Consider the following 288,358-nt stretch of genomic DNA (forward strand, 5'->3'; position numbering starts at 1 on the left):
ACCAGCAATACATGAGATTTCTAGTTTCTTCTTTCCTATTCTTCCTAGGATAGAATATTTTATTATTGTTATAGTCTTCATAATAGGTTTAATTTTTTTCCCTACATACTTACTAGTCATAGTGTCTTCTATGAACGTCCTTTTTTTTTTTTTTTTTTTTTTTTGAGACGGAGTCTCACTCTGTCGCCCAGGCTGGAGTGCAGTGGCGCAATCTCGGCGCACTGCAAGCTCCGCCTCCCGGGTTCACGCCATTCTCCTGCCTCAGCCTCTCCGAGTAGCTGGGACTACAGGCGCCCGCCACCACGCCCGGCTAATTTTTTGTATTTTTAGTAGAGACAGGGTTTCACCGTGGTCTCGATCTCCTGACCTCGTGATCCGCCCGCCTTGGCCTCCCAAAGTGCTGGGATTACAAGCGTGAGCCACCGCGCCCGGCCCGTCCTTTGTCTTTGCCAATTTATCCACTGGATCGAAATGTTTTTATGAATCATAATGGTATTCCTTAGTTCTAGGTGCAAAGTTTGGATCCTGAATACTGATCCAAGTTTAAAGAGATTAGCCCACTTTCAAGTCAGAAATCTAAATCTCAGCCCTGAAAATATTATGCCAAGCTAACTAAGGAAGCCGGGGTGGGAATATACTAATTTTCCCTGCTTGAGGCAGGACTAGCTATAGGACTGTCCCTATTATGTTATTGCTTCCTGTTCTCTTTAAAGGTTAAAAATGAAAATAAGATAAAAATGTTTAAGCTTTTAATAATACTGTAAATTGAAAATGGCTAAATAGTAATACCAGTACAGTTTTGAAAGGAATCATGCAGAATGCCAAACAATGAGTCTTACCTAATTAAAGCAGCTAAAATTGGATGGCTGATTTGCATCTGTAGTCTTCTAGGAGAACTTAGTAGTTGGCAAGACCAGGGATTACCATCCTAATGCAGGAATTCTCCCCAGTTGGAGAGTAGAACATGAACACTAGGATTCAAGCCAGAATCTCATGCATCAGGAGCATTCTGTCCACAGGTGGACAGAAACAGCTAAGCCCACTGTGAAATCAGCAAGTAGACTGAGCTGTCCCTTCCTGTGTGAACAATAGCAACTCAGACAAGACCACATGCCCACAGCCTCTTCTGCGCAAAGGATTCCTGCTAGTTTCTAGTGAGTGATAGAGGCAGAAGTAGAAGAGAGCTCTGGCTTTTGATTCAAGGATTAATGCCCCTTTCACTCTTATCGTGTTGCTTCTTGAGCTATTACTTATCCTCAAAGTCCAGCTCAAATGCAGGCTTTTCTGTCCCCAACCCTTCACATTGAAATCAACATTTTCTTTTCTGTGAGAGGTGAATAGCACTATTTATTTATTCCTCCATTATAGTCTTTAAGTCATTCTGACTTGTATTAGAATTGTTCATATTATCTCTTTTACTAGATTATAAACTCACTGAGAACAGAGATTGTTTTATGACAATGTTTGCATTATTGTTTTGCACATTAACAGTTCATGTTTTTTTAATTTAATAGATACAACATCCTGTGAGGAAGACAAATATTCTTTCCACTTTACTTACTACATTAAGTAAAGTTTAGAGAGAAGTTAAGTGGATTCCTGGAAATCACAGGCCTTCTGCATCTTGTCAGCATTCTAATACTGCATTTGAAAGCATTTTGAGGGGTGTCTCTCTGCTCTGTTCCAAAAGCCCATGTAATATCTTTGAAATTTAAGAATATATTTGTTTTAAGGATCTCCAAAAAGGAGACTTAACATATCTAACTTAAATATCAGGTTTTTAAAATTTAGCTTATTTTTAACATATATGTACCTGATCATTGTATTCAGAGAGCTTCTCATAAATCTTAAGGTATAAAAAGTAATACATTTCTTTTCAAAATAGAAATAAATTTTATAATAAATTAACTTTTTGCATAATTCTTGCCTCCTAAAATTCTACTAATCATTGAAATTTTTACTTAAAGTCCTTTCTAAATTATTTTATTATGTTGTTTGCTATGGAGCCTCCAAATGAATATAGTAAACATTTGCCTAATGTCAAAACAAAAACCAGTACCTCTTTCTTTATGCATTCTATATACCTTTTAATGCAGCCTAGAATATTTTGTGTTTTCTGAAACAATGATTAGTGTTACCAGTTATGGGTTGCTTTTTTACTCCCCAAAGTGAATAAATGATACCAAGAAAGTAAGATTATCTGGGTAACATCTTAGTCGTAGCAGTATGTAAGGCATTTTGAGAGTTCTCATACAAAATTCCTCTGATGCCCCAGGGGAAAAAGTTTAACTGACAAAGGGCTGGTCATCACATGTTTACTGCTGCTTTTTTGTAGAAGATGAGAAAAAAATAAACATGAAATACTTAACAATAAAAATAGACTCAGGGCTCAAAGGCTAAAAATCTTGTTCCAGAGTGACTTCTTATATGGGTTTTTGTGTAATTATTGACATTAACTTCTGTGTCCAGAATTTATTCCTTCTGGTGGGTTCTTGGTCTTGCTGACTTCAAGAATGAAGCTGCGGACCCTCAAGGTGAGTGTTACAGTTCTTAAAGATGGTGTGTCCGGAGTTTGTTACTTCAGATGTTCAGCTGTGTCTGGAGTTTCTTCCTTCCGGTGAGTTCATGATCTCGCTGATTTCAGGAGTAAAGCCACAGACCTTCGCAGAGAGTGTTACAGCTCTTAAAGGTGGCGTGCCCACCGTGTTCCTCCTGGTGGGTTCATGGTCTCGCTGACTTCAGGAGTGAAGTCGCAGACCTTTGCAGTGACTGTTACAGCTCATAATGGTAGTGTGGATCCAAAGAGTGAGCAGCATCAAGATTTATTGTGAAGAGCAAAAAAAGAAAGCTTCCACAGCCTGGAAGGGCACCCACGGATGGCCGCTGCTGGCTCGGGTGGCCAGCTTTTATTCCCTTATTTGGCCCCACCCACGTCCTACTGATTGGTCCATTTTACAGAGCGCTAATTAGTCCACTTTTACGGAGTGCTGACTGGTGCGTTTACAAATCTTTAGCTAGACACAGAGCACTGATTGGTGCATTTTTACAGAGTGCTGATTGGTGCGTTTACAAACTTTTAGCTAGACACAGAGCACTGATTGATATGTTTACAGTCCTTTAGCTAGACAGAAAAGTTCTCCAAGTCTCCACTGACCCAGAAGCCCAGCAGCTTCACCTCTCACTTCCATGTTTGAAATTTGACCTCCTGAACTTGAAAGTAGCAGTAACATATTTTGATTTTCTGATTAGAAATACCATGATTTGACCACAGTCATAGAAGACCTAAATAATGTGAAGAGAGTGGTAGAACAAATAAGAATAATATATAGTGAAAATGAGAAAAAATGTAATCCACCTGGATGTAGTATAAATTAGTTCAGTTGATAAACTCTCATGAAAAATAGTTTAAAGGTCACCTGTTGCACTTAAAACCCCACTTACTCGAAACTACTATGTTTTAGGGGATATTTTTCTCAAAGAAAAGTTAATTTTTTTCCTTTTCCTTCTATAACATCATGTCATTCCTCTGACTTCTCATTTTCTTTAGTTTTTTAAGAAAAATTTTAAAACTCTTAATTTATTAAGGTATTAGAACTCTTGGTAGACTCTGAAACCATAATTTCACTTTTACCAATACCTGCTCCAGCTTGTACCCTGCCCCACAAAACAAAGTACTATTAATGTAATTTACATTAATGTCTGTTAATTTGTCTTTAGAATATACTTAACCATTTACAGATAGATTTTATTTAATACAGAAATCTGCAGAAAGTACAATAGCTATAGACTGTAGGTTGCTTTTCTGAATCTGAAGGAGGATTTAGAATATAGAACTTTTTGAACTGGAAAGAATCTTGCTTATTGGAAGAGGAATGTAGAATCTACAGAGGTTAATTTTTTAAAGCCACATGACTAGCAAGTGATGGGGACTGGCTTGAAACTAGATCTTAATCCAAACTCGTTTTATTTTTGCTTTTGCTTTTTGCCATGCTTTTTTGTGTACTTTGCCTCCTTTAATGTAGAAACATAATTATTTGCCCCTTCATACTGTATGTGGTTAAAAATTATTGTGTTGTCCTAACTAAGGAAAAGAAGATATACATCATTTACCATTCTTTGCTGTAAATTTCTTTCCGACTGACAGCTGTTTAAAACTGATAGTTTTAATACAAAATAATATTCTTCATACAGAGATCTTTTTTTGTAATAAGAAGTTGGTAGACTCTCAAACCATAATTTGATTTTTACCACTGCCCAACCTGATAATATTGCTTGTAAATGTGACTATGAATTAAAGATCAAATGTAAATTCAGGAATACTGTGTGACTTAACATTTTAAATTTTAAAATATTACTTGTGATTGACTCACAGCAACTTTTTTGGGCAAAATTATGTTTAATTATTATGTATGAGTCCAACAGTAAGCTCTTTTTGCTCATCCTTGGAATGTTTCCAATCTGTGGCTCCTAGTATCCTATGCTGGGAACAGGGAAGAGATGAATGCAAATCTGTGGCTGTCTTTCCCTTAACACTTATGTTGGACAATAAAAGTGTGTGTCAATCTAAGTTTTTCAGTGTTGAATGTTAATGATGTGTTAGTACTTTGAGCAAATGGGAGGAACATAAACCAACCATTCTATTAAAAACACTGTCTTTATATTAGCATCTGTTTGTGTAGATATTTTCCCATGGTATAAAACAAAAAGTGCAACAAATTAGGTTTGCCACTCCTTAGTGCTTCTTTCTAATGTGCATTGAAAGAATGATTTAAAACAGAGACAGAATTCCAAAGATAACAGGTGGTGTGGGAGCTGGAATTGATGTTGGCCAAATACTCTGTGGCACAGATTAGATTCATCCTCTCTAACCAATTGTCCATCCCATGAAAGCTTTTTGCAATTTATTACAAGGAATATATTTTGTGAGGAGTGTTAAGGGTTGGTCTCAGGGTTGGATACTTGGGGTGACTGAGACAAAGAATTATTTAGTGAAACCTGCATGCATACTAAAAGGTATCTGGTTTTAAAATGCAGTTTCAAGTTAGATTTCTTATTTTTTGGAGAAATAAAGTACTTTTGACATGCAGATGCTATTTGGCTTCTGACCCTTTTTTCTCCCCTAAAAAGGATCATCTAACTGGCCAATATTACACTTGATGGTTTATGGGGGTGCACAAATATATATGGCTTAAGGTGGTGCTTCTTGGAGAAAAAAGGGAGAAACAGTAAATATTTGTTTATTTTCTCCATAAACAGAAATTTGGCTATTGCTTTATATAGAATACAAACCTTTGAGGCAGGATCAGTGTAAAAATTCTGTTCCCAAGAAAATAATTCACAAAAACAATTATCTTTCTGTAATTTGTGAAAATAGGAGTACAACACTTTACATCTAAGGAAACAGGTAGTGGGTGCCCCTTTGCTCTTTGTTATCACAGAGAATATGGTCACTAAAGCCAAAGTTGTCATCACATCATAAAAAGGAGTTGGTAATTTATTCACTACAACTGATAACTAATAGATTATTTGGCAGCCTGAATTGTATGCACTTTGGGATTAATTTTGGAATCATTTCAGATTATAAAGATATTTTTCCCTACCGTTCTCATTAGTTTTCTAAACAATATGCTATATTTTTAAGTTTTAAAATTTAAATTTTTAGCATGTGTTTAGTATTTAGTAAGAAGAATATTACATGAAGAAATTGACGGTAGAAAGAATGTTAGTTGAGGGACCTTGGATTGGCAAGAAGTCACATTGAAAGGCTCACGTAATTATGTTGGATGTGTACTTGCTGCAGCTTCTCAAATGTTGGAGTGTTAAGAGAAAAGGAGCCACATGTTTGCATTTGCCTCTTTCCCTGTTCCTAGCATAGGATACTGGAAGTCATCAACTGGAAACACGCTAAGGATGGACAAAAATAGCTTATTATGTGACTCAGATAAAATGAAACAGTTGTAAAAATAATTTTTCCCAAGAAGTCAAATATATGATTACATCAGTTTAATAGAAGAAAGGTTGATGTTTTGAATTTTGTTATATTATTAATCTGTTTCTGAGTAAAAATCCATAAAACCTAGTGGCTTAAGACAACAAACACTATTATCTCACAATTTCTGTGGGTCAAGGAATCCAGGAAGGGCCTAACGGAGTTTCTTATTTCCAGGGTCATCTCGAGTCTTGACTGGGGAAGGATTTGCTTCCAAGCTTACATTGGTGGATAGGAAGATTTGGCTTCTTGCTCATCCCCTTACTATATGTGCCTCTTTAACATAGCAGCTTGCTTCATCAAAGTGTACAAGCCAACAATGAGATAGAGTCTCCCAGCAAGACAGCAGTCACCATCTTTTGTAACCACTCTTGGAAGTGACATCTGTCAACTTTACTGTATCCTATTGTGTAGAAGCAAGCCATGAGGTTCAGCCTACACTTGAGGGAAGGAATTAAACAAAGGAGTGAAGATCGGGAGGAGAGGGTCATTGGGCACCATTTTAAAGTCCCCCTACTATAACTACTAATCACAAGCAATAGAAATTCAACATAGGCCAGCAAATGGTTATATGTGTGAAGAGATCTACACTGCCATGTTCCAAGGGAAAATGTGCCCTGGTGGAGGATTTGCAAGGTTCACCAGACTTGAAAATTGATGCACATTATGGGAAGGTCTTTCCTAGGAATAGTCTTAACAGTGAGACGCATCTAGTCAAAGAAAATATGATATATTCAACACATAGGCCAATAATAAGTGGTTATATCCATCTAAAGCATTTTATGCTTTGGAATTTTTGCAAGTGTCCAGTGAGTCATGAAAAATATAGAAGATAACAGAGGAATGAATGATTTAAAGGAAGATAGAACAAGCTAGTACATTTCACTACTTTAAAAAAAAAAAAAAAACTGGCAGGGCACTGTGACTCATGCCTGTAATCCCAACACTTTTGGAAGCCGAGGCAGGAGGATTGCTTGGGCCCAGGAGTTTAAGACCATCCTAGGCAATGTGGTAAAACCCTGTCTCTACAAAAAAGTACAAAAATTAGCTGGGAGTGGTGGCATGTGCCTGTAGTCCCAGCTAATTGAGAGGCTAAGGTGGGAGAATCACCTGAGCCCAGGAAATCAAGGCTGCAGTGAACCATGATCACACTACTGCACTCCAGCCTGGGTGATGGGTGTGAGACCTGTTTCAAAAAAAAAAAAAATGAACACATTGTTTTAAAAATTAACATATAATGTCAAGGAACATAGCACTGCAACCCCTGAAAAAGTCTGGACTACTCACACTTGACTCTAGCTTTCCAGCTGTAGGGGAATGGCAGTGCCAGGGCTGTTTGTGTGGGTGTACAAGCTGATTGGGGAGGGATTTGTAGGGTATGAGATATCAGAAATATTATGTAACAAAAATGTTTGAGAAGCAGTAAGACAGTATCGCATGATTGTTAAAAGCTTTGGCTTAGGCCGGGCACTGTGGCTTACACCTGTAATCCCGGCACTTTTGGAGGCTGAGGCCGGCAGATCACCTGAGGTCAGGAGTTTGAGACCAGCCTGGCCAAATGGTGAAAGTCTGTCTCTACTAAAAATACAAAATAAAAAATAGCCGAGTGTGGTGGCACACGCCTGTAGTCCCAGCTACTCGGGAAGCTGAGGCAGAAGATCACCTGAACCCAGGAGGCGGAGGTTGCAGTGAGCCAAGACCAAGCCACTGCACTCCAGTCTGGGCAACAGAGTGAGACTTGGTCTCAAAAAACAAAACAAAACAAAACAAAACAAAACAAAACAAAACAAAAGCTTTGGCTCAGAGTTTGAACACTTAAATTTACTTCTAAGTCCCATTACTTTGTAGTTGTATGATCTTAAGCAAGCTAACTTTTTAAATTTCTTAATCTGTAAAAATGGCTTTACCAATAGAATCTATCTCGGGGTTTGTTTGAGAATTAAAGGAGATAATACATATACCATTTAGTGGTATACAGTAAATATTCACTAAATATTAATCAATACTATTTTACAAATTGATGACTGCACTCAGAAGAGAAAGAGATGAGGCAGGATGATTCAACGTTTGGGCCAAGGATGGTAAGAGAATGATAATACTATTCATTCACAAATACTAAAGGTGGCCTATAGTTTGGGTGGGAAATTATGAGATCAGTTTCAGGCTTGTTAAATTGGAGATGGCAGCATGTGACAATATCTAGCAAATTCTTTATGTGCTCAGATGGGAGGTTAAGTCTGGAGGTGACATTAGGGACATCATGTTCTTATGACCACCTAGCCATGGTTGATTGATCCAAGGTGATCACCTAACCTTTTCCCTTGACTGTACCCCCTGCTGAAATTGATTTATTTGAGACCTAAGCCTAAACTGAGCCAATCAATAGCCTTACTTAGAAATCTGCAATTGAGACCAAGACATTACAACCCAGTCTTCCTGCTCTCTGGAACAAAAGAGATATAAATTCAAAATGGTCTGCACACAGGAAAATGAAACAGTCACACAGAAAAAGAAAACAAAATTGGTAGAAAACTCACATGTTTGAGTCTGTGATCCCAAGTATTCCTTATTTAGGCAGCTTCATTCTTGCCTAAGATCCTTAAATATGTTTGTAAAATTTATGCTAGTTCAAGTTAGGTTTCTATTACTTGCAACTCCCAACTAATACCAAGAAACCACACGCAGGTGATAACTGCAGGCACTTGGCATGAATAAACTACCTGAGGGAACAGGAAAGGAATGAGAGCAAAACTAACTTGGCATTGTGGGTGTCAGAGAAGCCAGGATAGGAATGGAAGGTTAGAGGGACAGTTGTATCAAATGCTAGTCTCTTTCTCTCTCTCCTCTCCTCTCTCTCCTGGAGCTGGGACACCCTTCGTCTCCTTCTTTTGGACATCAGAACTTCGGCCCCTCCAGCCTTTGGTCTCTAAGGCCTAGTGGTCAAGGAAGATGAGGTCAGAGGAAAGCCTGCCGAATTGAGTTTTGAGAGTTCACTAGTAGCTTTAAAAATGTCTACCATTCTCAACAGACAAAGTGTAATGAAATTTCAAAGTTAAAACTTTTTTGAATCTTGGCAAACAATGTTCCATCTTTTATAAGTCTCTTTTACTCAGAACACATGTTTAGTATGCCCATATTTAATTTATACCTGTCTGTTAAACAGGTTGACTGCATTATGTCTGTGGTGGTGGTGATGGTTCAAAATAGTCTGACCTTTTAAAGACAAGGTTACTGATTCCAGCTTAGTCATTCCCTTAGTCTTGAGGTTAGGAACCAGCTTAGAAACAGCTGAGAGTGACATCATTGTGGCCATTTGAACATGCAGAGAAAGAAGGGTACGTCAAGCTGCTTCAGGAAGACTAGAATAGAGACCTTCACAGAAGAGAGAGGCCCCATATCAGAAGGAATTGTGACCCAGAAGGATGGAGCTCATCAGAGACAGTCTCCTTTGAGAATCAAGAAAGATTCAGAACAGGTGAATTGAGTAAATTGTGGCTTTTGGAAACTGAGTAACACAGTAGCAAATTGCATAGCTTTTTAAACACTGCAACCTGACTTAAGAGAGAATCCCCCTGTAAAGGTAAGGCTGAGGGATGGTCAGTATAAACACCTTAAGAAATGTAGGTTACCTCTCATCTACCCCCGGTCTCTTTGCTTTTCTTGTTACTGTGTTGTTCCATGTATTTGTGTTTGATAAGAAAATGAACTGGTATGTGTAAAAAGTGTGTGTATATGTATTTGAAGGATAGACGGGAGGTTGTTGGTTGTCCAGATTTACATTTCTCCAGGCTTAAATCACTGTGCCTTTTACAGTAGCCAAAAGAGGCACACAGTTCTAGAAGCACTGACTGAGCATCCAGAGGAGAAAAATTCAAAGATGTTCACTAATAGTACCAGAAAGACCTCAAGTCCCTCTGAGTCTCAGCTGCGGTCAAAGGAGGAAAATACCATCCTAGATTTTTCTGTAACATATTTGGGACCTATTTGGAGAGAAGATAGAGGCATACAACTTTGAGTGCTTATAGAAAACACTAGTTTCAATTTGTACTGCATTTCACCTACTGACCCGTATTGCCCTCAGTATGAAATGTGTTGTTTTAGTGATCCCTAGCTGCTTTTTTGTTGTCGTTGCTTTTGAACCCCAAGTTAAGTATGATGAAAACCTTCCAAATCTGCCTAGATTACTGCCAAGGAAGAGATGGGTGCATACTGATCCCCTGCCAGACAAATGAAAAACTGGCAACATCCTGGGATGAGCTCTCCTGCTGCCAGTTTAGTTTTTGCTTACATGTGGCCAATGGTTGTCAACACTCATGGTGAGGGGGTATAAGCATGAGCTTGTCACCTCAAAGGCTAGGTTACCAGATTTAGCATTGTTTAAAGAAGTAACTGGAAACACTAAAAGTTTAACATCTGACATGGTTGAATGTGGCTACTCAAACAATAATTTAAAAGAATTAGCAGTTCAAAAAAGTGATTCCTGACAAATTATATGAAGGAAAGCTAACTAAAAGTACCATCTGTTACGATTAAAACTAGGTAAAATGTATACATGTCTACAAACAGAACACAAAATAATACAGAAAAACTAATGAAGGTGATTTCTTGGAGTGGTGGACATCTGGATGATTTTTACTAATTCTTGTTGATGTTATAATGTTATGGGTATAACAAATTTAAAGTAATCAAAGTTGGTGGATTTATAGCAAGTGATGGTTTTTTGCTTGAACTACAATAAAAACATCTTAACCTAAACCATTCTCATAATCATTGAATCAGAGTGGCCCAAGTCCAGATTCTTATAAGCTAAGCAGTTATGTAGGACGACAGAGTTGTGAGGCCCCACATCCCAGGACAAAAACCAAAACAGCTCAGAAATGGTAATAGGATTGCTTAAGTGGGGTTTTTTTCTCCATAAAGTAAGGCTAATAGCTAAACTCCAGAGCTGAGCCATTGAAGAGTTACATGAGTAACTGTAGCCTCGTGGCTAGTTAGAAAGAGAAAAAAATATATGTCAATTTCATCTGGGAAACCATCCATAAAGATAAACAATAGGAATGGTCTAGTGATGACAAATTGTGCATAGCAAATTGACGAGAAAAAAATCAAATTTTTCCTTGGGAGCAGATGAGTCTAACGTATTGGAAATATACATGTTCTGCAAAAGCAATTAGAACTGGAGTCCTTGAAAGGAGGCCAACTCAGCTAGAAAGCAGGAAGTTTCACTTCCCTAGACTTAATGATGTAGATGAAAATATGGATACTCTATGTCTGTCTGTTTACAATGAGCAGTTGTTTTGAGTATTAAACTCTAAGAAGACATGGCAATAACTTCTGTAAATCATAAATCCTCTAGCTTAGATTTAGACAGCTTTAACAGACAGCAAGGTATATTAAAATTTTTGGATCTAGATTAATCTAGTGGTGAAATGCGCAAACTTTGGAGTCATGTAGATTTGGGTTTGAATTCCACTTTTTCCTATCTGCATAATCTCAGGTAACTTGCTTAAACTCTCTGAGTATGTTTCCTCATCTATAAAACGAAGATAAGGATAGTCTCTTAGAGACCATTGGGTTGTACTGAATGTATTCAGTAGATGACCTTATCTACTCAAGGTAATTTAAGAAGAAAGGAGAAATAATTGTAAAGACACAGGGTGGCTTATGAACCCCCAAGGACATGAAATGTAGTAGGCCTCAGAAACAAGTCAATCTAGGAATTGAAACATAGGCATCAGTGAGTACTGAGTGAGTTTGTCTTAGAGCCGAATGGTCTTTTGTCTCTACATCATTTTTTATTCTCTCTAAAGACTTACAAATGGATTAAATACAGCCTATTACAGCATTTATTGGTTTTAATATTTTATATATCCAGCTGCAAATTCCTACAAGTATGAATTTGATTAGCACAGTTTACTTGATATCAGGTGTCGACCTCTGGTCTAGTCAACTGTGACCTGGTGGATCACGGTCTTGTCATATGAAGGTCTACCCCTTCCTGGAAGGTGATGATAAGGTGGGAATAAAGAAAAAGTGATACACATCTCTATAATTGAAACTTGACTTGCTAGGAACAATATGAGGATCAAATGAGATAATGTATGTGAAGCATCTAGAATAGTGTCTACCTGATACATAGCTCTAAAATAGTCTGTGAAATAACGGGGCTGATGGACAAAGGCCATAAAGTCTCATTGGCTTAATCTTTGAAACGATATTTTGCTGCACCTGTCATCACAGAAGGAAGCTCATAGAAACATTAGTCATGTCATACCTATGAAAAATTATTTTCTTGTCCAAAGTGGTCACTCTGAGAAGGAGGCGTTCCAGCAGCTGATGTTGTTGTGATCAGGTTCTCCAACCTGGAGAATGCTTGCATCTCCATCAGAGGCAAGACAGGGCACAAATGAAAGCTCCTTGCTTTAACATTGAAATTTTATTTACTCTCTTTTTAACTTTTCTTTGAGATGGAGTCTCTCACTGTTGCCCAGGCTGGAGTGCAATGGCATGATCTTGGCTCACTGCAACCTCCACCTCCCGGGTTCAAGCAATCCTCCTGCCTCAGACTCCCGAGTAGCTGGGATTGCAAGTGTGTGCCACCATGCCCGGCTAATTTTTGTATTTTCAGTTGAGACTGGGTTTCACCATGTTGGCCAGGCTGATCCTGAACTCCTGACCTCAAATGATCCACTCTCCTCAGCCTTCCAAACTGCTGGGATTGCAGGCGTGAGCCAACACGCCCAGCCTGAAATATTACTCTTAACAAGCACCTCTGCTCTGGCTATGCGAAAGTATCTCTCCCAGGCAGAAAGAAGCAGGAAGTCTCCCAATGGACAAGCTTAGCTAAAACACATGCTACTACCCAAGACAGGCAGTTTCATTCATGCTTGAATTGGACTGTCAGTTTTTAGATTTTAAATATCCTCTTTAAGTAATGAAATTTTATAAAATGGGTATAAATCCAGCTTTTCTGCTGCATCTGCAGCAGTTGTGGTGTTTAGAGGTGGTGCTGTCTGTAAAAGAAAAGTTGTCTTAATAAACCTAAGTTCTATAATTGATATTGGAGGTAACTTTTGGAAAAAATTAAAAAATTCAAACACACTGAGTAGCTTCTCTTTTGTTGATTTGAATGTATTAATGTACCAAATTTTAAAAACGTCTTCTCTTGCTTAACTGTCAAGTTTTAAGAACAAAGATATAAAAGCAAAAAAAATTGCTTCTCTCTGAAATATTTTTAAATGATATACTTGTGGGAGACATTACCTAATATATTTCCTTCTTTTCTCACTTGCAGCTTTCCAGTCTTTACCCTTTGGGTCTAAGTTCTACTTTAGTCTAAAATCAATATTTATTTTAGAAGCAAGGGCACCAATGCAGTTGCCAGGAAATGTCTCATAGAAAACCATGACGCACAAGTTCTGAGGGGAAATGTACCTTCTTGCACATGTTAGTGAATTGGCTATGGCAACTTATGGTTATAGGCCGGAGAATTTGGGGGAGAAACCCAGTCTTCCGCCTGGTTTAGAATAATATCAGGCATCTGTATTCTTCCTTCCAGGATCCAGTCTGCTTTGGTACAGGCTTCCTGAAATTGCCCCAGATGAGCTTGATAAGACTGTACCTAGAGGGCCCTCCCTGCTGGGGAGTAAAGATAACTATGGTTTCGTGGTGGATCCATCAAGTCTCACTGAGGTCTCAGAATTGCATGGGCATTGTGGATATGGACATCAGAAGTGCTCCTGTTGTTAAATGGTTAGGGTTGGGTCGAGAGAGAGTGAAGATAATGGCTTTAGTGCAGATGCTGGAGAAGCCTGCTCTGGGCCTTGCGTAAGAGGCCCACTGTTTTATCAATGCAACCATCTTTCCTGAGCCTCACCCATGTATCCAGCTATCTTTCAGACTTTTCCATCTGGAAAATCCACAGGCATCAGCATGTCCAAAAATTGGACTTATGGTTTTTCCTACCAAAACCACATGTCTTCCATAAGTGGATGAATGGGGCTTCAGCCTTCATCCACTTACCAACTCTGGCCAGAAAGCCCAGAGTTATTCTTAGCAATTCCTCTCCCAGTTGTCTTGTCTCCACATGCAGTTTCTTTCTCTCTCTTTCTTTTTTCTTTCTCTCTCTCTCTCTCTCTGTCCCTTCCCCTTCCCCTTCCCCTTTCCCTTCCCCTTCCTTCTTTCTTCTTTTTTTTTTTTTTTTGTTTTGTTTGTTTGTTTTTCTTTTTTTTTTTTTTTTATTATACTTTAGGGTTTTAGGGTACATGTGCACAATGTGCAGGTTTGTTACATATGTATCCATGTGCCATGTTGATTTCCTGCACCCATTAACTCGTCATTTAGCATTAGGTGTATCTCCTAATGCTGTCCCTCCCCCCTCCCCCCACCCCACAACAGTCCCCGGAGCGTGATGTTCCCCTTCCTGTGTCCATGAGTTCTCATTGTTCAATTCCCACCTATGAGTGAGAACATGCGGTGTTTGGTTTTTTGTCCTTGCGATAGTTTACTGAGAATGATGTTTTCCAGTTTCATCCATGTCCCTACAAAGGACACGAACTCATCATTTTTTATGGCTGCATAGTATTCCATGGTGTATATGTGCCACATTTTCTTAATCCAGTCTATCGTTATTGGACATTTGGGTTGGTTCCAACTCTTTGCTATTGTGAATAGTGCTGCAATAAACATACGTGTGCATGTGTCTTTATAGCAGCATGATTTATAGTCCTTTGGGTATATACCCAGTAACGGGATGGCTGGGTCAAATGGTATTTCTAGTTCTAGATCCCTGAGGAATCACCACACTGACTTCCACAATGGTTGAACTAGTTTACAGTCCCACCAACAGTGTAAAAGTGTTCCTATTTCTCCACATCCTCTCCAGCACCTGTTGTTTCCTGATTTTTTAATGATGGCCATTCTAACTGGTGTGAGATGGTATCTCACTGTGGTTTTGATTTGCATTTCTCTGATGGCCAGTGATGAGGAGCATTTCTTCATGTGTTTTTTGGCTGCATAAATGTCTTCTTTTGAGAAGTGTCTGTTCATGTCCTCTGCCCACTTTTTGATGGGGTTGTTTGTTTTTTTCTTGTAAATTTGTTTGAGTTCATTGTAGATTCTGGATATTAGCCCTTTGTCAGATGAGTAGGTTGCAAAAATTTTCTCCCATTCTGTAGGTTGCCTGTTCACTCTGATGATAGTTTCTTTTGCTGTGCAGAAGCTCTTTAGTTTAATGAGATCCCATTTGTCGATTTTGGCTTTTGTTGCCATTGCTTTTGGTGTTTTAGACATGAAGTCCTTGCCCACGCCTATGTCCTGAATGGTATTGCCTAGGTTTTCTTGTAGGATTTTAATGGTTTTAGGTCTAACATATAAGTCTTTAATCCATCTTGAATTAACTTTTGTATAAGGTGTAAGGAAGGGATCCAGTTTCAGGTTTCTACATATGGCTAGCCAGTTTTCCCAGCACCATTTATTAAATAGGGAATCCTTTCCCCATTTCTTGTTTTTGTCAGGTTTGTCAAAGATCAGATAGTTGTAGATATGCGGCATCATTTCTGAGGGCTCTGTTCTGTTCCATTGATCTATGTCTCTGTTGTGGTACCAGTACCATGCTGTTTTGGTTACTGTAGCCTTGTAGTATAGTTTAAAGTCAGGTAGCATGATGCCTCCAGCTTTGTTCTTTTGGCTTAGGATTGACTTGGCGATGCGGGCTCTTTTTTGGTTCCATATGAACTTTAAAGTAGTTTTTTCCAATTCTGTGAAGAAAGTCATTGGTAGCTTGATGGGGATGGCATTGAATCTATAAATTACCTTGGGCAGTATGGCCATTTTCACGATATTGATTCTTCCAACCCATGAGCATGGAATGTTCTTCCATTTGTTTGTATCCTCTTTTATTTCATTGAGCAGTGGTTTGTAGTTCTCCTTGAAGAGGTCCTTCACATCCCTTGTAAGTTGGATTCCTAGGTATTTTATTCTCTTTGAAGCAATTGTGAATGGGAGTTCACTCATGATTTGGCTCTCTGTTTGTTTGTTATTGGTGTACAAGAATGCTTGTGATTTTTGTACATTAATTTTGTATCCTGAGACTTTGCTGAAGTTGCTAATCAGCTTAAGGAGATTTTGGGCTGAGACAATGGGGTTTTCTAGATATACAATCATGTCATCTGCAAACAGGGACAATTTGACTTCCTCTTTTCCTAATTGAATACCCTTTATTTCCTTCTCCTGCCTGATTGCTCTGGCCAGAACTTCCAGCACTATGTTGAATAGGAGCGGTGAGAGAGGGCATCCCTGTCTTGTGCCAGTTTTCAGAGGGAATGCTTCCAGTTTTTGCCCATTCAGTATGATATTGGCTGTGGGTTTGTCATAGATAGCTCTTATTATTTTGAGATACATCCCATCAATACCTAATTTATTGAGAGTTTTTAGCATGAAGAGTCGTTGAATTTTGTCAAAGGCCTTTTCTGCATCTATTGAGATAATCATGTGGTTTTTGTCTTTGGTTCTGTTTATATGCTGGATTACATTTATTGATTTGCGTATGTTGAACCAGCCTTGCACAGAGTCTCACTCTGTCACCCAGGTTGGAGTGCAATGGCGCGACCTCAGCTCACCGCAACCTCCATCTCCCAGGTTCAAGCGATTCTCCTGCCTCAGCCTCCCGAGTAGCTGGGATTATAGCTGCCCACCACAACACCAGGCTAATTTTTGTGTTTTTAGTATAAACGGGGTTTCACCATGTTGGCCAGGCTGGTCATGAACTCCTGATCTTAAGTGATCCACCAGCCTCGGCCTCCCAAAGTGCAGGGATTAGAGGCATGAGCCACTGCATCCAGCCTGCAGTTTCATTAGGACATGTCAATTCTACCTCTTAGTAAATCTTTGACTTTGTAATTTGCAGTATTCTTGGGCTACCTTTAAAGTCCACCTATTACAGTATTTTTTTTCTGTCTCAATTTAAGTCATGGTTAGTTTTCTAAAAGTGGGTCATTTAAAAAATAGACACATTAGTTTTCCATAGGAAAACACAGCATTTTGAAGTATATATTCAAGTAGTTAAAATAAAATAGCCATATAGTACTTAGTAATGTAAATAATAAAAACAATGTATAGAAAAATAAATATATGAAGTTGTTTAATGAGAAATAATGATAGTGCCCAAAAGCAGCCATTGATTTAAGCTCAGATCTCCTCAAACCTTAATGTGCTTCCAAATCACTGGCAATCTTGTTAAAATGCAGATTCTGATTCACTTGGCCTGGGGTAGGGCCTGAGATTCTGTATTTCTGGCAGGTGTCAGTGATGCTGATACTGCTGCTGATGGTTAGAAGACCGTATTTTCAATCGCAAGGCCCTAGCCTTACAACTCTCACTTATGCTAAATGTATCTCAAGGAATTCTTGCCCCCAGACTATCTTTGTCTTACTGGGGAAAGTTTCAAATCTGTCTCTTTTTCTTTAGTATAGGGAACACTGCTCTGATGCTTTGGGTCTGGTGAAGCAGCACCTCAGAGAGATGACACATTCACATTTTTCATTGTAGGTGATAACCTTTATTTTTATACCAGAGGTAAAAGCTTCAATTTGCATGAATCTCAGTGACATTAAATGACATTTTAAAGACGTGTAAACTCTTGAGAGGTTTAAAAAACCAACACTCTAGAAATTCGTGTGTTTACAGGGAATGAACCTTAAAACACCTCAATAGCAACTGAGAAATCACTTTGCAGCATGCTTAGCCACTCTCAGCATGTGAACTTTTATTGCCAGCAAAAGACCCCCAAAATGTCAGATGATATAAATCATGTTATCCTGAAAATAGTGCATGAATATTTTTCCCAGAATAATTGTGAAATTTTTCATTACTTTATTCTGAAAATACAGAGATACTCTAAAAGTTGTAAAAATTTGTTATTTTCCTAAGAGAAAATCTTTTTAATTGACATATGCTAATTGTATATATTTATGGGGTACGTAGTGATGTGATACATATAATGTAAAGTGATCAGATAAGTGTAATTAGCATACTCATCATTTCAAACATTTACCATTTCTTTGTGTTGGGAACATTCAATATCCTTTTTTAGCTGTTTGAACCTATGTAACACAGTATTGTTAGCCATAGCCATCATACAGTGGTATAGGACACTAGAACTTATTCCTCCTGTCTAGCTGTAGATTTATAAAAATTTTTACACAAATAAGATAATGCAATTTATGTGTTTTCACTTTGCTCTTTTTTAACTTAATGGTCTTTGGTTTTGTCATGTACTAGCATGTATGTGTGTGTGTGTGCATATGTGTGTTAGTTTTTGGCATATGCAGTAATACCTACATAGTGCTTATTCTCATACATTTGTATGTATTCTGAAATTGTATGTAAAATTTTTTGGCCTGAGGTAGAGAGTTCATATCCATTAAATTAAAAAAAAACTAATTTGATACCTGCATTAAATTTCAGTATATTACTAACATTTTTTAAATGCTTCTGGTATACTAGATACAATATTAACTACCTTATAAGCATTATTTCATTACATCCTGAGGCAATATTTAATGTAGGATGATGTATAGCTAAGGTACAGAAGTGAGTCACTGCTTCTAGCTGTCACAGAAACCCATCCTGCCTCCATATTTAGCTCTGTGGTTCCTTACTTGCCCTAGCATATACAGTGACAAAAACAAAACTTTATTTCTTGTGAAACACAATTCTATAAAGAACTTGCTACTTGTTGCTAATGGCAGAGGAAGAAAGAAAGAGAATGCAGTCTAAGAAAATCATCTGGATAAACTGAAGTGAAATGTCATATTTGGCAGTGGTTCAGATGAGCATCGTAACCAACTTCACCATTGTGAAGGCACTTCAATGGCCATTCCAGTTTGAGTGCAAAAACTGCTCAAGTGAAACAGAAAGATACAATGAAAAATTAATAGTCATTTAACTGATGGTATCAAGACAGGTACAGGAAAGGAATCTAAGTGGCAATGGACAGTTGTTTGAGAGGAAGCTAGGCCCTTCTATAAACACTTCCATGGTCATCAGATAGGGGGTTTGCAAGGACAAATCTCTTGTGAAGGTCAAAGGCCAGCTGTACCAGATTGTTTGAATTGCTTCTCTTTGTACTCTCTGGCACTCACCTAGTTCAAGCTGTTTTGGCTTCTCATCTGGACTAGACCAGTAGGCTCTCATTTGGTCTCACTGACACTAATCTCACTGCTCACACGCACCTTAACCCAACTCATGTTATGCTGGTAACAGAATCACCTTTCAAAATGCAGATCTGACTTTGTCATTGCTCTACAAATCCTTCAGTGAAGGTACATCAAGCATAGGGTAAAGTCTAAACACCTTTTTGTGCATTCAAGTTCCCCACAGCCTGGCTTTGCTTCTCTTTTCACTCCCTCTAACCCTAACCCTTAACTCTATGCTCCAGAAATACCTTATTACATCGAGTTCCTCAAATATACCAGGCTATTTCATCTCTTATGGGCACGTGCTGCCCTTTTCATCTGGAGTCACTAGACCACCATGGGCATCATGAGCACAGGGGCAATCTGCCTTGCTTCTTATTCTCAGAGCCTAGCACAGCCCTTAGGAGGTGCTCTACAATATATGTTGAATAAATGTCCCTTTAGTTCTTCTCCCACCTCCTGTGTTACTGCTGAACCTAGCGTATATCTCAGATGATGTGCTTATTACATCTCATCGTGATTATTTATGCCCCTATTTTCTCCCACTAGGTAGTTTGTAATTGAAGACAATTTCTTATTTGTCTCTTTGCTAAATAAGTATTTTGCACAGGGCCAATATAGAGCCCAATAATTTTTTTACATAAATTAAGTATGTGACTTTTTCTTCTATTCATTTATTTGTTTGGGGATAAATCCTCAAGTTGGTATTCCTCAGTCAAAAGGTATAAACATATTTTTGGTTTATAACACATATTCTCGGGTTGCTCTTAGGGTTTTATCTATTAGGGGTGTTATTACTTTAGGATGTCAGCAGCCACACATGAATGCATTTTATTTTACCACATGTCACTCATATTGGTTATATCAACATTCTTTTTTTAAAATTAATCTAGGAGGATTATGTGTGTGGCAAATGGCATGGCAGATTGTTTCAAGATATATCTCTGCAGTTCTTGTAAACTGCTTACTTCTAAAAGAGAAAAAAGTAATGTGTCTGTTTGTTCAGAGTAGCAGGAAGCTCTGAGGTCTGCTGGATTGTAGCCAGAAATTGTCTTCTCCACTTCCACTATATTGGACTTATTTTAACCATTAAAAGTCAGTTCCTATGCATGTGTAGAAGAGGTCCCTATTCCAAAATAATTTGAATGTTTTTTACATAGGAGATCAATCTAGGGGATAAGTTATTCTTCATTTCAATGAGTAATGGAAGCAAAAACTCTTCTCCACTTTTCCTGATCTTATCAAGCAGTTTTCCAAAGATTTCTCATGCTCATTGATGGCTTCTGACTTTGGAACATTTTAGCATGATTAACTGATGTTTATCTAGTATTAAAGTCTTCTGGGTCTCGTTTCTTCATTGTCATCTTCTACTTTGTGAGCCCTTTGGGGCAAAAACATTTCTAGTTGAATTAATCTAACACACATGCTGGGAACATACTTTCTGAGTAACTGACTGAGGTCGGAGTTCTTACGAACAGTCCCTGCAGTGAAGCCTTTCACTGTTTCTTTCTGTAGGAATTTTGTGCTTGTAATAAAGTGCATAGGGGGCGGGGTGGGATGAGAGAAGCGCAGAGAAGGGGTAAAGGAAGCGCATGTGTTAGCTATTCCAGCTCTCATCATACTTTCTGTTTGGATAGCATATCACGTTTGGCTGGGGCTGAAAAACAAAATCCTATATTTAATGAGCCAATAAAATGCCTGGAGCAGCAGGGTCCTGCGGATGCTTGACTTTTCACCAAGCTAAAAGCCGATAATTGAGCCTGTGTGCCAGCTGAGACCCGGAGATTTCTACGGAGATTTCTACGGAAAGAGCCCTGTTTTTTACATTTTTTTCCATCTCATGTGCAGCTTCTGATGAGGACTCAGGTCTCAGATTCTCCAGAGAATTAACTGCTATCACCTAAATTATTTTGATCAACCCTTAACTCTGAGAGTCTCAATTTACTGACATGCCACATTAATAGTCTTGTGTAAATGTCTGCAGGGGAAAGTGATAAACCAGGTCTAATGCCAAGGGGCTGAGGGTGAGCCTTTATAAAGCATTTTTTTTTTAAGCTTGAAATAGAATTGTAACAGTTTCTGCTCAGAAATACACAAGGGAGAAGAAAAGGTTAGCAAGAAAGACCATTTCGTCTTATTCTAAACTAATCTTCCCCTCAAGTGACAAGTTTAACAGTGAGGTTGCTTAAGTGGAGATATATTTTAAAACACATTGAAGGGAGCCCTCTCCTTTATCATATTTTTAAACAATTTTCATAGTCTAATCCTTCTAAGAAAATGTGTAAAAACTAACAAAACATAGGCTAGTTCAATTAAATTTGTGGACTTAGAAGGCTAGCATTGTGGTGGCTTTTGAGCTTTATCTAGAATCTGGATCCCAAGGAGGGAGAGATGATAAAAGAATCAATCATATGCCCACAGCCCTCTGAGGTTTTGATAGATTTTTCAGGGAGTATTAAATGAACTTAAAAAATTATCAGATTCATATGTCAGGTTTACTATGTAGCTGTGATTGCACATACCCCAATTTTAAAAACAATAGGCAATGTATTTGAAGATGGTTCATTACAACTTGGGTAGCTATATGACATTATGGGCTAGAGCAGCTATGTCAATCTTTTGCCATTTCATTTGCAAAGAGGTCTTATGCCACTTTATTCTTCTTTCGTTTTAAAACATCTCTAAAGCATGTAGTATAGTTACGAAGGATTAAAAGTTGTGTTTAAAATAATTTAGTCAGGAAATTATTCCTCGCTAGCCTGCATTTGCAAACTATGTGTACACAAGCTGGCCAGTTTAGCAACTAACTCAGAAGACTTGTTTTCTAGAGCCAGTTTTGTCTTCTGTCCTCTTTGGTCCCTTGTAGTCCCTTTCTTCTGTATCAGTCTCCTCTCATGTGAGTGTTGAAAGTCAAAAAACGTGAAGCAAAAAAGCTACGCAAGTTTCATACGATAATATAATTGATTTTATATATTGACCTTGTATGCTGGAACCTTGTCAAATTCACTACTTACTTCTAATACTTTCTTTGTAGATTCCTTAGGATTTTCTATATGCACAATAATGCTTTCTATGAATAAAGACAGTATTCTTTGCATTAAAAAAAAAAAAAAAAGCTACGCAAGGAGGTGAATGAAAAGAGATGAGTGGCACCTGGAAAATCCTTCTCGGCTACCTCTAACTAACCAGGGTTGAAGGAGTGTCTAGGCTGTTTTATGGATTTTCTCATGTGCTCTTAATTACATGTTATCCTCCATGATTGCAAAACTTTCCCTTTAAATTAGCCTCTTTTTCAAGAAGGTATATATAAAAAACATTTTTTCTTTGAGGAAGCAAAATTGTCATTGGCATCAGTTAAAAATTAAACTGAAATCTATCACCACTGAATAAAACAAATCAGTAATGGTTAATATAATGTAATTAATATAGTCATGTATTATAAAATAATTTATTAAAGTGAGTTTCTCTCAGAGATTTACTTTAAAATTAAGAACAGATATCCTTGGCTTAGCTTTAAGTTTTGAAATCAAACGGCATGCCTCGACCCTTCCACTATTTCAATGGTTCTCAAACTGTGGTGTGCACGAATCAGAATCAGCTGAATTACATTAAAACACAGGTTTTGGGGCCTTCCTCCGCAGTTCCTGATTCAGTAAGTCTGGGATGGGGCAAGAGAATTTGAATTTCCAAAAATTCTCAGGTGTGCCTCACCAAGGAATCCCATCCCCTGGTTATTTAAGCACCAATCTAGATGCTGCTGTGGAGGGACTTTGCAGATGGAATCAAGGTTACTAATCAACTGACCATAAAATAGGGAGATTAGCCCAGATTGCCAGTGTAATCCAATGAGCCCTTGAAAGCAGATGAGGCAAACAGGAGAGGTGAGGCCGAAGGAGAGGTCGGAGCCATTTGGGGCATGAGAAATATTTACTCTGTCTTTGCTAGTTTTGAAGAGGGAGGAAGAAGCTGTGAGCCAGGGAATGTGTTTGGCCCCTAGAAACTGAGAATGACCCCCAATGGCTCAAGGAAACAGGGGCCTTGGTCCTATATGGAACTGGCTTCTGATACCCTGAATGATCCAAAGTGGATTCATCCCCAGAGCTTCCGGAAAGCAGTGCAGCTCTGCTGAAACCTTGACTTCAGCCTTGTAAAAACACTAAGCAGAAAACCAAGCTGGGTTCAGACTTCTGATCTACAGAAACTGTGAGGTAACAAATTTATGTTATGTGAAGTCATTGAATTTGTGGTCATTTGTTACAGCAGCAATAGAAAATCAATGTCTGGTAATGCTGAGGCCGCTGGTCCCAGGGTTACAATTTAAGAATTGCTGGCTTATTTGTTGAGAGTCTTGTATTATTACCAATTTACAGACTTCTGAAAAAGTTCAGCTATTATCTTAGTTTCATTCTCTGAAACAGGGCAAACAAAAGTGAAGAGTGATATTATTTTGAATGAGATAGTGTAAGTAAAATATGTAGAACAGTACTTAGTCCTTGCCGAATGTTCAATAGTAGCTGTAATTTCTAATAGATATCACTTATGAAAATGCTCCATGCCAGGTGCTATGCTGATTATTTACCATGAATTTTCACAATTAATTCTTATAATAACCCTATGAGGTAGATACCGTCATTCTTCTCGTTTCACAGATGTGCAAACTGGGACTCAGGAAACTTGCCCACAATCAGGCAGTCAGTAAAATGGAGGTAAGATGTGAACCTAGGCAGTATGGCTCTGAACCTAAACTCTTAGTTGCTATTAACTTCTTATATGGTTATTTCATATCTGCTTACACATTCTTATCTTACTTGCCACTTGAGCTACATATTCCTATATAGTTTCACAAAACAATACGATGTAAGCCATACAATTTCTTTTTTTTTTTCTTTTTCTTTTTTTAGATGGAGTCTTGCTCTGTCGCCCAGGCTGGAGTGCAATTCCAGGTGGCAGAGGTGAGCAGAATAACCCGAAAAGAATATCCTCCATAAAAGAAATCAAACTGACAGAACTCTACCATATTTTCAATGGGTCTGCAGATCATGGAAGGGTTTTGTGTCAGGGGCATGGGCATTTAGAAGGTGGCAGAGTCTAAAGGTGCAGGCAAATGTTGGAAGACTGTGATGTCATGTCTTCCTACAACCCTTCACATTTTCCATAACATCACTAAATTCACAAAATCATTGACTGGACTTTCATGGAAAATGACATAGTGAAAGTTTTCACGTTGGCTGATGTAGGCTGGACTGTAATGGTATCAACATGCTAAGATTGATGATGATTAGAGGTGACCATAAGAAAATGGAATTGGGAAGTCATAGAAGTTATGTGGTGAATTCACATACACAAAAAGTGGTATATTCTGCACTATTCACAATAACAAAGATAGGGGATCAACCCAAGTGTCCATCAATGGATGAATGGATGAAGGAAATGTGTTATACACACAATGCAACACTACTCAGCCATAAAAAATGAATGAGTTATCATTTGCAGCAACATGGATGGAACTGGAGTGGTGCCATCTCAGCTCACTGCAACCTCTGCCTCCCAGGTTCAAGCGGTTCTGCTGCCCCAGCCTTCCGAGTAGCTGGTACTACAGGTGTGCACCACCACACCCAGCTAATTTCTGTATTTTTAGTAGAGACGGGGTTTCACCATATTGGTCAGGCTGGTATCGAACTCCTGACCTCGTGATCCGCCCACCTCAGCCTCCCAAAGTGTTGGGATTACAGGCATGAGCCACCATGCCCTGCCAGCTATATAATTTCTTTCTTAAACTTTGCTAACATGGTAAAGCATATTTATCACTTATCCAGTCAATGTCTTAAACATACTGTATGTCGGGCATGGTGCTAGGACTGTGCTTACAAACTTGTGAGTGGTCTCTGGTCCTGTTGAACTTATAACTAAAATTAGCAGCTATTAACATACTTGACAGAGAAACACTGTAGAGTCATTTCTAGTAAAACAGAAATAGTACGGCAGTGCTATCATCATTATTTGGCACAATTCTTGTAGTGCTAGCACCACAACATTTTATTTTACCAGATAAAAATACGAGACACTTAGTTAAACTTGAGTTTCAGATGAACAACAATTTTTTAGTAATAGTACTCTAAAGTATTGCATAGGAAAAACTCATACTAAAAACTTATCAGTTTACCTGAGCAAACAATTTTTGGTCCTCTATTTCATCTGGCTACCCTAAATGCCACTACAGAAAGAGTCTATAGTTATCTATTATTTGCAAATAATCACCTGGAAAACTATTAGTGCCAATAAAATTAAGTTAAATGGCTGGCTATGAGATATTAAAGTCAATGGTTTTTACATATACTAACTGGTTATACAGTAGGGAAAAATAAATAATCAACAATAAAAAAGATGAAACTTACCAATAAATGTGCGGGATATTATGAAAAAGACATAAGAGGGCTATGAAAAGATTCTTGCAAGAATGTATAGGAATATGCTGTGGATTCAGGCATCAATGCTTGTTAAATTAAATGGCATATTTAACGCAAACCCATTGAAGATTCTACTGGTATTGAGCTTGGGGAGTGAGATGAGGGAATATTTGCGAAATGACTCTAAAATTTTTTGGATAAGTAAAGTATGATAATAGCCTGAAGTCTGCAAAAGAGGAGTAAAAGGGGTGAAGATATGGGCAGACTGAATTTGGTTCAGGAGAGCCAGGTCTTGATAAACAGAGGTGGGATTTTAAGTCCAGCAACTGTTTGTATAAGCCTTTTGGAATTGGGATGTAAGTTCCAAGTATAAAGGGTTGTGGTGTAGCACAGCGTGGACAGGATAGTGTTGCTGGGCCATGAGCCCCTGCCACTGGCATATTGAGGTGTAGGCAAACAAAGCTACACTGAGGTATGAAACATTTGCTCAGCTACCTCACGTTCACCAAATTGGATAACTCAATTAGGAAGAGGGGGTTGCAGGTGTACTCTTCCTGCCAATTGATGGCCCACCTGAATATCTGCAAAGATGTCACTATGCACTAATTTTTAAAGGGGAGAAGACATGACATCTAGACAAAAATCTCACAAAGCAAAATATTTTTATATTTGACTTTAGAAAAAACACATACTTAGGTTGAAAAAAGTCATTAATATCTAGCAGAAAAAATGCCAATATTTCTAATATACAAAAAATGTTAAATTTTGTACAGAAAATACACAGTAGAAAAATTGATGTTTACAAAAACTATAGGAATGGCCAAAAAATGAAAAGTTGTAAATACAACAAGATTCTATTGATTTTTTTTCCTAAGCAATCAGCCTAATAAGGGAGGAGGTAGATAATCCCCTATCTGCAAAGGATAAAGGACACTTTAATAAATTGTTGGACTTTAAAATGTATGCCAAGAGCTGGAAAGCACCTGAGATTTTTACATTTTTGGCACAGCCAACAGGTTAGGCCATAACAGTTTCATGGATGCCTGGGCCAGAGACAAAAATTTCATTACTCACAACAACAGCAACAGCCAGAATAGCAACATCATCTTAGGCCAATTTCCTAAGCCCAAAGGGACAAGGTGACTCTTTACCTGGAATATGCTATAAGGCAATTATTAGAATAGGGTACAAACGTAAATGCACATAGGCATAAATATATTTTCATTGCAGCATTATTTAGAATATTAAAATTTAGAAATATATGTGTCTTTTTAAATGATGGTATATCCATACAAGAGAATATTAGGAAACCATTAAAATGATCATGTAGGTCTATCTTGACATGAATTTAAATATCTGAAATGTTTATGGGAAGATGTTGTGAACTGAATCACGTCTGTCCAAAATTTGGCCTAGCCCCCAATGTGACATAAACATTTACAAAAACAAGATTCTGTTGCTGTAAAAACTATCAGGCTGGGCACGATGGCTCACGCCTGTAATCCCAGCACTCTGGGAGGCCGAAGCAGTGGATCAGGAGTTTCAGACCATCCTGGCCAACGTGGTGAAACCCTGTCTCTACTAAAAATACAAAAAATTAGCCGGGCGTGGTGGCAGGTGCCTGTAATCCCTGCTACTCGGAGGCTGAGGCAGGAGAATCACTTGAACCTGGGAGGCGGAGGTTGCAGTGAGCCAAGATCACGCCGTTGCACTCTAGCCTGGGCAACAAGAGCGAAAATCCATCCCAACATTTTAAAAAAAACTAAAACTATCAGCCTGATGTGGGAGAAGGTAGAGAATATTGATTTGTGAGGGATAATGGGCACAATTATAAATTGTTGGTGAAAATGTGCATCAGGAACTGGAAAGCACCTGAGATTTTTACTGTATTTGGAGACAAGGCCTTTAAGTAGGTAATTAAGGTTACATGAGGTCAAAAGCTTGGGGCCCTGATCTGATAGGATTTGTATCCTTATAAGAGGAAGAGAGAGACACCAGAATATTGACTTTCTACAGTAAATATATGCGTCTTTTATTGTCAAGCAAAAAAAAAAAAAAAAAAGTTTTCATTTTAGGGAAAAAAGGAAGTGCCTCTTGAAGCTAACCTCAGTGTAACTCCATTTTTCTTTATCTTTCTGGTTTGTCACATTTCAGCTACTCTTACGATTGCAGCAACATGATAGTTCCCACTCAATGATTTTATTGGTAAGTCAAGTGCATCCTGAGATAAATAATCTTAGATGTTATGGTAAGTGGCTCCTGAGGAAAGAATAGAAAGGGTCTTAGGAGACAGGGCTAATAAGGCATGACATGTTAGATTTCAGCCTGCTTAAGTTCACATTCAATAAAAGAGTTTCCCAGTCATCAGGTTGGTGGAATATCTTTTGCTTCAATCTCTCTGCTATCCAATACAATGCCAACTTATTTTAGTGGTTCTTTCCTTTGATCAACAGCTTTGATTTCAGATGTTATTGGTGTGGTAAATTTTTAAAAGGCAGAGATCCAGAGATAATTTCTTTTCTAATTGTAGTTAGTACTTTGGAGTAGGTATAAAAGCAAATGCAGTCTTGCACGTCCTGTTAAGGCAAATTATTTTTTTAGTTAGTACACAGCGAAGGCTTGTGGTTTTTGTTTGTTGTTTGGTTGTTTGTTTGTTTGTTTGAAATGGAGTTTCACTCTTGTTGCCCAGGCTGGAGTGCAATCTCAGCTCATTGCAACCTCTGCCTCCCAGGTTCAAGCTATTCTCCTGCCTCAGCCTGCCAAGTAGCTGGGATTACAGGCATGCCCCACCACGCCTGGCTAATTTTTTGTATTGATTAGAGATGGGGTTTCTGGCTGGTCTCCAAGTCCTCACCTCAGGTAATCCACCCGCCTTGGCCTTCTAAAGTTCTGGGATTGCAGGATCGAGCCACTGTGCCCAGCCCACACGCTTGTTTTTTATGAGCTGTATCACTAAGCATCCTGCCTTATTCAAAGGAAGTATTTCCATTATAATTGGTGTTGGCCTAATAATAGCATCCTACCATTTCCATATAACTTTGATATATTAATTTCTTGTATTTTATCACATTTATAATAGTCCAGTTATGCATTTGTGGCCCTAGTTGGTAAGGAATGAGACATGTAACCTAGATGTCACTTGGGATTTCAGTTTCTTGACGGTTTAGGTGACTTAGGCTCAAATTCTCAATATGCTAGGTTTTCTTGTGGCATGTATAGAATGCACAGTGATTACATCAGGGTATTTGGGATATCTATCACTTATTTGTGTTGTAAACATTTCAAGTTCTCTCTTCTAGAGTCTGAAATATACAGTATGTTGTTGCTAACTATAGTCACCCTGCTCTGCGATGGAATGTCAGAACTTGCACCTTCTATCTCATTGTATGTTGTACTCAATAACCAAACTCTCTTCATCACCCCTCCCACCCATACATCATCCCCAGCCCCTGGTATCTATTACCCTGCTTTCTACATCCATGGGATCAAGTTTGTAAGCTCCCATATGAGGAAGAAAATGAGAAATCTGTCTTTCTGTGCCTGGCTTATTACACTTAAAAACCTCCAGTTCCATCCATTTTGCTGCAAATGACAATTCATTCATTTTTTATGGCCCAGTAGTGTTGCATTGTTTGTATATATAACACATTTCCTTCATTCATTCATCCATTGATGGACACTTGGGTTGATCCCCTATCTTTGTTATTGTGAATAGTGCTGAATATGCCACTTTTTGTGTATGTGAATTCACCACATAACTTCCATGACTTCCCAATTCCATTTTCTTATGGTCACCTCTAATCATCGTCAATCTTGGCATGTTGATACCATTACAATCCAGCCTACACCAGCCAACGTGAAGACTTTCACTATGTCATTTTCCATGAAAGTCCAGTCAATGATTTTGTGAATTTAGTAATGTTATGGGAAACGTGAAGGGTTGTAGGAAGAGATGACATCACAGTCTACCAACATTTGCCTGCACCTTTAGACTCTGCCACCTTCTAAATGCCCATGCCTCTGACACAAAACCCTTCCATGATCTGCAGACCCATTGAAAATACGGTAGAGTTCTGTCAGTTTGACTTCTTTTATGGAGGATATTCTTTATTTATTATTATCATACTTTAAGTTTTAGGGTACATGTGCACAATGTGCAGGTTTGTTACATATGTATACATGTGCCATGTTGGTGTGCTGCACCCATTAACTCGTCATTTAGCATTAGGTATATCTCCTAATGCTGTCCCTCCCCCCTCCCCCCTCCTCCCACCCCACAACAGTCCCCGGAGTGTGATGTTCCCCTTCCTGTGTCCATGTGTTCTCATTGTTCAATTCCCACCTATGAGTGAGAACATGTGGTGTTTGGTTTTTTGTCCTTGGGATAGTTTGCTGAGAATGAGGGTTTCCAGTTTCATCCATGTCCCTACAAAGGACATGAACTCATCATTTTTTATGGCTGCATAGTATTCCATGGTATATATGTGCCACATTTTCTTAATCTAGTCTATCGTTGTTGGACATTTGGGTTGGTTTCAATTATTTGCTATTGTGAATAGTGCCGCAATAAACATACATGTGCATGTGTCTTTATAGCAGCATGATTTATAGTCCTTTGGGTATATACCCAGTAATGGGATGGCTGGGTCAAATGGTATTTCTAGTTCTAGATCCCTGAGGAATCGCCACACTGACTTCCACAATGGTTGAACTAGTTTACAGTCCCACCAACAGTGTAAAAGTGTTCCTATTTCTCCACATCCTCTCCAGCACCTGTTGTTTCCTGACTTTTTAATGATGGCCATCCTAACTGGTGTGAGATGGTATCTCAGTGTGGTTTTGATTTGCATTTCTCTGATGGCCAGTGATGAGGAGCATTTTTTCATGTGTTTTTTGGCTGCATAAATGTCTTCTTTTGAGAAGTGTCTGTTCATGTCCTTCGCCCACTTTTTGATGGGGTTGTTTTTTTCTTGTAAATTTGTTTGAGTTCATTGTAGATTCTGGATATTAGCCCTTTGTCAGATGAGTAGGTTACGAAAATTTTCTCCCATTTTGTAGGTTGCCTGTTGACTCTGATGGTAGTTTCTTTTGCTGTGCAGAAGCTCTTTAGTTTAATTAGATCCCATTTGTCAATTTTGCGTTTTGTTGCCATTGCTTTTGGTGTTTTAGACATGAAGTCCTTGCCCATGCCTATGTCCTGAATGATATTGCCTAGGTTTTCTTCTAGGGTTTTTATGGTTTTAGGTCTAACATGTAAGTCTTTAATCCATCTTGGATTAATTTTTGTATAAGGTGTAAGGAAGGGATCCAGTTTCAGCTTTCTACATATGGCTAGCCAGTTTTCCCAGCACCATTTATTAAATAGGGAATCCTTTCCCCATTGCTTGTTTTTGTCAGGTTTGACAAAGATCAGATGCTTGTAGATATGCGGCATTATTTCGGAGGGCTCTGTTCTGTTCCATTGATCTATATCTCTGTTTTGGTACCAGTACCATGCTGTTTTGGTTACTGTAGCCTTGTAGTATAGTTTGAAGTCAGGTAGTGTGATGCCTCCAGCTTTGTTCTTTTGGCTTAGGATTGACTTGGCGATGTGGGCTCTTTTTTGGTTCCATATGAACTTTAAAGTAGTTTTTTCCAATTCTGTGAAGAAAGTCATTGGTAGCTTGATGGGGATGGCATTGAATCTGTAAATTACCTTGGGCAGTGTGGCCATTTTCACGATATTGATTCTCCCTACCCATGAGCATGAAATGTTCTTTGATTTGTTTGTATCCTCTTTTATTTCATTGAGCAGTGGTTTATAGTTCACCTTGAAGAGGTCCTTCACATCCCTTGTAAGTTGGATTCCTAAGTGTTTTATTCTCTTTGAAGCAATTGTGAAAGGGAGTTCATTCATGATTTGGCTCTCTGTTTGTCTGTTATTGGTGTATAAGAATGCTTGTGATTTTTAAGCATTCTTATGGAGGATATTCTTTTCAGGTTATTCTGCTCATCTCTGCCACCTGGAATTATGGAGAATGTACATTTTTCCATTTTGTTGCACTGATGATAATGAAATGTAACATTACTGAAGCTCATGCCACAAATCAGTGCCAGGGTAATATGCTCATTTAGCAGATGTTTATTAGGCATCCTCCAAATATTCAGTATTAAGTACTAGAGATACAAAATAAGACATAGTCATAGGAGAAACATTTTAAAAAGCCTTTTCCTTTTGGAGGAAATATTATAAAGTTACAGAAATTAAGAAGGAAGGCTTTTGGAGATCATCTGTTTCAACCCTTCATCATTGTACAGTTGAGAAAAGTAAGGGATAAGATCATACAACTGGTGGCAGAGCTGGGATTGATACATGTGCCTTCAGTCTCGGTCTAGTTCATTTTCCTGGACATTATGGAATATGGAAGATGTTGATCATATTAAGGATACAAATAAGGATACAAAAGTGTACTGGAGAAACACCAAGGTGGAAAACGCAAGAGGTTTAGAGAGAAGAAATAAAACAAGCAGGGCCTCCTAATAAGAAAAAGTAAAAGAGGACATGACAAGTAACAAGACAGTGGTGGGTTCATGTGAGTAGGAATGGTTCACCAACAAAATGAGGCGTGATGCAAAGAGAGCAAACACAGGTATATGTGTTAGTAAGTGGGTAAAGAAGAAACATGAAACCAGTGCTTCCCCAAGCTTGATAATGTTCCATCTTGATTGTACCCAAAATTTCTTATGTCAGTTTTATCAATATGGGCCATGAAAGTAGAAGTTGGTAATTGTTGAGAGATTGAGCATCTTTGTGAGATTTCTTTTACTTTTTTTCTTTCTTTTTGAGACAGGGTCTCACTCCTGCCACCCAGACTGTAGTGCAGTGGTGATCATGGCTCACTGCAGCCTCAGCTTCCTGGGCTCAGGTGATCTTCCTCCCTCAGCCTCGCAAGCAGCTGGGACTACAGGTACATGCCACCTTGCCTGGGTAATGTTTTTGTATTTTTAGTAAAGATGAGGTTTCACCATGTTGCCCAGGCCGGTCTCGAACTCCTGGGCTCAAGCGATCTGCCTGCCTTGGCCTCAAACTCCTGGGCTCAAGTGATCTGCCTGCCTTGGCCTCCCAAAGTGCTGGGATTATAGGCATGAGTCACCATGCAAGATTTCTAAGGGTTGAAAAAAATGAATGGAATGATTTAAAAAAAAAAAAAAAAGACTTCACTTTTTCTCAAAAGATTTTTTGGAATCACAGGAGTAGGTGCCGGAGCTTCAACAAGTAAAGTTAAATACGACTGTTAATCCAGGGACTTTAGATACATGTATAGTATGTGATTTATATGGTTCAGAAGTTTCACAACACTGGAACACTTGGAAGTGGTGATACGGAGAAATTGGAAATGCGGTTAGACTTTTGTTTACTCCCTAGTGCATTAAAAATGGGGAACACCAATTATGTGAAGGATATTTCTACCTCTAGTTTTGTGGTAGTTTCATTCTCAATTAGTACACAAGTTGTCCTTACACGTGAATTGGTAACTTGGGTCAGTTATAATCCAAGTTTTTAAAAAAAGATTTATTGCTCGTAGGGAATAAAAGTCCACTTAAAGTAGAATGCATACATTTAGGAATAGAAAACAAAGTAGAGTAAGGTCATGCAGAAACTAGAACTGGAAATTCAAAAAGTTAAGCTGCTTCCTCTGTCCTTTAAGTCTACAATTTTTTTCAACTGCTACATAATATTTCTACATGTTGAGAGGGCACATGTGATATTTTGATACATGCATAGAAAACATGATCAAGTGAGGTTATTTATGATATTGAACACTTTTTTTTTATTATTATACTTTAGGTTTCAGGGTACATGTGCACAATGTGCAGGTTTGTTACATATGTATCCATGTGCCATGTTGTTTTGCTGCACCCATTAACTCGCCATTTAGCATTAGGTATATCTCCTAATGCTGTCCCTCCCCCCTCCCCCCACCCCACAACAGTCCCCGGAGTGTGATGGTCCCCTTCCTGTATCCATGAGTTCTCATCGTTCAATTCCCACCTATGAGTGAGAACATGTGGTGTTTGGTTTTTTGTCCTTGCGATAGTTTACTGATAATGATGTTTTCCAATTTCATCCATGTCCCTACAAAGGACATGAACTCACCATTTTTTATGGCTGCATAGTATTCCATGGTGTATATGTGCCACATTTTCTTAATCCAGTCTATCGTTGTTGGACATTTGGGTTGGTTCCAAGTCTTTGCTATTGTGAATAGTGCCAAAATAAACATACGTGTGCATGTGTCTTTATAGCAGCATGATTTATAGTCCTTCGGGTATATACCCAGTAATGGGATGGCTGGGTCAAATGGTATTTCTAGTTCTAGATCCCTGAGGAATCGCCACACTGACTTCCACAATGGTTGAACTAGTTTACAGTCCCACCAACAGTCTAAAAGTGTTCCTATTTCTGCACATTCTCTCCAGCACCTGTTGTTTCCTGACTTTTTAATGATGGCCATCCTAACTGGTGTGAGATGGTATCTCATTGTGGTTTTGATTTGCATTTCTCTGATGGCCAGTGATGATGAGCATCTTTTCATGTGTTTTTTGGCTGCATAAATGTCTTCTTTTGAGAACTGTCTGTTCATGTCCTTCACCCACTTTTTGATGGGGTTGTTTGTTCTTTTCTTGTAAAATTGTTTGAGATCATTGTAGATTCTGGATATTAGCCCTTTGTCAGATAAGTAGATTGAGAAAATTTTCTTCCATTTTATAGGTTGCCTGTTGACTCTGATGGTAGTTTCTTTTGCTGTGCAGAAACTCTTTAGTTTAATTAGATCCCATTTGTTAATTTTGGCTTTTGTTGCCATTGCTTTTGGTGTTTTAGACATGAAGTCCTTGCCCATGCCTATGTCCTGAATGGTATTGCCTAGGTTTTCTTCTAGGGTTTTTATGGTTTTAGGTCTAACATTTAAATCTTTAATCCATCTTGAATTAATTTTTGTATAAGGTGTAAGGAAGGGATCCAGTTTCAGCTTTCTACATATGGCTAGCCAGTTTTCCTAGCACCATTTATTAAATAGGGGATCCTTTCCCCATTTCTTGTTTTTGTCAGGTTTGTCAAAGATCAGATAGTTGTAGATATGTGACATCATTTCTGAGGGCTCTGTTGTGTTCCATTGATCTATGTCTCTGTTTTGGTACCAGTACCATGCTGTAGCCTTGTAGTATAGTTTGAAGTCAGGTAGGGTGATGCCTCCAGCTTTGTTCTTTTGGCTTAGGATTGACTTGGCGATGCGGGCTCTTTTTTGGTTCCATATGAACTTTAAAGTAGTTTTTACCAATTCTGTGAAGAAAGTCATTGGTAGCTTGATGGGGATGGCATTGAATCTATAAATTACCTTGGGCAGTATGGCCATTTTCACGATATTGATTCTTCCAACCCATGGGCATGGAATGTTCTTCCATTTGTTTGTATCCTCTTTTATTTCATTGAGCAGTGGTTTGTAGTTCTCCTTGAAGAGGTTCTTCACATCCCTTGTAAGTTGGATTCCTAGGTATTTTATTCTCTTTGAAGCAATTGTGAATGGGAGTTCACTCATGATTTGGCTCTCTGTTTGTCTGTGATTGATGAACAAGAATGCTTGTGATTTTTGCACATTGATTTTGTATCCTGAGACGTTGCTGAAGTTGCTTATCAGCTTAAGGAGATTTTGGACTGAGACAATGGGGTTTTCTAGATATACAATCATGTCATCTGCAAACAGGGACAATTTGGCTTCCTCTTTTCCTAACTGAATACCCTTTATTTCCTTCTCCTGCCTGATTGCCCTGGCCAGAACTTCCAACACTATGTTGAATAGGAGTGGTGAGAGAGGGCATCCCTGTCTTGTGCCAGATTTCAAAAGGAATGCTTCCAGTTTTTGCCCATTCAGTATGATATTGGCTGTGGGTTTGTCATAGATAGCTCTTATTATTTTGAGATACGTCCCATCAATACCTAATTTATTGAGAGTTTTTAGCATGAAGGGTTGTTGAGTTTGGTCAAAGGCCTTTTCCGCATCTATTGAGATAATCATGTGGTTTTTGTCTTTGGTTCTCTTTATATGCTGGATTACATTTATTGATTTGCATATGTTGAACCAGCCTTGCATCCCAGGGATGAAGACCACTTGATCATGGTGTAGAAGCTTTTTGATGTGCTGCTGGATTCAGTTTGCCAGTATTTTATTGAGGATTTTTGCATCAATGTTCATCAAGGATATTGGTCTGAAATTCTCTTTTTTGGTTGTTTCTCTGCCAGGCTTTGGTATCAGGATGATGCTGGCCTCATAAAATGTGTTACAGAGGATTCCCTCTTTTTCTGTTGATTGGAATAGTTTCAGAAGGAATGGTAACAGTTCCTCCTTGTACCTCTGGTAGAATTCAGCTGTGAATCCATCAGGTCCTGGACTCTTTTTGGTTGGTAAGCTATTGATTATTGCCACAATTTCAGAACCTGTTATTGGTCTATTCAGAGATTCAACTTCTTCCTGGTTTAGTCTTGGGAGGGTGCATTTGTCAAGGAATTTATCCATTTCTTCTAGATTTTCTAGTTTATTTGCATAGAGATGTTTGTAGTATTCTCTGATGGTAGATTGTATTTCTTTGAGATTGGTGGTGATATCCCCTTTTTCATTTTTTATTGCATCTATTTGATTCCTCTCTCTTCTTTATTATTCTTGCCAGTGGTCTATCAATTTTGTTGATCTTTTCAAAAAAACAGCTCCTGGATTCATTAATTTTTTGAAGGGTTTTTTGTGTCTCTATTTCCTTCAGTTCTGCTCTGATTTTAGTTATTTCTAGCCTTCTGCTAGCTTTTGAATGTGTTTGCTCTTGCTTTTCTAGTTCTTTTAATTGTGATATTAGGGTGTCAATTTTAGATCTTTCCTGCTTTCTCTTGTGGGCATTTAGTGCTATAAATTTCCCTCTACACACTGCTTTGAATGTGTACCAGAGATTCTGGTATGTTGTGTCTTTGTTCTCGTTGGTTTCAAAGAACATCTTTATTTCTGCCTTCGTTTCATTATGTACCCAATAGTCATTCAGGAGCAGGTTGTTCAGTTTCCATGTAGTTGAGCAGTTTTGAGTGAGTTTCTTAATCCTGAGTTCTAGTTTGATTGCACTGTGGTCTGAGAGACAGTTTGTTATAATTTCTGTTCTTTTACATTTGCTGAGGAGAGCTTTACTTCCAACTATGTGGTCACTTTTGGAATAGGTGTGGTGTGGTGCTGAAAAAAATGTATATTCTGTTGATTTGTGGTGGAGAATTCTGTAGATGTCTATTAGGTCCACTTTGTGCAGAGCTGAGTTCAATTCCTGGATATCCTTGTTAACTTTCTGTCTTGTTGATCTGTCTAATGTTGACAGTGGGGTGTTAAAATCTCCCATTATTATTGTGTGGGAGTTTAAGTCCCTTTTTAGGTCACTCAGGACTTGCTTTATGAATCTGGGTGCTCCTGTATTGGGTGCATATATATTTAGGATAGTTAACTCTTCTTTTTGAATTGATTCCTTTACCATTATGTAATGGCCTTCTTTGTCTCTTTTGATCTTTGTTGGTTTAAAGTCTATTTTATCAGAGACTAGGATTGCAACCCCTGCCTTTTTTTGTTTTCCATTTGCTTGATAGATCTTCCTCCATCCCTTTATTTTGAGTCTATGTGTGTCTCTGCACATGAGATGGATTTCCTGAATACAGCACACTGATGGGTCTTGACTCCTTATCCAATTTGCCAGTCAGTGTCTTTTAATTGGAGCATTTAGCCCATTTACATTTAAAGTTAATATTGTTATGTGTGAATTTGATCCTGTCATTATGATGTTAGTTGGTTATTTTGCTCATTAGTTGATGCAGTTTCTTCCTAGCCTCGATGGTGTTTACAATTTGGCATGTTTTTGCAGTGGCTGGTACCAGTTGTTCCTTTCCATGTTTAGTGCTTCCTTCAGGAGCTCTTTTAGGGCAGGCCTAGTGGTGACAAAATCACTCAGCATTTGCTTCTCTGTAAAGTATTTTATTTCTCCTTCACTTCTGAAGCTTAGTTTGGCTGGATATGAAATTCTGGGTTGAAAATTCTTTTCTTTAAGAATGTTGAATATCGGCCCCCACTCTCTTCTGGCTTGTAGAGTTTCTGCCGAGAAATCAACTGTTAGTCTGATGGGTTTCCCTTTGTGGGTAACCCGACCTTTCTCTCTGGCTGCCTTTAACATTTTTTCCCTCATTTCAACTTTTGTGAATCTGATAATTATGTGTCTTGGAGTTGCACTTCTCGAGGAGTGTCTTTGTGGCCTTCTCTGTATTTCCTGAATCTGAATGTTGGCCTGCCTTGCTAGATTGGGGAAGTTCTCCTGGATAATATCTTGCAGAGTGTTTTCCAACATGGTTCCATTCTCCCCGTCACTTTCAGCTACACCAATCAGACGTAGGTTTGGTCTTTTCACATAGTGCCATGTTTTTTGGAGGCTTTGTTTATTTTTATTCTTTTTTCTCTAAACTTCCCTTCTCACTTCATTTCATTCATTTCATCTTCCATCACTGATACCCTTTCTTCCAGTTGATCGCATTGGCTACTGAGGCTTCTGCAATCTTCGCGTAGTTCTGGAAACTTGGCTTTCAGCTCCATCGTCTCCTTTATGCCCTTCTCTGCATTGGTTATTCTAGTTATCCATTCGTCTAATTTTTTTTCCAAAGTTTTTAACTTCTTTGCCATTGTTTTGAATTTCCTCCCATAGCTCAGAGTAGTTTGATCGTCTGAAGCCATCTTCTCTCAACTCGTCAAAGTTGTTCTCTGTCCATCTTTGTTCCATTGCTGGTGAGGAACTGCGTTCCTTTGGAGGAGGAGAGGTGCTTTGCTTTTTAGAGTTTCCAGTTTTTCTCCTCTGTTTTTTCCCCATCTTTGTGGTTTTATCTACTTTTGGTCTTTGATGATGGTGATGTACAGATGGGTTTTTGGTGTGGATGTCCTTTCTGTTTGTTAGTTTTCCTTCTACCAGACAGGACCCTCAGCTGCAGGTCTGTTGGAGTTTACTAGAGGTCCACTCCAGACCCTGTTTGGCTGGGTGTCAGCAGCGGTGGCTGCAGAACAGCGGATTTTCATGAGACCACAAATTTAGCTGTCTGATAGTTCCTCTGGAAGTTTTGTCTCAGAGGAGTACCTGGCCAAGTGAGGTGTCAGTCCGTCCCTACTGGGGGGTGCCTCCCAGTTAGGCTGCTTGGGGGTCAGGGACCCACTTTAGGAGGCTGTCTGTCTGTTCTCAAATCTCCAGCTGCATGCTGGGAGAACCACTACTCTCTTCAAAGCTGTCAGACAGGGACATTTAAGTCTGCAGAGGTTCCTGCTGACTTTTTGTTTGTCTGTGCCCTGCCCCCAGAGGTGGAGCCTACAGAGGCAGGCAGGCCTCCTTGAGCTGTGGTGGGCTCCACCCAGTTCGAGCTTCCTGGCTGCTTTGTTTACCTAAGCAAGCCTGGGCAATGGTGGGCGCCCCTCCCCGAGCCTTGCTGCTGCCTTGCAGTTTGATCTCAGACTGCTATGCTAGCAATCAGGGAGACTCCGTGGGCATAGGACCCTCCGAGCCAGGTGCGGGACACAATCTCCTGGTGTGCCATTTTCTAAGCCCATTGGAAAAGCGCAGTATTAGGGTTGGACTACCTGATTTTCCATGTGCCATCTGTTACCCCTTTCTTTGACTAGGAAAGGGAACTCCCTGACCCCTTGAGCTTCCCGAGTGAGGCAATGCCTTGCCCTGCTTTGGCTCACGCACAGTGTGCTGCACCGACTGTCCTGCACCCACTGTTTGGCACTCCCTAGTGAGATGAACCCGGTACCTCAAATGGAAATGCGGAAATCACCTGTCTTCTGTGTCTCTCACGCTGGGAGCTGTAGACTGGAGCTGTTCCTATTCGGCCATCTTGGCTCCACCCTCCGATATTGAACACTTTTATGTTGGTAACATTTCAAATCTTCTAGATATTTTGAAATATTCAATATATTGTTAACTATAGTCACCCTACTGTGCTGTCAAACTCTAAAGCTTACTTTCCTATCTAACAGTATGTTTGTACCCATTAACCAACTTCTCTTCATCCCTTCCTCCCATCCACACACCCTTCCAGCCTCTGGTAACTATCATCCTACTCTCTGCTTCCATAAGATCAACTTTTGGCTCCCACATATGAGTGAATACATCCAGTATTTGTTATTCTATGCCTGGCTATTTCACACAACATAATGACCACCAGTTCCATTCATGGTGCTGCAAATGACAGGATTTCATTTTTTGTTATGGCCAAATAATATTCCATTGTGTAAATGTGTGTGTGTATGTGTATATATATATGTGTATATATACATGTATGTATATATGTGTATATGTATACACATATATATATATGACATTTTATTTATCCATACATACATTGATGGACACGTAGGTTGATTCCATATTGTTGCTGTTGTGAATAGTGCTGCAAAAAACATGGGAGTGCAGGTATCCCTTTGAGATACTGATTTTTCTTTCCTTTGAATAAATCCCCATTAGTGGGATTTCTGGGTCATATGGTAGGTGGCTTGTGTGGTTTCCAGCAGTGGCAGTAGCAAGCCAGCAGGGCCAGTCCTGTGGTTGGTAGGTTGTGTGGGTGGTGATGGTGGTACCAGGCAGTGCAGCCCTATTCTCAGGCCCCCAGATAGCGTGCCTGTTCAGACCATGGTGGATGGGGCATCTTGAGTGCAGGTGGCAGATGTTCTGGTCCTGTTGTTAGGTCCTCTGATGCTCCACATGTGAGCCAGAAGCCACAGGCAGGGCATGTCAACTCCTGGGACCTTGGGACAGTGTTCTTGGATGCCAGGGCCAGGCAGGCTGGGACTTTTATCCAATCTGCATGTTCATCAGTGTTTATCAGTATCTCCTACTAAACCTGAATGGTTTCATCAGCACATGCCCATTTTGGCTGCATGACCCAATTCCACATGCTGCTGCTTCCAATTCTTCTACCCATCATCATATTTTTTATTTAGTCTGCCTTACAGCTCAAATTCTTGAGGGAGAATCTGGCTCACTGTGCTCAGTTTACATCTTCATTTCCTTTTATAAAGTTGCCACTGTTGGTCAACTCAGTCGTGACTACAGAGGAGGAGTTATAACCAACCCTGCGCTGGTTTTAAGCCCTTTTCTCCAAGGGAATATGGTTTGCTCTTTCTAAGGAAACTGCATGTGATTGGATCTGTGATCTAAGTTATCTTTTTCAAGCTTGTAGTTTTGGATAAAAAACTCATGATGCTTTCTAATTCATTAAGCATTTCTAAGCAGTGTTTTGGTCTGGGATTCAGATTCAGGGTCTCTTTAGTGAGCACTTAAGAAATTTAGAATATGGGATCTCACAAGGGAAGGTGAAAAATTGAAAACACTGGAAATGTGGGGCTTTCTCTCCTTAAGCTGTAAAGAGCCACAGTGCTGCATAATATACTTAATGTTGCTGATTCTTTAATGTGGCCCCAATTTAAAAGAAAATCAGAATAGTTTTTTTTATTATACTTTAAGTTTTAGGGTACACATGCACAACGTGCAGGTTTGTTCCATATATATACATGTGCCATGTTGGTGTGCTGCACCGATTAACTCATCATTTAACATTAGGTATATCTCCTAATGCTATCCCTCCCCCCTCCCCCCACCCCACAACAGGCCCCAGTGTGTGATGTTCCCCTTCCTGTGTCCATGTGTTCTCATTGTTCAATTCCCACCTATGAGTGAGAACATGTGGTGTTTGGTTTTTCGTCCTTGGGATAGTTTGCTGAGAAGAAGGGTTTCCAGTTTCATCCATGTCCCTACAAAGGACATGAACTCATCATTTTTTATGGCTGCATAGTATTCCATGGTATATATGTGCCACATTTTCTTAATCCAGTCTATCGTTGTTGGACATTTGGGTTGGTTCCAAGTCTTTGCTATTGTGAATAGTGCCAAAATAAACATACGTGTGCATGTGTCTTTATAGCAGCATGATTTATAATCCTTTGGGTATATACCCAGTAATGGGATGGCTGGGTCAAATGGTATTTCTAGTTCTAGATCCCTGAGGAATCGCCACACTGACTTCCACAATGGTTGAACTAGTTTACAGTCCCACCAACAGTGTCAAAGTGTTCCTGTTTCTCCACATCCTCTCCAGCACCTGTTGTTTCCTGACTTTTTAATGATGGCCATTCTAACTGGTGTGAGATGGTATGTCATTGTGGTTTTGATTTGCATTTCTCTGATGGCCAGTGATGATGAGCATTTTTCCATGTGTTTTTTGGCTGCATAAATGTCTTCTTTTTTTTTTTTTTTTTTTTTGAGAGTGACAGAGAAACACTCATCTTTAATTAATGAAATCTGAATTTTGTAATCCCCAAATCTAGAAAGAAGCTATTTTAATGTTAGCATACATGCAAGGTTTATGTCATCTTGAAAAATCAAATTTAATTTTGAGTTGTCTTTTGGGACAGAGAAACCCTCATCTTTTTAGTGCTTAAGGTCTCTAAGGCTCTCTCTCTCTTTTTTTTTTTTTATACTTTAGGGTTTTAGGGTACATGTGCACAATGTGCAGGTTTGTTACATATGTATCCATGTGCCATGTTGATTTCCTGCACCCATTAACTCGTCATTTAGCATTAGGTGTATCTCCTAATGCTCTCCCTCCCCCCTCCCCCCACCCCACAACAGTCCCCAGAGTGTGATGTTCCCCTTCCTGTGTCCATGAGTTCTCATTGTTCAATTCCCACCTATGAGTGAGAACATGCGGTGTTTGGTTTTTTGTCCTTGCGATAGTTTACTGAGAATGATGTTTTCCAGTTTCATCTATGTCCCTACAAAGGACATGAACTCATCATTTTTTATGGCTGCATAGTATTCCATGGTGTATATGTGCCACATTTTCTTAATCCAGTCTATCGTTATTGGACATTTGGGTTGGTTCCAACTCTTTGCTATTGTGAATAGTGCCGCAATAAACATACGTGTGCATGTGTCTTTATAGCAGCATGATTTATAGTCCTTTGGGTATATAGCCAGTAATGGGATGGCTGGGTCAAATGGTATTTCTAGTTCTAGATCCCTGAGGAATCGCCACACTGACTTCCACAATGGTTGAACTAGTTTACAGTCCCACCAACAGTGTAAAAGTGTTCCTATTTCTCCACATCCTCTCCAGCACCTGTTGTTTCCTGATTTTTTAATGATGGCCATTCTAACTGGTGTGAGATGGTATCTCATTGTGGTTTTGATTTGCATTTCTCTGATGGCCAGTGATGATGAGCATTTCTTCATGTGTTTTTTGGCTGCATAAATGTCTTCTTTTGAGAAGTGTCTGTTCATGTCCTCTGCCCACTTTTTGATGGGGTTGTTTGTTTTTTTCTTGTAAATTTGTTTGAGTTCATTGTAGATTCTGGATATTAGCCCGTTGTCAGATGAGTAGGTTGCAAAAATTTTCTCCCATTCTGTAGGTTGCCTGTTCACTCTGATGATAGTTTCTTTTGCTGTGCAGAAGCTCTTTAGTTTAATTAGATCCCATTTGTCGATTTTGGCTTTTGTTGCCATTGCTTTTGGTGTTTTAGACACGAAGTCCTTGCCCATGCCTATGTCCTGAATGGTATTGCCTAGGTTTTCTTGTAGGATTTTAATGGTTTTAGGTCTAACATATAAGTCTTTAATCCATCTTGAATTAATTTTTGTATAAGGTGCAAGGAAGGGATCCAGTTGCAGCTTTCTACATATGGCTAGCCAGTTTTCCCAGCACCATTTATTAAATAGGGAATCCTTTCCCCATTTCTTGTTTTTGTCAGGTTTGTCAAAGATCAGATAGTTGTAGATATGCGGCATCATTTCTGAGGGCTCTGTTCTGTTCCATTGATCTATGTCTCTGTTGTGGTACCAGTACCATGCTGTTTTGGTTACTGTAGCCTTGTAGTATAGTTTAAAGTCAGGTAGCATGATGCCTCCAGCTTTGTTCTTTTGGCTTAGGATTGACTTGGCAATGCGGGCTCTTTTTTGGTTCCATATGAACTTTAAAGTAGTTTTTTCCAATTCTGTGAAGAAAGTCATTGGTAGCTTGATGGGGATGGCATTGAATCTATAAATTACCTTGGGCAGTATGGCCATTTTCACGATATTGATTCTTCCAACCCATGAGCATGGAATGTTCTTCCATTTGTTTGTATCCTCTTTTATTTCATTGAGCAGTGGTTTGTAGTTCTCCTTGAAGAGGTTCTTCACATCCCTTGTAAGTTGGATTCTTAGGTATTTTATTCTCTTTGAAGCAATTGTGAATGGGAGTTCACTCATGATTTGGCTCTCTGTTTGTCTGTGATTGGTGTACAAGAATGCTTGTGATTTTTGTACATTGATTTTGTATCCTGAGACTTTGCTGAAGTTGCTAATCAGCTTAAGGAGATTTTGGGCTGAGACAATGGGGTTTTCTAGATATACAATCATGTCATCTGCAAACAGGGACAATTTGACTTCCTCTTTTCCTAATTGAATACCCTTTATTTCCTTCTCCTGCCTGATTGCTCTGGCCAGAACTTCCAGCACTATGTTGAATAGGAGCGGTGAGAGAGGGCATCCCTGTCTTGTGCCAGTTTTCAGAGGGAATGCTTCCAGTTTTTGCCCATTCAGTATGATATTGGCTGTGGGTTTGTCATAGATAGCTCTTATTATTTTGAGATATGTCCCATCAATACCTAATTTATTGAGAGTTTTTAGCATGAAGGGTTGTTGAATTTTGTCAAAGGCCTTTTCTGCATCTATTGAGATAATCATGTGGTTTTTGTCTTTGGTTTTGTTCATATGCTGGATTACATTTATTGATTTTCGTATGTTGAACCAGCCTTGCATCCCAGGGATGAAGCCCACTTGATCATGGTGGATAAGCTTTTTGATGTGCTGCTGGATTCGGTTTGCCATTATTTTATTGAGGATTTTTTCATCAATGTTCATCAAGGATATTGGTCTGAAATTCTCTTTTTTGGTTATGTCTCTGCCAGGTTTTGGTATCAGGACGATGCTGGCTTCATAAAATGTGTTAGGGAGGATTCCCTGTTTTTCTATGGATTGGAATAGTTTCAGAAGGAATGGTACCAGTTCCTCCTTGTACCTCTGGTAGAATTCAGCTGTGAATCCATCAGGTCCTGGAGTCTTTTTGGTTGGTAAGCTATTGATTATTGCCACAATTTCAGAACCTGTTATTGGTCTATTCAGAGATTCAACTTCTTCCTGGTTTAGTCTTGGGAGGGTGTATTTGTCGAGGAATTTATCCATTTCTTCTAGATTTTCTAGTTTGTTTGCATAGAGGTGTTTGTAGTATTCTCTGATGGTAGATTGTATTTCTGTGGGATCGGTGGTGATATCCCCTTTTTCATTTTTTATTGCATCTATTTGATTCTTCTCTCTTTTCTTCTTTATTAGTCTTGCTAGCGGTCCATCAATTTTGTTGATCTTTTCAAAAAACCAGCTCCTGGATTCATTAATTTTTTGAAGGGTTTTTTGTGTCTCTATTTCCTTCAGTTCTGCTCTGATTTTAGTTATTTCTAGCCTTCTGCTAGCTTTTGAATGTGTTTGCTCTTGCTTTTCTAGTTCTTTTCATTGTGATGTTAGGGTGTCAATTTTGGATCTTTCCTGCTTTCTCTTGTGGGCATTTAGTGCTATAAATTTCCTTCTACACACTGCTTTGAATGTGTCCCAGAGATTCTGGTATGTTGTGTCTTTGTTCTCGTTGGTTTCAAAGAACATCTTTATTTCTGCCTTCATTTCATTATGTACCCAATAGTCATTCAGGAGCAGGTTGTTCAGTTTCCATGTAGTTGAGCAGTTTTGAGTGAGTTTCTTAATCCTGAGTTCTAGTTTGATTGCACTGTGGTCTGAGAGACAGTTTGTTATAATTTCTATTCTTTTACATTTGCTGAGGAGAGCTTTACTTCCAACTGTGTGGTCAATTTTGGAATAGGTGTGGTGTGGTGCTGAAAAAAATGTATATTCTGTTGACTTGGGGTGGAGAGTTCTGTAGATGTCTATTAGGTCCACTTTATGTAGAGTTGAGTTCAATTCCTGGATATCCTTGTTAACTTTCTGTCTCGTTGATCTGTCTAATGCTGACAGTGGGGTGTTAAAATCTCCCATTATTATTGTGTGGGAGTTTAAGTCCCTTTGAAGGTCAATGAGGACTTGCTTTATGAATCTGGGTGCTCCTGTGTTGGGTGCATATATATTTAGGATAGTTAGCTCTTCTTGTTGAATTGATCCCTTTACCATTATGTAATGGCCTTCTTTGTCTCTTTTGATCTTTGTTGGTTTAAAGTCTATTTTATCAGAGACTAGGATTGCAACCCCTGCCTTTTTTTTTTTCCAGTTGCTTGATAGATCTTCCTCCATCCCTTTATTTTGAGTCTATGTTTGTCTCTGTACGTGAGATGGGTTTCCTGAATACAGCACACTGATGGGTCCTGACTCCTTATCCAGTTTGCCAGTCTGTGTCTTTTGATTGGAGCATTTAGCCCATTTACATTTAACGTTAATATTGTTATGTGTGAATCTGATCCTGTCATTGTGATGTTGGTTATTTTGCTTGTTAGTTGCTATAGTTTCTTCCTAGCCTCGATGGTCTTTACAATTTGGCAAGTTTTTGCAGTGGCTGGTACCGGTTGTTCCTTTCCCTGTTTAGTGCTTCCTTCAGGAGCTCTTTTAGGGCAGGCCTGGTGGTGACAAAATCACTCAGCGTTTGCTTGTCTGTAAAGTATTTTATTTCTCCTTCACTTATGAAGCTTAGTTTGGCGGGATAGGAAATTCTGGGTTGAAAATTCTTTTCTTTAAGAATGTTGAATATCGGCCCCCACTCTCTTCTGGCTTGTAGAGTTTCTGCTGAGAGATCAGCTGTTAGTCTGATGGGCTTCTTTTTGTGGGTAACCCGACCTTTCTCTCTGGCTGCCCTTAACATTTTTTCCTTCATTTCCACTTTGGTGAATCTGACAATTATGTGTCTTGGAGTTGCCCTTCTCGAGGAGTATCTTTGTTGCGTTCTCTGTATTTCCTGAATCTGAATGCTGGCCTGCCTTGCTAGATTGGGGAAGTTCTCCTGGATAATATCTTGCAGAGTGTTTTCCAACTTGGTTCCATTCTCCCCATCATTTTCAGGTACACCAATCAGACGTAGGTTTGGTCTTTTCACATAGTCCCACATTTCTTGGAGGCTTTGTTCATTTCTTTTTATTCTTTTTTCTCTAAACTTCCCTTCTCTCTTCATTTCATTCATTTCATCTTCCATCAGCGATACCCTTTCTTCCAGTTGATCGCATCTGCTACTGAGGCTTCTGCAATCTTCGCGTAGTTCTCGAAACTTGGCTTTCAGCTCCCTCAGCTCCTTTAAGCCCTTCTCTCCTTTGGTTATTCTAGTTATCCATTCTTCTAATTTTTTTTCAAAGTTTTTAACTTCTTTGCTATTGTTTTGAATTTCCTCTCGTAGCTCAGAGTAGTTTGATCGTCTGAAGCCTTCTTCTCTCCACTCATCAAAGTTATCCTCCATCCAGCTTTGTTCCGTTGCTGATGAGGAACTGCGTTCCTTTGGAGGAGGAGAGGTGCTCTGTTTTTTAGAGTTTCCAGTTTTTTTGCTCTGTTTTTTCCCCATCTTTGTGGTTTTATCTACTTTTTGTCTTTGATGATGGTGATGTCCAGATGGGTTTTTGGTGTGGATGTCCTTTCTGTTTGTTAGTTTTCCTTCTACCAGACAGGACCCTCAGCTGCAGGTCTGTTGGAGTTTACTAGAGGTCCACTCCAGACCCTGTTTGGCTGGGTGTCAGCAGCGGTGACTGCAGAACAGCGGATTTTCGTGAGACCACAAATTCAGCTGTCTGATAGTTCCTCTGAAAGTTTTGTCTCAGAGGAGTACCCGGTTGAATGAGGTGTCAGTCTGTCCCTACTTGGGGGGTGCCTCCCAGTTAGGCTGCTCAGGGGTGAGGGACCCACTTTAGGAGGCAGTCTGTCCGTTCTCAGATCTCCAGCTGCATGCTGGGAGAACCACTACTCTCTTCAAAGCTGTCAGTCAGACAGGGACTTTTAAGTCTGTGGAGGTTCTTGCTGAGTTTTTGTTTGTCTGTGCCCTGCCCCCAGAGGTGGAGCCTACAGAGGCAGGCAGGCCTCCTTGAGCTGTGGTGGGCTCCACCCAGTTTGAGCTTCCTGGCTGCTTTGTTTACCTAAGCAAGCCTGGGCAATGGCAGGCGCCCCTCCCCCAGCCTCGCTGCCGCCTTGCAGCTTGATCTCAGACTGCTGTGCTAGCAATCAGCGAGACTCCGTGGGCATAGGACCCTCCAAGCCAGGTGCAGGACACAGTCTCCTAGTGTGCCGTTTTCCAGGCCCATTGGAAAAGCGTAGTATTAGGATGGGACTGACCCAATGTTCAGGTGCTGTCTGTTTCCCATTTCTTTGACTAGGAAAGGGAACTCCCTGACCCCTTGCGCTTCCCGAGTGAGGCAATGCCTCGCCCTGCTTTGGCTCGCGCACAGTGCGCTTCACCAACTGTCCTGCACCCACTGTTAGGCACTCCCTAGTGAGATGAAACCGGTACCTCAAGCAGAAATGCAGAAATCACCCGTCTTCTGTGTCGCTGGGGCTGGGAGCTGGAGACCGGACCTGTTCCTATTCGGCCATCTTGGCTCTAATCCTCTCTCTTTTTTTAAATTGAGACACAGTCTTGGTCTGTTGCCCAGGCTGGAGTGCTGTGGCACAATCTCAGTTCACTGCAACCTCTGCCTCCTGGGCTCAAGCGATTGTCCTGCCTCAGCCACCTGAGTAGTGGGACTACGGGTGTGTGTCACCACGCCTGGCTAATTTTTGTATTTTTAGTAGAGACAGGGTTTCTCCCTGTTGGCCTAAATGTCTTCTTTTGAGAAGTGTCTGTTCATACCCTTCGCCCACTTTTTGATGGGGTTGTTTGTTTTTTCTTGTAAATTTGTTTGAGTTCATTGTAGATTCTGGATATTAGCCCTTTGTCAGATGAGTAGGTGGCAAAAATTTTCTCCCATTCTGTAGGGTGCCTGTTCACTCTGATGGTAGTTTCTTTTGCTGTGCAGAAGCTCTTTAGTTTAATAGATCCCATTTGTCAATTTTGACTTTTGTTGCCATTGCTTTTGATGTTTTAGACATGAAGTCCTTGCGCATGCCTATGTCCTGAATGGTATTGCTTAGGGTTTCTTCTAGGGTTTTTATGGTTTTAGGTCTCATATTTAAATCTTTAATCCGTCTTGAATTAATTTTTGTATAAGGTGTAAGGAAGGGATCCAGTTTCAGCTTTCTACATATGGTTAGCCAGTTTTCCCAGCACCATTTATTAAATAGGGAATCCTTTCCCTAGTTCTTGTTTTTGTCAGGTTTGTCAAAGATCAGATGGTTGTAGATATGCAGCATTATTTCTTTTTTTTTCTTTCTTTTTTTTATTATTATACTTTAGGTTTTAGGGTACATGTGCACAATGTGCAGGTTTGTTACATATGTATCCATGTGCCATGTTGTTTTGCTGCACCCATTAACTCGTCATTTAGCATTAGGTATATCTCCTAATGCTGTCCCTCCCCCTTCCTCCACCCCACAACAGTCCTCGGAGTGTGATGTTCCCCTTCCTGTGTCCATGAGTTCTCATTGTTCAATTCCCACCTATGAGTGAGAATATGCGGTGTTTGCTTTTTTGTCCTTGCGATAGTTTACTAAGGATGATGTTTTCCAGTTTCATCCATGTCCCTACAAAGGATATGAAATCATCATTTTTTATGGCTGGATATGCAGCATTATTTCTGAGGGTTCTGTTCTGTTCCATTGGTCTATATATCTGTTTTGGTACCAGTAAATCATAGATTTTTAAAGAAGTATGTATTTGACATGACGCACCTCCCAAATAAAAGCTAATTTGAGAAGGAGATGAAATGAAATAAAATAGGTCTGTAGTAGGAGGTTATGGCAACTGGGGAGTGGGGGTAGGTTTTTTCCCCTTGTCTACAGGTTTAGTAAGTGATGAAATCAGAGAATTCCATTTTCTCCTTTGTGGAGATGTTAGAGTCTAATGCAAGGCATCGTTTATGCCTCTTAGTAATGCCTGCAGGATTTGGTGGGTGATGATGAAGCAGTTTATTGATTACATTATGAGAAATGGATTCAGAAGTCACCAAGACTTTTAGTTCCAGGATGGTTCCTGTATATGTAATGACAGGCTGGCTGTTCATCACTGCAGCTAACACTGAGTACCGTGGCATGCCCAATTACAGTCCTGGTGAGAGATCTTCAGGGAGGTAATTGTGGTTTCCTTCATTGCCTTCACGTGGCCTCTTAGTGAGGAGTCTCACAATTCCTTTCAGAGTCTGGAGCAGTAAGTGCACTAATGTAGCTAATGGTAATTTTGACTTCTCTTGTCTCCTGAATTGAATCAATGCTCCCCAGTCTCTTTAATAAAACCATTTCCCACAGATGCTGAGCAGCTGTTGTTGTCCAAAGATGCTCTGAGAAGGACAATCAGGGGCTAGAAACTGTTTTTCTTCGTTAATTGAAAACAAAGCTCCCTCCTAGGAAGGGGAGAGCAAGAAGAAGTAAATGAAAGAGCGAGCCAGAAAGGATGGAGGAATGTAAGGAGGCAGGAGTACTGTCAGCAGCCTGCCTACAGAGGCTGTATTCGAAGACCATCCAGCTCTCTTGTGCATGCTACAATTGAAAATGGTTAACAGAGTACTTTGCATCAAATAGATTTCTTAAAGGGGACATAGGACATAGGCATTATGGCTATTGGAATTTAATCCATTTGCCAAAAAGAACAAAAGTGATCAGAGCTGTGTGGGTGGTTTCTGATGTCTTAACTACTGCTTATTATTTGCTCTGCTAATAATTTTCTGCTTTCACATGTAGAGCCCCCATGTGTAGAGGATGAAGTAGAAGTAGCATGAGTTGTAAAATTTTTTAAAAAACATGTTCTATCAGAAAAAGGTTTTGTTTTACCTTATATTCTCCTAATTGTCTCCCTTAGTCATTGCAAGAGGAGGGCAATGGGCAACAATGCCAACCAGCTGTGCTGGGGAGGTAGATGGTGGGAGACTCAGTGAAAGATGGTATGCTCAGACATCCAGTTTAGTTACAGTGGACCGATAGGTCTGTTATTTTGGGAATTTGATAGTCTAAAAGTAATAGTACATGATGTATTTCTACTAAATATTTCCAACTGTAGCTCATCTTTTACATTTTGAATCTTCACAGCAAAAGAGACATCTTCAATGACTAAGTCCTGAGTGTTTTTATCCCACTCAAAGAGTAGAATAGGCTTTCCTGCTGATTCTGCCATAATATATGGGAACCACGCCTGTAATGGAATCAACACCTCTTTTGAATTAAAATAAACCACAACCCCAGTTCCTAACAGTGGAAATAGAAAACAGCTGGTGAAAACAAGGTGGTATGTGCAAGCCAGCTTTGAGGAATTATTCATATTCATTTTCAAAAGCAAACTTTTCTGGACTTGTTTTTCTTTTACTGCAATACAGCAAAAATTAGTTTAAGAGAAAAGCTGTTATCTTAAAAGTATGAAAAACATTTAAGCTACACCATCCTAGCTGTGACAAGTTTTGGTGATGACTGATGGGCATAATACTGACAACTTCATTTCAAGAACAAATTGTCAACCTAGAGTGTGGAAGACAAAATTATTGGCTCTGGATGAGCAAAATTATTGGTTGTGTCTCTGGAAGGTGAAAGTCTTTGAGTGTAAAAGAAACTGGTCAGATGCATATTTTTAAGACAGGATTGTTGCCCATGTTGGTTAAATAACAGGGTACTGTTGTTTTACTGCTGAACTGTGAAATTTACCATTTTTATCCCCTTTGCCATTTGAATTGACTAAGTGAACTCCTCCCAAATTGTCATCTGCATTGGTACTTAGTAAGGGCATATTTGCCGCATGTGTGTTTGTGTTATGGGTAGGAAGGTAGATACATATGGCCAACCAACCAGATAGTATACGATAAAATGTTGCTAGTGTTAATGGAGAAAGAGCCCTTATGAATTCCTTAATGGGTACTTCAATTCAAAATGAAAGACAGCAAGGTTAGTGGGAGGTGGGATGAAAGCTCAGGAAGTGGGACAGTCATTACTAGAGCGGTGCATTTAATAACATGGCTGGCAACAGCTTTGTGCCAAGTCAATTCAAGTCTGAATCACATTGGTGCTATGTGAGTGTGTGTGTGTGTGTCAGTCTACACACACTACATTTCTACACTGGATCCCATTCAACTGGTAAGAAGTTTCTGACAGCCTTAACAATAAGGAGCAAAAAGATTAGAACATCTTGTGTACATCTATATAATGAGTTTTCAAATTCATATTTGAGAAACTAGCTTGAATGCCACTGCCAACATGAGGTATATCTAGCTCCATTACTGGGAGGATTTGAAGACCGTTCCCAATTACTGAGCTGTTAACACTGTGTGCATTCTTTTGAGACTAAGATGATACTCTTCAGCCTCCTAGGAATTTCTGGGCATCTACAGAAATTCATTGTCCAGTTTTTATTCTGTGGGTGTGATTGCGGTTATGGAAGGCAGACCCAGCTGTGAGTCTAAATTGAGGAAGTATTTGTTAGAAATGTAGAGCTTCAGGATTGCCAGTTTGTTCTTTACCAAACTAAATCTAGTTAGCTGTATTGTAAAATGCTGGCCCACAAATTTGTAGTGACTTCCCCATGCCTACAAGATAAAGCAAATGTCTTAGACTGGAATCCAAGACCTTCTACAATGGGGCCTCACTGATCTTTTTCATTATGTTCCAAGCCCTTTCACATACTCTGCAGGCAAGCTGCTCCAGTCGTTACATATGTCCCGGGCCCTACCCTATTGAAATCTAAGCCTAACCTTAACTCTGACCCTGACCCTTCCTATTTGAGCTCCTTAGGATCTAGACCAAATATATCTTTAGTGAAATCTAATGCGTCTAAAGTGTACTCTTACTTCACTGTACTCACAGCAGACTTATTGTCTCTCTATACTACTAATTTGGCACTGATTATATGCTGTCTTTTATTGTCATTCATGTATGTAAATAATATTTTAGGGGCTAACTGTGTACTATATAGTTATATAATGGTAAGTAAGACATGTCTGCTTTCTTGGACACTAGTTAAAACAGAAGGATCAGAAAAGAACACAGGTTAGATTCTACTAGAGAGCAGTGAGTGTTAGGAGGGTGAGCACAGCAAGGGCAGGTGGGAAAGACTCCTTATTTAGACTTGCAGTCCAGAAGGTCTTCCTTGAAGAAGTTACATTTGGCCTGATACCTGAAGGAAGGGGAAGAGTCAGCCAGGCCCACAGGCAGATCTTAGATCTTGCAAGGAAATCATGGCAGGATAGCTTATTAAGGAAATTGAATTAGTTCCCCCTGTACTACTACATTTCTCCTTATTCGAAGAAGGTGAACTCTACTATGTGAGGTGGGGATGGCAAGTGATGAGGAAGTACATTTCATGAAGAACATCGTAGGCTATCCCAAAGGTTTTGAACATTAGCTTAGAAGGAGCCATTGAAGGAATTTAATAAGGACAAGATCAAATTTACATTTCAAAAACATCACACTGCCTTCAGTGGCAAAGATAAGTTGGATACAAAATGGAATAATTAGCCTCTTCTCGTGTCTTATCTATTTTTAGCATTTGTCTTAGATTTGTCATTTTTAACAAATTAATAACTCTACTTTATATTTCTGGCTACTACCAGGATCTCTTTTTGTAGTGCTTGAGATGCTTGTCAGTGAACAGAATTCTCACCTGAACACATGGTTAACTCTAAAAGGCATCTCTCTTTCAAGGACAATATGCAGGGTGCTTACCATAAACCAGCCCAGTAGGTAACCATGTCTGAGTCCTTTAAGTCTTGGGCAGTGGTGGGAGAAGTATTTGAAACTTCTCTATCTGATGTGCCAGCCAGTTATGCCGGTCTATGAGACACAGGAAACCATCATGATCCATAGAAAACAAGGGTCAGTAAAGGTTAAATGTACATGAAATAATGAACAGGAAGTAGAAGTTGGGTGGTCTTTCTGTAAAGCATAAAAAGAGAAATTCCAATATTTACTACAGTGGGTTTGCCATTTATTAGAGGGTATAAATCTACAATTATTTACTTAATTTCATTGTTTGATGGTGCTCTTTTATTTAGCAAAAAATGCTTTCAGCAGCCATGAGTTTAAATAGTCAAAAGCCTATGTTCAATGAAGAATTAAGTAGTGAATTGTTTCTTGAGAAAGTAGATGGTGATTGGATAACTTGCATAAAATGATATCACTAACCAAATGAAAAGTCTGCTGAAAAATCTATTACAAAATTTAATATTTATAAGAAAACTAGGATTAAGAAAATGTGGCACATATACACCATGGAATACTATGCAGCCATGAAAAATGATGAGTTCATGTCCTTTGTAGGGACATGGATGAAACTGGAAACCATCATTCTCAGCAAACTATCGCAAGGACAAAAAACCAAACACCACATGTTCTCACTCGTAGGTGGGAATTGAACAATGAGAACTCATGGACACAGGAAGGGGAACATCATACTCTGGGGCCTGTTGTGGGTTGGGGGGAGAGGGGAAGGGACAGCATTAGGAGATATACCTAATGCTAAATGATGAGTTAATGGGTGCAGCACACCAACATAGCACATGTATACACATGTAACAAACCTGCACATTGTGCACATGTACCCTAAAACTTAAAGTATAATAATAATAAAATAAAAAGTAAAAAAAGAGGCACCACTTAAAAACCAAAAAAAAAAACTGTATAACAATTTAATTTGTACAGATGCAGAAAGTGCATTTCCTTATTACTCTATGAAACATGACTTTGTATTACAGCAAATAACTACTCTGCTCATCTTCATTTCCAAGTTTTCTAGTGAACTTACCAAGTGAAGTGAAAATTCTAAATATATTGGTTCTATTCATAGAAGAAAAATTCTGAGTCAAATGATGCCAGTTTATGCTGGTATTATCAAATGCTTTGAATAATCGAAACCAATTCCAATAATGTTCCCTTTTTAAAAAATATGTAATTCATGGAACCAAAGTAAACTTTTTTTGGAAGTTCATTTGGTTGGCATTATTGTGATTGCTATTGCAAATTTAGTTTTTAAAGTTCAACTTTGTACAAGGAATTATTTTGTGATAAGAGAAATACAAATTTGATGAAGGACAACAGGCATGGTATAAACCATTATTTTTATAGTGAATTTAAGAAACTTATGGAACTGAAATATATGCACTTGGATTTTTTTGTGGTGCGTACTACTTTATAAATGCACCTGAGCAAGCTGCTATTCTACCAATTAAATACATTTTTAATATATTCAGAGTGGCTAGAACTCTGAACATATAAAAATCAATATGTAAACAGTCTATACGAGTTCATGATGCTGATAATGTTAAATACACAAAACTACTTTTTCATGGCACAATTACTTTTTTCTCTTCTCATCAACAGTTGGATTTTAGACATGGCTGAGCCTTTGGAGGGCTCTCTGCAAATCAGCCTAAGTGGCCTACAGTGGTTTTAAATTTTTGTGGACAATTCCTTGGACTGTTTTGTTTAAAATAAGTTGGGAATTTTTCATGCAAGTTTTTAATAAATGGAAACCCAAAAAAATTATTTAGCAAATTATATTTACTGAGGGTGACAAAGGAAAGCTTAGAAGTAGGAAGACATTCAAATTTATCTCTGCAATGTAAGAGAAGAATGGAAATACCTAATGAGGACTTAAGTGGTATGTAATATCTAATTCTGAAGTTCTAAATTTCGCTTTGCAATATTTCAATTTGTGGGAATAACCTTTTAATGGAGCTCCTGTTTTTAACTGGATGAATCAGTATTCTATGCTAAGACGGAAGGACGTGAAAAGATTTATGATATTTAGCATCTAAATTTGATGTAGCATTCAGAAGGATCGTAAATAGAGGCAACTTTTTGAACAAATTTGTTTTGTAAAATTATGTATTGCAGAAAAGCACTCTAAATAATGGCAGAAAGATAGTATCTGTGAAAATATTTGACCTGAAATACCTATAATTTTAATATGCAACATTCAATTTTGATATGGACTTACCAGATACTGTGAAGAGTGCTTTCTCAGCTGGCCTTGGTGGTTCACGCCTGTAATCGCAGCACTGGGAGGCCAAGGTGGGCGGATTGCAAGGTCAGGGGTTTGAGAACAGCCTGGCCAATATGATGAAACCCCATCTCTACTAAAAATACAAAAGTTATCTGGGCACGGAGGGGCACACCTGTAGTCCCAGCCACTTGGGAGGCTGAGGCAAGAGAATCACCTGAACCAAGGAGGTGGAGGTTGCAGTGAGCCAAGATCGTGCCACTGCACTCCCATCTGGGTGACAGAGCGAGATTCTGTCTCTAAATAAATAAATAATAAATAAGAGTGCTCTCTCAATGAAACATAATGTGGACTTCAGGGAAGAGTCCATTAAAGGTGTAACAACTTCAAATTTTTTAACCATAAAATTCAGCTGTAAAAAAATTCAGATAATTTAATGAAAATTTTAATGTTGGGGGGAAAATAACATTCACATAGTGTAATTTACAGCAAAGAAAGTAAATATCACACATAAATATGTACCAAGAAAAATTACTCTAATATAATTTTAAATTTCAGATAATCCATATAAAGAAAGATTTTTTTTTTTTTTTGCTTTCATGTACTTGAATGTTATTTCTGGAAAGAATTTTATTTATTGTGGTAAAATATAGCAAAAATTGGGCATTTTAACCATTTTAAAGTGTATATTTCAGCAGTGTTAATTACATTCACTATGTTGTATAACCATCTCCACTATCTACTTCCAATATTCTTTTATCACCCAAACAGAAACTCTGTACCCACTAAGCAATAACTCTTTACTTCCCTCTCACCCCAGCCCCTGGAAACCTCTAATCTGTTTTCTGTCTCTATGATCTTGCCTGTTTTTGTTATTTCATATAAGTGGAATTGTATAGGATTTGTCCTTTTGTGCCTGGCTACTTTCATATAATGTTTTTGAGGTTCATCCATGTTGTAGCAGGTATCAGAACTTTCATTCTTTTTTATGACTGAGTGATATTCCATTGTATACATAGATACACTGGATTTTCTTTATGTATCTGTTGATGGGTACTTGAACTATTTCCATCTTTTGGCTGTTGTAAGTAATGCTGCAAACAAACATTGGCATACAAGTATCTGGTTGAGTCCATTTTCATTCCTTTGGGTATGTACCTAAGAGTAAAACTGCTAGCCCACGTAATTCTATAGTTACCTTTTTTGAGGAGCTGTGAAACTGTTTTACACACTGGCTATGCCATTTTACTTTCTCACCAGCAACGCACGGGGGTTTCAGTCTTCAAATCCTTACCAACACTTTTTTCTTTTTCTTTTTTTTTTCTTTTTCTTCTTTATTTCCTTCTCTTTCTCTTTTTCTTTTTTTCTTTCCCTTTGTCTTTTTTTATTTCCCTCTCCCTTTCCCTCCTTTTTCTTCACAATCATGGCTCACTGCAGCCTCAACCTCCCAGGCTCAAGTTATCCTCCCACTTCAGCCTCCTGAGTAGCTAGGACTACAGGCATGCACCACCACACAAATCTAATTTTTCTATTTTTTGTAGAGACAGGATTTTACCATGTTGCCCAGGATGGTCTCAAACTCCTGGGCTCAAGTGATCCACATGCCTCAGACTTCCAAAGTGCCAGATTTACAAGTGTGAGCTACCATGCCTGGCCTATTTTTTTTTTAATTTAAACTTTAAAATTATAGCCATCTTGGTAGATATAAAGTGAGATCTCATTGTGGTTTTGAGGAATTATAAAAGCAGTTTTTGAATGTAACTATTTTATCAGTTTACCAATACAAAACAGAATGAAAACTTTTCAGTCAAATATTTCAAGATATCCTGTATCAACTAAATGTAGGTGGAAGGATAAGGAGGGAAAATAATAAAAGTAGAGAGACTGAATGACAAGTATAGTCCAGGCAATAGATGGGGATGTCCTGAACTGGGGGTTGGAAAGGTGGTTGGCAATATGAGGAAATGAAGAGATCTTAAAAGCAAATATCAAGAGAGACAGCTGGTAAGATGAATAGACTCAAAGATTGATATGGGAGATAGGAAGAAGAAAGACAGAGGCACAGTGGTCACATTTCTGGCTTGAGTAACAAGGGAAATGGTACAGCCATTTACTACAAACCCTAGAAGGAGGGAAGGAGGTGATGGGGTGAAGGTAGATAAAAATAAGCTGGGCATGTTGAATTTGAGATGTCCATGGGGCATTCAGATGAAGATGTTTATCCAGCAAGTAGTTGGAACTATAGCCTGAAGCTCAGGAAAGAAACAGGGATGAACATGGAAAGTTTGGATTTATCTCTTTTCTGGGTTCTTATTTCTATAATGATGACAAACTCCTTGGAGGCATTTTTGTTTATCCATTTTGCATTGCTATAAAGGAATACTTGAGACTGGGTAATTCATAAAAGAGGTTTATTTGGCTCACAGTTGTGTAGGCTATACAAGCATTATATCCTCATCTACTGAGCTGCTGGTGAGTCCTCAGGAAGCTTTTACTCATGGCAGAAAGTGAAGGGGGAGAAGGCATTTCACATGGCAAGAGAAGGGGGAGAGAGGGGGCAGAGGTGCTAGGCTCCTTTAAACAACCAGCCACCACTAAATGAACTAAAAGAACAAGAACTAACTCATTAGCATAGGGGTGTCACCAAGCCATTCATGAGAGACCTGCCCCTTGACCCAAATGCCTCCCACCAGGCCCACCTCCAATACTGGGGATCACATTTCAACATTATATCTGGAGGGGACAAACATCCAAACCATATGGGCATTTTAAATATTTCCTTATTTGTGATTTTCAGGCATGCAGCAATTTTAATTAAGAATCTTCCATATTTGGACCATTGTATTAGATTTAAGAGGAATTAGATAAAAGATGAATAAGGTACAGTTGTTGTCTACAGAATTTATAATTTAGTAAGGGCAGAATTTAAAAACACATAGAGAAATATAGAGATAAGTGAAGTATTATAAGGCATGGAGAAAAGTATAATCTACACATTCTAAGGAGATCTTAGAGAAGGATATCTACACTTAAAAGGTACTCCTTTGCTGATCGAAAATCAGTCTAATCATGGAGGCTGCATAATTTGAGGGACCCAGTGTACCATGAAAATTTGAGGCCTCTTGTTCAAAAAGCAGGAATATATTGTCCAGTAGATTCACATAAACTTCCTTTCTTCCGTGGTCTCTCTTGACTTGGCCTGGTGTGTTTATTTGTTATTTAATGTTTTAAGTAAAAAAAATTAAAAATGTATTCACATGAGTTTTACCATTCATTTATACTGTGCAGTGCTAGTTTAAAATTCAAATATCAGAGCATCTAACTCCTATACAGAAACACTGAAATTACACAATTTGAATTTGGTGGCTCATCCCCTTCAAAGAGTACCTAAGATAAACACCAGATTCAGGGAAACTATAAAGAAGAAGATAGGATCCTTTTCTCTCCACAAGCACTTGGGCATGACAATATTTGAGGAACAAGTATAGACACTGGGCATGAGGATATTCCATGGACAAGTACAGACCTTCATATTTACCTGGGGCCATGACCTGCCATGGAGGTCAGGTACCAATTCCCACCAGCAGCCAAACTGCTGAGCTGTGTCTTGGTTGGGGGGTGGGGTTTGGGAAGGTCAAGCCAGGCATGTCCCCTTCCTGTGGGCACATTCCTCAACCCATGAAAGACAGGAGAAACCCAAGGGTCTTTCAGCTTCCATGTCACTAGAAGATTGGCAATTGGATCAGGGATGGGCAGATGAGAGACTTCCTCTTTTGAGATACAGACTGGTCAGCTGCTCACCAGATGCACCATGGTGTTGCTAGTGCGGCTGCCATCCAGTGTACTTGCCTGACCCCATCCCATCTCTACTCCCTGCAGGGGATGGAGGGCAGCTGTGGTAACAGGGAGGGAGGAGCCTGGGCAGACCAGGCTAGGTTTTAAGCCCCACGTCCATTAGGTATTTGTCATAATGCTCTCCCTCCCTTTGCCCACCACCCCAGCCCCAGCCCCCGACAGGCCCTGGTGTGTGATGTTCCCCTCCCTGTGTCCATGTGTTCTCGTCGTTGATCTCTCACTTATGAGTGAAAACATGCAGTGTTTGGTTTTCTGTTCCTGTGTTAGTTTGCTGAGAATGATGGCTTCCAGCTTCATCCATGTCCCTGCAAAGGGAACTCATTCTTCTTTATGGCTGCATAGTATACCATGGTATATATGTGCCACATTTTCTATATCCAGTATATCATTGATGGGCATTTGAGTTGGTTCCAAGTTTTTGCTATTGTAAATAGTGCTGCAATAAACATGTGTGCATGTGTCTTTATAGTAGGATGACTTATAATCCTTTGTATATACCGAGTAACGGGATTGCTGGGTCAAATGGTATTTCTGGTTGTAGATCCTTGAGGAATCACACCACGCTGTCTTCCACAATGGTTGCACTAATTTACACTCCCACCAACAGTATAAAAGCATTCCTATTTTTCCATGGCCTCACCAGCATCTGTTGTTTCCTTATTTTTTAATCACCATTCTAACTGGCGTGAGATGATATCTCATTGTGGTTTTATTTTGCATTTCTCTAATGACTAGTTATGGTGAGCTTTTTTTCATATGTTTGTTGGCCACATATGCCATCTTTTGAGAAGCGTCTCTTCATATCCTTTGTCCACTTTTTGATGGGGTTGTTTTTTTCTTCTTGTAAATATAAGTTCTTTGTAGATTCTGAATATTAGTCCTTTGTCAGATGAGTAGATTGCAAACATTTTCTCCCATTCTGTAGGTTGCCTGTTCACTCTGATGAGGTTTTCTTTTGCTGTGCAGAAGCTATTTGGTTTGATTAGATCCCATTTGTAGATTTGGACATTTGTTGCAATTGCTTTTGATGTTTTAGTTATGAAGTTTTTGCCCATGCCTATGTCCTGAATGATATTGCCTAGGTTTTCTTCTAGAAACTGGACCTCTTCTAGTGTTTTTAAGGTTTTGGGTTTTACATTTAGGTCTTTAACCCATCTTGAGTTAATTTTTATATAGGGTGTAAGGAAGAGGTCCAGTTTCAGTTTTCTGCATATAGCTAGCCAGTTTTCCCAGCTTCATTTATTAAATAGGGAATCCTTTCCCCATTGCTTGTTTTTGTAAGATTTGTCAAAGATCAGATGGTTGTAGATGTGTGGCCTTATTTCTGAGGCCTCTGTTCTGTTCCATTGGTCTATATATCTGTTTTGGTACCAGTACCATGCTGTTTTGGTTACTGTAGCCTTGTAATATAGTTTGAAGTCAGGTAGCCTGATGCCTCCAGCTTTGTTCTTTTTACTTAGGATTGTCTTGGCTATATGGGCTCTTTTTTGGTTCCATATGAAATTTAAAGTAGTTTTTTTCCAATTCTGTGAAGAAAGTCATTGGTAGTTTGATGGGAATTGCATTGAATCTATAAATTACTTTGGTCAGTATGGCCATTTTCACGATATTGATTCTTCCCATCAATGAGCATGGAATGTTCTTCCATTTGTTTGTGTCCTCTTTTATTTCATTGAGCAGTGGTTTGTAGTTCTCCTTGAAGAGGTCCTTCACATCCCTTGTAAGTTGTATTCCTAGGTATTTTATTTTCTTTGTAGCAATTATGAATGGGAGTTCACTCATGATTTGGCTCTCTCCTTGTCTATTGTTGATGTATAGGAATGCTTGTACTTGTGATTTTTGCACATTGATTTTGTATCCTGAGACTGCTGAGTTTGCTTATCAGCTGAAAGAGTTTTTGGGCTGAGATGATGGCATTTTCTAAATGTACAATCATGTCATCTGCAAGCAGACAATTTGACTTCCTTTCTTCCTATTTGACTAACTTTTATTTCTTTCTCTTGCCTGATTGCCCTGGCCAGAACTTCCAATAGTATGTTGAATATGAGTGGTGAGAGAGGGCATCCTTGTCTTGTGCTGGTTTTCAGAGTGAATGCTTCCAGCTTTTGCCTATTCAGTATGATATTGGCTATGGATTTGTCATAGCTATTATTATTTTGAGATATGTTCCATCGGTACCTAGTTTATTGAAAGTTTTTAACATGAAAGGGTGTTGAATTTTATCGAAGGCCTTTTCTGCATCTGTTGAGATAATCACGTGGTTTTTATCATTGGTTCTGTTTATGTGATGGATTATATTTATTGACTTGTACATGTTGAACCGGCGTTGCATCCCAGGGATGAAACTGACTTGATTGTGGTGGATAAGCTTTTTGATGTGCTGCTGGATTCAGTTTGCTAGTATTTTATTGAGGATTTTTGCATCGATGTTCATCAGGGATATTGGCCTGAAATTTTCCTTTTTTGTTGTGTCTCTGCCTTGTTTTGGTATCAGGATGATGCTGGCCTCATTAAATGAGTTAGGGAGGAGTCCTTATTCTTCTATTCATTGGAATAGTTTCAGAAGGAATGATACCAGCTCCTCTTTATAACTCTGGTAGAATTTGGCTGTGATGCATGTGGTCCTGGGCTTTTTTTTGCTTGGTAGGCTATTAGTTACTGCCTCAATTTCAGAACTTATTATTGGTCTATTCAGAGACTTGTAAGTCTAGACTAATCTTTTTATCTGGTTCTGATTATTCTTTGGTGGGGTAGAATGCCTGACAGGAAGGCGTAGGAGGCTTTATTTGGCATTAGAAAAGAAATATCTAAAATAAGAGCCACTTTTACTATGTGTTGCCATTCAAATACATCATATCATTTAATTCTATTAATCTGCAAGATAGCTATTACAATATTTTTCAGACTGAGGACATTAAGGCTTAGGAAGCTTAAATTGTTCAAGTTCAGACATGGCAGAACCAGAGTTTGAACCCAGGCCTGACTGCAGAGCAACTGCTTTGCCTTTGATATTAGGCTCTTGTCCTCATGCAGCAGATTATATAGTCTCTTGCCTGAGTCTCAAGAAGACTGTAAGTGACATATTTTTTTCCAGGGGGTCTAATCACCAAAAGAGGTAGTTTGCCCAACACCTTTTTTCTGGCCAAGTCAGATGTAGAAACATTTTCTAACAGAGTAGCAAGTATGGGGGTGGGGGATGCAAAGGATGAGGGGACAGAAAGAGGAATAGTAATAGTCCCTTTCCCTGCTCCAAAGTTTTAAACGTTCTAACTTACTAGTAGAGAAAGGAAAATAGTTCTATTCTTCCATCTCTCCTTGCCTTGTTCCCTCATTAATCCTGGAAGGCATAACTGGTATAATGAGTCCATGTGTATGAGATAGAGGAGGATTTTTCTTGCCTAGCCCAGCTTTTCTCTACTGATTTTCAGATATCAGTGTTGTACACACTGGATTGTGAGGGCAAGTTTTTTTTTTTTTTCCAGGCTAAGTCTCTTAAAACTCTGAGGTAGTGGGGGTGGTTCCAAGATGGCTGAATAGGAACAGCTCCAGTCTACAGCTCCCAGGATGAGCAACACAGAAAATGGGTGATTTCAGCATTTGCAACTGAGGTACTGGGTTCATCTTACAGGGGCTTGTCAGACAGTAGGGACAAGACAATGGGTGCAGCCCACTGAGTGAGAGCTGAAGCGGGAGAGGCATCACCTCACCCAGGAAGTGCAAGGGGTCAGGGAATTCCCATTCCTAGCCAAGGGAAGCTGTGATGGACGGCACCTGGAAAATCAGGTCACTCCCACCCTAATACTGCGCTTTTCCAAAGGTCTTAGCAAACAGCACACCAGGCGATTGTATCCTGTGCCTGGCTTGGAGGGTCCTACGCCCACAGAGCCTCGCTCATTGCTAGCACAGCAGTCTGAGATCAAACTGCAAAGTGGCAGCGAGGCTAGGGGAGGGGCGCCCGCCATTGCTGAGGCTTGAGTAGTGAAACAAAGCAACCAGGAAGCTCGAACTGGGTGGAGCCCACTGCAGCTCAACGAGGCCTGCCTGCCTCTGTAGACACCAACTCTGGGGGCAGGGCACAGCGGAACCCTCTGCAGAAACCTCTGCAGACTTAAATGTCCCTGTCTGACCGCTTTGAAGAGAGTAATGGTTCTCTCAGCACAGAGTTTGAGATCTGAGAATGGACAGACTGCCTCCTCAAGTGGGTCGATGACCCCCAAGTAGCCTAACTGAGAGGCACCCTCCAGTAGGGGCAGACTGACACCTCACACGGCCAGGTACCCCACTGAGATGAACCTTCCAGAGGAAGGATCAGGCAGCAACTTACCTGTTCAGCAATATTCGCTGTTCTGCAGCCTCTGCTGCTGATAACCAGGCAAACAGGGTCTGGAGTGGACCTCCAGCAAACTCCAACAGACCTGCAGCTGAGGATCCTGACTGTTAAAAGGAAAACTAACAAACAGAAAGGACATCCACACCAAAACTCCATCTGTACGTCACCATCATCAAAGACCAAAGGTAGATAAAACCACAAAGATGGGGAAAAAACAGAGCAGAAAAACTGAAAATTCTAAAAATCTGAGTGCCTCTTCCCCTTCAAAGGAACGCAGCAGCCCCTCACCAGCAGCAGAACAAAGCTGGATGGAGAATGACTTTGATGAGTTGAGAGAAGAAGGCTTCAGATGATCAAATTTCTCCAAGCTAAAGGAAGAAGTTTGAACCCATCACAAAGAAGCTAAAAACCTTAAAAAAGATTAGATGACTGGCTAACTAGAATAACCAGTGTAGAGAAGTCCTTAAATGACCTGATGGAGCTGAAAACCATGGCACGAGAACTATGTGATGAATGCACAAGCTTCAGTAGCTGATTCAATCAACTGGAAGAAAGGGTATCAGTGATTGAAGATCAAATGAATGAAATGAAGTGAGAAGAGAAGTTGAGAGAAAAAAGAGCAAAAAGAAATGAACAAAGCCTCCAAGAAATATGGGACTATGTGAAAAGACCAAATCTACGTCTGATTGGTGTACCTGAAAGTGATGGGGAGAATGGAACCAAGTTAGAAAACACTCTGCAGGATATTGTCCAGGAGAACTTGCCCCATATAGCGAGGCAGGCCAACATTCAAATTCAGGAAACACAGAGAATGCCACAAAGATACTCCTTGAGAAGAGCAACTCCAAGACATATAATTGTCAGATTCACCAAAGTTGAAATGAAGGAAAAAATGTTAAGGGCAGTCAGACAGAAAGGTTGGGTTATCCACAAAGGGAAGCCCATCAGACTAACAGTGGATCTCTCTGCAGAAACTCTACAAGCCAGGAGACAGTGGGGGCCAATATTCAACATTCTTAAAGAAAAGAATTTTCAACCCAGAATTTCATATCCAGCCAAACTAAGCTTCATAAGTGAAGGGGAAATAAAATCCTTTACAGACAAGCAAATGCTGAGAGATTTTGTCACCACCAGGCCTGCCCTAAAAGAGCTCCTGAAGGAAGCACTAAACATGGAAATGAAAAACCGGTACCAGCCACTGCAAAAGCATGCCAAATTGTAAAGACCATCGATGCTATGAAGAAACTGCATCAACTAATGACCAAAGTAACCAGCTAACATCATAATGACAGGATGAAATTCGCACATAACAATATTAACCTTAAATGTAAATGGGCTAAGTGCTCCAATTAAAAGACACAGACTGGCAAATTGGATAAAGAGTCAAGACCCATCAGTGTGCTGTATTCAGGAGACCCATCTCACTTGCAGAAACACACATAGGTTCAAAATAAAGGGATGGAGGAAGATCTACGAAGCCAATGGAAAACAAAAAAAGGTAGGGGCTGCAATCCTAATCTCTGATAAAACAGACTTTAAACCAACAAAGATCAAAAGAGACAAAGAAGGCCATTACATAATGGTAAAGGGATCAATTCAACAAAAAGAGCTAACTATCCTAAATATATATGCACTCAATACAGGAGCACCCAGATTCATAAAGCAAGTCCTTAGAGACCTACAAAGAGACTTAGACTCCCACACAATAATAATAGGAGACTTTAACACCCCACTGTCAACATTAGACAGATCAACAAGACAGGAAGTTAACAAGGATATCCAGGAATTGAACTCAGCTCTGCATTAAGCAGACCTAATAGACATCTACAGAACTCTCCACCCCAAATCAACAGAATATACATTCTTCTCAGCACCACATCACACTTATTCTAAAATTGACCACATAGTTGGAAGTAAAGCACTCCTTAGCAAATGTAAAAGAACAGAAATTATAACAAACTGTCTTTCAGACCACAGTGCAATCAAACTAGAACTCAGGATTAAGAAACTCACTCAAAATCAATCAACTACATGGAAACTGAACAACCTGCTCCTGAATAACTACTGAGTACATAACAAAATGAAGGCAGAAAGAAAGATGTTCTCTAAAACCAATGAGAACAAAGACACAACATATCAGAATCCCTGGGACACATTTAAAGCAGTGTGTAGAGGGAAATTTATAGCACTAAATGCCCACAGGAGAAAGCAGGAAAGATCTAAAATTGACACCCTAACATCACAATTAAAAGAACTAGAGAAGCAAGAGCAAACACATTCAAAAGCTAGCAGAAGGCAAGAGATAACTAAGATCAGAGCAGAACTGAAGGAGTTAGAGACACAAAAACCCCTTCAAAAAAAATCAATGAATCTAGGAACTGGTTTTTTGAAAAGATCAACAAAATTGATAGACCACTAGTGAAACTAATAAAGAAGAAAAAAGAGAAGAATCAAATGGATGCAATAAAAAATGATAAAGGGGATATCACCACCAATCCCACAGAAATACAAACTACCATCAGAGAATACTATAAACACCTCTATGCAAATAAACTAGAAAATCTAGAAGAAATGAGTAAATTCCTGGACACATACACCCTCCCAAGACTCAACTAGGAAGAAGTTGAATCCCTGAATAGACGAATAACAGGCTCTGAAATTGAGGCAATAATTAATAGCCTACAAACCAAAAAAATTCCAGGACCAGATGGATTCACAGCTGAATTCTACCAGAGGTACAAGAAGGAACTGGTACCATTCCTTCTGAAACTATTCCAATCAATAGAAAAAGAGAAGATCCTCCTTAACTCATTTTATGAGGCCAGCATCATCATGATACCAAAGCCTGGCAGAGACACAACCAAAAAAGAGAATTTTAGACAAATATACCTGATGAACATTGATGCAAAAATCCTCAATAAAATACTGGCAAACCGAATCCAGCAGCACATCAAAAAGCTTATCCACTATGATCAAGTGGGCTTCATCCCTGGGATGCAAGGCTGGTTCAACATACACAAATCAATAAGCGTAATCTAGCATATAAACAGAACCAAAGACAAAAACCACATGATTATCTCAATAGATGCAGAAAAGGCCATTGACAAAATTCAACAGCCCTTCATGCTAAAAACTCTCAATAAATTAGGTATTGATGGGACGTATCTGAAAATAATATCAGCCATTTACAACAAACCCACAGCCAACATCATACTAAATGGGCAAAAACTGGAAGTGTTCCCTTTGAAAACGGGCACAAGACAGGGAATGCCCTCTCTCACATTCCTATTCAACATAGTGTTGGAAACTCTGGCCTGGGCAATCAGGCAGGAGAAGGAAATAAAGGGTATTCAATTAGGAAAAGAGGAAGTCAAATTGTCCCTCTTTGCAGGTGACATGACTGCATATTTAGAAAACCCTATCGTCTCAGGCGCAAATCTCCTTAAGCTGATAAGCAACTTCAGCAAAGTCTCAGGATACAAAATTAATGTGCAAAAATCATGAGCATTCCTATACATCAATAACAGACAAACACAGAGCCAAATCATGAGTGAACTCCCATTCACAATTGCTACAAAGAGAATAAAATACCTAGGAATCCAACTTACAAGGGATGTGAAGGACCTCTTCAAGGAGAACTACAAACCACTGTTCAATGAAGTAAAAGAGGACACAATCAAATGGAAGAACATTCCATGATCATGGGTTGGAAGAATCAATATCATGAAAATGGCCATACTGCCCAAGGTAATTTATAGATTCAATGCCATCCCCATCAAGCTACCAATGACTTTCTTCACAGAATTGGAAAAAACTATAAAGTTCATATGGAACCAAAAAAGAGCTCGCATTGCCAAGACAATCCTAAGCCAAAAGAACAAAGCTGGAGGCATCACACTACCTGACTTCAAAGTATACTACAAGGCTACAGTAACCAAAACAGCATGGTATTGGTACCAAAACAGAGATATAGACCAATGGAACAGAACAGAGCCCTCAGAAATAATACCACACATCTACAACAATCTGATCTTTGACAAACCTGACAAAAACAAGAAATGGGGAAAGGATTCTCTATTTAATAAATGAAGCTGGGAAAACTGGCTAGCCATATGTAGAAAGCTGAAACTCGATCCCTTCCTTACACCTTATACAAAAATTAATTCAAGATGGATTAAAGACTTAAATGTTAGACCTAAAACCATACAAACCCTAGAAGAAAACCTAGGCAATACCATTCAGGACATAGGCATGTGCAAGGACTTCAAGTCTAAAACACCAAAATCAATGGCAACAAAAGCCAAAATTGACAAATGGGATCTAATTAAACTAAAGAGCTTCTGCACAGCCAAAGAAACTACCATCAGAGTGAACAGGCAGCCTACAGAATGGGAGAAAATTTTTGCAATCTACTCATCTGACAAAGGGCTAATATCCAGAATCTACAAAGAACTCAAACACACAAGAAACAAACAACCCCATCAAAAAGTGGGTGAAGGATATGAACAGACACTTCTCAAAAGAAGACATTTATGCAGCCAACAGACACATGAAAAAATGCTCATCATCACTGGCCATCAGAGAAATGCAAATCAAAACCACAATGAGATACCATCTCACACAAGTTAGAATGGCCATCATTCAAAAGTCAGGAAACAACAGGTGCTGGAGAGGATGTGGAGAAATAGGAACACTTTTACACTGTTGGTGGGACTGTAAACTAGTTCAACCACTGTGGAAGACAGTGTGGTGATTCCTCAAGGATCTAGAACTAGAAATACCATTTGACCCAGCCATCCCATTGCTGGGTATATACCCAAAGACTATAAATCATGCCATAAAGACACATGCACACGTATGTTTATTATGGCACTATTCACAATAGCAAAGAGTTGGAACCAACCCAAATGTCCAACAATGATAGACTGGATTAAGAAAATGTGGCACATATACACCATGGAATACTATGCAGCCATAAAAAATGATGAGTTCATGTCCTTTGTAGGGACATGGATGAAGCTGTAAACCATCATTCTCAGTAAACTATCACAAAGAGAAAAAACCAAACACCGCATGTTCTCACTCATAGGTGGGAATTGAACAATGAGAACACTTGGACACAGGAAGGGGAACATGACACACTGGGGCCTGTTGTGGGGTGGGGGGTGGGGGGAGGGGGGAGGGATAGCATTAGGAGATATACCTAATGTAAATGATGAGTTAACGGGTGCAGCATACCAACATGGCACATGCATACATATGTAACAAACCTGCACATTGTACACATGTATCCTAGAACTTTAATAGAATAATAATAATAAAATAAAAAATAGCAGAAGTGTGACATGAACTCAGGTTTGCCTAATTCGAATGCATATTGTAAATCCATATCTCCAGCACTGCAACCAGCACATTCCAACCTACATCAGAATTGTAGGAGCATACATTTCCAGAAGGGCTTATTTTCATCTGAAATTACTCAGAATAAGGCCCCAGCTTGTGTTTTTGGTTTTATATTCTGAAAATTTGTAGCCAAACCGACATTGCCCCCCAAAACTTTGAAATCTTATTCTATGTTTTTTGCCCAAGTCCCTTTATAAATAAAAATGCAGTAAAAACAAAGAGGCATTAGGCTCAAACCAGCATGAAATTTGCCCTCTGTTAGTCAGCCAAATCCTACTGATGGTCCCACAAGGGGCTTTGCTCAAGACAGGGTAGTACTATGAGAAGGTAGTACTATGAGAAGGACCTCTGGGCTGCCCTCGGCTGTCCCAGCCCAGCTTGACCTTGATGCCTGCAAACACCTGCTTTGATTGGAGTTGTCTTGTTACTGAGTGGGGCCAGCTTTCCAGCACTTTCCAATTTACAAACTGGAAATTCCTGTGGTGAAAGATGTAAAAATTGTTTTTAAATATTAAATATAAAGGATTGAAAATGCAAAAAAAAACAAAAACTCTGAGGTAGATGGAACCCTGACACTTTTGAGACCTTCCGAGAATACCGATGACACCCTTGAGAAGAGTAAATAACTGAGAGGAGCATCAACTTTGAGGAAACACATCTCGTCTTTCTTTCTTCCTCCTTCAGTCTCGCCCACAACCAGTTCCCCCACCATACCTGCTTTGACCCCATTTCCAGGATAGGTAGTACTCTCTTGAGTCATTCTTTCTCTTTCCAATTGGCTCACGTTAATAGTGACTCAGAAAAGCTGAACGGCTGTCTTTTCTCTGAAAGATCTCATGGTTAGATTTAGCAAGTGGCTTCTGGTCTTTCTGTCCTTCCAGTGGAGAGTGTCACGTGTCATTCTGTACAGCCCTGGGGATTTCCCCTCTTCTAAAATTCTAGTTATGAATGGTTATAAGTGCGAGTGACTCACCACTCTTTAATATACCAAGGCATAGGCAAGGCTCTGTGACAGCAGTGGCTGGCATGTGCTTGCAGCCAGACACATACCCACCTACACCCACACTCTTTTGCTTTTGTCCTTCAAGGTTGGAAGTGCTGAACAGAGCAGAGTCCCAGGTATTGTAGCATCATGGTATAATGTTTTCCACTGAGGCTTTTCCGAGTCAGAAGTGGACAACGCAATTAGGGGAGTTTTAATGTGTATGTGACATATACTCACCATCCTAAGCTGTGTCATTGGAACTGAGGATGTTTTTGACTTTTCCTTCCCGCTATCTTTCTCACTGACCCAGACCCCTTTCTGTGGAACAGAGAAATGGTAGGCAGTGTATCTTAGCCATTTATTAATGGGGCTCAGACTTTGCAGACAGGTCTAAATAAGGCTAATCTACATGTTGCCACCAGGAGCTCTATTAAAAAAATTGGGCAGCTGGGGGAAAGGCTGGCCTACTGGGTTTTTCACTGTTCTGATTGGTCAGCTCAAGATCCTATTGCCCTGATAGAATAGAACTCATATCTGCCTTGCTTTCTACCAGGCTCTGGAGCCACGTATTAGCTCTATTTTAAGAAAATTATTGATATTCTGTGTCTCAGTTTTCTCAGCTATGAAATGGAGATAAAAATTGTACTTCCCTTAAATTGAGGTTATGAAGATTGAAAGAATAAATACATGTAAAATGCTGAAATCGATATTTAGCCCACGGTAAAATTCTCTTAAATGTTAGTGATTAGTAATATCCAAGCCTCCAATCTGGGAACTTCCTAAGCTGCAAATATGTGAGTAATATCACAGCCTGTATGGCAGATGAAAGCATAACCTTTGGAAAGTTGTGTGCCTTGACCTGAAAATGCTTGGACTGACCATCACTGTCATCGCAAACCATAAGCAACTGAGCACTTATTGAATACGATTTTCTCAACCTGCAGCTGTACTTGAAGTCTGCAGGGGCTGAAACTTACCGTTATTTCCAACCCTCTTTGTAGTTCTACTATAAAGCCTGGCCTGCTGTAGATGCTTAATTGGGTTAGCATTAAGGGGCAGCATTTTGAATCTTTATCATGAAAAGGACACTTTTGCTTGGCTGAACCTACATTGACACATAATTATGCAGAGCCCACAGTTTACACAAGGGTTCACTCGAGTTGTACATTCTATGGATTTAAACAAATATATACCTGTATCCATCGTTATAGTGTCATATCAAGTAGTTTCACTGCCCTAAAAATCTTCTGTGCCCTATTTGTTTCCTCACCTCTAACCCTGACAATCACTGATGTAATCCTTTTCTATTTCTGTAAAATTGGTAGTAATATCCTCTTTCATTTCTGATTTTAGTTACTTGAGCTTTTTTTCTTAGTCATTCTAGCTAAACATTTTGTTGATCTTTTCTAAGAGCTTACTCTTGGTTTAATTTTTTTTGTTTTATTATTTTTGTATCCTGTATTTTATCTTTGTTCTAATCTTTACTTCCTTCCTTCTTCTAGCTGTGGGTTTAGTTTTTTCTTTATTTCCTTAAAGTGTAAAGTACATTGTTAATTTTACATCCTTCTTTTTAATATAAGCACTTACAGCTATGCATTTTTCTCTTGGGTCTGCTTTCTTTACATGCCATAAGTGTGGGGGGGTTGTGTTTTCATTTCTCCCAAAATATTTTCCAGTTTCTCTATAGTTTCTTCTTTAACCCATTGGTTGTTTGAGTATATTGTTTAATTTCAATGTGTGTGAATTTTCCAGTTTTCCTTCTGCTACTCATTTCTAGTTTCATTCCATTATAATTGTAAGGGATACTTTGTATGATATCAACCTTTTAACATTTATTAAGACTTTTTTGTTAATAAATGTTTAACATTTATTAAGACTTTTTGTTAACTTCAATTGCTTAACATTTCTATTCTGAAGAATGTTCTATGTACACCTGAAAAAATTGACTTGTCTAATATAAATATGTCATCCTTGCTCTCTTTAGGTTACTGTTTGCATAGATTAACTTTTCTCATTCTTTTACCCTCAATCTATTTGTATTCTTAGCTCTAAAATGAATCTCATAAAATTGTATCCTGATTTCCTTAATCAGTTTTGCCAATCTATGTCCTTTGATTGGAAAATTTAATCCATTTACATTTAATGTAATTATTCATTGGCGAGGACTTACTTTTGCCATTTTATTTGGTTACTGTATACATTCTAGCTTTTTCTTCCTCTTCTTCTCCATTACTGCCTTTGTTGATTTCTTATCATGACAAGCTTTGATTCCCTTCTCATTTCCTTTTGTGTACATTTTATATATTCTTTATGGTCACCATAGGGACTACATATAATATTCTAAAGTTATAACAATCTTTTTTGAATTTATACCAATTCAGCTTCAATTGCTTACAAAAACTCCTGTTCTTTTCTCTCCTTCACTTTGTTATTGACGTCACCGATTACATCTTTATACATTATATGCCTATAACCACAGATTTATAACTATTTTTATGCATTTGTCTTTTAAATCATGTAGAAAATTAAAAGTAGAATGAGAAACCAAGATTATAAAAATATTGATTTTTATATTTGCCCATGTGTTTACTTTTTCCAGAGTATTTATATATTCATAAAACTTTGACTTACTGTCTAATTTTTTTTACTTCAATGCAAAGGACGCCCTTTAGTATTTCTTGTCGGACAGGTCTAGTGGTTATAAACTCCCTCAGTTTTTTGTTTGCCTGGGAATGTCTTTACTCCTCCCTCATTTTAAAGGCACCGTTTTGCCAAATATAGAATTCTTACCTGAGTTTTATCTTTCAGCACTTTAAATATATCATTAAGAACTAGAAAAGCAAGAGGAAACACATTCAAAAGCTAGCAGAAGGCAAGAAATAACTAAAATCAGAGCAGAACTGAAGGAAGTAGAGACACAAAAAAACCCTTCAAAAAATTAGTGAATACAGGAACTGGTTTTTTGAAAAGATCAACAAAATTGATAGACCACTGGCAAGACTAATAAAGAAGAAAAGTGAGAAGAATCAAATAGATGCAATAAAAAGTGATAAAGGGGATATCACCACCGATCCCACAGAAATACAAACTACCATCAGAGAATACTACAAACACCTGTACACAAACAAACTAGAAAATCTAGAAGAAATGGATAAATTCCTCACCACATGCACCTTCCCAAGACTAAACCAGGAAGAAGTTGAATCTCTGAATAGATCAATAACAGGCTCTGAAATTGTGGCAATAATCAATAGCCTACCAACCAAAAAAAGTCCAGGACCAGATGGATTCACAGCCGAATTCTACCAGAGGTATAAGGAGGAACTGGTACCATTCCTTCTGAAACTATTCCAATCAATAAAAAAGAGGGAATCCTCCTTAACTCATTTTATGAGGCCAGCATCATCCTGATATCAAAGCCGTGCAGAGACACAACCAAAAAAGAGAATTTTAGACCAATATCCTTGATGAATATTGATGCAAAAATCCTCAATAAAATACTGGCAAACCGAACCCAGCAGCACATCAAAAAGCTTATATACCATGATTAAGTGGGCTTCATCCCTGGGATGCAAGACTTGTTCAACATATGCAAATCCATAAATGTAATCCAGCATATAAACAGAACCAAAGACAAGAACCACATGATTATCTCAATAGATGCAGAAAAGGCCTCTGACAAAATTCAACAACGCTTCATGCAAAAACTCTCAATAAATTAGGTATTGATGGGTACAATTTAGGTAATAAGAGCTATCTATGACAAACCCACAGCCAATATCATACTGAATGGGCAAAAACTGGAAGCATTCCCTTTGAAAACTGGCACAAGACAGGGATGCCTCTCTCACCACTCCTATTCAACTTAGTGTTGGAAGTTCTGGCCAGGGCAATTAGGCAGGAGAAGGAAATAAAGGGTATTCAATTAGGAAAAGAGGAAGTCAAACTGTCCCTGTTTGCAGATGACATGTTTCTATATGTAGAAAACCCCATTGTCTCAGCCCCAAATCTCCTTAAGCAGATAAGCAACTTCAGCAAAGTCTCAGCATAAAAAATCAATGTATAAAAATCACAAGCATTCTTATAAACCAATAACAGACAAACAGAGAGCCAAATCATGAGTGAACTCCCATTCACAATTGCTTCAAAGAGAATAAAATACCTAGGAATCCAAATTACAAGGGATGTGAAGAACCTCTTCAAGGAGAACTACAAACCACTGCTCAATGAAATAAAAGAGGATACAAACAAATGGAAGGACATTCCATGCTCATATGTTGAAAGAATCAATATTGTGAAAATGGCCATACTGCCCAAGGTAATTTATAGACTCAATGCCATCCCCATTAAGCTACCAATGACTTTCTTCACAGAATTGGAAAAAACTACTTTAAAGTTCATATGGAACCAAAAAAGAGCCCGCATCACCAAGTCAATCCTAAGCCAAAAGAACAAAGCTGGAGGCATCATGCTACCTGACTTCAAATTATACTACAAGGCTACAGTAACCAAAACTTCATGGTACTGGTACCAAAACAGAGACATAGATCAATGGAACAGAACAGAGCCCTCAGAAATAATGCCACATATCTGAAACTATCTGATCTTTGACAAACCTGACAAAAACAAGAAATGGGGAAAGGATTTCCTATTTAATAAATGGTGCTGGGAAAACTGGCTAGCCATATGTAGAAAGCTGAAACTGGATCCCTTCCTTACACCGTATACAAAAATTAATCCAAGATGGATTAAAGACTTACATGTTAGATCTAAAACCATAAAAACCCTAGAAGAAAACCTAGGTATTACCATTCAGGACACAGGTATGGGCAAGGACTTCATGTCTAAAACACCAAAAGCAATGGCAACAAAAGCTAAAATTGACAAATGGGATCTAATTAAACTAAAGAGCTTCTGCACAGCAAAAGAAACTACCATCAGAGTGAACAGGCAACCTACAAAATGGGAGAAAATTTTTGCAACCTACTCATCTGACAAAGGGCTAATATCCAGAATCTACAATGAACTCAAACAAATTTACAAGAAAAAAACAACCCCATCAAAAAGTGGGCGATGGACATGAACAGACACTTCTCAAAAGAAGACATTTATGCAGCCAAAAGACATATGACAAAATGCTCATCATCACTGGCCATCAGAGAAATGCAAATGAAAACCACAATGAGATACCATCTCACACCAGTTAGAATGGTGATCATTAAAAAGTCAGGAAACAGGTGCTGGAGAGGATGTGGAGAAATAGGAACACTTTGACACTGTTGGTGGGACTGTAAACTAGTTCAACCATTGTGGAAGTCAGTGTGGTGATTCCTCAGGGATCTAGAACTAGAAATACCATTTGACCCAGCCATCCCATTACTGGGTATATACCCAAAGGACTATAAATCATGCTGCTATAAAGACACCTGCACATGTATGTTTATTGCAGCACTATTCACAATAGCAGAGACTTGGAACCAACCCAAATGTCCAACAACGATAGACTAGATTAAGAAAATGTGGCACATATACACCATGGAATACTATGCAGCCATAAAAAATGATGAGTTCATGTCCTTTGTAGGGACATGGATGAAGCTAGAAATCATCATTCTCATTAAACTATTGCAAGGACAAAAAACCAAACACCGCATGTTCTCACTCATAGGTGGGAATTGAACAATGAGAATACTTGGACACAGGAAGGGGAACATCACACACTGGGCCTGTTGTGGGGTGGGGGGAAAGGGGAGGGATGGCATTAGGAGATATACCTAATGCTAAATGATGAGTTAATGGGTGCAGCACACCAACATGGCACAGGTATACATATGTAACAAACCTGCACATTGTGTACATGTACCCTAAAACTTAAAGTATAATAAAAAATATATATATATCATTCCAGTGCCTTCTAGCCTTCAAAGTTTCTGCTGAGAAATTGGCTAATAATCATATTGGGACGCCCTTGTACATAGTAAATATTTTCTTGGGTTTATCCTAATTAGATTTTTCAAGCTTATTGGATGTATATTTCTGTCTTTCATCAAGTTTAGAAAGTTTCTGGCCATTATTTCTTCAAAGAAAGTCTCTGACCACCCACACTGCAGAGACTCCGATACAGCCTATATTGTTCAGCTTGATGATATCCCATAAATTCCTTAAGCTCTGTATACTTTTCTTCAGTCTTTTGTTCTTTGTTTTTAAGACTTGATAAGTTCAAATATCCTGTCTTCAAGTTCACTGTTTCTTTCTTCTGCTGGCTCAAATCTGCTGTTGAACCTGAATAATGACTTTTAAAAAAAAAATTATACTTTAAGTTCTAGGATACATTGCAGAACGTGCAGGTATGTTACATAGGTATACACGTGCCATGGTAGTTTGCTGCACCCATCAACCCATCATCATCTACTTTAGGTATTTCTCCTAATGCTGTCCCTCCCCTAGCCCCCCACCCCCCAACAGGCCCTGGTGTGTGATGTTCCCCTCCACGTATCATGTGTTCTCATTGTTAAACTCCTACTTATGAGTGAGAACATGCTGTGTTTGGTTTTCTGTTCTTATGTTAGTTTGCTGAGAGTGATGGTTTCCAGCTTCATCCATGTCCTGCAAAGGACATGAACTCATCCTTTTTAATGGCTGCATAGTATTCCATGTTGTATATATGCCACATTTTCTTTATCCACTCTATCCTTGATGGGCATTTGGGTTAGTTCCAAGTCTTTGCTATTGTGAATAGGGCTGCAATAAACATGTGTGCATGTGTCTTTATAGTAGAATGATTTATAATCTTTTGGTGTATATACCCAGTAATGGGAATGCCAGGACAAATGTTATATCTGGTTCTAGATCCTTGAGGAATCACCACACTGTCTTCCACAATGGTTGAACTAATTTACTCTCCCACCAAGAGTGTAAAAACATTTCTATTTCTCCACATCCTCTCCAGCATATATTGTTTCCTGACTTTTTAATGATTGCCACTCTAACTGGCATGAGATGGTATCTCATTGTGGTTTTGATTTGCATTTCTCTAATGACCAGTGATGATGAACTTTTTTTCTTCTTTTTTTCTTTTTTATTTATTTATTTTATTTTATTTTATTTTTATTGCTCAAGCTGATAAGCAACTTCAGCAAAGTCTCAGGATACAAAATCAATGTACAAAAATCACAAGCCTTCTTGTACACAAATCACAGACAAACAGAGAGCCAAATAATGAGTGAACTCCCATTCACAATTGCTGCAAAGAGAATAAAATACCTAGGAATCCAACTTACAAGGGACATAAAGGACCTCTTCAAAGAGAACTACAAACCACTGCTCAATGAAATAAAAAAGGATACAAACAAATGGAAGGACATTCCATTCCCATAGGTTGGAAGAATCAATATCGTGAAAATGGCCATACTGCCCAAGGTAATTTATAAATTCAGTGCCATCCCCATCAAGCTACCAATGACTTTCTTCACAGAATTGGAAAAAACTACTTTAAAGTTCATATGGAACCAAAAAAGAGCCCGCATCGCCAAGTCAATCCTAAACCAAAAGAACAAAGCTGGAAGCATCACGCTACCTGACTTCAAAGTACTACAAGTACTACAAGGCTACAGTAACCAAAACAGCATGGTACTGGTACCACAACAGAGACATAGATCAATGGAACAGAACAAAGCCCTCAGAAATAATGCCGCATATCTATGACTATCTGATCTTTGACAAACCTGACAAAAACAAGAAATGGGGAAAGGATTCCCTATTTAATAAATGGTGCTGGGAAAACTGGCTAGCCATATGTAGAAAGCTGAAACTGGATCCCTTCCTTACACCTTATACAAAAATTAATTCAAGATGGATTAAAGACTTACATGTTAGACCTAAAACCATAAAAACTCTAGATGAACTTTTTTTCATATGTTTGTTGGCTGCATAAATGTTGTCTTTTGAGAAGTGTCTGTTCATATCCTTCACCCACTTTTTGATGTGGTTGTTTGTCTTTTTCTTGTAAAATTAAGTTCTTTGTAGATTCTGATATTAGCCCTTTATCAGATGGATAGATTGCAAAAATTTTCTCCCATTCTGTAGGTTGACTGTTCACTCTGATGAGAGTTTCTTTTGCTGTGCAGAAGCTTTTCAGTTTAATTAGATCTCATTTGTCAATTTTGGCTTTTGTTGCCATTGCTTTTGGTGTTTTAGTCATGAAGTCTTTACCCATGCCTATGTCCTGAATGGTATTGCCTAGGTTGTCTTCTAGGGTTTTTATGGTTTTAGGTTTATGTTTAAGTCTTTAATCCATCTTGAGCTAATTTTTATATAAGGTGTAAGGAAGGGGTCCATTTTCAGTCTTCTGCATATGGCTAGCCAGTTTTCTCAACACCATTTATTAAATAGGGAATCCTTTCCCCATTGCTTCTTTTTGTCAGGCTGTCAAAGATCAGATGTTTGTAGATGTGTGGCATTATTTCTGAGGCCTCTGTTCTGTTCCATTGGTCTATATCTCTCTTTTGGTACCAGTACCATGCTGTTTTTGTTACAGTAGCCTTGTAGTATAGTTTGAAGTCAGGTAGTGTGATCCCTCCAGCTTTGTTCTTTTGGCTTAGGATTGTCTTGGCTATACAGGCTCTTTTTTGGTTCCATATGAAATTTAAAGTAATTTTTTTCTAATTCTGTGAAGAAAGTCAGTGGTAGCTTGATGGGAATTGCATTGAATCTATAAATTACTTTGGGCAGTATGGTCATTTTCACAATACTGTTTTTTTCTATTCATGAGCATGGAATGTTTTTCCATTTGTTTGTGTCCTCTCATTTCCTTGAGCAGTGGTTTGCAGCTCTTCTTGAAGAGATCCTTCACATACCTTGTAAGTTGTATTCCTAGGTATTTTATTCTCTTTGTACCAATTGTGAATGGGAGTTCACTCATGATTTGGCTCTCTGTTTGTCTATTATTGGTGTATAGCAATGTTTGTGAATTTTGCACCTTGATTTTGTATCCTGTGATTTTGCTGAAGTTGCTTATCAGCCTAAAGAGATTTTGAGCTGAGACTATGGGGTTTTCTAAATATAAAATCATGTTATCTGCAATCAGAGAAAATTTGACTTCCTCTCTTCTCTTCCTATTTGATTTCCCTTTGTTTCTTTTTCTTATCTGATTGCCCTGGCCAGAACTTCCAATGATATGTTGAATAGGAATGGCGAGACAGGGCATCCTTGTCTTGTGCTGGTTTTCAAAGTGAATGCTTCCAGCTTTTGCCCATTTAGTATGATATTGGTTGTGAGTTTGTCATAAATAGCTCTTATTATTTTGAGATAAGTTCTATTGATACCTAGTTTATTGAGAGTTTTTTAGCATGAAGGGATGTTGAATTTTATCGAAGTCCTTTTGTGCATCTATTGAGATAATCACGTGGTTTTTATCTTGGTTCTGTTTATGTGATGGATTATGTTTATGATTTGTGTATGTTGAACAGCCTTGCATCCCAGGGATGAAGCCGACTTCACCGTGGTGGATAAGCTTTTTGATCTGTTGCTGGATTCGAATTGCCAGCATTTTCTTGAGGATTTTCGCATCGATGTTCATTAGGGATATTGGCCAGAAATTTTCTTTTTTTTGTTGTGTCTCTGCAGGTTTTGGTATCAGGCTGATGCTGGCCTCATTAAATTAGTTAGGGAGAAGTCTCTCTTTTTCTCTTGTTTAAAAGAGTTTCAGAAAGAATGGTACCAGCTCCTCTTTGTACCCCTGGTAGAATTCAGCTGTGAATATGTCTGGTCCTGGGCTTTTTTTGGTTGTTAGGTTATTAATTACTGCCTCAATTTTAAAACTTGTTATTGGCCTATTCAGGGATTTGACTTCTCCCTGGTTTAGATTTGGGAGGGTGTATGTCTCCAGGAATTTATCCATTTCCTCTAGGTTTTCTAGTTTATTTGTGTAGAGGTGTTTATAATATTCTCTGATGGTAGTTTTTATTTCTGTGGGATCAGTGGTGGTGTCCCCTTTATCATTTTTTATTGTGTCTATTTGATTCTTCTGTCTTTTCTTCTTTATTAGTCTGGCGTGCAGTCTATATATATTGTTGATGTTTTCAAAAAAACCAGCTCCTGGATTCACTGATTTTTTTTTTTTTTTGAAGGGTTTTTGGTGTCTCTATCTCCTTCAGTTCTGCTCTGATCTTAGTTATTTCTTGTTTTCTGCTAGCTTTTGAATTTGTTTGCTCTTGCTTCCCTAGTTCTTTTAATTGTGATGTTAGGGTGTTGATTTTAGATCTTTCCTGCTTTCTCCTGTGGGCATTTAGTTCTATAAATTTTCTTCTAAACACTGCTTTACCTATTTTCCAGAGATTCTGGTATTTTGTGTCTTTATTCTGAAAGAACATCTTTATTTCTGCCTTAATTTCATTATTTACCCAGTAGTCATTCAGGAGCAGGTTGTTCAGTATCCATGTAGTTGAGTGAGTTTCTTAATCCTGAGTTCTAATCTGATTTCACTGTGTTCTGAGAGACTGTTTGTTATGATTGCTGGGCTTTTTTGCATTTGCTGAGGAGTGTTTTACTTCCAATTATGTGATCTGTTTTAGAATAAGTGCGATGTGATGCTGAGAGGGGTGCATATATTCTTTTGATTTGGCATGGAGAGTTCTGTAGATGTCTACTAGGTCCACTTGTTCTAGAGCTGAGTTCAAGTCCTGAATATCCTTGTTAATTTTCTGTATTGTTGATCTCATGTTGACAGTGGAGTATTAAAGTCTCCCAGTATTATTGTGTGGGAGTCTAAGTCTCTTTGTGGGTCTCTAAGAACTTGCTTTGTGAATCTGGGTGCTCCTGTATTGGGTGCATACGTATTTAGGATAGTTAGCTCTTCTTGTTGCACTGATCCCTTTACCACTATGTAATGCCCTTGTTTGTGTTTTTTGATATTTGTTGGGTTAAAGTCTGTTTTATCAGAGACCAGAATTGCAACCCCTGCTTTTTGTTTGTTTGTTTGTTTGTTTTTTGCTTTCCATTTGCTTGGTAAATATTCCTCCATCCCTTTGTTTTGAGCCCATATGTGTCTTTGCACTTGTGATTGGCCTCCTGAATGCAGCACAACAATGGGTCTTGACTCTTTATCCAATGTGGCAGTCTGTGCCTTTTAATTTGGGCATTTAGCCCATTTACATTTAAGGTTAATATTGTTATGTGTGAATTTGATCCTGTCATTATGATGCTAGCTGGCTATTTTGCCCATTAATTGATGCAGTTTCTTCATATTGTCGATGATCTTTACAATTTGGCATGTTTTTGCAGTGGCTAGTACTGGTTATTCCTTTCCATGTTTAGTGCTTCCTTCAGGAGCTCTTGTAGGGCAGGCCTGGTGATGACAAAATCTCTCAGCATTTGCTTGTCTGTAAAGGATTTTATTTCTCCTTCACTTATGAAGCTTAGTTTGGCTGGATATGAAATTCTGGGTTGAAAATTCTTTTCTTTAAGAATGCTGAATATTGGCCCCCACTCTCTTCTGGTTTGTAGGGTTTCTGCTGAGAGATCTGCTGTTAGTCTGATGGGCTTCCCTTTGTCGGTAACCCGACCTTTCTCTCTGGCTGCCCTTAATGTTTTTTCCCTCATTTCAATCTTGGTGAATCTGACGATTCTGTGTCTTGGGGTTGCACTTCTCGAGGCTTATCTTTGTGGTGGTCTCTGTATTTCCTAAATTTGAATGTTGGCTTGTCTCGCTAGGTTGGGGGAGTTCTCCTGGATAATATCCTGCAGAGTGTTTTCCAACTTGGTTCCCTTCTCCCTGACACTTTCAGGCACACCAGTCAAACATAGGTTTGGTCTTTTCATATAGTGCCATATTTCTTGGAGGCATTGTTCATTTCTCTCCATTCTTTTTTCTCTAATCTTCTCTTCACATTTTATTTCATTAAGTTGATTTTCAGTCTCTGATATCCTTTCTTCTGCTTGATTGATTCAGCTATTGTTACCTGTGAGCGATTCACGAAGTTCTTGTGCTGTGTTTCAGCTCCATCAGCTTGTTTATATTCTTCTCTATACTGGTTATTCTAGTTAGAAATTTGTCTAACCTTTTTTCAAGGTTCTTGGCTTCCTTGCATTGGGTTAGAACATGCTCCTTTAGCTCAGAGAAGTTTGTTATTACCCACCTTCTGAAGCCTACTTCTGTCAATTCGTTACATTCATTCTCCATCCAGTGTTGTTCCCATGTTGGCAAGGAGTTTTGATCCTTTGGAGGAGAAGAGGCTTTCCAGTTTGGGGAATTTTCAGCCTTTTTGTGCTGTTTTTTTTTTTCTCATCTTTGTGGATTTATCTAACTTTGGTTTTTGATGTTGGTGACCTTTGTTTGAGGGTTCTGTGTGGATGTCATTTTTGTTGATGCTATTCCTTTCTGTTTGTTAGTTTTCCTTCTAACAGGCCCTTCTGCCACAGGTCTGCTGGAGTTCACTGGTGGTCCACTTTTTGTTGATTTTGATGCTATTCCTTTGTTAGTTTTCCTTCTAACAGGCCCCTCTGCTGCAGGTCGGCTGGAGTTTGCTGGTGGTCTACTTCAGACCCTGTTGCCTGGGTATTACCAGTGGAGGCTGCAGAACAGCAAAGATTGCTGCTGGTTCCTTCCTCTGGAAGCTTTGTCCCAGAGGGGCACCCGCCAGATGCCAGCTGGACTTCTCCTGTATGAGGTGTCTGTTGACCATTTCTAAGGAGATGTCTCCCAGTCAGGAGGCATGGGGGTGAGGGACCCACTTGAGGAGGCAGTCTGTCCCTTAGCAGAGCTTGAGCGCTGTGCTGGGAGATCCACTGCTCTCTTCAGAGCCAGCAGGCAGGAATATTTAAGTCTGCTGAAGCTGCGCCCACAGTTGCCCCTTCCTCCATGTGCTCTGTCCCAGGGAGATAGGAACTTTATCTACAAGCCCTTTTATCTATAAGCCCCTGACTGGGGCTGCTGCCTTTCTTTCAGAGATGCCCTGCCCAGAGAGAAGGAATCTAGAGAGTCAGTCTGGCTACAGTGGCTTTGTCAAGCTGCAGTATGCTCTGCCCAGTTCGAACTTCTGGAAGCTTTGTTTACACTGTGAGGGGAAAACCCACCTACTCAAGCCTCAGTAATGGCGGATGTCCCTCTCCCCCACCAAGCTTAAGCATCCCAGGTCGACTTCAGACTACTGTGCTGGCAGCGAGAATTTCAAACCAGTGAATCTTATCTTGCTGGGCTCCATGGGGGTGGGATCCTCTGAGCTAGACCACTTGGCTCCCTGGCTTCAGCTCCCTTTCCACGGGAGTGAATGGTTCTGTCTCACTGGAGGTCCAGGTGCCACTGGGGTATGAAAAAATACATCTGCAGCTAGATCGGTGTCTGCCCAAATGGCTATTCAGTTTTGTGCTTGAAATCCAGGGCCCTGGTGGTGTAGGCACCTGAGGTAATCTCCTGGTCTTCAGGTTACGAAGACCATGGAAAAAGTGTACTATCTGGGTTGTAGTGCACCGTTCCTTGTGATACAGTCCCTCAGGGCTTCCCTTGGCTGGGGGAGGGAGTTCCTCAACCCCTTGCACTTCCTGGGTGAGGCAATGCCCCACCCTGCTTTGGCTCACCCTCCGTGGGCTGCACCCATTGTCTAACCAGTCTCAATGAGATGAGCCAGGTATCCCAGTTGGAAATGCAGATATCCGCTTTCTGCGTTGATCTTGCTGCGAGCTGCACACTGGAATTTTTCCTATTCAGCCATCTTGCCAGCCACCTCTGAATAGTGACTTTTTCAATTCAGTTATTGTTTACAGCTCGAGAATTTTAGTTATAATTTCTTTTTCATATTCTTGCTTTTTTCTGATTTTGTTTAGTTCTTTGTCCATGTTTTGCTTTCGCTCTTTTAGCAAATTTAAGGTTTTTTAAATTGTAGTAAAATATACACAATAATTTACCATTTTTACCAAAAAACCAAGGTTTTTTTTTTTTTTATTGTGGTAAAGTATACACCGCAATTTACCATTTTAACCATGGACCATCACCATCATCCATTTCCAGTATTTTAAAAAAATTTTTCCAAACTAAAACAACATACCTATTAATCAGTATTTCCCCATTTCTTCCTGCTCCCAGCCCCTGGCAACCACCATACTACTTTCTGTCTCTCTGGATTCGACTACTCCAATTATCGACTACTCCAATTACCTTGCATAGGTGAAATTATACCATATCAGTTATTTTGTGTCTGACTTATTTAACACAATGTGTTCAAGTTTCATCCATGTTGTAGCATGTGCATGTATTTCCTTCCTTTTAGAATAATTTTCTTCCTCTTTGAATAATTTGAATAATATTCTAGTGTGTGTGTATATATATTATATATGTGTGTATATATATACACGTATATATACATATATACACACACACATATATATATACACACACACTATTTTTGTTCATTCATCTGTCAATGGACATTTGGGTTGCTTCCATCTATTGTGAACAATACTACAATGAACATGGGTGTATATATCAAGCATGACTCTTAGAGTCACTGCTTTTTAATAATTTTGGATATATATCTAGAAGTAGAATTGCTGGGTCATACGGTAATTCTATGTTTCATTTTTTGAGGAACAGAATTACTGCTTTCCACAGTGGCTGCACCATTTAACATTCCCACCACTGATGCACAAGGGTTCCAGTTTCCCCATATCATCACTAATACCTGTTGTTTTCTTTTCTTTTCTTTCTTTTTTTTTATAATTGCCATTTTAACAGGGATAGAATGACATCTCATTGTGAATTTTTTTTTTTTTTTTTGAGACAGTCTCACTCTGTCACCAGGCTGGAGTGCAATGGCACAATTACAGCCCACTGCCATCTCTGCCTTCCAGGTTGAAGTGATTCTCTTGCCTCAACCTCCCTAGTAGCTGGGATTACAGGCATGCGCTACCATGCCCAGCAAATCTTTGTATTTTTAGTAGAGATGGGGTTTCACCATGCTGGCCAAGCTGGTCTCAAACTCCTGACCTCAGATGATCCACCTGCCTTGGCCTCCCAAAGTGCTGGGATTACAGGCATGAACCACCATGCCTGGCCATCATTGTGGATTTTGTTTGCATTTCCCAAGTGACTAGTCATGTTGAGCATCTTCTCGTGTACTTATTGGGCATTTGTATTTCTTTTTCGGAAGAATGTCTATTCAAGTCCTTTGTTCATTTTTAATTGGTATGATTGTTTCGTTGAATAACACAGTTATTTTAAAGTCTTTACCTAGTAAATCTGTGTTTTTGGGAGGATGGGAAAGGAATTTATTTCTGGAAATTTATTTTCTTGTTTGGAATGGGTTATACATGTCTTCCTGTTTCCTTGTATGCCTTGCGAATTTGTTAAAAACTGTTTAAAAATTGGGCATTTGGAAAAATAGCCATGTCTCCCAGTCTTTATGGACTGTCTCTGAGCAGGGGTAGTCCTTCTTTTATTAGCTGGGTGTTCTCTAGGCCTTGGGACCAGCCAGAATGGAAAACAAATTCTTCTCCAGTCTTTTCTGCATATGGGTCTATTCTGAGCCTTTGTGTGACTTTCTCAATTTTCCCCATATACAAGGTGGTTCTTGAATGCTTTACTTTTCCAAAGTCTCACCTTTAGCTTCTTAGGACCTTATATGGCCTATTGTAGGTCTCTACCCATAACCTTTTGCCCCAGGCATCTGCTGGTCTTAGCCTCTCTGTAGCTTTCATAAGCAGCACCCACTGTTTCTCTTTATTTGAGATGTAAGTTAGGCAAAACAGACTAGACCTTCAGGTAGCCCCCAGACAGGTTAGAACTTTGCAAATGAGGTCTTCTCTGCCCCTCTAGTTTATGGGAAGGAACTGGAAACTGGAATGATTCCTCTTCCAGACCAAGACTGCCTTGCCAGTGAGGTGGTAGGGCAGAGGGTAAATAAAAACCGCATATGATTTTTTATCATTTTGAATACAGCTTTTTCTTGATTTTTGCATTTGCTTGATTGCTATAGACCTGTGATTATTTTTCCAGAGCTTCTGTAGGGTTAATGTAGCCAGCAGTTTCTTCCCTTTTTTCTGTTTCTTTTTTTCTTTTTTTAAGTGTTTCCATGGGGAAGTGAAGACTTGGAGCTTCCTAGTCTGCAGTTTTGTTGACAGTACTCCTAAACTCAGATTTTATGACTTTCTTTTTCTGCTCCTGGATGCCATGCTGGAGGTTTTATGACTTTTGGGGGGTTTATGAGTAGTTTGGGGGATGTTGATGGAAATTGATATTTCTGAATGATCTCTCCACTGAAATTGCTCTTAGGTACTATTACAGATTTCTGGATTTTGAAACTAAAAGTAACTAGAAAGTCCCACTAGAAGGCAAAGTAAAGAAGGTTTGGAGAGCTATATTTAGGGTTGAGAAAAATATCTTTAAAAAAAAAAAAAAAAAAAAAAAGACAGGGTAGGGTCTCTCTCTGTTGCCCCAGCTGGGATATAGTGATTATCCATGGACTCAGTCCTGCTGCTAATCAGCACAGGAGTTTTGAACTACTACAGTTCTGACCTGGGCTAGTTTACTGATCCTTAGGCAACCTGATTGTCTCCTGCTCATGAGAGGTCACCATACTGATGCCAAAATTAGTGCAAATACCTGATCAGCCTAGTGCACTACAGCCCACAACTGGACTCAAGCAATCCTCCTTCCTCAGCCTCCCCAGTAGCTGAGGTTACAGGCCGGAGCCTCAGCACTCAGTGAGAAAAATACTTTTCTCTCAATCTCATTTCCTCATTCTCTCAATGAGGAAATCATTGAGGGTACTACTCACAAGATCAATGTGTGTTGTTTATGAGATCTTAGGGGAGAAGATTTTTCTTTTTCTGATAGGCTTTAGAATACATAAATATACTCTGAAAAGTAGACAGGATATTTATCATCTTCATTTGCCTCATCAGGAAATTGAAACCTAATTAACAGAAGTTTTAGCCAGGTTTTTTCTGCCCCTTTTTTCCCTCCCTGAAAATGGAGGATTCTTATTTGCTGATGTGCCTCATGCATCTAGAATTGTGCCTGGAACATACCTAGTAGGCAGTTAATAAGTTATTTGTAACATGAATAAATGGGAGGAGCTAGTTGTCCATAGTAGGAAAAGTGATATCTTTGTTATCTTTTTAAAACTTTATTTAGTGAACTTTATAATGAAGTCTAACCTATATCAGAAAAGAGTACCAATCATAAGTACAAAGGTCAGTGAGCTTTCATCAAGTGCATACACTCATGTAACCAGCTTCCAGATACAGAAAAAGAATATTATCAGCACTTTGGAATCAGAAATTCCTCCGTCTCAAGCCCTCTGCCGGTCACTACCCACTACCAACCCCCATCTTCTCTGAAGTGTAACTACCCTGATTTTCAAAATACATGGATTTGCTTTGTCTATTTTGAACTCCATATGCACTAAATAATACACTATGTACTCTTGTGTATGGCTTCTTTTGCTAAATATTTATTAGATTCATCCATATTATTGAATGAGGGTATAGTTGAACTTTGTTACCTTTTGAAACTTTATAAAAATATTTTACTTTGAAATTAATCAATGCCAAGTGAAACTCAGATTTATAGAAAATTAAACTCCAATAACTATCATTTTTGGAACACGTAATGACAGAAACTATGCCAAGAACTAACATACACGAGTGATCTCATTTAATTCTCTGAGGTTTCCTGAGGTGTAGGTGTTATAATCCTCATTTTACTGACAAACTCAGAGAAGTTTACTAACTTGCTAATAATTTTGTAGTTGATGAAACCCTGTCTGGACCCAGGTCCCTCAATCAACCATGCTTATGCTTTATTAATCACCACTCTATTTGTCTCTCTCGTGTGAGACCCTTAAGAAATTTTTAATTGGATATGCATTTAGGTAAAGAATAGGGAAAAGTGAGGCTGATATTAACTTAGAGACAGCTGTCTTGTAGCCATGTGCACCACGTGATAGAACAGTTTGCCAGGGCCTCTTTGCTGTCATAAACTGTTTGTTTGCAGGCTCCTTTAGGTCTTGTTCTTTCATCACAACAGGCTAACTCAGGAACTGTGAGCCTAGGAGGAAAGAGGCATGGACCTGGCCTCCTAGCCTCTGTATTATAGATTTGGGTCTCAGGAGAAAGTCAGGAAGGACTGTGTTTATTTGCCTCACGAGGAAATTGAAACTTAATTGACAGGAGTTTTAGCCAGGTCTCTTCTGCCAAATTCAGCCAAATTCTCCTTTGACCTTTATTTTTTTTTAATTTAAAAATGCTTTATTTGCTGATTTAATAGGTTTGACCAACATTTAACTCCTGGTTTAGATCTTTCACTTTCCCAGTTCAGTAGGGGCAAAAAGCATATCCTGTCTTCTAGTCCTGTCCCTTTTAACATACTCTGCCTTAAAATTACTTTATTCTGTTTATATAAATAAACAGAATATAAGAAAATAATATATCTGTTTCAGGCACAGATATTATAAACATTAATTTTATGAAATGAAAATACAAATATTGTCATTTCCTCACTTTCTTCTCTTTGATTTTTTTTTCTGCTGCTAGCTCTTAGATTGTTTGGGCTTTTTATTAGTGTTTGATATGTATTTGGTAAGTTAGAAACTTGTGATGTCTCTCCAACTACTAGAGTTTCCACAGTCACTGGGGGATAGTAACCTCATCTGAGAGCAATTTAAGGCATTATGAGATTACAGACAGGGAATTATTTCCTTGCTTTGTGACTATCTTCTCTCTAATTTGGGAGTCCTAGTTATGCTTCATGATCAAGTGTTCTTTTGCTGTTATGTAAATCTGTTTTGTCAGAGGAAGAATCAGAGATCTTGCTTATGGGAAGAAGGGAGAAAGGGCTGTAGGGCTAAGCTAGCAGAGCTCTAAGATGTGCTCAGGGGAAGAAACCTCCTAATGTGAAGAAAGGGGAGGAAGAGAGATGAAAAAAAATTTTGTATTAATAGAAAAAAACACTTATTGCTACTTCACACTTAAAGCTTTACATTCACATTTAATCTTCACCATAGCCCTATGATGGGTGCATATTATACGGAGTTTTTTTCAGATGAGGCTCAATGTCCACAACTGAAAAAACTTCAAGTCTGAATCCAGAGCCAGGTAACTTCTGCTACAGTTGTCCCTTGTGTATCCGTCAGGTTCCTTGATCCCCCAAAGATACCAAAAATACTGGGATGTTCAAGTCCCTCATATAAAATGGCTTAGTATTTGTATATAACCTACACACACCCTTCCATATACTTTAGATCATCTCTAGACTACTTCTAATACCTAATATAAGAGGAATGTCATGTATGTAGTTGTTATAATGTATCATTTAGGAAATAAGAAAAAAGTCTTTACATGCTCTGCATAGATGCAACCATTCAGTTTTTTTTCCCGAATATTCCCAATGGTTGATTGAATCCACATATGTGGAGCATCAACTGTGTACTGTTTTCTGTGCTTCATTTCATTCCTTAAAACCAAAATAAAGAGCCTCCCAATGAGAGAAGGATGTGAGAGCGCCACAGGCAACTCAGTTTTCAAGCAACAACACTCACATTTCTATTGACATTACTATGTTTTTTGCAAGGAATAAAAGCAAGTGCTCAGTGAATATGCCTATAAGTCCTTAATTTCATGAATTATCAGAATTCATTCTTTTTGGGGGAGTGAGATAGGAGGTCAAGTAACTTTATATAACTACTATTTCACTAAATAGAATTCTCATTTTTGTGTGAATTAAGAATTGATTAGAAGCCTGCCTGGCCAGGATCAACTGGGAGCTGGAGTGACTTCCCAACTCGGGGAAAGGGTGAGTGAGAGACTTCCACATCCCCACTGTAAAACTGTGGAATCTGGGCTGTTGGAGAACCCCTTGACCCTCCCAACCCCTGAAACTAACATAGGGAGCTGCAGGGAGGTCACGGAATGAAACTGCTCCAAGAAGGGATCTTGCAGTGAGCCCCATACCTTTTCGGAGACCTAAGCAGCTATGGCAAGGAACCATTTCCAAATCTAGCCTGTAGCAGACTACACACTCACCTAGGACCCAGTGGTGCCAGGACTGAGGCACTACAGAAACTTGGGCCGTTGCTGATACAACTCGGGAGTGAGCTGGGAGTGCCTTCTCACCTGGCGTAGGAAGTGAGCAAGGTGTGGGCTGCAGCTGCTGCTGCCAGGAAGTGGGCAACCCCAGGATGGAGATTAGGATATAAACAGGGTGCGAGTTGCCTTTGGGACTTGCTTTTATGACCAAGAAGGTGTAAGCTAGGCATGGGCTTTCACTGCTGGAGGGGCCAGCCCCACTAAGACTGGGGTATGAGTGGGGGTTGCATGTTTCCCACCCATCGGCCCAGACTGTGACCACCCAGGCAAGTCCTCAGTGCAGCTGCTACTGCCTCTTTACCAAGCAGAGCACTCCACCTGAGGCCTGGGGATTGTCCACCCATGCCATCATGGCTGGTTGCTGCTATCACCATTAGGGAACCTGAACACAAGCCTGCCCAGCTCATTTTGCCTTCCCCCCAATCCAAGATAGATCACATAGCCTGGGGATGTGGGGATTGCCCAACCGATCCACCACCTCATGTACCTCAGCACTCCTACAGGCCTGAGGTTGGGCCTTAACTCACAGCCTGTACCTCCTCAGCTGGTATATACCTGCAAGCACCAACTGTGGACCTGGAGACAGGCCTGCCCAGCCCATCACAGCTACTGCCAATATCAATGCCCACTGATTAGGACCCAGAGAAATCATCTTGCCACGGCTACTGCTATTGCCCTTGTCACACCAGCTGTCTAGGACACTGAGAACCCCTCTACCCCTGCCACTACTGGCATCTGAGCAAGCCACCTTGAGGCCCAAGAATCAGGCCACCAGTAACAACCAACATAGGTTCTAGGGTACATCATCTTGAAGCACAAAGATAGGCATGCTCAGCCTACCACTGTCACCACTGGGGCCTTAAGACTGGCCTACCTGGCATCTTAGTCCCCTGTACAACTTCACTGTATCCTCCACTAATAACTACACCCTAACCCATTGAGGAAATCACAGAAACCAGTAACACTGTTTACAGCTAAAGAAATTATACGGAGAGTACCTACTGCATGCACCCGGAATCAAAGTTGAAGTGCCCTACTCAACCAACATCATAGATACATCTTCAGGAAAAATTCTCCCATATGAAAGTAAATTTAAAAATAAGAAGTGACTATTAAACCAGATGCACAGATATTAATGAAAGGACATAGACACAAAGCAAGAAAATACAACATCCCCAGAGGAACACTGTAATTCTCCAGCAAAAGATCTTCATCTAAAAGAAATATTTGAAATTCCAGATAAAGAATTCAAAATATTGATTTTAAAGCAGATCAGTGAGATATGAGAGCATTCTGACAAATAATACGAAGAAATTAGAAAAACAATTCAGAATATGAACAACTTTTCAAAAAGATATTTGAAAAAAGAACACAATAGAAATTCTACAAGTGGCAGGGTGTGGTGGCTCATGCCTGTAATCCCAGTACTTTGGAAGGCTGAAGCAGATGGATCACTTGAGGCCAGGAGTTCAAGACCAGCTTGGCCAACATAGTGAAACCCTGTCTCTACAAAAACTACAAAAATTAGCCGGCCTTGGTGGCGTATACCTGTGGTCCCAGCTGTTTGGGAGGCTGAGGCAGGAGAATCACTTGAACCCGGGAGGCAGGGTTTCAGTGAGCCAATATCGTGCCACTACGCTCCAACTTGGCTGACAGAGCAAGACTGTCTCTGCATCCCCGCGCACCCCCCTCAAAAAAAAATTCTAGAAGAATTCATTAAAGGAAATAGAAAATACATTTGAAAGCTTCAACAATAGACTAGACTAGTCAGAAGAAAAAAATCCTAAGACTTGAAGACAGGTCTTTTGAAACAATCTAGCTAGACAATAATGAAGAAAAAATAGGAAAGAATGAGCAAAGCCTTAGTTACATTTTGGACAAAAAGTGGTCAAATATTTAAATTATTGGTATCCCCAAGGGAAAAGGAACAAAATATTAGAAAACATATTTATAGTTTGTGTTTATTATTTCATATATTATCTTTATTTAACAAGATAATATATGAAAACCTCCTGGATCTAGCAAGAGATTTAGATATTCAGATACAGGAGGCTCAGTGATCCCTGGACCGAACAAGGCAAAAAGGTCTCTACGATACATTACAGCCAGACTAAAGTCAAAGATAAACAGCAAGTTCTAAAAGCAGCAAGGGAAAAGTGTCTAGTCACTTATAGAAGAAATCCCATCAGAGTAACAGTGAATTTCTTAACAAAAACCTTTCAGGCCAGAAGAGAATGGGATGATATATTCAAAGTGCTGAAAGAAAAAAAACTTCCAGACAATACTACACCTAGCAAAATATCTTTTATAAAGTCTTTTCCAGACAGGCAAATGCTGAGGAATATTTTACCACTAGAATAGTTCTACAAAAAATGCTTAAGGGAGTCCTAAACCTAAGAGCAAAAGGACATTTACCATCATATAAACACATGAAAGTGTAAAAGCTACTGGTAAAGAAATCACACAAAGGAGGAAGAGAAAGGACTCAAATGGTACCACTACAGAAATCCACCAGGATCACAATGACAATAAAAGAAAGGAATGAAAAAATATACAAAACAACCAGAAAATGATTAGCAATATGATAGGAATAATACTTCCCATATCAGTAATAATCTTTAACATAAATAGATTCAATTGTCCACTTAAATATTGTAGAATGGCTGAATGGATTTTTTAAAAACTATGATCCAACTATATGCTTCTTACAAAAAATTCACCTATAAAGACATATAGATAAAAAGCAAAGGGATAGAAAGTTATTCCATGCAAAATGAAACTGAAAGTGAGCAGGAGTAGCTATACTTAGATAAAACAGATTAAGTCAAGAACAGTTTTTCTTTTTTAAATTTTTATTTTACTTTAATTTCTGTGATACATGTGCAGAACATGCAGATTTGCCACATAGGTACACATGTGCCACAGTGGTCTGCCACACCCATCAACCTGTCACCTAGATATTAAGCCCTACATGCATTAGGCATTTGTCTCAATGCTGTTCCTCACCCCACCCCCTGACTGGCCCAGTGTGTGATGTTCCCCTCCCTGTGTCCATGTGTTCTCATTGTTCAGCTCTCACTTATGAGTGAGATCATGCAGTGTTTGGTTTTCTGTTCCTGTGTTAGTTTGCTGAGAATGACGGTTTCCAGCTTCATCCATGTCCCTACAAAGGACATGAACTCATCCTTTTTCATGGCTGCATAGTATTCTGTGGTGGATATATGCCACATTTTCTTTATCTAGTTTATCACTGATGGGCATTTGGGTTGATTCCAAGTCTTTGCTATTGTAAATAGTGCTGCAATAAACATACATGTGCATGTGTCTTTATAGTGGAATGATTATATTCCTTATGACCAGTAATGGGATTGCTGGGTCAAATGGTATTTCTGGTTCTAGATCCTTCAGGAATTGCCACACTGTCTTCCACAACGGTTGAACTAATTTACACTCCCACCAACAGTGTAAAAGCATTCCTATTTCTCCATAGCCTTGCCAGCATCTGTTGTTTCCTGACTTTTTAATAATTGCCATTCTAACTGGCGTGAGATGATATCTCATTGTGATTTTGATTTGTATTCAAGAACAGGGTTTTTTTAAAGCTTTATATATCAATAAAGGATCAGTTCAGTGACAGAACACATAACAATTCTACATATATATGCACCCAACACTGGAGCACCCAGATTCATAAAGCAAATATTACTACATCTACAGGAACAGATAGACTGCAATATATTAATACTGGGTTACTTCAACATTCCATTCTCAGCATTATACACATCATTTAGACAGAAAATCAACAAACATTGAGTTTAAACTGGATTTCAGACCAAATGGACCTGACAGACATTTAGAGAACATTCTATTCAACAACTGTGGAATATACATTCTTTTTATCAGCAAATGGACCATTTTTCAAGATAGACCATATGTTAGGCTGCAAACCAAGTCTCAACAAATGTCAAAAAATCAAAATCATATCAAGTATCTTCTCAGACCACAATGGGATACAACTAGAAATCAATACTAAAAACTTTGAAAGCTATAGTTATAAAATTAACATGCTTCTGAAGAAATTAACATGCAAATTACATTTTTTGACACAAGTGAAAATGGAAACACAATATACCCAAACTTGTGGGATACAGCAAAAGCAGTACTAAGAGGGAAGTTTATATCAGTAAATGTCTACATCAAGAGTGGAAAGATTACAAATTAACAATCTCACAGTGTACCTCAAAGAACTAGAAGCAAGAACAAATCAAACCCAGAATCAGCAGAAGAAAAGAAATAATAAAAATCAGAGAAGAACTAAATGAAGTCTAGACTGAGAAAGTACAAAGGATCAACAAAACAAAAAGTTGCTTCTTCAAAAAGATAAACAAAACTGATAAACTGCCAGGTAGACTAACCAAGAAGCATAGATCCAAATATGATCAAATGAAAAAGGAGACATTACAACTGATAACACAGAAATACAAACATTTATCAGAGACTATTACAAACAACTATACACAACAAACTGGAAAATCTAAATGAAATGAATAAATTCCTAGAAACATTCATCTTACTAAGATTGAATCAAAAAGAAATAGAAAACCTGAACAGATCAATAATGAGTAGTAAAATTGAATCAGTAATAAAAAGTCTCCTAACAACATTTCAGGACTGAATGAATCCTTAGTCAAATTCTACCAAATGTACAAAAAACTCCCTACTACCAATCTTTCTGAAACTATTCCAAAAAATTAAAGGTGAGAGAATTCTAACTCATTCAACAAGGCCAGCATCACCCTGATGCCAAAAATCAGACAAGGATATGAGGAAGAAGAAAACACGGCCAACATCTCTGATGAATATAGATGGCAAAAATCATCTACAAAATACTAGCAAATCAAATCCAACAGCACAACAAAAAGATAATACACCACAACCAAGTGAGATTTATCCCAGGGATGCAAGGATTGCTCAATATATGTAAATCAATAAACATGATATATCGACAAAAAAGGACAAAAACCATATGATTTTCTTAATAGATGCAGAAAAAGCATTTGATAAAATTCAACAATTCATGATGAAAACTCAAACTGGACATAGAAAGAACACACCTAAAAACAATAAAGACCACATATGACAAACACATAGCTAACATCATACCCAACTGGCAAAAGTTGAAATCCTTTACTAAGAACTGGAACAAGGCAGGAATGACCACTTTTGCCCTCTTATTCAACTTAATACTGGAAGTGTTCCCTGAGCAATCAGGAAGGAGAAAAGGCATCCAGATTTGCAAAGAGGAAGTCAAATTGTTCTTCTTTGCTGATGGGATGATCTTATCTCTAGACAAACCTAGAGACTCCATGAAAAAAACTCTTAGATCTGACAAATGAATAAAAGTTGCAGGACACAAAATTAGGATACAAAAATCAGTAGCATTTCTATTCACTAATCATGTGGCTGAGAAAGAAATCCCATTTACAATAGATAACCGCTCCCCAGCCCAAAAAAACAAACAAAAAAAAAACAAAAACAAACCCTAGGAATAAATTTAACCAAGGAGGTAAAAGATCTCTACAAGGAAAAGAACAAAATGTTGATGAAAGAAACTGAAGGCAACACAAATAGAAAAGTATGTATGCTCATGGGTTGGAAAAATTAATATTCAAATGACCACATTGGCCATGGCAGTCTATAGATTCAACACAATTCCTATCAAAATACCATTTTATTTCTTGACAGAATTAGAAAAATCCTAACATGTATATGAAACTCAAAGAGCCTAAATAGCCAAAGCAATCCTGAGCAAAGAACAAAGCTGGAAGCACCATGTTACCTAACTTCAAAATATATTACAAGTAACCAAAACAGTATGGTACTGGTTATATATATATACTAGTGGACCAGAATAGAGAATCCAGCAATAAAGCCACATATTTATAGTCAACTGTTCTTTGACAAAGCTGACAAGAACTTACAATAGAAAAAGGACACCCTGTTCAATAAATGGTGCCGGGAAAATTGTACAGCCACATGGAGAAGAATGAAACTAGACCTGATCTCTCACCATATACAAAAATCAACTCAAGATGGATTAAAGATGTAAATGTAAAACCTAAAACTACGAAAATAATAGAAAACCTAGAGAAAACATTCCTGGATATTGGTCAAGGCAAAGAATTTATGACTAAGACTTCAAAAGCATAGCCAACAAAGACAAAAATAGCCAAATGAGACTATATTAAACTAAAAAGCTGCTGCACAGCAAAGGAAACAATCAACAGAGTGAGAGAACAACTTGTTAAATGAGAGAAAATATTTGCAAACTGTTCATCTGACAGGGGACTAATATCAGAATGTAGAAGGAACTCAACAGGAAAAAAGCACAAATCTTTTTAAAAAGTAGGCAAAGTAAGTGAAGAGACATTTCTCAAAAGAAGATGTACATTTGGCAAACAAGTTTATAATCAGTAATCAGAATGATACAATCTATACTGATACAGATTATTACTGATTATTTGCCATTTGTATGGCAAACAGGCTTATGATCAGTAATAATCAGTAACGTATTTCAGTAATAATCAGAGAAATGTAAATCATATCCACAGTGAGGTATCATCTTATTGCCATTCATAATAGCTATTAGTAAAACAAAACAAAACAAACACATGTTGGCAAGAATGCAGAGAAAAGGGAACTCTTTTTTTTTTTTTGAGATGGAGTCTCCCTCTCGCCCAGGCTGGAGTGCAGTGGCTCGATCTCGACTCACTGCAGGCTCCGCCTCCGGAGGTCCTGCCATTCTCCTGCCTCAGCCTCCCAAGTAGCTGAGACTACAGGGGCCCGCTACCACGCCTGGCTAATTTTTTTTTGTATTTTTAGTATAGACAGGGTTTCACTGTGTGAGCCAGGATGGTCTCGATCTCCTGACCTCATGATCTGCCTGCCTCGGCCTCCCAAAGTGCTGGGATTACAGGCATGAGCTACCGCGCCCGGCCAAGGGAACTCTTTTTACATTGTTTGTGGGAATGTAAATTTTACAGCCACTATAGAAGACAGTATAGAAATTTCTTTTTTTTTTTTTATTTAGGTTTTAGGGTACATGTGCACAATGTGCAGGTTTGTTACATATGTATCCATGTGCCATGTTGGTTTGCTGCACCCATTAACTCGTCATTTAGCATTAGGTATATCTCCTAATGCTGTCCCTCCTCCCTCCCCCCAACCCACAACAGTCCCCAGAGTGTGATGTTCACCTTCCCGTGTCCATGAGTTCTCATTATTCAATTCCCACCTATGAGTGAGAACATGTGGTGTTTGGTTTTTTGTCCTTGGGATAGTTTACTGAGAATGATGTTTTCCAGTTTCATCCATGTCCCTACAAAGGACATGAACTCATCATTTTTTATGGCTGCATAGTATTCCATGGTGTATATGTGCCACATTTTCTTAATCCAGTCTATTGTTGTTGGACGTTTGGGTTGGTTCCAAGTCTTTGCTATTGTGAATAGTGCCGCAACAAACATATGTGTGCATGTGTCTTTATAGCAGCATGATTTATAGTCCTTTGGGTATATACCCAGTAACGGGATGGCTGGGTCAAATGGTATTTCTAGTTCTAGATCCCTGAGGAATCGCCACACTGACTTCCACAATGGTTGAACTAGTTTACAGTCCCACCAACAGTGTAAAAGTGTTCCTATTTCTCCACATCCTCTCCAGTACCTGTTGTTTCCTGACTTTTTAATGATGGCCATTCTAACTGGTGTGAGATGGTATCTCATTGTGGTTTTGATTTGCATTTCTCTGATGGCCAGTGATGATGAGCATTTTTTCATGTGTTTTTTGGCTGCATAAATGTCTTCTTTTGAGAACTGTCTGTTCATGTCCTTTGTCCACTTTTTGATGGCGTTGTTAGTTTTTTTCTTGTAAATTTGTTTGAGTTCATTGTAGATTCTGGATATTAGCCCTTTGTCAGATAAGTAGGTTGCAAAAATTTTCTCCCATTCCGTAGGTTGCCTGTTCACTCTGATGGTAGTTTCTTTTGCTGTGCAGAAGCTCTTTAGTTTAATTAGATCCCATTTGTCCATTTTGGCTTTTGTTGCCATTGCTTTTGGTGTTTTAGACATGAAGTCCTTGCCCACGCCTATGTCCTGAATGGTATTGCCTAGGCTTTCTTCTAGGGTTTTTATGGTTTTAGGTCTAAGATTTAAGTCTTTAATCCATCTTGAATTAATTTTTGTATAAGGTGTAAGGAAGGGATGTAGTTTCAGCTTTCTACATATGGCTAGCCAGTTTTCCCAGCACCATTGATTAAATAGGGAATCCTTTCCCCATTTCTTGTTTTTGTCAGGTTTGTCAAAGATCAGATAGTTGTAGATATGTGGCATTATTTCTGAGGGCTGTGTTCTGTTCCATTGATCTATGTCTCTGTTGTGGTACCAATACCATGCTGTTTTGGTTACTGTAGCCTTGTAGTATAGTTTGAAGTCAGGTAGCGTGATGCCTCCAGCTTTGTTCTTTTGGCTTAGGATTGACTTGGCGATGCGGGCTCTTTTTTGGTTCCACATGAACTTTAAAGTAGTTTTTTCCAATTCTGTGAAGAAATTTCTTAAAAAACTAAGAACTATCATTCAATCCAGCAATCCTAATATGACCTAAAAGGAAAGACGTCAGTACATCAAAGGGATCTCTGCACTGCATATTTATGGCAGCACTATTCACAACAGTAAAGACATGGGATAACCTATATGTCCATCAGTGCATGAACAGATAAAGAAAACGTGGTTTATACACATAATGGAGCAACCACAGAAAAGAACGAAATCTTGTCACTTGCAGCAATGTAGATGGCACTGAGGGGTCATTATTTTAAGTGAAATAGGCCAGGCATGAGACAAATATCATGTTATATGTGGGTTATCTGTGGGAGCTAAAATATTTGATCACACGGAGGTAGAGAGTGGAAAGACAGATAACAGAGACTGGGAAGGGTGATTGTGGGGAGAGGAGAGAATGAAGGGAACTGGGTTAAAGTATACAGATATATAGTAAGATAGAATAAAGTCAATATTTTGCCATGTGCAGTGGTGAACACCTGTAATCCCAGCACTTTGGGAGGCTGAGGTGGGCAGATCACCTGAAATCAGGAGTTTGAGACCAACCCGGCTAGCATGGTGAAACCCTGACTCTACTAAAAATACAAAAAATTAGCCAGGCGTGGTGGCGTGCACCTGTAGTCCCAGCTATTTGGGAGGCTGAGGTGGGAGAATCACTTGAACCCAGGAGGTGGAGGTTGCAGTGTCCTGAGGTTGTGCCACTGTACTCCAGCTTGTGCAACAGAGCAAGACTCCATCTCAGAAAAAAAATTAAGAGTAGGGTGACTATACTTAAGAAAAATGTTGTACTTGGGTGATGGATACCCTAAATTCCCTGGCTTCATCACTATGCATATTATATATATGTAACAAACTTTCTCACATACCTCATACGTTTGTGCCAAAAAAACTCATTAGAGAGTAAAATGCCAAATTGAAACAGCATAAAAAGAAGTCCCTCCAAAGAACTATATTTGTTGAGTATATATGTGAGGGAAAGCGTGGCTCTTTTAAAGAGTGAATGTTGCATGAGAAAACCAAGAAAGTTTGTGAGAAACTACCTGGTTAGAGAGGAGAATTTAGGCAGGTAGCCTCTAATATACGGGAACAAAAGCATCTTTGTTCTTTGAAACAATTCTCCTAGTAAAACCCAAATAACATAAATGAATTAATTCTAAGCATCTTTTGTGAATACTTTCTCATTCTTTCAACAACTTTGAGTGTATGGGGGGAGGGGGCGGTGGGGGTGGGGGAGATAAAGTCCCTGACTCCTTACGGATAAGTTGGGTGATTGAAGTTAATAAACAAGTGTCTTCATGAAACAAGCACCTCCCTCAAATCAATTAAGGGAAGAAAAGATGCTTCCCCATACCTTTTTTTTTTTTTTTTTTTTTTTTTTGATACTCGCCTCCAGATGGCCTTTAAACCAACAAAATCAATCTAAAATTCTCCACACTCTATGGATTAGGTGCCTTGTTGAAAAATGACTTTTCTAACTAAGTCTGGCTCTTACACAGCTGATGAGTGCTGGGCAGTAGAATCAGGCAGGACTCAAAGATAAGCTAGAATTACCCATAGTGGAAGGATTTTTATGATAAACCAACTGAAAAAAAGTGAGGAAGAAACGGGTGGTACTGTGTGACAGGGCAGCTGTGTGTGCCTACAAGAAAAGGTTTGTCCTTTGTATGTCTTTCCAGGAGAGGCAAGGGGCCAATAAAGCTTTGTGAATGCTGGCTCCTCTGTCATTTCCAGCTGTTTCCCCTGTTCAAGTCCACCTGCAGGCTCAGAAGCAGCAGGCCTTCCCACACGTTCTTTTGTGGTGTGCTAGCATCACCAGCCTCCACTAGTAGAGATCCTAGCAGAATGGGGCTCTAGCAGGAAAGGCTTTTGAGCTTGTGGAGTCTAAAATGCTCCCTGCCCTGGGCAGTGGAGACTTGCAAATGTGGAGTGGGAGGCTCCCAAGGTTCAGCCAGATGATGGATGGTGAAATGAGGGTTGACAATGTGCTCAGAGGGTTGAAATTAAAACAAAAGCCAAGTCATTAGATCATTGTGTTTTAACAGTGATGTTGTGGCTTCTCTTAATATCCTGGCTTGCAGAGTCCTGGAGGAATCTCCCAGTCAATAAGCTCAGAGCTTACTAAATGGTAGTCATTTTCTGGGTTGCACTATTTGAATCAGATTTGGCCCAGGCTGAAAAGAGAGAAATGTGAGAAAGGGAATTCCTTTACTTCATGCATGATGAAAATGATTTCTCTGCCAATTTGGGAAGGAATGGAGGGCTGGAAGATTCCCACAACTATTGTTTAGCATCTTGTGGTTCTAGGAAGTGTTTCAGCTGGAGTGCACTGATATTATGTATGGGATGATTCACATGGCAGAGAATGGGTAGAGATGAGGACGATTTAGCCTCAAGCTCCTTGAAGCCATGTGGGACTAGATGAGGACAAGTATATTTGTCTGATACCTTCCAGGCCACCTCTTCCCATTCCTCCAGCTTACCACTCTGCCTTTCTGACGTACAGGAAGAAGCATCTTCCCTTAAGAAGAGTAGGCAAGAAGTGGAAAGTGAGAGTCTGAAAATAGAGTTGGCCTTAGTTCTAAGCAATATGAATTCAACCTTAGTGCACCTGCTATCACTGAAACCCTTCACAAAACACTGGAGGGGACAATCTAAGATTAGAGTTGCTTTACTCTATATCTGATTTACATTGTCTACACATGCAAAGTGAATACACTAAAAAGTTAGTTGGAAGGAAAAGTGAGTGAATATCTACACCATTTAACCAGAGAAATACTTTGGCCTTAATTTGGGTATTATCTTAGATATAGTTTAACATAAGACTAACTATCTATCTTAAAAGTGTCTTTAAAAATTATTTTTTATTCCCTTTTCTTCATTGAGGTGGCAGTCATTCAAGCACTAAAAAAACTTCAGGATGACAACACTTAGAGTGCATTAAATAAATATAAATTTTATTAAAAACACTCACATAGCATTATCAGGAATGATATAATAATAAACAGCTTTCAAATAACCTGCATTCATAACATTACAATACTTACAGTATTTATAACCATCCTCAGATCTTATAAACAAACCAAACATCTCATGAAAATGAAATGAAACTAGTTTAAAAAAAAGCATAGAAAAATGCACACAGAAGTTCATTATCTTAGTGTCAAACTGCAAAAGTTTCCTACACAAGTTAACCACTAGCTTTAGAAGTGAACTGTACATCACTGTGCGTCAATCAAGATGAAAAATTCATTCAAGTAAAGTTGACACCACTCAGAAGCATTTTCAAGTATGGCTATATAGTCAACCTGATATTCCTATATTAGCAAATTGTAGATCTGCTTTCCATTCATTCTAACTGAGGCAGGTTTTATATTTACAATTATAGATCTGATATTTACAATATGCCACTCAATTTCTTCTCTTCCTTATGTAACCTCTCCCCAACCCCCCAAACTATACTTCCTGTTCTTGTTGGCCAGCAGTTTAACAAATGACAGTAGGTGACACAGAAATCAAATATTAAGAGTGGATGATCAAAATCACCAAATGCACATGTAGTAATCAATGTTTGGGGCTAGATATTATGGTATACAAAAAACATTAAAATCATGTGGTTTGTAAGCAAAGCAAACATTTTTGGAAATGTTTGCAAATTGGACACAACCACAAATTCAAGAAATTTTTTAAAAAGACAAAAGCCAGCTTACAAAGATTTGACCAATAAAACCCAAAGGCCTCCTCTGATTAAGAATTTATTTTAAGGCCGGGCGCGGCGGCTCACGCTTGTAATCCCAGCACTTTGGGAGGCCGAGGCGGGCGGATCACGAGGTCAGGAGATAGAGACCACGGTGAAACCCCGTCTCTACTAAAAATACAAAAAAGTAGCCAGGCGTGGTGGCAGGCGCCTGTAGTCCCAGCTACTAGGAGTGGCTGAGGCAGGAAAATGGCGTGAACCCAGGAGGCGGAGCTTGCAGTGAGCCGAGATCGCGCCACTGCACTCCAGCCTGGGTGACAGAGCGAGACTCCGTCTCAAAAAAAAAAAACAACAAAACAAAACAAAAAAGAATTTATTTTAAATACCAGTAAGCAAAAATATATTTAGGCCAAAATGTAATTGTACAATCTATTGCACACCATACCTGTAGGTGTTTGCCTGTTTAAGGGAAGTCCACATAGAGTATGTACCTTCAGTGATTACAGGATCAAAAAAACTTCATTTAGAGAGTTAAAAGTCTGGCCAACAGCCACTTGCCAAACTCCTGCCTTACAATTTTTCCCTTTATCAACTCAGTGCATTCTATTTTCATGTAATTTTTTTTCCTGCTTGAAACAGTCAAAAGATTCCTCAAACTTTTAAAATGCTTTTCTTTACAATAAAAAGAGCCAACAGATTTACAAAATTAGTTTTAGTTACATCAGTACATGTACAAGTAAAATAGAAGGGATTCAAAATAAAAGGGTTAAATCCCTGACAAAGAATATATTTATTAACCTACAACAATTTTACATAAACACAGGTGACATGTTGGCATAAGGAGAACATGAGCTGAAATATCCCTGAATTTTTAGAACAAAAAGGTTGAAGTTCAAGTTATACTTGCTAAGAAATCAAGTATTGAAAAAAGGTATGTTTTTTTTTTTTAACAATAAAAAAAAGGACTTGGAAAAAAATGATGGTACACAATGCTTTCACTCTCAGTTCAATATCCTATTGCCAAACTAGTGTTGAGGTATATGACAAGTAGGAACATCACTCAAACATTTAATGAATTCTTAGCTCACATTATGATATATTTGTAGCAGGCTGAGTAGCACCATCATGATGTGAATTCTGCTTCAAACTCATATATATATATGTATATAATTTTTTTACAGTACTAAAATACTAAAGCATTGCGTTAAAAAAGTTTTGTTTACAATTTAATTTACTATACAACTCTTTCACTTCTTTATACAAATTAATGATTTAAAACCACCACAGCAAACCAGCTGCCTGTTTTTGTTTCTTTTTAACTGACAGATTCACATGGAACTAACCCTGTTTATTCATCTTATGCAGGCATCAGTCTGCTCAATCCTCTTGTTAAAGAGGACACTTAAGCTAAGAAATGACAACATCACAATGTACATAATTATCAACACAAAGGCAGACTGCCATTCAGTTCTCTGAAGAGCATATGATCCATAAAATAGCATAGGCTTCAGTGAACTAGCTTTGTTGAGTCTGCAGCATGCGGCTAATTATTACCTGCAGCTAATAGAAAATTCTTAAAACTGTACATTTTTGAGCAATGAACTTGTCATACAATTTTGTATAAAACTGTTTTACAGTATAGCATGTGAGATGAGCACCAGAAAACATGTTTTGTGGACTAACGTATTCCCTTGAATCCAGTAAGCCCCATGGTGGATTTAACTGGATGTGTTAAAAATGGACACAATTGCTCATCAGCAGATGCATGGCTAAAAGCAAAAATATTTTAAAAGCTTTGTTTCCTTAAAAAAATCAACTTTGCATTCTAAAATGAAAGTAAACTTGTTTTTTAAACATCTCAGTACCTTAGCATTGTTCAAGTTGTCAAAGCTTAGGTAGACAAAGTGCTTCTAAAACACCATTTAAAATATTTATACATATACGTGTGTGCACATATACATGTTTGTGTATATATGTACATATATACGTTTATTGTCCTACAAGGACTTCACTGGATGAGCAAAATCCAGAGGCCTTTAAAATGTCCACATTTTAAAAACTAAGCTTCTGTAAGAATAGGGAATTATGATAAAAACTTGAATGAAAAGTTACCCCTATTATTCAAGGGCACTGGAGTACACTGATAGCATCTTGATATAAAGGCATTAAATTTTTAGCTATTAAAGACACCATTTTCTTAGCACCATTTCTTAGAACATCCAAACAAATTCAGTGTTTTCCTGCTATTCATGTTTCCTGTAGCTATTCTGATAAATAAAAGTTAATATTAAGATTACAGTAAAAACTGCATTTCAAAAGCCATAATTCCAGTATTTCAGTACATCATATATTCAGCACCAGATGGTATTTTAAGATTCCTATCACTGTAATACTACAGTACTTGTTTGATTTGTGTTCCATGACTATGCAAACTTGATATTATTAAAAGTGGTCACAGATGTGTAGAGTTGTAAGGGGGGTGGAAATCACATTTACATATCATCTCGTCCAATAATAGAACCAGTGTTTAAAAATGTAAATTGTGGAACACTTTCTTCCCCACCTTCTTTTTGCATAGAATGCTTTGGTCTTTTCCTAAATGCCATTTGTGACCACTTGGGAGCCAGTGAAAATTAAGTGCTGTGGTAAGATAACCTCTTTTGTTGCTGCTGAGCTGAGGTTTTTCCCACCACATTTGTCATGAATACTGTGACCTTTCCCCACTGCCTACGTCACGAGAACTATACTACTGACAGGTTGGTTGTGGTCTTTTCAAATGAGGTAACCAATAAAAGGGGGTGATATCATATATATCTGTTGTAAGGCCCTGTGACCCGAGTGAAGGCATATGGAGATGTAGTTACTGTGGAGTCTGTGGTCACGGACATGGTCCTTTCGGCAACGGACTTGATGAAACGCAGGTAAGTGGGCTCTGAAGGTTCATGTGGCTCAGCAGGCTCCCGTTTCACTTTTTTGCCATGGGATTTCTGAGGCACATAGTCTGGGCCATACTTTTCACACTCTTCCTCTTTCTCACGGGCTTTTTCAGCCATTTTGGCTTCCCAAAGAGCCAAGCCATGTTTTGGCTCATTCATGCTCTTATGCTGGTAAAAGACGAGGGAGATCCTGGTGGGGTGATTCCTATTGGGATTCTTTAAAGGGGTTGTGGCATGCAGCTCACGCTTTGCACACTCAATGAGAATTGACCCATGAGTTGGAGCCACGGCCACTCCCCCAATGTCAGGATCCAGAAAGCTCTGCTCACTGTCTGACCAGACCTCATCGTTGTCCTCTGCACCAGAAGCCACACCCTGGACTGGTGCCAATGGCTGCTTTTCCTGACCATTAGCATCACTTAATTTGTGTAAGCCTCCTTGGACACAAGCAGTTCTATCATGGTTAAGGGCTGGAAGCATCTTTGATAACCCATTAGCTGTGTGGGAAAGCATGTCGTTCTCCTTGTTTTGGAGATGCAGGGCATGAAGAGAGCTGTTGAACATGCCCGGAGCTGCACTGTAGTTATGGATTATGTGAGAAGGTGAATGATGCTCACCATTTTTATAGTCCATGTTTGGATTGCTCAGATTGGGTGGTAATCTAGAGGTGGCTCCCATGAAGTGGCCATCCATCTCATGAGTGGGATAAGGAGGCAATTTCCCTACATGATGTACATTTGGTCTAATGGTACAACTGCTGAAACCATCTCCCTGCATATTTTGGTTTCCATAACCTAAGTATTTAGATGTAAAACTCTGGCTATTTCCAAACCTTGGCTGGTAAAGTGTATGGATGGGTGGTAGACTGAGCTTAGACAGAGGGTCTTGGCTTGGATACCTATACAGATCCATGGGCTGAGACTGGGGAGAATAGGAACCCAGATATGGGGAGCAGTTGTCCACTGATAGGTTTCCATTGCATTGATATGATGGATATTGGGTATTCTGATTCAAAAGCCCAGGGTAAGGGTTCATGGGATTAGAAGAATTCAAATATGAACCTGCAGCTTGAGATGAGGTGGAATAGAAGTTCATAGGGCTGGTGCTTCCATAGATATCTGAAGTGTGTGAAGAGCTTGGATAAGGACTAACTGGATTGGGCCGTCTCATGTATGGATTGGTGGATCCAGAAGCAGAGTAAGAGTTGACAGACTCTGTCTGAGGGTGATGTGGCTGCTGCTGTTGGGGTCTCTGCTGCTGCTGGGGCTGTGGTGGCTGCTTCTGTAGAGGCTGGGGTTGCTGAGACTGCTGCACGACTGGTCCTGAAAGTCGCAAAAGTTCTGTGGACAGGGCAAGAGAGAACAGAAACAGATATCTTTGATGTTGATGATTATTTTATGAAGGCTAGTGAAGATACTTAAATGTATGTAAGAAACTCCACTAGGAATGTACAACACCCATTAAGCAAAGATAAGAGCAAAGTCAGGGTTCTGATCATTGTCCAGCACAATTTTTTGTCTAAGGCGTTAGAAATGCAGAACTTAGTGAAAAAAATGTAATAAACATCCAAAGCCATTCCATTGAGAGCAAAATGTTCTTTGGAACTTCTCAGCATGTCTCTGCTTGAAGTGCCTCCTTTTTCCTCCCTCTCTCCCTGTCCTTCCTTGGTGTAGTCATCCCTTCCTCAAGGGACCACTGTGACCTCATCTTCTAGTGCTTTTGTAATACTCAACTGCAAAGATAGATCTGATAAAGCAATACTCACAATGTATTATAGTTATGTTTTTAGCCCTCTCTTCACCCCCACTGCTAAGTAAATTCCTAAATGGGAAGGACAATGTTTTATTTTACTTTACTTCTTCATTGCCTGCCATGCAATGGAATTTGCTACATAATTAAAATAAGATTTATTATGCAAGATTCGGGAATGTTGTGAAAAAAAGAATGAGACGCATTTAAACACGAAAAGCATCTTATATAATCAACAAATGCTACTTTATGAGCAGGCTTTCCAGAAAGGAAGTTAACACAGTTGTAGATAACACTTTAAAGAAACTTTCAGTTTTGTAAATGAAACTTTTAAAAGTCATACTTCTGTTTTGACCTCACTTTAAAAAGTCATATGAGTTAAGAACAAATAGATGAAACTGCAGTGGCAGTTCTGAGAACAGAAGGGATTATTACCTGCAGAAGCCAGTTAAAAGGGAGCAGAGACAAGGTTCTATCTGATTATATTTCACAGCTAACCTAAGTGAACAGTATTTACTTAGTGTAAGTCAACCAATCAATAAACACTTATCAAGTGTCTTTAGCATATTCTAAATTATTTAACTTAGTTCCTCTGAGCTTGGAAATGAATCAGTAGAGAAATTTGACTTCATGAAGCAGCAAAGATGGCTAGTTTTAAGCAAACTGGTTTGCTTTTGTTAATGGCCAGGCCAATACCATCTCCAAATTTTGGATTTTTTTTTTTTTCTTTTTACAAACTGCAGACATAAAGCAAGAGGCTATAGAAAGAAAATAACTTAGTATTCATGAATAATGTTCTATTGTTATTACTACAGCTGTAATCTATTTTGATGGGTAAAAGTTTTGTAGGATATCTACATGTAGAACCCCTCCCAAACCACAGACTCAGCATGTCTAAGGAAAGGTGTTTCATTCTCCTCTCTCTCTCTCAATCATATTTTCAAACTTATTTCAATAAATAGTACTGTTTTAGAAACCTGAAACAGTAAGTTAAGTTTAGGTTTAAAACTTTGGAGTCATCTTTAAACTTTTCTTCTCTTTCATTCCAATGTTTTGTCACCAATGTATTGATTTTCTTTTTCGCATTTTGGAAGAGCTCATTTGCATCATTTTGCTATATCTTTGCTACTAACCAACAAAATTCAAGGTCTTGTTACCTCAGTCCTGGTTTACTGTGTTTATCTCCAAACTATTAGCTCTTCTATAATTTGGCCTACTGTCAAATTACAATGAATTTCATCGTATCACTTACCTGTTAAAAAAAGTTGCTGTTTATTATAGAATAAAATCCAGACTTTTCCATGTTTTCCATGTTGATGGTGCAATATCTCATTACCATCTCTGAGAACAAAGCCTGGCCCTTGCTACTTTAGAGAAGACTCTGGCACAGAACTAAGACCATGATTGATACAACTTTCCAAAATTAACAATGTTCATTTTACAATGAGAGCACATGGACACATGGTGGGGAAGTGGGGACAACACACACTGGGGCCTGTTGGTAGGGGTGCATCAGGAAGATGCTGGGCTTAATACCTAGGTAATGGGTTGATCTGTGCAGCAAATCACCACGGCACATGTTTACCTGTATAACAAACCTGCACATCCTGCATGTGTACCCCAGAAATTACGAGTTGATGGGGGCAAAACCAAAATAATTTTCATTTTTAATATACCATGCAACACATTTATCTACAAATGCTTTACATTAAATTTACCTGCCAACTGTTTAGCCTGGCTTGCGTTTTCAGTTTGTTTTGTACGTGATGGGGCTGACTTTTCCTTTTCATTTTTATTTGAGCTGTTCTCCAGGGAGGAAAGCTTTTCAGCTGCAGCTTTCCTGGCTTCTAGTTTCCTTTGTCGGCAAGTCTTGACTGGCTCTGCTAACATCCTGACTTTCCGCCGAAAAGAACTCAGTACCTGAATGGCACCACTCCGTTTTTTCTCCTCCTGAGCTTCCACACTCCCAAACTCATCCACATCAGAGACTTTGTATAAAGGCAGAACGTGAAGCTGCTCATCTTCAGGTTTTCCTCCAAATTCTCGATTGTCTTCTCTAGTGAGAGTGCATACCTGGTAGGGAAGTAAGACATTACAGCCTCAGCTACAGGTCCCAAAGAAAATGTGTGGGTGTGTGTGTGTGTGTGTGTGTGTGTGTGTATCTTTCTCCTCTCAGTATCCAGATTTGTGTTGGTGGCCTAGTTGATCCAGATCAGTGACATATATATTACCATAAAACCATTCTACCTGTTATTAATGAAAATAGCATCAAAATGGTACAGGGAGATAAGACAAATTGACATTGCCCACCCACCCTTTCTCTGAGTGTATCAGGAACAGTTACCTGTGGTGACCCTTGTTCTTCACATATGTTTCTCTCTATGGGAAGACACAACACTCCCCCAAAATGAAGCACTCTCTTGCTTTTCACACTTCAAAAATAGATGTGCTAGATGTGAAGCCTCTTCAAAAACAGGCTAAAAGTTTTTTCTACGAAATGACTTCCTCTGTTTTTGGTAGTATCACATTTGCCTCATCTCATACTTCTGAACACAAATTTCATGTCTTTTCACATATCTGACACCTAATTCTGTTTAAGAAATTTCCATAAGATAAGTGAAGTAAAAATATAAAAAATGAAAGGTAAAGATTTGGCTGATATAGGTAATATGCAACTTAATACTATTTTCACTCTCTTTTCTCTCCTCCTTTGTACTCTGTCAAACCTAACTTTCTCTTTTCTTAATTTCTTTTCTGAAATATGACCACATATAAGTGGGTACTCCGAAAAGGGTAAGGGGTGGAGGGAGGAAAGCTACCTCTGTTGCTTTGATAATTGAATGGTACTTTGTCCTTTAGTTACCACAATTACACTAACTTTGGTAAAAGATTATTTGTGGTTTTTAAATACTAGTTTTTGATCAATGGAGACAATGTGATCTAATGTGATCTAAAATAAAATTAGAAGATATTCTTGAGAGAAATGTGATCATAATGGACCGACTTTAGAAATAACTTTAACATGAGATGGTATTAATGAGCCTGTCACTTCCTACACAGAAAGGTCTTCAAATTCATGTCTCTGAGCACCTTGTTACTTTTCCCATACATATTTAACCCTATTCAGTTCTTATCTAGTGCTCCTTTCCATTTTACTTCACAGAACCCATGCTCTATCAGAGGCAAATTCGTCTTGATTCTAAACATCCTTCTCATCATCTTACTCTCTGTCACCTTGCTGGAATGAAACATGGTTATATTAGGATGCACTATAGCTCCAGTTATCATTTACTACTTCTGCTTTTCAGAAACTAGCATAGCCTCCTAATAATGAGCAGGTGCTGAGTACATGATTAGTGATGATTTTAGATGTTGGAGTGGTTGGTAGGCCTTGTGTTTGTTCTTCTGGATCAGAAGTTAGGAAACCGGAAGCTATGGCTAATGTGCCTCACAGCTTGTGTTTGTATGGCCAGTAAACTAAGAATGGTTTTTACATTTTCAAGGAGTTTTTAAAAAACAAAACAAAACAAAAAAAACCCACCAAACAATGTGACAGAAATCCTATGTGGCCTGCAATCCCTAAAATATTTACCATCTTGCCGTTTATAGAGAAGAGTTTTCCAATTTCTGATCTAGACCATTAAATGAATACCTTCTCTGCTTCTCAACAAAAACTTCACACCAGCTTCTTCAAATTACTTCAGCTATCATCTAATACCTCCCTGAATGCTTTTCTGCCCTAGAATATGACTTTAATACCTGATATCTATTTCCATATTCTCACTGGCCATCTTCTTCAACTACACCTACATCCATGTTGATGATTCATTAGGCTGATTGATTTATAGTTTTTTTAACAGAATATTTTGTTCTTTATCTCTACTCTGGGTCATCCCTTTAGATGCAAAATTATACCCTGAACCCTTTGTTGGTATAGAACATATATATATATATATATATATAAAAATAACATATATCTATTTTCCCCTCACCACTGCCTCCAATTACAAGACCAATCCATTTTACCCGCTGTAATATGTAGTCAGGCTCTTTTGCACTGTGAATCTTTTACAATAGGTTACCACAGTTACTGTGACAATGATGATGTCTTTCTCATTTATGCTTCTCTCTCTGTAAGGTGAATATGCTTCTCTCTCTGTAAGGTGAATGGCTTGTATATGGGTTTTTGCTTAACTGATTACAATCTATCAGGTAACTGGCACTGAATTTTGAGATTTTCCTGGCAGTTAACTGTAACTGGCAATGAATAGTCACTGGTTTAGATTAACAACAAGGATTTCCACGATTCTGCCTGCCGCCATGTAAGACGTGACTTTGCTCCTCATTTGCCTTCAGCTGTGATTGTGAGGCCTCCACAATCTATGAGTCAATTAAATTTCTTTCCTTTATAAATTACCCAGTCTTGCATATGTCTTTATTAGCAGTGTGAGAACAGACTCAACAGCTGCTAAGCTGTCCTCAGCCCAACTTACCAATGTGCTGCCATTCTGCATGTTGTGCAAGTCTCTGTGGGCATGAGCACAGAAGTCCAAACATGCAGTGACCCCTGAGAATGGACGGCCTTCCTTCAGACCCAGACGGCACTCTGGTGCTCTGTGTTCATATTCAATCTGAAAAATAAAAGTGTGTGTGAGTGGGAAAGAAGTTAGTTTTACTCTTACACCAAAAACTCACTAGTATTTAGACCATTTAGAACTTTAAAAAAATGTTTTGAACTTTATATCCAGAAACAAAATGGAATGACACAAAATAGAGCAAATATCTTGACATGGTAAAGTTTTTATTTTATAGTGTTATTGAGGCCATAAAGTATGCTATTTGAGTTTTGATATATATTTGTCACAACCAAAATAAAGTACATATTCATTACTCTTAAAAATTTCCTCATGCCCCTGTATAATTCATGCTTCCTGCTTTGTTCCCAGACAACTACTAATCTATCACTACAGATTTTCATTTTCTAGAATTTCATATAAATGGATTTATTTGGAGTTAATTTTTATAAATGGTGTGAAATTAAGGATCAAGATTAGCTTTTTTCCCGTATGGTTTTCCAACTGTTCAGATATTACTGGATAAAATGGTTATCCCTTCACAATTGAATCATCTTTGTTAAAAATCAATTGACCATATTATATATGTTGGGTCTACTTAAGGATTCTCTATTCTGATCCACTTGTGTATAATGGTGTGTATGTAGGTATGTCAATTTCAAACTTTTTAAAAATTTTATTTATTTATTGAGAGAGTCTCACTCTGTCACCCAGGCTGGAGTGCAGTGGTACGATCTGGGCTCACTGCAACCTCCGCCTCCCGGATTCAAGCGATTCTCAGGCCTCAACCTCCCAAGCAGCTGGGACTATAAGCACGCGCCACCATGCCCCACTAATTTTTTGTATTTTTATTAGAGATAGAGTTTTGCCATGTTGGCCAGGCTGGTCTCAAACTCCTGGCCTCAAGTGATCCACCCACCTCGGCCTCCAAAAGTGCTGGAATTACAGGCGTGAGCCACTGCGCCTGGGCAATATCAAACTGTCTTGACAGACAGTAGCAAGTATAGATTTCAGTAAATCTGAAAACCATGCAATATATAGTCTCAAATTCTGCTCTTCTTTTAAAATATTGTTTGACTATTCCAAGTCCTTTGCATTTCCAAGTATATATATTTTAGAGCCATCTTGTCCAATTCTTTCAAAAAACCTGCTGAGGTTTTGAAACATCATGTATTGAACATATTGATTAGTTTGGGGAGAACTGACATCTTAATAATATTTAGTCTTCTGATCCATGAACATAGTGTATCTCTCCAGTTACTGAAGTTTTCTATCATTTATCTCAGCAATGTTTTAGTTTCCAGTATATAATCTTCTACATTTTTGTCAAATTTATGTCTAAGAATTTTATATTTTTGATGCTATTTTAATGCTTTATTTATTGCTAGCGTATAAAATACACTTGAATTTTGTATTTCACAACTTTGCTAAATTCATATATTAATTTCATTTTCTGGTAGATTTTTTGAGACTTCTTATGTAGACAAACATGTTATCTGCAAATAAGTACAGTTTTATTTTTTCCTACCCAATCTTGACTGCTTTATTTATTGCCTTACTGCACTTTCTAAAATTTACAGTTTGATGTTGAATAGAAGTAGTTGGTTAAAAATGGACATTGTTGTCTTGTTCCTTATCTTAGGGGTCAAGTATTAGTCTTTCACCACTAAGTATAGCATTAGCTTTTGGCTTTCCATTTATGTATTTAATAGGTTGAGAAAGTTTCCTTTTATGAATGTTGAATATTATCAAATGGTTTTTCTGCACCTACTGCAATAATCATATTTTTTCCTGTTATGTCTTTTTAACATTATTTTTTGTGTTAAAAATATCTTTTTATTTGTATCTTTATATTTAAAGTGGTTTTCTCTTGGTTTTTGCTTTTTTTTCAATATCACAAGCTCTGTGTTATAATTAGGGGTGTTAAAACCATTTACATTTAATGTGGTTGTTGATATAGTTGGGTTTAAATAAACCATCTTGCTATTTGTTTTATTTTTATATTTATGTTTTTTTGGTCCTATATATTTTTAAAAACATTTTTGGATTGATTTCATTTTTCTGTCTTTACTGGCTGATTAGCTATATACCTTTTTTTTTTTTTTAACTGGTTTAAGGTATACAGTGTACTCTAACATCTCACAGTTTACAGCCAAGTAATATACCCAGTCCACATATTGTATAAGTACTTTACAATAATATACTTTCAATTCCTCAGCCTCTATGCTACTTCTACGTGTTATAAACCTCATAATGCATTGTTAACATATTTTTAAGATAGCAAGTCATCATTTTTTTAAAAGTCTTTTAACCACGTTTACTATTTTTGATACCGTTCATTTCATTATGTTGATCTAGATTTCTGTCTGGTATCATGTTCTTTCTTCCTGAAGGATTTCGTTTAACATTTTTAAAGTGCTAGTTTGCTGGTGGTGAATTCTTTCAGCTTTTGTAGGTCTGAAAAAATATTCTTTATTTTGCTGTCTTTTTTGAGAGTTGTTTTCATTGGTTATATATTTCTGGGTGGAGAGTCTTTTTTCTTTTAGTATGTTAAAGATGTTTCTCTTATATCTTCTCTCTTGCCTTTTTCTGAATGAAGTCTCCTGTCTTATTTTTTCCCACCTAGTGTAATATGTCCTTTTTTCTCCATTTGCCTTTCTGAGTTTCTCTTTATCACAGATTGTAAGCAGGTTGATTATAAATTTTTGGTATCTTTTTTATGTCTTTGTTTTTTAATCTGGGGTTTGCTGAGCTGCTGAGATATGTGGGTTCACAGTTTTGAACAAATCTGAAAAAAATTTGGCCATTGTTTCTTTAAATATTTTTCTGTCTCCCACCTCCTTCTGGTACTCCAATTACACATATATTAGTGTAACAATATTGACTAATAGGTCTTTTATATATTCATTTTTTTCAGTTTTGTTTTTCTTTATATTGAAAAATTTCTATGACTATGTCTTCGAGTTCCTTAATCTGTTAATTCCACCTAGTGTATTTTTAATGTAGATATATATTTTTCACTTCTAGAAGGTCATTGTAGGGTATTTTAATATCTTCTAATCTTTCCTTATCACTCTCATGCTTTCCTATGGCATTTTTAGCATATGAAATATGATAGCCATTTTAATGAACTTATCGACATATTGTATCACATATGTCAGTTCTGGGACTATTTTTATTGATTTATTTCTGCCTGTTCCCCAGTAAAGGTTATATTTTCTTTTTTCTTTGTAGGCCTTGTATTTTCTGATGGAATGCTAGACTATAAATTTTACCTTATTGGTAGATTTATTTTTTTTTAATTTTTGTACTGGGATGCAGTTAAATTACTTAGAATCAGTTTGGTCCTTCTATGTTTTGATTTTAAGCATTTTTAGATGAGGTCAGAACAGCCAAATTTACTCCTACTACCAAGGCAATACAATTATGAATAGTATTATGAAGTCTTCTCCGTCTGGCTGGTATGATCAAGAACTATTCCAGGTCCTGTGTGAGATCAAGGGATTATTCTGCCTGCTTCTTCTGATGGTTCTTTCCCTACCTAGCCTTGGCAGTTTTTTCACATGCATGTGCTGTTTAATACTCAGCTGAAAACTGGATCAGAACCCTCTGCAGGTCTCTAGAGCTCTTCTCAATAACATTCTCTCCTCTCTGGTATTCTGAGTAGTGAACTCTCGTAACCTTGGCCTCTCCAAATTTTGAACTTTGTCTCCTTAATACAGAGATAATGCTGGGTGTGTTTGGGTTCCTACTGCCTACGCTGGAGCCCTAATACTCTCTTCAGGAAGTAAACTGGGGTATTTATAGGTTCACCTGTTTACTTCCTTTCTCTCTGGTGCCACTGTCTTTTGAATTTCTTATTCTATATCTAAAAACCATTGTTTCATATATTTTGTCAGTTTTTTCTTAAATGTGTAAAGGCATATCATCTAGTCTCTGTTTACTCCATCATGGCTAGAAGATGAACTTGCATTATGATAAAAGTTTGTGGTGGCTTCATATTATTTACTGTTGGATTCATATATGTATTTGTCTATCTAACGTCATAAAACTTTGGCCAAAGGAAAATGAAGGTACCAACTACTCTTTAACATAGTGTGTGCTTTGTGGCTGTTCCGTTCATGCTGTGGTCTAGTTAGCTTTATTCTGTTCCTTGAACAAAAACAGATGTACAATCAGCTAGAAATTACATTTATGCCATCTCCTAAAAAATACCATGCAGGGTTTTGTGAATGAATTACTGGAAATCCATCTAAATGTATGGAAGACAATTCTAAATGCATAGCTTTCTCATGGTCTAAGGTTGTGCTGTTCAATATGGTCACCATTATCCACATGTGGCTGTTTTTGTTAATTTTTAAATTAATTTAAACTCAATTACACTAGCCATGTATCAACTGTTAAATAATAACCACAGGTGGCTAGTGCCTATTACACTGAATAGCATAAATAGAGAATATTTCCATCTTCATAGAAAGCTCTCTTAGAAGCATTTGTCTAAAATGTCATCTTCATGTATGATAAATAAATAGCACATGATTTTGAGATTCAAACCTGCTATTTCAGGTCTACTGTTAAATTGTAAGGCAGGCATAGAAAAGACAGAGCTAAATATATGTCTACTGGATAGACATGAAGAAAGGACATTTAAGTGGAGAAAACTGAAGCTCTAATTCCATGGGACTGACAGAAGAGATGCTGTGGAGAGCCAACTAAACTTTAGCAATAAGACTTCATGAAATCAAGGAATAAAGCAAGGAAGAATATTCAGATGTGATAAATAGAGATAATACACTCCGTTGGTGGAAGGAGGTAAAGATCAAATAGTAGGTTTTATGACAGCATCTATAACATCAAATGGTCTTCCCGTGTACTGTGTGGAAGTATCACATGGCTATTATTTTGATCTCTTAAGCATATTAACATACATGGATGAACATTACCAATGGTACTACCATGCAATATAAAAATATTTTATCCATTCAGAAGCATCTCATCCATTTACAACTATTAATTGACTTAATTTATCTAGATATTACATCAACACATTGTTTCATATATAAATATTAAAACACATATTGGGAATTACATCTACTCATCTTGTTATAACTTGAACATTTTTGATGGCTTCATATTTTGGGTACTCAAGTTTTAGGAAATGTATAAAATAGTTTCAAGTATGAGACAGTCCATAATAAGAATCAAGGGAGCAAAAAGAACATCAATGCTTTGTTATTCTGCCTCTTTCCTCAAGTAAAGCCATTTGATTAACGGCACCTATTAAAAATTCATTTAATAGAAAATGACCCAGCTTTAAATCTAGCAACATAGACTCATTCACTTCTTTATTTTTATAGCTTGATTTATTTCAGAAGTTCTTGCTGAGAATTAAACTTTTACAACAGTATCAAAGCACTCCTTATACTTTGTGATACTAGCTAAACAAAATAACAGTATTAATCCAACTATTAATAGTGTTTAAAACACTTTTCACAGATATTCATACACATTTCTAAAAACATAATTTATGACATAAAATAACTTACAAATAGACCATCGTTTAATTTGCCTCTATTGTTCCAACCAAAAAAAAAAAAAAGTTTGTTTAGGACTGTTAAAGTCCACAGTGGAAAAGTAGCTAAATCATTTTAGGATTAGTCCCTTGTCCATGTCTGCTGTGTAAACTAATCGAATCCCACAAGTAAATGACAGAGCACACATCCCAGAGCCCCATACCTATTGCTCCTGTATACTCTGCTCTGGGTGTCTTCTCATCACTCCAGCTTTCCTCCATCCATCCATCTCCCTCTTTCACTTTTCCTACTCCATTTCTTCTACTCCCTCTCCCAGTTCTTACTTCATTGGCTTCCCTTCCTCCACTCATGCCTAAAATGATTGATGGCTCCAGAATCCCATCATCAGCCCTTTGTCCTCTTTATAATCTCTACTTTGAAAACCTCCTTTCATTCCTACGCATTCAACTTTAAGTCAAGTCCTGCCAGCATTCTGACTCTCAAATCTACAGTGCTAGCCTGAATTTTTCTCCTGATTCTCCATCTAATTAACCTCGAAGCATGTCAAGCCTAGCATATCCAAAATTTTGATATCTTCTCCCCATCCCAAAACTTACTATTTCTTACCGATTTCTGATACTAGTTAATAGAACTACCGGTCCAAACTGGAAATTTGGTGGATCTCCAAATTCTCTTCTCATCCATACATCTAGTCACCAAGTTCTCTAAGCTCCACCTTAGTTGGTGTACATACTTAATTCCTGCCATTTCTTTAGGTCCTTAAAATCTCTTGCCCAATGATTGCAATAGCTTTCTTCTCTCTCTAATCTTACATAGATTTAAGTTATATTTCCCTTACTTGGCTTTTAAGTAAATTTTTCAAAATATAAATTAAATCACTTTACCCTTCCATCCCCAACACGCACTTGAAACAGCCCAATGGTTACCTACAGAATAAAGTTCAAAGATCTTTATTTAGCATCTAAGGCCGCTTGTGACATCTAGTCTACTTTCAGGGGTTTTTTTAAAAAAATTTTTTTAGAAATGTGCACATACTTCTATTCCAGCTGGAATTGTATAATTCTAAAATTGCTATTTATTTTATATGTCTCTGTCTCCACTAAAGAAGGAATTCTTTTGTTTTTTCCTTTTTTTTTAGAATCTGGGTCGTCTTTGTCACCCAGGATGGAGCACAGTGATGCAATCATGGCTCACCGCAGCCTCAGACTCCTGGTCTCCTGGGTAGCTGGGATTACAGGTGTAAACTACTACACCCAGTTAAAGATTAAATTCTTTTTCTTTTTTTTTTTTCTTTTTTTTGAGATGGAGTTTCACTCTTGTTGTCTAGGCTGGAGTGCAATGGTGCGACCTCGGCTCAATTCAACCTCCACCTCCCAGGTTCAAGCTATTCTCCTGCCTCAGCTTCCTGAGTAGCTGGGATTACAGGCGTCTGCCACTACGCCCAGCTAATTTTGTATTTTTAGTAGAGACAGGGTTTCTCCATGTTGATCAGGCTGGTCTAGAACTCCTGACCTCAGGTGATCCACCTGCCTTGGCCTCCCAAAGTGTTGAGATTAAAGGTGTGAGCCACCGTACCCTCACCTTTATGTTCCCAGTGACTAAACACAGTGTTTGGTTTGTAATAGACTTTCACTTAATGCTGTTGTTGTTGATGTTACTGAAACAGTGAAGATTTTAGTTTTTTGCCTTCATGATGAGCAATTTCTGACAGAATCATCTACCTGTCTTAACTAGCTATAGTTTGGAATACACATGTAAAATAGAAAAAAAAATGTTTTTGCTTGGTGTATGAAGTCAAGGTCAAACAAAAAAGGAAGATCTGGCAAAATCTGACACATCTGGACCCAAATATGTATACTTACAATGTTAGTCTATGCATAGCTTTACATGAGTATTTGTAAGACTATAAATTCTTGTGAATACTCATTTATACTTAGAGACTTGCAGTAAAAATAGGTAGTTAGAACCTATAGCTTGGGCCACATAATTTTGATGTAATCTCCATAGTCTGTTTACAGAAACAAAATTATTCATATGAGAACAAGATTAGTAGATAGAACAGCCTGTGACTTTTAAAAGTGCTTTAAAATGTACTTTTGTATAATTTTCATATACTTGAAACTGAACACTGCAGTGGTTTCAACAATTAAGAGGAAAAGTTAGAATAATATTTAAAAATAATTGTTTCAAAAATATTTTTAGACATAGGTAGGTCATTAGTAACAAGTAAGTTGTTACAATCGCTGCCAATGATTATTTAAACTTACCTGATTATTATATGCATCAGGTGCAAGTTTCTTATATGTTGGTGCCATAAGAGTGGACAGGTTTTGCAAATGAGACTCCAGTTTCTCTTCCTGTATAAAGTGAATAATTCTACATATTAAATTCTAAGTCCATCTTCTCTATGTAAAAGAGACTATCGGTTAGATTATTCCCCTTACATTTTGAATCCCAAACACAATATACGGTGCTTTATTACTAAATAAAGCATCTTTAAAACATGACTATCATTTTATTTTATATGTGCTAGTAAATATCTAGCTATTTGTTTTTTTCATAAGATTGATTTTCTAACTGCATGCGGATATTTTGCATTTTACACATACAAGCCTGTGCCAGGAGTAGGGTTAGGGGAATGAAGCCGTATGGTCTTAAAGAAAGAGGTCACACTTTTTAGCTACCAAGGAAGATGAACTATTAAAAGAACTTATTTAGCTTAATTTGTCTATTATTTCTAATCTTTCTTTATATTTTATGTTTATAAAGGTAGTATTTAAAAAATTTGAAATGATCTCTCCATAGAGCAACTAAAATTTACTGGACACTTCAAATATGGATAAAATGCTTCAGAACTAGAATGCAGGATATATGAAAACCTTTGCAGAATTTACTTGAAAGGGGAAATGCTCAGTTACACCCCCACCTGCCCTGCTCATGAAGAACAGATTTTCCAAGTAATATGCTGTTAAAAAATGGTAGGTGATCATATTTAGCTGCTCCATTTATACTTAGAAGTCTTCATTTCAGATTGATATTTCCCTAAAAAAAAAAGTTGTGAGACATAACCACCTGGCAGAGATGTAAATTTTAGAAGGTGAGGAGGTTTCTGAACAGAGCTCTCCTACCCAACAGAGGCAGTAAGTTACTTGGTATCCTCTGGATTTGGTTTACATGAAACCTCGTGAAAGTGATAAACATGTATCACTTGATAAAACAGTGGTTTAAAAAAAAAAGTTATCTGTAGAAAATTAAAATGACAGCGTGCAAAATCAGTACTTTTCATTAAGTTATTAATGTTCTTGTCTTATGAAATGATGTCTCACACATTTAAGTAAAGTTTAATTATTGAAAACATCCTTTAAAAAACTTACATTGTGATTTCAGGAGTTTTTGCACTTGCTTTATTAACTGTGACTATAATAGTAGGTGAAAGCTTAATAAGGTTAACAAATTCTTCATTTAAAGGGACTCATCAATGTTATAATATCTATAGTATGGAAATATTTTAATTGTATTTGAAATCCAAAAGATAATTGTAAGTGTATAGAATGACTGAAAATGTGGTCATATCTAAATGCTAAATATACTGAGGTTTTCTAATCATTCAATTAGTATGGAGACAGTCCCTGACCTATAATGGCTTGGTTTTTTTTTTTTTTTACTTTAGGATGGGTTTATTGGGGGTATTAAATAGATTTTCAATTTACAACGGATTTATAGGGATATAGTCTCCTCATAAGTCAAGAAGTATCTATATTCTAGACTACATGCCACCCAAAAGTTGTTAAATTTATCAATTTGCAAATTATATTTTAAGAAATACGTATTCTAGAGACAAGACAAAAACCAATGACTTCAGTGAGAAATCAGTATCCATTTATTTCCATTACAGAGTTATATTAAAATCTAAATAAGTTTTAGTTACTTAAATGCATTCATTACAGTTACTTTAAATTATTTGAATCTCATTGCACATAAATGTGACTAAAAATGGTCTTTTCTGAATGTAGTACTTATGTAACTTCCATAATTCAGAGTCAGAATATGAAAAACATCACCAATTCTCATTTAGTTTTAACAATGAAGTGACACCCCTTTAAAACTTTGGAATTAACATAAAAGACCAAAGAGGAAGTTTTTGTTGCTCAAATTTTGTCTATTATTTTGGCATAATATGATTATTATGCCAACTTAACAAATAGTGTGTATTTATAGTTTGGGAAAAACTTTGATTAATAAGAGCTTACCAAGATATGTCATATGGTTCACGTCATCTATGCTAATGAATTCTCTATGAAAAATAAAGTGATTATACATCAGGAAGTAAACAAACCTCTTTTGGGTCATCCCCAAGCAGCTTAAACTTCCTTGGGATCTTGCTTCTGGCAAACTTACATCCATTGTAGTACATGCTCCATGAACAACCAAAAGAGAAGGAGGCACCACAGGTTTCTGGATCCAGCCCCTGACAGGCGCAAGTTCTCCTGAAAAAAGACCAAATTCATTGCTATGGATAGCATTATATAGGCTTTGCAGCTGATATTCTAGGTGTCTATATGCAAAATGAGTTTGAAAAGAAGTCTAATCTAACTCTGTATTAAGCTGTGGCATAACCACACACAGAACTATTTCAATTGACTTTAAAACAATTTTATTGCAATATAATACACATACAGAAAAGTGCACATAATTTTACAGTTTACAAATGGAAAATACCCAGGTAGGTAGAACCCACACTAAGAAACAAAATATTTACTATCCCCTGGAATTTCCCCTCATTTTGCCTTTCAGTCACTCACTGTCTGTCTCCCTAACAGTAACTTCTCTAAGAATATAGTAGTTCTGCCTATTTTTATGTTAATATTGCTTTCTTTTTTACAGATGAGGTCTTGCTATGTTGCTCAGGTTGAACCTGAACTTCTGGGCTCAAGCGATCTTCCCGCCTCAGCCTCCCAAATAGCTGGGACTATAGGTGTGTGCCACCATCGGTGGCTTGTTTTGCCTACTTTCATACTTGACATATACATAGGTATATGGAATTATATAATATAAGCTTATTTGTATCTGTCTTCTTTTTCCATTATGTTTGGGATATCCATCCAAATCACTGCATGTAGTTGTACTTTATTCATTTTCATTGAGTACCATATTCCATCTTATAAAAATGTGACAAATGAATTATTCTACCATTGATGGGCATTTGAGTGCTTCATAGTTTTTGGCTAAAATACAGTATTACAGCTTTATAGCCCTAGTTTGATATATCCTAATGACAATAAACAAACATACAAATAAGCAAAGAAGAGATAAAACAACTTACAAGAAAAAATATTCAGGTAGCACTGTAAATTAGTTTTAAATTAATATATGTATATTGTGATATAGTTAATATCAAAAACCAAGAATTTCAGTGTACAAGAGAAGCAAAACAAAAGATAATAATACTCTGTCAACTATGAATAGGAAAAAACAGTATGAATTAATGATTTGAGTTAATCTCCGATTTTCTTTCTAAAAAATAATTACTTCATGTATTTGCCATTAAAAAAGCCTAAAGTAATGACATCTCTGTAGCAGGGAGCACATCTAGACACTGATTGTGATCTCTAAATATAATTTCCCATCAAAATCTCTGAAATTTGAGAAGATTCTTGCCATGCATTTATTCTATCATCATTCTTACAAACTATATTAAATGGTAACTAAACAGTTGATGAGGAAAAGTCCTGTAAAGTATTCCAGCTAATAAATGCAAAAGGAATATTACAATTAGAAATGATCACTTTACACATGTCAGCAAAAATGGCAGAATAAGGATCTCTGAAAATTTTATCCTCCATAAAAGCAAAAAGTACTGATAAATATTGCCAGAATCAGCTTTTTCAGATCTGGAAATTAGCAAAAAGCTTGCAGCAATATAGGGAGAATTTATTCAAGGGAAAAAAAGACAGGATTTCAGTGAGAACAGTGAGCTCTGTGGTATTTTAACTTTCCCCACAGCTCTATGGTAGCCTTCAAATCAAAACAGCCCAAATTTATTATGAAAAAGCAGCAGCCAGGCTGCCACTAGAGGAGGCCAGATTGGTTGGATATACTCTAAAGTCCCATTCACAGAGACCTTACATTATTTGACCTATTTGGTAGTTTCCTGGAAGATCCCACTAGTAAGGTTATCTTTACTTTATCTAACTTGGAGTTCACCTAGTGTGAAACGCCTTTTCCACAGAGGCATTTGTCAAACAATCATAGGCAACTGTTGAATATTGTCACTGACTGAGGTGTAGCTAATAACTGGAGCAAAACATAAGATAACTAAAAAAGCTTAAAAGTAAATTACCTGGGAAATGAGATGATCCATAGGAGGCTTTGAAAATATATTCCTAGGAATTTAGAAAGCCACATGCAAATGTTGGGCCCACAAAAGACCGGAGAAAGCCCTAAACTCTCACCACAGTCTAACCTTGAGACTCTGCACAAGCAGGGAATAAAAGATAATCCAGAGCTGCAAATAGCCTGGCTGAGTGTTGAATGCATGCCCCAACACACATACAGACCCCTTTGTCAAAGACTGACTTATTGGTCTCAGGCACCTAAGGAATTCTGTCTAATCCTTAGCTGACCTCTAAGTTAACCAGGCAAAGACTTCGATGGCTATCTATGAGAAACAAAACAAACTTTACAGGAGTAGTTAAAAGAAAAAGAAATAATAAACAACAACTACCAGAAACAGTAACATATTCTGGGCAGGGGGTAGAATCTGATTTTCAGATTTATCAGATTACATTATTTTATTTTTATTTTTGTAGAGACAGGGTCTCACTATGCTGCCCAGGCTAGTCTTGAACTCCTGGGCTTAAGTGATCCTCCTGCTTTGGCCTCTCAAAGTGCTGGGATTACAGGCATTAGCCACTGCTCTCAGCCATTACATTAGTTTAAAATGTCTAAACAATTAAGAGAAACAGAAACAAAGTATGGCCCATATAAAGTAGTGAATAGAGGCTATTCCTGAAAAAGTCCAGATATTAGGCCGCTGGACAAAGACTTTAAGTCAGCTATTTCATGTATGCCCAAATAATGAAAGAAAACTGTATTTAAGTAACTAAGACTACAGCATTTTATTAAATACATGAGATAAACTCAAGAAACAGATATTATTAAATAGAATTCTAAAGCTGAAAGTGTAATAACTGCAATAAAAAATTAGAGGGGTTCAATAGAAGAGTTGAAAAGGAGGGAGGGGAAAAAGGGACTTGAAGATAAGTCAATTGAGATTATTCAGTCTGAAAAATGAAAACATAAAATTAAATAGAACCTCAGAGATCTGTGGAAGACCATAAAGCATACCAACATAGACACAATGAAGGTCCCCAAAGTAGAGGATCAAGAATAAAGAATAGGAAGAATATTTGAAAAATAATGGCCGAAAACTTCTCAAATTTGATGAACAACATCAATCTACATGTCCAAGAAGCTCAACTAACTCCATGTAACATAAACCCAAAGATATGCATACATATAAACATCATAACCAAACTGCTGAAAGCCAGCAACACAAGAAAATCATGAAAACTGTATGATTATCATGTATGAAGGATTACCAATAAGATTAATAACTGATCTCTGATCAGAAACAATGAAGACCAGAAGGCAGTAGAATGACATAGAACCACAAGAAAAAGACTGCCAACCAAGAATTCTGTATTTTGCAAAACTATCTTTCAGAAGTGTATTATATAATAAATTAGGACATTCTCTGATAAATAAGAGTTTATTGTTTTTAGGCATGTCCTATAAAAAATACTAAATGTGTGCTTCAGGCTGAAAGGAAAGGACACTAGACAGTACCTCAAATACACCTAAGAACTTAAAGATCACCAGTAAAGATAATTACGTAGGTAAATATGAAATCATATATGTATTTTTGTTTGTAACTATTTTTCTCATATTTGATTTAAATGACAATATCGATCTGATTTAAAATACAAAACAATCTGTGTTAATGGGCATAAAATAAATAAAATGTAATTTGTATAATAGCACAGAGTAAAAAGAGGGAATGTAGCTATACGGGAACAAAGTTTCCTTATATTGTAATGAAACTGGTATTACTTCAGACTAGCTGTTATAAGTTAGTTGTAATCCCCAGGGAAACCATTAAGAAAATAACATCAAAAAATTTAGTAAAAGACAAGGGAATTATAACAGTACACTAGAAAATATCTATTGAATACAAAAAAAGACAAGATACAGACAAAATGGCAGACAAATCCTACCTTATCAATAATTATGTTAAATGTATATAAATTGAAAAATTAAAAGGCAGAGACTAGTAATATCAATTTTTAAAAAGATTTAACTATACAATATCTACAAGATATACACTTTATAATAAAAAGTTCAAGCCATTAAAATGATGTAACAAATGTAAACATATGTAATCAGCAACAGAGCACCAAAATACATGAAGCAAAAAATGGCAGAATAAATAGATAATTTACTAATCCACTTTCAATAATGGCTAAAAGTAGATAGAAGATTAAAAAGAAAACAGAAGTTGTAAAAAACACTATAAACCAACTAGGTCTAACAGGCATCTATAAAACATGCCACCCACCAACAGCCGAATATACACATTCTTCTCAAGCACACATGAAACATTCTCCAGGATGGACTGTATGTCAAGTTATAAAACAAGTCTAAATAAATGTAACACTGCAAAAATTGTCCAAAGTGTGTTTTCTGATAAAATTATACATGAATAACAAGCAAATTTGGGTAATAGGTAAAAATATACTTCTATATAGTTAGGAATCAAAAAAAATGATAGAAATTAGAAAATACCTTGTTGTAAATGAAAACTCAACATACTTATATTTTATTGGATGGAGCTAAAGCAGAGCTAGAGAACAAACTTCTAGAAAAACACAAACTACTAAAATTGACTCAAGAAGAAATAGAAAATCCGAATATACCTACAACAGGTTAAAAGATGTAATCAACACTACTTAGATCTGTCAGAGAAATGAGGTCACAGGGAAAATCACTGCCCTCAAAACCGAGGAAACAGATGGATAAAAAAAGAATTACAACTTACTGGAGCAGAAACCTCTGTAGGAACCAGTGTTGGGATAGGAATATCTGAACTATAATTGATGAATTGCTGGAGGTTCAGTGTGAACAACTCCAAAGGCATCCAGTCATAATAGGTTCCTCACAGTTTTGTGAGTTTTCTACATTCAGGAGCCAGATAAGGTTCTCACAATGAATACTAAAGAAAAATCCCTTCATGCTTCCATAGGAGGAGGGGAAAACAATTTTTGAAAATGCCATATACCATTCTATTCTTCTTAAAAAGTTCTGCCATCAGGCTAGGTGTGATGGCTCATGCCTGTAATCCCATCACTCTTTGGAGGCTGAGGCAGGCAGATTGCTTGAGTCCAGGAGTTCAAGACCACACTGGGCAACATAGGAAAACACCGTCTCTAATAATAATAAAAAAATTAGCCAGGCATGGTGGCATATGCCTGTAGTCTGAGCTACTTGGGAGGCTGAGGTGGGTGAATCACTTGAGCCCAGGAGGTTAAGGCTGCAGTGAGCTGAGATCATGCTACTGCACTCCAGCCTGGGCAATCAGAGTGAGACTCTGTCTCAAAAACAAAGGATAATAAAGAAATATTATGAACAAATGTGCCCACACATTTAATAATCAAGGTGAAATGGACCAATTCCTTGAAGGACACAACTACCAATATTTATGCAAAATAATAATCTAAACAGGCCTATATCTATGAAAGAAATTGAATCAGTAATAACTTTCCAAAACAAAGTACCAGACCCAGATGGTTCATTCTGATTTCTACCAAAGTTTTAAGGAAGAAATTATATCAATTCTCTACAATCTCAGTTAAGACAGAAGCAGAGAAAATACTTCATAACTTATTCTATGAGGGCAGCATTACCTTAATACCAACACCAAAGTCTTTACAATAAAAGATAACTACAGACTAATAGCAACCATGACCATGAATGCATTCATAAATAATGTATCACAACCATGTGGGATTTGCCCCCGCTATGCCAGCCTACTTCAAAATTTGAGAATCAATTAATGTAATCCATTTCGTTAATAAGCTAAAGAAAAATCACATGGTAATATCAATAGGTGGAAAAAAAGTATTTATAAAATCCAACACTGATTCATGATTTTCAAAAGCCCCTCAGTAAATGAGGAAAAGAGGGGAACTACCTGAACCTGATAAAGAATATCTACAAAACCATACAGCTAACATATTTAATGTTGACAAAATTGAAGATTTCCTGCTGAGATCAGGAACAAGGCAAGTATGTTGCCTCTCACCAGTGCCTTTCAACATCATACTGGAAATCCTAGCTAATACATTAAGACAAGAAAATAAAAGGTATACAGATTAGAAAGAAGTTGTCTTTGCAGATGACATGATCACTTAGAAAATACAAAAGAATGACAAAAAGAAACTGGATCTAAAGTGATTATATAACATGGTTGCAGGAAACAAGTTTAATATACAAAAGTTGATCACTTTTCTGCATACCAGCAATGTACAAGCAGAATCCGAGATAAAAATACATTATCATTAGCACCCCCAAAATGAAATATTTATGTATAAATCTAATATGTACATGGTCTATATGAGGAAAATGCAAAATTCTAATGAAGGATATCAAAGAAACAGATGTTCCATGTTCATGGATAGGAAGATGCGTATTGTCAAGATGGCAGTATTTCTAACTCAATCTAGAAATGCAGTGCAATCTATCAAAATTCCTGCAAGATTTTGAGGATATTGACAAACCAATTTTAAAGTTTATATCAAGAGGCAAAAGACCAATAAATGACAGTATATATAGCCTTTTCAGACTGTTTTTTTTACTTAGTAATAGGCAAAAGAATAGCCAACTCAATACTGAAGGAGAAAAACAATGTCAGAGGACTGACACTACACGATTGCAAGACTTACTGTAAAGCCTAAGTTAACAAGATAGTGTGGCATTGGTGAAAGTCTAGACAAATATAACAGTGGAACAGAATAAAGAGTCCAGAAACAGACCACTTAATTATAATCAACTGATCTTTGACAAAGTAGCAAAGGTAATACAATAAAGCCAAGATAGTCTTTAAGAAATGGTACAGGAACAACTGGACAACTCCACATGCAAACAAGTGAATCTATACATAGTCTTTATAGCTTTTGCAAAATTAATGCAAAATGGGTCACAGCCCTAAATGTAAAATGCAAAACTATAAAATTCCTGGAAGATAACACAGAACATATAGATGACCTTGGGTTTGCTGTTGACTTTTTAGATACAATACCAAAAACATTATTCATGAATTAACTGATAACCTAGACTTCATTAAAATTAAAACTTTCCGTTCTGCAAATGGCACTGTCAAGTGAATGAAAAAACAAGATACAGACTGAGAAAATATATTTCTTACTTTTACTGTCAATCAAGCTACTGTGCTCTGTGTTACTCAAAGGAGTTGAAAACATTTGTCCACACAAAAACCTACATACTTTCATAACATCTTTATTCATAATTGTCAAAACTTGGAAGCAACTAAGATGTCTTTCACTATGTGAATGGATAAATCATCTGTGATAAACCAGACAATGGAATATTATTCAATGCTGAAAAGAAATGAACTATCAAGACATGGTGGAAAATTTAAAAGCTTATTAATAAGTAACAAAAACCGGTCTGAAAAGGCTACATATACTGTATCATTCCAACTATATGACATTCTAGAATAGGCAAAATTATGGAGATAAAAAGATCATTGGTTGCTAAGGGTTAGTGAAGTGGGAGAGATAAATAGGTAGGGTACAGAGGACTTTTAAGGTAGTGAAACTACTCTGAATGATACTGTAATGGTGAATGAGTATCATTAAACGTGGATCCAAACTCACAGGATACATAACACCAAAGGTGAACTCTCAACTATGAACTTTGAGTGACAATTGTCAATGCAGGTTCATTGATTGCAACAAATGTACCATTCTGGTAAAGGATGTTGATAATGAGGGAGGCTATGCACATACGGGGCAGCATGTACTTGAGGAAGCTCTGTGCCTTTCATTCAATGTTGCTTTTACCCTAAAATTGCTTTAAAAATAATCTATTTTAAAAATGTTTAAAAATTCCCACAAAGGAAAGCCCAGGGGTAGAGAATTTTCTCAAACATTTAAAAAAGAGTTAAACGAATCCTTTGTAAACTCTTCCAAAAGATAGAGAAGGGAACATTTCCCAACGCATTTTGTGAACTCAGAATTACTCTGACACCAAAACCAAAGATATCACAAGAGAACTAAAGATCAATATACCTTGTCAACAGAGATGCAAAAGTCCTCCATGAAATACTAGCAAACGGACTCCAGCAATATATAAAAAGTAATACACACTGAGGCCAAGTGGGATTTATTCCAGAAATATAATGTTAATCTAATGTATAAAAATGAATCAATATAATACGCTATATTAACAGAATAAAGGAGAAGAGCGCACGATCATTTCATTAGATGTAGCCACAGCATTTGAGAAAAGTTCAACACCCTTTCATGATAAAATTATTCAACAAACTAGCAACAGAAGGGAACTTCTGAACTTGACATAGTCTTTTTTTAAACAAAACCTACAACTAGTATCATACTTAATGGTGAAAAACTAAAAATTTCTTTCTAAAATGAGGAATAAGACAAGGATGTTTGCAGTTGTTAATTGTACCTGACATTTTCTGGAAGTTCTAACTGGGTAATCAGGCAAGAAAAAAAAATAAAGCCACCCAGATTGGAAGTGAAGAAACAAAATTATTTCTACTTGTAGATGACATAATCTTGTATGTAGCAAATCCTAAGGAATCTACCAAAAAAAGTTAGTGCTAATAAGCTAGTTCAGCAAGTTGGTAGGATATAAGACAAATATATAAAAGTAAAATATATGACCATATATTATCAACAAAAATTTGATTTTGCAATAGGATAAAAAAATACATAGAAAAAATTTTAACAGAAGTACAGGCCAGGCATGGTGGCTCATGCCTGTAATCCCAGTAATTTGGGAGGCCAAGGCAGTCAGATCACTTGAGGTGAGGTGTTTGAGACCAGCCTGGCCAACGTGGTGAAAGCTTGTCTCCACCAAAAACACAAAACAATTAACCAGGCATGGTGGCGCACACCTGTAGTTCCAGCTGAGGCAGGAGAATCACTTGAACCTGGAGGTGGAGGTTGCAGTGAGCTGAGATGGCAGCACTGCACTCTGGACTGGGCAGCAGAGCAAGACTCTGTCTTAAAAAAAAAATAAAAAGTGCAGGACTTTGTACATGTTTCATCCAAAACATTACTGAAAGAAATTTAAGAATAAATGGAAAAATAGCTTGTGTTCATAAATTGGAAGCTTTAATGTTAAGATATCAAGACTCTCCAAATTGACCAACAGATTCAACAGAACCCCAGTCAAAGTCCCAGAAGGGGGTTGGATGTGGTGGCTCACGCCTGTAACCCCAGCACTCTGGGAAGCCTAGGCAGGAGGATCTCTTTAGCCCAGGAGTTCAAGACCAGCTTGGGTAATATAGTAAGACTCTAGCTCTACCAAAAAAAAAAAAAAAAAGAAAAAAAAATCCAGAAAGGAAACTGAGAAGCTGATCTTAAAATTCATATGGAAACCCAAGAAACATGGTAGGCAAAAGTACAAAGTTGGAAGACTTACCTGTCTTGATTTCAAAATTTACTACAAAACTACAGGAATCAGCACAGTGTGGCACTGGCATAAGAAAAGTGATGCAGATTAAGAGAATTAAGAGTCCAGAAATAAACCCGTACATCTTGGTCAGTTAATTGAAAAAAACAGTCTCTTCAACAAATGGTGCTGAGAAAACTGGACAGCTACTTGCAAAGGAATGAAGTTGGACTCTTATCTCTCACCATCAAATTAAACATTAATTAAAAATCTAAATGTAAGAACTAAAGTTATAATACTCTGAGAAGAAAGCATGGGTGTAAATCTTTCAGATCTTGAATGAGGCAATGATTTCTTAAATATGACCCCAAATGCACAAGCTACCAATTAAAAAGAAATTGAGTTTCATCAAAATCAATTTAAAACTTTTGTACTTTAAGGACATTATCAAAGTGAAGTGACAACCTGTGGGATAGGAGAAAATATCTGCAAACCATGCATTTGACAAAGTTCAAGTATCAACATAACATATTCTTACAACTCTAAAAATAATACAATTAAAAACATATAAGTAGACTTTTCTCAAAAAAATACATGGTCAATACACACGTGAAAAGATGCCCAATATCAGCCATTAGGAAAATGCAAATCAAAATCATGAGATAAACTTCATACCCACTTGGATGGTTATAATTAAAAAGACAATAACATTTTCTTGAGGATGTGGAGACACTGGAACCTTCATACATTGTTGGCAGAAATGTAAAAGGATGCAGCTACTTTGGAAAACAGTTTGGCAGTTCTTCAAAAAGTTAAACATAAAGTTACCATATTACTAACAATGTCACTCCTAGGTGTATATCCCAAGATAACTGAAAACATGTTCACACAAAAATTTGTACACCGATGTTTGTTGCAGCATAATTTATAATAGCCAAAAAGTAGAAACAATCCAAATGTCAATTAACTAATAAATGGATAAAGAAAATGTGGCTGGGCACAGTGGCTCATGCCTGTAATCCCAGCACTTTAGCAGGCTAAGGTAGAAGGATCACTTGAGGCTGAGTTTGAGACCAGCCTGGCCAACACAGTGAAACCCTGTCTCTACTAAAAATACAAAAATTAGCTGGGTGTGGCGGCACACACCTGTAATCCCAACTACTTGGGGGCTGAGGCATGAGAATCGTTTGAACCCAGGAGACAGAGGTTGCAGTGAGCTGAGGTTGCACCATTGCACTCTAGCCTGGGCAACAGAGCGAGACTCTGTCTCAAAAAATGTGGTGTGAATATATATATGGACAAAAAAAAAAAAAAAAGAAAAAGTACTTTTTTTTTTTTTTATAAAATGAATGAGACTTGAAAACATTGAGGTACATGAAAGAAGCCAGACAGAAAGGCCAAATATATGATTTCACTAATACAAAATGCCCAGAATAGGTAAATCCAGAGAAACTGAATGTTTATTGGCAGTTGCCACTTAGAGGAAGGAAGAAGGGGAGAAGGGGAAGTGACTGCCTAATAAATACAGGGTTTCCTTCTGGGAATGATGAAAACATTCTGAAACTAGGTAGAGGTGACATTTGCATAGCTTTGTGAATGTACTGAAACAACTGAATTGTATACTTTAAAAGGGTAAATTTTATGGTATGTGAATTATATCTCAATTAGAAAAAAACATGGCGGGATAACTTAAAGTTGATTTTCTAATAAAGTAGCTACTAAAAGGTATTTTTATTTTGATAGGGGTCTTTCAAATATTGTTAGAATTAGCACATGACAGTCATTTTCATATGACTTGAAATTTGGCTCATGGTAAATGATATAAAGGGCAAATATTAAATGTCATCTATATAACAGATTTCTGCAAAAATTCTTAATCTTTGATTTACTAGTTGGACTTCTAATTGTAAAATATTTTTAAAGTAAAAATTAGGTCAGTTATTCAAATGTATACAGCATAGAAAAAATAGCAAAATAATTTAACTTTATATAACTAAATTTACACAACATCAAGTGAGAGAAAACTGTCAACTTGAAAACAAAATAATAGAAACAGGCAATGATCATCAATTGATGTGAAACTATCTGGTGAAAGTTTGATGAGGAACATAATGATGGATCAGGCTGACAACTAAACATGCTACACACTCTTAACATCACTAAAATGGGAACCAAGCAGACATTATGTGTCTCCTGATGTATATAAATGATTTTAGCACTACTTATGAAGTGTTTTTGCTAATGTATACTATACATGCACACATACTTACATTACCTAAAAATCAGCTGGGCATGGTAGCTCATGCCTGTAATCCCAGCACTTTGGGAGGCCAAGGTGGGTGGATCACTTGAAGCCAGGAGTTCGAGACCAGCCTGGCCAACATGGCGAAACCCCGTCTCTACTAAAAGTACAAAAATTAGCAGGGTGAGGTGGCGCATGCTTGTAGTCCCAGCTACTCAGGAGGCTGAGGCACGAGAATAGCTTGAACCTAGGAGGTGGAGGTTGCAGTGAGCTGAGATTGGGCCACTGCACTCCAGCCTAAGCAACAGAGCAAGAGCCTGTCTCGGAAAAAAGAAACGAAAAAGAACCAGTCAAACTACCAGTCCACAGAAGATACTGGGGATAGAGGAATAGGTTAAACAAAAGAACCAAGATGAAATTGGCCAAATCCAGAATGTGGAGAATTTTACAGAGAAAATCATAGTTTCTCTAAAAAACAAATTCATAAAAAAAGGAGAAGGGCTATTATAAATAAAAAGAGGCTTATGAATCATAGAATTTATCTTCTAAATGGAGACAATTTTACGAGAGGAAGTTTTATTTAATAGTTATCCCAGACAATGGACATGAACTGGGATCACACTAATCAGAAGTGTCAATCATGTGCAAGGGCTTTTTCTCATTATCATTTTTGTTCATTTGTGTGTTTTCTGAAATAGAATCTAATCAGATAATTTGAACAAACACAGTCTAAATATTAAATGATAAAGTCTTTACCTGTTAGAAATACATCCTGAAATGTTAACAGGTAAGATGGTAAGTTATCTGTCTTCTGCTTTCAAACACTAGTGGGAGTGGATGTGCGAAAAATATATGAAAAAATATTGATAAAATGTTGATAAATATTGATGCTGTGTGATGGGTCCATGGAATTCATTATATTGCACTTTTCCTTTTATGTTTGACAATTTTTATAATATAAAGTTCCTTGAAATGTTTAACATCACCCACCATGGCAGAAGGCATTTCTGGCTTTGATTTCCTTATGATGACAGATACACTCTCACAACTCTTACTTGCCAAAAAAATACTGGTTAGACTTAGTCATAAAATGGAAATCTCAAAGGGAAATCTTTAAAGAAGAAACAGCTGGTTTGGCTCAAAGGAAATGTAAAAATCAGTTTTTATTTTCCCACTGAAAGATGCACTCAGAGTTCTTCTCTGAACTCACAGTGGGTGGTTTGGAGCATGTGGACACAGGGATTTGTAAGAACTCAGTGATGAGGTTCACACAGCTTTGAACATAAAACTGAGTCCGCAGCCTCAATTTGAGATTATTCTATTCTCTGTTCTTGGCAAAAAGTTGTAATTTTCGCTTCTGCCAGCCATAAAATAAAATCTATTTATGGGGTAGAAGAAACTTCAAAAGCTATTTCTGAGTAAAGTCTGTATTGACATTGGATACGTGTCTATTTTAATCATGTATTTAAGTATCAAAATTTTTTATTTTGGAGAATTGCTCTAAGTATGCATAAGCATAGCTTAAGCATTATCTAAATGATTATTCATCTTTACCTTGAAACTAGACAAAAAGCAGAAGTGTACAGCTGTGCTTTGAAATTGTCTTCATATTTGAAGCATGTCTTTTAATAGTTTTGTATCTGCCTGACATTTAGAGCAGTTAAACTAACAAACTACAAGCTTTCTGAGACTCTAGTCCAACTATTTTTCATGGTTTTCAAATGCAAAATAATAAAAGTTCTTCATGTAATTTTTTTATATGTCAGATTCCATTTCAGGCATTGGCATTTATAAGAATTATGGAAAAGCTGGCCGGGCATGGTGGCCCACACCTGTAATCCCAGCACTTTGGGAGGCCAAGGTGGGTGGGTTACCTGAAGCCAGGAGTTAGAGATCAATCTGGCCAACATGGCGAAACCCTGTCTCTACTAAAAATACAAAAATGAGCCGGGCATGGTGGTGGGTGCCTGTAATTCTAGCTACTCGGGAGGCTGCAGCATGAGAATCACTTGAACCAGGGAGGTGGAGGTTGCGGTGAGCTGAGAAAAATATTAGAGATCTATGTTAATGAAAATTAAATTCATTACAATGAATGAAATATAGTTTCCAGGAAACTTCAAGAAATTCAAACATTTTGCAATAGGACTATTCTTGAAAAGAAATTTTAAAACTATCATTTTCACAAGAGGTTCTTCAGTGATTTAGAATTTCAAACCATCAAGTCTAAGAGATATTATGCTTTAAAGACAATGCAGTATTACTGAGTTCCTGAGAGAAATGCTATTACCAGTATGAGCCCAAGTTGCCTTAATTTTTAATTTTTTTTCTAATTAAAGGCAACTACATTTATTTTTTAAAATTTTTCTTCAGAAAGAGCAAGAGGAGTCAGGGTAGATTAAAAAAATATTTTAGGCTGGGCGCAGTGGCTCACACCTGTAATCCCAGCACTCTGGGAGGCTGAGGCGGGCGGATCACCTGAGGTCAGGAGTTCCAGACCAGCCTGATCAACATGGAGAAACCCTGTCTCTACTAAAAATACAAAATTAGCTGGGCGTGGTAGCGCATGCCTGTAATCCCAGCTACTCGGGAGGCTGAGGCAGCAGAATTGCTTGAACCCAGGAGGTGGAGGTTGCAGTGAGCCGAGATCACGCCATTGCACTCCAGCCTGGGTGATAGAGTGAAACTCTGTCTTAAAAAAAAAAAAAAAAAAAATTTACACTTAAAGTAGTCCATCATAAGTTTATAAGTTAAACATGTTATGAATCAGCAATTTCTACCTTCCAATTAATCATTTGTAAAAGTGGTCAGGTACACACCATAAAATTTTTGGATCATAATTATCATTGAAAGTCAAGTCACACTTTCATATAGAAAGAGTAACTTTTCTAAAGAGATTATTTATAGTTGATTTGTCTCCCCACAACTCAGAGAGAGAAACTGTGTTAACATAAATTTAGTAAAACCATGCTAGTTAGAGTTTTAAACAGCAAAGGACAAATTTGGCTAGCTGTTGCAATGAACAGTATGAGCATTTCTTATAAGCTAAGCAAACGATTCTATAGTTTAGTGGATGCAGAGAAAAAGAGACTAAAGGAAATAGTGCAAAATTAAAATTATTTTAAAACCAATCGTGAGCAAAATAACTTGTAAGATTTCTGGCCAGGCGCTGTGGCTCATGCCTGTAAGGCACTTTGGGAGGCAGAGGCGGGCGGATCACCTGAGGTCGGGAGTTTGAGGCCAGCCTGACCAACACGGAGAAACCCTGTCTCTACTAAAAATACAAAATTAGCCGGGCATGGTGGCACATGCCTGTAATCCCAGCCACTAGGGAGGCTGAGGCAGGAGAATCTCTTGAACCTGGGAGGTGGAGGTTGCAGTGAGCCAAGATCACGCCATTGCACTCCAGCCTGGGCAACAAGAGCGAAACTCCATCTCAAAAAAAAAAAAAAAAAAAAGATGTCTGTGCAGCACTGTGAACGTTCATCTATTCTTTTAGTTAGTGTTATATAGGATTATCAGCACAGTAGAGGAACATTAAAAATGAAGCTTTTTCCAAGTGAAGGTTTAGACTTCGTGCAAAGTGGATGGTGTTTAAAACAAAATATTAGCAATTGGATGCACTAAATATATTTAAGTGCATACTCTTGCAGTTCTATTCTAAATTCTTATATTCCTGGAAAATAATATATATCCATATCCAGTAATTTCCTGATCATTTAGCAGCAGTAAAAGTGGAAGCAGTTTTGATTACTTTTGTGGAAATAATGAATAGTTTGAATGAAAGTAAAAATCAGTTCTATTTCTACAGAACTTCTAGGCTTTGTATTTTGTTTTTGCTACATACATATGGAAGGTATTTGACCTGGGAATCCCGAAGTTTCTCATTAGACTTACTGCAACATGGAAGTGGAGTCAATACATACTAATATAGTGGCCAGGCACACAGGAGCTGTCACTTGTAGCATGTGAGCAGATAAACAATTTCAAGTTTATGGTATAACTGAGGCCATGTGGGTACAGACACTCCGACTGCTCCTAATGGCTAAACTGTACAATTCAGGTAATGAAATCATGTCAAGTTATTCACATTAGCAAATACAACTTCTTATCGCATGACTGCCAAACAGGTATTTTGATCCCCATTTTATAAATGTAAAAGTGCACGTTGAACTCTCTTCCTTCCAACCAAAGATTGGGCTTTCCTATCAGTGGCCGCAAAGAGGGTAGAGGCCCTGGGCTTCACTTACTCTTCATTCAAGGCACACCGGCGATTGGTGAGCGTGCCGTATTTCCTCAGCGTCTCGGTAAGCTCAGAGTAGAGTTTGTCAGCCAGAGACAGCGGGATTCCTTCCCACACCAGGATGAGAATCACAATCACTGCAGCCTCACAGGTGTGGCCAGCTCGCTCCCGCACCAAACACAGTAGCTTCTCTTCACTGCTGCTTCTGCGAACCACCTGCGTGGATCACCATTCCATCCCAAACACCCCCCACCCCAACCAAAACAAAACAAGGGTCACTTGCAGCAGATAAGTGCACTTATGTATGTATATTTTATCATGTTTAGATCACAATTAGGGCAACATTTATCAGCATGTGCAATTTGCCTTTTGCTGCCCATCTATAAAAGTGGGCTTTGACCCTAGTATCAGAACAAGGAGAGATGCAAAACTACTCCTTGATGTTTAGTAGACTATACCCAGTACAGTGGGGACAATTAAATGCTACCTGGATTAAAACCAGAGCTAGATGAAAGATAAGTAAGTCTTAGTTCAAGGTTTTCATAAATGACAATATAAAGATTAACTGAAGGTACTTAAAAGTTTAAGGACCACTTCACATTCTAAGAAGGATTATACATTTAGCAGGCACTAGAATGGACCTCTTCCTCATCACTAAATTATTTCAATTAAATACAGTTTGTTGATTTTAGAACTAATCTGCCTCTTCTTAAGAGATAACACATGATAAAAAATACAGGTAATGTTCTTTTTAACTGGCATGAGTCTTTGATCTGGGTAACCCAATTCTCAGGGTCAGATTTACAAATCAAAATGCCCAAGATTTAAGACCAAAGGCTTTATCAAGTCACACTTACCCACTTAGCAATAGGACATCCCTGAGAACTTTTGCCTTCTTTACCAGTATAGATGACTCTTTCAATCCTAATAGCTTTACCCTTCTGTCCAAACCTTAAAGAAACCCACAGAAACACACACACATACAATTAGCAAATGAATTCAAGAGGCAATCAAAATATTTGAACATTTGAGCATAACTTTATTCTATGACCACATCCTGAGAAATGAACGGTTTATTATTTTTTAAACAGGTCTACGCCAAGCAAACTGGATAATGGTTTTTAAGCCTTGTTTTTCCTCAGTATCAAAATGTACAGATAATTGTAATGAACTATTTTGTAAATTACATGTGGGTGAAAATGGGAAAGCTCATTTCGACATAAAATTTCACAAAGCGCAAAATTCAAGTTAGTTTGCTAAGTTCAGTCTTCTAAAACATAAACTATGTTTTCCCTTACTAAATTTAGCTATTTTAAAACTTGGGGAGTCATAATAGATTTTAGTTAGAACTGTTCCTCCAAGAATGTCTCACAATTTAGAAAAGGAGGCTGGCAAATAATTAGTATCCAGCCATATTGAAAATATAGAATAGTCCTAGAAATAGACTGTATCTTCCCTTATGACCAAAGCACCACCTACAGCTTGATTAAAAAACAAAACAAAAAACAAAAAACAAAAAAAAGGCACTTAGGGAAATTCACTATTTCTGCCAGGCCACTAGATGATTATTTAGTGACCTTCTACATGCTAATTTAGAAATGAATAATTTGGAAATGGAGCAAGAATGATACTGAATATGTCCTAGCTGCCCCGATGTATCCTAAGTACTTTAATAATAATACTGCCTACCTCTTAATGAAAAGGCACCCTAGAAGAAGAACAGCTCAGAGCTGTACAAATTTATATGAAAGGCCCTCTCTGCATTATCTTGCTCATAAGAGTCTTCTACATGCAGGATTAAAGGCAAGTACTTGTATACCTGTGATTGATAGTGGAAAAAAAAAAAAAGGCAGCTGTAAATAGTATGTTTCTCTTTCTATTCAACATATCACACTTGCTCTCTTTTTATGGTAAAAGAAAACTTAGAGATAAGTACTCATTTGCAACACTAGGTGAATTTAATTCAGTGGTTCTTTTCTTATACCACACTTTACCATTCTTTCCGCTTTGACACTTTATTATCAGGTGGGAAAGCCAGAGTGGGACCTCTCGTTGGAGCCTGTGCCAGTACCTTGTGGCTGGCAGGCTGGCTGGCCGATTCCTGTTCATGCCTGGGTTTTCTGGCATCCATCGCAAAGTGGGCAGCCTGTGCCAGCTAGCAGACTATTAGTCCTGTCAAATATTGTGACTCTCTGGTGAATAGCACAGTGTGTAGTGTTGGCAACCCTAGAATAGCTAAGCCTACTAATAATTACTCAATTTACAATTGTTTACTGCTTTGTGTGTGAAGGCTGGAAAAATTCTGACATATACAAAAGGATAAACGTTAATCTGCCCTGTGCCTTTGCGTTAATTACCTTTCTTCCATGATTTCTCTAATAGCTGCCACATTAGGACCTGCTCCTAGATGGGTATAAAAAGGACCTTCATCTTTTTCAATAATTTGCTCTGTTGAGATAATAGAAGATTATTATTTTAGACCTCAATTATACTAAATATAAAGGCTACATCCACAAAGCTTAACCCCCAACTACACATTAAGGGCTCTAAAAGTGACTTTAAAAATTTTTTTTCTTTAAAATGAGTAGATTGATGGACTGATCTATTAGAAAATGTGCCACATAATTAAGTATATGTACATGCTGGTTGTTGGATAAAAATATATTACATTTCAGATATGGGATAAAAAATTATTTTAAACCAAATAAATGAAACTAAACAAAGAATGCAGTGAGGGAATTAGAATGTATTATATGTAGTATCAACTACGATCCAATTTTTTGAGCTAGAAAAAAAAAACATTTAAAGCTAACTGGAAGCCTACCTGTTACTTGGATTTTAAAAGATTAAAAATAAAATTTCCTGCTCTATCCCACCCTCAGAATATTGCTTGGTTTATTGTCAAGGATACCCCTTTTTCCTCTTACTTCCCCATAACATTTAATTGCTGTTTTGCAAATAAGAATAGTCAATCCAGAACCATATTAGTATGTATTTTAGAACAATTTATGATGAGAGAAAATCCTGGAGAGTCAGGCAAAAGGAAGGGGCTGTTGCAAACCAACAAAGATGGAAAAGTGGGAAGATAGGGGTGGGTGGTAAGAGAAGAGTGAACACGATTACAACTTACCCAATATTATCTATGAGATGTGTGGTGTTTTAGCCCAGTGAGGCAACTTAATAACCACACGCAAAGAGGGACAGTAGGAGTCCTCCCTCCATCCTCCTACACAGTGGGAGGTATCTCATTGCAAGAGGGAAAACATGGCACGGGTAGGCCATTAGCCACACTAATTTAACATTTGTCTTTTCAAATGTCTTTTACTAAATCTATGCTGCGTAGCTATAAAGATCTTCATCTCTACCCACGTATATATCTACATCCATCAGCAAAAATATTTCACTATTCCGACAGACCTATTACATATTCTGAATTTTAACAAAAAGCTTTTTTTAAAAAAAATACAGGCATACCTCGTTTTATTGTGCTTTGCTCTTTTGTGAGTCGCAGTTACTGTGACTTTCACAAATTGAAGGTTTGTGGCAATCCCATGTGTTAAGTATGTCTATCAGTGTCATTTTTTTCAACAGCATGTGCTCACTTCATGTCTCTGTATCACATTTTGGTAATTCTCACAGTATTTTAAACTTTATTATTATATATGTTATGGCGATCTGTGATCAGTGATCTTTGATGTTACTATTCTAATTTTTGGGGGGTGCCACAAACCATACCCATAATCTGGTAAATGGTGCAAACATAATCTGATAAATGTTGTGTGCATTCTGCCTGCTCTATCAACCAGTCATTCGGGCTCTCTCCCTCTCTCTGGGCCTCTCTATTCCCTAAAACACAACAATATTGAAATTAGGCCAATTAATAACCCTACAGTGGCCTCTAAGGGTTCAAGTGAAAGGAAGAGTTGTATGCCTGCCACTTTAAATCAAAAGCTAGATATGACTGAGCTAACTGAGGAAGGCATGTCAAAAGCCAAGATAGGCTGAAAGCTAGGCCTTGCATGACAGGTAGCCAAGTTGTGAATGCAAAGGAAAAATTCCTGAAGGAAATTACTCCATTGAACAAAAGAAAGGTAAGAAAGCAAAACAGCCTTATTGCTGATATGGAGAGTGCTTTAGTGGTCTGGATAGAAGATCACGCCAGCCACAACATTCCTTAAGTCAAAGCTTAATCCAGAGCAAGGCCTTTACTCCCTTCAGTTCTATGAAGAGAAAGAGGAAGCTGCAGAAGAAAAGTTGGAAGCTAGCAGAAGTTGGTTTATAAAGTTTAAGAAAAGCAGCTGTCTCCATAACATAAAAGGACAAGGTGAGGCACCAAGTGCTGATGTAGAAGCTGCAGCAAGTTATGCAGAAGATCTAGCTAAGATCACTGATGAAGGTGGCTGTACTAAACAGCCTACTATTGAAAGAAGGTGCCATCTACGACTTTCATAGATAGAAGTCAATGCCTTGCTTCAAAGGACAGGCTGACTCTCTTGTTACAGGCTAATGCAGCTGATGACTTTGAGTTGAAGCCCATACTCATTTACCATTCTGAAAATTCCAAGGCCCTTTAGAATTATGCTAAGTCTACCTTGCTTGTATAGAGTAATGGAACAACAAAGTCTGGACGATAACACATCTGTTTACAACATAGTTTACTGAATATTTTAAGCCCAGTGTTAAGATTTACTGCTAAAACAAAACAAAACAAAAAAACAAAAAACAAAAAAAACAAAAACAAAACCTCCTTTCAAAATATTACTGCTCAAGGCACCTAGTCACCCAAGAGCTCTGATGGAGATGCACAAGGAGATTAATGCTATTTTTGTGCCTGTTAATATAACATTGATTCTGCAGCCTATGGATTAAGGAGTACTTTTGACTTTCAAGTCTTATGATTTAAGAAATATATTGTTAGTCTACAGCTGCCACGATAGTCTTCTGATGGATCTGGGCAAAGTACATTGAAAGCCTTCTGGAAAGGTATCACCATTTAGAATTTATTAAGAACATTCATAATTCATGGGAGGGGGTCAATATATCAACATTAACAGGAGTTTAGAAGTTGATTCCAACCCTCATAGATTACTTTGAGGAATTCAAGACTTCAGTGGAGGAGGTTACTGCAGATGAGGGAGATGTAGCAAGAGAACCAGAATTAGAAGTAGAGCCTGAAGATGTGGCTGAGTTACTGCAACGTCATGAAAAAACTTGATAAGAAGCTGCTTCTTACGGATGAACAAAGAATGTTTGAGATGGAATATACTTCCAATGAAGATGCTGTAAACTGCTGAAAAGACAACAAAGGATTTAGAATATTACAAAAACTTAGTTGATAAAGCAGCAACACAGTTTGAGAGGACTGAGTCCAATTTTTAAAGAAATTCTGCTGTAGGTTAAATGCTATCAAACAGCATTGCATGCTACAGAGAAATCTTTTGTGAATGGAAAAATCAATTGATACAGCACTTCACTGTCGTCTTATTTTAAGAAATTGCCACACACACAGCCATCCCAGCAACCTTCAGCAACTACCACCATGATCAGTCCACAGCGATCAATATTGAAGCAGGACCCTCCACCAGCAAAAAGATTAGCACTCACTAAAGGCCCAGATAATTGTTGGCATTTTTTTAACAATAAATTATTTTTAAAGTATATATTTTTTAGACACAATGCTATTGCACACTTAGTATGTTATAGTATAGTATATAAATAACTTTTACATACAATGAGAAACCAAAAAGTCCTTACAACTTGCTTTATTGTAATATTCATTTTATTGTGGTATGGAGCCAAACCCACAATATCTCTGAGGTATGCCTGTATCATATTTTTTAATCAAAAAGATGAAATTTTAGAGAAAATGGAATCAAAATGTATATAAATCACAACATTCCAAATGTATAAATGGAGAAATGGAAACTTTAGGAGCACTAAGAGTGTCAGCATTATCATTTCCCCCAACTCATGAAGACTGAAGATAATAATTTCCCTATTAGCCAGAAATCTTGTGAAACTAATATATTTTACTTTGAATGAAAAAATATTTAAAGTTCCTACATTAGACTGCATATAGTAGTTATTTTCTCATTTTAATAGATTTTTTTTGCTGCCTAGCTGTCTCTCCAGGAGATAATATACAAAGAGCTAAATAGATTAATTGATCTAAAACAGATACATTCAAATTTTACAGGGTCTGAAGAGAGGGAAAAATAAACATGCACGATTATTTCTTTTGGAATAACTGCATGTAAGTGAAGTTGTCTTTCACAAGACACAAGCATCAGTAACTTGACAAAAAATGTAAGCTTCAGATTTTTATGAGCCTTTACAAATTGCTGCCAGACTCAAGATTTAAAAAAAGAAGGAAAATCCCATATCTGAAGATAAATTTGCTAATTCTGGATAAACACCATGTGGCTCAGTACATTTCTGGCACTTACCTACACATCTGCAAGATGGGAAATCATATTGAGTCTTGACAGGTGTATCCAATAAATTTTTTATAGGAGTATCTAGTAATTTGGAAGGTGACTCTATAAAATTATTGAGAACAGAACCAGCTGTTCTTTTGGTTGGTGTCTTTTCTGAAGAAGTTGTTTGCTGCTCTAAAGCTGGGGTGTGGCTATCAAGTTCTGCAGCAGTGGTTTGTCTAGTCAAAACTGTGACTGGCCCTGACATTTCAACTTTTACTTGCTTCTGTGATTTGAGAGTAAGAGCCTTATGGTCAAATAACGACTTGGCCTGAAACTGCTTCAGATGCTGCTCCATGGTCTCAATGATGCTCTTTTGCTGCACATTATCACAGCTTGCAGGTGGATTCTCTTGCTTAGTTACCTTTTTCCATGTTTTGTTTTCTGGTGGTGCTGTGTGCATACAGGCATGTGGCTTGCATCCAGGTTCCACCTTAATTGGCCTGTGCATCTGACTATGGCAAGACTCAGTTTGGGGTTGCTGTGTTTGCTGCTGTTCTTGCTTCTGTAAGAGATGCCACCTTAGAGCAGCATGCTTTTGAACGTCCTTCTGGGGAGGGGTCTGAGTGTGACTTCCTCCCTGGTCAGGCACAGGAAAAACATTTGCTTGGTTATATATCAAGTACCTTTGCTGAGCAAGTTGCGCAGCTTGTTGACCAGACATATCTTGGTTTCTACTTTTATATCCCTGTAGAACTGAAGCTTGTTGTGACTTCTGCTCCTGTTCTTGAAAGCACCTGTGAAGAAGATCTTGCTTTGGGATCACATTATTTGGAAAATATTGCATGTGATGCAAGTTTTGGGTCTTGCTTCCTGCAAAAAGTTCAGGATGTGTAGTCTGTTCTTTATTCTCTGAAACTAGGTGTGTATTGTTTGAACAAGAAACCTGTATTTTGCATGCACTTGATTTCATGGTCTGACTATAAGGGGAATTTCTACTATTTATATTCTGTACTTCCTCCAGTCCCATTTGGACATTATGAGCCTGGAACTCACTTGATTTTGAATACTGATTTTCACCATGAAAACATTCTTCCACTTTAATCTGGCCAAAGAATGATCCTTCTCTTTGCTGATCATTGTTGCTTTGGGGGTGACGAAAAGTCTGGAGTATTTCTTCTTTATTCTTTATTTGTAATTTTTGCTGCTGTTGCTGGTTTTGAGGGAGATGTGAATTCTGGGATGGTTGTGTTTGTGCTGCCTGTTTATGAGGCTTATGTTGCAAAAGGTGTGAGTTTGAAAATGGCTCAGTCTCTGAAGCCTGTTGATTCAAGTGCTGTTTCAACACTGGGGACATAAGTTTTTCAGTTTGGGAATCTGCTCTTTGTTGAAAATGAAATCTAGTGCCACACAGTGACTGCACATGAGCTTTTGGTAAATGGTCTGTTTTGGAGAAGTGCACCTGGTGTGAGGGTTTTTGGAACTGGAGATGTTGGTCCACTGTACCTTGGGACTGCCCTTGATTCATTTCAACTTGGTACATTTGTGACTTGTGCTCCAGCTGTGTTGTTTTCTGGGTGTAAGCTTGCCTTGGGAGCCCCCCAGGCATGTTGGAATTTCCAGTGTATTGTTTGGAGGTCATTTGATTGGAGAGATTGAGTTGATACTGAAGAATTGATGGCAGTGATGCCTCATTACGTTTTAGATGGGATTCTGCTTGGTGAAAATGAGGGGCCTTCAATTCAATCCATCCTGGTTTCAGATAGTGCTGTAATTGCTCCTTGTCTCGACCCTTCAGAATCTCTTGCTCTTTGTTTCTCATCAACTGCTGGCAGTTGTCCTGTAGCTCTCCACTGCTACCAAAAATTGGTGGGTTATGCTTGAGGTGTTCTGACATTGGTCTTGTTTTCTCAGAACACAATGGAACAGTCATCGTCCCTTCAGTCTGTATGTCATTCCTGTTCACACAATTATTCTGAGGCCTTTCAGAAAGCATCAGAGAAGGGCTGCATATATGTGTAGATGGATTAGGACTCTGGGAAGGTGGTATCTCAGGTTTACCCTCTATTTTCACTTCCCTTAAAAGTGTTGTGTTACTTTGGTTGGGGTAGTGGTGGTGTTCTTCTAAAACTCCACCATTCAGAGTGCTTTTTCCTTCTGAAGGAAGCTGAGGAACCTGTGGAAGAGGAGGAGGGGGAGAAAGAAGCAATTGTGATGGTGGTGGTGGTGTGGTAGTGGCAGAAAAGGAATCCTTAGTGAACACTGAGCTTTGCTTGAAGTAAGCACCATTCATTTCATTTTGCTTTAAATACCGTCCAGAGCTGCCACCAGGAGCTTGCAAATTGCTGCTGGAACCTGAACAGAATTCTTCACCAGACACTAGCTTTGTGGTTCCTTGGATGTTATTTTCTGCAGGAGATGGGCATATCTCAAAAACTGATTTTCGTTGTTGTAGTTGTTCTGGTTTCTGAAAGAAACAGTTATTTAGCATTGCAGCTGGTTTACTGGCATTATCAGCATCATCAGCATCACAGGCCTCAGTCACCACTGCAGCTGGCTTTGGAGGCAGCTCAGAGTTAGAGGTCTGTGCGGAATTGATCTGCCCTGAGGTATGCGATGGGTGAGTGATCTCACAGGACAACTCATTAGTAGCCTGACTGTTAATGGCATTTATGTGAGATGTGGTTTTCTGCACCGCAATGGAAACACAATCTGGATAATATTGAGACAGTGTTTTTTCCAGGAGTTCACCATGTGTGTGTTCCATGGAAGAGGCAGAAACTGTAGCACCATTAGGCATTAGCACTGCCTTGTTTTTAAGTAATACAATGTTCTTGTCATGGTAATTAGCACTTTTCCCCTCCTGCTCATTCAGAATCTGAAGCTCTGGATTTTCAGGCCCACTGTGGTTATGTGTTGAAAAACTGGTGAAAAATTTAACTGCATTTTCTTGGGCTACAGAGCTCACAGATTCTTTCTTATCACTCAAATTGGAGACATTTGGTTGACTGCTTTCACCTGGATTTCTTTCTTGGCTTACCCCGAAGTTACTTCTTTCTCCATTAGCCTTTTGGTCTTGTTTCAATTTCTTGATCTGAAGGAGCCCAGAGAGAGAAGGTTCACTAACTGTGCGTTTTATTCCTCCATTTTGCAAACACTTGGAATACCCTCTACTTTCTTGTATAAAGTCAGGACTCACACGACTATTCTGGCTTCCCTTCATATGGGGTATTCCATAATAACTTTTGAAAGACTGCCACTTGGTGTCTCCATTTACTTCTGGATGAGTTCTCTCAGGCAGTGGGCTTCCATTCTGGAGCTTTGTAGCCAGAGGTTCTGTCTGGCAAATGGGAGATGATGGTATCAGGAATGGACTTAGTCTGTTGCCCTCAACATGGTTGGTTCTATCCTGTTCCATCAGGCTTGCTTCGGGGCCATCCACAAGGCTGCCCTCTAGTTGAATTCTAAAGAGCATGGAAACAAAAATTAAAATGTGTTTATATAAATATATATATATAAAAAATACTACTATATCTTAAGGAATAATTGTGCATAAATATTGGAATACCTAGACATAGCAAACTGATATTTATTTTCATGTTTCATAGTGACAACTGACAGCTACATTCTTGTCTTCCTAGCAACTCTAAAATATTTATGGTCATGGAGAACAAGAGTGATCAAAATTACCAGCTAATGTGGGAAGTTCATACTCTTAGTTATTAGCATCAATTTTATTCCTAAATAATTTTTTGCCAAAATGCTAAAAACAATTGAAAAATATCACTTTTTTTTTCTCTAGCACTTCATTTACCCAATCACTTGCTAAGTTCTATCAACTCTACTTCCTATATATTCCTTTAATTATCTTGACTGCTACTTCATAGCTCAGATCTCTTTATCACTGTGCCTCCTGATCTACTGCAGTAGCTTTTTTTTTTTTTTTGAGATGGAGTCTCACTCTGTTGCACAGGCTGGAGTGCACTGGCACAATCTTGGCTCACTGCTGCAACCTCCGCCTCCCAGGTTCAAGCGATTCTCCTGCCTCAGCCTCCCAAGTAGCTGAGATTACAGGTGCCTGCCACCATGCCCAGCTAATTTTTGTATTTTTAGTAGAGACGGGTTTCACCATGTTGGCCAGGCTGGTCTTGAACTTCTGACCTCAGGTGATCTGCCCGCCTTGGCCTCCCAAAGTGCTGGGATTACAGGTGTGAGCCACCGCACCCCACCTGCAGTAGCTTTTTAAAAGAGTTCTCCTCCCCTAGCCCATCTGCCCTTCCCCTCCAGCCCTTTAAGGTTCCCTTTGTTATCAAAAGGAAGATTCTAAAATGCAAATCTGATGTCATATTCTCTTTAACACACTGGCTTAAACTTGCCTGCATGGTTCTCAAACTATTTCATCCAAATACACCTGAGAGATAAGGAACACTCCCTTCAGTGTTATCAATATTCCAGGTGACAGAATAGGGGTGATGAAAAGTGTAGTTTATGTCTAACATATAAGTCTTTAATCCATCTTGAATTAATTTTTGTATAAGGTGTAAGGAAGGGATCCAGTTGCAGCTTTCTACATATGGCTAGCCAGTTTTCCCAGCACCATTTATTAAATAGGGAATCCTTTCCCCATTTCTTGTTTTTGTCAGGTTTGTCAAAGATCAGATAGTTGTAGCTATGCGGCATCATTTCTGAGGGCTCTGTTCTGTTCCATTGATCTATGTCTCTGTTGTGGTACCAGTACCATGCTGTTTTGGTTACTGTAGCCTTGTAGTATAGTTTAAAGTCAGGTAGCGTGATGCCTCCAGCTTTGTTCTTTTGGCTTAGGATTGACTAGGCAATACCATTCAGGACATAGGCGTGGGCAAGGACTTCATGTCTAAAACACCAAAAGCAATGGCAACAAAAGCCAAAACCGACAAATGGGATCTCATTAAACTAAAGAGCTTCTGCACAGCAAAAGAAACTATCATCCGAGTGAACAGACAACCTACAGAATGGGAGAAAATTTTTGCAACCTACTCATCTGACAAAGGGCTAATATCCAGAATCTACAATGAACTCAAACAAATTTACAAGAAAAAAACAAACAACCCCATCAAAAAGTGGGCAGAGGACATGAACAGACACTTCTCAAAAGAAGACATTTATGCAGCCAAAAAACACATGAAGAAATGCTCATCATCACTGGCCATCAGAGAAATGCAAATCAAAACCACAGTGAGATACCATCTCACACCAGTTAGAATGGCCATCATTAAAAAATCTGGAAACAACAGGTGCTGGAGAGGATGTGGAGAAATAGGAACACTTTTACACTGTTGGTGGGACTGTAAACTAGTTCAACCATTGTGGAAGTCAGTGTGGCGATTCCTCAGGGATCTCGAACTAGAAATACCATTTGACCCAGCCATCCCATTACTGGGTATATACCCAAAGGACTATAAATCATGCTGCTATAAAGACACATGCACACGTATGTTTATTGCGGCACTATTCACAATAGCAAAGAGTTGGAACCAACCCAAATGTCCAACAACGATAGACTGGATTAAGAAAATGTGGCACATATACACCATGGAATACTATGCAGCCATAAAAAATGATGAGTTCGTGTCCTTTGTAGGGACATGGATGAAACTGGAAAACATCATTCTCAGTAAACTATCGCAAGGACAAAAAACCAAACACCGCATGTTCTCACTCATAGGTGGGAATTGAACAATGAGAACTCATGGACACAGGAAGGGGAACATCACACTCCGGGGACTGTTGTGGGGTGGGGGGAGGGGGGAGGGACAGCATTAGGAGATACACCTAATGCTAAATGACGAGTTAATGGGTGCAGGAAATCAGCATGGCACATGGATACATATGTAACAAACCTGCACATTGTGCACATGTACCCTAAAACCCTAAAGTATAATATAAAAAAAAAAAAAAAAAAAGTGTAGTTTATGAAAAACCCTTTCTAGGTGATTCTATGTTTTCCTCTACGGGGGCTGGCTGCCCAAATCTTTTGAGAATTTCTGTTTCAATGTTTTCTTCCCCCCGCATACAGGCTGTTTTTTCTGTCCTCCTACTCTCTCTTACAGTTTATACTCCAACAATAACAACAGCTTATAAATATCCAAACATAGTAAGCTGTTTCAGAGCTTCATGCCTTTGGTTTTCTGTCTGCCTAGAATGCCTTCTTAATCCCCTTATTTGCCCAATGACTTTAAACCTGCCTCAGATATCATCATCCCTAGGATTCCAATTTTTGACTGTCTAAAAGAATTAATCATTCCTGCAGAGAAAAGGGAACATTTATCCACTTATTGCTTGTGGAAATGTAAACTAGTTCAGCTGTTGTGGAAAGCAGTGCGGTAATTCCTCAGAGGACTTAGAATTGCCATTTGACCCGGCAATCCCATTATTCGGCATATTACCCAAAGGGATATAAATCATTCTACCATAAAGGCACATTGCACACGTATGTTCATCACAGCACTATTAACGCTAGCGAAGACATGGAATCAACCTAAATGTCCGTAAGTAGTAGACTGGATAAAGAAAGTGTTACATATACACCATGGAATACTACACAGCCATAAAAAAACACAAGATCACATTCTGTGCAGCAACATGGATGGAGCTGGAGGCCATTATCCTAAACAAACTAACAAAGGAACAGAAAAATACCACATGTTCTCCTAAGTGGCAGCTAAACAGCAAGAACACACGGACACAAAGAGGGGGAACAACAGACACCAGGGATACTTTGAGGATGGGAGAAGGGAGAGGATCAAAAAACTACCTATTAAGTACTATACTTATTACCTGGGTGACAAAACAGTCTGTACACCAAACCCCCAAGGCATGCAATTCACCTATATAACCTGCACTTGTACCCTTGAATCTGATTTCATTCATTTGAACATTTTTGAGAGTAGTACTAATGAAGATTTCAGAGTCCCAATAATAGAAAGCCAGAAGAAATGACACTAAAAAAATTAATCCATTGTATAAGGTGTCTGCTTTATTTTTCCACAGTCTTTCTCATTACATTTATTTTAAAAATATAAGTTGAAAAAAAAGACTATTTTCTCTTTGGGCGAAAAATAACTCTATTAAAACAGCTATTTCTTGATAAACAAGAAAAATGAATAGAGGAAATAAGAATATAGATGTTGAAAAGCAACACTAAAGTTATTGTTTACAGATAAAAAGATTATATACAGGTCAACCTAGAGAATCAAGTAAAAAATGGTTACAGTTTGTGAGAATTCAGCAAAGTAGTTGAAGAAAAATTCACAGCCTGGATTTATAAGAGCATCAACCAGTCAGAAGTTTTACTGGAATAAAATACTGTAATTATAATAGAAGAAATTAATACACTAGGAATAAGTTTTTAAAATGTGGACGACCTATTTTAATATAACCTTAAAACTATACTAAGTAATATATAAGTACAAAAACAAAACAAGTGAAAAGCTATATGTTCTTAGATAGTTGTCAAATTACTCAATGTACTCTTACTACTTGCAGAGTATTTTGAGGAATTAAGGAAGTTGACTCCAAAGTTCATGTGGAAAAATAAACAAATTGGGTAGCCAGGAATATTTTGAAAAAGAATTGTATGGGGCCTAGTAGCCAAATTAAAAGATATTTAAAAGCAACAAAGCTACTATACTTAAAATAGTTTGTGTTTGCACATATAATATTAATATGATCAATGGAATAAAACAGAATGTTCAAAAATAGACCCAAACCACAGAAATATGCTACAAGATAAGGATGGGATTTCAAAGACATACTTGATATTAGAACAACTGGGTGATCTCCTGAAAAAATGATAAAGTGGGATCATTCCCTTACATTTTATACTAAGATAAATTCTAGATGAATTTAATATTTGAATACAGGAAATAAAACCCCCCAAAAAGTTAAAAACAATCTGAGAAAACGTAAAAAAAATCTAATGACTGGGTAAGTACTTTTTTTGTGAAACAAAATCTAGAAGTCATAAAAGATGGGAAAGTTTGCTAAAATTTATATGTGCCAAAATAAACATGTAAAAAGAGTTAAAAGTTGTATAAAACTTTCCTTAACATATAGGGCTCCTACAAATAGATGAATAACCACATACTAAAACATGGACAAGGGACATGGACAGTTCATAGAAAATGAAATGTGAATGGCTCTTAAGTATTTAAGAAGATGTCTACTATTGCTCATAAAAAGAAATGCAAATTAAAACTACAACAAGGTACAGTTTTTCTCTTCTCCAATTAGTGAAGATCAGTAAGCTTAATACTATACTATGTTTGGCAAGCATGTGGGAAAACAGATACTTTCTCATATGGCTTTTGAGAGTCAAAACTGCCACAAATATCATGTAGGATGACAATTTGGCAATATGTATAAAATTTCAGAAACACTTTCCTTGACCCTTTTAAGAATTTATCTGACAGGCTGGGTGTGGTAGCTCATGCCTATAATCCCAGCACTTTGGGAGGCTGAGGCCAGTGGATCACCTGAGGCCAGGAGTTCTAGACCAACATGGCCAACATGGTGAAATCCCGTCTCTACTAAAAAGATACAAAAATTAGCAGGGCATGGTGGTAGGCACCTGTAATCCCAGTTACTTGGGAGGCTGAGGAAGAAGAATCACCTGAACCCAGGAGGTGGACGTTGCAGTGAGCTGAGATTGTGATGCTGCACTCCAGCCTGGGTGACAGAGTGAGACACTGTCTTAAAAAAAAAAAAAATCTGACAAATATGCTCATATATACATTAAATGATGTAGGCATAATCTTTTGCAATAATAAAAGGTTAGAAACAACCTACATCAATAAGGGTTATGTTAAATAATTTATGGTACACCCACACAATATAATACCATGTAGCTATTAAAATTAGTATCTCTATATTTTCAGATGGAAGTATCTCCAAGTAATTAAATGGAATAAAGGAAGCTACACAACAGTTTATATAAGAATGCTACAACCTATACCTTTGTAAAATAAAAAAAAATCATCTCTGGAGAATATATAACAAACTGGCCATAATAATTTGCCTCCAGGAAAAGGAATGGGGCCGCTGGAGAAAAGCACTGGGAGGGGGATTACTTTTAACTATTCCTTTAAAAAAAACTTTCAAGTATGTGTATTACTTAATAAATAAAAGGCCAGGCACAGTGGCTCATGCCTGTAGTCCCAGCACTTTGGGAGGCTGAGGCGGGTGGATCACGAGGTTAAGAGATCAAGACCATCCTGGCCAATGTGGTCAAATCCCGCCACTACTAAAAATACAAAAATTAGCTGGGCATGGTGGCACCCACCTGTAGTCCCAGTTACTTGGGAGGCTGAGGCAGGAGAATCATTTGAACCTGGGAAGCGGAGATTGCAGTGAGCTGAGATCGCGCTGCTGCACTCCAGCCTGGCAACAGAGCAAGACTCTGTCTCAAAAAAATAAAGTTATAACTCATATTGGACAAAGAAAACAAAGTGATGTTTTTATTTCTGCTAGATTTACTTCCTTCCATACATTAAGAGATGGTCTAGATATACATCATCCAACAGTGACTAGTCACATATAGCTATTGAGCCCTTAAAATGTGTCTAGTCCAAATTGAGATGTGGTATCTGTGAAAACATTTGGTTTGGATTTCAAAGATTTAGTGTTAAAAAAAACACAAAAATACTCAAAAAATATTTAAGACAGTTGAACTATTTTAAATATATTGGGTTAAATCAAACGTATCATCAATTTGTTTCTTTTTGACTTGTTTTAATATGAGTACTAGAAAATGTAAAATTCCATGTGACTTACATTATGTTTCTACTGAACAAGTAGAAAAGTTGGGTGAGACAATGGCTGTTAATCATCAGTAACACCTAATAAAGAAACTTTAGGTTTTAAAATCATGAAAATTGATTTGTAGTCTTTGATATGAGAGGCTTCTCCAAAATCAAGACACTATCACTTTTCAAAAATTAAGGAGCACAGACATAAATCTAAATAAATCCTGTAGAAAGAAAGTCAATTAGCTGTCCAGATACTACCAAAAAAAAGGCACTTTTCTTTTGGTAACTGTAAAACACCAATTCATATATAGAGCAATCAAAAGGTATTTATGTGTATATACATGTGTACATTTATGATAAGTTATATAAAATTTATAGGATCTGTACAAAATACATGTTTTTCTACTTTCTAAGGTATAAAATATTTTAAGCATTTAATATATTACCTTTTATTACGATCCATTCCACATAATTTTGGACATTCTTTAAAGTGTCAAGGGCAAATCCTTTGAGTATAATAATAGCTACTAAGAAATGAAGGTGACTAAAAAAGAAATTTACTTCAATATGGAGTTTTAAACACAACGACCATTTTTAAACATTATACAGAACTATTTTGTCTGTGACAGCAAGTCCTTTATACAACCATTTGTGTGAAAAGTTTAATGGTTAACTTTTTCACATGAAGGGCAGGAAAGTTATATGTTAGAATGAGGAAAATTTGTTATTGGTCTTTAAATCTTATTTCAGGAAATTTAAACTAATAAACTGCCATTTTAGAAGGAGAAAAAGGCAATATTTTCTTTTACTTTAATATGTGCGAAATCACACTTTTTATATATACATATCCTGGAATATTATGATCCAGTAACCCACTTGCACAGTACTCTTTCAAGCTCTTAGTACTTGCATACTGATGTTGATAAAGTATTATTTTGTTTAATAGAAGGAAATGAGACCTATGCACTTTGCTCATTGTAGAAATACTGGAAAAGCTTTCATGCTGTAGTTTTTATGGGGTCACTTACACAGTGTTTTCAAGCTTGCATAAAAAGCCTACATAAAGTCAATAATTTTTGCATAAGATAAAAAAAACTTCAAAGATGAATTTTTGTAGATATTTACCTGCTATTCACCTGCTATTCAGTGAAAGTAGTTAATGAATTTTTCTTTACGAATTTAAGTGATTGCAAAGAAAACTTTTTCAAAGTTAAACTGTTTTTCAGATAAATATAAATTTTTGCTATAGAGATCATTTGTGTGATTTTTGCTTCTCAGAGACTAAGAACAAAAGTATAATTTTAATTCATATCTGCTCTTATAAATGACTCATTGGAAATATTTTGAATTATTATGATTGATTTTTTTAGTTGAAATTAAACATCCTTCTATTTTTTCTTACACCAGAGAACACAAAATTAATATGGTATACAATATTAATCAAGATACTGTTCTATTATGCAACTAAATATTCAAACACTTTGCTATTGAAGGTCTACACATTGTAATTCACTGTATGCAAAAGCGTCCATGCCAAATAAGATTCTACCTATAAAAATCATTCCCTAGATGGAAACAATTCTTATTTTAGAATGAGAAGCAACTTTACAAGAGGATGACAATGTCTTTCCTAAGAGGATGATGGCCAATCAAAATTAAGGCCTTTTTTTGGGTTATTAAACTGGTTACGAAGTTTATATACAAGAACAGAGACAGAAGAACCTTTGGGAAAACCTGGAGTGACTAATTGTTTACCCAGGGATGATTTTCATAATGTCAATACTTCACTCATTGCATTTAGTTAAAATTTAAGAATGAATACAGTTTTTAACATATTCCTCAGGAGATGCTCTTATGGGTTATAGCTGGTATCATGTTATCAACCTACAGCTCATGCAATTCCTGAAAATTTCACAATGTGCTCTTGAGAACTGGTTCTAAGCACTGTTAGAGCTACCAAAATATTAAAAAATTATATTACTCTTTTTTCCTCCTTTTGAAAAAATGAAACTTCCCTGAGATCAAATACATGCCATATTATTTTGGCATCTTTATTTCCAGAATTCTGGACAAAGAGCTCTTGCTTCTAGAATGACTAAATAGCATTTTAACCTTTTGAAAGGTGTGTTAGGCTGTTCTTGAGTTGCTATAAAGAAATAGCTGTCTGGGTAATTTATAAGAAAATAGGTTTAATTGGCTCATGGTTCTGCAGGCTGTATAGGAGGCATAGCACTGGCATCTGCTTTGGGTGAGGCCTTACAAAACTTAGAATCATGGCAGAAAGCAAAAGGGGAGCAGGCATCTAACATGGCGGGAGTGGGAGCAAGAGAGAGAGGAAGAGAGAGGAAGAGGGAGGAAAGGAGAGAGGGAGGGAAGGAGACAGGGAGGGGGACGTGCCACACACCCTTAACCAGATCTCTTGAGAACTCACTATCAGGAGGACAGCACCATGCCGTGAGGGATCTGCCCCAATAATCCAAACACTTCCCAGCAGGCCCCCACCTCCAACACTGGGGATTATATTTCAACAGGAGATTTAGAGGAGCCAACAACCAAACCATATCACAAGGCTAAGAAATTTTAAGGTGACACTCAAATATGAGTAATAATATGTAACAATGGTCCTAACAATGTATAAACATTTCAGAGTAGCAGCAAGGATCTAGTACCATTTTCTCATTTTAAAGATGTGAAAACTGAGGAATCTGCCCATGGTGAAGCATCAAAACAGAGGCTCCCACAGGGGCTAGGCCTAAGCACTCTGGCAGCTCTCTGAAGCTCTTCCCATCACATAATACTAAGACAAGTGCATAATTAAAGCAGTAAGTTTTGTTATTAAATTCACATTTAGCCAACAATTTAAGCTTTTTTTTTAAGGTTTAGGATTAAAAAACAAAGTATTTTGGTTACATATCTGTAGGTCTGTAATTATTAAGATGATTAAGGGCATTTTGCATGTCTTTTGCCAACAAATCATTTCTTTATGTGGTTTGGGATAGGACAAAAAAAAAAAACGTAAACTTTTAGGACATGGAATTTGAAGCTGCCACAGAGTTATTCTGATCCCTCCTTTGCCACCTTCCCAGATTATCTTTACAATGCTGGACTGCTGATGATTTTTCTCTAGAATATTTGAGGATGATTTATGAATCTCCCCTGGTAATGTCACTCAGAGAACTGGAGCTCAAGACACATTAGTTCATTTATTTTTTCAGTCTGCCGCACTGAGTTGAATCCTCACTCAGTGCAGTTGCCATGGCATGGAGCTAACACAAAGGTGCATACATCCTCTACTGCCCTGAACTGTGGTTATGTTGAGGCAATGAGACTACTGAAGTGCCATGGGAATACAGGAGACGGGAAGAGTAGAGCTCTTGTCCCTGTCAATGTGGGCATATCAGCCACCCAAGTCACTCTTGTAAAATTTAACTTCATTTCTTCTTGCCGCAGTATGAGAGAAAAACACTAAGTCAAAGGTAAAAGGCTGACAACGAATATTCATTAAAGCTACCTACAACATTACTGAGGGAGGAGAACCAGTGACCTAAGTAGAAATGTGCATCAGTAGTCAGCAAGTACAGAGAACACCACATAAAAAACTCATAGAGTGCAATTTCAAAAAAACTAGTAAGACAGCAAATAAGTTGTGGAAGCTCTTCTGATTATTGAACCCTTAACCTAAGAAAATACATGGCATGTTTATCTGCTTCACTATAAACTTATCTTTGCTTATCAAAATATAACATATAGCCCATTACTCAAACTACACACACACACACACACACACACACACACACGATTTTTTACTATATGGTGCAGCATGAGATTTCTTCATAGGTTTATCAAAAAGGCAACAAAGTGAATTAAACTTTAAGAATGAACAAAATATAATGCTAAAGTTATAAGAACTTTGGTTTTTTTAAGTCTAAAAAGGCAGTTTTAGAAATTATCATTTGCCTAAATGACAGATTAATTAAATCACAATTTTAAAAGGTTATAATTTAGATCCCACTAGTCATATTATGTATGTCTATCCTTTTATTCCAATAATCTAATGTTCTTTGTAATGCATGGACTTCCAAGGAACCAAAAAGAATATTTCTATTTACTATAAATACCACCATTTTTTTCAGAAATTCTAAAGGTCAAATTATAACCAGGCAATTTAACATAAATAGAAACATGCAACAATTATATGGCCACTCAATAATTTCAGCTAATGCCCCAGAATAAATTTTCATAAGCTACGAGACAGAGAGAGAGAGAGAGAGAGAGAGACAGAGAGAGAGAGAGACTGGCTGATATGTCAATTATGTTAACCTTTATCTTCTATGTCAGAGGCATGTATTAATGAAGCATGTTTATCTCAGTTGAAAATACTGGCCTTTTGACTACTAGCTAACATTTTGGTTTCCTAAGACCAAAACAGGTTTTAGCCACAGCAGTTTTCCTTTGATTTTGTTCCTTCTCCCGCCTCTCTGAAAATAATTTATTATAAATTCAAGTTGCATTGGCAGCATCTGTGAAACAATTACTGCATCTAGGACTGACTCTGCAGTCTAATCCATCATAATTATGACAGGTCTCTTTGAAGATGCTATGATGCATGACTTAAAAATAGCACATTAGTGTGCAAATGGATCAGCATCTCATTTCACCAATATGCATTTAGGATTGTAATTTTGCTCCATACCATTTGACTCTTCAGATTTCTCAAGAATGGTAGCTGTATCTCTCACCACATAAAAGCTGTAGATATGCTCAAATTTGTGAAGAGGGCTTGATTTTGCTTTTGTTTTATTTTTTTGGTTTATTGATTTTCTAGGTGGGGGTTATCTTTTATTGCTCTAAGAGAAAAAATACACATCATTTAAATTTTATGCCAGCTTTTTTTCAAGGAGACAAAAGAGTCAATTTATAGATTTGTATAGTTGCCATACTGTAAGGTAGTAAATTATTTTTTTCCATAAAAAAAGTTTTGCATGTCCTAATACTACAAGTATATATAAATTACTCTACCATCATGAATCCTGTTTATTTATACATTCAGATTACTGAGGGTAAATACCTCAAACTGCTTACTTATGGGAACTGTATCTGCTAAAGGCACTGTGTTTCAGGATCAAACTTACGGGAATCACTGTATATCTCTCTGTCACTTCCACTGACAGGCTTTACCTCTATTCGTAATTCAGGGTGCTAGGAATTAAATGTTTATTGACATGGAAAACACTGAGTAAAGATGACGTATACAGCCACACCTCCTGCATAGATGGCACTATTCTCCAAAACTATTTTGGATTCTTCCTATCAACATGAGACATAGCTTGTGTCAATTATACACTTATTTCAAGATGTGTGCAATGCAATGGACTTCACTATTGTCTACTAAATTTCCCTCTGGATAGTGTTCTAAAATCCTGAGCAAAATATTAGTTTAAATTCTTATCTTCTGTATCTATTAAGTTCTCTCCATTTCGTTTGACTTTAAAATTACTATGTAATATTGGTATGGTTGCCAAGTCTCACTCTTGAGGTAAAGAAAGTGTTTTTTTATAGGGCATTTCTTATAAAATTAAAAACTATTCTTCATTAAAGTTAACACTATTTAATATTTAAATATTAAAGCCAAAATTTTAAAAACATAATCCAAAACATATATTTTTCAACAGCAAAATTAGTGTACCCAAGCTACATGTTAGACCTGGAATATAATGTTTCCTATATGGATTAAGTATGGAGAATATAAGGTGAATTAATATTTTTAAGGCAAAGCTAACTTTTTATTTCTCATTCTGTAAGAACTTTCTATCTTAATATTTAAAAATCTATGAAGATGTACTTCACATCTCTTGAAAAAGGACTGCTGAACACACAAATATGTCAAAGTCCTCAGAGAAAGTTCTTCCATTTCTGAAAAGGTGTTAATTGGACAAGTAGCTGCACATATATATACAGCGTGTGCACTGCTCCGAATCTAAATCACGTGCATAGGAGGCTTTGTCAAGTTTTTCATAATCCTCAGTAGGGACTATTTAATTCTCATGTTTAAAGTTTTAAAATGTGTTTCTTAAAATGGCAGTATAAACAAAATTTAATAATGTATATATTATTTGAGGGAGAAAAATTCAGAGGAATGCCATTGAAGATGAGAGGCAGATTAACTCGGAGATGGAGATCTGCATTTAAGATCTGGAGACACCTGTCAGTTTGGTATAAATCTGCTTTCAGTTTGCAACCCAAGTTAACCAACCAGTTTCTCATTTGTAAAATGGGCATGATCTTTTGTCAGTTCTCTGTTACCCACGTATTTGTTAATCCTGGAATTGTTCCTTGAATTTGGGCTTATTCCTGGCCTTTCTCCAAGTCTCACCAAACTAGTGTGTACTGAAGGAAACAATAATAATAATAATAATAAAGATAAACATAATTAGAAATGTAACATGTCACAAATATTGTTTCTCATAAATTATTTTAAAAATCTATATTTTTCCATTTCAGTTGACTCCCATTATTAGAATGGATCATTGTGAGCTGGCTGTCCTTACTGGAACACTGTCTAGGATACATTTACATTATCCAATGCTTGAAGCTTTCAATTAAATAAAAGTGTACTTAGAAAAATTGCAGAAGTTGTTTAGGCTTGGTCATGCTCTAAGAATCTGTCCAGGGTAAGGATGCTCCAGCAGAAAGAGACTGTGGGGTGGACTCAGCAGGCAAAGCTGAAGTAGCTATGGTGATAGAAGAGATAGGGACAGATCTCTCCTATCAGGGTACTGTGCAGTGAGAGCCCTTGTAGGCCTCTCTAAAGAACGCTCCATGTGTGTCAAGAGAGCCAGTATTTGGATGCCTGCCTCATAGAGGGCGTCCAATAGCCAGTCAATGCCAGGCAGAAAAATAGCAACATCCAAAGTCCTCCAGTCTCGTTCAGGTGCTTAAGGAGCCCTGAGCTCCTTTTCATCCTTCCTCAGTCCTGCCCAATCTCCAAGGCACTGGTGCTCAAGGTAGAGGGGTAGGGGAGGTATCAGGATTGAGGCTCCCCTACTTTCAACGCCAAGGGTTGAAGCCAGTGTTTAAGTTTGTGCTGGGAGAAGAACACTGACTCAGGCTTGAGTTGGGAGTTTTAAAATGAATAGGACTGAGTTTGAAAGACTAAAATAAAATTGTTCTAATAACCAAAAGGTGCTGTAAAAATTATGTTATCTGGTCAAGAAGACACCAATGGCTGAATGGGGTGAAGGAGACTATAATAGTATATTTGAGGGGCAACTGTAGAAAAAAACTACTTTCATTTTTATATACTGAGGTATGATTTTTCCCATAGAACCATTACATAAGGCCAACAAATGGGTTCTAATAATATATAAGAACCTTATGTGATTTCTAGGAGGGTCATAATCCTTCAGTGTAGTTATATAATGACACTGGTAGAGTTATAAAAATAATCTGTCAAGGTATTCATTCTTTCATGCAACATATATTTATATTGAACATATTCTACATGTCAGGCACTCTAGTAGTCACCAGTAATACACCACTGAACAAAAGAGATAAATACTCCTGTCTTCTTGGACCTGATATTCTAACGAGAAGAAGAACAATAAACACAACAAGAAAGTAAATTATGTGGTGTGGTAAGAAAATGTTGAGTGCTAAGGGAAAAACAAAGAAATAATAGGGCGGCTAACGGGGAATCAAGAGTATCGGGGAGTGGTTGCTCTATTAAATACTATATAGTGAGAGTAAATCTCATTAAGATAGTGAGATCTGAACAAAGTCTTAAAGTCGAGTTATATAATAAACATCTAATTCACCAAGATGATCTTAATCAATGCATAATTCTTCATTGTTTGACACATTGTCTCATATCTTCAGCCCTAAAATCAAGAATGGCAAAACAAAAAACAAACAAAACCCCACAAAGCTATCAAAAGGTAGAAATTAACTATATTAGAGTCGGTCAACTAAATAGTCACATCCCCAGGGGGCTCTACAATATTAATGTGAAACAAACATGACATACCTAGCATTTTATTTAAAAACTCTGTACCAGGAATCCTTGCAACACAGGCATTTTGGCAATTATGCACTGTACTGTATCCCTAAAATCTGCTCCTTCTCAAAAATATTTTGTTCCCTACCATTGCCTCAAAAGGCATGCCATCTATGTTTTGGAGAAGTTTTGTACAGACTTGAACAAATTCGTTTTCATATTGATCTAGTCTTAATCAACTGGTTATCATAACAATCTGGTCATTTTTATTCTTCCTATTTTGGAACAACTAGCAATGATCATGTTTTAGTTAATTTGTAGGATATTACAGTTATTTTTGAGAGTAAGATGAAGATCTTCTTAAAGATTAATAATGGAGATGCCATTAAACCAACTGCACATCCATGAGCTATCAATTTAAGAAATTTCAATATGTACCAGTTCTAATGAAAAGCTGCCAACATTATTTCATAATATAAACAAAATAATTTCAGTCCATCAGAAGAAAGAGTAAAAGAAATTCTCTCGTGGGTTAAATATTAGGAAAATGACAAATTTCAACTATACAGATGCTTTAAAAGAGTATCATATAACCATATGTTCATCAGAAAAATACATTAATGTTCCCATACATGATGAAGATTACTCTAATTTTCTTTGATCTGAAAAACTCTGATAAATAGGTTAAGATCACCTAAAATTACACAGCATGTTTTAGATTATCAAAATAGTAATAGACTATATATACAATATATACATATATATTTTTTTTCATTACAAAAGGTTCTTCTGGAAACATAATTTATGGGATCCAGAAGTTGCATAAAATATGGTCTCTGTCTTTAAGAATCTTTAATTATTTAATTGAGAAGACAAGACATATACCTACAGGACATAGACACAGTCAGAACAAGAATGCTGAGTTTTGGTTCTAAATGTGGGTTTGTGAGCAGGTCATAACTACCCCACATCTCAATTTTTAAAAATGTATAATGTAATATGAGGGGAATGAACATGATTACATGTAAGGTCATCTTGTGTTCTAAAATGCTATGATTCTCTAAAACTGGCAATGATAAATATCTACTGGGGCTTCAATTAAATAAGTCATCACGAAGACCACTTTCAGTTTGAAGGGTATAATTTTTACCTTATTTAACACATAAGTAAACAGAAGCTAAAAGAACAAAGTGGCATGGCATAGCCTATATGAGGAAAAAGTAGATATAAAATGCAGCCTTGTCCAACTTCTGAGCCAAACTATGAATAGATGGAGATGATCTGTTCAGGACAAAGAGGTAGATTTGGTGCTCCTTATCAGTACTGTCCTTGGAAAAGAAACACTGGATTGGCCAATATGATCACATCACTAGGAACACAAATTCTTCTATGGGGCAGGATGATTAAAAAGCTTTCTTCATTGAGGTCTAGATAATAAGTATTCCTAAGACTCTTCATCTTCAAGAATCATTGGGTGCCCTTAAAGCAAGTACCCTGGACAGTGGACATAAATAATATTTTGAAAATTAAAAATGGGAATTCCTGATTATTAATTGATAAACTTACAATTTTGTTTAAACATCAATCTCATGTGAGTTTAATTAAAACAACTCAATTTCCTTCACTCCAATCAACTCTGTAGGAGAGATAAAATTGGGCTTCTGAATTTTTAACATTAAGAAGCAGGTCCTAGGCAATGGTGTTCACCCTAAAATGATGTCTTCTTGATGTCTCTATCATGTCTCTTTATAAGTGCAGTATTAATAAACTAGAGATGTGTCCTAATGTGTAGGTACCTGAACACACAGGTATACCAACACCACTGAAACAGATTCTTATCATATGTGATACCTATCTATGGGACACTGGTTCTTTGGGATATTAATGTGTAATTTTAAAAAAGGAGGACCAGCCTGAAAAAGAATAAAGTTCTGTGCTCAAGTAAGAAAACTTATTTTTTTTCTAATTTAAAACTTTCTTTAATGCATGGCCTCAAAGTCTTTAATATGATGATGGGATGTCTGGAAAGGTGCTGTGTGGCATTTCCTGGACATAATGAAATACAGGATCATTGTTTATGGAGCACCCTGAAAAAAACAGTATTTCCATGGAATAGCATACTTTGGAAAACCCTAATTCAGATGTAGTATATGATATCTTATGTAATTTTAATCTGTGCATAGATCTTGAGGCACTGATGAGAAACTGTGGACTAGGAGAGTATAAATTCATATAACCACTCAAATGTAGAGTTCTGAGTTCATTTTCAAGAACAAAGGACACATACCTATGCAAGTTTTTAGCTTCAAATTTAACTTGTAAAAACTAAACTATCTTCTTCCAGTTATATTGCTGTTCTAATTATTCACGCTCTTCACCTGTACTTTGCCCAAATACAAAATCATAACTTTTTTTTTTCACCATGAGCTAAACAGACCATCCAAGTTATGCCTTTGAAATGAAGAGAAAGGTCTGTTCATAGGATATAATTTGGTTGATTGTTATTTTAGTGTTGCATAGTGCTGACATATATCTTCATAGGGAATGCAGGGAGGGGCAAGAACAAAGAAAGAACACACAAAAAAATTGTAAACTCACAAAATCTAAACATTCAGGACAAACAAAAAATATACTTCCATGTATGAATTGAAAATAACATTTGAATTCAAAATAAGACTTAACTACCTGCAAAGAAATTTCCATATAACTTTAGCATTACCTAGGAAATATCATAAATTCACATCACGCTGTATGATGCATTTAAGATTGATGTGACCAACAGTTTGTCCAAGAGACTTAGCTATACATCTGCTATCATGATTATAACTAAATCCAATAAAAGATGAATTAGCTTTTTGTTTGAAAACAGCTTCAAATTAATTAGTGAATGATCCAAGTTTATGGCATTTTTCATAGAACAAAAACAGGATTCTAGAGGAAAACATCTAGGAAATATCATATAAATGTTCTGCTTTAACCTGTGGCAAATCATTACTTTTAAAGTTTATACTAGAATATAACATATACATGTAAATCAGAAGCAATAAACACTTCAAATATCACCAACAACCTAAAATAAGTCCACCAGCTAAGATAAGCACTGAATTACCATGAAGAAAAAGAACATTTCAGATTAACTCACAAAGATTATAGAACTGTTATTACCAGAAGCACCAACAATTCCATGAAAGAACTTTGATTAAAATTCAAAGCAATATTTTAACTCTCCTCCCCCCGACCTGTTTCAAAGAAGTACAATGAAATAAACATGTATAAAACATTACTTTTGTTTTAGTCAGCGTGGCTTTAAAAATACTCATTTGCACTCTATCTCTCCTCTTCTACCTCCCCCAGAAATACTAGCCAAACTCCAAGTATACTAGCTCTAATATTCACAGTATGGGAATGTTTTACATTGTCTTCTAAAGACCCACAGTTAGTAATCAAGATCATAAAATATTCTGAAGCTGAATTAACTTTATTTAAGGGGAGAACAAAGAGTAGAAGGAAATGGTGGTTGGTCTCTTAACAGAAAAGGTACTTTAGTCACACATGGAGAAAATAGAACTCTGAATTGTCAGACATGTCTCTTCAAAGGTATTGACTTACAGTTAAAATGTTACTCAGGCCAACCATTTATGGTATTGTATAAAAATTCTACACTGCTCTGCTAAAAAAGGTTATGGTTTAGAACCCCAGAAATGAGTTGGCATTCTGGTTGAAATCAAAGCAAACTCCTTCCCATGTTTCAATGTTCTCTTTGTGGTAAGATGTAGCATGAAGAGATGGTAAAATCACTGCAGATAAGGGGAAAAAGAAAAAAAAAAACTGGCTGATCTCATCTGTACTGCAGTTATTACTTTGAGATGATGCTGAAGATTGCATTATTGAAGCAGTGCTGGGAAATGTTGTATTCCTTTCTGTTTCTTTTTTCAAAATACTTTCAAAACTCTAAATCTTTTCTCAGAGGCATTTCTAACTCTGGAAGCCCACACAGCTACCAATCTTATAAACATTTAAAAGTATTTCATCTCTAATTTAAATTTTAAATAAAATTATAATGTGCTGTATAATAATTCAGGCTTTTTGGTAATAAATGTAAGTCAAATGTCACAAAGTTTAAAAAGCTCTTTCATTAATTTTCTAGAACATTATTTCCTGGTCTGACAAGTGATTGTAAGATGTTATTACAGAGAGACACTGAAATAACCTATACTTTTTAGTTTATAAACTATTCAGTTGAAGAAAATTAGATTTTATAAAAAGGTCTCATGTAGCATTTTCTGGAAAAAAGCATCATATTCTTATCACTGCCTATGGCTGTGTAGGAAAAAACCTCTCCAAAATGCATTTTTCCTCTGCTCTCACATCACAACAATATTCAAAACTGAAAACTTCTCTTTTGTGACCAAATGTGTGAGGGTTTCTCCCCAACACTAAGCAGCAGACACTAGCTGGGTGTCCTCCAATTTAATTCCCGGAGACAGTGTCAGACCCCGTAGATTAAACGCTCAGTCCCCAAGATGCCCCTGCCACAGACACAAGTCACAAATCCAAGCCTCCAGAACTTCTGACCAACCAGCTTCGAGTTGGGGTTCCCACAACACCCTCCTTGGGTTCAATACATTTGCTCAAGCAGCTCACATAACTCAAGAAAACACTTACTTATATTTGCTGGTTTATCAAAGGATACAGATGAAGAGATGCTTAGGGTGAAGTATATGGAAAGTGTACGGAGCTTCTAAGTCCTCCCTGGATGAGCCACCTTCCAGGAACCTCCACTGGTTCAGCTATCCAGAAGCTCCCCAAACTCAGTCCTCCTGGGTTTTTATGGAGGCTTCATGATCATCAGCATTCCTTTCCCCAGTGCAAAGGGTGGGACCTTCTCTGGGGTTTTAAGACTCAAAATCAGAAGGGTGGGGAAGATCAGAATCTCCCTCAGGGTTGGGTGTGGTGGTTTGAGCCAAGGTGGGTGGATCACTTGAGCCCAGGAGCTGGAGGCCAGGCTGGGCAACATGGCGAAACCTCTCTACAAAAAAAAAAAAAAAAAATGCCAGGTGTGGTGGCATGTGCCTATAGTCCCAGGTACTTGGGAGGCTGAGATGGGAGGATTGCTTGAACCTAGGAGGTTGAGGCTGCAGTGAGCTATGATCATGCCACTGCACTCCAGCCTGGGTGACACAGGGAAGTCTTGTCTCAAAAAAAAAAAAAAAAAAAAAAATCTCCCTCGGAGGGGTGGGCAAGTGAAAGGAGGGCAGGAGAGATTCTGTTTTCTAAGGCCTGCCCCGAGGCCCAACACACCCCACATTCTAACAAAAGACTGTAAAAAGGGATATTGGAGCTATGAACCAGAAACCATGGACAAAAACCAATATATATCATAACACGACAATGGCAAACTTTTGTCCTAGCACTTTGTGAGGCCAAGGCAGGTGGATTACTTGAGGCCAGGAGTTTGAGACCAGCCTGGCCAACATGGTGAAACCTTGTTTTACTAAAAATTAGCCAGGCATGGTGGTATGGGCCTGTAGTCCCAGCTATTCAGGAGTCTGAGACAGGAGAATCACTTGAACCCAGCAGCACAGGTTGCAGTGAGCAGAGATTGCACCACTGTACTCCACCCTGGGTGACAGAGGGAGACTCTGCCTCAAAAAAACGTAGTTCAACTCATTACTTATTGAGCCTGTGAGCTGAGTACTGTACCAGGTGCCATGGGAAACAGAATGACAATTGGTCATAGTCCTCTCTGAGAGCTTTTATCTAATTTAGAAGCAGATCATAGAGTTATAATAAAATAAATGCCATCAGACATGCAACTATGGGGACTCATAGGAAGGTGGGTCATCCAAATGAACGGCTTTTGGTAGTGTGCTTTAAGAATTTTTAGAATTTCTTCACTTGCAGTGAAAGAAGAACATCCTAGGTAAAGGGAAATGCTTGAGAAAATTTGTAGAAAGACTTAAAACACAGAAAAATATCTTAAAATAGCAGGAAGTCCATTTGGTCAAGCATAGGTATATGTAACATCTTACAATGAGAAGAGTACAGATGTGGTAGAAATTAGTGTGTCATTTTGAATAAGGCTATTTGTGATGATCATTACAAGCTTTGAAGTATAATCCTGTAAGTTTCAAACTCAACTTGATTAAAATTGGCTAAAGAAATTTTAGTATGCTTCCTCTCAATTTTTCCTCTTCTGCATATTTGAAAAGATGTGAATTTTCCCAAATTCTGCCTTTATGACTTAGAATAACAAAAGAACTATACTGACATGTCAAACTTCAGCAGGTTATATCATTATGCTTATAAATATTGAGTTACAGCCCTAGAAAATAGTCACTATTAGCTATTTCATAATGCACCTGTATATTTCTATGTCAGAAAAAGAATTGAGGAGTTAAGATTTAAACTCAAGCTTGTAAAACTAGTTTATGCACTTAAAAAGAAGTAGATGAGCAGATGTATTTGTAAAATAAAACTCCAATGGAGTCTTTTGGTGGGTGGGTGGGGGAATGGGGAAAATTAAATTTTTTTTTTCCTCTGAGACAGATTCTCACTCTGTCGCCCAGGCTAGAGTGCAGTGGCACGATCTCAGCTCACTGCAACTTCTGCCTCCTGGGTTCGAGTGATTCTCCTGCCTCAGCCTTCCAAGTATCTGGGACTACAGGCACGTGCCACCATGCCTGGCTAATTTTTGTATTTTTAGTAGAGACGGTGTATCACCATGTTGGCCAGGCTGGTTTTGAACTCCTGACTTCAGGTGATCCACCCGCCTCAGCCTCCCAAAGTGCTGGGATTACAGGCATGAGCTACCGCACCTGGCTGGAAATAATATTTTTTAATCATGAAAAAAATAGAAAATTAAAAGAGACTAATAACATTAATTCATTTTTTAATTTCACTTAAACCAGAAAGGACAGTCCTAGAAAATATAGACCAGCTATACACAATTTGAAAATTCTGGGACTCTCAAATTTGACTTAGTATGCATAAATGATTTTATTCTAGTTTAAAGTGTGTATATATGTGTGTATATACACAAATAAAGGCAAATACAGGTGAATAATCTATTATGACTCTGTTAAGTTGCCAGTCATTATATGTAAATATTATTGACTACATTAAAAACAAATCAACACCTGAAACTAACATGAGCTTATTATTTTATTAGTTGGGTTTCCGTAATTAAATGTAATGTTCTGAAAGTCTGCTGGACCTCAATCTGAAAAGTACACTGGGTAATCTTTATAGATCATTTGGCAAAGCAGAACATTAAGAAGATAAAGAGGAGGTATTCATTACAACTGTGAGTAACCTGGACTTCTCAACCATCTGACTAGATGAAAACTTCATGGCTTGAACATTTGGAATTTCTCATGTTTCAGGACAGATAAAGTGCTGACATGGGAAGAGTTACTTTATCCTCAAACTCAATTTGCCTTGAAGCCACCAAAGGAATAATCAAGGTAAGAGTATCTGTTTCTATTGTTACTCTGCTTATTCACACCTCATTCCAACATATGCAGGGTGAATATGAGGTGTCCATAAGGAATCTCAATGACTTAAGTTGCAGTAAGTAGTCTTTGTAGTCAGATAGATCTCCATTTAAATCCATATTCTTCTGTTTACTGTGTGATCCTGATGGAGCCTTTGTTTTTTAATCTAGTGACAACGTTAACACTAAAAGGATTAAATGAGAAGTATTAAATGAGATATGTGAAAGACAAATGGGATGACTCTCTATTCCCCAAACAGACATGCATCTTCTGCCTCTATGCCTCTGTGCCTCCATTTACTCCTTCATACAGAATTTCCCTATCTTTCACAGCTCAATTAAAAATTCACCTCCACCTTACAGCCTTTCTTGTTCTCTTTCAGCCAGCTGCAGTGCCCTCTTCTGAACCATCCTTTCATTTAGATCTGTGTTAGGACACTCTCACTTTAGTGACACCTTGTTCTTAGTTTTCCTCTCTCTCATTGCTCCTTCTTTTTTTTTTTTTTTTTTTTTATTATACTTTAGGGTTTTAGGGTACATGTGCACAATGTGCAGGTTTGTTACATATGTATCCATGTGCCATGTTGATTTCCTGCACCCATTAACTCGTCATTTAGCATTAGGTGTATCTCCTAATGCTGTCCCTCCCCCCTCCCCCCACCCCACAACAGTCCCCGGAGTGTGATGTTCCCCTTCCTGTGTCCATGAGTTCTCATTGTTCAATTCCCACCTATGAGTGAGAACATGCGGTGTTTGGTTTTTTGTCCTTGCGATAGTTTACTGAGAATGATGTTTTCCAGTTTCATCCATGTCCCTACAAAGGACACGAACTCATCATTTTTTATGGCTGCATAGTATTCCATGGTGTATATGTGCCACATTTTCTTAATCCAGTCTATCGTTGGACATTTGGGTTGGTTCCAACTCTTTGCTATTGTGAATAGTGCCGCAATAAACATACGTGTGTATGTGTCTTTATAGCAGCATGATTTATAGTCCTTTGGGTATATACCCAGTAATGGGATGGCTGGGTCAAATGGTATTTCTAGTTCTAGATCCCTGAGGAATCTCCACACTGACTTCCACAATGGTTGAACTAGTTTACAGTCCCACCAACAGTGTAAAAGTGTTCCTATTTCTCCACATCCTCTCCAGCACCTGTTGTTTCCTGATTTTTTAATGATGGCCATTCTAACTGGTGTGAGATGGTATCAAGAAAAAAACAAACAACCCCATCAAAAAGTGGGCAGAGGACATGAACAGACACTTCTCAAAAGAAGACATTTATGCAGCCAAAAAACACATGAAGAAATGCTCCTCATCACTGGCCATCAGAGAAATGCAAATCATTGCTCCTTCTTAATGGCCCTCATCTGCCTTGGCTTATTCCCTAAATGCTGGTCACCTCAGGGAGCTGGACTGGACCCTCTTATCTTCAACATTCTTTGATCTATGTATTTATTTATCTTTAACATATTGTTCTGGGTTCTAGGGATGTAGGGGTGAACAAGATAGTCTGGACTCCTTCATCAGTGAAGTTTATCTAGACAAACAAGTAGCCAAATAAACAAACAATTTCAGACTGATAAATGCTATGAGGGAAATAAATCTGAGTGATGAGATAAAGAGGACTAAAACAGGACTATTTAGAAACAGCAGGTAAGGAAAGACTCTCTTGATTTGTTGATATCTATCTGAACCGAATGAAAAAGCCAATGATAGAATGACCTGGAAGAATGATCCAGCTAGAGGGAACAAAAGTACAAAAGGCACTGAAGCATAAATTAGCATGATATAGCTGAGGAGAAGACGCACTGGTCTAGTTAGTTCTCAGTGAACAAGAGGAGTGTTTTGAGATGAGGTTAGAAGTATGTACAGGCCATGGAGGGGTAAAGTGTTAAGATTATTATTTAAACCCAGTGGGAAGCCATAGGTGCATTATATATAAAGCAGTGACATGAACTGATTTGGACCTTTAAAAGATCACTCTGGTAGCTGTATAGACAATGAATTAAAAGTATAAAACATAGATGCATGAAGTTTAGAGACTGCAGTAATCCAACAGAAAGGATATAATGTCCTGAACTAGAGAATAGCAGTGGCAGAGAAATGGATAAATTTAGGACACATTTTGGAGGCAGAAACAGAACAACTTGGTAATGGATTAGATGTGAGAAAGCACATGAAAGAAACGAAAGCAAGATAACGCCCAGAGTTTTGTTTTGAGCTAAAAGGTTGATGATGGTGCTATTTGTTAGGATGGGTAAATGGGAATAATATGACTGACAGAAAAATTAAGGTTTCTATTTCGAACAAGCTCAGTTTGAGATGTACATTATCATTAAAGTGGGTATATTAGGCAGGCAGTTGAGTGTACAAGTCAGGAAATCAGTAAGGGGTTTAAGCTGGAGATAACTGTGAACTGTGTTAACTTACCAATGGTATTCAATGCCCCATGACTAGATAAGATCATCCCAAGTAAGAGTACAGTTGGAGAAGCCAGCCTGAGATTGGGGCCTTAAAAACACTAGAATTTTGAGATTGTAAAGAGAATGAAAAGTCAACAAGGTGACCCAAGAGATGGCCAGGAAGATATTGAGATAACAATTTACTGAATGACCTATTTTATTCCCATAACTCAAGTAGCAATTCAATCTCAGATCTGTACTTCTAACCTTCAGCAGAGTTCATAATTTGGATTTTCAATCGTCTCCTAGTCATCTGTACCTGTATGTCCCATAGGCACTTCCAACTCTACTTATCCAAAATGGAATTCATACTTTCACTCCAAATCTGTCATCTACATTCCCCATCAGTGTGAGGGGTACTATCTTCCACCCAGTTACTTAAGAAGAAACCATGGATGTTTAATTCTTCCTGTTTAAAAAATAACCTATCGGTTCTATGTTCTTATTGTCTATAGAACCCATAAATTATCCATGCCCTTACTTTTACTACCATGGCTCATGGTGTCACCATCTCATTGCTGGATTACCACAACAGCCTACTGAATGAACTTCTTGCCTCTAAGCCTTGCTCATCTTCTACCTATTCATACTGAAGCCCAATGCTGAACACCATCTGTTCCATACTTACTTATCACCCTTCAGTAGATCTTCACACCTCTATACTAATTCTGCTTAAAATAATTCTTTCATGGCTACCTACAAGATTTCTTAATTTTCTTAAACACATCCTCTTTTATGAAAGCATCTTCACCAAGGAAGAGTAAAATTATGTATTTTAGCTCCATTCAGAAACATACACAAAAAATATGAGATAAATCTGTTGTCAGATTTCTGTTTTGTTTCCATTGTGACAAACCAACTTGGTATATGTACTGTTTTAATTAAAAGAAAGTTGTTGGAAGCACATTATATCAGCCACTGACCTATATCAAGAAGTGTAGAACATTTTGATCTCTAGTCCTAGAAGTCAACCCCACTGACTACTTAACATAAAGATCCAAAGTTGGTGAGCTCTGAGTCCAGGCTCATCCAGAGCATCTCAGTCAACACAGGAACAGAAATTTCAGATTTCCTCCCTATTTGGACGGAGATTCATTTTGATGTAGAAAATGTTATTGCGCTTGAGTCATCTTAGAACAAATTCAAACTTCAAATACTGTTAATCAGATATGACCTTAAACGTTATTAATCAGACTCAAACTTAGTGAGCCTGGTTGAATAACTCATAGCTGGAATACACACGAAAAGTGAATGGATAAAAAAATTTTCACGCAGACATTTATACCAGTGTATTCAGTATTGCTACAAGTGCCCCTTGCTCAAACATATATATATACCATGCCTTGAGGCATCTATTTGATTTCTGATGTGCAAATTGTATCTTATTAAATGCCAAACTTAATTCTACTGGCATGCGCTTTGTGTTCTAGCAGATGTTAAAATTTAATAGCTTTGTCTCTTTATTCTTGTTTCACTCTAAAACACTTATCACTTTGAATTTGAGATTGTTTGCTGACAGTTCGTTCTTTGGTGGAAGAAGACTGTTTTAATTGGTACCAAGTTTCCTGCTGTTTCCTTTTGTTATGGCAGGTTACCACGTCAAAAAGCAGGAAGACACCAAAGAACACAATTCACGCTAAATTAATCCTAAACTTTGAGATTAATTGGAAACACTGACTACTTACCACTGTGCCTTTATCCACTCCTATTTTACTCTTCTTCATGCTATAAGCTAGTAAGTAAGCTGCGCATGCTCAGCAACTTTTTGATGACTGGAAAAGATTCAAGAAATACAAACTGATTAAATGGCAAAGATGCCTAATTAAATTTTTTAACTTGTTGTACATAAAAATCAATCAAGTCTCTATCCCTTATACTTAGAGGCAAGAAAAATAATTGGATGATAAAAATAAATGAGAAAGCTAGTTTCCTAGTTTGAGATATTGATCCTTCAGAGAACTCAAAACGTAATTCAGAGGAGTATGTTTGGGAGTCCTGCTCAATGCTAGCCATTTGGGTTCTTTACAAATGAATGTTTGCTACCAGTTCCCACCAAAACAGAAGTCAGCTTGAGAATGGGGCCTTAAAAACACAAATTAGAGGCCGGGTGCGGTGGCTCACGCTTGTAATCCCAGGACTTTGGGAGGCTGAGGCGGGCGGATCACAAGGTCAGGAGATCGAGACCACGGTGAAACCCCGTCTCTACTAAAAATACAAAAAAATTAGCCGGGCGTGGTGGCGGGCGCCTGTAGTCCCAGCTACTCGGAGAGGCTGAGGCAGGAGAATGGCGTGAACCCGGGAGGCGGAGCTTGCAGTGAGCCGAGATCGCGCCACTGCACTACAGCCTGGGTGACAGAGCGAGACTCCGTCTCAAAAAAAAACAACACAAATTAGAGACTGTAAAGAGAACGAAAAGTTAGCAAGATGACCCAAGATAAACTGGCCTAAGATGAGAGCCTTAAAAACATGAGAATTTAGAGATTGTAAAGAGAATGAAAAACCGGCAAGGTGACCCAAGAGATGGCCAGGAAGATACTGAGATAACCATTTGCAGAATGACATATTTTATTCCCATGAACTCAAGTAGCAATTCAATCTCAGATTTGTACTTCTAACCTTCAGCAGAGTTCACAATTTGGATTTTCAATTGTCTCCTAGTCATCTGTACCTGTATGTCCCATAGGCACTTCAAATTCAACTTATCCAAAATGGAATTCATTGTCTTTTACTCCAAACCTGTCATCTATACTCCCCATTGGTGTGAGGGATACTATCATCCACCCAGTTACTTAGGAAGAAACCATGGATGTTTAATTCTTTCTTCCCTTTTAAAAAATAACCTATCAACCACCAAGTATTGATTCTATCTTCTTATTGTCTGTAGGACATATGAAAGCATATGAAAGTATTCTAAACCAGAAGAGTGATAAAGTTAAATTTGGTTCCCAGAGCTGTGAACTTTATTTCTTCTGCTAACGCCTAACTGCATAATGAATGACTTCCACAGCAGTACAGGTTAACAGGGAAATCGCTAAACTCTGTCCACATCCAAAATCATACAGGTATAGAGTTGTCATTGTGACCAATCTTTTCAGTTCCTTTTACGATCCCTTAAATACAGACACTGAAATGGAAGCCATAGCCAAAACAAACAGAAAGGGCTTTCCACTTGTCTTTTTAAACTCCCTCCTCCTTTCTCCTTCAATGTATATCCCAAAGAAACTATGCAATACGAACTCTTGTTTAAAATCTGTTGGCTATTCTGAAAGGACTTCAGATCATAGCAAATTCAATTTTCTACATTTCCAGTTTGAGTTATTCACTTTAGTCTCCCTTTGTACTTCAGAAGGAGAGTTCTCAGGCTTAAGGTTTTCATGTTTGTGCTAAAGCAATTTCTTGTGAAATTAAGTTTATTATCCAAACTAGAAACACACAAGATGGTAAATCTTTGTCTTAATTTCCCCATATACCCAATATTAGTCCCTAAGATTTCAGATCTTTTTGAGAATCTTATAAAAGCAACTGGTCAGTCACCTCTTCTAGTAAAATTTATGTAAAATTTTCAGTGAGCTCATACATTTCCATATATTAATGTTTGGAATCTTTATCAGTTAAAGTTTTTTATATCTCTGAAGTTTCACTTGAAGAGTTCAACTCGAATTTGAAATGTAAAAACAAGTTTACTCCAAACTTGTTTTATATGACTTGGCTTATTTTTGTTCTTGCGAGACTGGCTGATAATTTATTCTCTCTTCTTGAAAGCCTGCTTGCTATTTTAAATTTCCTTGAAAGCAGTATCCAATATTAAAGGCATTTAAGAAGCTTATTTCCATCATGTTCATGAACAAAATCAGGCTGGAGGACTTGCAGACTAGCAGGAGCATATGAGCAGATATCTAAGCCCTCTTTCCAGTAAATGATTTAAACAGTCAAAGAAAAACAAAAATTAGAAAAGATCCCCCATTAGCACTAAAATACCATGGAATAGTGCCAGCTGAGAGGCAGAAAGTTTAAAGAATTTCTAGAGAAAATACAGATGAATCCACATTAAAAGTCATCACTAAAAGCCCAGTCCCAGTCCCTCTTCTAAAGTCAGTTGTGGAGTGCTACAGAAAATAAGTAAAGACTGCTCCATCATCTCTTATTTGGAGGGCACGGGTTGTGGTAGACAAAACTAATAGGAGAGAGGGAGACTGCAATTGAAGCCCTCCACATTTGTACCATTTGAGGGAGACAGAGAAACACTAAACAGAAACTCAACAGTAGGTCACTGTCTGAGTTACATACTCGTGTAGCAGGCTCACCCTGACATAAGGAAGCTGTCTTCCCAACCAAAAGGTCCCCAGCATCAAGGACTAAAGGTGAAGGAGGCTTTACGAAACATGAGTATGTCTTATTTAACCACAAAGCAGCCAAAGGCAGCAAAGCTGGGGAAAGGAAATATATACAAACTCAGCAAACAGAATACTTATGGGCAGCAGGACCCTGGCGTCACTCATGGGGAAAGGGAGAGGTCCCAATGGGATAGAGCTGTTCCCCAACCAGATGGGCTGAAGCACTAAAAAAGAAAATCAGACATTACCAAACTATAAATCTGAACTAGAGGCCAAGACAAGTAAAAGACAACTACAAAGGGTGTGGGGTGGGGGGTGGGCATGACCTGATCTCTTAAGAACTACAAAGGGTGTGGGGTGGGGGGTGGGCATGACCTGATCCCTCTTTCTCTTCAATAGAAAAAAGTTTGTCAGTGATAACGTTCTAAATGCTCCATTAAGATAATGTTTTGGGCTGGGTGTGGTGGCTCATGCCTGTAATCCTAGCACTTTGGGAGGCTGAAGCAGCTGGATCACCTGAGGTCGGGAGTTTGAGACCAGCCTGACCAACATGGAGAAACCCCGTCTCTACTAAAAATACAAAAAAATTAGCCGGGAGTGGTGGTGCATGCCTATAATCCCAGCTACTCGGGAGGCTGAGGCAGAAGAATCTCTTGAAACCGGGAGGTGGAGGTTGCAGTGAGCCGAGATTGTGCCATTGCACTCCAGCCTAGGCAACAAGAGTGAAAAACTCAAAAAAAGAAAAAAAAAAAAAAAAGACAATGTTTTGAACACTCTGAGAAAATTATAATTTTGTGGGTACAGATGAATCAGCCCTCCTTCAAGAATGTGTGAATAGGAGAACAAATCAGAATAGTACCTATTGGGTGGGGGGGGGACTTCAATTAAAAGACAAAAATAAACATGTTACTTAATAGTAGAAGAACACACTTTCAGAAATGATTTGCTTACTGTTCTTAGAAATAAATCTTAGACCTCATGTGCCTTATCCTGACAAAGAAAAATTTCTTAGGTATTCATTGAAACAACAGATAAATGATTAACTTGGAAAACAGGCTAAAATTAAGAAGTTAAAGAAAATATTGTTAGGTGACATAATTCCACAACAAAATATAAAGAAGATTTACAAGAAGTAAAAAACAAAATACTGCAAATAATAAAGCTACTCAAGTGGAGAATAGGTTGAAGAGATTTTTATTCCTTTCTTTTCCTAAATAACTCTTTGTTCAAAGAAAGCAAAGCTTTGAAATAAGGAATTTCTGAAAATAATTGTAATATGTAAGCACCTCTCAAAATGCATTGGCTATAGCTATAGTATAACTAGAGTCTTAAAACTCTTTTATTGACAAAACAAAATTAAAACAATTAAGCATTCCAAATCACTAATTTAGGAAAACAAAGCAAATTTAAGCAAAGAAAGGAAAAGTAATTTTTAAAAATGAGAGAATTAGTTAATAACAAAATATATATAGTAGGCTTAATAAATCTAAGAGTAGGTTCCTTGGAAAATAATCTAGTGAATAGCAAAACTAAGGCAATTTAAAAAAAATACATACACTAACTTAGTGTACACAGAGGTGCTGTACCTACAGATACAGAGAATATTTATGTAGTAAAATGCAATGTATTTTAAACCAATAAATTAGAAAACCTAGAGTGAATGGTGTTCCAGGGAAATATATACTGCTAAAGTCATCTCAAGAGGAGACACAGAGCCTAAATAAACTTATACCTATGGAAAATATTCTTTAAACTTTTCAGATTATCCTGCAATTACACCCAGAGCCTATTGTTCCTACAGATATTCTTTTCAATTTTCCTTCCAAGAAACATAACTCTTAATGTCATTTAAATTTTATAAAGCAAAGAAAAAGAAGGGAAAACTAACAGTTTTCTCCACTGGTAAAGTATTCTTAGTTGAGAATACTTTTTTCTGTCAACTGTAGGCCTGATATTACATGATGTCTAATATTTTTAGGCAATAGTAGCTCATTATTCATTTAAGTATCTATTAAGTACCCGGTATGCACTAAGGATTCAAGATTCTTGTCCCTGAGGAAGACAGATGCTTAAAACATTTTAAGAAAACAATGTAATTAGTTTTCTAATGTATGTATGTATGTGTGTGTGTGTATATATATATATGTATTTTTTTTTTTGAGACAGAGTCTCGCTCTGTTGCCCAGGCTGGAATGCAGTGACGCGATCTCAACTCACTGCAACCTCTGCCTCCCAGGTTCGCGAGATTCTCCTGCCTCAGCCTCCTGAGTAGCTGGGATTACAGGCACTTGCCACTACGCCTGGCTAATTTTTGTATTTTTAGTAGAGAGGGTTTCGCCATATTGGCTAGGCTGGTCTCAAACTCCTGACCTCAGGTGATCTACCCACCTTGGCCTCCCAAAGTGCTGCGATTACAGGCATAAGCCACTGCACCTGGCCAGTTTCCTAATAGATTATACATAACATCCTTTAGAAACATTAAAAAACAGGGGTGGTAGGAGACTAAATTTGCCTCGAAGAGTTTGGGATGACTTCACAGAGGCTGTATATTCCTTATTATAATTAAACAAAAATTATTTAAATATTTCCCAAGACATTTCCTCAAGGTTGTTAATAACAGCCCTGATTTGTCTTGGTATTACCTACTGTATGGCGGCATCAGTGCTATGTTAAGAATTTAGGTAGATGTGTTTCCCAAAGCCAGGCACTCCCTTCTGTGTAATGTAATGTACTGGTATACAAAATGTAATGTATTGTATACAAAGACCTTTGTCTGACACAAAGCACATTCAATTCCCAACCGATTACAGTATTGTTTAGAATATTTTAAAAAAAGAAAATATGACTTTTTTCCCAGTAAATACATAGCTTAAAACTCTCTCCTACTACTACTTCCTTTTTCAACTTTTGGTGCTTTGTTTATTCTAATGTAATTATATAGGCCAAATATGAGTCCACATAGTCAATGTAGGAATGGAAGTAACTCTTAGTAAAGCATAATCATATGGTGCTCTTTTACTTTTCTCCCAAATCTTATGTAAAAATGTTTTAAAGGAACCAATTTGAAATTGATGGCCCTTTTCCAACTCTCTTAGTCACTAACTGAATGATAATCATTATTCATCCACCACACATTTATTAATTACCTACCATGTGCCAAGCACAGCGTTAGGAATCAAAATAAGAATAAGAGACAGGTCCAAGTACTCCAGTCTTTCCAGTGACATTTCTTAAGACATTTAAAAATATTTGGCCAGGTATCCAATTATATTTGATACCTTATTTACTCATACTCTGCCCTGTTCCAGGAAATGTTTGTATTTCCTGTTTTTATTTTGCCTGCTATATAGTTAACAGCCATTTCATGTTTTCACAATGAAATCTTTATAACATAGTGCAACCACTACTTTGTTGACAGCAATTATATTACAAAACTATAGAAAGAGTGGTACTTTCTTTTCATTAAATTATAAGTAATAAACAAAAGGCAAGCCAGATATGAAAAGTAGGCATATGTTGCAAAATGAGGGCTCATTGTGGCCACTGAAGTTATGATGTTACTAAAAATACTAAGTGTCATTTAGAAGAGGCCTAAAAACAACTGCCTTTAAGGAAAACAAAATTTTAGAGGAGAAAAATAATCACCAATGTATTCAAGCGCAATGAGTAATTTAAAACTGTTTCCTGTATTTGTTCAATAAAAATGTAATAAGCTATGAAAAAGATTAAAAAATAAAATTGTGAATTACAGATTTTTTAGGGTAGTATGTAGTAGTGGGAAGCGACCTAGGATTTAGAGGACCTGAAGGGTGAACCCAGCCTCTAGAAATTCACTGCTTCACTTTACAGCAGTTATCTCACCTCTCAGAGGCTCAGGCTTTTCAAAGGTGAGGGCTAGAAAAAAAGAGAACTAATTTGACATTCATATTATTTTCAGCATCAGTTATTCATTAACCAAGATAAATATATGTTATTTATCCACAGTTTTTGTAAGCCTTCTATAATAAGTTAAAGTATATTTAAGTATATTCGTAACTCAGGGAACTAGTTAATTGTATATGTATCTGTGTTCACAATATGTCAAGGATTAGGAAGAAGATGAGGACGGGTCTTACCTCTAAAAATATGCAGAAATTTCCAAGGGCATGAAAACCTGGAAGACAGAACTTGGTAATCTAAAGATTCTGGATGGGCCGGGTGTGGCCGCTCATTACCATAATTCCAGCACTCTGGGAGGCCGAGGCAGGTGGATTGCTTGTGGCCAGGAGTTTGCGAACAGCCTGGGCAACATGGCAAAACCCCGTCTCTATAAAAAATACAAAAAATTAGCCAGGGGTGATGGCATGCCCCTGTGGTCTCAGCTACTCTGGAAGCTGGGGTGGGAGGATCACCTGAGCCCGGGAAGCTGAGGCTGCAGTGAGCCTCAATCAAGCCACTGCACTGCAGCCTGGGCAACAGGAGTGAAACCGTGTCTGAAAAAAAAAAAAAAAAAAAAAGGTCCTGGATGAAGATGTTCTATTAATGATACCATTTTAACTGTATTGGCACTAATTGAATTCTAGCCTCAACTTGGTAACCTATTACTTTATACTTTGCTTAGTACAATCTATAATTATCAGTCTTTAAAACCCCTCAGTAAGGTTAAGTTTAAAAAAACACAACTCTCACAAATAAGCAATCCACTTGTGGAACTGTTTGATTTAAATGTTAGCAACTGATAATTTTATTTATTAGAAGCTACAGTAATTGAGCACTGAAATGGGAACAATAGCAAGCACAGCACAAATGCACCCCCTATTGTATTATTTACTATCATACATGAAAATAAAGTTATACTTTCCTTAAACTTTTTAGGAAACACCTTGCATTAGAGCAACTAAAATATATAAGCATGAACCACTCCAATAGAAAACAATTCCTAAATTATACATTTATGGGGGAAGTGATGCCTTTTTTTGAAGAAGAGATAATTTTGTTTAATAGGTTAATTTACCCAGCTTTAAAAATGTATCAAGTATAACATTTCTAAATCGATCTCTTGATTTACAAGTATTTAAATGATTCAGACAGATAATTAAAGGGAATTCTCAGTCCTCAAGGGGTTGAAGGATTCAACAACATGGATTTCAACTGTGGTATTATCAAGTAACTCAAGATGTAATAATCTCAAGAACATAAACTTAAAACTTGAATATAAAACAAGACATAAGCACTCCAGTGAAGTCAATCTTTTTTTTCTCATTTTGATTAAAAGTATGACCTGGGGCCGGGTGTGGTGGCTCAAGCCTGTAATCCCAGCACTTTGGGAGGCTGAGGCGGGCAGATCACAAGGTCAAGAGATAGAGACCATCCTGGCCAACATGGTGAAACCCCATCTTTACTAAAAATACAAAAATTAGCTGGGCATGGTGGTGTGTGCCTGTAGTCCCAGCTACTCGGGAGGCTGAGGCAGGAGAAGTGCTTGAACCCGGGAGGCGGAGGTTGCAGCGAGCCAAGATTGTACCACCGCACTCCAGACTGGTGACAACGTGAGACTCCATCTCCAAAAAAAAAAGTGTGATCTGGGAGTTAAAATTAAACATATGCTCATATCAGACCCAGTTCATAGCAAAAATTCACAAATGGGATCTAATTAAACTAAAGAGATTCTTCATAGCAAAAGAAACTATCAACAGAGAAAACAGACAACCTACAGAATGGGAGAAAAATTTTGCAATTTATGTATCTGACAAAAGTCTAGTATCCAGCATCTATAAGGATCTTAAATTTACAGGGAAAAAAAACAAACAAACATCCCCATGAAAAAGTGGGCAAAGGACACGAACAGACACTTTACAAAAGAAGACATACATGCGGCCAACAAACATATGAAATAAAGCTCAACATCACTGATCATTAGAGAAATGCAAATCAAAACCACAATGAGATACCATCTCACACCAGTCAGGATGGCTATTATTAAAAAGTCAAAAAATAACAGATGTTAGTGAGGTTGTAGAGAAAAAGGAACACTTATATGCTATTGGTGGGAATGAACGTAAATTAGTTCAACCATTGTGGAAGACAGTGTAGCGATTCCTCAAAGACCTCAAGACAGAAATACTATTCAACCCAGCAACCCCATTACTGGGTATACACCAAAGGAAAAAAAAATTGTTCTATTATAAAGACACATGCACACGTATTTTCACTGCAGCACTATTCACAATAGCAAAGACATGGACTCAACCTAAATGCCCATCAATAATAGACTGGATGAAAAAAACTGTGTTATATATACACCATGGAATACCATGCAGCCATATAAGAGAATAAGATCATGTTTTTTGCAGGGACATGGATGGAGCTGGAGGCCATTATCCATAGCAAACTAACACAGGAACAGAAAACCAAATACTGCATGTTCTCACTTATAAGTGGGAGCTAAATGATGAGAACACATAGACACACAGAGGGGAACAACACACACTGGGGCCTATCAGAGTGTGAAGGGTGGGAGGAGGGAGAGGATCAGGAAAAATAACTAATGGGTACTAGGCTTAATACCTGGTTGATGAAATAACCTGTACAACAAACTCCCATGACCCAAGGTTGCCTATGCAACAAACCTGCACATGTACTCCTGAACTTAAGGAAAAAAAAAAAAAGTTAAAAAGAAGTAAGTCACTTGATGGTATGGAAAAAGATTTCCATAAATTTCCTTAGACTTAGAGGAGGGACTTGAAGAAACAAGATGGAAATTAATAAATTGTAAGTTAAAATCTCCAACATTTATTTAGAAAATCACAGTCACAAAGTGAAGGATAGTAGAGATTCATTTATCAGCTGCTTGCCTGAAAAAAAAGACAAAAACTTTTGCGGACTGTAACTTCAATGTGATTAAATCGTATGCTCTTACTATCAAAAAAGCAAGTGTGCTTTGAGACTGTATTAATAGATGTGCAGTATCCAGGCAATTAGAAGAGCGTCCTATAAGGATGTGATCATGTTTAAGATAACAAACACCAAACTTTAATATTTAAGGGACCAGTAAGTTATAAATGAATCCAACATTCTTTAATAAAGAGTAGAAGACCTAGAGTGACAGATTCTTGCTCAACTTGCTCTCAAACTTCTCTTTCTACAGTAAAACATTTATGTTTATCAATACTATTGGAATTAGAACACTAAACATATCCCTAAAGTTTCCAAATAGCTAAAACCTCACAACTCTCAACTTCAACACATTTAATTTTGGTAGGACACTTTAGTGAAAAAAAAAATGTAAGTATCAAATGTTCTACAAGTGTTAATTATAATTATCTCTGAGGTTCAAGCTCTAATATAGTGTAACTTCGCAAATGAGACTATCATGTTTTGACACTTGAAGTTCCAACTACTCGACTCCCACACTGATGTACCAGATCAGTGAGTTCCCAATTATTACCACAAGTATCCAATTAGGTGCTAGACTAGTCCTCTTAGGAATGCAGTAAAGAAGGTTCCTGCATGGTATGGAAAGGGAATGTTCATTTTTTCAGGCTACAAGGCATATTTTTTCCAGATGATAATAACAGCAATTTTGTAAACATTCTGATTCTCATAAATTTAGAAAACATTCTCTTGCCCTTATTTTCTGGCTACTGCTTCTTTCTCCATAACTTCCTTCTGTCTCCTTTAACTGGTATCAAATATTTGATGTTAGCATTTTATAACATATTTTAGTTTCTGACTTAGGTTAATTAAGAGAAATATCTTCCATATCATTATCAAAAGCTAAATTTGACAAAATATATTTTGATAGTTTTCCCTTTCATAGGACAATGACACCTTCATTAAATCAAAAAGCATTTATTTATATATTTTATTTATTTATTTATTTATTGAGACAGAGTTTCACTCTTGTTGCCCAGGCTGGAGTGCAATGGCATGATCTCGGCTCACTGCAACCTCCACCTCCTGAGTTCAAGCGATTCTCCTGCCTCAGCCTCCCGAGTAGCTGGTATTATAGGCATGCACCACCACCACCACCCCCAGCTAATTTTGTATTTTTAGTAGAGACGCAGTTTCACCATATTGGTCAGGCTGGTCTCAAACTCTTGACCTCAGGTGATCCACCTGCCCCGGCCTCCCAAATTGCTGGGATTACAGGAGTGAGCCACCACACCTGGCCCAAAAAACATTTATTAAATACTTACTATGTAGGCATTCACAGATGCTTTTCTACCTTGCTACTCTAGGAAGACCTACTAATAGAATAAATATCATAGTAATTCTAATTTTTCAAATGTCTAAAAGGTGACTCACTTTCAAAAAAATAAAACTTTTGGAAAAACAGAAAGGGACAATTAAAATATAAATTGAAAAATAAAACTACTCTTCCTTGCCTTAGTCTGAAAGAGAGTAAAGGGAAAAACCTTTCAGAGACCATCTGGTTTTATATTTCATTAATGAATATATGATTTTATTTTGTTCTAAATGAAATACACTTGAAATGCCTAAATATTTAAGTCTAAATTTGATGTGGGAAGTGTATTTACTTTCCTCTATAGCTATGGATATTAAGAATCACTTTTTACTCTTTGGTCAGGGAACGTAAAGCTTAGAAGTCTTTCCTAAAATGCTCTCTGGAGATCTACAGTATTAGTTTTTCCCTGCAAGCCTGCACCCATTCTCAGCCGCATCACAAAGCACCTGGACAGCACTCTCAAACATATGGCCTCCTACAAGAGCCTACATTCTAAAGTCCACTGGCCACTTTCTGCTTCTCTGACAGTGAAAAACAGAACACAACCAAAAACTGCTGGATACGAAAATCTGTAATCAATGATAAACTTTTCATAATTTTCAAAATATTTTCTGTATTCATGTATTTCTCACTAAGGTCTTGAGCATGTTTAGTCATCAAAAATTATCACCTAATAGACATCAAATATCATTCACAACAGCTCTCAAACTTCTCTTTCTACAGTGAAACATTTATGTTCATCAATACTATTAGAATTAGAACACTAAACATATCCCTAAAGTCTCCAAATAGCTAAAACCTCACAAATCTCAACTGCAACACATTTAATTTTGATAGGATACTTTAGCGAAAAAGGGTAGGTATCAAATGTTCCACAAGTGTTACTTATAATTAAGTATCGCTGAGGTTCAAGCTCTGATATAATGTAACTTTGCAAATGAGATTATCATGTTTTGACACTTGAAGTTCCAACTACTCGACTCCCACACCTCTTCCCTCCACTTAATGGGCAAGTGCTGTATCTATTTTAAGAAGTAGGAAGAAGCTGCCAGTAGGGAGAGAGGGAAATAAAACATATGAAAAAGATCACAAAGTCAACCTGTTCTTTTAAATTGTATGATTGAATGCCTACTATGTAACCAGATACTATGTAAAATATTAGTAATAAGAAGACAGATACAGCCTTTGCCCTAGGAATTTCAGAATCTGCAAAGGAGACAAGCACAAACAAATGACTACAGTAAGTAGGATGTTTGAGGAACAACAGTGCCACAACAAATATTAAGCTTCCCTTATGAAAAATCTGAGCTGTGTAGTTAAGAGAAAAGGGAAGTTCATCAGGAGAGGAACAGCGGTAAAAAGGTTCAATGTGTAAAATATGATGTCATGGTAAAGATTTACAAATCTGAAGGGACAATATAGTAAGGAGGAATTTGAAGAGTGACCAGGAGACAGATCAGGAATATCAAGCATAGAGTTTGATCTACTTTCTGTAGGCTGATGGTTTTCTGTATTGAGTTCTTTAGATTCCTGGGTTCACAGAGCTATTCAGGGCCACTCTGAAGAGGGGATAAGTAGGTGTCCCCAAGAATTCTACATCACATCTATTTTTGCATTAACCAGATAAACTCCATTCTAATTGCAAAAACTTCAAGTGGTAAGGTTGGGGGGGGGAAGCTTCCACCCCTTTAATAAAGTTTGAAATGGGTATCCATAAAAGAAAGGATATTAAGAAGGGGTATAGATGGTCAGATTTGCACTTAAGAGTGAGCATACAGAGGTACTTTAAACTGATCATCAGAAAAAAAAAAGAACAGAGGCAGAGGGAACAATTAGGAAATAATTTATGGAAGTGGTGAGATGACTCTGAAGAGTGAAAAGAATGGATATGTCTAAACTGTGTTTTGGGGTAGAGGTGGAAAAAAATGGTAGAAGTTCTTGGTCTACGAGTTGAATGCTCTCAATGCAATAGGAAGTGAGCAGGACTTAAGGAAGGGTATTGTGTGTGAGTGTGCACAAGTATGTGCACGTGTGCAAGTGGGGGTAGGAGTCAAGATCTTGAGAAGATGGTCAAAATATTTTAAGAAAAGTCCCCAAGACTCCTACCAAGATTCAAGGACTATACATGTCCTTGGTTGAGAATTACAAAATTGCTATGCACATAGACAACATTATAGTCAGCCCCCCATGGGTATTCATGGATTCCAGCATCTGTGGATTCAATCAATCACAGATCAAAATACTCAGAAAAAAAATGGATTGCTGTGTTTGTATTGAACATGTACAGATTAATTTTCTTGTCACTATTCCCTAAACAATACAGTATAATAACTAGTTACATAGCATGCACATTGTAGTATTATAAATAATCGAGAGATGATTCAAAGTTTATGGGAGGGTATATGTAAATTACGTGCAAATACTGCACTATTTTATATAAGAGACTTGAGGATCCACAGATTTTGATATCCATGGGGGGTCCTGGAACCAATCTCCCACAGATACTGAAGGACAACTGTAATTATATGATCATAGATTCTTCTAGAACATCATTACTTGTTTTTCTAGTCTCTTCAATATTAAATGAGCTAAGAAAATCCATACTATTTTCACATTTTGAGAAAAATGTCTGGTCAGATTAACATCTGTAAAGATGAATAAATGTTTTTAGTGCCTGTATTTACACTGCAATTTTGTTTCAGAATACAAACTGTTTTCACTAAGACTCTTCCATTTCTACTTAAAAGATCCTGAGATCAATAGAGGCAGCTGATATTTCACCTTTTGATGAGGAAACTGAAACACAAGAATAGTGAAAATGACTTTCATAAGGTGCAGTCTATTTTAGCATGCTTTACTTGTTCTAAAATCAAAGGACACATCATGTGTGGATATGCATTAAATGCAAAAAACGCTACACAGCTATTTGTGAATTTAGGGATTGCCAAGGTTGTCAGAAAAATGCCACAAGAACATCAACAGTCTTGTTTAATTCAGTCTCTTGGGACACAAAGACTACTGAGACCACTCTGGGCCTTAACATATATGCAAGACACCATGTGTAAGAGTGGTTTTGCTTTCACATAGTTGAGTTATGACTTGTATCATACCATGTGGCATGTGTAACGGAGAGAGTAAAGAAGTGTATAAAGAATTGTAAAGCTACTGTAAATACATGTCTGCTCACTTGCTAGATAATTTTATTAGAATAAAAAACAAAGAACTGATGAGTAGTAGAAAAATTGAAGAGTACAGTTTGAAGAGCACTGTATTATGATCTCTAAGATCTACTTTTTCTTTTACAATCCTGTGATTCAAAGAATAAACTGCTCAGGCTTGCTAGAACAATGACTATAGATTTTAGTTCATAAGAATGACCTGTAAGGAAGTAACAATGAAGTCTTAAAGTCTAAGTATTGACTTAAATTTGAAGAGAAATCAGGAGCCAGATCAGGAAAATCAAGCAAAGAGTGTGATTTATTTCCTGTAGGGTGATGGTTTTTGGGCCAATAAGAAAAGCTATTTTTCTTTTGAAAGATAAACAGAAAAATAGTACAACAGTAGAAATATCATTCCTCCTTAAACTACTGAAGAGATAAAAAGATAACATTGTAAATCAGGAAACTTCAACAATGACTAAAGGTGGGAGAAAGTGATTAATTAAATCAAGAAGACTGAAGCTTCTAAACCAGTTAGATCTGTTTCATGAGAAAGGATAAAATGTGTCCATGTTAATTAGAAAAATGGCTACAACAGAGTGCTAACAGGCAAGTCAAACCTTCTAATCCTATTCTCTACAAGCAAGCTGGCGAAATACAAATCACTAATACTTTTTTATTTTTTTTTATTAGCAAGAGGAGAGTCTCAATACGGAGACCTGGGCTAGACCAAGTTACGTAATAGCTAGAGGCATGGCTATGAAGTCATGTAACATCTCTGGGTATCCTTTTTCCTTCCACAAAATGAACTAATTGGACTAGCTGATGTCTAATGGTTCCATATCAATAATGTTTTGATTCTCTGTCTCTCCAACTTGTTCTAAAATTATAAAATTTGAATAGCAAACAATTTTTGTACTATGTTAGTATTACATGGATTTAATGCATAGTAAAAACAGCTCTTAGAAACTTAATTCAGCCTATATGACAAATATCAAATGAACTTTAGTTGCCTTAAGAATATCTGCATCTGATTGTCTTAACTGACTCATGCTGAATTCAAACTCATATGTCCCAACTTCCCTATTTCTTTTAATACCAACATGTAATTAATCATTTTGAAAATTTTAGAGAAATCCTTGACTCCTCTCTTTTACCTCTTATGTGCAGTCAGCAAATAAATCCTCATTTTTCCTTAAAATATATAAAATCTAACTTCCCTTCTCTCTTAACAAAATCCATTTTCAATTTATCTCCTAAATTACTCCAACTACTGCCTCCATTTCCTTATTTGTTTAAATTTGTAAAACTAACGATATTGCTAAATACAAGAATTCACCTTTCTACTCATCTGCTCTAATTGTTCCCCAATATTTTCAGGATAGCATGCAATCATCTTTAGCTTGACTTTAGGATTTTACAAAATTTGGCCTTACCCTGCTTTTCCATCTTCTATTTGCCAACATGAACTCTATACAAGGTCGCCTTTTTCCTGCTTCCCACTTGCTCTCTGCCTGGCCCATTCCTGCCCTAAAGGCCAACATTCTTATTTCACTCCATTTCCTGATGATCCCCCTCCACTTCTCTCCACTAGGATGTCATTCTTTGTTATCGATCCCAATTCTTCCCGTCCTTGAGGATCCAGGCCATGCCCTGTCACCTTCCTTTGTGAAGCCTCCTCTGCTATAGTCCAGACGGACCTTGCTATTCAACTTCCAAAGTTCTTGTCCATATCACTTACTTAAGTGTATGTGTAAATATTTACTGATGTATAAGATACTGTGATTCTTTTTAAATCACTCTGCATAAAACCTTTTACTACTCCAGGTCTTTTGGCTGTTCTCCACTACCTGCAATTCCTTCAGATAACTTCATAGCTTGTTTCTATACCTTTATCAGATTTTTATTTAAGACATAATCTTCTCTTGAAGCTGCCTTACTTGACTACTATATCTTCAATTACTACCTAACCCTGCCACTCAATTTCCTTTTTCTGCTCTATATTTTTATACTTAGCACTTCTTTGTATTTAGTATATTATACATTTTATTTTGTATGTGTCTGCCTCTTACTCTAACAGATTCTAAGCTCAACAAGGGAAGAGATTTTTGTCTCTTACTCATTAATGCCACTCTAGTTCCTAGAAGAGTGTCTGGTTGGGAGGCCGAGGCGGGCGGATCACGAGGTCAGGAGATCGAGACCACGGTGAAACCCCGTCTCTACTAAAAATACAAAAAATTAGCCGGGCGTGGTGGCGGGCGCCTGTAGTCCCAGCTACTCGGAGAGGCTGAGGCAGGAGAATGGCGTGAACCCGGGAGGCGGAGCTTGCAGTGAGCTGAGATCGCACCACTGCATTCCAGCCTGGGCGACAGAGTGAGACTCCGTCAAAAAAAAAAAAAAAAAAAAAACTAAAAGCAACATTAATAAAAGTGGTTAATAATAAAACAAATACCAATATAAAATTGAGAACTTACTATATGTTGGGCAATGTACAGGTAATGCATAAAATAATCCTGTTATTATCTATTATTACCTACTTTCTACTTTGCCATACAAAGCAGGGCTTACAGAAGTTAAATAATTTTCCCAAGAACACATTCCTAATAAGTGTACTAAAAATAAACTCTAGGCTTATTTGCTATTGAAAATATGTCAAGGGCTGAGCTTATCCAACTGTAAAAAACTAAATGCAAAACAAGATTTTTGAGGAGATATGAGGGAAGAACTCCTCAGAGAGCTACCTGTAAAACCTTTTCCCTTAGTGGCTAATATTTTAATTTGTTGTCTTTTTTTGTGTGTGTGTAAGTTATCTTACAATTTTCCATAAACTTCTGCACTTTATTCCTTACCCAGGCTTAATGTTCAAGAAGAGAAAATCTTCTGACTAATGTTATGACTTCATTAAGGAGTAAAAATTCCATCTTAAAAATGCGTTCTCAGTTCTCACGTAAAAGACAAGAGCAGAATGAGTAGTCACAGTTCTCACACAGTGAGGTAAAGCAATCATCAAGGGAGGAGGGGAAAAGTAAAGAATGCTTTATTCATAATTACCTAAGATTTTCCAGCATGAGAGGGGAAAGAGGAAGTCTATTTTCAGTGACAATGATTACTCTAAAAATATTAACATGCAAGGGGAAAATTTTCATTCTGAGAGTTACTACTATACTGAGTTCTCTTTCCCTCACAGAGTGACTTAAAATTCCCAAGGTAGAGAGGTAACCTAGACAGATGTGATTGCCCTGTGTCTTGAAAATGGCAACATCCAGGAATCATGGGAGTTCAACTGAGGACACACTGGAAAGGATTTCTCAGCACCAGGACAGTCTCTAAGAAGTATCAAGTGGCAGAGTGGATACTTATATCCTCAGGTGTCTGCAGTAAGACAGAGATTAGAGCTATACAGGCTTATTAGATTTGTTATGCTGAATGCATAAACAAGATTTAGTGAAACTGAAGCTGAATTACCTACTAAAAGGGTTATAGACAAAAAAAAAGCCTAATTCTTCCTTTTTTCTATCTAATCCAGATTCTCTCCTGCAATGTCTCTACAATTTTAACTGTCTTATATAGTATAGGCAAAGTTATATATTGTAGAATTCATTCTCATCTTCATCTTAAACATTTTAGACAAAAATATATTAGTTCCCTACTTCTATACATGCACATATGAGAAAATGGTCTGACAACCCTTAGGTTGGGACACTCAGCAGGTCATGGCATTCAGAGCAAATTGATTTTTATTAAGATAATTATAAGAACATGACTAAAAAAGTATTTTGTGTCTCCCTTTTTCTTATGAACTGGGCCTGGGGGCATGCACCTGTAATCCCAGCTCCTTAAGAGGCTAAGGCAGGATGGTGGCTTGAACCCAGGAGTTTCAGAGCAGCCTGGGCAACATAGCCAGACTCTGTCTCTATCCATTAAAAACAAACCGTATGTAAAATCACATAGCTACTCCTGAGATCTGCCATTCCATAATTTAGTTCTCTGCTAGTTCTATGGCACCAAATTGTCATAAGACTGACTAGCCAGGTGCAGGAGGTACTCACTTTTCAGATCAGCAAGTAACCACAAATATCATTTATTTGGTCCTTAACAAGATTGAGACAAGTGGCTACAAGTGAAGCAAAATGGAGGCGATAAATACTGTAACAACTGGTTATAGATATCACATTTTCTTATGTTTATAGTTACATTTGAATAATCCTTACCTCTTTTTAAAAACTCCATAGACATTGAGAATTGATAAAAATCTATCTTTCTCCAGAAAAATACAGCTATACATAAGTCAGCACACAACTTTAGCAAATTCACAAATCTTAACAATCTAATCCATGTGTCCTAAGCATAGACAATAAAGAAAAGTATTTGAGAGGGTGCAGGGTAACTTGGAGTTGAAGTTTGGGAGAGAGATTAACCATTAAATTAGGAATAAATTCATACTTGACAAACAAGCATCAACTGTCTCCACTGTCTTACCAGCAGCTCAGTCCCTTACTGCTCTTCCTGGATCATGTCCTATTGGCTGCTGCTGAGCCCATCTCCTGCTTCCAAGCGTCGTAACTCAACAGGAGCAAAGGCAAGTAAACAATCTTGAGAGGGTGTGCTGCTGAATGTTTGCCAGCCTAGAGAAGACAGAGTTTGAACATTTTTAAGTTAGCAAAAAGGAACAGGGTATATACACCTGATATAAAGAGTTTAAAAGGTTTTAGATACCTATAATTGGATATTTCCATTACACTGTGGCTGTAAAAAAACTTAGAGGATCTTTCTCAAAGCAATGACGCTCTCAGATGTACCATAATACAATTCTAATGTCTGTAGAACACTTTGCAATGCCCAAAGCATCTTTAGTCTTCACATCTTCACTGCAATAATCAATGAGGCTTAAGAGCCAGTGGCTTATATTACTTCATCTGTTGAATCCAGTGGTTCACAGTGTGGCTTACAAGAGCATCACCTAGGTAAGAAGCTGAGGATTTTGCTCAGAGATTCTGACTTGTTGAGCTAAGAGGAAACTTTATTCTCCAGGTGACTTTAAGATGAAGTCAGGATTGAGAATCATTAAGTCCCTGTACTTCATGAGATGTGGCACTAACTAAGCTCATAAATAGCAAGCATTCATTCAGTATATGCCATGTCAAGGTAATGTGCTAAGTGCTGTGGAAAAGGTAAAACATTATAACATGTGGTCTGTGTGCTCAAGGGTTTTAATTTAGCTGGAGAGATTGGACATATACTTTAAAAGGACCACCTAATAAGATACCTACTTTAAAAACATAACCCAAGTAAGACTTAACTGGTCAAAGATGTAGTAAAAATATTGGGTGCTACAAATAAGTGGAGAAGACATGCACTGATATAAGGGAGTAGGTTAAAAACATGAGAGAAATCCACTGAGTTCCAAGGGCAGACAGAAAAGAGGAATGGGGAGAAAGCATTGTTTTGAGGCAAAGATACAGCTGCAGCAAATTGGAGGAGATTAAAAAGCTCTCTCTGAAGAGTGTCTACAAAGGAGCACAAGAAGACTTTGGAAAGACCGATTTGAAACAGAATCTAAAGAGTTTTGATAAAATGGCTAAAGGAGTTGGTCCATTGTCCTGAATATATGGAAACAGTATTGGAATATCCTGAAATAGTATCTGGAATAGTATCGGAAGCTGTTGAAGCTCAGGTTCCAGGGGTTCTTGGTAAATGCCAGACACTATGCTAGATGCACTACATATGTTACCTCTTTTAACACTCAAAAAAATCTGGTGAGATCATTATTATTATCATTATCATCATTATTATTATTCCCATTTCACAGAGTAAGAAGGGAGGTCTCTTAATTTTTTCTCAAAGTCACATGCCTAGAAATAGTAAGCTGAGACTGGGACATGTTGCTTCTTTAGAAACATGGCATCATAAAAGCCATACGTTAAGATTTAAGGGGTGTTTTGAGATATAATTCACATACCATAAAATACATCCTCATAAAGTATATGAGTCAGTGGGTTTTAGTATATTAAAAAAACTTATGCCACTGTCACCTATCATTACTATCAAATTCTACAATATTTTCATCACTCTGTCCCCCTCCCCCCAAAAAACGCAGTACCCATTAGGAGCCAGTTTTCATTCATTCCTCCCCTGGGCCTTGGTGACCACTAATCAACTTTCAGTCTCTATGTGTTTTCCTATTTTGAACAACTTTATATATATATATAAAACCATACAAAATTTGGCCTTTTATGTCTGGTTTCTTTCACTTAGTGTAATGTTTTTAAGGTGCATCTGTGTTGTAGCATGTGTCTGTACTTTATTCCTTTGTATGACTAATACTCTACTGTTTTGATATACCATATTTCCTTTAGCTATCAATGATGAACTTTTGGGTTACTTCCACTTTTAGCCTCATAAGTAATGCTTCTTTGGATATTCATTTCAAACTTTTTAATTGTGATAAAATATATGTAACAAAGTTTGCCATTCAAACCATATTTAAGTATACTATTCTGTGGCACTAAGTACATTCACATTGCTGTGCAACCATCACTGCCACCCATCTCCAGAACTTTTTCATCTTCCTAAACAGAAATTCTATACTCATTAAACAATAACTTCCCATTTGCTCCTCCTCCAGCCCCTGGCAATCATTATTCTACTGTATGCCTCTATGAATTTGACTATTCTAAGTACCTCATATAAGTGGAATCTTATAATATTTTTCCTTGTGTGATTGGCTTATTCCACTTAGCATAATGTATACAAGATCCATCCATTTCCTAGCATGAGTCAGAATTTTCTTCCTCTTTAAGGTTGAATAATAGTCCATTGTATGTCTATACCACATTCTGTTTATCCATTCATCCATCTATAGGCATTTGGGTTGCTTCTACCTTTAGGCTATTGTGAATAATGCTGCAACAAACATGGATATACAATGTTCATAAGTTTTTGTATGGGCATATGTTTTCAATTCTCTTGAGAGTGGAATCCCTAAGAGTGAAACTACTGGGTCTTATGGTAATTCCATGCTTAATCTTTTGATGAACTGCCAAACTGTTTTGCAAAGTGGCTGCACCTTTTTACATTCCACTAGCAATGTGTCAGGGTTCCAATTTTTCCACATCCTCACTAACACCTGTTACTGTATGTTTTAAAAATTATATCCATCCCAGTGAGTGTGAAGTGGTAGAAGATTTAGATGTTATAAATAATCATATGCAAGATATTGGCTTATTGCAATACTCAAGTATAAGCAATAGTTGGAATGAGAGGGTGGCAGAATAAATGAAATAAAATGATCAAACAGAAATATTACTGATAAAGAAATGAATGGCATTTAGTAACATTTTAAATGTAAGGAGAAAAAAGAAATTCAATTATAGTGATAAAGCTTTTGAGTTTGGTTGTCTGGAAGAATAATGCTATTAATCAGATAAATAGATAATTCTAGAAAGGAATCTGAAATGACAAAATAAATTCTTAACATGATGCATTTGAAAAAACTTATGTATTCCAAATAAATATTCATCAGGCAGGTGAAGTACAGGAGGTCAGGGTTGGAGTCAATAGGCTATTTCATTTTTCTTTTTAAAGAAATAATCAAAGAAACATTATTAAGATTAGAAGAGGGTTATTGCCTGTATATGATTACACTCTTAAATTTGAGTTCAGCAACTGACAAACCAAACATTGAGGAAGGCAGAGGAGTTTTTACCTTCTGTTTTCTGTTTGAAATAGTAAAACAAAACTTAAAAGGTAAAAAATATATCTTTATTAAGCTTCATAGAACTTATTTTTATCAGAATTTGAGTTGGTATCACATTTTTAACTATAACAAGGTGGTGCTCGTGGTTACTGGAATGGTGTGAGCAGTTCTAGGGGGATTTCCCCCTCTGAGCTGGCACAAGATTGGGAGTCCTAGAGGACATGAGTGTCACTATCAGCAGTTATCTGGTTGGCTGGGAATCAAGCTGGCAAACTATCAAGGAGAAACCATGAATTCTAGTTTTATATGCCCAAAACAGTCCCCTTTAGTAAAAAGAGGTGATCCCCAACAAATAGAATAGTCTCTTGCTAGAATATAGTTCCTCAGTAGCCAATAATTCTGGCTTTGTTCAGCTTTGGAAAGTCTCCAATATGATAATATTCAGGAATAAATACAGTGATGACTCACAGGCTTATATACATGTTTTGAAAGAGAAGCTTAATGATGCTATTTTGGATCATGAAGCCAGGCCGCGGTGGCTCATACCTGCAATCCCAGCACTTTGGGAGGCCAAGGTGGGTGGATCACTTGAGGTCAGGAGTTTGAGACCTGCCTAGACAACATGATGAAACCCCGTCTCTACCAAAAATATAAAAATTAGCCAGCTATGGTGGTGCAAGCCTGTAGTCCCAGCTACTTGGGAGGCTGAGGCAGAAGAATCGCTTGAACCCAGGAGGCTGAGGTTGCAATGAAATGAGATCACACCACTGCACTCCAGCCTGGGAGACAGAGTGAGACTCCATCTCAAAAAAAAAAAAAAAAAAAAAAATTCTCAAAGAAAATGCAAAATACAGACAGCTTATACATTGAGTTTTCCTTCTGCCATGATATATTGAGAGTTATAAAAAAAGTCACTTAGAAGATAAAACAGAACAAACATATGAAAGGTACTGCTGAAGACAAAGGTTAAGATAAGGGCCATGAAGAGGGTTAAAGAAAAATCTAAGCCGATGAGCACATTTAAATGTTCTCATTCCCACACACATATCTACTGTTGTTTTTGTTTTTTTGTTTGTTTGTTTTCTTGAGACAGGGTCTTGCTCTGCCACCCAGGCTCAAGTGCAGTGGCACAATCTCGGCTCACTGCAGCATTATCTCCTAGACTCAAGCTATCCTTCCATCTCAGTCTCCCAAGTGGCTAGGACTACAGGCATGTACCACCACACCCAGCACATTTTTTGTTTATTTTTTTGTAGAGATGAGGTCTCACTATGTTGCCCAGGCAGGTCTCAAACTCCTAAGCTCAAGTGATCCACCTGCATCAGCCTTCCAAAGTGCTGAGATTACAGGTGTGAGCCACCACGCCCAGCCATATCTACATTTTTAATTGAATAAAATACACTTCACCATCAAAGTTGCAATCATTTTGAGCATAATATCATTCCTAAACATATTTTCCTTTGTTCCCTAAATTGAAGCCTATTCTATTTTATCTTTGTAAACTATTCACTGTTTTATTTTTTATTTTTTAGAGACAGTCTCGCTCTGTAGCCCAGGCTGGAGTGCAGTGGTGCGATCGTGGCTCACTGCAAGCTCCGCCTCCCCGGTTCATGCCATTCGCCTGCCTCAGCCTCCTGAGTAGCTGGGATTACAGGCACATGCCCCCACGCCCGGCTAATTTTTGTATTTTTAGTAGAGACGGGATTTCACCATGTTAGCCAGGATGGTCTTGATCTCCTGACCTCATGATCTGCCTGCCTCGGCCTCTGAAAGTGCTGGGATTACAAGCATGAGCCACTGTGCCCAGTCTCACTGTGTTTTAAAAAGGTATTATCTAAACTTTATCTGCAATATTTTCCAAATAGATTTAGAAAAAAAAGACAATAAAAATAGCTAAAATTACTGAATGGATTCTAAGTCATCTAATTTTCAAAATACTATCAGTTGTTTACCTTAGCACACCCTTTGTGGGTGGCAGGGCCTCCAGAGCCTGTGCTCTTATTCAACAGGCTTCATGGCCTCCACAAGCTTGTAGGAGATTCAATGAAACACTTCATTTTGGTGAAAGGTAAATAATTCTACATTTCAAAGCCTAGAAACAGACAAGTTTTCTTTCAAAAAATGAAGGAAAAAAAACCTCTTCTCTAAAAACCAGTCACTTTACCTATAAACATGAATATATCATTACGAGCTAGGCACCTTATATAAGAATCCTCCATTTGGTGTTTAAATGCATTTTCCTTTCAAGAGATAGATCTGCCATTGATCAAACATCATCAAACACTTCTGTTACAAAAAAGGGACTTTGTTTATCACGCTGAATTTAGTCCTTCCCTTCCCTTTGTGATATTAGTACACCTTCATGGCATGTTTCTTCAAAGCCCCAGTAATAGATGTTTCCTTCCTGTTGAAATGCTGCCTTGGCTGCTTCTCTGCTTGATGTGATTCTCCTCCAGGTTTAAATGGGGTCAGACTGGAGTTCACTAAACACCACGTTACTCACCTCAGCAGGATATGCCCACAAAGTGTTTCTCCTATGCTTATACACATGTGTATGCACATAAATACACACACACATACACACCTCTCTGCAAGTAAATGATCCCAACTGTACAGTGCCTAAAGGGAAGTGCTATTTCAGAATGTCAGCTACTTGGCAGTGATGGCTATTCTATTAATGCTTTAAAACACCACTACGGTAGTCAAAGTTTTAAGAAGAAAATTAAAGACTTTAAATGTATTCACTTCCTGCTCCTCCTAACATAGACAAAGTGGTGACTCCCAGTGAAGAACTCAGTAAGTGTTTGCAGAACAAATTCCATGAAGATAAAAACAAGTATACACCATATGAGGTTGTTTCTAATCAACAGTCTTTATGTAACTACAATTGCCAAACAAGGCTGAAATATCAACCACCAGTTATAAACAATTTAACATAGTATTTCCATTACACAAAGTGATTATTTAAGAACCAAACACTGGAACATGAGAGGTACAGGTATAAATTCACAAGGCATTGTGTATATATTATCAGATCAATTTATATAGTTTCCAAAACTAAGAAGTTATGAGGGAATATTTTTTAAAATAATAGGTATTTTTAAAAACCAAGATGGAAAACATTTCAGAAGAAAATACCCTATAGGCCGGGCGCGGTGGCTCACGCTTGTAATCCCAGCACTTTGGGAGGCCGAGGCGGGCGGATCACAAGGTCAGGAGATCGAGACCACGGTGAAACCCCGTCGCTACTAAAAATACAAAAAAATTAGCCGGGCGTGGTGGCGGGCGCCTGTAGTCCCAGCTACTCGGAGAGGCTGAGACAGGAGAATGGCGTGAACCCGGGAGGCGGAGCTTGCAGTGAGCCGAGACTGCGCCACTGCACTCCAGCCTGGGTGACAGAGCGAGACTCCGTCTCCAAAAAAAAAAAAAAAAAAAAAAAGAAAATACCCTATAAACATCACGCAGAAAACGCAAAAAAAATTCTGCATCCGAAACACAAACTTTTCATGACATTCTGAAACTTGCTAATACTTGACCTCACTGGTCACAGACTGGGCCAATGAAGGGTGTACTCAAAATCTTAACTTTGAAAAGCCTCTTAAGGGTATGGTTTATTTTTCATCCACTAAAATAGAAAATATAATTCTCTACAATAGACTTACCATTCCCAACATCTAGGCATTTTAGAGATCTCCGCTAGACATTTCAAGTAGTACAGGAGAAGAAAGGAGTGAAAGGGGAAGAAAGGGGCAAAGAAAGGTAACTTGCATTGATTTCGATGCTTTATTAGTCATTTTCTTTTTCTTCACACAAGGAACTTTAGGTATTGGTGATTGTATCTGCGTGGCTGACTGCAGGACAATAATTCTATCGGGAGCTAGGTTTTTAGCTGAATCTCAGAATATCTCTCCCGTAACTTCCACAAACCCACAGGCAAACTAAGGGGGTAGGCTGTAGAAGAGATAACAAAGTATAAATTAATCTCGGGTTCTAATTCTGACTCTAATCCTCCATAAATTCATGATCTTGAGCTGATCACTCAAGGAGACTGAGGACTAGAGAGCCTATAAGATGTTAAATTGTATTATTTCTGTTCCAACCCAGCTTTAAGGTTTTATTATTCCATGATTTAGATACTAACGAATTTGAGATAAAAAATATATATAGGAAAAAGTTATTGAAATGAATAGGTATAAAAACACAAGCAAAATTATATTAATGGAATTATTCTAAGTCTACTTGTGTGATATTAAGTTTATAAAAGGATATCCCTTACATTGTAATATATAACTGTAATTGATAGGCACAATACTTATTATTGATTCCAAAGCAATTTCTACAATATATATTCTATTCCTTATATTTAGTAATTTAATATTACAAAATGATGTAATGGTTTCTTGGGAGTAATGAGTCTACTACCATGGTTCTCTTAGACTGAACTGCTAATTGCATCCATTTAAAACAGCCACAGATTGAGGATCAATAAACTGGTAGACTTTAAGTGCTTTTTAAAAACTGCTTCCAATCTATAACATTAACCCAGATATTTTTAAAAGGATTTTATTTTTCTTATTTTGGGGGGATAAGTATTAGATATACATTAACCCTACCTTATAATTTCTTGAAAATGGATGGAAAGAATGAATTTTTAAATCACTTATGTTATAAATTATTTATAGCCCAAATATCTTCATCTAAGGATGCTTTAAGTCATATGACCTATATGAGCTAAAGTTTAAAGACATTACATTAATATCATCAATATAAACATCAAAGGATCAATTATAAAAATTCTAATGCTTAATGGGATGGCAAACTACAAAATAAAATTTTACACTATAGGATAAAACTGCTGACATTTGATCAGTCACTATTTTAAAAAAATATTCCTTCAGTAACAATATTCTGTAATTTTCATTCTAAAAATTGAAACAAGGAAATTTTTATCTAACTTATTTCTAATAGAAAGGCAAATAAAAAAATACTTTTTTAAAGATTTCAAAACATAGGAAAACTCTGCAGTTATGTTTACCTGGTTTGTTAAAAACAAACTATGCATTCTGCAAAATTGCAAGTGTCTACTTTTATCATAAGGTAATCTTAAAAGTAGTTTAGTAAACATCAAGTTACAACAAACAGATGTCTCCCTTGCCACACAGGAGTGATAATCAAAGTATTTAATAACTCATATGTCCAGGCATGGGACATAGTGCTGGAGGAGGATCCTAGAGGAAGCTACATGCCATTTATTATTCTAGCTGCAGGATGGTGGGTAGACCCAGGGAGTAATGGGGAAGGAGCTATAGTGGCTTAGGGTAGCAGAATTACTAGCTACCTTGGAAATCTTTCAGTAACCATTAGCACAGCCACACTCATGTGCACCTGCTGCCTATCAGCTCTGGTTGTTTGCATGATTCTTAAATAAGGGATAAAAAAGTATTAAGCAACTGTTACAAGTCTTTGCAAATCTACCATTTGTCATTGGAAAAAAATGTAACTATTAACTTTGGTTGTAGCCAGAGAACAAATGATAGGGAAAATTTGATAAAAGAAATAAAAATTTAAAGATGCAATATTTAAAAATGTTTTCAAATTATACATAAAATTACATAAAATATTTTCATAATATTAAAATTATATAAAAATGAAAGTATGAGGTTGAACCTTCAAGTAATAACCAAGATAATAGAATTTAAATACACTTCTCCCTAAATAAAGAAACTAGTATAAAAAGCTATCAATTCAATCATACTTAAGGTTGGAGGGTAATATAAGTGAATCAGATATCCAAATGAGTATTTTTATAACAAATTGTGACATAGTATTTTTCATCAAAGTAACTGTCATTATCACATTAAACTGGATTTTCACATCTTCAATTTCCTTGAAGGGGCTACACTATTGCTACTACAAGTTGATTGCCTATGAATAAGCATATCATAATGCTCAAGAAATAGCAGCATAAGTAAAAAATATTTGGGGCAATGTTACAGATGTAGGAGATTGTACAGAATTACACGTTTTTAAAAAGTTTTAAACCATTTTTTATTTGCTAGATTTTCTAAGTGAAATATCTGAATCTAAAGAAAGCAGGAATTTGTTGTTGTTGATTGTCCTGTGTTAAAAGGGATTAAAGTCGCTTAGCAACCTCTGTGTTGTAGAAACCAAGATAAAAGAAGAGCTGGCTGTCTATCACCAGCTCTTCTAAGATGGAAGAGTGCAAGTAAATAGAAAAGCACTATTTCTGCAATGGTGCTTTGACATACATTCTTCATCACATGAGAAAATAAAAATCATCAAGAAATTCCCAGGAAAAGGAAAATCCTCAAAAAGCATATTGTGACTAAATGGAGAATTTACAAACCACTACCATACAGATGCACACAAAGACAAACACACACAATAACAAAAGACATGGCCAAGGAGTATATAGATCGTAGCTGAGAAAGGGAGACTGCATAGTAGAAACTTTGTTACAAAGGATTTAAAATATTCTAGATAGAAATATAAATGAGCATAAGAGTGATGATTTATAGAATCAGAGACTATTTTTAAACTTGGTTTTATAGAGGCAAAGAAGGAATGAAGATTAAACTAGAACAGTACATAATTAGGAAAGGTAACTTCACATGGAGGGATAAATTTGAGGATTTGGGTTAAAAGAAAGATAAAAGGGCCAGATGCAGTGGCTGACGCCTGTAATTCCAGCACTTTCGGAGGCTGTGGTGGATGGATCACCTGAGGTCAGGAGTTTGAGACCAGTCTGGCCAACATCGTCCTGTCTCTATTAAAAATACAAAATTAGCCAGGTGTGGTGGCACGTGCCTGTAATTCCAGCTACTCGGCAGGCTGAGGCAGGAGAATCGCTTGAACTCAGGAGGTGGAGATTGCAGTGAGCCAAGATCGTGTTTCTGCACCCCAGCCTGGGCAACAGAGTGAGACTGTCTCCAAGAAAAAAAAAATGATAAAATGGCAATATCAATTAGAACTTGAAATACTGTTTGTGACCATGGAGATCATGGAGAATATTTACATTTTAGAAAGGTTTTTAAGTGTCATGAGATTCTAAATGCAGTAAATAAGCTCTGAAATAAACATAATTTTGCTTCCTAGTAAAACAAAAAAAGATAAAACTTAAAAGAACTCAATAATTATAGAACACAATTGTATATATTTTATCTATCTACAACAGCCGAGAAGCACAGGCATGTAATAATTTGTATTTTCCTCCATGGATTAATGACAGAGATTTTGGAATATGAGGAAGTATTTTTAGATTAGGAATGAATCAAATCACCATTTTAATGTTATCACTGAGCAAAGTGGAGTTTGGCAAAAAGAAGCCACTGACTCTGCGTTTAGAGAAGCTTATCTGAAAAGTCCTTTATGCCAAGTTGACTCAGGTTCATAGAAATCAATACTGAAAGTCTTGTCATTGATTTTGGATGAGAAACTAAGTGAAGGCTGGAACATCTAATTCCTTTACACTTGAAGATGTGAAAGTGTCATTTCTATGATAGGTCAACAGCCAGCTGACCAGAAAGGCATAACTACTGTAACCTCCAAGAAAAAAAACAGTGAAAGAAGGGAGACAAATGAACAACCCTTAGTAGGCACATCTTATTTCAGCTCAGTAGTCATTAAAAACCAGATACTCTGCATGCTAGAAAAACTTTCCTCTTGGGCATGACAAGTAATACTCAAGAACCTAATAGTGGGATAAACTTAATCATGCCTCACTAGGAATGCAGCTGCTTTAGAGGATCTCACTGTAGATAGTCTTCCAGTGGGATGTCAATCTTCCCTCCAACATGTGCCACTGAAATGACTTAATACTCTAGGTTTATGCCAGGTCAGGGTACACAGGTCACCTAGAGAGCCATGAATGAAGTCATGCGTTATCAGAAAGCAGGTCAGAGGTGACACAAATCATCTAAGTGTAACAGCTGACTACAAATTACTTTCTATTATAAGCACTCATTTCCCAAATGAAGAGGATATTTTTCATTTTTTGAGGATAGATGGCGAAAAAAATCCTCACATAAAATCAAACAAGATTTTTTATCTCGAATACTTTGAGAAAAAGGATGGAGTCTGTCTGTAGGCACATGAATTTGCCTTGTAGGCTTTGCAGTATCGTTGGCATTGAAAGAAGGCAACTGAATTATGCCCATGGACACTCATGGATATCCCCCATCACCTCCCCTATTTCTTTTAATGAAAGATTTGTGTTGATTCTTCATTGCAAACAAGGTTGTGGGTCAATTAAGGAGGAGACAATGTTATTTTTCCTAACCCCAAATTGGAAAATGGAGGTCAAAAAGACGACTTGAAATGAAACACTATAAAACCCCATAAAAGAAAAGACATACTTTTATCACTGATACGGTTAGGCTTTGCGTCCCCACTCAAATCTCATCTTGAATTATAATCCCCATAATCTCCATAATACCCATGTGTCAAGGCAGAGACCAGATGGAAGTAATTGGATCATGGGGGCTGTTTCCCCCATGCTGTTCTCATCATAGTGAGTGCGTTCTCATGAGATCTGATGGTTTTATAAGTGTTTTATAAGTTGCTTCTGCATTCATTTCTCCTTCCTGCCACCTTGTGAAGTCAGCTTCTGCCATGACTGTTAAGTTTCCTGAGACCTCCCCAGCCATGCTAAACTGTGAGTCAATTAAATCTCTTTCCTTTATAAATTACTCAGTCTCAGGCAGTACTTTATAACAGTATGAAAATGAACTGATACATTCAACTAGTTTATTTTCTTTTTATTAACATTTTTTCAGATTGCCTAAATTTTTTAACATTAATAAACTTTACAGTAAAATTGATTCACAGTAAAACAGTACAAAGTTCCCATATACCCCTGTCCCCACAGACCCACAACCTTCCCCCATTATCAACATCCCATACCAGAGTGGTATATTTGTTACAACTGATAAACCTACATTGACGCATTTTGATACCCAAAGCCCATAGTTTACATTAGGGTTCACTATTGGTGGTTACATTCTACGTGTTTGGACAAATGTATAATGACATGGATCCACCGCTGTAGTATTATATAGATTCATTTCACTGCTCTAAAAATTTGCCTATACATTCCTCCCTCCTCCTAAACCCTGGAAAACATTGCTCTTTTTACTGTCTCCATAATTTTGGCTTTTCTGGAATGTCATATAGTTGGAATCATACAGTATTTAGCCTTTTCAGATTAGCTTCTTTCACTTTATAATATGCATTTAAGTTTCATCCATGTCTTTTTATGATGTGATAGCTCATTTCTTAGTGCTGAATAATATTCTTACATCTGGATGTACCACAGTTTATCCACTCACATATTAAAGGATATCTTGATTGCACCCAAGTTTTGACAACTATGTAAAGCTGTTAAACAATGTGTGCAGGTTTTTATGTGGACATAAGTTTTGTTTGTTTGTTTGTTTTTGCTTTTTTTCTGAGATGGAGTTTTGCTTTGTCACTCAGGCTGGAGTGCAGTGGCACGATCTCAGCTCCCTGCAACCTCCACCTCCTGAGTTCAAGTGATTCTCCTGCCTCAGCCTCCCTAGTAGCTGAGATTACAGGTGCACACTGCCACACCCAGCTACTTTTTTATATTTTTAGTAGAGATGGGGTTTCACCATGGTGGCCAGGCTGCTCTTGAACTCCTGACCTCAAATGATCCACCTGCCTTGGCCTCCCAAAGTGCTGCAATTACAGGCGTGAGCTACTGTGCCTGGCCAGGACATAAGTTTTCAAGTCCATACCAAGGAGTGCTATTGCTGAATCATATGGTAAGAGTATGTTTATTTTGTAAGAAACTGCCAAATTGTCTTCCAAAGTGACTACATCATTTTAAATTCTTACCAGCAATGAATGAAGGTTCCCTGTTGCTTCACATTCTCACCAGCACTTGGTTTCATGAGTGTTCTGACTTCGGCCATTCTAACAGGTATGTAGCGGTATCTCATTGTTGTTTTAATTTCCAATACCCTAATGACTATGATGTTTAACATCTTTTCATATGCTTTCTTGACACTTGTGTATCTTCTTTGGTGAGGTGTCTGTTCAGGTTTTTAGCCCATTTTTTAAGTTGAGTTGTTCATTTTCAAACTGTTGAGTTGCAAGAGTTGTTTGCATATTGTGGACAATAGTCCTTTATGTGAAGTATCTTTTGCAAATAATTTTTCCATCTATGGCTTGTCTTCTCATACTCTTAAATTGTCTTTCACAGAGCAGAAGTTTTAAATTTTAGTTAAGTCCAGCTTCTCAATCATTTCCTTCATGTATCATGCCTTTGGAGCTGTTTCTAAAAAATGTCACTGCCATACCAAAGTCATCTAGGTTTTTTCCTGTGTTATCTTCTGGGAGTTTTATAGTTCTGCATTTTACATTTAGGTCTATGATTCAAGTTAATTTTTGCAAAGGGTATAAGATCTGTGTTTACACTCATTTTGGATTTAAAAACTTTTGTTGTTGTATGTTAATGTCTAGTTTTTCCAGCATTATTTGTTGAAAAGACCAGCTTTGCTCCATTGTATTGCCTTTTCTCCCTTGTCAAAGATTATTTGATTATATTTAGATGGGCTTGTTTGGGCTCTTTATTCTATTCCATTGGTCTATTTGAATATTCTTTCACCAGTACCCACTACATTGATTATCTGAGCTTTATAGTAAGCTTTAAAGCCAGGTAGTGTCAGTCCTCTGACTTTGTTGTTCTCCTCAAATACTGAGTTGGCTATTCTGCTCTTTTGCCTCTCCATATAAACTTTAGAATCCTTTTGTTGATATCCATAAAATATCGTGCTGTGTTTTTTAATGGTATTGCACTGAATCTATAGATCAAGTTGGGAAGAACTGACATCTTGACAATATTGAGCCTTCCTATCCATGAACATGTAACATCTCTTCATTATTTAGTTCACTGGTATTTTTCATTACACTTTTGTAGTTCTCTTCATATAGATCATGTATATATTCTGTTAGATTTATACAAAAGTATTTCATTTCTTGGGGTGCTAATGTAAATGGTAATGTGTTTTTAATTCAAATTACACTTGTTTATTGCTGGTATATAGGAAAGTGATTGGCTTTCTTTATATTAAGTTTGTATTCTGTAACCTTACAATAATCACTTATTAGTTCCAGTTGTTTTTTTTTTTCTGATCCTTTGGATGTTCTATATAAACAACTGTCATCTGTGAACAAAGACAGTTTGATTTCTTCCTCCGGAATCTGTATGCTTTTCATTTTCTTTCCTTTGTCTTATTGCATTAGGTAGCACTTCCAGTAGGAAACAAAGTGGTAAGAGGAGACACCTTTGTCTTGTTCTTGATCTTAGCAGGAAAGCTTTGAGTTTCTAAAAATTAAGTATGATGTAAGCTATAGGTTTTTTGTGTATTTTCTTTATCAAGTTGGGAAATACTACTATATCCCTAATTTTATTTTCCATATGTGGATCTGAGTTTCTAACCTATATCATTTTATCTCTCTCTAAAGAACTTTAAACATTTTTTGCAAGAGTGGTCCACTGGCAACAAATTCCTGAAATTTTTGTTTCTTTCAGACAGTCTTTATTTCTTAACTTCTGAAGGATAATTTTGCAAGGTCCAGAATTGTACACTGCTGGATTTTTCTTTCAACATCTTAAATGTCTCACTCTACTCTCTTATTTGCATGGTTTATGAGGATACGTCAGATAAAATTCTTATTTTTGCTCCTCTATAGGTGTTTTTTCCTTCTGGATTCTTCCAATTTTTTCTAATCTTTGATTTTCTGAAGTTTGAATATAATATGCCCATGAGTAGTTTTGGGACATTTATCCTGCTTGGTGTTCTCTGAGCTTTCTGGAGAAGTAGTTTGGTGTCTGACATTAATTGGGGGAGATTTTCACAACTATTGCTTCAAATATTGCATCTAATCCTTTCTTTTTCTAGTATGCCCATTACATGTACATTATACCTTTTGTAGGTCTCCTGTAGTCTTGAATATTCTCTTGTTTTTTTCACAGTCTTTTTTCTCTTTGCATTTTAGTTTTGAAGTTCCTATTATCATATCCTTAACTTCAAAGATTTTTCCCTCGGCTATGTTCAATCTACTTATGAGCCTATCAAAGGCATTTTTAATCATTTCTGTACACTATGCTTGATACTGGACATTTCTCTTTGGTTCTTTCCTAAAATTTCCATCTCTATATTTACATTATTCAACTGTTCTTTTATGTCATTTTTTTAATCCCTCACCATATTAACCATAGTTTTTTATAAAGTTTCTGGTGTGATAATTCCAATGTCACTGACATATTTGACTTTGCTTTCTGATGCTTATTCAGTGTCTTCAAACTGCATTTCCTGCCTTTTAGCATGCTTTATAATTTTTTGGTTGAATGACAGACATGATATACTCAGTAAAAGAAACTGCTGCAAATAGGCTTTTAGTAATAAGATAGTAAAATGTGTGGGAAAGAGAAGCATTCTGTAGCCTTATGATTTGGTCTCCCTCTTTGGTGAAACTGTACCCATGGACTATGAACTTCACCAGTTTTCTCAGTTCCCCTAGGCTCCCTAACGTGGACAGGATGGTTTGAGTTGTCTAGAGGTATATATTTTCCTTTCCCTACGTGGAACGCTAAAAGGGGGCTGAACTTAGGTATTTCCCTTCCCTTTGGGAGGTTACGCTCTTATAAGATCCCAAAAGTTTAGGCTCTGGTAAAATAGTTTCACCTGAGGGCAGGCTTGAGTCCAACAAAATGCTCTGACATATTTCAAGATGGTTCCTTTTCTTCTCCCCTTAGGGAATTTTCTCCAGTATTCACTGTGAACACTCCTGGAGGTTAAACTCACAAAAGTACAGGCCCTTCCATAAGTGAGTCTTCCTGGAGTTTTTAACCCTCAGACTTGCCCACACTGAACAATTGCCCACACTAAGCAATTTTTCAATTATAGTTCACATTTTCCTACCTGGCACTGGTTCCCACAAAACTTTTCCTTGTAGGTTTTTGCCCCACTAAGTTGTGATTCTTTCTATCTACCTGTCTGCTTCTCTAATATTTGATGCAGTGGTTTGCCTTATAATCTCATTTTTCTGACATGTCTAAGAAGAGTCGTTAATTTTCCAATTTATTCAGCTTTTTACTTGTTGTTAGGGTGGAGTGGTGGCTTCTAAGGTCCTTACATGCCAGGCTGAAAACCAAAGTCTCGGTATTTTTTTTAAAGAGTTTTTTGTTTTGTTTTGTTTTTTACTTTTTAACCATACGTCATCCCACAAAAATATCGATCTTCTATTCCAAATAAATCTTAGGAAATACTAGTGGCAAGAAAATCTGTGATCATAGTCTACTTCTCAAAAACGGTTGCTTTGCAATGTACAAATACATTTCTTTAGAAGAATGCAGTGATAAAATATCTTTTAAGAGCTACCAAATAAGGGATAGGCTTATCAAATTCATACATGTATTTGCTCTTTTCTAACTCTGCCTGATACCCCTAAAATTTTATTTATATATGAACAGTATGGCTATAGAACAAATTGAGGCTTTGGGTAGAAATATAATTAGCATACTAAGTTCATGTTTCTAATTGTTTTGTTAATATATACGTTGATAGGGACCACTATGGTCCTTTGAAGTCATTGCTACCTACTCTTTTAAGAAATATATATACCATTTTTGCATGCATGGGTAAAATATATATTTCCTCACATATAACTACCTAAGTCAGTATTTTATTAAATTGAAGTCTTGAGGAAGTCTCAAGATTTTTCTCAACCAATATTAATCTCCATTAGATTATAATCTTGTTTATATGTCACTTTGTTAACAGGAATTCTAAGAATATGAGCCTAATTTTATAAATGTTTTAATTTACCATGTAATAAATATTTGAATAAATGGGTTCCTGGCCTGCATTTGCTGAGTAGTAGAGAAAACAAATCGGCAAACCCCTTTTTTCCTCATGTCATCACCTTTGCATTCTTGTAGCAAATCATGTCATTTTCAAAACTAGAATTTCTTTTCTTTTTTTTTTTTTTTTTTTTTTGAGACAGAGTCTTGCTCTGTCGCCCAGGCTGGAGTGCAGTGGCACAATCTCGGCTCACTGCAAGCTCTGCCTCCTGGGTTCACGCCATTCTCCTGCCTCAGCCTCTCCAAGTAGCTGGGACTACAGGCGCCCGCCACCACACCTGGCTAATTTTTTTGTATTTTTTAGTAGAGACGGGGTTTCACTGTGGTCTCGATCTCCTGACCTTGTGATCCGCCCGCCTTGGCCTCCCAAAGTGCTGGGATTACAAGCGTGAGCCACCGCGCCCAGCAAAACTAGAATTTATTTATTTCCTTTATTGACTAAAATGACTCATTCTTATCTGCAATTTTTTAGTAAGAGTGAGTCTTTTTTGTTTGTTTGAGAGAGAATCTCCCTCTTTTGCCCAGGCTGGAGTGCAGTGGTGCATTCTCGACTCACTGCAACCTCCACCTCCTGGGTTCAATTGATTCTCCTGCCTCAGCCTCCCAAGTAGCTGGCCTGGCTAGTTTTTTTTTTTTTTTTTTTTTTTTTTGTATTTTTAGTAGAGACGGGGTTTCACCATATTGGCCAGGCTGGTCTCAAACTCCTGAGCTCGTGATCCGCCCACCTCGGCCTCCCAAAGTGCTGGAATCACAGGCGTGAGCCACCACACCCAACCAAGATTGAGTTGGAACTTATCGTTTTGGTAACTGGCACACAGCAGATGGAAATTTTATGCACATTTTCCTCTTAGAAACTAAGGATAGGTAAACTTTTTATCCTTTGTGTTGGCATGCAAGAATAAATTTCCTCTTAAGAAGAAAATTTATATTGTTGAGAGGTCTGAGAAGCAGACGCTTTTTCATATTTTCTATTCTCTAAAGGGATATTTAAAATTTAGATTATAAAAATAAAACTAATTTGCTTTCTGCTCTGAAAAATAGTATCATTTTATAGTAAGAGAGTAGCAGCATAGCCAACTTGGAAAAAGCTGTTAATTGCCTGTATCAATTTCATTACCAAAAATATGTCATCTACTAGAATACTTCTGATGAATACTCTTTCCTCACTGAAAGATTTTCTTTTTAAGTTGCTTAAAGAGTTAATCAGTTAATCAGTTTCAAGTCGTAAGACCATTAGTATTCTCATTATATGACAAACATTACAGAAAGTATACAAACAATCTGCAGGAAACCTGGAATTCAACTTTCATAGTTCTGAAATGTTTCTCATAAACATACAGGCATTTGAATGGAACACTATTTTTTTCATTGAAAAAAAATAACAAGGTCACTTACAAAATGCAACGTAACAAATACCGTTGACCTTAAACAATACAGGTTTGAACTGCATGGATCTACTTATATGTGAATTTTCTTCCACTTCTGCCACCCCTGGAACAGCAAGACTAACCCATCCTTTTCCTCCTCTTCCTCAGCATACTCAAGGTGAGGACAACAAAGGATGAAGATCTTTATGATGATCTACTTCCATTTAATAAATAATAAATATATTTTCTTTACCTTATGATTTTCTTAACAGTTTCTTTTCTCTAGCTTAGTTTATTGTAAGAATATAGTACACAATACATATCATAGAAAATAAGTGTTAGTCAACTGTGTGTGTTATCAGCAGGGCTTCCAGTCAACAGCAGGCTATTAGTAGTTAAGTTTTTGGGGAGTCAAAAATTACATGTGAATTTTTGACAGTGCAGGGAGTTGGTGCTCTTAACCTCCATGTTATTCAAGGGTCAACTGTATTTATTTAAGGTCTGTGATGCGTTGTAAATAGACATACACACACGCACACACACACCCCTACTTTGCTGAGCTCAAAGTTCAGTGAAATTTCACAAAATGTTATCTTGCCCAGGTCTTTCATTTTATAGATGAAGAAACAGTAGGCTTTCTCCCCAGTAACACATGAAAAACCAAGGATATAATCTAAAGACAACCATAAATTTTTGCTATACCAAATATATACCAATTCTATCTTACCTGTCTGAGAAATGCATGCTATGGACATATGAAGGTGATGATAAGTCTTGGAAGATTAGGAAATAGGCTTCCAAAGCAGATAAAGGCAGGCATATGAAAATGAATAATGCAATCTGGAAGAAAGAGAATAGTCTGTTTCTGTAGGTTTACCCACAGCTATTTTAAAGATGTTGCTTCACCTTCTTCACCATCCCAGGTACTATATTGTACATTCCACTGTAAATGAGAAAACATTACACTCGCAGCAGGGACCAGCTTCCTTTATCAAGAGGCAGGTGTAGCTCAAGAGTTGCATCTTGGTAGCACCAATACAGAATTTAAGGATTACAGAAGGTATCTCAGTAAGTTACACTACTGGTTTGAAGAAAACAGTTTTGACCTCTAATTTTTTCTCTTATTCTAATCTTCCTGTCATTTTTTAAAGAACAAAAGATGAATAAGGAACTATTGGCTTGTGTTATCTTATTTGGTTATATGATTACATATTATTATGATCAATAACATATTAAAACTTATTAATCAATGCCTCTTTAATTTCAGAAAGTTGTCTATACGTGGAAGAAAAATAAAGAACTAACAATTTGCACTTCATTTCCTTAGCATGGAGTAGAGCATTAATCATTATCATTTTTTCATGCCACTAAATCTTTGCAATGAGAATTCTTTAATAGTATTGGTCTACATCCACTAGATAAACATTATAGGCTTATAATGTGCCAGGCACTGTGCTAGACACTGGAGATAACACTTTGAATAAAACAGAAATGGAACTCCCATCACGGAGCTCAGAAATAACACTAAAATTCTCCTGGATTTTGAGCCAGCAATAACAGCAGGAAGAAAACTGCACTCAAAACACTATGAATTTATTTCCGCCATTAAAAAAAAATGAATGAAGAAGGTATTTCAAATCCAGAAAAGATATTTTCTCATCATTATAGCAGATGTTAAATATACTGGAAATAGTGCAACTTCTCTTAGTGTAGAAGAAGGAGGAAGTTGGTAGACATACAACTGAAATAAAGGAAGCAGAAGGAAGAACACAGGCAGTGCTCATCTTGCAGGAGGCTTGAGCACCCTAAGTCTATTTATAAATCAGTTGTTCAAAACTAACAAGTAGTGTCACACATCATGTTTATATTTTGAGGTAGCCACAACAGCCTTTTAAATGCACAATGTAATTGAAACACTAGCATCGGAAAAGAGTACAGTTGCCAATATAAATGGAATTTTAGTGACCAATGTTTCCTTTGCTCCAGAAGCTCCTGGAAGATTGTCTCAGCTATTCCTCATGGATCCAAAAGCCTAATTTCACCTATAAATAATCAATGGATATTTTATCTATCTTCAATTTCCAATGAGGATAAATCAGCAGAGAAAAGACAACACTGGCAGCCTTAAAGAGAAAAGCAGTAAAAATAAGATTATTTCATTGCCATTTTTTTAAAGAGATGGGTTCTCACTGTGTTGACCAGGCTACAGTGCAGTAGCTATTCACAGGCACAATCATAGTGCACTACAGCCCCAAACTTTTGAGACTCAGGCAATCTTCCTGCCTCAGCCTTCAGAGTAGCTGGGACTATAGTCATTGCCATTTTAGAAACCATTTTCATTCACTGCAACTTTCACCAAATATTTATTGAGTGCTCACCATGTGCTAGCCACTGTTTGGTATGCTGACGCTACATGTCAGTGGCCCAAACAATGTTCCTCATCTCATAGAACTCACATCTACTGGGGAAAGCAGACAATAAAAATTTTTTAAGAAAAGCAGAAACACTTTGCCAAGGGTTGATAAACTATGCAATTCCCATCAAAATACCACCATCATTCTTCATAGAATTAGGAAAAACAATTCTAAAATTTATATGAAAACAAAAAAGAACCCACAGAGCCAAAGCAATACTAAGCACAAAGAACAAATTGGGCGGAATCACAGTACCTGACTTTATACTAGACATAGACAGGAAAACAGCATGGTACTGGTATAAAAATAGGTACAGAGACCAATGGAACAGGATGGAGAACCAAGAAAGAAACCCACATACTTATAGCCAACTGACCTTTGACAAAGCAAACAAAAACATAAATTAGTAGGGAAAGGACACCCTATTCAACAAATGGTGCTGGGATAGCTGGTAAGCCACATATAGAAGAATGAAACTAAATCCTCATCTCTCACCTTATATAAAAATCAACTCAAGATGGATCAAAAACTTAAGTCTACAACCTGAAACTATAAAAATTCTAGAAGATAACATCAGAAAAACCCTTCTAGACATTGGCTTAGGCAAAGACTTCATGACCAAGAACCCAAAAGCAAATGCAACAAAAACAAAGATAAATAGGTGAGACTTAATTAAACAAAAGAGCCTCTGCACAGCAATAGGAACAGTCAGCAGAGTAAACAGACAACCCACAGAGTGAGAGAAAATCTTCACAATCTATACATCCAGCAAAGGACTAATACTTAGAATCAACAAGGAACTCCAACAAATTAGCAAGGAAAAAACAAACAATCCTATCAAAAAGTGGGCTAAGGACATGAAAAGACAATTTTAAAAAGAAGATATACAAATGACCAACAAACATATGAAAAAAATGTTCAATATCACTAATGATCAGGGAAATGCAAATCAAAAACCACAATGCAATACTTTACTCCTGCAAGAATGGCAATAAAAAAAATCAAAAAATAGTAGATGTTGGTGTGGATATGGTGAACAGAGAACACTTCTACACTGCTGGTGGGAATGTAAACTAGTACAGCCACTATGGAAAACGGTGTGGAGATTCCTTAAATAACTAAAAGTACAACTACCATTTGATCCAGCAATCCCACTACTGGGTATCTACCCAGAGGAAAAAAGTCATTATATGAAAACGATACTTGCACACACATTTATAGCAGCACAATTTGCAATTGCAAAAATGTGGAACCAACCCAAATGCTTGTCAATCGGTGAGTGGATAAAGAAACTGTGGTATATTTATATGATGGAATACTACTCAGCCATAAAAAGGAATGATTTAATGGCATTTGCAGCGACCTGGATAAGACTGGAGACTATTATTCTAAGTGAAGTAACTCAGGAATGGAAAACCAAACATCATATGTTCTCACTCATAAGTGGGAGCTACGCTATGAGGATGCAAAGGCATAAGAATGATACAATGGACTCTGGGGACTCAGGGGAAAAGGGTGGGAAGGGGGTGAGGAATAAAAGACTACAAATAGGGTGAAGTGTATATTGCTGGGGTGATAGGTGCACCAAGATGTCACAAATCACCGCTAAAGAACTTACCCATGTAACTAAATACCACCTGTTCCCCAATAATCTATGGAAATAAAAAAAATAAAATTTAAAAGAAAGAGAGAAAGTAAAGCAAGGTCAAGAGTGACAGTTCTGTTAGATAGAATGGTTAGGTAATTTATCTCTAAAAAAGTAACACTCAAGGAGAGATTAGAAGCAAAGATAGAAACAATACCTGTGGCTCTCTGAAGGAAGGGTGCTCCAGGAAGAGGGAACAGCAAGTGCAAAGGCCTGGAGGAAAAAAGATGCTCTTCTTGTTGCCAGGACAGCAAGAAAACCAAGGAAATTAGAATAGAATGAGGGAGAATAGTGGCAAGAAATGGAATCAGAAACACAAATAGCAGCCAATTCACTTGAGGACTGGTGGGTCATGAAAAGGGCTTTGGCTTATATTCTGAGTGAAACAGAGACCCATTAATGGTTTTAAGCAGAGGAGAGGCATGACCTGACTTAATTTTTAAATGATCACTTGAAGTTTTGTTTGGGTAAAAACCCACAGTGAGGTAAGAAGAGGGAGCAAAGCTAGAAACAGAGAAACCCATGACAGGGAAACTGCACTTTTCAAAGTAACACATGAAGGTGGTTTGAATGGAGATGGAAATTGGTGAAATGGTGTGAAGTAGTCAGATCCTGAATATACTTTACAGGTAGAGTCAACAGAACATGTTGGAGGATCGGTTATTCCTTTTCTCTCTGTTGTTTCTAGTGTTTCTTTCATTCCTTAAAGCTAGGCAAGATTATGTCTTTATGGGTTTCACCTTTATTTTTAAAGGCTGTTAAGCAGTGGAAAATGATGACATTTAAATTTTATCTCCTTTTCTGTTACCTGTTATTGGATAGCAAGATAGGTAAAAGATATGAAGACGAGCAAAGAATCTCCAAGGGCCCAGAAATGAAAATAGTTACACCTTAGATCTGTATAGGATGAAGCGCTACTGCTAGGACTATTAGCACAGTCACTGACTATGCTTGGGCACTGTAATACTAAAGCATTATTATTGAGGGCTTAATAAACAACCATACACACCAAGTTCTGAAAATTAGTCATGAACTCTAGCACTGTTATTTTTATTTTTATTCATTTTTATTTTTTTATTATTTTTTTGTTTGTTTGTTTGAGACGGAGTCTCGCTCTGTCGCCCAGGCTGGAGTACAGTGGCACATTCTCGGCTCACTGCAAGCTCCGCCTCCCAGGTTCACGCCATTCTCCTGACTCAGCCTCTCCAAGTAGCTGGGACTACAGGCGCCCGCCACCATGCCCGGCTAATTTTTTGTATTTTTTAATAGAGACGGGGTTTCACCGTGGTCTCGATCTCCTGACCTCGTGATCCACCCGCCTCGGCCTCCCAAAGTGCTGGGATTACAAGCGTGAGCCACCGCGCCCGGCCTAGCACTGTTATTTTTAAAAGGGGGGCAAATAAAGTACATTGAAACTATTATATACATATTTTTTTTTTGTACATATACATGTATATAGATACACTACATGTGTATATACATACATACACACATATACATGTACATATATTACATGTATATGTAGCATATGTGTACACATATACACACGTATGTATATGTGTACACATATACGCACTTTTCTTAAGTGTAGTTGTATTGTTTTTAGATATAGTTAGGTAAAATTTAATCTTCTTTGTTTGCCTAATTTTCCCACAAAATTTAATACATTTTATACGATTTGAGCCACGAAATAGGCTATCATTAAAAAGAATCAATCAGAGAATAGAAAATGGACTTTTTGGAAATTAAATTTCAATTAACAAAAATATCAAAAGTTGAGAAAATAAAACATACAGAGATAAACAGATGAAAAATATATGATGGAATTTAATAAATAAGAAAAATCAGTTCACAAGTTCTAATGCACCATTAACATGAGTTTCATAAAGATAGGGTGAAAAAAAGAAGGAAGAAATAATCAAAGGTACAATGGAAGAAAAGTACCTTAAGCTAAATAAAGGCAGTTGTTTCCAGATTGTACAGAATCATCAAGTGCTGAGAAGAATACATTTTAACAGAGCCATATCTGGAGGAATTTCAGAAGTGAAAAGATAAAGATCCTAATAAACATATGAATAGGGAAAAAAGTTATCTAAAAAAGACAGAATCAGACTGGCATCAGATATCTATCTCATAAGCAATACTAGATGAAAGGTAACAATGTACCAATGTTTCCCAAGCTCTGAGAGAAAATTACTTTGAATTTATGGTTCTAATCACAATAATTTATGAATGTACTATGAGGAAAAATATAAGGCATTTTGGACATGTAAAGACTCAGCACAATATTTGTAAAAACCCCTGTTTTTTTTTTCTTTTTTTCTGTAAGAAGAAAAACAGTAGTAAAAAGAAAAATAATAATCAACTACAAAGACATGAGACTAAAGCAATAATAGACATAGCCAGGAGAAAAATGAGAAGAAACTCTAAATTAGAACAGAAAAATCAGACTTCGAGAAGAAAGTGTATTTCATTCATCAAATGGTAAAATTAAGAAATCTGAAAAAAACATTGTGATATGATGTAAATGTTTCTTCTGTCAACAAGAATAAAAAAATGCAATTAAAATTTTCAAGAAAAATTGAATGCTTACAGAAAAATCTAAGTCCAAATGTGAAAGAAACAAAAATGTGGCATAATTTTGAGGAACTGAAAGAATTTGGCAAAAGGGAATCCATTTTACCCTAATGCTTAAAGTAGCATCCTTAGAACAAGCTAAGTTTTAGTGTCACAGGATCACTTTTTCCTTTTCTACATTTTCAACCATACTGCTTGGTGTTACAGTGAATTTTATTTATTACAATCATGACATTGTAAATGATGTGTTTTCTTTTTCAATTAGCACTGAGAAATGAAGCACAAGAGAATTAACTATAGATGCAAACCAGAATATAAATATTATAAACTTAGCAATAGGAAGTAATGATATGGAATACAGGAGTTGACAGAAGGCAGGAAAAGAAAAGTAGCTGGAATTGAAGAATATTAACTTTCACATCTTACATAGTGGAGATTCAGAAAGGTATGGTCTGACACTGATAAATAATTTTTTAAAGCAATGCATTATTGTGGGTAAGAATAATAAAGGCATACTTATGATTGTAGTATTTAAAATAGTTTGGTTACCATGCTTCTATATATTTTCAAAAGTCACTGTGGAAATTAAGCAAACAATCAAACATTTCATTTTGTGTTCTGTATTTCCCTAAATGCAGACTTAGAAAGGTACTCAAGAGTATCCCAACTTATACATGGCAATAACCAGTAAGTGTTATTGAGGGTCTGCTATTCATTTGCTTGCATGATAATTATTGTGGGAAATTCAATAGATATACAAGATGTGATCCTAGTTCTCAAAGAAACTTCAATCTCAATGAAAGCAGTTTCTGACACATAAATAATGTATTTTTAAATCATTAACTATTTTAAGAGACACTCAAAAACATCTTTCACATGGGCCTAAAATCTCATGACACTGCCATGTAAGGAATTTCCATTCTCACAGGAAGCTCCTGATTAGCACACCAAGACAATTATGTTTTTTGTTTGTTTGTTTGTTTTGGGAGACAGTCTCCCTCTGTCACCCAGGCTAGAGTGCAATGGCACGATCTCAGCTCACTGCAACCTCTGCCTCCTGGGTTCAAGCGATTCTCGTGCCTCAGTCTCCTGAGTGGCTGGGATTACAGGTGCCCACCACCACGCCTGGCTAATTTTTGTATTTTTTGGTAGAGACAGGGTTTCTCTATCTTGGCCAGGTTGGTTTCAAACTCCTGACCTCAGGTGATCTGCCCGCCTTGGCCTCCCAAAGTGCTGGAATTACAGGTCTGAGCCAACACACCCAGCTATCATTTATCTTTAAGCAAGGTATGCCAAAATGTTGTCTCTTCTTCCTAAAAATATGATATAAAATAGAGGAAAAACAGTAATATCTATAGTCCTTAGTACTTTTTAAATCATGCCTGCTATCATTTAATATTTCTATGGACAAACTTGTATCTTTTCATTGTATGTAATAAAGACAATAAAGGATGATCGTGAAAGGATGGTACTATGAGCTCATAATTTATATCTTGATTGAAACAATAAAAGGGATGGAAGTAATCCTTCATTCTCTTCCCCCTTGAGCCAATCTTCAGAGGCTGTGCTGTTACACTTGTGTAATCTCCCTGTCAGGTCTCAATACTGAGAAAGCTATGCCAACTCTAGCACCTATTCAGGCAACTGGGAACTCACACCTTTTGAGCAGAGGCTGGAAGCATCCTGGGAAATTCCTCAACTCACCAGTCTATGAGTCCTATAATTTTCATCTCATTATGCTTTAAAAAAAAGATCAAAGTATTGATTATTTCCTATGAGCCTGTATATTCCAGAAGGGTAAAGATGATGGCTGTCTTCTTGCCTGATACATAGATGCTCAACACATGCTTGAAGAACAAACAAATATTTATTCAATCACTACAATTTTGCCAAGTAACATGCTGGATGTTTTATTTATGTTACTTCATCTGATCCTCTCAGTAATCCATGAGATAAGAATTATTAGTTGTTCTCATTTTACAGGTAGAGAAGCAGATTCACAAATGCTAAGGCAACCTGAATATGACATACACAGCTAATAAAAAGGAAAGTCAGGATTCTAAACTAGATCTTCCTACTGCATGATCTCACTTATATCTGGAATCTAAAGAAGTCAAACTCACGAAAGCAGAGAGTAACATGGTAGTTGTCATGCGCTGGGTAGTAGGGGAAATAGGTTTGTCAAAGGGTACACAGTTTCAGTTATGCCAGATGAATATTTAATACATTCTGGAGATATAATGTACAGCATGGTGACGACAGTTAGTACTGTACGGTATCCTTGACTACATTTGAGTAGCTCTTAAGTGTTCTCACCATAAACACATAAAATGACTGAGAGGTGATGGACATGTGAATTAGCTTGATAGTAATAATCACTTCACAATGTATATGTATATTAAAACATCACACTGTATCCCTTAAATATGTACAGTTTTGTCAACTGTTTACTTGTCAATTATACCTCAATAAAGCTCTCTCACACACACACACTCTTGAACCTTTCGAGCTCCAAACACCAGACTGCTTGTTGGGATCCAACTGTTTAAAAGTTTATTTACATTGATTACGAACAAAAAGACAATGGAGATTTGCAAATAGGGAGATGATGCCAAAGATAATTCAAAATTTATAGAGAAGTTATTTAACCCCATGTCTTGGTTTCTTCCTTAGTAAAGTGGGGAGAGTAATAGCACCAACAAAAATATAGATGATGTAAGAATTAGATAATCTCTGGAAAGTGCTTAGTATGGTACTTAACCCAACATAAGAACTTAATCAATAGTAGCTATTATTAGAAATATACATAGCTTGTTATGCTATTTGAGGCAACTGACTTTACTTTCCCATGCCTCCATTTTCTCATCTGTAAATGCAAGGAATGGGATTACTGAGTCTTTAAAGTCCTTTCAGCTTGTAACAATCCATGATACTGTTTGAAAATAAAATATGTTTTTGATGAATTGTTTATTGAAATACTGGAGTGAAGGTGGTGGCAATCCAGGTGGCAATGTCTTATAAGCAGTTAGAAACAGCTCTAGTTTACAAATCTAGATCTAAAGTATAAAAATATATTCAAACACACACATCCATACACAGAATTAAATCTATAATTCAGGGAAAAAGATGAAAAGCTCAAAAAAGGTAGATTTAAAAGTCTGATAATTTGTTACAAGTAGGAAAAAGTTTAAAATACATATTTAAAATGTTCATAATTTGTGATAGAATATTCTTCACTGAAAAGTTCATAGTCTCCTGATTTTTACATTTTTTTTCTCATCCTTTTAGGCAATTATCCATGCTAAGCACAGCTGCTGGTGTTTAGTTCAATAAATACCACTAGTTTATCATTGCATATTTTCCAAAATTACTTCTCACCTTTTCTTTCTCTTTATCATCAATCTATCACACAAAAGGGGATTTTCTCCCCATATTATTGCAGATACAGGCTCTTCAATAGAATCCTAATGTTAAGCAAAAAAGTTCTATACAAACAGAGATTTTGGAAAGTATTTCTATATGTAATAGGAATGGCATGTTTTCAAAAATGAAATGTAAATAATAGATAAACACTTAAAAACAAGAAAATGCAGCTCTTGCTCCAACTGTTTCTATGAAGGCATGCAGCAACATTATTAGAGATGGTTAAGTTACTATACTAGCTTCTAAAAGAGTTTGAGTCAGCTTGGTTATGAAAGAGAGTAACACTCCTCAGGGCTTGTCACCTTCAGTTCTTGAATACTAAAGCGCCTACTTGCTTGTCAGGGTTAAAAGCTACTATTTTAAGTTCAAAGTGCAAAGCTCCTTTCAGGTGGTAATGATAGTTTAAAATAAACAATGTGGGGCAGGGAAAAGCCTCCTTTAGGTATCTACCATGTTTCCCCTTCAGTCAGGCCAGTGCTTTCTTATTCTGTATCAACATTCATGATCCAGGTCATTAAACAGTAAGATAGACACCACTCTTTTTCCCTGTACCCCACTGTTAAACAACTGTAGGCTTCAGAATTCTGGAGCTGTGTGTAAATATGAAAGCTCCATGTGTTTGACCATGTGGGAAGGCATTAGGGTAACCTGGGACTCCTACGCAAGAGAGAACTCCCTCGCAGGAACGTTATCATCACCAAGCAAGCTGTTTGTTTTGTGTGTGTGTTTGGTGCCTCAGCTGTCTTCTACAGGAACCATATAAAAGTAGTTTATACAAAAGACCCCAAGGATTTTGTGCACCTTCAATATATTAGGGAAAATGCAAGACATCAGTATTTTTTCATTTTATATTTATAGACAGAGACTTTTACTACAGTCTATTTAACCATTTCTACCAAAGAGGATTCAGCTTAAATATGAAAAGTTCAAAACACACACATACCACATACACACACTTAGTAGTAACTGAAAAAAGATGAACAGCCTAAAATTTCAACATTGCTCCTTGGTATGCATCAGATTCAATCTACCATTTTGATAATACAGAGACAACTGTCACTCAGTCTCATCTTTATGAAGACAGCCTATGCATTGAATAAGTCAATGTTTATTGCATGCCTGCCCCTTCAAGTGAAACTACAGTACAGCCAAATGAAAGTTATATTTAAATCGCTTTTTTAGTAGAAATTAACTTATAGCCTTAATCAAATTCTGAGCACTTGCAGCTCATATCCATATATGATTTACTGTGAAACAAAGGTCTGAGAAAGAGGGAAAATATGAGTATTCTAATATAAGATAGGATGACTTTTGTTAAAGCTCAAGAGTGTTCAGCAATGGCTCTGCTCTGTGCAGGAAAAGTACACTTGTAAGTAATTTTCACCCAAGCTTTTACTATTTAGGCCGAGGATAATTGAGAGAAATACATCATTTCTAGTCCGACACTAAAAAAGCAAGTAGATAAATCACGCAAATAAGAACTTTTAAAAATCTACAACCTACTCTCACCACATCTTAATTCAGTGTATCAGAAATGTACAATAATAAATTATAAGTAATAAACACTAAAGAAGTAATATTTTTTCATATCCAGAAGGCTGTTTTTGCTCTGCAACAGAATGAAAAAATATCTATCCTTAGATTTTATTGTTAGTTAAATGAGTCACTCTTTTGGTAATTTCCTTTAATGAGAACAGCTTTAGATGTTAAATGGCTAAATCCTGAGTTTCTATATGTGAATAATAGATTCGGTCAGATAATATTTAAATTATTCCAAATATAAAGTTCTCTTATACCAAATATTAAAGAAAAACACCTGTAATCCCAGCACTTTGGGACGCTGAGGCGAGTGGATCACGAGGTCAGGAGTTCAAAACCAGCCTGACCAAGATGGTAAAAGCCCGTCTCTACTAAAAATACAAAAATTAGCCAGGTGTGGTGGCGAGAGCCTGTAATCCCAGCTACTCGGGAGCGTGAGGCAGAGAATTGCTGGAACCCAGGAGGCGGAGGTTGCAGTGAGCCCAGATCGCTCCGCTGCACTCCAGCCTGGGCGACAGAGGGAGACTCTGTCAAAAACAAACCAACCCCCAAAAACAGATTTGGTGCTTGGTTTAGCTCTTGGGAAAAGATCCTTTATTTTAAAAAAAATATTTCATTTATAGTATCACATTTCAAAGACTGATTTTTCCTATCTTTAGAAAGGTAGTGTAATTACAAAAACATATTCTGTGAAAGAAGCAGTCAAATCAGCTAACTTTTCAATTAACTATAAATTTCATCTTTGATGATCTAATTACAATTCTTTGTTAGGCAAGAAGGCTTCTATTTTGGATGGTAAATGATGACATCCATCTCAAATGATCCTTAGATGCAATACAAAAAGAACTCAAATTCTGTTCATATTTTAAATATTCAAACCAGTCTGCTTACAGCTAATAAATAGCACCAGCACACATACACCAAATATACGTGGTTAGACATTTAAATTCTTGATGCCTTATTTTTTTCATTTCAACTTGTTTTGTATTGATGAAAATAAATGAAAAGCTCTAAAAATCAATTTGGGATAGGAGGCACATTCCCTAAACACAGACACTTAAAGCTTTGTTGTTGTTGTTTTAGCTCTAGGTCTTGATATGAAATTAAAAATGAAGGAAGGTTGAGAGAATTTACAGAGGATAGGGAAAGGGGAGAGGCAGGTATAATGGTATACTAAGGAGCATGATTAACCAAGAGTTTTCTTGAATGTTTTCTGGTCAGACCGTTTAGTTTGGGAAGTCAATCATGAATTCTCTTGCTTTTTAAGACGCTTACAAATATCAAGTTTTTTTTTTTTTTTTTTTTTTTGAGACAGAGTCTTGTTCTGTCGCCAGGCTGGAGCGCAGTGGCGCGATCTCGGCTCAGGGCAACCTCCGCCTCCCAGGGTCAAGCGATTCTCCTGCCACAGTTTCCCGAGTAGCTGGGATTACAGGCGCCCGCCACCACGCCCAGCTAATTTTTGTATTTTTAGTAGAGACTGGGTTTCACCGTGTTGGCCAGGATGATCTCGATCTCTTGCCACCCGCCTCGGCCTCCCAAAATGCCGGGATTACAGGCGTGAGCCACCGTGCCTGGCCAAGATGTAATTTTTTAAAGGCATTTTGTGAGGCTGGGAGGCAGGTATGCAAACCTCACGTAAATTACAAGAGCACTGTGAATTATAATCAGATCCAAAGCATCATCTGCTCACGTTTCCCCAAATCACAAAAACGGTTTGGCATGACTAGTTCTGTTTGCTGCAGGGCATAAAAAGATTAATCTTAGCCGGGCGCGGTAGCTCAAGCCTGTAATCCCAACACTTTGGGGGCCGAAGCAGGCGGATCACCTGAAGTCGGGAGTTCAACACCAGGCTGACCAACATGGAGAAACACTAAAAATACAAAATTAGCCGGGCGTGGTGGCGCATGCCTATAATCCCAGCTACTTGGGTGGCTGAGGCAGGAGAATCGCTGGAACCGGTGAGGCTGAGGTTGCAGTGAGCCGAGATCGCGGCGCCATTGCACTCCAGCCTTGGCAACAAGAGCGAAACTCCGTCTCAAAAAAAAGAAAAAAAGAAAAAGAAAAAAAGATTAATCTTGTATTTAGGCACAGCTTTTGAGGCTTTGGTAGGAAAACCATGCGTTATGGAAGATCCTGACCTAAACACCTTGATCTTTGGTTCATGACCCTATCAGAGCCAGACAAGAGCTCTCGGACAATGAATTAAACTGTGTTGATTCCTCCGCCCACAGACGCCCCAAGCTTACTCTCTTCACTGTTACATAAGAGTCTCTGGAATCCTAGGATGGTGTTTGTAAATACTGCTGCCACGTGCACGGTACCCACGTGTCAAATGTTGATGTGACCGCGCGTAACTGGAAGGAGAGAAAGCTTCTACAATTTCCAAAGAGAAGCCTACTATTTTTTGGCCCTAAAAATGAACATACAGATGTCAACGAATTATCTCTAACTAAAGGTGATTTATTTGTCTTTTCTTTCTTTTTCTTTTTCCAAAAAAGAGGAAGAACTGGAATATTTTTTTCCTGTTACTTTCTTGTAATCTAAGTGCTCTACCTAATTCAATTTAGGATCAGTTTTATAACTTCAGCAATGCATTCTGAATGCACTTTCTGCTTCCTCTTTTTGCAGGACTTACTCTTGCTTGCTTATTTACTTCAGTGTAAACTGAGATATTATGAGAGATGAATTACATAAAAACCAGAGATATACACTTAGGCAAATGATTTACAAAGTTATAATTTACACCCAATTAAACTACAACATGACCCATTCAGTATTCAATGGCTTTCCTTGGGTGAAGGAAAAAAAAGTAGTATTTTACCTCTCTTCCTATTTCAGATTTCACCTTCATCTACATTCATTATATCTGTTACAATGGGTTTGTGAACAGAAAACAAGTAAACTCCATTCCTTAAACACCTGAATTCTTATCAATACTGAGAAAAATTACAACGTCAATAACTAAGTTTTTAACCCCTATAGTTTCCCAAAACCCTGAGGATTAAGGCATGACTAATTATAACAATGCAAAAAAAATTAAATAAAGAAAAACTGTCAGTAGTAAATTAAACTTACTGTATTTTTAAAAATATTCTGACTTCAACAAAATCCAAGAATTGTCTTTAAAGTCACTTTAAAATGCCATACCCTAGATTTCCCATGCTCTTGAAAAACATGTTGGTAAAAATGTTTTAAAATTACAATATATGTTTAAAAAATTAGTTGATGTTCATAAAATTTCTTATTTGAAACAAGAACCACATTTTTTTAACAGTAAATAAGTTGTTTCAAAGTAAATAAGTTGTAACAGTAAATAAGCTGGCCGCGCCCAGTGGCTCATGCCTGTAATCCCAGCACTTTAGGAAGCGGAAGCGGGTGGATCACTAGAGGTCAGGAGTTCGAGACCAGCCTAGCCAATATGGCGAAATGCTGTTTCTACTAAAAATGCAAAAATTAGCCAGCCACGGTGGCTGGTGCCTACAATCCCAGCTACTCGGGAGGCTGGGACAGGAGAATTGCTTGAACCCAGGAGAAGGAGGCTGCAGTGAGCCAAGATCATGCCACTGCACTCCATCCAGCCTGGGCAAGAGTGAGACTCTACCAAAAAATAAAAAATAAAAAAACATAAAAATTTTTAGTTCCCACAGTTAGTAACCAAATGTCTTTTTCAAGTTTGCTTTTCAGTAGAAATACATAATTAAATCTTAGCCATTAATAAGGTGAGCCAACAGCAAAATGTCTATTAGCTTTGCTTTCTGCCAGTGTTTTTCCACAAGCGTAATGTGGCAGACAACTCCAAAATTAAAATACAACCTTGTTTTAAATTCAACTTATGTAGATAATATAACTTCACTGGAGAAAAAACCATTTCAGTGGCTAGATTGGAAGAAAGATAAAATCTACAAAACAAAGTTTAAAGTATGTTTTTTCCTGCTAAAATGTATGTTTGTACTAAAATAAATAATTTATATGGTAAGAATCTTTAGCTGTGAGATTTTTTTCTTCCTTCATTTTTGAAAGGTACCCATTTATGGTATTCTTCTTTTCATCAGTTATATTTGGTACATTAAAATAGGAACGTAAACGAATTAATATTTTAATAACTCAATTCACTTTTTAAGATGCTCACTCTGATTTGACGAACTATCAGACACTGTATTTGTAGAAATGGTTTTTTCTTCTGTTATAATGTATATAGTAGAGTGCACAGTAGAACAAAAAAAACTCATCTGAACTAATTACAGGGTGCTCAAAGTGATCCTTTTAATGCAAATATAATGAAAAGTTATAAAAGAGCTGAGATAACTTTACAGCCAATGGCAAATATAAAAATTCTATAACTTCAAAGCAAGAGACTTCAAACAAAAGCAGGAAAAGTGCTAAAAGAACAAACAGGTTAAAAAAATTAATAAGACCAGGACAGTATGTTATGGATAGAATCTGGGTGTGGTCTCATTGTATTACTCTCACATTCTGGTGCTCTACTTCAGAGGCAGCACAACTAATAATTATGGTATTTTTTAATGGGTGCCCTTCTTAGTGCAGACAGGTAAGAAAAACGGGAGGAATAACTCATATACCATGCTATGTTATTTGGCTTTCATTATCCCTATTGAAGCTTTTTTACTTTTTTTTAATGCATCATCTATTTCAGGAGAAAATACTATAATAATAACTCATTTGAGAGATGGGTGAATGTTCTCATTAATGTATAATCTGGACATAGAAGCTAGATTTAACACTGCATCAAGAAAATAAGTGATTTGGTAAGGCAGGTTTTAGCAATGGCTAATGAGGCACGACAACAGTAATTAAAATTACCATTACTTTTACCCACCCGCAGAACAAACTGTGACAAATCTCAAAATGTTAAAGTAGCAAATTAAAAATATCAATACTCTGTATGGCATACCTAAATGTCAGACTGCCTGCATTTCTATGCCTGAACATAGGCAATTCCCTTTGAAGAGAGTAGTACATCAGCAAAAATTCACAGCCCATTTTTCTTCTTTTGAATATGGTGTATCTTCCGTATAAATTACTTATAAAAAGCAAAGCTAAAAATAAACAACAAATCAAAATGTTCCTAATATGTGAGAACAGATTTACATTTTTTGGAAGTGCATTAAAAAGCAAAGATGAAGTACTATACTCAAACTTGTGAACAACTTTTTTAAAATTATGGAGATACTAGTACAAAAATTTATAGTCAGCTGAGGTGGTTCACAAAGTTTTAGGAGAAACAAGAGAGAGTGAAGACAAGTAAGCTACTCATTTCTCCAGTAAGGAGAACAGAACCTAAATTCTATCTTACTGCTTTCCATAACCATCACTACACCAACTTCTTGATGGGTCTAACATGAGCATCTATCTTGGGCTTGTCACACATACTCAACCAACCTACAAGTAGATGCTATGATCATACTCTTAAAAAGTAAAATTCTATAGTTACTCATTAAACAAGCGATCATAACAATTATATAGAGCCAATATACTTCCTTATTGGGTACAATCACATGTGTACCTTAAATATGTCTCTGAACCCTAAAGCTCAACCTTTCCAGATCAGTGAATTTTCTCCACTCCAGTTATCAGTCATGGTCCCAAGGTATGGGATCCAACTGGCTACAGCCCAGCATTCTCATGAGAATAAAAAGGGAGAGAAGCATTGCACAACAAGAATGTCTGGTATCTAGAATTACATAAGGTTAGAAATTCAAACACAATCAACCCCAAATAATTCACCCTGTGTGTCCAAAACTACAAGTCATAGTTCCACAGGGACTAGTGTTAAAAATCTGCACTCATTTTACCTTTAAGTGGTTTGTAGAAGTTCTGCTGGTATTTGTAAATACTTGCGGCCATGTGTAGCAAAGATGGAGAGCCATCATCATTCTGACCCTGTTTCTCACTTTGTCCTGGCATTATGAAGACTGCTGCAGAGCAATTTCCTTTTCAACCTTATTTTACATCTTCAACATGCCACAGTATCAGTTAACAGAAAAAGAGTCACTTGTTTAAACCCTATGAGATACTTTGTCATTTTAACTTTAAAATCTGAAACATGACAAGTGGAGATATAAACAGTTAACAAACTCAAAGTTTTGAAGTTTATTCTCTGCCCTGCATTGCCCTTCTGTTTTCACAATACCCCCCAAAATCTAGTAATTTATTATTTCTAGATTAAACTGCACTAAGTAGTAATTTAAACAAGAAGAGCAATTTTTATAGTTTTTTTTTTTTTTTTTTTTTTTTGAGAGAGAAGGTCTCACTTTGTCACCCAGGCTGAAGTGTGGGGGCACCAACATGGCTCACCGCAGCCTCAACTTCCCAGGCTCGAGCCATCCTCCCGCCTCAGCCCCACAAGTACCTGGAACTATAGGGATGTGCCACCACACCCAGCTAACTTGTGCATTTTTTGTAGAGATGGGGTTTTGCCATTTTGCCCAGGCTTGTCTCCAACTCCTGAGCTCAAGAGATCCGCCCACTTCCGCCTCGCAAAGCGCTGGGATTACAGGTGTGAGCCACCGCGCCCAGTCACATTCCTTTTAACCCTTGGGTTACATCTCCTGAACTGAATGGCTAGGTAACTAAAGACATCTGAGAAAGTTTCTTTTTTTTTTTTTTTTTTTTTTTTGAGACGGAGTCTCGCTGTGTCACCCAGGCTGGAGTGCAGTGGCGCGATCTCGGCTCACTGCAACCTCCGCCTCCCGGGTTCACGCCATTCTCCTGCCTCAGCCTCTCCGAGTAGCTGGGACTACAGGCGCCCGCCACCACGCCCGGCTAATTTTTTGTATTTTTAGTAGAGACGGGGTTTCACCGTGGTCTCGATCTCCTGACCTCGTGATCCGCCCGCCTTGGCCTCCCAAAGTGCTGGGATTACAAGCGTGAGCCACCGCGCCCGGCCGAGAAAGTTTCTTGCACCTATAAATTAAGCCCTGTTTACCAAGTCATATAACCTATCACTATCTATTGAATCTTCCCATATAAGCTCTAAAGGCTATTGTTATCACAAAACACAATGCCAACTTTTGAGTGATTAAGTATCCTTCTCATCTATAAGAGGATGTTGCCCAGACTAATCTCAAACTTCTGGTCTCCCGCCTTGGCCTCCCAAAGTGCCAGGATTACAGGCGTAATAAAACTCCTTGATGCCATCTTCCTAGAAAGATATGCTTAGCCTCATTCAATCCAAATAGTTCCTGCATTTCTTTTGCATGAGATGTAAGATATTTTCTGACATAACATAAACCAAATAACTCTACTATATTCATTTTTATAACAACAGCTTTTTGAAATATAATTCACATACAATAAATTCATCCTTTTAAAGCATATAATTCAGTGGGTTTCAGCATATTCAAAGAGTTGGGCAATCATTTCTATCTAATTATAGAACATTTTCATCATCACCAAAAGAAATCTCATACTAATGAGCAGTCGCCTCCCTCCCACCCCAGCCCCTGGTAATAACTAGCCAACTTTCTGTCTCCTTAGATTTGCCTATTCTGGACGTTACTTAAAATTGAAAGCATATCATATGTGGCCTTTCTTGTGCCTCTCAGATTCACCTATGTGACAGCATTTATCAATAATCCATTCCTTTATATTGCTTAATAATATTTCACTGTATGGATATACCACGATTTGTGTATTCAATCATGACATGATAGACATTTGGGTTGTTTCCATTTTTTAACATTATTAATAATGCCATAATGAACATTTGGCTACAAGTTTTCATGTGAACAACTGTATGCATTTTAAATCTCCTTTTATGACTTTCTCTACATAGTCCACATTATACACTTTTACAGCTATCAGTGATAATGAGGAAGTATAATATAGTGATTAAAAGATTTGGCACTAGAGACAGACTGCTTAACTCAAATGCTGGCTAAGCCTAAGCCATGTATCGGCTGTATGAACTTAAGGAAGTTATTTAACCTCACTGGGCTTCAATTTCCTCATTCATAAATAGGGATAAGAATAATTCCTATCTCTAGGGTTGTGATGAGAATTAAATGTCATCAACTTACACTGTCACAAAACAACTTAAAATATTTTTAACATAAAGGCCATTCTATCAAAAAAAAAAGGACTTTTAAGAAAACAAAAACTTACATTCTGACACACATTTTAATATGGCATAATAGCACAATCACATGATTGATAAATTGCTAAACTTTTGTGCTAAACTTCTCTGTTTTGAGAAAAAAAGGTTTAAAAATATGTGATCATGTGACTAAATGGTATAAAACAAAACACACACAAATGTGTACAAGTTAAACTGAGGACATCTGAATAAGATTAGTAGGCCATATCAATGTCAGTATCATGGTTGTGATATGATATTATAGTTTTGCAAAGTGTTGCCACTGGGGGAAATTGAGCAAGTATACGTGGAATCTCTCTGTATTATTTCATACAATGGCATATGAATCTGTAATTATCTCAAAAAATATTTCAATTAAAAATACATGATCCCATATAAGTTTACCAAAAGCCATTCACTTTTGTGCTTAAAATGGGTGGCTTTTATAGGGCAATTGCCATAGCCTGTAGAAATTAAATGTAAGGAAAACACACCATTACTCCTACCATCATCACCATCACCAAGACACTTAACACTATTTTTCTCTTATACATTGAAAATAGATTAGACCAGGTGCAGTGGCTCATGCCTGTAATCCCAGCACTTTGGGAGACCTGGGCAGGCAGATCACTTGAGACCGGGAGTACGAGATCAGCCTGGCCAACATGGTGAAACCCTGTCTCTAATAAAAACAGAAAAATTAGTCAGGTGTGATGGGGCACGCTCCTAGTCCCAGCTACTCTGGAGGCTGAGAAAGAGAATCACTTGAACCTGGAAAACAGAGGTTGCAGTGAGCTGAGACCACGCCACTGCACTCCAGCCTAGGTGACAGAGCAAGATACCGTCTCAAAAAAAAAAAAAAAAAGAAAAGAAAAAGAAAAAGGAAAAGAAAATAGATTACACTTTTTTCTAGTTAAATTGCATGGTTTTTCACTAGTTCTATATCATCCATTAAATATTGACAGAGGTCAACAGCAGGTTCTATTAGGGAATATCCAATAGACAAAAAAGAAATGTAATTTGAAAGAAACATTTGTAGTATTTTTAGTCAAACAACCAGTTCATTTTATATCCTAGACTGTCCTTTAAAAACACTTTATTCCAATTTATTCATCTCCTATTTATTTATTTTTTTTTTTGGAGGCAGAGTCTCTCTGCCCTGCCCAGGCTGGAGTGCAGCAGAGCCATCTCGGCTCACCACAGCCTCTGCCTCCCAGGAGGGTTCAAGCAATTCTCCTGTATCAGCCTCCAGAATAGCTGAGATTACAGGTGTGTGCCACCACACCCAGCTAATTTTGTATGTTCAGTGGGGACGGGGTTTCATCATGTTGGCCAGACTGGTCTCGAATTCCTGACGTCAGGTGACCCACCTGCCTCAGCCTCCCAAAGTGCTGGGATTATAGGCATGAGCCACCACACCCAGGCTCAAGTGATTCTCGGGCCACAGCCCGGGTAATTTTGTATTTTTAGTAGAGACAGGGTTTCACCATGTTGGCCAGGCTGGTCTCAAACTCCTGACCTCAGGTCATCCACCTGCCTTGGCGTCCCAAAGTGCAGGGATTACAGGCATGAGCCACCACAACCGGCCTCATCTCTTACTTTAATTCTCAGTTTATTTGAAACATGATTTCAAGTCAGTTTAAAGGAACAACTTTCAGTGAATATAAAGCATTGAGTTCTGAATTATTTTTATTTTTATTTTTGTTGAATAGAGACGGGTATCTCACTATGTTGCCCAGGCTGGTCTAGAACTTCTGGCCTCAAGTGATCCTCCTGCCTTCGCCTCCCAAAATAAGCCACCACACCCGGCCTGAGTTCTGAATTCTTAAAACTGCAGGTAGGATGATATTATCACTGAATTTATTTTTACATATAATATATATTGAAAACATATATTATCTCTATATAATATATATTATATTGAAAATCCACCCACCATCTGTTTCTTCTTTTTGAAGTATGACACATTTAACTACATGTCATTACAAATGAAGAAAACATAAATCAAAGCTCATAGAATGTGCTTTTTTGTCTGTTTGGTTTTGTTGTTGTTGCTGTTTGAGATAGGGTCTCTCTCTCTTGCCTGGGCTGGAGCGCAGTGGTGTGATCATAGCTCATTGTAAGTTAGAACACTTGAGCTCAATCCATCCTCCTACCTCAGTCTCCTGAGTAGCTGGGACTACAGGAATGTACCACCATGCCCCACTGACTTTTTAAATTTTTTGCAGAGACTGGGGCCTGACTGTGTTGCCCAGGCTGGTCTCAAACTCCTGGCCTCAAGTGATCTCTCACCTTGGCCTCCCAAAGTGCTAGGATTACAGGCATGAGCCACCATGCCCATCCAAAATTTGTTATTTGGAATGGACAACCAAATATCTATTCTTTTGAGAAAAAGATTATATATCTATTTTAAGTCAGCAAGTCTCTGCAATGTACAATATAGGACAAAAATAATGCTGGAAATAAGCAGACATACATAATTCTTTTTGGATTGTAGTCACAGTGATTCACATGCTCTCACTTTCCCCTTTCCCTCCTGGAACCCTTCTCTCCTACTATACACCAAACCAACAGATGCACTGCATAACCTCCTTCAATAATGTCACAGTATTCACTCAGTTTTGGCAGTGAGTAGAAATAGAAATTGGAGATCTAGACCAAGTAAATACTGTATATTTGGCAAAATCATTTGTGGTTGTGTTCTTCAGCACAGTTTCCCAGATAACCACCAGCTCTACTTGGCAACTGATCTTTCCCACAGTTAAGGCTCCAATTGTAAAGTTGGTTTGGGAGATATTCTATTGCTGCTGGCTTTGGTACCATTAGTATCCTTAAGAACTACTGTGCAATGGTAGAATAATCATTGACAAAGTGTTATTCTGATGAACAAATACTGACAGCTGGTCCAAAGTTTTAGCCTGTTCCCAAGGTAGGAAACAATTACATTAAAACAGTCTACATGGTTATTTATAAAACAAAGATGACTCTTTCCAGCAATTTGAAATTGCTAGATAAGACTATGAAATTCTATTAAAACAATAACAACAAAAACAATTTAACTTGCATTAGAAGCAATTAGAGCACAAAAAGTAGATCTAATGTTTTCTAAATATTAGATATTCTAAAATATTGACATTATACAATGTCTAGCATCCATAACTTTTGAAGATATTTTATTTCAAGGTAATTTCATAAGAATTCATAAGAATTTACCTATTCAGACTTTGGGCAGGATGGAAAATAGAGTTTCTGTGAGGTGTGCCTATGAATCATAAGAAGCGCTTCTTAATGAGGTCAGCAATTAAGGAAATACATTTTGATAGTGACATTGGACTTACAACATTGTTTGGGGGTGGAGTCTTAGAAGAATTGATAGGGAACTTTTAACTTCAACAAGTGAAACTAAAACATTAACTCCGGTTGTTATTACCTAATACAAGACCAGTGCCCAATAAGGACTTTGGAATTCTTTCATAACAACTCCCTGGCAGGTGCACTTCACTTGTTCTGGAAGTGATGCTCACTTGCCAATGTCTAGTAGGAACATGTGCCACTGCCTCAAAATCCTATCAATTCCTCCAGCTTCTGGCATAAACTGGCACATCAGACCTAATTAAAGCCTTAAGAAGAGTTTGGCAAATATGACAATTTAAACAAAGCAAGGGACTTCTCTCACTGCAACTTAATTTCTCATTAATGATTAGTTCAATAAGAAAATAAGCAAAACAACGTCATAGTTAAGAAAAGCTATCTATCTTGTTATTGTCCATTATCACGTTCCTAAAATTCAATAACCCAAGACAGTCCTATGGAATTTTTGGAGCACCTAGGTAGTACGATCACATATATGGTAAAGAAAGAACTGAGGTTATGTCTTTTATTGTAAACTACCCCATACTTATTAAGATAATTTCTCTTTTCCAACAAAGGATAAAGTGACTAACATATACATCTCTTCCTTATAATCACTGAAATACTTTATACAGTATTAATTAGCAGCTATTTTCAGCACAAAAGTAGGATGCACAAAATAACAAGAATCTAAATTTGATGACAGGAAAAAACAAGCCTTCATAGTTGTATTCAAAATTATTAACCAATGTAGTTATTCTTATTTATTGAGTGGAAAATGTATCTATTATTAGTTGAATAGCCTGAAGACAGTATTTACCACAACATTTGAAAAGTTGTCCCCAAAAAGTAAATACTAGCTTGTTAGCAAAAGGAATTGTTTTTAATTCTGAATTGCTGGAATAATTAACCATAGTTTTCTCGATCGTTTAACATGAACAGCATTAATGGTAAAATCCTAAGTGTTTTTTTTTTTTTTTAATTTTAGGGCAAATAAGAACTAACCAATGAACCGTTTCTATTCCACAGAGATGAGTAATGCTTCTTCCTTGTAATCATGTGAAAGAACCCCGCGTATCAATGATTAAAGCAAACTACATCAAATTAACAAAGATCAAAATAGAAAGTTACAAATTGAACTATCGAGGACAAATAGTTTTGGAAATTCGACTTATGGAGAAATATCTATTGTTGTGTTTTTCCTTCTATCCATTTTTTAATCCTATAAATTGTCTTCTAAACTTCAGTTTGATTATCCAACACTTCACTAACAGTTCTCTGCTTATTAACATTTAAAAAAATCAATATTTATTGTGTTTAAATTTATATTCTATTCCAAACATTATTAAGCACACATACAAACATGTAAAAGAACATAACTCCCCTTAGTATTTCAACTTTCCATTAAAATGCAAATGTAATGATTTCATTAGCCAGGCAACAATACCCACAGTATTACACCAAATCAAACCAATGTCTTTTCTCTGTGAATCCCAACTTCCCTTAAGATACAATCTTATTCCTATGTTGGATCATTTGTTGATGAATATCTTTGAATTTGGGTTTCCCATTATAATCCCTGACTGAAGGGGAAAAAGCACAATGTGTGATTTGAGATATTAAGTTCATGAATGTATTCCACTCCCTAGACACGTAAATATATAAACATTTCACTAAATTTTATGCACTAAATTTTACCGCTGGAAAATAAGCCTTTTCTCAATTCTTAAACATTAGATGAAGAAGGGAGAACTCACTCAATGTAATTAAAAGTATATCATGAGGGGAATAACCAGCAAATAACACTTATATTTCATTTTCGGCCTTTCCGGGAGTCTATCCAGGCCACACACTTCATTATGTCATAGGTAGAAAACTCTCCATACAAACCCTATTAGCTTAATAAAACTAGACAAGCAGTCCCGGTGAAAAGATTCAGCAAGATGCGAGTGAGGTGTGTGTGTGTGTGTGTGTGTGTGTGTGTGTGTGTGTATGAGAGAGAGAGAGAGAGAGAAGAAACGAGTAGAGAGGAGACAGAGAGAAAGGCAGAGAGATGAAAGACCAAAGAGAGAAGCCAAAAGAGAAATTTGGACGGGACTGTTACAAATCTGCTCTTCACTTCTTTGCTGGGATTGGGTTTCATTTCTTTCGGCGGCGCCCCTGACCTTGCAGTCTTGCAACTCTCAACGCTGCGCTCCCCACTCCCTCCCGCCCCCTCCCCGGGCCTGCGCCTGCCTTTGTGTCTGCCTGTCACTTACCAAGGAACCAAACGAAGCTGATTCGGGAGAAGCACAAAGCCGGGACACAGATTTGTCCATAAATTCTCTTACATACATTCCCCAGGCTGGAAGGCTCAGCCCAGAGCTGACTTATGTACCTTGAGAAAAGTGAGTTCTGGTCTTGTTTGGGGAACCAGAAAAACTATTCTTTCCTCTTTCACTCAGCGCCGCTAACAAAACGCGCGGACTTAAGGGGAAAAAAAAACCCACTCAGTGTACTCCAATTCCACTCCCTGTGACATTCACTTCGTACAGCCCCCTAAAGGGGGATGAGGAGGTAGGAGGAGGCAGACACAAACCCAGACCCAGACCCTACAGCTGATAAAAGGGTCGAAAAACACCCCATCAGTGTTCTCTCTGAGGTTGTTCAGGATAAACGGGAGACCGTTTCACTTACACGAAAGAAACAGGGGAAGAGGATTAAAGGGAAAAGTAGTGCACCCCAAAGCTGAACTATTTTAGAAAGGAAAGCAAATTTAAAAATCACTTTTCTGAGGATTAAAAAAGGCCGGGAAACCGGCTCGTCGGAGGTACAAAGGTAAGTTTTCCGGGAGATGAGGGGACGAACCTTAGGAGGAGAGAAGAGAACACAGAACTACAGGTTTAAAAGGGGTAGAGGGAATTAAAACTATATTTGTCAGCCATGTTGAAGAGGCTCCAGTAATTTGTGAAGCTTCCCTCTTCCCTCTTGGTATTTGTGGGTGACACTACAGGGTTTGCTCCCCAGTCCCTGGAAGCCCGAGAAAAAGCGAAGGGGAGAAGAAAGGGAGAGTTTCGCGGCATAAGAGAAGCGCTCTGACCTCGTTCTCGTCCCTCAGCCTTGCAGCAATCCAGCAGTTGCAGTCGGGTCTCCTTTCTAACAAATCCTAAAGGGCAGCCATCTTGCTTCCTTCTGCTTCTCTACGAAAGCAGCCTAGCCTCCGCATCAATATTCATAAGGCAGTTTGACGTCTGTTCTCATCACTCAGCGGGGCCGGCGTCTCGGGGCGGCCGCGCCGAGGGGGCGGACGTGACTCGCATGCGAGCGGGGCCTGGGCGCGCGGCGCTCGCGAGGAGGCGGCGGCGGCCGCCCGAGCTCTCGCCGCTGCCACTGCCGCTACCACCGGCTCTCCTCCTCCGCCCGGGCCTCCTCCCGCTCCGCCCCGGCCTCCTCCCGCTCCGCCCCGGCCTGCGCCGCCGCCCTGGGGCCCTCAGCCCCGGCTCCCAGGGAATCAGCCCCCCGCACCGGGCGTCCAGCACAAAGGCCGGCGGCACCTGGGGCTGTATAGCGGGGCGCGCAGTGGAGACCTGGGCTGCCCTCACGCCGTGCAGTGGCGCGGGGGTAGTGGTGCGCCCGGACGAGCGCGGAGTAGGGGCCGGGGCTGCCGAGCGCGGGGAAGGGTGCAGCCCTCGGGGACCCCGGGGACCTCGGCGGGTCTCCACCCCTGGGAGAAGACGCAGAGCAAGCGCGAAGGTTGGGGGCGAGGTGAGGGGTTAGGATGGCATGGGTGCCTGGACAAGGACGTGACATCCAAGATTTCCCTTTGAAACTTTTTGCTGGTCTGCACTCCACCACCACTTCGAGGTCCCGCGCACACGCCCCTGCGCGCACCCACCTCCTCCGGAGTGTACCCGCACGTGCCCTCGCTCTGGCCCCCGCCTCCACCCACTGGCACATCTCCCCGCACCACACCCCCGCTTGCGCCCACCTTACCCTCAGAGGCCCGCGTCTCTATCTCTCTTTAGATCCCCTTGCCCGCGCTTTCTTTTCCCTTTTCTGTCGCTTTAATCTCATTCAGCAGAAGCGCTCCCCTGTTTCACCGAGGGCATGCCCTTAGTGCTTTAGGGGCCTGTATTTTTAAAGACCCGACAAACTGGGAAATTGAGCGAGTTCTGTTTCTCCCCGCCCCGGCCCACCTTCTGTTTACTTTAGCCACGTGGGCTGAGTAGAAGGGGGCGTCTCACAGATTCAAGATGGGTTTCTCACTAGTGACCCTCTACTTCTCGCTAGGAGAAAATAAACCTGCACTTTCAAATGCTTAAGTTGCCTCTCCTAAGAGCCTCTACTTAGAAGTAGTTTCCACCCGTACAATTAAGTAATGAAGAAACCGACCAATACAGAGCTAATTCCGAATGACGGGTGCTTGATTTTCCCTGACATTCGGAGCTCTGTAACTATGCTCTTCCTTTGACTGGAGTTTTTCTCTATTGCTGAGTAGTGTTACTTCCCCCTCTAATGCTCCTTTTTCTAATCATCAACTTTTTGTTTGCAGATGAGATGAAGAACGAAGCCCATATGAATCATAGTAAGTATCATATTATGTCAGATAGTCGTTTTTGAAATATTCCCCTCATCTTTAACATGTTCTTACATGACACGTTCAAATTTTAAGTGGGTATTTTGGTCACATCTTTTATGGGATCACTGCATGGTGATCACAATACCCTTAAGTCAATACTAGTCATATTGTGTAACCACGCTTTTTTTGGTCCGTAATTTCTTTAAAAGTGAAGCCCTAATTTTACGAAATCGGAATATTTCCTCTTTGAAGAGTGTAAAAAGGGAACTCCTTGCAAGTATCACATTGTTGCCAAGAAGAATGTTTAGTGGGTCCAATCAAACATTGTTTATTCCATTTTGAAACAAAGTTGACTCAGATTTCAGATTTTGCACAAACTAAGGAAAATAGTACATTTTCCCCTAAACATTTCAGGTGGGAATGACATTCCATCCATGTTTTCTAGCTGTACACTAAAGTGTCACTTAGGTCTTGGAAATTGTTAATGCACTTTAAAATCTACACTGTTTGAAAGTTCTTTGTGATCTTTACTTCTTTCTATCTTTCTTTTCTTTCCTTTTCTTTCTTTCTTGAGAGAGTCTCGCTGCGTCACCCAGGCTGGAGTGCAGTGGCGCCATCTCGGCTCACTGCAACCTCCGCCTTCCGGGTTCAAGAGATTCTTCTGCCTCAGCCTCCGGAGTAGCTGGGACTACAGGCGAGCGCCACCACGCCCAGCTATTTCTTGTATTTTTAATAGAGACGGGGTTTCACCATATTGACCAGGCTGGTCTCGAACTCCTGACCTCGTGATCTGCCCACCTCGGCCTCCCAGAGTGCTGGGATTACAGGCGTGAGCCACCGCGCCCGGCTTGTGATGTATTTTTCAAGTCCAGGAAATAAAGTTATCTCAAGACCACATACATTTATATAGTGCACAGTATTGCAGAGTTGTTGAAACATGGGCTTTGGAGTTTTACAGAGCTGAGTGACTCTTAACTCTATCTTTTCCAGTGTGACCTTGTGCATTTTACTTAACTCTCTCGGTATCGGTTTCTTTTAATCTGTTCAACGACCTGTAAGACAGCAGGGTTGTGGTGAGTTTTTAATAAGAGCACTAGGTAAGTGCCCAGGTAGTTACTACTACTACAGTAACAAACCATTTACTTCTAGGAGTTATTTTGTTTCTGACTATAGAAGTATATAATTATATATCTTCTTACATTTAATAATACGTGGAAAATATTATATTAACATGTGTTTAATATAAAAGTATCCGTAGGTTCCTTTAGTTATAACCGGGAAATGATCTTTCAGGTCACCTCCTTCTCATTTCTTCTTTGAAAACTGCTCTCTGTTGTAACAGGGTGTTCTTGCCTATTTGGAATCATATTTGGCTTGCAGTTGGTTTTACAACAGGCCCTGGACATTTTCTTGCCAACTTCTTTCTCTGCACCTCCACTCTACCCTTAACCATCATGACTTTTTAAAATTTAAAATAAAATAGATTACCCCTCTTGGCTATTGTGACTTTTCAACAGCAAAAGGAAGTAAAATTCTGAAGGCCTTCACGTATAAAATATTTTAGTTAGTTTTTTTTTTTATATATAAAAAACTTCCTCCTGCTATTTCTGGGAAAGAAAGGATATACTTTGCATAATCAGTTGTTTACTGAACGCAATGCGCACTTGTATGGGTAATTCAGAACCAGCTTTTATTAATTGTGTGCATTCTTGAGATTCCTCCTCCTATAGGTGTGGACAATCTATGTTTAAAATACAATTTGCTGTTTTAACGACAATTAATTATCAAATTCTTTACCATTTTTTTCCTCAAACTAGAAATAGCAGCACTGCTTCCATACAGAGAGATCCTTGCTTCCTTAACAGAGAAAAAAGACTAATAGAACAAGTTCCGCAACATGCTACTCTGTGTTAGAAAATTGACTTGATTGGCCTGCTCACCTGCTATCTAACTCAGTTGCTCAGTCTTTAAATCTCTTAGAGTGGAGGCAGTTTCCTGTCTGCTGCTGTCCATTAAAGAGCTGACGTTGGTAGTTTGCTTTACAATGCAAATTTTTTTTATGTTATACTAACACAAAAATAATGGGTGCATTCTTCATTTCCTCCCCACCTGCAGAATAGAAAATGTTCCTTCTTTCTTTTTTTTTTGAAACGGAGTTTCACTGTCACCCAGGATGGGGTGAGTGGCGCGATCTCTGCTCACTGCAACCTCCGCCTCCCAGGTTCAAGCAATTCTCCTGTCTGCTCTCCAACTCCTGACCTCGTGCTCCGCCCACCTCGGCCTCCCAAATTGCTGGGATTACATTTTTCTTTAAGGACTTGATACTCTCTTTAACACAGAGAAATGGTTGTGATATACACTGCTTTGAAAGAATTATAGTGGTTTAACAAAAACATAAAATCATGGCCTGTTGTTTCCCCTCTCCAAAAACATGTTTCTGAAGTATAACATGATAAAGATTCTCTGTATGCTTAAAAGACAATTGACCATCAAACAGCATAGCAGTCACTGCAGTGAAAAAGCTTTCTTATTTATTTTGTTTGGTTACATTACTGAACATTATATGTAGGTATGTATTTAACACAGAATACTAAGTTTTAACAGTCTCCAATAGATGACATATTGATATATAATATTTTCGCTTATTAATATAAATTATTATTAATAAAAATTATTGTCTAAACCCAGGGATTATAATATTATGAGAGCCTCGATAGAATCTCTTATGATTTCTAGTTACTTTTTTCCTAATCTGATTTTATTTGGTTAATTTTTCTTTATATAATTTGAAAAATTTAAAGAAAAATTCAAATTATATAATATTAAATTAATGAAATCAGGAACTATCCAATGTGTGTACTAATTTAATGGGGGCAAAGTAGAATATAAGATAAACTGAAAAGCATTGGCAGAGGCATTATAGAAAGAATGTTACTGAAGAGGAAAGATTACTTAAGCCCAGGAATTCAAGACTGTGAGCCACGTGAGCCATGATTGTGCCACTGAACTCCAGACTGGGTGATAGAGCAAGACTCTGTCTCAAAAAGAAAATGAAAGAATATTAGAATCATTAGTGGGACAACATCATGGAAATTCCTCCACAATTATTGCAAATATTGCTAATACCAATCTCTTACAATTTTAGGGAATACCTTTTCTCTTCATAAATTCTGACTTCACAATCCAGTAACTACTCTTTTTGTCCTCATCCAAATTTACTAACTCACTTAGTATCTCATTTTATTTTGAAAGAATAATTTTTAACTTTAATGATGAATTTCAGTAATCAATAAAATTTAACTATTAATAATTACCTCAGCACCATTTTATAGGACTCTATAGTTTTTTGGCATTTTATGTGCATTATTATGACTTAATATTCAAAAATCATGTCATATTAAAAATGGCATTTAATGTAATTCCATCATATAAATATTAAAGGTGAGGTTAAGTGATTTATTTAATGTAATTTCCATCATATAAATATTAAAGATGAGATTAATTGATTTACTTAGGGTCAGACATCCTGTAAATAGAGAGCACCTTACAAATCTAAATTTTGTGAATTAAGGTTTAGGCCTTTTTTATTATACCAAAGCTAACCTTCTGTTTTTTTCCTGCTTATCCTCCTCTAATTTTTTTTCTCACCATTATTAGTACTGACTGGTAAAGGAATCTTCCCTTCAAAACCTCATGGTAATTTTCTATTATCCTTTGCTACTTAAAAAATTAAAAACTCAGCACCTACATTTACTTAGCACTCCAAAAGTAATTTTATTGGTTAAATACTGGCAATGCACCAACCATTGAAATAATTGTTTTACATTCATTATCTCTTTTAATTTAATGCTTATTATAACCAAGTAAAGTAGGTAATATCTTGTTGAGAATTAAGGGCTAAGTAACTTGGTTGCGATAAAATAGTGGGCAGAATTGTCTCAGTCAGAGTTAGCTGACTCTAAAGCTGATGATCTTGCAGGCTACCTGGTGCTGTCTCCCAATTTAGCAGATACAGACATCTATGTTTGCCCCATCATAAGTTTTTCACACAGTATGTTGTATAGCAGTAACATCAGTATTTCCTATATCTTTCTCATATTTTAAAAAAAAACCTCTTTTGTCCAAATCTCTACTTTATAAAAAAAAAATCATTGCTTTCTACTCTGTTTCTTTAGTTTCCAGTTTTGTGCCAGGAAGTTGACATTCTTGAACTCTTCAGAAGAATAATTACATTCATGTAATAAGCAAATGTGATACTGTACCCCTTCCCCACAACCACTTCAACATGTGTCTCGACTGACTAACAATTGGTTTGCAAAGGTAAGTTCTAGTGTATGTTTTCAATATTGGCGTGGAATTGCACCTTTGACCTGCCCTTGACTTTTATGAATGACTTAGGGTTCATTCCGCCAAGCAAGGAAGCTGGCAGGTGGAAAGAGCGCCATCTACTGAAATCATTAATCGGACATGGGTCTTTGGTGATATTAATAAAATACTCAGAATGGGATAGCACCAAACCTTTCAATTTGGAAAACAAAAACTCATTTAGGGAGCTTTTGAAAAATATGCATGACTAGGTTACACTCCTCTACCCCCGCAGGCCTTCTGGAGATTCTGATTAAGGAGGTCTGGGATGGGGCAGGAGTAACAATACTTTTCGAATGATTCACAATGAGATGTATAAACTGTGCTTGAAAATCACTGGGATAGCTTAATGTGTGAGAATGCAATAAAAACATTTAATGTTTACACCTATTATGAATAGTTAACAGACACACAATATTATCATTCATAGAACATCCTATGACAAAGAACAGACTTTATATATCTCTCTATAGTATAGTGGAACTCTTTCCTTTGCAAAGATCCTGCAAAGCTGCCATTAACTCTTTTGATATTTCATATTGATTAAATATTTCTGAATTCTCTTGTGATAGGTCAAAAAATTGAGGAAGACATAATTAGCAGCTGAAGAATGACTCAGATTATCAGTAGTGAATAAGAATGATTAGGGGGAAATGTAAGTGACAGGAACAATGCCCTGAAGCAGTGGGGAGAAAGAAGTACTGGACGTTGCCTGAGTTCCATGTGTGAAGAATATTCTGTTTTGTTGTTGTTTTTATTCTCATGGGAAAATTCTACTGATAGAGTTCTGTCAAAAATTATAAAGTTTTTAAGCCATTCCTATGATCTTGGCAATTAGACCAGTTGAATATGATTTTTTCTTTTTCCAAAATAATAGTCATGCAATAGTTTATGAGTGTTATTATGTGGCATCATGCTAACAGTTAGTGCAATTCTTCCTGGAAGGAAGACCTATAGAGACTAAACAATGTTTAGGCCCCAGTAAGTTAAATTATTCCCTTTCCTACAGACACCCTATATGGAGAAGGCAAATTAAAAAGGAAGTAAGGTAGCTGTTAGTTGATATCCAATTTTCTTCAAATCTTCTAAAGTGTGTTTTCATATTTTCTGGAGATGTGTGGGAAAATTGAGCTCTGACTCAGATCCAACTCAAAGCCTGTGCAAGCATGAGAGGCTAAGTAGTTTCCTGGGAAGCTCTGCACTACCAGTCTCTGTTTAATTTGTTTTCTTATGTTATATCGCAGAGTACAATATTATTATGATTTGGCAGAAAACCTCCTTGATCTGTTAGTAATTAGGCATATCACTAAAGTGAACATGGGTTGGTTGCCAGGCAATTGTTCTGCATTTCACAATGACTTGTATCCTCAAGAGAATAAATTATATCCAAGCAGGGACCACAAAACAGGGGTTTCTGACAGGCTAGGGTAGAAGGTGAAAACACACACACACAGACACACACACACACACACACACACACACACATCAGAATAGCAAAAACAAATCCCAAAGGAGCATTTCATTGAGGTTCTCTGAAATCTTATGAACACTGGCCCTAGTTTGACTGGATAGGAAGATGCAAGAAAGTGAGAACTATTGAATAAGGATTTCTTTAGCATGGATTAGTGGTCAGGTGCATGCTGATCCTAGGGCGATGATGATATATTTTAATGAAGGAAAGTTTTCTGAAACCCCTTTAGTAACACGGTGTCAATAGGCACTGTCTACTAGTGAACAAGAACTAGAGAGTCTCTAAATTTAAAATTGGTGAAACAGTAAAGTCATAATTTTGATAAGTGAGAATTGCTGTTAAATGTAGTGTGAGGTCAAAAATAGATATTCAGAAAATTTAGAAAGAGAAACTCCAAAAGCACACTTATTGGAAGTGTTAAACTCAGGCAATAAGTATACGATAGGATCCAAGATTGTAGTCTAGCCTCCACTACTGAAAACCTACAAAAAACCTTTAAAATGCATTATGTCATTTAGTATTTACAGTAATCTTGAAAACAGGTAAGACCATTATAATTTCCATTTTATTGAATTTTATTTTTTTAACACCAGGGAACATGTGTTTTAATACATGAAGGAACATGTCAGAGAGATTAAGAACTTGCCCAGGGTGACACAGCAGGTGATAAATTCTCAAATTCAAGTTTTCTTCAGTATTCTTTCCACAAACTAAAGGGAAATAAGCCAACTTTAATTCTTTCCTGAAGGCAGAAAAGAAGCTCTTACCAACTTGTGACATTGTATCGTAGGTTGATACATTTTCATTCCTTGCCTGTGCTCACACAGATAGAGGACAATGCTACAGTAAAGGAAACATTTAGGAAGAGAGTGCTTTGTGTATTTTTTTTTAAGTAGGCCATCCACTGTGATAGTAATTCTGTTTATTCCAAATGTGAGATGAAAGTTAACCTGTTCCCTGAAAGCATTTCTAAGGGAAAGAATAAGTTATTCAAAGGCATGAAAGACAAAATGTTTGGAGCTCTTCCTTGCTGTCTCCCCTCCAAAGCAACTGAGAAAGATGTTTGGATGAAGGGGAGAAAGAGGAGAGAGAAAGAGAGAGCTAGAGGGAGAGAAGGTGTGTGTGTGTGTGTATGTGTGTGTGTGTGTGTGTGTGTGTGTGTGTGTGTGTAAGTAATGAGAAAAAATCATTAGACCAGAAGTTTATAAACTGAAAGTTTTATAAAAAGTTTTTTTTTTTTAATTTTGAAATTTATTGAAACAATTCCCCTTTTTGTTGATTAAGGCTGGAGGGATGGGGCTTGGTGGATTTAGTTTAGAGTTTCAAATTCACATATTTTCTAATGAAACAAAAACTCAGAATGAAACTTGATGCATACAATCTGGAATGAGTGAAACATTTTGCTCTAAACTATTTCATGAAAAGACAAATTTCATATAATTCTGGCAAATAAGTTCTCCAACAAGGCTGCTTACCAAGCAATTATTGCATATCCAATATCTTTAGAAAAAGGACAAATGTAGATCGTATTTATTATAGAATTATTAGCTTTTGGAAACAATAATTACTTTACTTGGTAGCATACATTTTTACTTTTGAGAGACTTATTGATGGCAGCCAATGGGAAAGATGTGAATTTTTGTAGTAATTTATAAAATTCAAAATCATAGCTGTGGGGTGACAAGGGAAATAGTTATAGGTCCCACTTTTAGTTGGGACTTTTGAATTGCTTTGCTCCTGAAAGGTATGTGCCATGAATTGAGAGGAGGGAGGAGCTTACCAAAGAATTTGAGATGAATAAAATCTAACCTAGTCAGGACACATTTACAGAATTTTTTTTTGTTAAAAAAATGTAGAAATGAAGGCTGGTTATTCTCATTTCCATTGCATAAATGGTTGCTCAAATGTGAATTTCTAATTTATCATAGTTTATGGTGATACATTAAGAGACTAATGTGTCATTTGTGTTTTGATTTCTACATTCTAGAGAGACAGTTTAATCAGTGCATGGCCAAAATCAAACAGAGTAAACTGTGTCATCATGGAGGTCTGCCCAGGAAATCCCCAAAATACAGAAGGATCAGAAGTAGATGGAAATACCGTCATAGAACATCTCTCACAAGTGTGTTATAAGAATGACAGGGAAGCTACAGGTTACAACAGATTTGTGAACTCAGCCAAGGACAGTGGTGGCAGGGCCTAGCTGCTACAAAGAAGACATGTTTTAGACAAATACTCGTGTATGGGCAAAAAACTCGAGGATTGTGTTTGTGACTAATTATGTAACAGAGTATTTTAGTGTCTGTTCTGTGGAAAGTGTAAAGCATTCCAACAAAGGGTTTTAATGTAGATTTTTTTTTTTTTTGCACCCATGCTGTTGATTGCTAAATGTAATAGTCTGATCGTGATGCTAAATAAATGTCTTTTTCTAAAAAAAAAAAAAAAAAAAAAGAATGACATATTTGTTCTCATTCTTGTTTCACATTAGTAGTGGCATTTCTCATGCTCTATTTTCCCATCCTTGTTCTATATTTTGAGTTATGTGAAGAAAAGTATGCCAGGATGCAATAGGAAGGATGCTTAATATTCATCCTTGTAGGTTCAGGGAGATCTTTCCATGGAAGTAACATTTGAACTGAGATCTAAAGGATGAATAGGAATTATTCAGGCCAAGTAGTAAGTCAGAGAAAAGTGCTTGCTTTAGATAAAAGATTATATATTAGAGACGTAAGAAAGCATGACATGTTTGATGAAATAAAATTAATTCCAAAAGCCTTATAGAAAGGAAAGAGGAAGAGTTCATACTATTGGGATGCAGCAGTTTGCAGGGGTCAGATTATGAGGGTTACTTTAAATCATGGTAAGGGGTTTGGATTGTGGCTTAAGTGGACTGAGAAATCAATAATGGATTTGAAAAGAGAAGAAAATGATTAGATTTGGGCTTTGAAAATATTTCTGTAGTTGCTCTGGGGAAAATGGATTGAGAGAACACAGTAACCGAGGCTAGGACACCTATGAGGAGAGAGTAGAAAAACTAGAGTGGTCTAGATGAGAAATTAGGCAATAATAGAGAAGACAGAAATGCGTAGATCCAGAGGTATTAACAGAAGCAGCAGGAATGGAGCACAGTAACTACCTTGAAGCAGGGTGAGGCAGAGGCAGGATTGAGGATGTCAGCCAGGTTTCTGACCTGGCCAACAAAATGGTTGGTAGTGGCTTTCATTGGAGATAAAAAGAAGATAGAAGGACCTGGGAGTAGGAGTTTTGGGGTTGTGGGAAGAAACAATCACGATGAACAAGTTAAGTTTTAGGCACTGAAAGGACATCCATTATGAGATACACAGTGAGTAGCTGGGTATCTGAGCCCGAAATTCAGAAAAAAGATCCACACTGGAGTTAGAAATTTGTGAATCATCAGCATAAAGATGGCAGTTGAGGAAGATAATCTCATACACTGAGGGAGAAGAAAAGTGGAACTCCAGAAGAGAAACAGAGGAACACAACTCTCGAGGTTCGAGAGAAAGAGGAGGAGCCCCCAAAGGAGAAACCCAGATGTATGTGGTTTTATGGGAGCCAAATTAAGGAAATGCTTCATGACAGAGCATTAGCAGGGCCACATACTGAACTATCACCTGAGAGAAGTAATAAGAAGTATCCCTTGGATGGTGGTGCATTCATTGCAATCCTTGGCAAAATGAGTTTTAGTAGAAGAGCAGTGGTGACAGAAGCCAGATTGCCTGAGGTTAAATGCTAAACAGGAAGTGAGGATGTAGAGATAGTGAGTGCAGATGACTATTTAAAGAATGTTCGCTACAGAGAGGAGGAAGGAGATAGCAGAGTAGCTACGGGGGGGATGTGAGATTGAGAAAGGAATTTTTTAAGATGGGAAAGAATTGAGCATGTCTAAATGCTAATGGGAGAGAGCAAACTGAGGTGCATAGTTAAAGGGAAGAAAAGATAACATATTGAATAAGGTCCCTGAAAAATTGGGTCTTTTAAAAAATCACTCTACTGACAAACTGAGGTAGAGTAGAGGTCTTATAAAGGACTAAACCCATCAAACCTCACCCCCTTCAGCCTTAAGCAGTAAAAGAGAATGGTTTCAATACACTACTTCTGTCTGATAAGAAAGTATGAGAGATACCATGTGTTTGGTTCCAGACCACTAAAATAAAAAGAGTATCATAATAAAGCAAGTCACAGATACTCTTTTGTTTTCCAAGGCCAATTGACTCAGTGTAAAGTTTTCTTTTTATGGTTCAGGTAAGTTTGTAGATTAAATCCCAAGACCTGAGGGAATTTTCACCACATGCCTCTCCAGAACTGGTGTATGGTCTCCATAGTTACTGACATAGGCTAAAATAGTTGAATTCATTGTGCCCTCCCCCTCCCATGCCATGTTTCTTTCTTTCTTTTTTTTTTGAGACGAAGTCTCGCTCTTGTCCCCAGGCTGGAATGCAATGGCACGATCTTGGCTCACTGCAACCTCCACCTCCCGGGTTCAAGCGATTCTCCTGCCTCAGCCTCCCTAGCAGCTGGGATTACAGGCGCCTGTCACTACGCCCAGCTAATTTTTGTATTTTTAGTAGAGATGGGGTTTCACCATGTTAGCCAGGCTGGTCTCGAACTCCTGACCTCAGATGATCCGCCCCCCCACTTCAGCCTCCCAAAGTGCTGGGATTACAGGCATGAGCCACGGTGCCTGGCCGCCATGTTTCTTACAATGGCAAAAGGATCTTCATCTGGGTGATGTACAGAGATGGTTATGGTTTTAAATCTATGCTTGCTACTGCAGTGACAGTTCTGTGATCCAAGAATAATCATAAGAATATTGCTTGTGCTGGGCACAAAGAATATGTAGGCATATCTTGTTTTATTGTGCTTCATTTTATTGCACATCACAGATACTGCATTTTTTACAAATTGAAGGTTTGTGGCAACCCTGAGTTGAACAAGCCTATTGGTACATTTTCCAACAGCATGTGTTCACTTTGTTTCTCTGTTTCACATTTTGGTAATTCTTATAATATTCTGAGTTTCATTATGATTGTATCTGTTATAATGATCTGTGATCAGTGATCTTTGATGTTACTATTGTAATTATTTTGGGTGCAACACTGTACCCATGTAAGATGGCAAACTTAATTGCAATAAGTGTTCTGCCTGCTCTGCTGACTGGCTATTCCCTATCTCTTTTTCTCCTGGGTCCTCCATATTCCCTAGAACATACCAATGTTGAAATATAGGTCAAGTAATAACCCTACAATGGCCACTAAATGTTCAAGGGGAAGAGTTGCACAGCTCACTCTAAATTAAAAGCTAGAAGTGATTCAGTTTAGTGAGGAAGGCATGTCAAAAGCCAAGACAGGCTGAAAGCTGGGCCTTTCACATCAGTTAGCCAAGTTGTGAATGCAAAAAAAGAAAACATTATTGAAGGAAATTAAAAATGCTACTTCAGTGAACACACAAATGATAAGAAAGCAAAATGGCCTTATTGTTGACATGGAAGAAGTTTTATTGGTCTGGATAGAAGATCAAACCAGCCACAACATTCCCTTAAGCCAAAACTTACTCCAGAGCAAGGCTGTAACAATCCTCAACTCTGTGAAGTCTGTGAGAGTGGTAAGGAAGTTGCAGAAGAAAAGTTGAAAGCTAGCAAAAGTTGGTTCATGAAGTTTGAGGAAAAACGCCATCTCCTTAACATAAAAGAACAAAATGAAGGTCGGGCGTGGTGACTCATGCCTGTAATCCCAGCATTTTGGGAGGGCAAGGCCGGCGGATCACGAGGTCAAGAGATCAAAACCATCCTGGCCAACATGGTGAAACTCCGTCTCTATTAAAATACAAAAATTAGCAGGGCGTGGTGGCATGCGCCTGTAGTCCCAGCTACTCAGGAGGCTGAGGCAGGAGAATAGCTTGAACCCAGGAGGCAGAGGTTGCAGTGAGCCGAGATCGTGCCATTGCACTCCAGCCTGGGTGACAGAGCCAGACTCTGTCTCAAAAAAAAAAAAAAAAAAAAAACCAAAATGAAGCAGCAAGTGCTGATGGAGAAACTGTAGCAGTTGTCCAGAAGATCTAGCTAAAATAAATTATGGAGGTGGCTCTACTAAACAGTAGATTTTTCAGTGGAGACAAAACAGCCTTGTATTGGGAGAAGACATCTTCCAGGACTTTCATAGCTAGGGACAAGAAGCCAATGCATGGCTTCAAAGCTTCAAAGGACAGGTCAACTCTTTTCTTAGGGGCTCATGCAGCTGGTGACTTTAGGTTGAAGCCAATGCCAATTTACCATTCTGAAAATTCTAGGGCCCTTTAGAATCATGCCAAATTTACTCTACCTGTGCACTATAAATGGAACAATAAAGCCTGGATGGCAACCTATCTGTTTACTACATGGTTTACTGAATATTTTTAGCCCACTGTTGAAACCTCCTATCCAAAAAAAGGAGATTTATTTCAAAATATTACTGCTCATTGACAATGCACTTGGTGACCCAAGAGCTCTGGGAGGCTTGTGCAAGGAGAATAATGTTGTTTTTATGCCTGTTAACACAACATTCTTTCTGCAACCCCTAGATCAAGGAGTAACTTTGACTTTCAAGTCTTATTATTTAAGGAACACATTTTGTTAGCCTATAGCTACCATAGATAGTGACTCCTCTGTTGAATCCGGACAATGTAAATTGAAAACCGTCTGGAAAGAGCTCACCATTCTAGATGCCATTAAGAATATTTGTGATTCACAAAAGGAGGTCAAAATAGCAACATTAACAGGAGTTTGGAAGAGATTGATGCCAACTCTCAAGGATGACTTTTAGGAGTTGAAGATTTCAGTAGAAAGTAACTGCAGACATGGTGGAAGCAGCAAGAGAACTAGAATTAGTGGAGAGTCTGAAGATGTGACTGCATTGCTGCAATCTCATGGTAAAACTTGAATGGCTGAAGAGTTGTTACTTGTAGATGAGCAAAGAAAGTAGTTTCTTGACATGGAATCTGCTCCTGGTGAAGACACTATAAACACTGTTGAAATGACAACAAAGGATTTATAATATTATGTAAACTGAGTGTATGAAGTAGCAGCAGGGTTTGAGAGGATTAACTCTAATTTTGAAAGAAGTTCTGTGGGTAAAATGCTATCAAACAGCATCACATGCTACAGAGAAACTTTTGTGAAAGGAAGAGTCAATCAATGTGGCAAACTTCATTGTTTTCTTATTTTGAGAAATTGCCACACACAGCCACCCCACCCTTCAACAACCCCCACCCTGATCAGTCAACAGCCATCAACACTGGGGCAAGACCCTCTGCCGGCAAAAAGATCATGGCTTCCAGAAGGTTCAGATGATCGTTAGCATTTTTTAGCAATATTCAAAAATTAAAAGACATAATTCTATTGCACACTTCATACACTATGGTATAGTGTAAACTTAACTTTTATATCCTCTGGGAAACAAAAAAAAATATGTGACTCACTTTATTGTGATATGTGCTCTATTGCTATGATCTGGTACTGAACCCACAAGATCGCTGAGGTATGACTGTATTGCCTTTATATTCTTGTAAGAATTATGCAAGGTGGATATTATTATCCTCAGCTTACAGATAAGTAAAAGCTCAGAGAAAATAAATAAATTCCTGCAATCAAAGAGCTAGTAAATGGCCAGGCACGGTGGTTCATGCCTGTAATCCCAGCACTTTGGGAGGCCAAGGCAGGTGGATCACTTGAGGCAAGGAGTTCAAGACCAGCCAGGCCAACATAGCAAATCCCATCTCTACTGAAAATACAAAAAAATTAGCTGGGTGTGGTGGCACACACCTGTAATCCAAGGTGCTTGGGAGACTGAGACAGGAGAATCACTTGAACTCAGGAGGTGGAAGCTGCAGTGAGCTGTGAGCCAATATTACACCACTGCACTGTAGCCTGGGTGACAGAGCCAGACTCTGTCTCAAAAGAGCTGGTAAATCACTGAACTAGCACTTCACCTAGGTTTATCCATTTCAGATGATGAGCACCAGTGTAAAGTGCTCATTTTCTGAAGTAGACAATGTTTTGCTTCAAATTACCCTCATAGCAGTGTTATGTTTTACAACTAATTTTCTCTGTTACACAGTAGTGAACAACCCACAGTGGGAGATATTGGTATTGATATACGAAAGAAAGAGAGAGTTGATGAAAAACTAGATCCAGAAATAGATCGATGAGAAAAACAAAATAATTACTTTCAGCAGCTATGTATTCCTTCACCTTTCCCATTTTCTCATGCCTTCATTTATCCATTCAGTAATACCATATTTTTAAATTTACAGAGAAATTTTGTCCTCATGGAGCTAAAATTACTCAATTAGATACTTAAATTACAATTATGGTAAGTGATATAAATGAAAGGTTTGGAGACTTTGGGGGATGATAACAGGAGGGATACAAGCCAGTTTATGAGTCAACCTAACGTTTCCCTGAGGAAGTGATAGTTGGGCTGACCTTTGAAAAATTTGTAGGAATGAACCAATCCAATGAAACCTGAAGAAAGGAGCTTTGCTTTTCACAGAGGAAATTGCCCATGTGAATGTCCACAAGCAGAATGGGAAATGACATAAGGCCAGTGGGGTGGAGCCCAAAGGGTAAGCAGGAGACTACAATCAGACAAGGCAGATAAGGTAGGCAGGGGTCAGATCATCCAGGGCCTTATATGACATATTGAGTCTTTTAAAAAATTATTATTGTTTTACCTACTCAAGATCTATCCCCTCTTTTGTCAAGTAATAACACTGTGATTTATCCTTGGAAAACCAACCTTCAAACCATAAGGCTCAGGTTGTCTATCTTCAGCTTCAAAGCTGGGCATTATTGGGGGGGAAGAGGCTATTTCTCTGTCACCCGGGCTGGCGTGTAGTGGTGTAATCTTGTCTCACTGCAATCTCCACCTCCTAGGTTCTTGTGCCTCAGCCTCCTGAGTAGCTGGAATTACAGGAATGCGCCACCACACCCGGCTAATTTTTGTATTTTTGGTAGAGATAGGGTTTTACTATGTTGGTGAAACTCCAGGCTGGTCTCAAACTCCTGACTTCAAGTGATTCTCCCCATCAGTCTCCCAAAGTGCTGGGATTACAGGCATGAGCCACTGCGCCTGGCCTAAAGCTGGACAAGTGTTAATCCAGCCATGGCCCAATTGGAGAATAATCCTCCCCTCACCATAGAAATTACTAAGAAAGGAAAACATACAACCCAAGCTAGGCCAATAAGAACCAATAAAGTTAGTTCTGGGCCTTCTGCTTGTGTTGTTCAGGGAAAGTATTCCCTTTCTGCTGGGGATGCTGATGTGATGGGATGTAAACCTAATACTACTAGCAGCCAGAAGGAAAAAACTCATTTTCTCAAAGGAAATGCCTTTTCTGTGGCGTAGACAACACAGAGGATAGTGGAGCAGAGAGATAAGAGGGAAGTCAAGTTGACATCACTGAGCAGATCTACTCCATAACTTTTTAGTTTTGTGAATCAGCAAATTTCTCTCACCAAACAAGCCTGTTTGAAGTTTTTTTAGTCACTTACATCTGAAAGAGTCCTGATTTGTATATTTTTTAAATGGTGCAAGATTTGAAGCGTTGTAAGTAACAGACCCTTGAATGTGGAATTGGCTTAATTCAGGTAGTAAAGAGGCAATGAGGATCCTTCTTTCTTTAGCTGAGAAATTGACACAGGTGTTGATTAACCTATCGTTTATATCTTGGGGCTCAGACCATGTGTCCACTGAGACCAAAGATTAAAGGATGTGTATGAAAAAAAAAAGCCCCAGAAATGTATTTGTTCCTTTTTGTAGAGTTTAATGATGTCCTACATGCAAGAAACAGCCGCATTAAAAGCTTGCTTCTCTGGAAACAGTAAAAACACTAAGAGCAGCCCTTTCGGCCCTTGTCCTGACAGACAAGCCAGCCAAAAGTCAGAAGCATTTCCGCTTCACTCTCATCTAAATTTAGTGTTAGCAAAGGCGGGGAGAGTAGAATAAAATTGGAAGCTATGAGTGAAACTAGGAATTCTGCCTACCTGGGGAGACAGCACTGAGACCAATTGTTAGAAGACAGAAACAACAAATTTGGAATCTAGAATCAAGGATTAGAATGCAATACTAACTCAGTTTTGTTGTAAACTCACTGAATTTACTTGAAACAGATTGTAGAGTTTAGTAAACTTTTAAGGAACACAGGTTTCCAGAGAAATGCAAATACCTATAAACTGAGTGCTGTGATTGCTCAACCCCTGAGGCAATACTCAGTCAGGATCCTAAATCTATACCAACAGAAACAGCACTATCAGTAGGGTATGATAACCAGAAAGTGGGTATCCCCAGGGCCTTTGGCAGCTATGACCATAAAGGACAAGCAACAAGGGCATCCCAAAAGACAGATCCAAGAGCAGACTGAAGGACTGACCAAGGAATTTGCCTCAAGATCAGGACAAGAGGTTGTTGCTGCTCCTGTCTAGGAGGATAGTATATATGCTAAAGAACGGTGATCATTTTCTGCCACCTCCCACCCATATCCCCTTTTTCAAGTAGGAGTTTTTATGATAGTTATTTTGTTTCCTCCAAATAAATGCATATTACATTTCTTGGAGATGGTCAAAGGTATAATTTAAAGATAGGTTTTTGGACCATGAGGAAGGCACATTAACAGTAGAGTCTGGACTCAGGCTGGATGCAGTAACTGAACAAAACTGAAGTGATGCTGATACATGTTTTTGATTACATATGATATTATTGTTTAATGTAGGCTTGGGTTTTTTTGAATTTTTAGGTAAAGATATAGATACATGAGCTTGTGCAGCCAAGAGGTAAACTGGAATAAATGTGTAATTTTGGCCTATTCAGAATCCGTTTCTCCTAGGTTCATGCCTGATTTTCCCAGAGGAACTATTCCTCCCGCCACGTTTATTACACGTGACTAGGTGAATTTGACTTCATGTCTAGCCTCAAGGCCAACATTGACACAGACCTGGATAGTCAGAACATTGTATCCCTCTGATGTTAGTGATTGATTTATTGTGGCTATCTGAATCGCGGGATCATACCTAAATCAGTTAAATCAGAGAAAATGAGACTCAGTTCTTTGTCGGGATGTTGCAAACATAAAATGTAAGCTTAGAGTTTCTAGCATCTATCATGAATGAAGAACCTACCTGACAACAGAGCTAAAATAGACCAAATGAGAGCTGGGAAATGCAGAGTGAGATGGAATCCTGGTGACATCATTTGAGCTCATTTTTCTAGCTAAACATGAAGATGACCTATTTATGCAAGTTTTCACTATGTTAGTCAATCCCTCTTCCACTTCCCGTCTTTTTGGAGGCAATCTACTTTTTGTTGGGTTTATGTCCTTCCCAACCTAAAGACTCTTTAACCCAACAACAATGGGATGTCATGAGATGGATGTAAGCAGGGTTGGGATATGATCAGATTTGAGATTTTTAAAGAACAAATTTTGAGTAATTAATCTTGAATGAACACCATCTAACTCTCTAAAAGTCATAAATAAGAATACTCAGTCAGCTAGTCGATTGTACCTATGTTTGTACCAAATGTTTGTAATGAGACCAAATGTAACTCTGCTTATATTTGCTATGAGAGATAATTGTGTAACATGATCCAATAATAAAATATCTTTCTTATTGAAGACTTTTAGGAAATATAATTTTGAGAAAATGAGTCAGTTTTTTAGTGACTTTTTGTATAATCTTGAAAAAAATTCCGACATAATTTTTACCTTAAAAGAAAGCTGCATTTTGTTTTCCAAACAATGTTACCACCAGTTTACCACTTTCTAGTTATCTTAGTTTTTAGAAAAGTCACCAAACTTCTTTAAGCAGATGACACAACTCCTTTAAATACATTTTTTCCCGAGAGTTATTAGAAACAATTCCATCTCAATGTATAACTGAGAATAACTTACTCCTTAGAATAAATCTCTATTGATATGACTATTCCTGGGAGTTTCATATATCTTTTACTGAATGCATTATTGCAGATATAAAGTAAGCTCATATTAAAGATAAAAAAATTGTCTCCTCTATTTTATTGCATTCAAGCTTTTCTATTCTTCTGAGGTCCTAGAAAATTGAGGTCTTATATTTATAGAGATATGTGTTAAACCACATAATTTAATTATCAACATTACCAACATTAGGTCTAATATTTATGAAATCAGTTGTAAAAATCACATAATTTCATTATCATTAGAAAAATCTAGAAAGTTCTGATGCTATAATGCCTATCTTGGCTTATCATTAAAATCTTTTAGTGTCAAGATACTAACCCACATATATTTTGGTTTATTACTTACCTTTCAGCCCCAAATGCTTCTTGCCACAAGATTTCCTTCTCTGTAACAATGTCTTTTTTTCCTCTATAATTCTCAAGACATTTTACTGAGGAAGAGTGATCTAAAAATCTGGGTCATTGCTTAATGATTGACCAAGAGATATTTGCATAAACAATTCTCAGTGAGTATTTCAGGTAATTCATTGTACCCATTTTTAGAAAAAATGGATTGTAAATGTAGCATAGAAATACTCTTGAGACAGTTTATTCAACAATCTAATTGTTTACTAATCTAGACTAATGTTTTCCTTTGAGCAGAAGCAGAGGCTCATAGGCATGAAGCCTAATTTACTGTTTGACAGATTCTGATATTCAAAAGCAGGCTTATGTGGCTAGTTACAAGTGACCAAGGTTTGGGGTAAACCTCTTGTGGTTTTACAAGTGATTGTCATTAAAAATCTAAGTTTCTTCATGTGAATCCACATATATATTAGTGAAGACTCCAGCTTAGAAAGTAACCTCTCCACTCCCCATTCTATTTTAACCAGTATCTAAGCATAAGTTTACCCTCACATACTCATAATGTCATGGTCCTAGGGACACCTGCCAACTATTTCAAAACATGGAGGGGATTGGCTGGCTTCAGTGAGACAAATGGAGCTTAGCTTAGAAAACTGATTTTGTAAGTGCTTTTGTTTCTACTGTGCTTCCCAGAATCTCATTCAAATATATTTTTCAATAGTGTGGTTACTATTTACTGATCCCTAAGAAAGATAATCGTATTGCTTTTTAGAGAAGAAATGTTCTTATCACATTACGTTAAGGTCAATTTATACTCCAATTACTTTTCATTTTAGCATAGATTTTTCCATCTGTTTCACGGACAACTCCTTTAGCCAACAAAAACAACCTCAAAGGCAAATATTTTACTGAAATGTCTGGTTTTCTTTAGAGAAGTGTAAACAATTGAATTTTCTGTTTCATAAAAAAATAAAATTATGATCAGAGTTTGTGATAAAAGAGACATGCCATTTCCCTTGGGCCAAAAGTGGGTTCAGAAACTGTCCCTAAACAGCTTACGTGAGGGATTAGGCTACACAATTGGATCAACTTCTCTTCTTCCACAGAGGGAAACAGAGTAAGTTTTCTTATTTTAAAAATGCCAAAGATTACAACTTAGAAACATATTTATGTATAATTTCCTTCTTGGAACTAGTTAACAATCCTTCTCAATATAGATACACCTTAGAAATCAATAATATAAGACTATGCTGGGAGTGGTGGCTCATGCCTATAATCCCAACACTTTGGGAGGCTAAAGTTGTAGGATTGCTTGAGCCCAGGAGTTCGAGATGAGCTGGGAAACATACTGAGACCACGTCTTTACAAAAAATTAAAAAAGTAGCTGGGCATGGTGGCATGTGCCTGTGGTCCCAATACTTTGGGAGATTAAGATGGGAGAATCACTTGAAGTGAGCCAAGGCCGTGCCACTGCATACCACTGTGGATGACAGAGTGAGACCCTTTGTCTAAAAAATTAAAATAGGCCGGGCATGATGGCTCATGTCTGTAATCCCAGCACTTTGGGAGGCCAAGGCAGGTGGATCACCTGAGGTTGGGAGTTCGAGACCAGCCTGACCAACATGGAGAAACCCCATCGTTACTGAAAATACAAAATTAGCCTGGCATGATGGCACATACCATATCGGGAATACACCCCTCAAAGGTTTTGGAAAAATCTCAACAAAAGAGCCACGAATCAGAAAGGGTCCCAGGAGGAAATAGAGGGCATATTCACATTATGATAATTTGAGAAGGGTTTTATATAGAAATATTACAGATGTTTGGAAAATGTTTATAGGAATCACAAAGGGGAATGCTATTATCACCCCTAGGCTCAAGGGGAAAGGTGAGAAAATGGTTACCAGAACCCAGGAGGAAAGAAATGTGTGGTTTATCCCACCTTGAAAGGAACTGTGACGTTAGGATGGAGGACAGTGCCAGTCTGAGGTGATGCCACAGCAAAGGAATCAGGGGAAGAAATGTCCCACATTTATTCTTGGCCCTCTCTGTGATCCATTGTCAGGGCTTCTTCTGGGCTACACTGCACTGCCTGATACGATAGCCTGGTCATAGGTGGCTACTGAAATGTGGTTTTAGGTGTAAAATACATCCCAAATGTTGAAGACTTAGTATGAAAAAAGAATGTAAAATATCACCTTAATAATTTTATGTTAAATAAAATGATATCAATAGTATGGACATATATATTTTGATATACATTATTATTAAACATTAACACATATTAAATATGTATATATCAATATATGTAATATGTAATAATATCTGACATGTTATTATTTTTACCTGCTTTTTAATTTAAATCATAGCTATTAGAAAATTTAAATTTTTAGAAAATTATTAAAATTAAAAAACTATACATATACCATATTGCATAATATCATACCATATCACATAATATCATACCATATCACACAATTTCTCTTGGACAGGACTAGGCTAAATCTACTAGAAAGTAGAGGATGTGGGAGTCTGTTGATATAGTTAATTACAGGCCAGCTTCTGGAGCACAGAAAAGGTTGGAGAAGGAGAGTGAGTAACCCAGGACAGAATAACAGAGATGTTAATAAAGAACACTAAACCTAGAAAGATTTACCTTAAGTAAGTAGACATTTTTCTTGGTGATTTCTATTGTTGGTCTGTGAAATAATTTGTTAGGAAACTTGTCAGGACATTCCATATTACATGAAGACTCATATATATTTTTTCTTTTTAAACAGCATTGAGGGTGGAATACATAATCAGCTGAGTCCTTTCCAATTGTAACTTTTATGTGTGTTCCATTTTGCTAAGCTCTGAGTATAAATTGAAATTCATATTATGGAAGTATATGTAGGTCTTTAAGGGACAACTATAGCAGGCCTGACAAGTAGAAGACATTTTAAAAAACAAATTTATTTTATGAGATGGAATCTCAACATGTTGCCCAGGTTGGTCTTGAACTCCTGGACTCAGGCAGTCATTCCACCTCAGCCTCCCCAAGTGCTGGGATTACAGGTGTGAGCCACTGCACCTGGCCTAGAAGACATATTTAAGAAATTTTTGGGGGGGAATGGTATCTCTGAGAGTTGATTAACCTTTTTTTGAAAAATATTTGTTTAAATGTAGGCATTTATCTTTTTTTAAGTAAATATTGATTGGGTACCTTTTATGTTCCCTCACTAAGCTTATTGTCTAATATAATATTAGGAAAGAGATATTTAGCAAGCAAGAAGGCAAGCAAATAAATAATATTAATTTTATGTTTTGTCTATAATACATAAATTATTATATATATTTTTGAAGAAAGAAAAGCAAACTAATGTATAATAATGACTGGAGTGTGATTGTGGGGTCCTATTTTAGATTAGGATGGTAAATTAGTTTTCTGTTGCTATGTAACAAATTATCATGAACTCAGCCATTTAAAAAACACTCATTTATTATATATTGTTCTGTAGATCAGAAGTCTGGCATGGTATGGCTGGGTTCTCTGCTCAGGGTCTCACAAGGCTGAAATAAAAACTGTGCTTCCAAGCTCATTGCTGTTACTGGCAGAATCCAGTTCCTTGTAGTTGTAGGACTGAGATCCTTGTTTCTTGTTGGCTGTTAGCCAAGGGCTACTCTGGGCTCCAGTGGCCTGCCACATTCCTTGAATTCCTCCATCTTTGTCAGCAATGGCATGTGATAACTTTCACAAACTTCACATCTCTGACTTCTTCAAACAGCCAGATAAAATCAAGTTTTTTTTTTTTCTTTTTTGTTTTTTTTTTTTTTTGAGTGGAGTTTTGCTCTTATTGCCTAGGCTGGAGTGCAATGATGTGATCTCGACTCACTGCAACCTCCACCTCCCCGGTTCAAGTGATTCTCCTGCCTCAGCCTCTCAGGTAGCTGGGATTATAGGAGCCTGCCACCACACCCAGCTAATTTTTTATATGTTCATCAGAGACGGGGTTTCACCATGTTGGCTAAGCTGGTCTCGAACTCCAGACCTCAGGTGATCCACCCACCTCGGCCTCCCAAAGTGCTGGGATTACAGGCATGAGCCACTGTGCCTGGCCAAAATCAATTTTCTTAAAGTATAAGCCCCATTTTTATTTTTACTTACTTTTAAATGAATAAATAAAAATCGTATATATTTATGGTGTACAATATATTTTGATATATGTACACATTGTGAAATGACAAAATCAAGCTAATTAACATATCTACTACCTCACATATTATTTGTTTGGAGTGAGGACATTGAAATCGACTCTTTTAGCAATTTCCAAGCGTATGTTACATTGTTATTAATTATAATTGGCATGCTATACATTAAATTACCTGAACTTGTTATCTCTTGTCTTTTTTTTTTTTTTAAGATGGAGTCTCATTCTGTTGCCCAAGCTGGAGTGCTGTGGTGCGGTTTTGGCTCACTGCAACGTCCATCTCCTGGGTTTAAGCATTTATTCTGCCTCAGCCGAGTTGCTGGGATTACAGATGCCCTCCACCATGCCAGGTTAATTTTTGTATTTTTAGTAGAGACGGGCTTTCAGCATGTTGGCCAGGCTGGTCTCAAACACCTGACCTCAAGTAATCCACCCTCCTCTGCCTCCCAAAATGCAGGGATTATAGGCGTGAGCCACCATGCCCAGCCTCTCTTGTCTCTTTGGTATAGCCATTGTAACAGCTATGAGGTCGTATCTCACCGTGGTTGAGAAAATTTATTTTAAAGGGCTCATATGACTTAGTCAGTTCCACCCAGTTAATCTCTTTATTTAAAGGTCAATAGATTTGGGACCTTGATTTCATCTCCACACTTCCTTTACAGCAATAGCTACATTAGTGTATTTTACTGAATAACTGAGAGATGTGTGTATATCAAGGCCAGGAACCTGGAGGGTCCATCATGGAATTCGTCTTGCCAAGGATGGTTAAGAAAGCAAAAGGCTTTCTGAGGCATTTCCGTTTCAACGAAAGCCTGAATGATGAGAAATTACCAGACATATAAAGATCTAGGGGGTGGGACTGAGGGAAAGAATTATCGCTAGACATGTACAGTTCAAATGGTGAATTCTTAAAAAATATATAATGGAGTATCAATTCAAAACTCTGAAAGCTTCTGGAAGTATACAGACCATTACATATTAGAATTTAATAATAGCTGTATACCTACGCTTGCTGTACAAATGCTGAATTTTAAACATTGAAGTTTAGCAAATAGTAGTATATAAAGAACAACTCCTAAAGGATCTTATACTTTCTATGCTTCCCAAACTTTCTATCTTCCTCTTTTTCTAGGCACCAACCTCTTGTTTATATTCTTCATGTATCTTTTCTTCCATCTTCCTCTTCCTTTAATGTCACATGGTCTTAATCACTATAGTATGCTCATATTTATGCCCTTGCACAATCTTTCCTGTGATCTCACGTATCTAGAAGAATCCTTTTAGATATCTATCTTTAGAGAGTCAGCACTCTGCCATTAATCAAAGACCTGCTCTAGGCAAAACTAGGAAAAATGTTCTCTCCCTGTCCTTTGATCTTTCCTTTAGGTTCTTGTTGACTTCTTTCTACCACCTTTACTCTACCAAGCCGCCAAAGATCTCAGGCCTCCTCCTCCTTTTCCAGCATTAATGCTCAGATTCAGCTAGATCCTACTGGACACCTTTTACATATATTAAAGTTTAAACAATTGATGAGTAGTTTCATGCGTGCAGGGGGTGTCTGTATTTTAACACTGGACAGTCGGTTAATTCATAGGACTGAGGATTTAATCATGAAATCTTCAGAATAACCAGGTTAGATGCCAACCATGCTCAATGTCCCTATGAACTGTCCTGCTCAGGAAAGCAGCACCAGGCTCTTTGTGTATTTCTTGTGTAGAGTCAGACACTGATTTGACGAGAGTCGGTACCTGGTCAACTAAGATTCACCCATAAAAGTGCTGATGAAATGGATTGGTACAAAAGGTTCTGCCCAAGAAAAGTGAGACGATGAGGAAAGCCAACCAGCCTATTCCCTTCCGGAATTTTAACTGGATATTGCTGAGAGAAATTCCTAGTAAGGGTGCGACAGCAGAATGGGAAAGCTAGTCAGGAAAAACAGCGATACTACAGGAGAGAGACCATGTGGGTAATAAAAGAGAAGGTAACTGGATTCCAGGTGTTTTGATTCTTTATTGCTGCATAACAAATTAACCCAAAACTTAGTGCTTTAAACAATCATTTTATTTGCTTATAATTCTGTGAATCAGGAATTTAGGCAAAGTGTAGTTGGGTAGTTGTGCTTCTCTTGGCGCTGGTTGGTGTCATTCGCTCAGTTGTGCTTACCTGGTGGTGGAGCTGAAATGGAAGTTCCAAGAAAGTTTTACTCACAGGTATGGCTCTTCTGTACTCCTTCACACACTCTCTCTCTCCACGAGGTTAGCTCAGGCTTCCTCCTTGCATGGTGGACTCAGGGTAGTTGTTATTTCTTGCATGGTTGCTCACTTCCAACAGAGAGCGTTCCAAGAGGGAGAAAGCATAGTCTATAGATCTCTGAAGGCCTACTCTTAGAAGTTCCATCATCACTTTTGCCACAATCTATTTGTCAAAGTCTGTGACAGGGCCAGTCTAGATTCAAGGGGAGTGGAAATAGATTTCGCTTCCTGATGAGAGGTGTGGCAAGACTTTGATGACATTTTTTAAGTTATCACATCGGGATTATCTTGGAGCCATATGGCTTAGTAGTTCTGTCTTTGTACTATGCAAATAGAAGTTCCCAGCAGATAGTATATTTTGGAAGAGAAGATAAGATTAGAGGATTTTTCAGTGCCCCTTAAGTCAAAATCTGCTGATGACTATGTTCATTAGCAGTGGTGTTCTTAAATCATGTCATACAATATTCCTCTACTCTAGGGATATGAATACTTAAACTGTCTTTAAAGCTGTGCTAGCAATTATTTTTCTACAGAATCTCCATTAAAATACCTTATTAAGTTAGTAGAACAAATATATAAAACTAAAAAATACAAAAGAGATCTTTATGAAAGATTTCTTTAAAAATTTTTACAGAGCAGAGAAAAAAAAAGACATCTGTCCTGTTTCCCCAACGATAGTACGAAGTATAACAGAAGGGAATATGTGTTGAAAAGGGGATATTACAAGGGTTATTCATTTTATTTTGCCCAATTAATCAGATGATGTACATATAATATATATGAGTAAATGTCTTTCTGATTTATCTGAAATGAAGAGAGCTTTCCAGAATAAATGCTGTTTTCACATTTAATGGGCCAAAAGTATATCCAGAATGCCTATAGCATATGTCTCAGGTGTGTGGCAGAGTAGTGTAGGATGAGGGCTAGGTAAAAGTTAGGACAAGAGGCACACACAGTGGCTAAACTGGTATGACCTAGGGTGAAGGGGATGCTTTTGTTAATTTGTGGGAAATAAGACCCAAAGCACTTGAAGACAAGAGGAAAGTCACATTAGAACTAGAAGTTTTCGATCTTGCCTTTTTTCTTTTACAAATAACTCCAAGAGAGGTTGAGAAACTCACCCAAGGTCACAATAATTACTTGGGTGTGAGCGTTTGACTGTATGTACCTGCCACATCACATGTGCAAGTAATATTTTGTACCTTCCAAACATCCTTTCTGGTTCCATTACCATATTTTAAGATCTACTTCCCTTGTGTTTCTCTCTTTAAAGAGGGCTTTGATCTTAACTTTAGGACTATTTCACCTGTTTTATTATTTATTTATTTATTTTTGAGACGGAGTTTTGCTCTTGTTGCCCAGGCTGGAGTGCAATGGTGCAATCTTGGCTCACTGCAACCTCTGCCTCCCAGGTTCAAGCAATTCTCCTGCCTCAGCCTCCTGAGTAGCTGGGAGTACAGGCACCCGCCACCATGCCCGGCTAATTTTTTGTATTTAGTAGAGACAGGGTTTCACCATGTTGGTCAGGCTGGTCTCGAACTCCTGACCTCAAGTGATCCACCCACCTCGGCTTCCCAAAGTGCTGGGATTACAGGCATGAGCCACCGTGCCTGGCCTTATTTCACCTGTTTTGAAAGAGATTTTATCAAACTTTAATGTGAAGATTCTGATTCAGCAGGTCTGATTAATTAGGCCTGAGATTTTGCAGATCTCACAAGCTCTCAGGTGATATTGGTGCTTGTCTGTGGACCACCCTGCACTGTGGAATAGTGAGGAATTAGGTTATTGGGGTTTCAAAACTTGACCCTAAAATATTTGTGTAAATCATCAGGAAATTAATATTAGGTACAAATGCCAAATGAATTCTACTTTCTCAGGCTAGCCAAAGATTTATTCAAGGAATATTTATCAAGACCTTACAATATGCTAGTCATTGTTCTATTTAGAAAAGATGAACTTTTGTACTGTCATTTCTATTGTTATAATAAAGTGGCAATTAAAAAAAAAAATTTAAAGACAGTCTTGCTCTGTCGCCTAGGCTGGAGTGTAGTGGCATGATCTCGGCTTAATGCAACCTCTGCCTCCCAGCTTCAAGCGATTCTCATGTCTCAGCCTCCTGAGTAGCTGGAATTACAGGTGCTCACTACCACACCTGGTTAATTTTTGGGTTATTTTGGTAGAGACGAGGTTTCACCATGTTGGCCAGGCTGGTCTCGAACTCCTGACTTCAAGTGATCCACCCGCCTCTGCCTCCCAAAGTGCTGGGATTACAGGTGTGAGCCACCACACCTGGCCTAGTGCCAAATTTTTTCCTACTTAGACATCACTTTTTATATACTCAAGCAGAGTTGCTTCTGATGTACTGTGGATATAGGTTATATATACTGAAAGAAGTTTTACAGTAATAGCCTCCTTTATTCTATCAGCATACAGTTCAAATTCCTGAAACTTGGAAATACTTTTGGAGATTACTTTCAATTAACTGTTTCAATAAAATATTTGACCAATTAAAAAGTGGAAAAACATATTTACTTTTAATCCCAGGGAAAAACCAGCCTGTATTGTATGGTACTTGAACTTGTTAAATGTGCACAAGATGCTTTGTACAACCCTTGAGCTAGGATCACTGATTTGCTTCCACAGCTGCCCCATGTGGCCTTTTGTGACATAACCCAGGTCAGGCTGACCTGCCAAATAACTAACATTGATAAATGCCGACCACAAAATGTGAGCTGAATTATTTGGTACTGTCTTCCCTCATTGCAAGGGCATCAACCTCAGCATTTATTAATCTAATGTAATGCTTACTTTGTAATTAACCTGGGCGCTACATCAAACATCTAATTGTACTTCTGACAGCAAAAGGGTAAGTTCTGTTGAGCCTTGAACCTCTCTCAACACATCTCTAGGAAGTGCAGTTTTGTAGCTATCAGTTGGTGGCTGCAAGAGAAAAAAAAATAGCAGTCATGCTATTGCAACAGTGATTACCCAGCCTCTTCTTTCAGTTAATGAAGTGTTGAAAGTTCAAGACCCAAGTTATTGGTAGAACTAATGAGAACCAAAATACTATTAATACTTGCCGGAATGAATCTTTTAGGATTTAAAGCTTATTCACAATCATGCTTTGATAGGACGCTATTTTGTATGCATTTCCTCATTTGCTATATATTTGTTCATGCATATCTTTTTGTCATGTGAAGTATAAGCTACTTGAGAGCAAAGATGGTGCCACTTGTTTCTATACTGTGCCTGTATACAGCCTTGTTCATTACAAATGTTCAGGACTGCTTGGTAAATAAAAATAGAATGCAATCTGTGTACTTATCTTCTTTCTTAGCACCAAATTCTTTCTGTTTATTACTAAGAAGTTTTTCTGCTCCATTTTCACCTTCCTGGATTAGAAAATTAGAATAATTCCTCTAAGAAGTTTAGATTAATTCCCATGATTCCCCGATTGACTTCTCTAGAAAAACCAAGAAGTGCAGATTACCTGAAATGTCTGAAAATCTTCTGGGGCAGTCTAGATAGACCTTGAATAATGGGAATATAGCAAGAGGCATTATGGAAGTGAACTCTTTTCAGTAGTGGTTTCAAGAAAACGCAAATTTACTCTTCAGCTTCCCTTCAATCATATATGTTCTATGAAATTCAAAAAGTAATATATCTGGATATAAATTTACATAATTTTCCTGAAAAAATATCCCCACAACACTAATATTACTTTTTTTTTTTTTTTATGAGACAGAGTCTTGCTCTGTCACCCAGGCTGGAGTGCAGTGGCGCGATCTCGGCTCACTGCAAGCTCTGCCTCCCGGGTACACGCCATTCTCCTGCCTCAGCCTCTCCAAGTAGCTGGGACTACAGGTGCCCGCCATCACGCCCGGCTAATTTTTTGTATTTTTTTTTAGTGGAGACGGGGTTTCACCGTGATCTCGATCTCCTGACCTCGTGATCCGCCCGCCTCGGCCTCCCAAAGTGCTGGGATTACCAGCGTGAGCCACCGCGCCCGGCCTACATTGTTTAATAGAATATGTGATGATAGAACTATGGCACTGAAGATGTCCTCAAAAAATATTAGCCATTGACTATTCTGGCTGCATCTAAATTCTGGCTATGAGACTATTCTGGAAATGAGTCTAAATATAGACCCAAGCCCCACAATATTAAAAGATGTGCTTTAATTTGATCACCCTTAGACCTAACTGTTGATTGTGTAAAAGCAGTGGGTTAAAGAGAACCAATAATCCCTGATGATCAGCTAACATCACTGCATGCCAGGTACTGTATTAAGAACTTCATATACATCAACTCATTTAATCTTCATGATATCCCTATAAAGCAGGTGTAAATTTTCTACCCACTTTACAGATGAGAAAATGGAATTGCAGAGAGATATTAAGAAATTTGTCCAAGGATACTCAACTAGAAGGCATGTAAGGGATTCAAACCCAGATTTACCTAGCTGTAGAGTCTTTGTTCTAACCTTTAGTACACTATGTGGCTCTTCTAAACCAAGCTTGCTTTAAATGACAAATGGAAGTAGAAGTGTTTTCAGTTCCAAAACCACACTATATAGGTGCAAACCTAAAATAAATGCTTCATCAAATTGGCATAAACAGCTTTTCTAATCATATAGATATTATTTTCATTTCTTGAAAAGACGCTTTATTACAGTGGAATAGACTGAGGAGTTAGTTATACAGATTAAATATAATTTCATATGGATAGTCTGCAGAAGTGAAGAGGAAATTCATATTTTGTTGACACTCCGAAACTGTATTCAATTTGGTAGACTTTGCTGCACTCCTTGCCCTGTCATAAATAGAAGGCAATTAACTAAACCCTACTCTTGCAACAATAGCAATGGGGACTTTAAAAGGATAAACCGGCCGGGCGAGGTGGCTCACACCTGTAATCCCAGCACTTGTGAGGCTGAGGCGGGCGAATCATGAGGTCAGGAGTTTGAGACCAGCCTGGCTAACATGGTGAAACCCCTTCTCTACTATAAATACAAAAAATTAGCTAGGAGTAGTGGTGGGCATCTGTAATCCCAGCTACTCAGGAGATGGAGGCAGGAGAATTGCTTGAACCCGGGAGGTGGAGGTTGCAGTGAGCTGAGATCATGCCACTGCACTCCAGCCCAGGCGACAGAGTTAGACTGTCTCAAAAAAAAAAAAAAAAAAAAAAGGATAAACCTCACTCCATCCTGTTCATAATCAAACAAATTACCTTCTCCTTATGCTTACATGACTTTACATAGATGAATCATCAAATGGATGCCATTTTTAATTATATATACTCCACTCATTGCTATGTTAGCGTTTTTCTTCCTGCTCAGTCTTAAGTCTTGAAAGATATTATACGTGCTTAATATTGATGTGCATTATATAAACATGTCATTATTGCTGAACATCTTTCTTCCTTTCTCTTTTTTTAACTATAAATATTCTGAAATGACCATCTATACACAGCTTGCCTGCCCTCCTTCTCTCCCTCCATCCCCCTTTCTTCATTCCTCTCACCTCCCTTTCCCTTTCTCTTACTCTTCCCTTTTGTTTTCTTTTTTTTCCTTAAGATAAAAAGTGATCAAAAGATAAGAATATTTTTGTGACTCTTGAAACCTGTTGCCAAAATATTTACCAGGAATATTGTACCAATTTATGCTGAAACCACCAATGTATGCGAGCATCATCCCTTTTCATATTTGCCAGAGTTGTTCATTGTAATCTTAAACTGAATGTAATGATAGAATGCTTCCTCATTAAGAAAAATCCTCCTGTTTTAGGGAGGGTTCCTTTTAAAGGTTTTCAGTTTTTAGATTGTTAGAGAAGTAAATCTTTCAAATAATTAAAACACATTCAGTTACCTATACTTCTCTTTCTAGAGATAGACTACCAAAACCAGTCTATTCTCCACCATAAATGCCTAACACACGAGACACATTGCTGTATCTGTTAAATTACCCCTCCTTGCTTGTCCACTCAAGATATTACACAACTATCTTAGTTGAGACAAAAAAAGTTCTCCTGCGTTAGCTTATTTTTTTATTTAATTAATTTTTTTAACCACAGGCTTAATTTGCATTTAGAGGTTCCCATTTCTTCCTTTCAATGTTACCCAATAGATACCACAAAGTAACTGCTTCTGTCCAGACTGGCAGTAGAGAACTGCTGTGGTTCTAATGATAAGAAGAGCACTAACCTCTAAAGAATTCAGGGTTCTTATTTGCAGAAATAATCAATAATTAGTAATAATTTGGTTTTACACACTCTCTTTGATGAAGTTGTAGTGGAGAAGGATGATGGACAAGGGTTGAGCAAGGTAGCTTATGCTACATAATTTTTTTTTGCTTTTTTTAAACAGCTTTGCAATTTATTTATTGAAAGGTTATGTTATTTTTAATTTTGAGAAACTTTTTATTTTGAAAACTTCAATCCTACAGGCAGATTACAAGAATAGAACAATGAACATTGTAGATTCTCCTTCTACATTCATGAATTGTCAACATTTTGCCATATTTACTTTGTCTCCTTTTCCTTATACTATATTTTTCCCCCTGAAAAGGCTGAGAGTAAGTTGCAGACATCTTACCACTAAATACCACAGCATATATCTCTATCTCCTGATAATAAGACATATATATAACCTACATAGTATATATAACCTACATACTATATATATGTATGTATGTATACATATAACCACAATACCATTGCCACTCAGACTATTTATCATTAATATAATACTATTATTTAATATACAATCCATCCATATCCAAATGTCCCCGATTGTCCCAATGTCTATTTTTTTTTTTTTTTACAATCTAGGATTCTATCAAGGGTTATGTATTATCTTTAGTCTTCTTTAATCAGAACAGTTTCCTGGCTTTTTTGTCTTTCATGATATTTTTGAATATTCTAGGCTCTTCTTTATGCCAACCCACCTCCACCCCCACCTTATTTTTTGGAATATGGAAGCTTGTCTTTCTGACTGTCAGATCAATGTATTTTTGACACTATGACTCCATGTATGTCATTCTTTTATGTTTTTTCCTCTCATATCTCTGTGCTATTTCCTTATTTTTCTCTTTCATCAGTTTTTTGGGACAACTTTTTGTTTTATATTTTTTATTATTTTCTTTTCTTACTAACTTTTCCCCTTCCCTGTAAGCTCTCATCTGTTTCCTTGAGATAATACTATTTTTAAAAATTGTAATTTGCTTGGTGTTGTCTTTTTTCTAACTTTGTAGCACTTCCCCTCAAGATGATGTGCTCCCTGCAAAGACAACTCTGTTTTTACAAGTATTTTCCAAAGTGTAACTTAAATTCTCCTTTAAGAATTACACTTGTTCTCTCGCTCATTTCCTCAGCCTCCTTTCCTTTAGGCAGGTCTTAACTGAAATTCTCGTTTTCCAAGTTGCCCTAAATCAGAACTTTACTTTTACTAAAATGTGTTCATTTAGATAAAGTATATTATGCTAACTTTGACTCTATGGTGGAAAAACGCGTTTTGTCACATTCCTGGTTCAATATTCATAAGATTTTGTCTATTTTAGTTGACACAAACCTTGGATTTGAGGTTTAAAAGAAAAAAAAAGAGCTTAACATACCTAAGCAAATATGCATATTGAAAATGGCTACTGTAAAATGTCGTTCCAATTATTTCAGGATAATAATACCAAATACAGGCTTATTTGAAAGAATGTTAAAGCTGAAGGGGCTTTAGAGATACTTAATTTACTTCCATTATTTTTCAGATGAGGAAACTGAGAGCCTAAATTACTTAATGTCACAATTGGTAGGGAAAATTCAAGTGATCCCATATCTTGATTTTCAGTTAAGCATATATTCTTTGCTCTCACTGTGTTTCAATTTAATATTTTTCCAGGAAATAATATTCAGCGATATAAGAGAACTCATTGGAAAGCACTTGGAAATATGTGACAACAAAGAATTAAGAACACCTCATTAGCTATAGCATCTGGTTTAAAAAGATAGTCTTGCTTTGATGACTGTTGCTGCAGACCTAACATACATTGAATTATTGCTTTGTACCTGACATTGTTCTAAGCATTTTACATGCATTCATTAATTTAATCTTCACAATATCCCTAAAAGTTGATGTATTATCATTCCTTTTTTACAAATGCAAAACTGGAGGCACAAAGAGTTTGAGTAACTTTTCTAAGGTCATTTAGTAACAGAAAGAATCAGAATGCACAGGGCTGTGCACCTAATCACTGTGATATACTGTCTCTCTTGATTTTAAGAGCTTCAAACACAAAGGCCATTCTTTTTCTTTCACAAATATGGAAACTGAGGCACAAATGGGTTTGAATGTTTTATTTATTGTTACCCAGTCAATAAATGCAAATAGACATCCCAAACTAACTTTGCCTCATATTGAAAATTTCACCAAATCACAAAGGTGCCATATCTTCCATTCTAATAGGATTGCCACTTCTGGTGAGACTTCCCCAGAAATTTTATTCACGGTTACATTGGTTGATCACATTGTATCTTCTTACCAATGTGAATTGGCAAGATGGTTGTCCATAGTTTATATCGTCTATGATTATGAAATCATTTTTCTCTATACAGAACTATGTTACTAGTATCTGCTAGGGGACAGATATTTTCAACCAACGAACACTCTTCTTTTAAAAATAGAAAAGACTAAACATGGTTCCTCATGTCCAGAATCCCAGCACTTTGGGAGGCCAAGGTGGGAGGATTGCTTGAACCCAGGGGTTAGAGACCAGCCTGGGCAACATAATGAGACCACATCTCTTAAAAAAAAAAATACAAAAAAGAAAAATGGAAAATAGCACTAAATTAAACTCTGCATGCCTCATTTATGATGAATTTGGTCATCATTTTCATTAAAGCACTAACACTGTCTATATGGCTATTGCTACAAAGGAATTTTTTTCAAAAGGTCATTAAGGCTAGATATAACTATACTATAGTCCATAACTAAGTAGAAAACAGAAAATGGAAATTTTGGCCAGATGTATGACATATGATCTGAATTATCAATCAGGGTTGACCTAACAAGGGAATAAATTTTCAGCTGATGATCTAAGTCCTGTCTGTTTCAGAAACCTCTAAAAGGAAGAATTGTAATATAATATACTTGGTGAATAATGTATAACAGGATAGTGAGTGACCCTCTATTGAATTTATGGCAAGTAGGAAATGATACTTAAAAAATTGGAAGATTTGGGCTGACTTTCACAAAATTGTCCCCCTACTTGTCTCTTTCTCAGCTTTGAGTAGACTAAAAATGATTACCTCAAGATGGAAAGAGGCATAAAGGGCCTCCTGAGACTGGCGAGGTACTGAGGACTTAAGGTGCACCTTGAATTAAGTTTGACACTAACACACAGTTTTTTTCTGACAATATGGAGAATGAAATGGTCACTAACATCTTGGGGTGGCTACTTGTACAAAAATGACTGGCATCTCCCATAAAATTTCCCCTACTGTTTTGGGACGCAGCCTACACAGCAGATAATTACAGTTTGGCCGGAATGTAAGTCAGCCAAAGCCTTATCTCAATAACATGTCCTGCTTGCAAAATGAAGTGTAAGAGGGCAACTCAGGAAGAATGCCTGGCTGAGCAAGTGTTCTGGGGGAAAGACTTGGACAGAGAAAGAAAGATGAGAATGATAGGAAAGAGAAATCCTAAACATTCCTTTTGGGTCTTCTAGATGCTGCATAAAATTCCAGAATCTTATGTCCCATGTGCATTATACCACAAATTATGTGGGGAATCTTACGTATGAATCTAAACATGTAAGGCAATGCCACATTTTTGCTGAGAGGATTTATTGTTGAAGAGCATAAAAATGTAACTTTGTTTTCTGAGGCAGAGGTCTGTGATATACCCTAACACAAGTATTAAGCAGTTCACTACATGCAAATAAGTGGTTTCAAGTTGTCAGGAACTTTCAAGGGAAAGGTGATAAAAGAGACAGCAGGAAAAACCTTTGTAAGGAAAAGGTAGGCTAAGGCTAATTATTATTATTATTATCATTTGAGACAGGGTCACACTGTTGCACAGGTTGGAGTGCAGTGGTGCAAATCTGTCTCACTGTAGCCTCGACCTCCTCAGTCTCTCAAGTAGCTGAGACCACAGGTGTGTGCCACCATGCCTGGTTAATTTCTTAGAACTTTTGGTAGAGACAGGCAACATTTTTGTTGCCCAGGCTGGTCTTGAACTGCAGGGCTCAAGCAATCCTCCCGTCTTGGCCTCCCAAAATGTTGGAATTATAGACATGAGCCACTGCACCAAGGTGTTTTTGTGTTTAAAGGATGATATATGTTAAATTATTGGTGCGGTCCTTGGGCCACAGAGAAAAGTGCTACTGGATAAAAGATCTGCATTTTAGTTTTATAAAGGAAAATAAGCATTGAAATGGAAAAAGGAAACTCTGAATATGTAGCAACTTTATTTAAAATTGCATTACGTTAATTTTTTAAAAAATAAAATAGAAAAAATTTAGGTTGGACATGTCATATTGGGATTTGGATAGCATGTATACTTTGCTGTACATCCATTCATTAACCTGTTTATCTATCTATCTATCTATCTATCTATCTATCTATCTATCTATCTATCTATCTATCTGTGTCTGCTGCCATAGGAACCATGTTCCTGGGCTACTGTGAAAGCTGCTCTTTTTCTGGTCCCTACCCTCAGAGGTCACAGTGGCTTAGAACCCAAAGAACTTGGTACTTAGTCCAGATTTTCAACTTCATATGGTTTAAGTAGGATTTCTAGGATTCACCTGGGAACATGAACTGTGGATTTAGTGGGAAAAAAGTTTTCTAATTCCAGTTGACTGACATACAAAGGCATTTTGGAACACAGTCTGTTTTTAATCTAATTGTTTCTAAAACTTTCTATGCATTTATGAAATATATGTAATATATTGTTCTCTATCAAGTATGTACATTTTTGGGGACAGCAGATGCTGTGTCCATTTAGGGCCCATGGGAGATAGTTTATTTAAAAGTACAAAGCTTGTTCTCCTCACTCTTGGCTGATTTCTAAGGAATTATATCTCAATCTTGGGATCTTTTTCTGGATCAAGTGAGACTTTTTTAATATTTATGGCTTTTCCAAAAGCAGATATTTCAACTACTTATAATTTAATGAAGAATTATACTACTTTTATTTTTAAAATTCCCAGAGAAATTTCTCAAAGATCTCTTAGTCACTAAGGTCTCCCCAGATACTCCTTGACCTGTTACTGCTGCACAACCATACTGGAGCCGGCACTAATTTCCCCATTGTGCATCCAGAAATCAATACCCTGCTGGCACACTGATGGTGAGGGTAGCGTAGGATTTATTCCCTGGCATTGGTGGCTTCAATCAATTTCCTTGTGCACTTCATATTTTTTTAGTTTTTGCAAATTTATGTCCTTGTCCCTTCCTCTCTCTTATTCATTATCTAGTTAGAACAGATTCTATAGTCATTATTAAAATAACCAGCAAATAAAGAGGAAGAGGTAGAATCGGCCTCTTAGGAGGAGTCAGACAGCCCCAAAAGTCCACATTAAGTGTCAACCATTGTTACTTTGTTTGGCATCAAAAGTGGGAACAAGGATTAAGAAACACAGATTACATCTATCATCCCACAGAACAGCAGACTAAGACAGAAAAGTCCTTGTTCCTCATATTTTCTAAGAAGCTTTTTCCAAAGTTCTGAAACATGAAACTAGAACCATTTCTCTGGTTATGTAAGCTCTTCAACCAGGGCAAATGAAGGATAGATGTGCCATTTTGGGTATTTAGGAAATAAATTTTAGCTCACACTGGCAACGTGCTTTCTGGACAACTATGTATGGATGGCTATTGTCATGAGCACCATCTTCCTGGACCACTGCAAAAGCTGCTGTTCCTCTGGTTTCCCTCCTTCAGAGTCTCCAGTAAGTCAGACTGAAAGATAACAAGGACTTGTAACTCAATTCTTGGATGGTATATTTTTAGCTACATCATGAGTTGATTAGACTCTCTGCAATTCACAGAACCTAACCATAGAGTTGTGAAGGTATAAATTCCAAACTCCAAATAACTGTATCCGCAGATTTGGCCACAGGAATTGGGGCTGGTTTGGTGGACCCAAGGCAAATGATGGTTCATATAATTGCTAATGCTTCTGATTCAAAGAGGTTGGGAACAGATAATTTGTTTTTGTGCTTGGAGCTTGGATTATGATGCAAGACTAGAAGAAACAAGGGGAATAGAAAGATCAAAGTAGAAGCTGGGGTGGGAGGAAACTGGCAAAAACACAAGCAGGGCTATTTATGAAGATAGATGGCAAGTAAGATGGAATGAGGTCACTATAACATAACTTTAGAACATTTTCATCACCCCAAAGAGAAACTTGATACCTATTACCAGTCATTCACCCTTCCTCACACTTCTCTCTTCACTGCCCAACCCGGTTGTTAGTAACCACTAATCAACTCTCTGTCTCTATAGATTTGACTGTTATGGACATCTCATATAAATGGAATCATGCAATATTTGTTTTTTTGTTACTGACTTCTTTCACTTCACATAATGCTTTCAAGTTTTATTCAAGTTGTAAGATGTATTGGAATTTCATTCCTTTTTATGTTCTTTCTTTTCTTTTTATTATTGGCTTGCTTTTAATTAGCTTTAGCCTTTAAGCTCTTACAAATTTAACCAGCCAGATTAGGATAGGAGGAGCTATTTCCCAACGCCTCTCATGTAAACCAAATGTTAGGTTTTTCTTTGTAGTAAAACAGGCTCTTCAGTGTTTACAAGATTATTCCTGAGTCGTGAAAATTCTCTTTCTGTGTTTTCTCCCCTGTATTCCTCTATTCAATCTCAGGCTGCTACAATCAGACAGACAGAAAGTGTGAAGAGACTTTTCTCTTGTATCTGTAGTGGAAACATTAGCAGCAGACGGTAACTGCTTTCACCTTTAAATTTTCAAATAATGTTCTATTGTATGGATATACCATATATTAGTTAACGATTCATTAGTTGATGGACATTTTGGTTGTTTCCAGTTTTTGGCTAATACAAATAATGCTGCTATAAACATTTATGTACCAATTTTTATGTGGACGTGTCTTCACTCCTCATGGGTACATACCAAGGAATAGAATGGCTGGATCATATAATAACTCTATATTTAACAGTAAAGAGTCAACTGCCAAACTATTTGCCAAAGTGGTCGCATCATTTTACATTCACATCAACATATATGACTGTTACAATTTCTCCACATTCTTGCCAATATTTGTTATTGCTGTCTTCTTGAATTTAGTCATCCTAGCTAATGTGAAGTGTTATATTGTGGTTTTGCTTTGCATTTTCCTAATTACTACTAATAATGTACTTTTCATGTCCTTATTGGCTGTTCATATATATTCTGTGGAGAAATGTATATTTAACCCTTTGCTCATTTAAAAAATTAGTATGTCTTCATGCACACATGTTTACTGCAGCACTACTCACAATAGCAAAGACTTGGAACCAACCCAAATGTCCATCAATGATAGACTGGATCAAGAAAATGTGGCACAGATACACCATAGAATACTATGCAGCCTTAAAAAAGGATGAGTTCATGTCCTTTGTAGGGACACGGATGAAGCTAGAACAATCATTCTCAGCAAACTATCACAAGGACAGAAAACCAAACACCACATGTTCTCACTCATGTGGGAACTGAACAATGAGAACACTTGGACACAGGGCGGGGAACATCATACACCTGTCGGGAGGTGGGGGGCTGGGTTAGGGATAGCATTAGGAGAAATACCTATTGTAAATGATGAGTTGATGGGTGCAGCAAACCAACATGGCACATGTATACCTATGTAACAAATCTGCACGTTGTGCACGTGTACCCTAGAACTTAAAGTATAATAAAAAATTTTAAAAATTAGGATGTCTTTTTATCACTGAGTTGTAAGCCTTTAAAAATATATTCTAGATAAAAGTCACTTATTAATAATTTACAAATATTTTCTTCTATTATTTAGGTTGTTATATTCATGTCTTCCAGAGAAAGAAAACCGATAGGACACACACACACACAGAGGTATACCTCAATTTATTGTGCTTTGCTTTATTGTACTGAACAGAGCTTTCATTTTTCACAAGCTGAAGGTGTGTGGCAACCCTGCAGCAAGCAATTCTATTAATGCCATTTTTCCAACAGCAATATGCTCCCTTTGTGTCTCTGTGTCACATTTTGGTAATTCTCACAATATTTTAAACTTTATTATTATTATTATATCTGTTATAGTAATCTGTGATAAGTGATCTTTGATGATACTGTTGTAATTTTTGGAGGGCTATATGAACCATACCCATAAAAGATGGCAAACTTAATCAATAAAGGTTGTGTATGTTCTAATTGCTCCACTAACCACCCATTCCCCCATCTCCCTCACTCTCCTCAGGCCTCCCTATTCCCTGAAACACAACAATATTGAAATAGCCCTACAATGGCCTCTAAGTGTTCAAGTGAAAGGAAGAGTTTCATGCCTCTCTTTTTAAATTAAAAGCTAGAAATAATTAAATTTGGTGAGAGAGGAAGGTCAAAAGCCATGATAGGCTGAAAGCTAGGCCACTGTGCCGAAGAGTTAGCCAAATTGTGAATGCAAAGGAAAAGTTCTTGAGGGAAATTAAAAGTGCTGCTTCCGTGAACACATGCAAAATAATTTAAAAAAAGGAAACAACCTTAATGCTGATGTGGAGAAAGTTCTAGTTGGTCTGGATAGAAGATCAAGCCAGCCACAACATTCCCTTAAGCCAAAGCCTAATCCAGAGCAAGACCCTAACTCTCTTCAATTCTACAAAGACTGAGAGAGGTGAGGAAGCTGCAGAAGAGAAGTTGGAAACAGTGCTTGCTTCTTGCTGTTTGTGTCTCAGAAAATCTGCAAATCCTGCTGGTGACCAGTCCTCTGGGGAGCTTGAAGACTGCAGAGATGTTCACTACGGGCTCTTAGGACAATGGCGAAAGTTATGTTTCACTGCGATCTATGGGAGATTTTGGAAACTTGGACTCTGATAGAGGGTTTGAAGGAGACAATCAATTATTTTGTGATATTAGACACCATGGTGATATAATGGATTGACAGTTTTCTGACCAGGAAAGAATTGTAGCTGCTTCATCAACAGGATGTGTATCAGTTTTCCTTCATCATCTGAATAACCAGACTCTTTCAGTCAACCAGCTGTGAACTACAGCTCACTACCACACAGGCCCAGAAAGTCCTTCGTGTAGCAGTGCACTATGTACAGGTGTTGTGTGCAACAGCCCAGAAATCATTAATGTGGGAGATGATGGTTGAATAAATCTCTTCAAAGCATATCACAAGGAAGCTGTAAGAACTGTAGGCAATGCAGATAGTAGTATACTCCATGCTGTAATCTTTCTTTGAACTCCTGAGAGATTCTTACTGTAAATTCGATTGGACAGTTAAAAATATGGGATTTCCAGAATAGCTGTCTATTTTACACCCCTACCAGCACTGTATAAGTGATCCAGTTTCTATGCATCCTCACCGCCATTTGCTGATGTCATTATTTTTTAGCTATATATGTACTTATATACTGCTATCTCATTGTGGCTTAGATTTCTATTTCTCTGAAGGCTAGTAATATTGAACATCTATTCATGTGCTTATTTGCTATATGAATATCATCTTTGGTGAAATGCCTCTTCATTTGTTTGCCCATTTTTAAATTAGATTGTTCTTTTACTATTGAATTTTAAAAGTTTATGAAAAAAAGAGTTTATGATACATTCTAAACAGTAAAGTGTGGCATTTTCTTTAAAACTAAACAAGAACCTACCATATGGCACAGTAATTGCACCCCTGGGTATTTGTTCCATGGAAATAAAAACTTGGGTTCACACAAAAACTTGTGAATAATTTTTATGGCAACTTGACTATAACCAATAGCTGAAACCAACCCAGATTTCCTTCAGTGAGTGAATGGTTAAACTGTGGTACATTCATAACATTGGATACTATTTGGCAAAGAGAGGAACATACTATTGACCCACCCAACAACCTAGATGAATCTCCAGAAGATTATGCCGAGTGAGGAAAAAAAAAACAATCGCAAAAGATTACATTGTATATGATTCAACTTATATAATATTCTTAAAATGACAAAATTATAAATATCGAGACCAGATCAGGGATGTGGGATGGGAAAGGGAAGTTAGTGTAACTATAACGGGTAAAATGAAGGAGACTTGTGATGATGGAAATGTTTTCTGTCTTGACTGTATAAATGTCAGTATCCTGCCAGTGATATTACACTACAGTTCTGCAAGATGTTACCATGGGGGAGAAACTGAGTAAAGGGAACATCGAAACTCTTTGTATTGTTTTTTATAATTGAATGGAATTTACAATGATTTGAAACTAAAAAATAATTTTTAAAAACTCAAAAAAAAAAATACAGGATTTCACACAACAAGGAAATGAGCCTTCTCAGATATTGTCACTGACTGGTGACTGAGTGCCAGTCCATTGTGTTGATAGAAATCTCATCAAACATCATGTTGTAGCTACTGGTGGCCAGGATGGAATGTTGAGTATTTGGAATGTTAGACAAGGTACTATGCCTGCCTGTATCTCTGCTGAAGGCTTACAGAGCTAAAATGTAGGAAGTTCACTTTCACCCATTCAACCCAGATCCTCCATTTATTGTTCTGAAGATGAATTCCTCTGGCACTGGGATGTTTCCACAGATGTACCATCACTCTTTCACCAAGGAGGAAGAGCTAGTACTTTTTTGTCCCATAGCATTAGTAACCAAGCTAATGTTCACCAGTCTCTCAAAGTTCTTGGCTCAGCACTGATCCTACAGAAGACCAAATTGAGATCACAAGCTTACGTCTCAACCCTGTCTGTGAACCGTTTGGATGTTTTTGGTCCTTGTCTTGTCTGTGGAACTGATGCAGAAGCAATTTATACTACTGGACAACTCTTTTCATGAAACTACTGTAATTATAAATTTTAAATAAAAGTATAATTGGCCTTTTGAATTCCACCTTTTGTGCAAAACTTTATTATCAGAAAATGTGAGATTTGCAGGGGAAACATCAGTAAGCTACCGTTTGTGTCAATGCCCAGCTTTGGCTTTTATTAGTTGGATATTCCCAGAACAGTTGCAGAATCTGATAGATGACCAATGGTAAAACATTGTGAATATGTGGAAGAACATCAGAGGGATTCTGGTGCTGATGAATACTACATTGCCTTCAGACAATTATTGACAGCTCATGGAACTATTTCTTCATTTTCGATGTTGTGGGACTTCACATCAGTGGTAGTTATGGGAACAACCAACATGTTTCTATAATTTTTATCAGTATGTATACTCCTTCCTAGTGGCAATTACCAGTGTTAATGATTATTCTTTTTATTGAAAATATTTTCTATAATCCTTCTACACTTTATTTCCTTAATAACTTTAATAAACTTTATCAGGCAAAATTGAGTAGAGCAAAAGTGAAACAATAATAGTTGCATTCAAAAATTTTTAAAGATAAAAATGTTTTGACAAGTTCTTTTGTGAGAATAGGTTTTTGAGCAGAACTCTCTCAACTGCTTCAACCCAACTTTATTTTTCTTGAGTTTCACAACATAGTTGAAAATTGCCAAACTGGACATTGTGCAACAAAGCAGAACTATTTGTTATTGATAAGTGGGTGACTTTCAAACTAAAATTTGATAACAAATGTGATAATTATATGATGATGTGGTAAGAGTAAAGAATTTTGCCATCTTTATCCTTATCTACAATGTTAATAATGACTTAACATAGTATTTTAAGACAATTTTATGATATTGTCTTTCCAAAGTTCATTAGATTTTAAATGTATTATAGACCTAAAACCTTAATGATAAATCACAAGTGTTACATAATTGAAGTGTTCATTTACTTTATAATTACAATATTCATAATTATGGTAAAGTTTTGCTTTTCTGTCCAAATAAATATTTTCAATTTTTAAAATGCCACCTTACCTCAGGGATTGCTGGATTTTTTTATCTGTCTATGGTTTTATTGCTGGGACTAATTTTTAAAGGACTTTTTCTTACTATGAAAGCAATTCATTGCAGAAAAAGCAAATACAGTCAAAAGAAAATTTTAAATGCAATTTCAAATAGACAATATTATTTTCATATTCCTTTCTGTCAATATATATAATTTTTTATAAAAATGAAAACATCCATGTTATTGTTGGGAATGCACATTCTCTAGCAGTAAACACATTTTTTTAAGATATAGATTATTTTTTAATTTGTTTTACACATTGAACAAGCTCTAATCTTTTCTTTTTCTTCCACTTTTATTTTAAGTTTTGGGGTACATTTTCAGGATGTGCAAGTTTGTGACATGGATAAACGTGTGCCATGGTGGTTTGCTGCACAGATCAAACCATCACCCAGGAATTAAGCCCAGCATCCATTAGCTGTTATTCCTGGTGCTCTCCCTCCCGCTCTACCCCCCGACAGGCCCCAGTGTGTGTCGTTCCCCCAATGTGTCCATGTGTTCTCATCATTCAGCTCCCACTTATAAGTGAGAACATGCTGTGTTTGGTTTTCTGTTCTTGTGTTAGTTTGCTGAGGATAACAGTTTCCAGTTCCAATCATGTACCTGCAAAAGACAAGATCTTGTTTCTTTTTATGAGTGCATAGTATTCCATGGTGTATATGTACCACATTTTCTTTATCCAGTCTATCATTGATGGGCATTTGGGTTGATTCTATGTTTTTGCTATAGTGAATAGTGTTGCAGTGAACATATGTGCACATGTACCTTTATGATAGAATTATTTATACTCCTTTGGGTATGTACTCTGTAATGGGATTGCTGGGTCAAATGGTATTTCTGCCTCTAGGTCTTTGAGGAATTGCCACACTGTCTTTCACAATGGTTGAACTAATTTACACTCCCACCAACAGTGTAAAAGTGTTTCTATTTCTCTGCAACCTCACCAGCATCTGTTGTTTCTTGACTTTTCAATAATCACCATTCTGACTGGCCTGAGATGGTATCTCATTGCAGTTTTGATTTGCATTTCTCAAATGATCAGTGATGTTGAGCTTTTTTTTATATGTTGGTTGCCCACATGAATGTCTTCTTTTGAGAAGTGTCTGTTCATGTCCTTTGCCCACTTTCTAATGGGTTTGTTTTTTCCTTGTACATTTGGTAAACACATTTTTTTCTACTATCATTTTGAACTACTATTTAATATTCTAAGGTATAGGTATGTGTATCATAGTTTATTTCAGTTGGTTGCCTATTATTGATTATTCCATGTTTCTAGCTTCTCACTGTTATGATTAATGCTATAATGTCTATTTAATCTGTATTTCTTTTAAAACTTGCTTATCTGGGAGGCTGAGGCAGGAGAATCTCTTGAACCCAGGATGTGGAGGTTGCAGTGAGCTGAGATCACACCACTGCACTCCAGCCTGGGCAACAGAGCAAGACTCTGTCTCAAAAACAAACAAGCAAAAAAACACACAAAAAAACTTGCTTATTTTTAGCCATTTTCATTTTTTGAGGTAGTTTGGAATTTTCTTATTAATTTACAGTATCTTTTTATATAAGAAGATTTTTGCCTTTGGTTATATGATACAAATGTTTTTCAATTTATTTTTGGATTTACTTATGGTGCTTTTTATAGAAGTTCGCATTTTATGGTAAAAACAATTTCTTTCATTACAACTCCTTTCCCAGAGTTGTAATGAAAGAATACGGACAGCATCATGCTGTCTGTATCCTGGTTTTATATAAATGTTAAACAGCAATTCATTCTATTTTGTGGTTTTGTTTTTTACATATAATGATTACATTTGGAATTTAATTATTTAGTACATCTGAAGTTTATTTTCTTTAAAAAGAAAGAAAAGTTGGAAGCTAGCAGAGGTTGGTTCATGAGGTTAAAGGAAAGAAGCAATCTTCATAACATAAAAGTATAAGGTGAAGCAGCAAGTGCTGATGTAGAAGTTGCAACAAGTTATCCAGAACATCTAGCTAAGATAATTGACGAAGTTGACTCCACTAAACAACAGATTTTCAATGTATATGAAACAGCTTTACATTGGAAGAAGATACCATCTAGAACTTTCATAGCCAGGAAGAAGTCAATGCATGGTTTCAAAGCTTCAAAGGACAGGCTGTCTCTTTAGTTAGGGGCGCATGCAACTGGTGGCTTCAAGTTGAAGCCAAAGCTCATTTACCATTTTGAAAATCCTAGGGCCTTTTAGAATTATGCTGTATCTACTCTGCCTGTGCTCTATAAATGGAACAATAAAGCCTGGATGACAGCCTGTCTACTCCATGGTTTACTGACTTTTTTTTCCTTTTAGAAGGAGTTTCACTCTTGTTGCCCAGGCTGGAATTCAATGGTGTGATCTTGGCTCACTGCAACCTCCACCTCCCAGGTTCAAGCAATTCTCCTGCCTCAGCCTCCCAAGTAGCTAGGATTACAGGACTTGCCACCATGACCAGCTAATTTTTGTATTTTTAGTAGAGACAGGGTTTCACCATGTTGATCAGGCTGGTCTTGAACTCCTGACCTCAGGTGATCCACCCACCTTGGCTTCCCAAAGTGCTGGAATTATAGGCACTTTGGGCATGAGCCAACATGCCCGGCAGTTTACTGAATCTTTTTAGCCCACTGTTAAACCCACTACTCAAGAGGTTTATTTCAAAATCTTGCAGCTCGTTGACAATGCACATGGTCACCCAAGATCTGCGAGAGAGATGTGCAAGGAGAATAATGTTTTCATGCCTGTTAACACAACATTCATTCTGCAACCCCTAGATCAAGGAGTAATTTTCACTTTCAAGTCTTATCTAAGAAACATATTTGGTTAGCCTATAGCTACCATAGATAGTGATTCCTCTGATGAATCTGGACAATACAAATTTGAAAATCTTCTGGAAAGAGCTCACCATTCTAGACATCATTAAGAATATCTGTTGTTTACAGGAGGAGGTCAAAATAGCAACATTAACAGGAGTTTGGAAGAAGTTGATTCCAACTCTCAAGAATGACTTTTAGGAGTTGAAGAATTCTGTAGAGAATGTAACTGCAGCTGTGGTTGAAGCCGCAAGAGAACTGAAATTAGTGGATTCTGAAGATTCCACTTCAGTGGATGAATTGCTGTAAACTCAGGGTAAAACTTGAATGAATGAAGGACTGTTGTTTATAGATGAGCAAAGAAAGTGGTTGCTTGACATGGAATATACTTCTGGTGGAGATGCTGTAAACTGTTGAAATGACAACAGAGGACTTAGAATTTTACATAAACTTAGTTGATAAAGCAGCAGCAGGACTTGAGAGAGTTGACTCCAATTTTGAAAGAGCTTCTACTGCAGGGAAATGGAAATGCTATCAAACAGCGTCACATGCAACAGAGCAATTTTTTGTGAAAGGAGGAGTCAATTAATGCAGCAAACTTCACTGTTGTCTTATTTTAAGAAATTGCCACCACCTCCCCAACCCTTAGTAACCACTACCCTGATCAGTCAGCAGTGATCAACATGGAGGCAAGACCCTTCCCCAGCAAAGATTATGACTTCCTGAGGGCTCAGATGATTGTTAGCACTTTTAAGCACTATTTTAAAATTAAAGTATGTACATGTTTAATATATAATGTTACTGTTCATTAATAGACCAAAGTAGAAGGTAAACATAACTTTTATATATACTGGGGAATATGTCATAATATTCATGTGATTTGCTTTATTTGTGATATTTGCTCCATTGCTGTAGTCTGGAATCAAACTTGCAGTATCTTCTAGCATTATGTGTACATACACACATATCTGGAGAGAGAGGTTGAAACAGAGAGGGAGATTTTTTTTTTTTTTTTTTTTTTGAGGCACAGTCTCGCTCTGTTGCCAGGCTGGAGTGCAATGGTGATCTTGGCTCACTGCAACCTCCAACTCCCGGGTTCAAGTGATTCTCCTGCCTCAGCCTCCTGAGTAGCTAGGACTGCAGGCTTGCGCCACCACACCCAGCTAATTTTTTTATTTTTATTTTTAATAGAAACGGGGTTTCACCATGTTGGCCAGGGTGGTCTTGATCTCCTGACCTCGTGATCCACCTGCCTCTGCCTCGCAAAGTGCTGGGATGACAGGTGTGAGCCACTGCTCCCGACCGAGGGAGAGATTGTTTTACAAAATGATTCCTATGATTTTGTGGGCTGGTAAGTCTGAAATCTGTAGGGCAGGCTGACAGGTTGAAAATTCTGTCAGGAGTTGATGCTGCAGTCTTGAATAGGAACACAGTCTAGAAACAAAATTTCTTCATTTTCCCAGGACCCTTTTCTCTTAAGGACTTCTGTTGGATAAAGCCCACCCGCTTTATGAAGGATAAATCTGCTTTCCTCAAAGTCTACTGCTTTAAATATCAATCATATCTAAAAAATACCTTCACAACAGCATCCAGATTGATGTTTGACCAAACAACAGAGTACCATGATCTAGAAAAATGTCCTATAAAATTAACCATCAAAGCTGTCTTTTTGTGTGATAGTAGCACTCGAAGAGCAAAAGTTTGCTAGTTTGATAAAGTCCAATTTATTATTATTATTTTTTGTCATTTGTGATTTGGGTCAAATAAATCATTGGCTGAGTCAAGGTCATGAGGATCTTCTCAAATAAATTTTCTTCTAAGAGTTTTATAGTTTTGACCATCATTTTAAGTCTATAATTCATTTTGACTTAATTTTTATATATGATAAAAAGTCTGAGTCCAAATTCGATTTTTTGATTCTTTTTGGTTATTCAGTTATCCCAGCACTATTTGTTGAAAAGATTGTTCTTTCCACATTACTGTTTCTTGACACTTTTGATGAAAATTAATTGAGTTTATACGTGAGAGTTTATTTCAGGAATGTCTATTTCATTGTATTTATTTATATTTCTAGTCTTACATCAGGAACACACTGTCTTGATTACTTTAGCTTTATGATTATATTTGAAATTGGGAAGTATGAGTTCTCCAGTTTTGTTCTTTTGTTTTCAGATTATTTTGTCTATTCTGGATCTCTTCCATTTTCATATACATTTTTGAATCATATCCAATTTTTGCAGAGGAGTTGTCTGGGATTTTAGTAGATATTTTGCTGAGTATACAGATACATTTGGGAAATACTTCCTTTTTAACAATATTAAGTCTTCTGATCTATGAATGTGAGAAGTCTTGATATTTATTTATTCTTCAATTTATTTCAACAGTATTTTCTAGTTTTCAGTATACATTTTTCGCACTTCTGTTAGATTTAGTTCTAAGTATTTTATTCTTTTTAATGCTATTGTAAGTGGAATTGTTTTCTTAATTTCATTTTCATATTTATTGCAAGTGTACACAGTTACAATTGATTTTGCACACTGACGTTAAACCATATAATCTTCAACTTTATTATTTCTGCTAGTTTTAAATTTCCTTATGATTTTCTATATGCAAAATCATATTACCCCAAAATAGAGGTAGTTTTACTTCTTTTTTTTCCAATTTGTGTACTTTTTTTTTTCTGGCCTAATTGCCTTGGCTGGAACCTCCAGTACAATGTTGAGTAGAAGAGGCAAAAGTCAGCATCCTTGTCTTGTTCCTGATCTTAAGGGGAAAGAGTTTAGTGTCTTACCATGAAGTATAATGTTAGATGAAGTTTTTCATAGATATTCTTTATCAGATTGAGGAAGTTCCCTTCTGTTCCTAGTTTATTGAATATTTCTTTTTCATCATGAAAGAGTATTAGATTTTTGTCAAATGCATTTTCTGTATCTATTGAGATTATATGATTTTGTTTTTTGTTCTATTAATATTGGATATTATGTTAATTGATTTTTTGGATATCAAAACAACCTTGTATTCCTGGAATAAATCTTATTTGTTCATGGTCTATAATCTCTTTTAATGCTTCTAGTATTGGTTTGCTAGTATTTTATAGAGAATTTTTATGTATTTATAGTTTTTATTGTCTTTGTCTAGTTTTGCTATTAAGGTAAAATTGGCCTCATAGAATGAGATGGAAAATGCTCCTTTCTTTTATATTACTAGAAGATTGGTAAAGGATCTGTGTTAATTTTTCCTTAAATATTTGGTAGAATTCACCAGCGAAGCCATCTGAATCTAGGCTTTTCTTTTTTTTGAGACAGAGTATCACTCTGTCGCCCAGAATGGTGTGCAGTGCCCTGATCACATAGCCTTGACCTTTCTTGGCTCAGGTAATCCTCCCACCTCAGCCTCCCTAGCAGCTGGGACTACAAGCACATGCCACTGCACCTGGCTGATTTTTTTTTTTTTTTTTTTTTTTTTTTTTAGAGATGAGGTTTTGCAACATTGCCCATGCTTGCATCCGGGTTGTTCATGGAGGGAAGTTTCCACATTTCTAATCAATTTTTTTGTACTTATTATAAGTCTGTTCAATCTATTTCTTGATGCAATTTCAGTCATTTTTTTTTTTTTTTTAAGACAGGGTCTTATTCTGTCCCCTAGGCTGGAGTATGTGGTGTGAACTTGGCTTACTGAAGCCTTGACCTCCCAGGCTCAGGTGATCCTCCCACCTCAGCCTCCTGAGTAATTGGGACGACAGTCATGCACCACCATGACTGGCTAATTTTTGTATTTTGTATAGAGACAGACAGCCATGTTGCCTAGGCTGGACTTGAATTCCTGAGCTCAAGTGATCCATCTACCTTTGCCTCCCTAAGTACTGAGATTACAAGCGTGAGCCACCAGGCATATACCCGGCCTTGTATCCTTCTAAGAAGTTGTAGATTTTATTTAAGTTATCAAATTTGTTGGTATACATTTGTTCACTGTATTTCCTTAGATTACTTTTTGTTTTTCTGTGGTCAGTAGTTATGTTTCCTCTTTCATTCCCTATTTTAGTAATTCTCTTTTTTTTGCTAAAGATTTTTCAATTTTATTGATCTTTTCAAAGAACCAAGCTTTGGTTTTGTTGATTGTGTTGTTTTTCTATTCTCTATTTTATTTATTTATGTTCTAATTATCATTATTTCCTTCCCTTTTCTGGTTTTGGGCTTAATTTGCTCTTTTCTAATTTTAGTTTCATGTGGAATTCAAATCAGATTATTGATTTGAATTCTTTCTTCTTTTTTAGGTATAGGTGTTCATAACTATAAATTCCTCTCTAAGCACTATGTGAGTTGCATCTCATAAAGATAAAATTTTCAAGCAAGTTATCACTGAGGGCAACTAGAGCTTAATCCTTCTTAGGAACTCTTGTAGACTTTGTGAAATGCAGTACTTAGGAAGTATCCACCAACTGTTATTAGTCACTAATTGAGGATTAATCTTGGGAGGAATTAATTATTGGGTATTTCTGGCCTTCTCCATAGTCTGGTGGTCAGAAAGGGAGCTTTCAAAGAAAAAATTGCAGTGCTGGCAATTAGAAGTCAGACCTATAAGCAAAGAAGTGGAAAATGATAAGATGTTCTGTGCAAAACACTGAGAGCATCTGTTGCACAACTAAATGTGTCTTTTTCTTAGTTGCAAGGTTGCAAGGTGCAATAGCTTGTCTTTT

The 288,358-nt window shown here is 37.5% G+C and overlaps 1 protein-coding gene, 1 long non-coding RNA gene and 1 pseudogene across 13 annotated transcripts; 2 read left to right on the top strand and 1 right to left on the bottom strand.

The window, feature by feature from the left end:
* The first annotated feature begins 1,502 nt into the window (after nt 1–1,502).
* LOC134731623 (uncharacterized) lies at nt 1,503–126,230 on the top strand. 2 transcript variants are annotated; one of them, XR_010114053.1, is made up of 3 exons: nt 1,503–9,464; nt 120,312–120,484; nt 122,391–126,230. It is a non-coding gene; the product is annotated as an uncharacterized lncRNA (long non-coding RNA). The 2 variants fall into 2 exon arrangements; XR_010114054.1 differs by lacking the exons at nt 120,312–120,484; nt 122,391–126,230 and adding exons at nt 24,087–24,137; nt 27,747–27,799.
* On the bottom strand, nt 101,947–238,081 carry TET2 (tet methylcytosine dioxygenase 2). 11 transcript variants are annotated; one of them, XM_063611119.1, is made up of 13 exons: nt 236,679–236,923; nt 211,283–211,395; nt 192,063–192,208; nt 173,550–173,636; nt 144,154–147,587; nt 140,065–140,155; nt 138,565–138,658; nt 137,715–137,923; nt 121,843–121,993; nt 119,774–119,863; nt 111,892–112,029; nt 109,117–109,471; nt 101,947–106,989 (listed from the first exon to the last, which is right to left on the bottom strand). In XM_063611119.1, exons 5-13 carry the CDS (start codon nt 147,539–147,541, stop codon nt 105,518–105,520), a joined length of 5,988 nt encoding a protein of 1,995 aa, XP_063467189.1. In that variant the 5' UTR covers nt 147,542–147,587; nt 173,550–173,636; nt 192,063–192,208; nt 211,283–211,395; nt 236,679–236,923; the 3' UTR covers nt 101,947–105,517. The 11 variants fall into 11 exon arrangements, with proteins under 11 accessions (XP_063467189.1, XP_063467190.1, XP_055152817.2 ...); XM_063611120.1 differs by lacking the exons at nt 211,283–211,395; nt 236,679–236,923 and adding an exon at nt 237,572–237,751; XM_055296842.2 differs by lacking the exon at nt 211,283–211,395 and having other exon boundaries at nt 236,679–236,877.
* A 41,177-nt stretch (nt 238,082–279,258) lies between these two features.
* LOC129491592 (nucleoporin Nup43-like) lies at nt 279,259–279,776 on the top strand (annotated as a pseudogene).
* The last annotated feature ends 8,582 nt before the right edge of the window (nt 279,777–288,358 follow it).

Source organism: Symphalangus syndactylus, chromosome 10, assembly GCF_028878055.3.
Source record: "Symphalangus syndactylus isolate Jambi chromosome 10, NHGRI_mSymSyn1-v2.1_pri, whole genome shotgun sequence".
Taxonomy (NCBI): domain Eukaryota; kingdom Metazoa; phylum Chordata; class Mammalia; order Primates; family Hylobatidae; genus Symphalangus; species Symphalangus syndactylus.

What these genes read in the sequence shown, in the direction of transcription:
- TET2 (XM_055296839.2), bottom strand. Translation starts at nt 147,541, where the DNA reads ATGGAACAGGATAGAACCAACCATGTTGAGGGCAACAGACTAAGTCCA. An exon ending in AGAGAAATCATGGAAGAAAG is followed by an intron (nt 138,659 to 140,064) that starts GTAATTAACGCA and finishes GGTTTCTTTAAG; the next exon opens with GTTTGGACAGAAGGGTAAAG. An exon ending in CTGATGCATATAATAATCAG is followed by an intron (nt 112,030 to 119,773) that starts GTAAGTTTAAAT and finishes TTTATTTTTCAG; the next exon opens with ATTGAATATGAACACAGAGC.